This window comes from Brassica rapa, chromosome A09 (genome assembly GCF_000309985.2).
Source record: "Brassica rapa cultivar Chiifu-401-42 chromosome A09, CAAS_Brap_v3.01, whole genome shotgun sequence".
NCBI lineage: Eukaryota > Viridiplantae > Streptophyta > Magnoliopsida > Brassicales > Brassicaceae > Brassica > Brassica rapa.
Genome location: NC_024803.2, coordinates 12,183,873 through 12,456,461, shown reverse-complemented (window position 1 = coordinate 12,456,461; position 272,589 = coordinate 12,183,873). Strand labels below are relative to the sequence as shown.

Genomic DNA, 272,589 nt, shown 5'->3' with positions numbered 1-272,589 from the left:
CCGAAAATAACGTATACGAATTTAATATAAACATATATACTCAAGTGAAAAGGAAAAAAAAATCATTTGTATACTTTCTTATTATTAAAAACTGAAAAAAATTCCGCTACTTACCTTTTTTTTTAAATGAACTATTTTGGTTTAACAAAGAATATATATATATATATATATTTTTTGAGTGGAAAATTACCTAGATCTATGTCCATTTTGTCTAACTCGTTGAAGATCTTTTATTCACCAGTTTTTTTTTTGTAGATTAATGAAAGAAAAATTGAATTTAAGACATAGTGTCAAATTGTATTTATAGACGAACGAAACAGTTATTAAACTAATTGGTAAAAAGACATGACCCTTTAACAAATTGTATTTACAGAGGAATGTAACAGTTATTAAACTAATAGGTGAAAAGACATGACCATTTAAAATGCAATTATTCATTTCGGACGGGTTTACTGCGACACGTATTAGGTTGGATGAAGACATTATAATGGCCGGCATTGTATATATTCTTGACTGGAGCTTTTCATTATTATTTTCTGTAGAGGCCACAATTGGTAAAAGGGAATATGCAGTTTTTCTCTGTTGATCAACAGCGGAGTCAGGCCCTTGAAGCACATGCTGCTTCATTTGCCCAGTTCAAGGTGAACTATCCGGTTCTTTTGTGTTTTCATTCCGTGGTCTGATCTTGAATTGTAGTATAACAAGCAACATTATTAACGATAGGTCCCTGGGAATGAGAATCTTTCTATTCTTATATCCTTTGCAAGTAAGAGCTTTAACGCTGGACAGATAACATCAAAATTGAAAAGATTTAAAGGTAGAGACTATTTATAGATTTTAAAATTTTATTTGAATAGTCACAACCCTTCAATTTGAATAGTCGCATTTTTTCAGTTAAAGGTAATTATTTTGAAAAGATACTTATAAGAATAGTTACAACTTTTTACTTTTTAAAAGATACTTATATTAATAGTCACAACTTTTAGATAATTTTTAGAAAATATACAACCTTCCAACATAGAACTTTTAGAAAAGACACAACATTTTACACATATTTTACAAAAGACACAATCTTTCAAACATAAATGGACTCACAACATTTGGAATTAATTGGGATTACTATTATTAGTAGATAATATCTCAACCGTATTTGGTGACTATGTATTTCATTCCCCGAATACTCTTGACATGCCTTTTAAACAAAACTCATTTTTTACAGATTTGTTTCTCAAAATAAAAGATTGAGTTTACAGATTATGGAAGGACCAGCGCTATAAAATCATTTTAAAATTATAGATAAAATTCTGAACAAAATCTTAAAATAATCTGAACTTTTCTTTTACTTATTCTTTTTTTTAAGTCCATTTAGTCTTCCTTATCTATTATGAGCAATTCTATCAAATAATTTATTTTAAGAAATTTGTCACCAAAAGAGGTCACAAAAATAAAAATGATAAAAAGTGTCATTAAAAAGGGAAATGATTCTTCTATCCTTGATTTATAGATATATAAATAAATAATAAAAAAATTTAAAAAAAAGATTTATAAAAGATTATAAAAAAAATTGAATTTTAAAACATATAATTCTAAAAAGAAAACTTTTGTTTTCAAATTTGAAATTTTTATAATCTTTTTGAAATTTTATTTTTCAAAACAAATTTCAAATTTTATTTTTGAAATTCGAAAATACTTTTTGAAATTATTATTTTAAAAAAAGATTTATTAATTTATTTTGAAAAAAAAATAAATTTTATCCTAAAACTCTACGTCTTAACTCTAAACTCTAAATATTGATTAATTAACTTTAGAAATATAAGTGTACATTCACTATTTAATGAAATCTCTTGTTGATTATTTTTCTCTTTGTGGATTCTTTTGGTTTGGTGAAAAGAAACTACAGTATTCCGATGAATTTCTCTTATATTATTTGTTAATAAGTCCGCCCATTGTTACAGAAATGAGCCCATTGTTATAGAAATGATGAATTACATAAGTGCCTTCTCAAGGGAAAACGACAAAAGTTTGGGCGACATATGTCTTGACTCCTGCCTTCTCTTCTTTCTCTATGGAGACTGGAGTGCATTATAATCCTTCTAAGATCTTGCGCTTTGGAGACGTCCTATACGGCTAATTCGGATGTCGAAGCTCAATTATAATATAAGGATACATTACTCAAATAACTAAGAGAGAACTTGTACTCAGCTCAGTGGTAAATACTAATAAACTAGGTAATAACCTGCGCCTTGCACGGAATATGATTATTAGTTTCGTTATTTTTTTAATAAGGAGACATTAATCTGTTTAATCTGGATATCGGTTTGGTTTTAGGTTGTTTTTTGGTTTTTAATCTCATAAAATATAACTATCATTTTAATCAATATTTATTTGGTTTGTTCGGTTAAAATGTTTGATGTTTTTGTTTTTTTTTTCTGTGATAATCAAAAATTACTATTATTTGTTTGTTTTCATGTTATGAATCTTAGATAGTCGTGATGTCGAACCAATAGTTTCATATTATAGTTTCTAAATGTATAATAGTTAAAAAAAAATATTAAGACAAATCATTTTACTACAATTTTGTCGATAGTGAAAGAAACATTAAGAAAAAGAATATTTTAACTTCCAAAAAAATAAGATTTTTCAGTTGTGGTAAATCTCCTATATATTAAAGGAGAAGCATTTTTAAAACTTACCTTAAAAGTTATCGGTAAGGATTGTGACGTGGTGACGTGGCTTCACGATAAGCTTTTATTTAGTAAAACGCTTAGGTGTCACGCAGAGAACGTTTCTCACCAAAACAGTGAATTTAATGCGTTCACACTAGCATTCCTTTAAAAGAACTTCATACCATCTACACTTTTCTCGACAAACACTTTTGCGTAATAAACCTTCAGCTTCAAATTTGATTAGTTGATTTATCAATCCTTTCAATATAATCATAGCATCAATAAAGCTTCCTTATTCCTCTATACGTTTCTGTTAAAAACGGTACCCCATCTGAGTCGACAGATCCGTAGAGACGACAAAGCAATGAAACTTTAGTACGATGCCATGTATCAATTAAAAAACCATTTTCTCCGTACCTGCCTTCATGCATTTAGCAGAGCACTTACGTTCCTCATTGCCGAAAGAGGACGTTGAGAATCTATTTCTAGATAAATGTGTTGTATTGTGTTTTGTTACTGCTCGATGGGGTGATCTCTGTTTCGATGAGATTGAATCACTATAAATCGTCTCGGCTTAGTGTATTAGTCTTCTCGATCAAGCAATATAAGCATGTGAATGCCACCATGAGAGCTATGCATTAGACGACCTTGAAGATGGGAAGAAACTTCTAGAAACGAACCACCAGCAAGTCTCACGTGCTGGTCGCATCTGGAACAACTTTTACAATTTTGACGGTCGAATAAACTTCAATTTTTTTTATTACACAACTATGTTTTCTGAATTTAAAGGAGCTATACTTTTTTTTATTTCACACAGTTATTTTTTTGCTTATAATATGTTATTGATCCACCTTTTTTCAATTTTCTTAGTCCCTAACTCCATAACTACTACAACGTGATAGGCGAAATATAAAAAAAAAAAAATTTCAAAGCTTCTTTTCAAACTTGCAAACACCATATATCAAATTTTAATATTAGTGCACCCATTATAAAAAGTCTCTCACTTCATCCATGATAACAATCATACCTTTAGTTCTATCGCTTAAAATATACTTAATGTTATACATAATCATAATATATAATTTTAACATTAATATAAATATCTTATCCCGCGCAAAGCGCGGGTTACTATCTAGTACTTAGTTATAAGGTGCTCACGTCAATATGCACATATATGTGTATGTAAAAGTATATAAAGATGGTTGATAAATATATAAAGATACTGTTAATTAATATTAAATGATATTTTTTCAAAATAATACATGAAAAATAAAATTCTTAAAATGAAATTATTTAAAAAGAAAAAATATTTTCAAATTTATATAAAATTTAATATATAACTTATATATAAATCTTTAAAATATATGTATATATATGTATATAACGGATCAAATTGGATATATGTTCATATAAATATTGATATTTGAGATTTGCTTTTTTTTTACGAATAGCATTTTAGTATTTGATTTGTTTCGTAGAGTAACGAATATCCGAATTTTTCGGTTCGAATCAAAACGGATAACAAATCGAATCAAAATTTATAAATAATTTTTTCAGCTCTATTCGTAAACAGTAAAAATAACGTAAAGAAAAACCATGCATATGAGTTTTATATTAAAAAAACGTAAAATACTTAGTGTGAACATATTTATGTAGAGTTTGGCTGAAAAGCTCTTTACATGTGACATGTATTCATTTTAGTGTGAACGCATTTATTACAATGCTTCTACACGTGACATGTGTCCAGTTTAGTGTGAACGCATTTATTACAATGTTTCTCCTTTAATATATAAGGGATACATATATGATATTCGGTTTCAGTTGGAGGATTGGGTCTACTTGAACCGCCGTCCTTATCGTTAGTGCTTGCTTAACTATATTGTAGTAGGCACTGGGACAAGCTTTTAAAATAGACCCTTGCTTATCGTGGACATTGGGAAAGTAGCTTACCAGCTGATTTTTTTCACTGGAATTTTGCCAACAGTGAGACAATATTCTTACACAATGATTTGGGGAAGGGGAAGCAAAAAAAAAACATGTACGTTGAGAGAGCCAATGCCACTGCCTTGACTTGAGGAGCATTGATATCCACAACTCATCCTCAAGATCACTCTCATTTCAAAAACAAATAGAACGCAACGATAATGATACTCACTGGGAATCCAAACAATGATGCTTGTTGAATCATCCTCTACGTTATCAGTTATTTTAGGTTGTTAAATTCTCATTTATTCCTTTACACATACCATAAATCTCAAACTTTTAAAACTATCAACTTCATCCGAATATATATTTCCCTCTTCTTTATATGTGAATAAAAGTAAAAGTAATCTGACATGAAGGTGAAATCTTAAACATAGATTTCAATTCTTCGCATATGTTATTTTCGTCATATATGTTTTTGGAATTCGGCATCACGAATTCCGCTTTCTTTAAACATTTCGAGTTTGCTAAAATGTATGCCACAAATTCTCGTTCTTCTTTTATGTCGTTATATGATCGCCACTTAAAGAACTCAAGATGGGATGCCAAGCATTTTGGAACATGACCAGGTTTGTTCCACAAAACAGGGGTAATTATATAAGACTGAAACATCACAACGTACACGTTATGTTTTAGTGTTAGTCCATTAATTAAAAAGCATGCACTTGTTTAATGGTAGAAGGATGTACTTACAGATTTGATCGTAAGACTTTTAAGTTCATTGTTACTTTTTAACATAAGCATAAGTTGTTCCAACCAGCCTGAGTCACATGGTGTTATTGTAAGGTCTACAAGCTGAGAGAAGTTGTCAGGTCTACACATAACCTGCAGTGCACCCAACACCATAAGTACACATATTAATTAATTTTACCACAATAAACAAACAAAAAAAAAGTTGGATCTCGAAATTACTACCAATTCCTCGGTCAAAGTCAAAGATAGAGACGTGGCCGAGGAAATATGTCTCAGAATTTTTTGTCAGGGTAGCAAAAAGTAGACAGTTCTGCTCTAACAATGCTTGGCATATTCCCGATAGAGCAAGAGTCTCCTGAATGATCGTTAATAGAGAGTTTCGTTAATACCGGACAATCTAAGACCAAGGACCTAGTATTTTCCGCTAGTGATAATGGCCTTTTATAGAGGTAGGTGAATTCCTCTAAAGAAGGCACTTTCACAGTATACTTTTTCACATTGCCATCTTCTTCGGATCGTATCACGAGCAATATTCTGAGAACAGGACAATTTGATAGAAGCCTGACCAGAGAAACATCATCTTTATACAACACACAAAAGAGGTATAGCTTTGCAAGGGATGGGAGGCAAACTGAAGGAGGGATATCCAAGATAATCTTATTAAAGAGTTCCAGTTCAGTGAGCGTTTCACAAGTGTAAAGGATGTTGGGCATGCTGGTAGGTTTCGCCAACCAACTAAGATGAAATAGTAACCTGCGCAATGAACGATCAACTGCTTGTCCAACCAATTTTGCTACATCAACGTTAGTAGGGCATATTTCTTTAAGTTGGATACACAAGCTTTCTAGTATAGGTGCCTTATGAAGTTGCAACGACTTCTCAAGAAACCACCAAACGCTCTTCTGTTCACTATTAGTATTGCTCACAATGTCTTCGTACTCGAGTCTTGGCACCTCTGTCCAGATAGTCCGCCATCGTTTCGACAAAATCATGGTAGTCACAATATCTTTTGTCGGAACAAACAACAAGATTTTTACTAACAGATCGTCAGGTAGTGCACTGATTCTATCTTCACAATTTCTCTCTCGAACACACTGAGAAATGATGACTTCTTGTGGTTTTTCTGTAGCATAAATCATTTTCCTATAAAAAGACTAATTTCTTCATTTACAGCCTAACGAAAAATGAGAAAAGCATTTCGAGATCTTTTCAACATATGAACAAAACGAACATGATGATAATTATGTATACAGTGAGCTTGGAGAAGTTTTTACAATTATTATGTAGATAGAATTAAAAAAAAAAAAAAACAAAGCAACAACAACCTATAAGAATATACCCTTTTTTGGGCAAAGGAATTTGCCTTGTTTTGATTAAATTTAGTTTCATAAAAACTTGAACAACCAGAAAAAAGGATGTAGAGAAATTTATGTAGCAGAATACTAACCGTATCACCGTAGTATCTCGAAAACGAGTCCGAGAAGAAAACTATCTTTTACTGATCATTAGAAATGAGGAGAAATACATATTTATAAGCCTAAACTTGCGAACTATCATATTATTTTATATAATATATCAATTTATTTAATTTATCATAAATATTTTAAATAAAAAATAAAAATAATATTTAATTTGTGAACATAAAAATATCTTGTTCTAAAAAACATAAAAATATCAAATTTTATTATCTTTTTGCTAAAAAATTGATACTATATAAGTAAACCAAATTTCTATAAATTTAACAAAAATTCAGAACATATAAATATCATATTATCTTATATAATATCTCAATTAATTTAACTTATCATAAATGTTGTAAATAAAATAATAAAATTTGAACAATATTTAATTTATTAAAATATCAAGATATTTTCTTATTGCAAAACATTTGATACTATATAGAGACAACCAAATTTCTATAAATTTAAGAAAATAGGAATATATAAATATCATAGTATCTTATATAATATGCCAACTCATTTAATTTATCATAAATGTTGTAAATAAAAAATAAAATTTGAACAATATTTAATTGTTTGAAACATTAAAATATCAAGATATTATCTTATTGCAAAAAAATTTGAAACTATATATAGATAACAAAATTTCTATAAATTTAAGGGTGAATACGAATCATTAAAATGTGTGTGTCCAGAGAAACTTGGGTTCAATAAGATATGGGGTCAATTATTATCCGAACCTGCGGAACCTAACGTAATCGAAAAGAAACTTTACGATTAGTTTGGTTAGAAGGTTTGGTTTAGCAATTAAAAAAATCAATTTTTTGTTTGGTTTGATAATTGGTTAGTTTAATTTTTTTATTAAAAAAATAATCAAACATTACCAACTTTAACAAAAATTCTAAATCAAACTAACCGAATTTAACTCATTTTTTAATTTTTGTTCATTTAAAATCGAAATATTAACCAAACTAAGCCCAAAACCAAAAATTTTGGTAATTTTTTTTTGAAGCTCAATATAATTTATTTTTGATTCACTTCAATAGGATTATGACCGATCCAAATTAATTGAATTGCAAATTAACCGACCAACACTAACCAAAGAAACCGAACCCATAGGTTTAGCCAGAAGTGTAGAAGCGTAGAAAATATCTTAAACTATTAAGACTGAAGTACATTTTGTACTTGGCCCTGAGTTTTCCTCAAAAATTACATTTTCATGCCATTCTAATTAAACTATGTCGTTTCAAATACATTCATTAATAACCCTTTAATTAAGTTGATGCGATCCAGTACGTAACTAAGCCCATAATTTCGGCTGTCTGGTTAGAAATAAATGTTTAAATTTGTTTGGGCTTATAATAAATGTTACCGATTTTATAAACAACAACATTCAGTTGCCGATTTTATGGTTTAGGAATTTAATTGTTTACCCGATTTTGGATATCATTATATTTAATATGAGTACAAAATCGAGCATAGTTATACTTATTACCTTCCTAAAACTCAACACCATTAAAACAAATATTCCTAATTCTACGAAATAACAATTAACTGTGCTTGAATGTCATAACTAAATATTCCTTTTATAAAAATCAAAACAACATTATGATTTCGTTTCCTAATAATAGGCAGTCTCCTTTTTTAAAATATCACTAGATCTTGACCCGCCCGACCGGGCGGGTATTTTTTTTATGTTTTTAGTTTTTTTTTGTTTATATTAAATGATGCATTGGTAATATTGAAACATAAATTTATATTGAAAATTAATCTTTGCAGCTATAATAAAAATTAAAATTAAAATTTTAATAAAATATTTTGATATAAATTTTAAATTTCCTAATTAAAATAATATAGAGGTGGTCATATTTTTTCCAATTTCAAAATCTAAGTTTCCTTAAAGACAAAGAAAATAAATTTATAAGTACATAAAATATATAAACATATTTGGAACTATAATTTCTATTAAAATAAAATTGATAAAGAAAAATAATCTTGTTGTTGTTATTTATTTCTAGAGCTTGACCCGTGACCGTATGAATATTTACTACACATTTGTTAATATAACATTTTTAAACATAACAATTTCATTTATTACTTTGAATAATTATATTTTGTGATTTTAATCATCTATTATATCACAATGTATAATATAAACAAATCCAATATTTATAACTAATTGGACTTATATTGTGAAAGCATTATACTAATATATGAATAAACTATTTTATATTTTATTTATATGTTATATAAATTGATTATGATGTGTGATTTTTTTATTTTTTTTATTTATTACTTATAAATATTAAAAATATTGAATATGTTAATACGAAATACATTAGAAAATTTATTTTGGTTATGATTTGATAAAAGAAATCTATTATTTAAATTTTGGAAAGACATTAAATGCTTAAATCTATTATTTAAATTAGGAAAAGACAAGCATGCTTAAATATAGGTTCAATAAATATCTCAATGGCATTTTAATGTAAATAAGTGGTAAAACTAAGGGGTATTTATATTTTGTACTTCTCTTTTAATAATATAGATAACAACATTATGATTTATTTCCTAATTTTACCCAGTCCAGCAAATCAATGAATGATATCCAACTTGCAAAACAAGTTTTCCTTATTTAATAAGGTATATTCTGTTTTTAAATAAGGTAAAATAAAAAAAGAATAGATATTAAAGAATTTAAAAACATATATTTGGTTTTTGGATACATGTTTTTGTTTTCCTTTTCCCGGAATAAACAATTATAAGATAGACTTCATTTACAACTTTTTATTTGTGCCATAATGTTAATGTATTTATTAGATAATGCATGAAAAAATCAAGTATATATCCCAATGTTAATAAATATAAAACTAATAGATAAGATGTAGTTTAGGTGGGTGCATATTTTTATCAAATTAAATTTAAGATACAAAAATTATGTATACTTTACTTTCTGTAAAATTTATATTTGATTTTTCAATTTATGTGGTATAAAAATATCTGCATATATATATATTATAAAATAAATATATATACAATTTTAAATTAATGCAGCCTTTTTAAAAACAAATTATTTTCACACTGTATATTAATATATAGTTAGATGTTTTTAAAAAAATATTACTATCTAACTGATACAACAAACATCGAATAAGAAAAATATATAGCACAATACAACAACAAAAATATGGTCTGAATAATAAACTAATGTATCACAAATGAAACCATTTAATTGTTATATTTTGAAATATATTTGAGTAATTATCCCAAAAATAAAATATCAAAAACAAAAAAAAATGTGTGCGGACATGTGATATAAAACAAATACGTAATATGGAAAATGTATTATATATATATACACTGTTTAATATTTACAAACTATCAATTGTATGAAAAATATATACCCGCGCGGGTGCGCGGATCAAAAGCTAGTCAATACTATTAAAAGGGAAGGAGTCCTAAAAAAATCTACTTATAAAAGTTGTTTGAACTCTTTTATTAACTAACAATATTTTTGGTCTTACCATAATATTTAACTAATAACAGTACATAACCAAATATTTCTCTAATCATAATTTATATATTGATATTGTAGACATTTATTGTTACCTATATATTTGGAAATGTTAGCATCAGTTATGGAGTTAATTTTATATCCACCTATATATTTGGAAAATATATATCTTTTTCAACCCACATATATATTTTCTCTGGGGTTGATTTTTATTCAATCAATATATTGATATCATTGAACGATATATTTTTGATGAGAAGTAAGCTCGACAAAATGTGAGTAAGTCGTGTGTGTTAGATATATTAATAGGTAAATGAATTAATTTAATAAAATGAGCTGTTATTAGTATGCTTATGTGGTGGTCGAGTTGTTAATATATAGGTGGGTTTGTGTTAACTAGAGTAGAACCTCTATAAATTAATAATGTTGAAATTTTGAAGTTTTATTAATTTATAGAGATAGTAATTACAAAAAATTTCTTATTTAGATTTCTTATTTAGATTTCTTATTTTAAAATAAAAAAAATATTTGATTTTAGTGTATAAACATTAATTGTTATTTCTGAAATTTGAAATTTATATTAATTTTATTATATTATTTGGTGTATATACTATATATTGCATAGAGCTTAAATGTGGTTTTAGATATAATATTACTAAATTTTATCAAAAATATATGAAGTTTTAAGAGAATATAAAGATACTTACATTGTGAATATAAAAAAATATATAATAATAGGTTATTAAATATATATAATATGTATACATATAAATTATTAATTTATAATTTATAATTTTCATGGGACCATATATTTACATATAATTTTCTAAAAAAAAATTATTATCTTATTATTTTATCGATTTGTGTCAATTTTTGAACCGGCCCAAGTTGGAACCGGCGAAATTTATTAATTTATAGGGATTATTAATTTATCGAATATTAATTTATAGAGGTTCTACTGTATAAGGTTGAAGTATTAAAAATTGTTAAAGGTAAAAAAAATTCTGAAAATATGATGGCACAAAAATAATATGTCATCATTTTTTTTTATTAACATAATATGTCATATTATATTGTAAGGATAATTATTAAAACGATTATGTTAGACTAAATTATTATATGACTGAAGAATAACTTATAGTTAATGAAGAGGTGCAACAAATTTTACAAGTTGATTTTTGAGATGATTTGCTTTTAATAGTATAGAAAGATATAAGTTGTGATGTATGTCACAACTTTTGTAATTTAATAAATTCATTGTTATCAACTTATTACAGAATTTAAACATGTAACAATATTTTATATACTTTGTTTTATTTTTGTGTATTTTGATAGTTAATATACATATAAATAAATGTGACAAGAATTGTTTCTATATATATTTACCCCAGTTTATAATTTCTATACTACTAAATATACAAATTTCATTTTAAAATTTGAACACATTCCTCGAATCCATAGTGTTTATTTAAACCAAATATATATATATATATATAATTTAGTCTAACATATATATAATAATTTTATGTCAATTGAATCAAACAATAAACCGCGTTTTGAAAACGTCCGGTCCGAATCGCGGTTCTATGCCAATATTTATGTGAATCCACATTATCTTATAAAAATTTATTTAAAATAATAATAATTTAATTCCAAAATTAAATCCGCGCTTTCTAAGCGCGGATCAATATCTAGTATATTATTAAAACTGAAGTATCTTTTGGTACTGTTTGAAAATATGGATAACAGTATAAACGAGAATTGTTTGGAAATATGGATAGTAGTATAAAAAAAGAAACAAAATATCTTTTTAGTAATATCATTAATATAATTACATTAATTGTCTTTCTATATTTCACTCAGTTTAACAATTTTATTAATTATATTACCTTAGCAATACATCACATCATTAATTATATTATCATAATAATAGTGCATATTTATATTTATTATTTAATCAACATTAACTTTGTGCCAATTATAAAATCAAAAATGTAAAATACTGAGTTTTGCATATAGTTAAACGTTTGGCTTAGTTTGTTTTACTAAAACTTTTTTCCATTTTAGTTTTAATCGGTAGAAAATTACGTAGCCAAAAATATAATTCAAAGACATGTTTTTGATAAAATAATAACTTAAATCAAAATAATAAAAATGTGTTACATTTATTGTCACTTAATGTTTCACTCCATATAATTATTTTACTAAATAATTTTTTTTTTATATTTCACTTAATTTAGTTAAACACATTGAAAGAGTTTTTTTATTTAGTTTATAAAATCAGTTAGACATGAACATTGGCTATCCGTTTAGGTACGAGTTGTTATGTCCAGCTATGTTTTTTTTGTTTTGAAATTAAGTCTCACTTGAATATTATAAATTTATGTGTAAGTTTTGAGTTGAATCTTTCTGGATTTGGATGAGTTCAGTTCTAATGTATATGAATCTAAAAATATATAAATAAAAAAATGTATTTGAAATGAGTTCGGATAAATGTAACATAAATAATCATATTACCCAATTCAATTCATGTCTTTTAAATACAATTTGTTATATTACGACATATCTAAAATATATAACACTAATTATGAAAATCAAATATTAATGCATAAAAATATAGGAACCAATATTTGCGTTGGTGCACGGATCAATCTCTAATCACTGTTAAAAACTTGATGATTAAATTACTTTTTCCATATTCCCGATGAAGCTATCAGAATTTGGGTCGTAATGTAGATAATCGTTTATTTTTAATGTTTCATCTCTAAGATCACAATAATTTCAGTTGAAGTGGCTCTAAAATATATACATGATATTATTTACTCAACTCCGGGAATAAGCCACGTAGCATTAGGTTTTGGTGCTCTAGTGGCAACTCATAAGTCTCGATAAATCTAATTTTCATGGGTGAGGCAAAGAGAGTTATGGATGGTTCGAGCTTGTTCTAGGTTGTCTTTAATATACTGTACTAGCTCGAACTATCCATAACTCTTACGTATGTACAATCTCTTCATGGATTAGAATCGACAAGTTTCAATCCCTATACTATGTAGAAATATCTAACAATAACACATATAATAAACTAGATTAATAAGTAGACATAAGAATCTCACTCTGCTCATTGATTCGATTTCCGTACCAATTATTTGCTCACAGGAGGTGGAAAATATATACTTTCAAAGTTCAAACAAAATGTTAAGGAAATGGATTACTGCCTCGAACCTAAAACGCTCAATTTTGACCCGGAAAATTAAGAGTAACAGCTATATGCATATAAGATCTCTGGTTATCTCCTCCAAGAGTCCATTGAAGACTTCCCTCTCTACGTCCCTTATAACATCATCTTTCTCGATGAAGGCGTGCATCGAATCATTCCAACCCATATCCCACATGGAGTTTAAGTTTGGGTCTGTATAGTAAACATCTCTTTCCAACACTTTTGGTAAGTAGTCTTCAACAAGTGATTCAGTGTAGCACTCCCTACCGTAAGTTCTCAGCTTCTCGAACTCTTTGCTTAATTGTCTAACAAGATGGTCCAATGAGTTTACTTTAGAGGAACTAATGGGTACCTTCACGAAAGGATGGACTTTTAACTCTTGAAATCTTCCTTTTCGTTTCATTATCTCGTAGCCACAATCGAGGAGTAGGTTCTTGTCTTCTTGGTGGTAATTGTTCCCGCCAACTTCATGAAGGACATTGAGAGGAATGTTAAGTTTGAAAAGTGCCTCGAATGTGTCCAGAAATAGTTGACTTTTCACAACTATCTTCTTGAGGTTCATTTCATTTGCAGACAATGTCTCTTTTGTTTCTTGTTTTCGGCGTTCTTGTCGCTTCTCCAACAAAGGTATGCCAGCTTCAACCTCCCCTTTGCTGGCTGAAACAACTGGAAATTATTTTAGTTTCTTTTACAAATATAAAGAAATAAATGTGACTTGTTGCACAAAGTGCTTATGGTCTTAAACACTATTATGTGTCCAAATTATATAAATTCGCATAAAACATTGTATGACATGAAAACAGTACAGTCGACTACTGTATAGTACCTAAAAGGTGCCTAGGGGACGCTTAGACCGCATTTTAGAACATTGACTAATAGTGATATTAAAGGTGCAATGATATTGACAACAAGACAAAGTGATAGTGCATAGTTTGCTTCTTACCTTTATATACTGTCTTGGAAAATCTTTCTGAATTTCCATCAGAATTTGGTACTGGAGCTTGTTGATCCACCCCATCTGTAAACATAAGCTCTTGATGCTGCTACACATCTGAATCCAGTTAGAGACAAATATATATATATGCAGATGGTATGTGAAGTTAACTAATAATAAGCTTACATTTTCGGATGGAGCTTGGCATAGGACTCTCTCCGCAGCTATTAGCAGAATTGAGTCATCTTTGATATCTTTCTTTTTCTCAAACACATTTCTGTTTGATGATTTGACCTCAACGCCTGAATCTTCAGAAATATTGATGCATGTGTCTGCTTCTACAGCTTTGGTCTTATTACTGTCATTGTAACTTCTGAGTAACTGATCTTGTTTCCCATTTGCTTCTCTGGAAACAGGTTTCTGATTCTCTGGTTGCTTCATTACTTTGCAAAATCCACCATTTAGATTTTTCTTTTCGCGGAACTCAGCTTCATGTACCTCTCCTCCTTTTTTCTTTTCTAATACAACAACATGAGAAAAGATTTTCCTCAGAGATTTAGCTTTGTCTATGACTGGTACTGAGCTCACAGGTTTTGGTGGATGATTGGTCATTACGCCATGTTCTTGATGCCTTTCTGGCTTCAACTTCGCTTTCTTGATGCTCTTTGCTTCTTCTTTCTTCCCAAAACTAAGTTTATGCAAAGGCTTTTCTTGGCTCCTTGTGACAGCCTTAGGCTTATCTTCTGTTGGAGATGAGGTCCTTCTTATAGCATTTTTCGTCGTCATTTCTCCATCCTTCTTGTTTCCTTTTCTGCTGTTTGGATCATCCTTCTGCTGAGACTTGTCTTTGTAGTTTATACCATTAGTAGTTCTCTGAGTCTCCTTATGTAATACTAAATCCAATGATGTTGAGTTCCTCTGATCCTTCAGTTCAACAATTTTTTCATTGGATTGTGTTGCTCTACGCCTTGTGAGACTCTCCGCAGACTTGATGGATGCATCATTGTTGTTCTTGGTCTCTTTTTCCTCTTCTGGAAACTCTCCTATTCCCATCAACTTCGCCACAACATTCGGAATCCTTCCCTTCTGAGGCTTATGTTCGGTATCTTCGCAGCCACTTGTTTGTCTTCTGTGTTTGTTTTTAAGCGCCAGTAGTCTCATTTCGATGTCCGTCTTTGCGGCTTCTTTTATCTTTCTGTTATTTCGATTCCGAACATCTTCTTCTTCTTCTTCTTCCCCATCCTCATTTTCTTCAAGTAGCTTGAATCTGTTTTGACTTTGTTTCTTGGTGATATATTCGGAAGAAGCTTGTTGAATATCTACAAGCAAACGAAGAGACTGTTCCAATTCAATAGCACCTTCCATGTGTTCTTCTCCCCCGCATTGTATTGAGTACCTTCCTTTTCGAAAACTGAGGCCGTTGCTACATGCTTTAATGATCTGATTCAGTTTTTGAGCTCCCTTTGATATTTCTTTGATATGGACATGAACCATGGGAAGTTGTTGCTGGCTGCTTGAACAAAGATGTTGCTGACTGCTTCTTCCCAAAGATCTCTTTCCTACTTCATGAAGGAAGCTAATGACTGATGCATTCCCTGAAGGATCTGCTCTTGTAGCCTTCCCAGCATTTTCAAGTGCAAATGCTAATGCTTTTGATAGATCGATGCTCCGGCCTCTTCCGTATGGAACTATCTGATTTGAATCCTCCGTGCCGCTAGTGAGAAGACTGGCTCCTCCATAGTTGAAATCTTGAAATGTTGTCTGAAAGGAAAACAAAACATTTAATTGTCACTAGACAATAGTAAGATCGACTCATTTGGAAATATTCTTCACAGCTTACAGATTTTGATCTGGTTTTATTAGATCCCTTAAATCCTCTGTTAGAATATGCATAGTTATCTGCAACCATATATAAAAAACCAAAATATCATTACTGAGGCTTCTATAAAGCTATTATTCATAGGTTGTGATCGTTTTGAATTTCTTAAACCTCTTTTCGAATAAGACGTATCTATTTTCTAAATTATTTAAATACTCATTTACTTTTTCTACTATATAAGCCACACATTATGGTGCAAATTTAAAACTAGACGTATTTTAAAATTTTAAACAGTAATTTTGGAGTCGCTTGTATAATTTTATTGTAGATGAAAATTGAAAAGCGTATGAAATGTTTTCCTAAAGTTGGAAACTATTAAAAGTATACTAGAATGAAAATCTGGAAAAGATCTATGTAAAAAAGTAACAAAATTCTGTCAAATTTTGTTTATGTAAAATTATTTTTGTCTTAAAAGAATTGTAGGGTTCTATGAACGTAACCAGGGCTCTGCTATCACATAACACAGTTTGAATCTCTAGTTCGATTATGGACTTAGATGGTTGACCGAAAACTTATGCGGTAATACATCAAATCTTTGTCGGATTCTTCTTCTACATTTAGATCTAGCAAAGGAAATGTTTATTGAATCTGACCTGTATCCTGAGAGATTGAAAGCCGCTCCTTCCTTACACGAAGATCATCTAACAACTTCTGTGCAAAATCTGACCGCTTCATCATTCCCTTCTCTCCGTTCGAACTCATCGTCTGCTAGTGAAATCTTCTTTTCACTCTAAGTACAAAAAATAAGAGATACAAAGCGAAGCCTCTTATCATTTGTGTTTGGGTTATTTCTAAAGACTCCGATACCTTTTCTTTCTTTATTTGGTTTCATTGTTTTCTTGACTCCACTTAATCTTTGGTTGAAATGGTTCTTTCAGTGTTTGGTGGGAAAAATTCTTAGTAGTGATAGCAAAAATCTAATTGATAACAATCGAAGATTCTACAAATTGTATGTGTGTGTTTGATAGTTGACGTGAACGTTAGGCCCTCCTGAGTAAAATGTGCGCTTTCATATATAACTTCGATTGCAAGTTAAGCAATGACGAAGGCCTTTCCTTTGCGACTTAACTTTCAAGCCTTTCTCACTCTGTTTTTTTATATGCTTAAGCGTCTGGTGGAGCCTGAGGCCTTTGAATTTTTTTATATGAAATTAATAGAATTGAATCCATATAAACTATTGTTGTTGGAAAACCCCCAACACTACATATAAAATATCAAATTTCTAAACTATTATAAGAAACTATCATGAAACTGAAAATATAATATTATTATGTCTTTTGTTTCATGATAATATTTTCAGAACTAAATTTTTTTAGCAAGATAGATGGTTAAATCTTTTTTATAACATTTCATATTTTATATGCTATTACCCTGAGTTAAAATAAATGAAGTTATTGGGTGGAATAATTTCGTGTGCTTGATAGTTAAATCTTATTCGATACAAAGTTTGCTAGGTACTACTACTACATGATATTAGGGATCTTTAAAAGTTACAATTTTCAGACTGAACAATACATAATCATTAAGCTGGACATTTTTACATTTTTACATTTTTCACTTTTTGTAATTTTAAAGTTTCTGTCAAGAAGCTTTAACTGAGCTTTCACACTGGAAATGTTTGAACTAAGTTTTGTGAATCTATTGTTTAGACTTTTATCCAACTTTCTCATACACATGAAATAATCTTTCGACAACACTTTCAATGCATGTGACAACATTTTTTTCTTTCAAATTGTCCTTATGTGTTTGGTATCCTTCTACCTTCCTTTTTGTATTACTTTCTTTCTTTTTTTGAATTATGTATTCCATGTGTATTTAAACAACCTAAAAACGTATATATAAAGATAAGAGTCAAGTGTGTGCTTTGATTTCCCTCGAGTTGTAAAGGTTAAAACTTAGCCAGATAATAAGAGTTACACAAAATAATGAAATTTGGATGTAGAGATTTCCTCAAGAACATATTGGTAGAATATGAAATTCTTTGTGTTTAACACTGAGCTTCACAAAACCTAGGAAATTACTTATCAAAAAAAAAAACCTAGGAATTTTTTTTTGCTTTAACTTTCCTTATTGTAACCATCACGGTACCTCCCTCCGAGCCGTTTCCGGCCATGGGTCACCCTTAATCTACATGACCAAGAAAATATATAGCAACTCCCACCGAAACAGCAAAGCTTCATGGATTCTTATGATCTCTAAATATACCTCCCATGTTTGTACATATTCTGAAGAATATGAACTAATTGATGGTCTCAAACCTCCATATATGTTCTAAAGGAAGCTCCTCCCCTAAGGTCCAAAACTACATCATGGGACACTTTATAGGGGACGGCACCAAACATTGACAAGGTTCATACTCTGAATAAAAAACTTTGGACATCTACGGACAAATTTGCGAAAATTAATACTCAATATTATCCCAATAACTATTCTATACAAAGATCAAAAAGGCTCATACTAGATCGCGTGTTCTCGGTTAAGCCTATTCGAGAACTTGAATGTCCTAAATAAGGTTCAAACACGAGAGAGATAAAGTAAAGGAAAAATTAACGTATTAATTCGAATTACTAAAATTGAGAAACAATCTCAAAATAGTGGATTGTTATGTGACGTTTTATCGGGCCTAACAAAACTATATAAGTTGGGCTTGATCCAATGAGCCTTTATATTAGAATTCCAAGACCTAGCATTAAATTTTTGAAACACGCGCCTAAAGTTAAAAATCTGAAGGAAACTAAAATACACTCAGCGCCAACGAAAACTTATATGATTGGTTGGTTTACATATGACGAGGATCACTGAACCTCAAACAATCCTAACCGTTGATATGATGAAAGATCCAACGAACGAAAACAAACGTTTCTCTTTACTGCCCTCATCTACGCTTCTTTATATAAAAAACCAAACCACTCTTCAGAAACACATCAAACAAGAATCAAAAACTTCTCTTTGCTTTTGATAAAAACCAAAATGGCTCGTACCAAGCAGACGGCAAGAAAATCCACCGGAGGAAAGGCTCCAAGGAAGCAACTCGCGACGAAGGCGGCGAGGAAATCGGCCCCGGCGACCGGAGGAGTGAAGAAGCCGCACAGATTCCGTCCCGGAACGGTGGCGCTGAGGGAGATCAGGAAGTACCAGAAGAGCACGGAGCTTCTGATCCGCAAGCTTCCCTTCCAGCGTCTGGTCCGCGAGATCGCGCAGGATTTCAAAACGGATCTGCGTTTCCAGAGCAGCGCCGTCGCGGCTCTCCAGGAAGCGGCGGAGGCTTACCTCGTGGGGCTGTTCGAGGACACGAACCTGTGCGCGATTCACGCAAAGAGAGTGACGATCATGCCTAAGGACATCCAGCTTGCGAGGAGGATCAGAGGCGAGAGAGCTTAAGGAGGGTGCAGAGGACTAGACTAAGATCGAGTCGTTTCCGTTTTGTTTATGTATATCGTTTGTTTTAATGGTGTTCGATGAAATGCTTTGATGAATCAATGATCAAATTTTATCTTAATTTTCAGTGAAATGCTAACAATGCTTATGATCAATGTTTAGTTTTTGTGCTTCACAAATTTTTATTCTCGTAAGCATTGTTGGTTTTGTACATCTTGCATTAACTTAGTTATTCAATAAAGCGAGATTGTTCACTGATTTATTTATTTTTGGTTATTCTTCTCTAATTTATGAAACATGAACGATCAGTGGAAGTGGAGAGAAGGTGTTTTTTAGAGTGAATTAATTAGCTTGAACCCAAAAAAATGATGAAATTAGCAAAGTACCTACGATGAAACAAGTTTGGGCTGCACAGTATAAAAAGTAAAATGAAATTACCTCTCGGTCTTTTTGTTGCTGGAGGGTTGTTTTAGGGGATTTGGTTAGTTAATTAGGAATATGCCCTGTTCAAAAACGCAGCTGTTTCGGCGTTGTTCGGAGGTTGACCGCGGTGAATATGTCCAAATCGGTATAGCTAGGCGTTGATCCGCGTAAGACCATTTAATTCCCGCGTTGACCGCCTAATTCCCGTCTGATTTCCACCTAAGTTTTTTTTAATGTAAATTTGAAACACAGTTGATTAGTTTTACTCATTATTGACAGATTTTGTGTAATTATTCATTACTAAATAATTACAATTAGCTATCAAACCCAAAACAAACACATAATTACTTCATTTAGAAATTTTTTCCGTACCAAGCAAACCATAATCTAGATGTTTGACGAATCAAAACGTGGCTGTTTAAAATTATATATAAAAATTATATACAGTAGAATCTTTATAAATTAATAATATTGGGACTTTGAAATTTTATTAATTTATAAAGATTAATTTACAAAAGTTTCCTTATTTAGATTTCTTATTTTAAGATATATTTATTCTAAGATAAGAAAAATATTTGATTTTAGTGTATAAACATTAATTGTCATTTTTTGAAATTTGACATTTATATTAATTTTATTGTATTATTTGGTGTATATAATATATATTGCATATAATTTAAATATGGTTTTAGATATAATATTAACTAAATCTTATCAAAAATATATTAAGTGTTAAGAGAATATAAAGATACTTCCATTGTGAATATAAAATAAACAATATAATAATATGTTCTTGTTTATATAAAATATATATACATATAAATTATTAATTTATAATTATAATGGGATCATATATTTACATAGAGTTTTCTAAAAAATTATTATCTTATCATTTTATCGATTTGTGTCAAATTTTGAACCGGACCAAGTTGGGACCGGCAAAATTTATTAATTTATAGAGATTATTAATTTATCGAGTATTAAATTATAAAAGTTATACTGTAATTATGTATAAGAAAATGTGTCATCATGTTTAAAATTAGCTAAATATGTTGTCAATAAAAAAATATTATAAATATATTAAATTGTATTTAAAACTAGGCTCCGCGTAATCTCCGAGTACTCCCCGATTTTTTGGTAATTCGCTAGACCTGGAGTTGCCACCCACCTAGCGTAGTTCCCAACGGGGGGAATATGATTAGAAGAGTCCAAAATTAAGACATAAATGTCAACAGTTACACTTTAGGTATATAGCTAAATAGTCGTTTAAGTCTGTGTATACGATGCAAATTCACTTTTTTTTATAGGTCAAATGTTACATGAGGGAAAATCCTCAATTATCTTTGTTATAAAAATAAATTTATTTTGAAATTGTCCAAACTAATAAGAAGTGTTCAAATACCTATAAAAATAATTTTTGTTTTTAGATCATTGCTTACTCCGGCGAAAAAAATTATTGGTTGGTGTATTTTAATGTAATTAGAAATTCAAACTAAATCTAGTATTATTGATTTCATAATTTTAAAATTTATATTGAAATCATATCTTATTGGTTTCATGATTTATAAACTATAATTCAAATGACTTGTTATTCAATAATACAAATTTATTAGTGGATTTGATTTCATAATAGATATAAATTTTTTTTATTAAAACTATAAAAAATCAAATCTGAGGAAAAAACCTCCGGATTTGTAAATACTAAATAAAATTCAAAAGTTAAATTTGAAAATCTGTATATTTTATTTGGATTTTTAAATACTATATAAATTTATAAATCAATTAAAATCCATAAACCAATTATACAAAGAGAGAATAATGGAAAGCAAATGAAAGATTTTTATACTTGAGATAAAGTATCAAGCAATCAATGAGCTCTTAAACACTTCAATACAAAATCCAGTGAACTGAGTTGAAATCTTTAGAAATACTAGTTGTGTTCCGGCGCTACGCGCCGGGTTCATATGTTTTAATCTCTAAGGATTTCAAAATTGTTTTTGTGATTCATTTTGTAATAGTTAGTGATAGTACTGTAAGTGGTTCTCATTAATCGATTCAAAAAAAGAAAAGAATAAATAGCTGATAGTTGCACCGATTTAAATGTTAGCTGAACTTAAGTAAAATTGTTGTTCAAAAACAGAAACATGTAATACTTGTGTTTGTTTTTTTTTTATTATCTAGTTCGAAGGAAGATACAAATTCGTTCATCCTCTTAAAGTAGTAAGTATCCTCGTATGCTTCGTCAATGTCACGGATGACGCATTCAGTTAAGGGCTTCATTGTAGACGTATTGTTTACATACTCTGTCTTCAAATCGATTCGGAATCTAGAAAGTGAACTCTTAATCATTATCCAACATTAATTGGATCTGAATTGACTGCTTTCTCACGATAGGTTATCCTTATTTTGTTTTTCCTTTTTCGAAATTGCATATGCATAATTTTAATATATCATAAAGATACGAACCGTTGTCATAATTTTCATCTGCAGGTTGGCGAAGATGGTTGAGTCCTTTGATAGACTTATGGCGGTAGAAATATTGATTTAACCCCTCGATGTAGTGACATCCGTGCGGAAGTCATTATATTTTTTTCGCAAATTATTTTTTATTTGTTTGGGTTGGTTCTGTGTGCTTGTATCGGTGGTTGTGTGTTGTGAGATATTATTCTCTGTAAAAAATTGTGGAGGTTTAGATACACTAAAACTATAAATTTATAATATTGGGACTATGAGATTTTACTATTATAAAGTTATTAATTTAGAATTTTTTTTTAATTTTCTATCTTATTCAATTTTTTTTAGAATTTTTTATCTTAAATATATATATTTTTTTTTAAAATAAGAAAATATTTTATTTTTTGTATAGAAATTAATTAATTTTTTGAAATTCAACATTCATCTTGTTTTTATTATATTATTTGTTGCATATAAAATATGTTTCACAGATTTTAAATGTGGTTTTAGATATAGGTTTACTAAATCTCATCAAAATATATTAAGTTTTAATTTAATATAATATTTTATTTGTGCATAGAAAAAATCTATACAGATAAATTATTAATTTATAATTTTAATGTAATTATATATTTACGTATAATTTCAAAAAAAAATTATTATTTTATCGATTTGTGTCATATTTTGAACCAGTTTGGACGGGAGAAATTTATTAATTTATTGTGTATTAATTTATCGAGGATTCATAGTAGCATAAGTTGCATCAATTCTTTATGTTGTTGGATGACATGTTATTGTCCACACTGTTTTTATGAGGGTTGTTATGTAACATGAGAGCTGTTTTACATGTATTTCGTGCAAAGATGTTCCGATTTGTTTATAAAATTGATCTTTATGGTTTTATTTATTTCCATTCAAGTTTGTATATCTATCATTCTCTGCATAATATGGTTATGCCATATTGATATAGGTAAACAATAGAGATACAAACCTTCTTTAAGGCTAATTAGAGATGATGGACTCATAAGTCAGAGTTGTTTGGTGAAATTCATATACACTTTTGTAATAAGCAAACAATCTCATTTTTATAATGGAATTCATATACTTTTAAATCGAAAAAAGTGTAGAACATGAGGGTGTTTTTTTTAATATTATTAACAGATAGCACTTTGAAGCAAATTCTATAGCTGAGATGAGAATATTGACGCGGATTACGGGAAATATCAAGTTGTCTTGTAGGATAAAATAGTAGTAGTGGCTGTGGGGAGGACTTTTTTTTTTAAACACACTAAAATCATAGCAACATTAACGAATTAGGGCAAGGCTACTAAGAAACATGTTGCGTCAAATGTTTAAATATTAGGTTTTCTTTGGATACATTCCATTCTTAGTGCGGTCAAGGTGGCTACTTTGACAAATAATGTAAGTAGATAAATAACAAAGGCTGAACATTTGATTTATGTGGAAACTAAGAAGTAATTCATATTTTAAAAAGCCAAAAAATTCAGGGTGTATGAAAATCAGAAGTGAGACAAAGACACCTAAGTGCCCAATCCCTTATTTGCATAGCATAAAATTTATAGAAATAATATTAAGCACTGGGAGTTACGATAGAGTGGTTTCATGACAGTGCTTCATGAAGAAAACTAAGCTCTTCAGGCCTTTCTTGTTGGTTTTCCTGACCGGCTGACCCCTTTAGATCAGTAAATCTTCTTAGGGGTGAGTTCAGAACGTAGGCATTCACCTCCGCCACTGTAACAGTCTCCAGTTTCCTAACACCACTGTACTGCGTTATATAGTAGATCACTGCCAGATGTGGCACCCAACACCAAAGGATTCATGGTCGACCGTTTCAGAATCTCGAGCTCTTCAACAACATTATAGCGTCCAAAGTCTGTTATATAAACACGTCCACTTTTGAGAATATTACTATGACTTGGTTGACATTAAAACATCACTTGAAGAATAGAACAGAAATTACTGACCTTCCTACTGACCAGTAACAGCTTGCATGGTACCAAACTTGAACCTAAAAGCAAGGAAATAAACGTTAAAGCAAGGCATAGGTGCACATAATAGGAACAACGCACACAAAAATACATAAAAGCTTCTAGATGAAAGAATATCATACCTAAAACGTGATTTTGGAAGAAGACCTCTAATAAGGACAAAATCGATACATTCTGCACACCATAAGCATATTTGTTAAGTGTAATTGACTCGAGAGAAACAGAAGTTAGAAAAAACAATTAAATGAAGACTGAGAAAGCAGAGTGATAAAAAAACAGCTGCTGTACCCGGATTAGTGATTACCAGCGGCAGTGCAGGTTGGTTGGAACCACTTGTGGCGTTGCTCCTGAAACAGAAGGCTGTGTGAACCCTGGGTCATGCTTGTTTAAATCATCAAGTATGCTCTGCTAAGCAGCTTTCTTAAGACCATGCCTGCATCAACACCACAAAACGGTTCAGAGTTAGTGTCCGGCAGTCCAAATATTTATATATACATATCTATGTGTTAAAGATGGTGCCATGATCCTTTTCATTTAGACCCAGTCATGTGAGTATTTAACATGACTTTCAAATAGATGATACTATGCCGAGGACTCTGCCTTCAAGCTAATTGTTTTTTAGAGATTAGACAGTCTAAAGTACCTTTCTAGTCGTAAAGTGAGCACTATATATAAAAAGTAGAATCACATAATTGAAGCACCTGATTCAGTATTGCACTTTCGGATTCAGCTTACCATCAACCTCCAAAATGCGACTCAGAAGTTTTCCATCTAAATTCTCCTGTTTGAATACATGAGAGCCGACAAAACCGGAACTCAGAAATAGAGCTTATGAATTGATTAGGAATATCAGACTAAACATGAATATAGCTAAAAAAAAAGAGAAGAAGAGTGGTGAGTCACCGGTAGAGAGGGTCTATGTAATTGTTCAACTCAGCAACACAGTCTTCTTGGAGTACCATCTGCAGAATAAAATAAAGGATGCAATTTAATGGTTTAGGAGAGATTTATAGAGCAAACAAAAGATTTCTTATAAAGGGAAGTACTTGAAACGAAAAGAAGGTAACAACCAGAGACCTTACAAAAGGACAAAAGCAATTTCATACCAAATATAAAGAACAGAAAGACGCAATATTTGCTATTGATCAAGCTATATAATTCACTTAAACGAAAACAAATGATGAAGGAAACAAATACGACCAAATACCATATGCAGCTTATGATTTGCTCTTGCCTCGGTGATATATAACCTGTAGGAGGAAAATGATCGTTGATATATAACCTGTAGACGTTTCACTTGCCAGTGCTCAGCTTCTCGGGAAGCACAACGTTATATCCATTATCTGGTGATGATCAGATAAAGAATCAGAAGCGGTAGCTAAGAGAGAAAGAGAAGAGAAGATGGGATTACTGACCGAGACAGAGTCGCCGGCGGTGGGATTGGAGCTGAGGAGGAGAGGGGAAAAGCGAGAAGACGTGACGAGATGGGAGTGGATAGCGTTTATGCGGCGGCGTGTGGCGGAGGTAGAATCCATTTTGTTGAATAAGGGTTTGGATTAAACATCAGATTAGGGCTTTGTATAGAAGGAGAAAGAGGGGAATCTGGAATGAAACCATTAAAAGAGGATTTAAGAGCATTACAGATTCACGAAGGGTGAATTACAGTAACAGCGGAGGAATCGATCGGTGAAGAGGAAGAGGAATAGTCATAAGCTGACATGGCGATTTAAAGCAATCCTATTGGCCGATTTTTTAATCTGACGTGGACAGCCTCTCTATTCCTCATATATCCCTTTTAGTATAGGATAGATCTACTTTTTGATTGATATCTCAGAGTGAGATTTTGCTTATGATAACCATTAAGAACTTCTGACGCAAGAAGAACGGTCTCCAAGGGTCGACGGTTTTTAACAAAAGTAGTAAATTGCTCTTGAGACGATCATCCAGAATCCTACAGATAAGCTTATATAACATGCTCAAACATGATACTGGTAGGAAGTCACTGATATCCCCGCTCCTCTTCTTTTAGGAATAAGAACAAGGCTAGTAGAATTCAATGATGACGGCATAAACAAGTTGGCGAAAAAATGCTGAACTGAATCGTTTATCTCCTGACCCAAGAAAGGCTAAGATGCCCTGAGAAACACTGACGTTAAACCATTTGGACCAGGCGTACAGTTTAGTGGAAGACAAAATAACCTGGATTTGATCACTTCTCCCGTAATGGCCATTAATAGCTGATCACATTGTAATGGCCAACATTGGACTGTGATAACTCGCTGTAAGATTCTTGGGAGACGAACACAAAAAGCCTCTGTTGACAGTACACATAATACAGAAGAAGTGATCGATCACAATTTGATGAACGTTTCCTTTGGTGACCCATCACCCTTAAGAAGATACTTTAATTTATTGAATTTCCCGCATTCAGAACCACAATGATCATATGGAAGAAAGTTGTATTAACATCTCCAACATCCAACAATTTTATCCTATAACGTTGCCTTGAAAAGCATTCCTCTGCCAGCATTAAAAACACTAGAGTCTTTGTCCGCGCTACGCGCGGAAAATGGAGGCTGAAGAAATTATTAAGTAACATTTTTTAATATTATTAAGAATTTATTTGCTAAGTTCAATTATGTTTTTTTTGGAAGTTGACATTTTCTATAAGTTTTTGACATAGGTGGATGGATTAAAATGTCAGGAAATAGATGATAATAAATTAGTTTAAAGGAAGAAAAACAGATGAGAAAATATTTTGTTGCAGTCAAACAAAATGAAAGATATTGAGGAACAATAATGTTTTTAGGTTGAAAAGAATTGTACACCATAAAGGTCACACTTATCAAAGCCACCTATGCGATCAAGTTTGATAACTCAATTAGTTATGAAAAGATACTGTGAAAAATATATTATTTTATCAGTTACAAAAAAAAATATATTATTATAATTCACTTAAACTTACAATCATAAAACTTTGGTTTGAACGCTGGTGGATTGCATATCTGGTGGACTACGAAATACATTCATAATTTAAAATGGTATGATTTTGAATAAGGAAATACTATATCTTAGGAGTCATGACACACTTTTTGGTTTGTTGCGTGATCCGAGTGGACGTCCTCTTTTTCTTTTTATGTGTGTTCCCTGTAGAAGTTTGGAAACAAAAAATTTTAGGTGTTAAAATTATTTTATTTTTTTTGCAAAAGAGGTTGATTTTTTTTTGAGGAGTTGGTTGCATTGTTATCCTATCGCGATGGAATAGGAAATGGATGCTTGTGCATGGTCGGATTAGTAAATATTTTAAAGTTTTTCATTTTGTCGAATAAGTATATTTATGAATTTGGCTACTTAACAGGAGTTAGGAGATTTGGGGTTTATGTAGCAGAATATTGGCATTATGTAATATTGACATGGCTATTAATATTGATGACACATTGTATAGCTAAATATGACATATATAATTATATTTAATGTTAATTTATAATTTTGGTTAAGGTAATAACTCATATATTACAATTCATGTTGATATTGTTTTTTTTAGTAAATTTTCAAATTATGATAATAATTCATACATCATCACTAAAATAAATATATTCGAATATGATAATCAATTTCAAAATATTGTTTTGTTTTAATATAATTATACAACTTCATAACTAAACTTAAAAAAACAAAATTCTATACTTAAATAAATACTTAATCGTTAAATCTTTAGTATTTTATATATCAACAATTTTTAAAAATTAGTTTTAATTTTTGATAACTATACAATTATTTATACAAATTTATTAATTATAAGTAACCAAAATAGATAGATAGAAAAATCTATCTAAGTCTAAGATTTTAGATATATACATATATATTCTTAAAATAATTTCAGAAAACAAATATATTTTTATTTTAAGTTTAGTTAATTTATATTTAGTTAATTCTATTATATGTAGTTAAAACAAATACTAAAATACGATTCTTGGTATAGCATACAAATAATTCAATGAAAAAATAATCTATGATTTTTCAAAAATTGATTACTAACCTTCTTTAGTTTTATCAGATTTGTCGAGAGCAGCTTCATCCCATCTATAGTGAAATTCTTAATTTTGTAGTTTATATGTAATTATACTACAATATATTTTAATTTCTATTTTATTAGGTTATCAAAACGATATATGAGTTATGTATTTAAAAAATATTTTCATCGTTTATATGGTTGTTGTGTTTTCAGAAATTTCCAATTTACGTTCCTTCAAGACTTTTGATCTTAAGTTTTGCAAGGCTTTGGAATTTTTTTAGAACAATACGACTTATCATTCGAAATTGGAAGATGCAATTATTATTATTTACTTACGAATTCTGTCAGCAATTTGTTATAAGAAGAATTCACCAGCTATACGGTGAGGGTTCAAACTGATACTTGCAAATATCAAATCCGAAGCAAATGCCACAACACATCTGTATAACAACGTGGCTTGTCAGATTATCAATTTGATATGCACAAATAAATCCAACTTTCAGAAAGAACAGCATTCTATAGATTTGTCAATGTTATTTAAAAAGTCTGATGATATTTTAAGAGTCTCAACTATGATCTAAATTTATCAATCAATGATCCTATAAACACCATCAGTTCACTCGTCTCCAGTGACTGTTGCTTTTTTTAGACGCTGAGAGGGATGTTACCAAACGAATAATAGCTATGGTTCAGGTGATTTACACATATGAAGTAGATGGTGGAGGTACTTACCGATGCAAGGCTTGGTCATCAGAAAGCTTTCCCTTTGCTCTAAACCAATACCTTAGTCTGCAAGAAGACTTTGTCAGAATAATAAAACAAAACCAAAAAAAGTAAAGAGAATTTGATGCAAGTGATGAGTTTCATGTGTAATCAATCACATGAACCAGGTTAGTAAAGGTGAGATATACCACTACCACATCTCTACTTACTCCTCTTCTCAGAGCATTAAAGACATAAATGATGCTTGTGATGAGATCGCTATTAGTTGGTGCGGATGGAGAGATCTTGGAGCTGCTTTGGATCGACTTCCGAGGGAGTTCTGGTTAGTGCACATTGCGCAGTGGTTGTCTTTGGGAAAGCTATTACATCCCTTATGGAACTCGCACCTGCCAGCATCATTACCATCCTATCTAATCCATAAGCAATTCCACCTGCAAACAATATACCAGATGCTCATCAACCATGCTTGAACAATCTTGTTCATCATCATCATCATCATCATCACAAGAGTGGCATCAAGTTATTGATATACCATGAGGAGGAGCACCCATGTCAAGAGCCTCCAGAAGATAGCCAAACTTTGCTTCAGCCTGTTTGTAGAAAACAGCATGAGAAAAGGCTTTTCTGTAATAATCAATCAAACAAAGTGATTCTAACCTCTTCAGCTGAGATGCCAATGATCTCTAGAACCTTTTCTTGGACATCCCGCTTATATATCCTTAAACTTCCTCCACCAATCTAGTATACATCAAGACAGTGTATCAAAACAATCTCCAAAAACATTGTTCCATGAAAAAGTAAAATGGCCAAGCTGTTTATGTACCTCGACGCCATTATAGACCATGTCATAGGCAAGAGCTCGTGCAGAAGGTAAGTCATCCATATCTTCAGGCCTAGGAGCTGTGAATGGATGATGTAATGCCTAAAGAGACATTTTTCATATTAGCAAACAACATAAAATGGCTATTAATCTCATTAGATAGTCAAGTTGTTTACGGTAGAAGCATTTTTACTTTTTCAAACTGCTTCATCTACACTTATCTCAAAAAAATCTTAAGCGCATATTTACAATTCTAGTACCCGTCAATGTTCTTCCGCCGCTTCACATAACGACGCAAGCATTCGGATTATCATCGCTGAAAATCTGAGGTGCTAAGTATTCAATCGTATCTCCATCCTCACCCGGAAAATACGCAGACCCGTGAGCAGGCTGAGCCGCCACGTACTGTTTCTCTTTTGCGTTACCATTCTTGGCCGTCGCCACAATCTCCACGCTACGTTTTAGCTTCTCAGTCAAACTCCTGACGAGCTTTTTCACGTCCATTGTTCCTTTAACCGTCACCAACTGCTTCTCGTGATCTATTGAAAACCCACTCACACCTGCCGTTGCAAAAACCAAAAAATAAAACGTCGTCAGCGTTTTAAACTAAAAACAGCGTTTTGAAAACGCTGACAGAACTCATTGGTTTTGTCGTGTCTCTCTCTTCAAACCTTTGGCTTTAGAGACAGTCTTTTGAATCTTCTCAATACACCGTTCACGGTGGAAGTCCACACCTTCAGTACCGCCGTTGTAACCGGAGCCTAACACAGACTTTTAGAATCAGATTCTTGGTTTTGTAATAATACGAACGGTTAAGTAAAGTTCAAAGCTTTACCTCTTTAGGTTTCACATCATAAGCAAGGACCTCAAGCCTCTTAATATAGGTTGAGTAAGAAAGTAAAGATCCGATTGTTTGCTTTCTCGCGAGATGAGCGATGGACGTCGGCGAGATCGGCGGGGAAAGGTGGTGGTTGGAGAGAACGGTTTCTCCGGTGCAATGGGTTGTCGTAAAAGTTTGTTCTTCCTCTCCGTCTCGCTTCCGTTTGTTCTGTCCAACGTCAGCGTGTTGATTCCACGTCCCTACCTCAAGCGGGAAATTCACAATGGCCTTAGCCCCTCGAAGTTTAAACGCTGCTTGGTCGTAACCCCTAGCGGCTTCGATCTCCGTGTCAAACGTCCCGAGCGAAACCCTAGTTCCCCGACGGTTCGGATCTTGGATCTCCGCCGCGAATTTCACCCACGGCCTCATCCTCACTCCTCTGTAATGCATCTTCTCTTCCACGGACACATGTACGGGTAGCTGCTCTGGCTGGGGATTTGCGGTTGCGAATTGGATCCACTCGGTTCTGTTCGGCGGCTCAATCTTCAACGGCGGTTTCCGGTTCGATCTCGAGGCTGAACCAGAAACACCGCGTGGATTCGATTGAAACGTGAAAGATGATTCGCTCGATGCTAGATGAGACTTTATGATAAGCAAATGAACTTTATGAGACTTAGATGTGGAAGCGAACGAGAATCGGAAGTGGTGTAATGGGAGGAAGACGAAACGGAGAGGTCCGTGTGTTGTGTGAATGAACGAATGACATGGCAAAAAGAACTCATCCTATTGGCTGATTTAATTGCTGACGTGGACAGCTTCTCTGATGCTCATATAACCCTTTTAGTATAGGTTAGATTCATTGACCCCTACTCACTAGCCAAAGTTTCATTTTCCAAGTTCAAGCTGGAGGGATCATTCAAAGCAAGCATTTAAGTTGTTGTAAGAGCTTCCTTAACCTTAAATACTATTTTATCAATGTGATTCCCTTCAGCTTGAAACATATAGCTGTAAGAGTTGAAAACATTTTCTTCAAAACTAAACCAACCTTCCGTTAATAGAGAGAGGAAAGATGGTAGCCAAATTACAAAAGAGGGGACCATAAACTGGCTTGACATGGCCGTTAAAAGATGAAGTGATGTAAATACTTGTCAAAAAAGTGCACAACATTAGTTTAAATGTGAATGTTTTAAAACCAGAAAAGTCATAAACGGATTGGTAGTTAAAAGGGTTTTAAATAAACTTGAAGCAGTTAATGATCTAAAGTTCATTTTTACTGAAAGATTTTTTGTATCAAAAGCCCTAATGTTGGCTAACACATAAGATTTGGGGTAAAATTCACCCCCCCCCCCCCCCCCCCCGAAGATAAGGTAAATTTGCTGACGACGGGGACGTTCGTTAAAAAAAAAAGGAAGGAGAATGTGCGGAAGATTCTAATCGAACGGTCAGGATTGAAACTTTCTTTTTAACCATAGAGTTTACTTTCCTAGGGCAACTCCCTAAACCTAATTCAGTTTCGCCATAAGTAGCAAACCGCAAACTACTCTTCAAAACAGCCGAACTCTCTCTCTCTCTCTCTCTCTCTCTCTCTTCCAGTTTCATCAATCACTCACACACACAACGCACGAATGGCTGATACGAAGGTCCAATCCCCGGAAACAACGGCGGTTGAGGATAACAACCACCAACGAATAACATCCTCATCTCCAACGCCGCCGCCGCCACCATCTCACTGGATGGGGATGAGATACCCTTCGCCCATGATGATGCCTCACCATATGATGTACCCGCCGCCTCCTTACTCTCCCTACCACCACCATAATCATATGTATCAGCATCACCATCACCAGTCTCGTGGTAACAAACACCAAAACGCGTCGAACGCTGAGAATAAGACGATTTGGATCGGTGATTTGCTTCACTGGATGGATGAGAATTACCTTAATTCTTGCTTTGCCCCCGCTGGAGAGGTCTCTGCTTCACTCTCTCTCCTTTATTCATTTATTTTAATTGTTTGTGTCTCTGCTTTGTTATTAATGATTTGTTATTAATATGTTTTGACTTTTGCGATATTGAAGCTGGCAATAAGTATTTGTAGTTTATTTTTGAATTAAATTTGATTGTTTTGATGTTTTTAATCTCTCGTAGTGTCCATTTTTATTGAATGTGTCAAGTTTAGCTGGTCTGTCTTTATGTGTGTGTGTCTGCGTAGTCTTCGTTTAAATGTGCTGACTTTTGCAATATTGATGTTAGTTGAAGCTGGACAATAAGTATTTGTAGCTTCTGTCTGAATAAAGTTTGATTCTTTGGATGTTTTTTTTCTGCTGTAAAGTATGATAGTGTCAAGTCTGTTCTGTCTTTTATGTTTGTATGTCTGCTTAGCCTTCGTTTAAATGTGTTGACTTTTGCAATGCTGATGTTATTTGAAGGTGGACAATAAATTTTTGTAACTTCCGTTTGAATAAAGTTTGATTCTTTGGATGTTTTTTTTTCTGCTAAAAAGTAGTTTGATAGTACTGAAAGTGTCCAATCCATTTTTCCATTTCTTAATTTATCTGAATCTGATATGCTATACTTTGAAGCTTTTGTGGTGATGTATATTGACTCTGTTATGTGTATTCCTTTCATGATGTAGATGGCGTCAGTTAAGGTTATCAGGAACAAGCACACTGGCTTGTCTGAGGGCTATGGATTCGTGGAATTCGATTCCCATGATATCGCCGAGAAGGTTTTGCAGGATTTTAACGGAGTAACCATGTTACAGTCCGACCAGCCTTACCGTTTAAACTGGGCTAGTTTCAGCACTGGCGAAAAGCGCCTAGAGAACGGTCCTGACCACTCTATATTCGTGGGCGACTTGGCGCCAGAAGTCACCGATGAACTGTTGCATAAACTGTTCTTTGATAAATACCCATCTGTCAAGACTGCGAAAGTCGTCATAGATGGCACTACTGGTCGGTCAAAGGGTTATGGCTTTGTGAGGTTTGGAGATGATGGTGAGAGGAGCAAAGCTTTGGTGGAGATGAATGGTGTGAAATGCTGTAGCAGGGCTATGAGAGTCGGTGCTGCTACTCCTAGGAAGCCAAATGGTTACCAGCACCAAGGTACTTTGTCTGATCCTTTATCCAAACATGTGTTTTGAGTTTAGTCTGAATATCTATGGGTTTTGTCAGGTGGTGGAGCTGCTCCACGTGATGGGGACTCATTGAACACAACAGTAATTTTGTTTATCTCTTTGTCTGTTTTTACATGACTGTGGCTGTAAGAAGGGTTGGTATGATGTTTAGTTATCTGTTGTTTATATTGCCAGATATTTGTTGGAGGACTTGACGCTGATGTCACTGACGAAGTTCTTAGACAGCCTTTTGCTGGTTTTGGTGAAATAGTATCTGTCAAGATACCAGTTGGGAAAGGATGTGGATTCATTCAGTTTGTCAACAGGTACTATTTTAAGGAATTGTGGATATGTTTAAGTGAATAATTTTTTAATCCTTTTGTCTCTGTCAACTTTTGTTGTGCAGAGAAAACGCAGAAGAGGCTTTGGAGAAACTAAATGGTTCTGTAATTGGAAAACAAACCGTTCGCCTTTCATGGGGTCGTAATCAAGGCAATAAACAGGTAAAACCGTTTGGCTTTCTTTCTTTGGTTTGTGTATGCCCACCATTATTTTTCTTATAGCTGACTGTGCATGGTGTTCTTTATGCAGCCTCGAGGTGGGTATGGAGACCAGTGGGTTGAACCGTTCTACAGAGGACAATACTACAATGGTTATGGATACATGCCATTACCACCACCCATTGACCCGAGAATGTATGGTGCTGCACCTTATGGAGGTTATCCTATGTACGGTGGTCATCAGCAGCAGCAGCAACAAGTAAGCTGAGAGAAGAATAAAAGAAGTTAAGGTCGGTATGAGACAACAATGTCTTATCTCTGTCTCTTTGCTTTAGATCCTGAGCAACGAATTTTGATGGAACTGTAGTAGTGAAACTCATTTTTATTTTAGGGATTTTGATTGGATTTATTTATTTTATTTGACTATCACATTATGGTATGGAACTTAATTGATTGCTCTTTGGGGATTTGATATTTCTGCCTTTTAGATATTTCGTACGATTAGGTTCATAAAATCACAAATCAATAGCCATACTATTTATGATTTTCTTCGATCTGAAACACGTCGGTTGTTATATAGGCTTCCTAAAACCATACTGTTTTTACTTAAAAAAATAAAGCAGAACACTAGAGATGTAAGTGGTGTTTCAAAAAAAGAACACTAGAGCTGTAACCCGGCCGCACCCAAAATCCGGAAACCCACCCATAAATATTTGGTCTGGTTTGGTCCGAAAGTTTTTGTCCCTATATTTTAAAATCTTGTACGGATTTAATAGAACCTTTTGGGTTTTCAAGATCTTATTTATAATAACATTATATTTGTCATTTTACTATTTTAAAATGTTTATGTTTTCACTAAAAATAATAAATAAATATAAAAATAGTTTAATTCTTTTTAACAAGAGTGTTTTTATACGCTTTAGAATCGTATTATAAATTGTTTCAAAAATCTTGTCATGCTTTGGCTTCCAAGTATTCCAGATACAGATTCATTCGATTATCTTTTTTTTGGTTTTGAAAAATTCTCACTCGGATATTATAAAAATTTTGGTCAGATTTGAATTGGATTCGGGTGGGTTTAGGTTTTAACTGAAGTAACTAAACTACTTGATTTGGTTCATGTATTTTATATCTAAATTATCTTAAGTTATTTAAAAAATCAAAAATGTTCAGTAGAATTGATACAATCAGTTATTTTTAGAGTAAATTAGCTAAATATACTAACAAAGGTGGGATATCATTGAATGAGGGGAAAATGGTAATGTTGGGGGGGGAAGAAAATTGGAGGGATATAGGGTATAGAGTGCAAATAGGAGAAAAGTGGTGTGCAGGGAGTACAAATTCTCTTATTTTTATCCGAGAATAACTTTAGATACAACTTAATTTGGGTATCTTATATTAAGAGCATCCTTTATATTCATAAATAGTCAAAATAACTAATATATTTGATTTATAATTTTAATTTTACGTATAAACATTATTATAAATAACTATAACTCATGTATATATTTATATGTTCAGATATGCAGTTCATGTTTTGATATCGATTTTTCGGATACAAACATTTTACCCAACCTTATTGTTGGTCATTAAGCTTGGATCTGTTTTTCACTCCACTTTTGCAACCCTTGGTACCATTTTTCAGTTGATACAAAGGTTTGAAAAACATATATAAGCAAGCTAAATTTAAAAGTATTTAAATAACTAAATGTAAATTAAAACCAGTGTATAAGAGAATAAAATTAAAGTTCATGCAGTTAATTGTTCTATACTTTCTATTTTTCGAAATATGTTTTTTTTATGTGAAAATAAACTAAAAAAAGATATCCTAGGAATTTCTGCTTTTAGTAATGATCACACAGTATAGTTATAATTTTCATATTTGTTTTATTAGAATTTGGATCAATAATATTAAAATAATATATTATATCAAGATTGGTTAGATCACAAAATATAATACTTAAGCTAAACTATAAAGTTTAAAATATTTTAGGTAACACTAGTTTAGATAAAACCCAAAATATCTAAAGTCTAATTAGACTAAGCCTGAAAGGTCTAATTTATTTAGAACTTATACAACTAAATCAAATCAAAAACTTTATAAGGTTGGACAGGTTCAGGCCCTGGCTTCGAATTTAATTACATGTCTATGCAACACCGTTCTGTTTTAGCAAATGAGCTTTGGTCTAGTTGAGTTTCGGTATCTGCTCAGGGGCGAGGCTAGGTGGGGAGTGGGTGGGGCAGTTGCTCACCATGATTATTTTTAATTAGTGTAATATTGTATAGAAATTTAATACTGCTCCGGATGAAAAATTGAATTTGTAAATGTATTACTAGCGTTTTATAGTTTTGCCCCGAGTAAAAACTGTTCTCAGAATTATAAAGCCGGTAGGAAAAACCTCTCGAGAAAAGAAAAGAAAGGAAAAAACAAAAAAAAAAAATTCCCCGATCTTGCCTCCGGCGGCCGCTCCCCTCTTCGCCGTCGGAGGGCTTCTCATCTCTTTTTCTCTTTCTTTTCCTTTGCGCCTGCTCTCTCCTCTCTTACCCACCTCTGATATGTGGTCGTCCCTGGAGCAAGATCGTTCGCCGGCGGAGGAGCCTAGGCCGAATCTGGTGGCCGCTTCGTCCCTCTGGTGACTCTGCGAGGAGGGTGTGGTGACGGTGGGAGGTAGGAGTTTGTTTTTTGGGTAGGGTTTTCGTCCGGTCTCGCTTTGTAGATCTCCGGTGAAACCCGTGGAATTGCAGAGCGTGGCTTCGTATGGTGGTTCCTTCGCCTCGGATCTGTTCTTTCCCGTCGTTTTTCATGTCATCTGTTTTCCCGGTGAGATGGCACGGCGGCGCGTGATTCTCCGGCGCGCGAGGTGTCTCGTCGTTAGGTTTTGCGCAGCTCAAGGTGCAGTAGGTACAGTGTGGTTCCTCCTCTCTGGTGTGTCTGAGGCTTGGTCGGGTTCGTCGTGTGGTGTTCTGGCTGTGTCTCGGTAGACGCGTGCTTCCATGGCTTGGGATTTGAGTCGGAGTCGTCTATGGCTTCGGCCTTTCCTGTGTTCGTGGTGCTTCCTTCTTGTCCTCCTCAGGCTTCGGTGCTCTCCCCAATTTACCTCATGCTTTCCTCTTCCGGCTGCGTTTTAATTGTCTTACTTGTTCCGGTTTGCAAGCCGGTCAGTTTCCTGGTTCTCAGGGACTGTCCTTGTCCGGCTGGCTCTTCCTTGCCGTGGGGTCTGCGGCTCAGGCGGAGCTTCGGGTTAACTTGGTTTGAGCTCAACTTCCCAGCACTAGGTTCAGTGGCTCGCGCTCTGTCTACTAGTGGTTGAGGCTCTTCCGGCTTGGTTTGAGGTTTCGATGTGTGTGTGTGGAGTGTGGAGTTTGCTGCTGTTTTCTCTGCCTGTTTTGTATAGGTCTTCGAATAATATTGCTTGATGTTGTTGTGGTTGGAGTGCTAGACTGCAGGCTTGTCTGTCTTCGGGATGGCTGATGCTCAGGAAGTCTTCTTCGAGCTGTTTTTGGTTGAACCAATCATAAAGAGCGGATCATCGGGGAGGCCAAATTTTACCGGGTTCTGACTCTCGGATTAATTGTGGTACAGCTTTTTGCGGCAAGAGGTAAGCGCGGATTGGTCAACTCCTCTCGCTAGTAGTCCGGTTTGTTCGTCTGTCTCTGCTAGGCTTCATCGAGTAGCTGTTTAGATTTATTTTATTTGTTCCGCTTCTCGTTTCCATTGTACTTCTGTCAAAAACAAGAAAATTGGTAATAATATCTTAACATTTTTACCAAAAAAAAAAAAAAAAACTGTTCTCAGATCCTCTATATATGTGCTTGCTTCCAAAGAGGGCAGGCCTTTGGACCTCTTCTCATTCTTTTTGGGGCTCCTAAATCCCCGATAGAGATGTGTTAGTTTTGGCCCAAAGCGCTTCGATAGTGCTCCTATTTTGCCATTAAAATAAATCAACAAGTGCTGCGTTGAGTTTCAAAGTTACGAAGAGCTAGAATTTTCTTTTTTTCGTGAACGATCTGGATCAAAGTTAACATAAAAAATAAGATAATGGACTCAAGTTAAGAAATCAAACACATCAAGACAAACACAGACGAAAAGAATATCGTAAACCTTAAAGACAAATAGCGTAAGGTCATACCATAACTTGGTTCCAGGGATGTTAAAGTTTTGATGGTATACCAATCACGTATGGCCGTATGGGGAAAAGCGACAAAAGCTTGATTTGTGAACTGTACCATGACAATACTTAAGATGGTATTCCGTTAGTATGCATGGTTTTAGTGAACCTTGTTTTCAACAACTGTTCTTTCATTTCAATAACGTAATGTATATTGTTTTCTAACTAAGCATAGTTTTTAAGATGAAACATAAAATTTTAAAAATATAATTAGAAATACTTTGAATTTAGCTAACTAGGTTGATAAAATATTAAATTCAATTGCACCGATCATGGACATTAAATATTTGCATAAATAATTCGGTAGCAGTTGCTTGTTATCAGTGCTTGATCAAGATCTTATCATGTGATCCATGAGCCACACCGATCCATTTTCCTAACAGAAGTATTATTATGTCTATAAATAAACAAAATTTAAATTGACATCTAAGATTGCTCTAACGACACAATTGAAAAAGACAAAATTAAAGAGATGAAAAGGTTCACTCCCACCGCTACGTTCGCTCATCATGCCCACATCCCGTCACTATTATTGTAGTGCTTTTTTGTACGGATCTATCTCTTTCCCATAATAATTATTTTTATATTAAAACATTTCTTTCATTTATATATTACAAAAATCTTAGTGCATTATATTCAATCATAAAAAGAAAAAAATAATATTTAGAAGTATTGGTCGATTAGGTAGAAACGTAGTTGGTATTATCTCCATTGCCATTATGTACACAAAAATAATTTTAAAGTGTTGTTATGATATATGATTTGGCATACACGTTCGAGAACAACCTTACGATAGCGAAAGTCTCCAAACCAAGCGTATAGTTTCTCTCGTTATGAGGTTGTTGTAAGGGAACGAGCAACGGTGACAAACATGTCATCTAATATCCATATAGCACCGAGGAATTTCAAGAGGCATGCACATACAAATGGTTTGGTTTTTTTTTTTGTTTGAACACAATAAAAACTAGTCTTTAGATTTTAGTAGTTTATAAACTTACAAAGGTAGCATCACGCTTATGTATGCGGCTTTGTTCTTGCTTTTCATTTTTCTCTATCTTCACTATCGATTTGATAATTTTGGAAATAGATCGCGATCGAGGTTATTGTACTTAATTTTAAACTTCCAGGAGTAACTTAATCTTATTCATTGATCTAAACTTAAATATATCTTGATAAATTTATCTAAAAAACAGAAAACAATGAATATTCTAATTAGAAAAATTTAAATCTCATTATATCCAACATGTAACAAAAGAAATTGATTTTTTTTTTATAAAAAGGTTAAATTTATTCAATCAAAAACCCTTTTTTTACTTCAAATACTGTGAAGATGTGATCCAACTTTAAGAATAATAAAGATGGAGACATTAAGAAACAATAAGAATGAAGAGAAGCAACTTTAGCTAAGTATTTCCAAGATGCTAAGAGAGCAAGAAGGTTCAACTTAAGAGAACAAAGGGAAACATGATGAATGGAGTAGAGTTTTTCACTGGTGCATGTACCGTGCCTAGCTCATCAGATCACATGTCGTCAAGTGACTGCCATGACCTTGACTTGACTTCGTCTTGGACCTCTTGGTTGTTTTCTGCTTGATCCGGAGTTTGCTACACTGAGCTCAGAAGTAACTTTTGATGGGCAAAATATATAGTTGGGTCTTATTGATGAAATGTCATTGAGTAAGTCAGTTTTGAATAAAATTTTAAAGGATCGAACTTATTGGCTAAATCCTGCAGATAAACACCTTTGATATCTTTCCGACCGCTTTTTCTCTTTCAGCTTTCATTGTAAGCACTTAAAAATTGTAACGCCTTGAATAAATTGTGTAACCGATCAGATCGAATACTATTATTTATACAAAAGAAAATGTACATCCTTTATTGTTGCCTTGGCCTATATACCGCTAAACGTCCGGGACCATATGCATTTTTACTTCTTTGAAGAGAAAATGGGTGTTGTACCATGATGACTAGAGTGTTCGGCTAAGTGGACTAGCCACCACACTAGTGGCTCCTGGTCCTGGCCATCGCAAATCTAAATTGATGACTATGGATGACTACTTATTAAAACATAATTAACAAAAAAGTATTTAATAATTTTAAATATAAATGACAGGCGACCGACCGTTTCACCGCTCCTTCTGATATCCCTCACTTATTTTACATAAAAACAAATCAAGAAAGACCTTACAGGAAGCTGAAGACGAAACTAACACACCAAATCTTCATCTTCTGAAACTGTCTCCATCTATACATACAAACAAACACTCTCTGCAAATATTAATTATTATACCAGCTTCCATAATTCCAGATGTAATCTCAAAGCTTCAAAATCAGTTTGATCGTCATTTGAATATTCTCCTTCCTCGGTGGTTAATAATTTGAATTAGGATTCTGCAGATTTAGATAATTCAAAGACGATGATGAGCAATAGCAGTAGCAGCAGCAGCAGTAGTGGTAGTACAAGAGGCTCAAAAGCTCCGTCATCAACACATACCAAAATTGTGAGTTAGGAATCCAAATCGTTTTGATCTGTTTTTTTTTTTAATTTTTTGATTTTTTTTCGGATATCAAAGTCTGATCATCGTTTCATGTTTGCATTTCTCAAATAATATATGAACCTGGAGTTTGTTTTTTTGCTGTGATCTTGAAAATAAAATTTTCAAAATCTGATCCTTCAATTTTTATCATATATATTTTTTTCCATTTCTTGTAATGTTTTATTGAATAATCCGTCTGGTTCTGAGATTGTTGAATACAAATTAAGATTCATGATCTTATTGATGCACAGGGGAAAAAATTAAACAGTGGTGAAAATGGCGTCGTAAATCGAAAGAAGCTGAATCGAGAGATGATCACCGCTCTGCAACAAGATGTAACCATCCATATTTTTTTTTTAGGTTTGATCTATAAAAGTTACTGTCCACTTTTGTTTTTTAACTTTCTGAGATTGGATGTAAATTTTGTATAAAGGTTGAAAAACTGAGGAAGAAGCTTAGACTTGAAGAGAACATTCACCGAGCAATGGAAAGAGCATTTAACAGACCTCTTGGAGCACTTCCTCGTCTTCCTCCGTTTCTCCCTCCAATGGTTAGTACCTCACAAAACAAAATGCCTTTCTTGATTAAATTGGGATTGATCTTGATTTGTTCTTGTAGACTTTGCAACTACTTGCGGAAGTGGCTGTTCTTGAAGAGGAAGTTGTTCGGTTAGAAGAGAATATTGTGCATTTTAGACAGGAGTTGTATCAAGAAGCGGCATTTACATCTTCCAAAACAAACACAGAATGCCTTTTGCCTGATTCCAGTTCAGCTTCAACTAATGCTAGAGAATCCGAGTTGCCTTTTTCGCCGAAAACGCTATCTGTTAAAGGTGAGCTTTTAAGGGTTCCAGATGAGGGAAGGTTTAAGTGAATTGGTGTCATTTAGACTAATGATATAGTTTTCTCTTTTGTAGAGAGCCGAAGGGTTAAAAGAAACCAGTTGAGTGCTAATTCTACAATCAACATGCATATTACAAATACACAACTTAATAAGAGTTTAAAAGCTCAGAAACTTAAGGTACATACTTAGTAATAGTTTGTATCTTTAAATTGCTTTTTTTTTCTTTTAAATTTAGAGATTTACTCTTTTTTTTTACATAATAAACCACAGCAGGAAAGTCCAAGGCCTCGCAAAACAAATGCAGAGCCGAGGTCTTATGGTGGAGCTGATGAAAAATGTGACCCAAATAAAATTTCAGAGGATTTAGTTAAATGTCTTTCTAGCATTTTCATGAGATGTCAAGAAAATGAGGAAGATAAGACATCCAGGGATCCTTATGAAATTTGCTCCAGCTTCAGAAGCAGAGATATTGGTCCATATAAGAACTTTATTAATGTTAAAGCAGCTTCGGTTAACCAAAATAGAATGTCAAGTTCATATGCGTTTCTCATTCGCCAACTGAAGTAAGCGTCGCTTAAGATATATACTACTTTCAAACACGAAATTTTCTCGAGTTGATTTCATTATTCATTTTTATTTTCTTTTCGCAGAGGTCTTCTTGGAAGACTTTCTTCAGTTAACTTGCAGCAACTTAATCAGCAGGAGAAGTTAGCTTTCTGGATAAACATTTATAACAGCTGCATGATGAACGTAATCTCTAAGCAATATATATGTATATATGTATGTTCATTTCCTGATGACTTGATTATAACTTATTACATTGAATATACTAGGGTTTCCTTGAACATGGAATACCAGAGAGCCCTGAGTTGGTGGTTACACTGATGCGGAAGGTAAAGTATATGATCAAAACTTCCTGCATGAAGTCTGAGAAGATAGCATAAACATACTTTCCTAAAATATTCAGTGTTTTTAATTGAGATGGTCTAATGGGTTTGTTGTGCTGTGCTTGCAGGCGTCTATAAATGTAGGCGGACACTTTCTCAATGCAATTACTATTGAACACTTCATCCTTCGCTTGCCATATCACTCAAAATATGTAAGCTCTTTATTCGCTGGTCCCTTCCCTTTGTCTAGAGTTGTGATTATCATTAATCAAATATCTTTTTTACTTTCATTTCTGGCTTGATCTATCAGATTTCCCCGAAAAGTTCAAAGAAAAATGAAATGGCTGCGAGAAGTAGATTCGGATTGGAATTTTCAGAGCCACTTGTAACATTTGCTCTCTCATGTGGTAGCTGGTCCTCACCCGCTGTAAGTAGATGCTTTAGGTCTCGATTGTTTGTTTGCATTTGCGTTTATATTTGGTAAATTTTGGTTTTTCTTAAATGAAGCTATGAGTTTTAGCATCATTTGTTAATAGCAGAAGGTACTTAATCTGAAGTTAAAATAAAAATGTTATACATAGAATGAGTTTAGTGAACAAGAATCAATAGAATAAGAAAATGCAATAATTTTATTATTAACAAACTATTATGTTTGTTAATTGAGGTCTTATTCTCTGAAACCTTATGAAGGTACGGGTGTACACTACTGATAAAGTGGAAGAAGAATTAGAGGCGGCGAAAAGAGAGTATTTGGAAGCATCAGTAGGGATATCAAGGACGAAAATGGGGATACCGAAACTGATGGAGTGGTACAGTCATGACTTTGCAAAGGATACTGAATCATTGCTTGATTGGATTTGCCTTCAGTTGCCTACTGAATTAGGAAAAGATGCTCTCAACTGTCTTCAACAAGGGATGTCTCAGTCCCCTGCTTCTACGCGTATCCATATTATCCCTTATGAGTTTAGTTTTAGATACCTTTTCTCCATCTGAAAATGTTTTTTCAAAATGACTTTCTTTTTCTTACTCCCTCGAAAAAGTTCCAAATTAGTACTTTTCTTTTGGCTGTGGTTCAGATAGTAATTTCTTTACAGCAGTATATGTGTAGGAAAAGCACATAAATAAGTGGAAAGTGAAGTTATTTCAGTTTAGATTGTATTGTGTTTTTCATCCCACATAACTTTTAGGTATGTACAAAGTGCAATTTCGGAGGCTCAAATCAGAGTCGATCACAGTATCCTTTGTAGCGTGGTACATGTCAATCTTTGAAACTCGGAAGTGTTCATATTTTGTAGCGTGGTACTTGTCAATCTTTGAAACTCGGAAGTGTAAATATTTTTAGTTCTCTGTTTGTAGCGTGGTACATGTCAACCTTTTTTCAGAAACAAATGTCAATGATTCTTATACAAAGATATCTTACAGCTGGATATTATCTAACGCTTATAAATGTGGTACGTGTTGGAACTCAGACCACATGACATGCAAACCACATATACTGACCTGAAGTCATGATGACTCTCATTGGTAGCTTGGATTCAGGGTTGACAGTCCGTAAGATGGCAGTTCTGTGGTTGGTTTGGTGGTTCATGCCTGATTCATGCATCTCCTAAAATCTGAACATTAAGTGATTTGACCAACTAATATCTACAAAATGGTCATGGCAAAATCTTGGTTAATTGCCACGATTAGCCACTATTTTTGTAACCACAACGTTTTCCAAGTTTTTCCGTGGCTATAGGCCTATAGCTAATAATGATGCCTGAGGCGCTTCATTTGCTCCTCGTTTCGAAATTCAAAGCTTTTGGATGAGCCATCAACTAGTTTCTAAGAGGAAAATATATTTCTAAATGGCATACCTCTTCTTTTTAATAAAACCATCAACTAGTTTTTAAGAGGAAATATATTTCTAACGAAATATTATTTTTATCACCATTTAATTGACTTTAAAACAGAGTAAAAACGGACGTCAAAAAGAAACGTGTAACAACAATTAATGAGACCGGAGAAAGAAGATACTAAGCTCTGTACCCTGACCACTACCTTCAGGGTTAATCATATACAATGCTTCAGAGTCCTTAGACCCAACAACTCTATCGAAACGAGCTCTCATGTAAGTCATTTCTCCTTCTGTCTCTTGCTCGTATTGGTCTCTACATGGTAAAACTCCAGCTCCCATGGAAACACCTCTTAGTGCATCAATCACATACATCTCCTCCTCGCTCATGTTCTTTCTCCTTATGGAATACCCTATTTTCCGTCCATTACAGTAAATCCCCCACACAAACTCCTCCAACACCTTCTTCCTCGGTGTCTTCGTCTCGCTTTCCAGCGCAATCCTCACGGTCTCCGAGGCCATCTCCTTCTGCAGCGCCGAGGTCAGCATGGGGAGCTCGATGATGAACGTTGGCAGGCAATGAGGATCTTCTTGTATTGCAAGAAACACTCTTCCTTTGCGAAAACCGAATATTGTTCCCGTAGTTGCAAAGTCTTTAAGTAAGGGTTTTCGATGCCCTCGGCTTAACAAGTTCACCATCTTGCAACCGGATGATAGCATTGGCAAGAGTTTGAACATTTTGAGTACCCCGCCACCGATGCTTCCAGAAGATTTCTTTGGATGTTTAGAATCCATGGACTTGCCGGTGTGCCGCAACATAGAGAGCACAGCCGAGCTCTCCATATTGAAGAAAGGGCTAGATCGGATTGGCATAGCTTTTACTTGTTGATCCTTTCTTGGTGTTGTTATGAGTATATATGTGTGGATTGGATGAATACAAGGGTTGAGCATGTGAATATAAATTATATATAGAAAGATACATCACTAGTTGGGTGGGGAAGGGAGGGAGGGGGGTCTAGTACTACTACTAAGTTAGGAAGATGGTTTGTCATTTGGTTTCGGAATCTTTTGAAAAAGGGAAACCAAATTGGAGAAGCCACTTTTTCACATTGTTTCTTTTCCTGGTTTATGATTTAGACGACAATAATGCATGGCATTTCTCACTTCGAAAGCTATTGTATTAAACATCAAAATCAGCGCCTCTAGCTTTACTTACATAAGTATTATCAATTAAATTCGATTATTAAGGACACTTCTAGAGCAAAATCTAATAGAATTATAGAGTTGTGAATTATCTTATAGCCATGACTGGTCGAAGATTATTCAGGGTTCTATAGGAAAATTGAATTTCCTTCAGAAAGTTGAAGTTTGATAAATCTGGGAGTTTGTATTTTAAAATAGACTTTCGGCTATATATTCTTTCTTGCATTCTGACAGACAAGTCCGTCTCTGATATATTAGTGGTCTTTTAACAAAAGAGAACAAGATCCTAAATTTGAATTTGTATAAGAATACTGTCGATCTAATATATATATTATCATTTGGACTTTTTATAATACATTCATGTTTACCTTGATTTATCAAAATGGGTGTACATTTGGTGTTTCGTTTTTGTTTCTATGAGCTGCTTCTCAGCTTAGTGGTTCCTTGATATATACCACTTCGACTTCTTGCGTGTGTGTGTTTTGTTTAGAATCTATCATATATACCATTATTTCATTACACTATAACCTCTTTAAATTAATACTTTATAAATTAATACACTAAAAATTTCTATAAAATAATATAATTTTATAGTCTCAAATTGAGTTTTTGGTTCAATTAATATATCGATAAATTAATAAAAAATTATAGTTTTGGTGTAGTCCCAACATTATTAATTTATAGAGATTTCACTGTATATATATAAAATGCCGGATCATCTTTGATTTTTATTTTAAAAAATATTTAAAATATAATAATGTTATGTTATAATCAGTTATAAGTAAACAATATAGTTCAAATCGTTTGGTAGTTAAATATAGCACTATATTATGCTAATGTGCGTTAGGCCACCGAATTAGTACGGCTGGCACTGATCACATATACCATTATTTCGAGTTTGATATTTTGTTTATTTGACAAGAACATATAATCTGATTTGACAAGAACAGATAATCTAATATTTAGTTAATGTCATCACTGCATATAACTGCTCGCCTCGTATAATGCTTCTTTGAATTAATGGAATAAAAATAAATGGAATAAACCAAAGCGAGGATAATTCAGTAATTTTGAGGGAGTTTCGGTCTCAATACAAATGCTGACCATCGTCAATTAAAATGAGATGAAAAAAGCAGTCTTTTAAAATATCTTCTGTGGATGTGTATTTAGATACTAGTCGGATTTCTTCTGGAATGTCCAAATATTTAGATTATTAAAAAAAACAAATAAATAAAATGATAAGAATGGAATAAAAAAAATGGAATAAAATTTATTCGCTTCATCCATAAACAAAGTTGTTATAGAATAGTTTTCATTCTATTTTTATCTAAAAATTGGTGAAATGACTGTTCTATTCTATTCATAATAAATGGTAAAAATCTATAAAATTAAAAGAAATCAACCATTCCACGTCATTTAATCCGGTTGCAATATGTTTTTCCTTTTTGATCGTTTTCATGTGTAAAATCACTCTCAAGATAAAGATACTGTATACATTCAATGGAAAGAGCGTTATAACTTTCAACAAAAAGAGCGTATAACTTTTCAAAGGAGGTCTACACAGCGCAACATCATGAAAACGATGGTAACTAAAAAGATGAATGTGACCATATATCTATATTTAATCATAGTTTTTTTTTATTTAATCATAGAGTTAAAACCATATTTCTTTTAATGATTTTTCATAGTGGAATGGAGAGAAGGGAATGGGTCATCACTCATCACTAAGAAAACGAAACTTACAAGATTATACCATAATCGAATATAGCGTTCTAGCAGATGCTCTTAGAGCAACCTTATATTTAAGGTTTGCTGAACCTTGTATTTGAGGTTTGATGATGCTATTCTCCAATGATAAACCTTAAAACAAACCTTAAAAGTTTTAGATTTTTACATTATAGTCCTTCTTTTTTTTAGAATTTTAGTGTGATTCCAAAGGCTTTCTAGACTCAAAGACTAATCACCAAGAGGTCCATAGAAATCAAGGTTTTTTTGCCACTTAAGACGTCTATGGATGACCAAGAGAAATCGAACCCATGACAGAAGCTCCAGTTGGAACCCCTTTACCACTAGGCCAAGACCACTTGGTTTATATTATAGTCCTTACTTTTGAAGAAATCAAATAAAGCCAAAATTTTTTTTATAACAACTAAAAACATACAATAAAAATATTATAAACAATATTGATTAATAAACTATTACATTATAATAGCAAATTACATATAAATAAAAGACTTAGAAGTGAAATCATTTTCTAATATACATAATTATTCATTAGTGTTATTTCAATAATGCTCCAATATATGATTATTAGTGCATCTTGAAGTGACAAATGATCATATATTTATTTAAATTTATATGTAAAATTTAAATTTATAAAAATATATAAAAGATATAAAATTATATGGACTAAAATGATAAACAAGAAAGTTATCAAGACTATTTACAAGACATACAAGTATAAGGACCGAAAAAATATGAAACCTTATATTTGAGGTTTCATATTTGAGGTTTCACCGTACAAAATTTTATAATTTGAGGTTTTGAAATTTCTCTTAAAGTATATAAAACCTTATATTTGAAGTTTTAAAGTTGCTCTTGGAGATGCTCTAACTAGATATCTCTTCATCGATTTACAACAATGAGAAACATATGCATATGCATATGCATAAAAAAGAGAGAAAACCCCCATATGACAAAGAAGCATATGCATAATTATGTGAGATACCATTAATAAACTTTACTAAAAAAATTTACATAGATCCACTAGAGTAAATGTAACATTCCAGTTTTCAGTATATATAGAGTTAGTTTTAAGGGATAATTTGCAAAATACCCTATTTAGGATTTGAAATTTGATAACTGCATTTTCTATTTTACTTTTTGAAAAATACACTTTCTGAATTATGAGTTAACTTTTATACCCAAGATATTTCAATAATTAAGATATTAATTCGAAATTAATATATAAATTCGTAATTAATAAAAATAATATCATTAAAATTATTTTGTTTAAGATAAATATGTTATTTTTATCATTTAAATTTTATAATAACAAAGATAAATATGTAAATTATGATTTTTTTTACTTTATCATGAAGTTTATACATATTTCCCTTTATTTTATTTTATTCAACTTATATAAACAAGTCACGTTGTTAAAAAAAAATTTCCTTGAATTTCCATGATTCTTTATTCACCTTCCATTCTCTTGAAACTCTAGCCAAACGCAGCATGATATTCCTAAAAAAAAAGATAAAACAGAACTACTGTCAGAATAAAATAGAATCAGAATTAGAAACCAAAATATGATTAATCAACAAACCTCTAAAATAAAGAATCTGTGAAACTAAGAGAAAAAAATGAAAAAAATCAGAAATGGAGAGGATACGAAAGAAGGAGACGAGAAGATGATACACGTCTTGATTTCTTTATTTTTCAAAATAATAAAAAATTTAAGATATTATTAAAAAGATATGGGAATGATATTGCGTAGATATATAAAAAAAATATTAGATAGATTCTCTAACGATTTTTTTTTTAAAAAAAAACAAATTTTAAACAATATATTAGAAATTGCGATTAAAAATTTTTTTTTTAAACAATATATTAGAAATATTAAGATTGGACAATTAGGTAAATTTATATATATATATAAGTGTATTTTTCCAAAAAAAATAAATAAGGGTGTAGTTTTCAAATTATAATCTTATTTGAGTGCATTTCTCCAAATTTTCCCTTTAAAAATAATATTTTTCTATTTTTTTTCATAATCATAACTGTAGAAAAATGTTTAGGAATGTTTTTTCTTTATTTTTGAATGTTTGTGGAATTGTTGTAATGGACATTCTATTTTATTCATGTCAATGTAAAAAAGTTTCCATAGAATTAATGAAATTAATCATTCTAATCCAAAAATCAACAGTCCAATTGCAACCTAATAAGCGATGTGCATTATAAAATAGCAGAACCGGAAGATTACACTTCACAACTAAATATTTTTATTTTAAATATTATTTCATACAAATATTTAATTTTATAAAATTCTTAAAGAAGTCAATTTCAAATTTATTGTTTAATTTGGGGTTTATGTTTTAAGCACCGCACATAGAAAGCAGTCCAAAATATCATTTTTCCACTTTGCATTTCTTTTCCGTGCTTATTCCCCTCTCAAATATTTGTTAGCAAGTCTAATCTACTTACAAAAAAAAAAAAATTCGACCAATTAAACTACTTTCACTAAGTTTACCGACTTACATCAAAAATAGGCCAAAAATTAGGTTTTATTCATAAAAGTGTACTTTTATGAAATTATAAAATGTTTATTTGTGATGGGAGTTTGAAAACAAGGCAAAATAAAAGAGGGAAGAGGAAAAGGAACGGTTGTTTGGCATAAGGGCATGTGCCGATGTCTCTGTTAGACTCAATAAAGCAACCATTAATTATTGTGGAGACTCATCTTTATGAATTCTTTCTATATTTCTTTCGTTTATCCATTATAACTTTATAACAATGTCATCGTATGGGCACTAACTTATCGAACTCACTTCTCTTTAATGGGGACATCACTATTGACACCACAAAGAACTAGTAGTTGCAAATGAGACGTACTAATCCAAATCCCTTCATTGCTTATGATAAGTTATCCCTTATTTTCTTTTTGGTTCACTTTATATTGTAAGAAGAACTTGATAGTGTTGAATATTAGTGTTATGCCTCGACCACCTATTGTTAATGAGCCTCCCACATTTGTTAATGGCTCATAGGCTCTATTCCGTGCAATAGCTTGTGCATTAAATTTTTGGAGGTTTGAAAGAGTTATTTACTGACCTTGTAATCATCATAGGATCATTCTCCATGTTTTTGCTTCATTACATGATGTCGCGAATCACTTTTCGATAGGTCACCTATTTTTTAGATCCTCTATCTCTAGTACAGTTAATTCTTGAGTTTTCTATTGAAATGTACCTAAAAAGAAAAGTCCACTTTAGTGACATAAATCAATTATTTTTAAGTCTTTCAACTTACATTATCATATACTACAAAGTCGGATTTTATAATCACCGACTCACGCAGAGCACAATTTTCCGTTGCACCCATAGTGTGAACCAACACAAGACTCCACAATTGTATGGGTTTGGCTTGTAAGTTTCTAGAAACACCTTGACCCAAAAAATATTTAAAACCTTTGAAAAATTCTAAGTGAAGACCGAGCCAATTTTTATGGATGAATACTTAGTAAAAATGTAATTTTATTAACGAAATTTGAGACAAAGTACTGAAAATCCCTCAGGTTACAATAAGAAGTTTTTGATCAAAAGTTATATTGCCCTAAGTTCAAAACACCCATTCTGATGGACTTTATATTCTCGTGACTGGACAATCAATCATCATCTACATTACAAAAAGAGTCACGAACATACAAAAAATACTCACTGGGGCGGTCAAAACCGCTTAAATGCAACATGTCCTAATAATTAGCATCAAGTTATAAATTCCATACTAGCAACCTAAGGTTACAACAAGAAGTTTTTGATCAAAAGTTCTATTGCCCCAAGTTCAAAACACCTGTTCCAATGGTCTTTATATTCTCGTGAATGGACACAATCAATCATCATCTACATCACAAAAAGAGTCATGAACATACAAAAAATACTCACTGAGGCGGTCAAATTAGTTCTTTCAAGCACATTAAAGACTCGTGTATAGAGGATTCAGAGATCCATGTAAGAGATTTTCGTCCAACAAGCATATCTCCTATATATTAAAATACATTTGAGGTAGCCACGTGTCATCATCACAATGATTTTTAGAATCCTTAGAGAAATAGGTTGGTCCATCTAAATATATAATAAATTTTTTATTAAACTAACCATAAATTAATTATTAATATTCTCAATTCTTTCCTTAAATAAAAATATATGGAATTGACTAATGTGGCTAAATTATATGTGACAATTAATGATTTTGAATCATAAAGATTTGATACAAATTAGTGTATTATATATCTATCATTTTTGTTTAACTTTAAGTTATTAAAATAAATAAAACAATCACATTAATCATATAATAAAAATTATGTTTTTTCGTATATGTTATATTTTGAACTTTTTAAAAAATTTCACATTGAAATTTTTATGATCCATGATTTAATTTTTTTTTATGATAAGGTACAAATTATTACAAAATTATGTAAGTAGAAAGTCTCATATATATATATATATATATATATATATATATATATATATATATAATATATTTTAATTAATCTATATACCATAGAAAATACATAAAGATTTTAATTTTGAAATTTGTTTTGAACAATTTTTTTCTGATAACATCTTTGAACAAATACTCATAACTTAATATTTGAAATTTGCATTGAATGGTTAAAAAAATTATAAATTAGTAAAACTTTCAAAAACATTGCACAATGAAAATTTGTTATCAGCGATTTATTTTTTTTTTTATAAAAGATTCAAATAAGTAGAACGCATCATTTAACAATATATCAATATTAAAATATACTATTTATCTTTGTGTATATTATGTAAATTTAATTATATAAAATAGAAAATAGAAAAAGTGACTGTTTAGATTAATAAAAATTATTTACATATTCACACTAATTTAATTATATACGTAATAGTTATCGTTTTTTTCATTATCCAATATATATATTATTTTATAAATATATAAAAGAACATATAATATGTAAAATATATTTATAATATATAATTTTTATTACTCGCGCGGATCTTAATCTAGTAACAATGATATTACGGAATTGCTTAGAGTGGAAACGCCTTTGGATATTTTGAAATAAATATTTCCAGTTTTCCACAGACTACAGCCAAAGAAGAACATACGGTATGGGACTTGCTGATTTTTGGGTTGATATCGGGTAGGATTCGTTTTTTTTTCAGGTATATAAGAAAACTGTATCCACATAATATTTCGTAGAATTTCAGTACCGACTAGCTCAGTTTTGGGTCAGTTTTGGGTCAGTTGGGATATACAATTTTAAATCCAAAATATTAGATTATATTTTATTAATTTATTTTTGTTTTTTTTAAAGAAAAATAAATAAAATCTTATGGTATATTATGTGGGTAATCAACACAATAATAGCAGGTTCTCTCCAATTGTTGACACATCAGACTTTTAGAATCTTGAGAGGCTTACATGTTATTAACTGAAAAAACTTGTAAAACCAATCAAAACATTTCATTTATACAACTCAGCATTTGGTTAAGCTTACAACTTCATCCCAACGAGGAATCAACCCATTCGACATCTTCATAGCTATCTTTAGCATAATCAAAAGTAGAGAGGAGCTGAACCAGAAGCCTCGAGGTCGCTCCGGTACTTGGCTTCTCTTCAACTGCACGTCGTGGCGTCGTCTCTCTCAGCCAAGGACCTCTGTGTATGTATCGGTTCAAGCTCTCTTTCAAGTTCTCCACCTCTGCTTGTTGACACCAATCACAGCCACCGCGCCTCCTCCCCTCTCCATCTTCGTCAATCTCCGTCGTGGCTCGTGCATATCCGTGACTGCGCCACCGTCTCCTCCAAGCTTCAGTCGTGGTGGTGGTTGAGCTCGTGCTCCGGCCAGCAGCACCGGTGCTCAGCTCCTCTGCGTCTCGGTCGTACTCTGCTCCGGTGATCTCGTCGTCGTCGCGTCAAGCCTCAACGCCGTCGGAATCGTCGTCGCGTCAAGCCTCAACGCCGTCGGAATCGTCGTCGCGTCAAGCCTCGACGCCGTCGGAATCGTCGGGATCTACAGCTCCGTGAAGCTCGTGAACTCCAATGGTGATTTCCCAGTATTTTGCAAACCAGGTCCCTGAAATTTTTGTTATTTTCAATGCGGCCCTTAACTTCAGAATTTTCAGACACACCCTCTCAAATCAACAATGTACTTTCGATTGTGCAATTTCACCCAACCGAGAGTTCTGAATTTGCAGCCTTGGTCCCTGCCCTCTTGTTAACATCAAATTGGACCCAAAACTCCAAAATGTGCAATTTAATCCTTGAATTTTGTCCCAAACTTCTCAAGTGTGCACTTTAGCCCCTATTTATGCAATTATGCATGTAAATGCAATATTAAGACCTAAATGCAATCTAGAATGATTAAAATGAACTAAATGAGATGCTAAATACTATTAAGATCATGAGTTATCACGTGGTTGCTGCAAAGTTCTTTGATCACAATTCATAGTTTAGACTTTTCATATTCTCGTAGAGAAATCAGATATGTGTTTGCTTTTGTAGAATATGTGTTATCTGTTTCTGTTTGGGTTTGAGAAGAGTGATTAATCTGTTTCTATTTATGATTGATCTTATTTCAATTGATACTGTTAAGTGTAAGACAATTTCGAAATTAACCTGACCTGCTTAGGATCTGAGTTTCGATTTGATCAGTTTCTGACACTATAAAAGTTTCCTCAAAACTGTTCTGTTTTTAAAATCAAAAACCTGCAATGATGTGTATATTTCTGAGTGTCTGGCTGGTTTGATTGTTTTGTCTCTGAAGTTAAATCATTTATAAGAGTGATTAGGATGTGTTTTTGGATTTGGAAAAAGATTTCAACTTTGACTAAGAAAAGCTATGTGAGTTTCTTGCTTTGCTCCTAGCTTTGTGTTCTTACTTAAGATGTCATTGTAATCTGATGTGTAATGTCCATTAATCACTGGAATTATTAAAATTTCGGCATAGACAGTGCTTAGACACTACAATACAAAGCACTGTGTACAATAATTAAGATTTCATTGTAATCTGATGCGTAATTTTAGACCACAAATTAGAACCTAAAACCCAAAAAAAATAAATGAAATTTTACGCCACCAACTCGAGACCAAAGGTGCAAAAAAATTAGCTTGGAAGCTAATCTATTAAAAATTAATATCAAATAAATAATTATTATACAATAACCAAAATATAAAAAATACAATATATGTCAAGATTATAAATATTTAGATACAAAACTTATATTAATATAATTATTCATTTATAAAATGAAAATATTTTATAAACAATAAAATAAAAAATAAAAAAAATCCCGCAGCGTAGCGCGGGTAATCACCTAGTTATAACAAAGTTGCATAGACTAGTGCTCTTGCCTTTTCAACTTGGCTTTGACTCGGAACAAATACAATTCTCTATGTTTTCCGATTTAATGGGTATCCAATTGATTCCGGATAAAAACCGAACCTGACCTTATATATGTGGATATAGATGTATTAATATCCATTGGTTAAAATCATAAATACCAAAACTAAGCCGAACCGGTCTATTTCGGGTCGGATCGTATTCTGTTCCAGTCAAAAGTCGTAGAGGGTATTCTTTTTGAAACCAACGATTATGAGATAGTTTGAAGGAACGGAACAAGATCTTGTTTACCTAAAACATCCCTTAGAGAATGAAATTACTAATCCTTAACTTTCTCGTTAGATCAATTCCCAGACTACCAAAAGTAGGTTCGAGGTTAAATACAGAGGAAATTGTTGCAAAGTATATCAACAAAGGAAACCAAAATACCTAAAAGAAAGACGTCTAAGAAACAGTCATGTTCCGTTTTCAATTTTCTCAAAACGTGTCAAATATGATCCACCTTAGGTCTTACCCTCATTTACATCTTCTACTCTACTCCTCCACCTAAGGACTGCCAAAAAAAAAAAACGTTTCTTAGAATCAATCAGAAATGGTGATCATGGCAAAAGTAAAAATCCATCTTACCTGTAACAAATTGTGATACAGAAGAGAACTAATTCAAAGCCTGAACAAAATGAAACAACAACTTGAGAAGGCTAAAAGGCAACTCGAAAGACGTTTAGGTTAGGTTCAAAGAAAAGAAGAAAGAGAGATGATTATATACCCTGTCACATATTTTTAGGAAGATGGAGGAGGATAATCCTCATATATCCAGGTTGAATTATCTGAATTTAGCAATAACATTCCTTTTATCCATTCTATTCGAACAATTTGCTCCTCCAAGTCCATCACAGCAGCTTCTATAGACTCTGATTCCATGATATTCAACGCAAGATCTTCATCTCCTACTAACTTCTTTGCGGGTCTCAGCTTTTCTTCTTCTCTAGTTTCTTCGTCAGCTCCTTTCACTTGGTCTGATGTGACACAACGAAAACATTCATCTAGCAATGAGTTAAACATCTCAAACATTTGGAAAAATCTTGTTGAACCTAACCTTCATTTGGAAGTTTCATTAGCTTAGCACACTGCCTCTTTTCCCCATCCTTAGAGAAAGGCACAATCCAACCATCTTCAAGTGACCATTCCAATGAAGGAACCAAATCCTTAAACATAGCATCGTAGCCTTTTCCTTCCCCATACGGTTCAGGCACCAATTCAATCTACAAAAAGATGCAAAAATCTAAATCTCAAACAGCCTCTAAAAGCACATTTTGGAACAAAGTTCAAAACTTTCACATACCTTAACCGTTTCATCTTCTTCTCTCACTTCTAGAACCGTCCCAGACCAATAGCAATCGTCTTTCCACCAGTCCACCAAGTCTCCCACCTTCCAAAGACCGTGAACAACAACAACTTCTTCTTCTTCTTCTTCTTCTCGACCACAACCTTCCTCATTTTCATGAGACTGACGTGGACGTATGGGTCGAACCATTAGGATATTATCGTTCTCGCCTTGGCGTTTTTGGAATACTTTTGTTGTGTGTATTCCTGAGCAATTTTCAAAATGTTTTAACCATCTAAGCACTTGAAAACCAAGGGATTGAAGAACCAACCTTCTTCTGTGAAATCAAGATACTCCACATCATAGAATAATGATCTCCCTTTGTTGAATATCTTTGTAATCTGATAAAAAGAAAATAACATAATGAGTATTCTTTGACATGGATACGGATAAGAAACTGAATGAGAAGGAGGAGTGTACCTTGCAACGAAACCATGCTCCACGAAACCCCAATTCGAAAGATCTTGCTTCGATGGTGTGACCGACTTCAAACGGTAGATTGATTTGAGACATTTCTGATTCAAGATAGACGAAAGAGCTATTTAATACAAACTCAGCTACAAGAAGCAAACCGTTGAATCTCTCAGGACTGCACGAACCTCAGATTTATCGTTTCGATTAAACCCTAATTGACCCCTGCTACTCTCTCTCTCTCTCTCGTTTTCTCCCAAACTTTCAGAGACCTCTACTGTCGGAGTCAAAGGGGAGGGGAGGAGTATCCTGGTGACGGGGATGGATAAAACGCTGTCATACCCCCCCCTTTTTTTTTTCTAACGCACGCTGTAATACCCCCTAAACAAAAATTAGAGAAATAAGGATAACACTAAAAAAATTTTTTTGTAACAAAAATAAATATACATTTATACCTTTAGAATTAACTAATATAAACTTTAGGATTTAGAGTTAAATGATTGAGATTTGTGATTGAATCTTAAAATTCTATAAAATAAAAAATAAATATTAAAAATTTGAAAATAAAAATTTTAAAAATAGTTTCAAAAATTATTTTCGAATTACAAAAAGAAAATTTTAAAAAATAATTAAAAAAAATTCAAGAAAAAAAAATTTATAAAAAAGTTCGAATTTGAAAACATATAATCTAAAACTATAAAAAAAATTATTATTTTTTATTTTTTAATTATTTTTTTATCTAAGGTATTACTGTCATTTTATCTATTAAATGAAACATTTTGGTCATTTTCTTCTTATGGTCTATTTTTGTGACCAAAACTTGAAAATAGTATATCTAGGAGAATTGCCCCAAAAATTATAGATTATTAGTATTAGGTGAATCTTAAAAAAAAACTCTCACCTAAAATGATGAATCGTAAAAATTAATATATTAAAATTTATAAATTAGTTTTAAAGGCTTATAAGTCAATCTAAAACAATGTATAAATGATACTCCCTCTGTTTCAAAATACATGAAGTTCTCTGTTTCAAAATACATGAAGTTTTAGGATATGACACAACTATTAAGAAACTTATTTTTTATCTAAAAAGTATCATTAAAATATAAAGTAAAAATTATTTAACCAATCACAAAACAGACTATAAAATATGATTTGTTACACAGTTTTTTATAAAGTTAAAAAGTACATTGAAATATGAAAACATCATCTATTTTGAAACATCAAAAACTCCATAAAACATCATCTATTTTGAAACGGAGGAATTAATAAATATTTTAATAACATTTAGTGATAAAACCTCTCAACTATTTTTGAATCGTAAAAAAACCCTCAACTAAGTTTTAACATTATAAACTCTCAACTTATAAACCATTAACATATATCACCCTCTGGCACGGTTTTTTAGACGGAGGGTAATATATATTAACGAAATTGACATTGAAAGTTTATTTCACAGAATTTTTAGTTAAGGTTTTTTTTTATCTTTAGTTGAGGGGTTTAATTATTAAAAATCCTTATTATAAAAGAGGAAATTAGACCAAATAAACAAAAAAAAAAAATTCATCAACTAGCCAAAATCATCTTTTATCTCCTACTTTCTCTTCCTATTTCTCTCAATCTTTTCCCTACAAATCTAAGGGTGTTAATGGGATTTAGATTTCACTAAAGTTTGTTAATTTTAAAAGTTTAGAGATTTGTTAAATTTTAAAATAGTTGCAAAGAATTTTTGTAAATTGTGAAAATCTATAAAAATAAAATAATGTAATGATTCTAAGAATTCAAGGGAAACACGTAGTATTTTCAAAAATCTTATGTTGTGAGGTATGGTTATCGTCATGCCATGGCTTCAGAGGGCTCTTTCAAAATCCCTATCTATGTTACCGGTATGGGCCAATCTAAGAACATTCTTATTGTTGTTACTCTAGACCATGGATAAGTCACATTGCTTCATGACTTGGAGATCATATTCTTACTCATTAACTTCGACTTGATCCTACCAATATGGGTGAAGCAAAGGTCTTGGTTGAGATGGAGCTGGATAGAGATTTCCTAAAGCTTATTGCACTTGATGATAAACAAGATAGCATATTTCTTGCTGATGTTGAATACACATGAATTTCATCCATGTGTGAGAGGTGTGGTAACCTCGGCCACAAAGAGAAGAGGTGCATTTTACCTTCTAAGCCGACTTAAAATCCAACCTTACCGCCACATACAACAATTGTTAGTAGTGAAATTCTCATTATGGATATTGACCGTTTTCTACAACAAAGGGATCCTTTAATCCCCTCTTCACCAGCTTTTGTGTTCCGGAGTACAAATGTCTTAGAAGTTCCAAGTGCAGCTGATCCAATTCATGCTTTGCTATCTAATAGGGAGATTGCTCATGACGTTACTACATGTCCTTCAGATTCTTCAGAGGTATGCTCCGGAAACCCAATGATTGTAACTTCATCTTCTTATTCTTACTCACTACATGAAAAGCCCATTGGTCCGCTTAACACAATTACCACTTTCACCACATTAGTATATTCACAATCTATTCCCATTGATACACCGATTATGGAATCTACTCCATCCAACATTATCAACAATGAGGTCCTAGAATCTATTGTTGTTGATCCCATGACCACAACCGTACCTAACCATTGTGCATTAGAGAGTGCTTCTCATTTTACTGTGCTAGGTGATGGGACTGAAGTTGAGATTGAGCCTTCAAGCTCGTTCAGATTGACACGAGGTGGGAACGAATCAAAACCTCCTATCAAGCACCGGAACATGGAATGACATACAATACAAGGAAGAGGAAAATATGGCGTCGCGACCGTGGTTCCTATCATTAGCTATTGTCTTTACTACAATTGGTGGCGTCTCTAGTATCTACCTTTGTTTCATTGGTTTGGGATTCAATACATCATGAAGCTTGTTTCATATAAACTCTTCTCAACTATAAGACATCTTGGTCTTATCATGTAATAGTTTATATTTTAAATTGAAAGTCTTTAGTTCAAAAAACAATTTCACCTTTTTATCAAAAGAAAAATTTAGAAGAATACTTTTTTTTCTGAACCATCTGAAAGTTTTATACATACGAAAATAAAATTAATGAAATAGAAGTATCAGTATAAATTATAAGTCTATAACAAATATTTGTGATACTAAAAAAATAGTTCTATACGATAAGCCTGTTTTTTTTTTTCAAACTGACGACAATCCTCTTTTGATCTATCAATTAAACTCTTTCGCCGGTTTTACGAGTTCGTAGCGATGAAGACAATCTAGACAAAAGGAACATAGAAGCCGATAAAATGAAGAGTGATGCAGCAAAACAAGCGAGGTCCATACATGTCACCAATGGCGTGGTCTTGAACTTCTCCATCATCCCAACGTGAAGTATCATTACCACTGCATACCCTATTCTCGCCTTTACTTCACCAATCGATTGATTGCTTTGGTTTGTTTTGCAACTCACAAACATGTTATAAAAAGCGTTTCCTAGAACTAGCATGGATGTGCCGAACAAGAACATATCTGCAGTTTTAGAGATCATAAACAAAGATGGTCAAGGTGCTTTTACTCTAGAAAGTCATGCACACCACTCAATGAGTCATCAGGATTAGAGCAATACCAATGGCTTCGATTAAAATATGAACTGTGTTACTCTTTACTCCATGGGACAATCCCTTAAGATAATGTGAATAACATTCTAGAACACGAGAGCAGCCCTGTAAATCGCACGTAACATTAGATTTCAACTGATTCGTTTTATCGAATGATAAGATAGGTTACGTAAACTTCTATCCTGTTTGACAAAAAAAAAAAAAAACTTCTATCCTATTTTTTATTAAAACAAAATTTTGAAAACCTATCCATTTTCCACCGAAGATAACGGAAAAAATGAAATAAAAATTTCCCCTTCTAATAAATTGGACGGAAATTGATCTTTTTTTTTATTTTCATATGTATTTGTATCGCATTAAAATTAATAAATTTAAGTGGAAATTAATACCTTTTTGTCAAACCGACAAAATTTATTTTGTGATGTTTTTAAATTCCATATTTTCAAATTCCATTCATTTTACCCCTTTTATTCTATTTATTTTGTGATGTTTTAAAATTCCATATTTTTATATACAGAAAGTAGTTGGGACAATATATCTGTACACCTTTGTGTGGATTTGAATAGTTACAGATATTTGAGAAATATTAGAAACTGAAAAGAATTTGGTTTTGAATTTTTTTTTCTTTCATTTTACATGTTTTTTACTATAGTAATCATTTTTAGCTGAACAGAAATGTGATATATTGAATCATATGCATAGCTACAGTGTAGTTCAACAAAATAGTTTTCCACTGAAGATAAATTTTGATTGGATTCATGAATGTTTTATTATACGACATTATTTTAAAATTATATTTTGATCTAATTGAAGCTGGAGAAGAAAACTACCTCAAAGAAGCAGAGTACAGAACCTAATAAAGTTCCAACAACGGCAAATAAGGTGTAGAATCTGCAGTCAAGTATCACCTGCATCCAATTAGACAATTAAAATGGTTTCACAAAATGTTTCTCTATAAAATGATGAAATATCCAAATAAATGATCCATGCAAAAAAAAAAAAAAAAACTTTCTATTCTAGGAGATAAGTAGATATACCCTTTCTATATTCCTCTGCAACTGCAGTTTCCATGCCCGTCTTTTGATGGCTTGCCTTAACTCCGTGATAAAAATATCAGTTACTTGTGATACAAGAAACACAGAATCCATCAATCCTCGTCTTACTTCAGTCTTACTTTTGATCACGATCTCTGAAGTAGGCACATAAGCTTTCACCTCCACCGAAGATTTTCTATCTTTATCTTTAATGGGCGGTTTCTGATTCTGACCCCCCAGCGAGCATTTCAGGATTCTTGTGCGTGACAGGGTACACGACGGCGACGAAGAAGATGATGATGATGGACGAAAGAGATCCGACGGTTTTGAATTACGACGCAAGAGTAATCTAGTGGTGGTCATTGCTCTATATTTGCTTTATTTTTCGGAGCTTTCGTAGGTCTATACCACATATATATACACCGACACATTTTTGTGTAATGAAGTGTAAAACGATGCCTTGGTGTGGCAGCGTGGCTGCAAAGGAAAAGAGAAGATTCGTGGGATATTTCTAGTTTTCTTGTTTTGTTGTGTACTTTCTGAGAAAGGTTCAGCTCTCTCTTTTTTTCTGGACCGTCGCTATGGTATGCGTGTCTAAAATGCACAATTCTAAGCCGGACTTTTTGTCCAGCTAGACAGTATAAAACACGTGTCAAAACTAGTGAATGCTTCAACTTTTTCTTCCTCTGTTTTGTTTGTATATTAAAACTTTTCTGTTTTTTTCTCCATCGTAGAAAAGTTTTTTTTTAAATAAGCAAATAACTATGACTACTTTATAAAAAATACTTATAGGAATCGTTTGTGCAAAAATTCCGCAGACCCCAGTTCACACGTGATTTTGAGAGTTATCCGAGCTCGACCGCTGAAGAATAGATGGGACGCAGACGCATGCACGCTAGCCTTTGATAACACGCCAGCATAATATGCGCATGAGTTGATGGTAAATTGGTAATATAATAGTTTGAATTGTGGGAGTTTTGGATGATATCTTATTCAATAGCTTTGTGAAATCGGAATTCTGGCGTATTTAATGTCACAAATTCAAAGGTGGATTAAGTGATTATTGTATTGAAGTTAGAATTCGGCGTACTATTCAAAATCAAACAACATAGGCCATGTTCCTTAATGCCAGACTGAAAATGGACAGGGCCATAGTAAAGGCAATGCTTTTAGTGAAATTCATAAAAACCTAAACCATCATGAATTGCAGTAACAATACATGATTTGGTTTTCTTTTATATCAGTGCGAAAGAAGACAATTGCATCTGAACACAATGTCTCAGACCATCATATTCTTTCTTTGAGTTGTCCAAATAAATGTTTTGTTTACCATTAGAGGTTTTTAATCAATCAAAATGAAAAGGTGTGTTTAAGGTAGGCAGAACATAACAGAAAGGAGCAAAACGGAAGACTCATACTGCTCATTTTCATTCTTGACTATCAATCATAGAATCTCCCAACCTCATCACTCAAGCTTCTCCAGTTCTGACATCCTCTCAATGATCGCCTGCAACAAAGAGAGTTGATGGATAACTTTTCAGTTTACTGCCAACAATAAACGACAAAAATGCTCTGAGAAAAGAAGACAAAAAAGGTTTTATGAGCGCACCCGCTTGCTTGTTTCTTGAAGCTCTCCAGCAAGAATGAATTCATCCAGAATTAAGTACACCTTACATGAAACAACAATTGTGAATTTAGTAAAAATTAAAAACAAATAAAGAACTAATACAGAAATTTCGAAGCATCATTTATCTATCCCTCATCAGTATTTTGCCTTACCTTGATATGATAATGCCAAACAAGAATCGTCACTAGTCATTGTAAAATTAGTAAGTAAAATAATATCAACTAAAAAACTCATCCGTAAATTTCAGAGCAACACCTTTCTCCATTATTAAAAAAAAAAAGAGATGATAAAGCCAAACAATCATCATTAAGTGTTTCCAGAAAGCCACTAGTAAGATATCCAAGGAAGAATTTGCTAATCATAGGTAAAGAAGAAACAATGACATAATCCTTAACTCTAATCATAGCTCTACAGGGAAGCAGAAGAATGAAACAGTTTGAGAAGTAACATAAAAGGATAAACGAAAGAAAGAAAGAAAGAAAGATGTTTTGGGTGGGGGTACCTTGTGGAAGTTGAAAACCAAATCAAGCTCACAGACATTGCTGAAGAAATGGTCCAAAATCTCAACAAACAAGTGGATGCATTCAAGGTAAGCCAACTCATTGTCTGTTATGTCAACGCACAATGAGAAAAACAACCCTGCATATCTCCTGTATATAACCTTATGCGTTCTAAACTGCAACCCAAAAAAAAAAAACATATATAAGCAAGCATGATTTAGATTCCTAATCAGCTTCACTGTTAGTGCTAGGCCAATCTAGTTGACTTTTGTAACAAGAATCTTAAAGCTAAACCAAAATAACACAAAATCTTTAACTCTAATCTCGTTAATAAGCAAGAACTAACAAACCTCGACGAAATTGGTGAACTTCGAGTCGCGATTGACAACCAATCTGTGAACCTGAGAGCAAATTAATAATCAGATGAGAAGAAGCACAAAGAAGGGAGAAAGAATAGAGAATTGAATTATTGTACCTCGTATTCAACCTTGTGTTTCTCGGACTCCTCGAGAGGAACATAGTACTTTGCAAGACGAGTCTTGCCTTGTCTGTTCTGCAACAATATGAATCGGATCTGCAAAGACAAATTCGACCAAAATGAGATTTCAGACATCGAATTCGAAGAATCTTAAAACCATATATACCATTATTCCCGGATTCACAACACAAGAAAACGCATCCAAGGTTCCGTAAGATCTTCGGCAGAACACTTATTGGAATGGTCGATTCAATTATTATTTTTTCCGGTCATTTTCCAAAAATGAAAAAGCCCGTTAAAGACATTACATTACAAATATGGTGTTCAACTCTAACTCAATAGCCCATTATACGTTGGATAATTTAAGCCCATTTGAACAATAAGGTTTACATAAACAAAGCAACCTAACGAGGGAGCAACACATGTTTTTTTTTTTCAGCTTTGTCGATGACTCTTCAACGCTACCATTTAGAAAGTAGACTTCAGAGAGTTCAGAAATAACTCGTATCAAGTTTTCAACATCTTGTTATGATCTCCATTCTCCACAAAAAGAGAGTTCCATCAAAACCCCTAACTCAAAGGCCCATACAACAAACAGGTCCATAAAACCCCTAATTCAAAGGCCCATACAACAAACCACCTACACGCGACATCAACCTCGGCCGCTCCCTTGATGCATCATGGCACCAAGATGATCCTATCTTTGGCGGAGGAATGGTCTTAACGACAAAGGATGGGACAACGATTCTCGGTTCATTCGCTAGTAACCGGCTCTTAACCTCCCTACATGCTGAGTTTAACACTCGCCTGTGGGCCATGAAATCCTCAATTCAACTAGACCATCTGGATATGACCTTTGACACTGACTATCTGCAACTGGTCAAGATCCTTGAAAATGATAAAGAAGAAGAGTGGCCTTCCTTACATGCCGGCTCGAGGTTTGATCTTTATCAAGAGTGTAACAAACTTAAAGTATATCTCTTATTAATTAATGAATGAATGTACATGTGAGTATATATATACAAGTATGTACACGTGTATTATGTACACTTCTCTATATCTAATACACCTCCCTCAAGCCTTGAAACTCAAGTAGGATCTGGAGTAAAAAGGCTTGACACAGACATTCTGTTCAAGAGGAAATGAAAGGGACCAGGATGCAGAGCTTTCGTGAGGATATCAGCATGTTGGTTCGAGCTCGATACATGATGCAAGGTGAGAAAGCCACGCTTAACCTGATCACGGACAGTGTGACAATCGACCTCAATGTGTTTGGTACGTTCATGAAAAACAGGATTAGTCGCAATGTGCATCGCCGACTTGTTATCACAAAAGAGTTTAGCTCCAGCTGTGACTGTGACTCGAAGATCAGTCAACAACTGCTGTAACCAAATGAGCTCACAAGTCGTCAACGCCATGCTTCTATACTCTGCTTCAGTGCTGCTTCGACTAACCGTACATTGCTTCTTGGACTTCCAACTGATGAGAGAAGAACCAAGGTAGACGCAAAAACCAGTCATCGAACGTCGAGTATCCGGACAAGTAGCCCAATCTGCATCAGAGAATGCATTCAAGCATAGATCAGTATCTGCAGCATAGAAGAGACCTTGGCCTGGATTAGACTTTAGGTATTGCAGAACATGATGAGCAGCTTTAAGATGAACATCAGTTGGTGCAGAAAGGAATTGGCTAAGACGATGGACAGCAAAGGTTATATCCGGTCGAGTGATTGTGAGATAAAGCAAACGCCCTATGAGTTCTCTATAAGAAGTGATGTCCTCCAAAGGTTTCCCTGTATCAGAACTCATAGGCAAGGCCGGATCAAGTGGAACAGCACATGGTTTTGAAGCAAGAAACCCAGTATCCGCAAGAAGATCCAAAGCATATTTGCGTTGAGAAACAGAGATACCCGTAGAGTTGCGTGCTATTTCCAATCCAAAAAAGAAACGTGCTTGTCCTAAGTCCTTGATCTTGAAAGCTTGATGAAGAGCACTCTTGAGAGACTTCACAGCTTCATCATCATTGCTAGCAATCAAGATATCATCCACATAAACAAGGACTGCAGTAAAAGAAGATTCCACCTTCTTGACAAACAAAGAATGATCACCAGGAGATTGCTCATAACCAGCCTTCAACAGAACCGAGGAGAAACAAGTATACCATTGACGGGAAGCTTGCTTCAATCCATAAATGGATTTATGAAGGCGGCAGACAGGATTTGGAGGAAGAACTTCACCTGGAGCAGGAGTATATCCCAAAGGCAAGCTCATATATATCTCTTCTTCAAGATCACTATGCAAAAATGCATTTGTGACATCCATTTGAGATAAAGACCATCCATGTCTTGCAGCAAGAGCTAACAACAGCTTGACACTAGTCATCTTTGCAACTGGTGAGAAGGTATCTGTATAGTCGACACCTTCTTGTTGAGTAAAGCCCTGAGCCACTAAGCGAGCTCGTGGTCTTTCAAACGTCCCATCGGCGTTATACTTAAGAGCATATACCCAACGACACCCAACTACGTTCTTACCATGAGGCAAAGAAACAATAGTATACGTCTTATTAGTATTCATACCAGCAAACTCTACTCCCATTGCATCTTTCCACATGTCAGATGTGATAGCCTGTCTAAAGTTACTTGGTATTGTCTCAGTAGAAACAGAAAGAACAATAGATTGAAAAGCAGGTGAAAGTTTTGAATAGGAAAGAACAGAGGAAATGGGATATAGAGGAGTAGCATAAGAGCTGGCTTTTTCTGGTGAATGACGAGCAAGGGAACAATGGTAATCGGATAAGTAACTAGGAGCTTTACCTGTACGTCTAGGTCTGTCACCTGAAGGAGCCACTGATGATGTTCCTGGTATGACAGGCACTGAAGAATGTGTGGCACTAGGGACAGATGATGCAGTACTAGAATGAGAAGGTAAAGGAATCATGTCATCTAAAACAACAGGAGTTGAGACAGGAAGAATGACTTTAGCAAACAAATCATCAGGTATTGAAGTCGTAGTTTTATAAGGAAACTCAGTTTCATGAAAAACTACATTTCGAGAAATGGAGATGATATTTGTGTCTAAGTCTAAGACTCTGTAACCTTTATAACCAGTTGCATATCCAAGGAAAACACAAGAGTCTGCACGTTTTGAAAACTTATGTCTATCCTTTAGTTGAGTGGAAACATAACAGAGGCATCCAAAGACCTTAAGACCAGAGTAATCAGGTTGTTTCTTTAACAATAGTTCATAGGGTGATTTGTTATTCAACAAAGGAGACGGCAATCTATTGATAAGAAAAACCGCAGTTTGAATACACTCAACCCAATAAACCAAAGGTAAATGACTTTGAAACAACAAAGCTCTAGCTACATTCAAAATGTGTTGATGTTTTCTTTCAACTACCGAGTTTTGCTGCGGAGTATAAGCACAAGAAAACTGATGAGTAATACCATGTTCACGAAGCAAAGGACCAAAATGCAGTTCAGGAGCATTATCACTTCGAATAGATTTGATATTAATTTGGTATTGAGTTTTAACAAGTTTGATAAAAGAAGACATTATAGTGGAAACATCACTTTTATTACGTAACATATAAGTCCAAGTAACCCGGGTACAATCATCAACAATGGTAAGAAAGTACCTAAAACCATCAATAGATTCAACAGAAAAGGGACCCCAAATATCTATGTGAATGAGATCAAAAGGCGAAGAAGACAAGTTGTTATGAGAAACGTATGGTAATCTTTTCTGTTTAGCTAAAGGGCATACAGGACATGACTCAAGAGAACTAGACTTAAGCAAAGGAATAGTACCAGATAAAAGTTTCAACTTGTCTTGAGAAGGATGTCCTAAACGCATATGCCATATATCTTCATCAGTACGGAATGTTCCACAGAATGCAATAGAAGCAGTAACAGCAACATTCAATATGTAAAGATTGCGAATAAGAGAACCTTCACCAATCTTCAAGACCTGAGTATGGTCCTGTATGAAGCAAGAATCAGGATAAAAATGAGCAGAGCAATTATCACGATTCAATAAGGTACTCACACTCAGAAGACTGAAGGAAAAAGAAGGAACATAAAGAACATCATGCAAAACAAGCTTATCAGACAAGTAAACAGTGCCAGTATGCGTTATGTTTTCCCTAGTGCCATTTGGTAATGAGACCGTCATACCAGTAACATGATAAGTAGCACCAAAAAGTGACAAATCAGAGCATACATGAGTTGTAGCTCCACTGTCAATTATCCAAGCACCATTAGGAATAGTATGTGTAAGAGATGAAAGTGTTTGATGTTGAAATGTGAGAGCATGGTTCTCAAAACGTAAACTTGTGGAAGGAAAAGGGACAATACCAGAAGTTGAATTAACAGGCATCACACCATGAGCACTGATAGTCGGATGCAAAGAAGCAAAGTTAACAGCAGAATCTGTAGGACGTACATGTTGCTGAAGTTGTTGAATCAACTGATTAACCTGATCTTGATTGAACTGAGAAAGATCGAGGGTTGAAGCTGGCACATTGTTCTGAATATGAGCAACAGTGTTTCCTTGAGTCGAATGCTGAGAAGGATTAGACTGCTGCTGAGTAGACTGATTACCACGGGAATATTGTCCACTCTGTCCTGAGTTGTTACCACGAGAAGAGTTGGTGTGATACAGCTTATGACCTGGTGGATAACCATGCAGCTTAAAACACTTTTGAACAATGTGACCTGCCAAACCACAATGAGTGCATACAGGACGTTGTTTCTGACGGTAAGCAACGGCTGCAGCAAAAGAAGCACTGTCCATCGACTCTGAATACTGAGGTTGAGCTTGAGCAGATGCTTGAAAGACAACACTATCAGGCTTCAAGGAAGGCCTGAGCAACTTCTGTCGCTCATCTTGAGCAACCATGTTGAAAGCTTCTTCAATGGAAGGTATTGGTTTAAGCATCAAGATGTGTCTTCTTGTAGAATCATACGCTTCATTAAGCCCCATCAAGAACTTGGTAACTCGACTCCTTTGTTGAAGCTTCTCCCAAGATAGAGCTGCATTACATTCACACTTTCCACACGTACAGAGAGGAAGATCAACGTAATTCTGATATTCTTCCCACAATGTTACCAATTCCGTGTAGTATGTGCTCACATCAGAAGATCCCTGCTGAATATTACTCAATCTTTGCTCAATCTCAAAGATCCTAGGTGCATCATCTTCCTTAAACCTAGTCATCAAGTTCTTCCATATCGATTCAGCAGTAGACATAAACAGTAAACTCTGACCTATCTTCTTTGATACAGAGTTAATCAACCAAGTCGAGACCATGTCGTTACAGCGAGACCAAGCACCCGAATCACGGTGATCAGAAGAAGGTTGAGGAATCGTACCATCAATAAACCCCAATTTGTTACGGACGTTGAGCGCCATTCTAACCGATCGTCGCCAAGAGTGAAACTCAGCACCAGAAGAGAGGCGATCGGAAACAAGAGCCAATCCAGCATGATCGGAGTTGTGGAGGAAGAAAGGATTGTTGTAGTGATCGATCGGAGTAGTTACCGGAGCTTGATTAGCTGCCGTCGAAGTCATCGGAGCTCAGATCGTTAACGAAACAAGAATCCGAATGAAAACCATCACCGAGATGAAATCAAGAAAGTCACGAACAAGAGATATCCAGAGAAGCAAGGAATCAACGAGAATCTGACGAATCGAAGCACTCATGAGGAAGAATCGAAGCTCGCAAGGTCAAGAAGCCGTTGAAAATGGCGGAAGCTATTGTATTTGCTCTGATACCATATCAAGAGTGTAACAAACTTAAAGTATATCTCTTATTAATTAATGAATGAATGTACATGTGAGTATATATATACAAGTATGTACACGTGTATTATGTACACTTCTCTATATCTAATAATCTTCTCCCATGTAAACACTCTTCCCCTAAGCAGGATGGTTCCAGAGACCAACTTCTAGGAGGTAATTTAATAATATATGGAGCCTTTGTTGTCAAAAAAAGAAGAAGAAATAAGCCATTGGTAAAAGAGAAAAAAAAAACATGCCTTTCCCTGAACCTAACTTTGCCTCATTTTGACTTCACTAAATGTGGCCTTAATTCTTGGCCAATTTGCAATATTAATTAAGAGTAGCATGGCTCCTGATTTTTGTTAAACATAGAAGGTTGATGACATTCTTTGTTGGACTTCACATGAGTTGGTAGAGAAATTTGGGATTACTAAGGTCAGAGAGTTAAGCTATATTTTGGGATTACAAGTTAAATAATCTGTAGAATGGATCTTTATTTCACAATTTACATTTGCCAAGAGCAAAGTGAAATGGTTTGTTATGTGTGTCCCAGCAAAGCTACTAAAAATACAATAAGACCACTACTAAAATTGTCAAATGATAAAAGGTGGAAAATGAACTCACTAGAAGTGGTATATGTTAGGGTAAAATCAAATAAAATAGGATTCTTCATTATACTAAATAAACTAGGTGTTTTTCTGCACCATGTGCAAAATAGAAGTTTTAAAATTTAAATTATATTTAAAAAATTTTTTTTGTTAATTTAAAATTTAAGAATATATATGTATATATTTAAAATTATAATCTTGGAAATATTTTTATCTACTTTCTTTTGGTTAAGACATATTAAATCGAATTCTATAAAATTAAGAGAAAAATTGTTAGGTATATAATTATCAAAATGTAAAATCAATAATATTTCTAAAATTTTTAGATTTTTCTTAAAAAAACTAATGGTATTGGGATTAAAAATTATGATTTTTCAAAAGCTGCATAAATTTTGAAGAATTGTTTTGGTAATAAAAATATAATTATAAAAATGAATTAAATAATGTTTCAAAAATTGTAAAATATTATTAAGTTTTTATTTCTACTATTATATTATTTACTAGTATATTAATGATGATCTATTAGTGATTACCTTATTTTAAGAAATACCAAAAATATAAATCAATAATACGTGTAAGTATACATGTCACAAAATAACATTCTTTGCTTTGAACAACATGTGAACAAGATGTGGTTCATACATAAGGATAGTAGAGTAGCCTTACTTATGTAAATAACATTCTTTGCTTGATCAATAAATTTGATATTTCATCAAAAAAAGAGTATATATGTCACAATTAGCTTCAAGCAATGTCATCATTGTTAGTGTGTCATGTCATCATTTTTCTTTCAAAATAATTGTGATAAGGACATATGTCAAATCACTTCTCAAATAATGTCTAAGGGATTATACTAAAGAAGCAAGAAGTAAAACACCAAGGCTAAACTATTACTGCCCATGGCATTCTTACAATATTAATTTGAACTCCAGTGGTCAGTGTATTTTCTATTCAGCTACCTCTGTCTCAATGTTTTTGCGGATGCTGGAAATGGTTTTGTGTCTATTTGGTACCTCCTTGATCAGGTGGAAATGCAAGAAACAACAAACAGTAAATCATAGCAGTACTGAAGCAGGGTATAGAAGTTTGGATCAAGTTACTTTTGAGCTGATTTGGCTACAACTTCTGCGTGATTTGAAGATTGAAGTAAATAACATCACCAAGTTGTACTGTGATAAACAAAATGCTAGTTATGAATCCAATTTTCCATGAACAAACCAAACATATAGAGATAGACTGCTATATTGTCTATGATCAGGTAAAAAATGGTTCTCTGAAGCTAAATCATATTCCTAATGTTGGCCAACTTGCGGATATACTCACTAAACCTTTCCATCCTAGTATATTTTATTCGATTCTCAGCCGTATATTAGTATCAAGTCTCTTCACTCCAGCTCTAAATTAAGTTTTAGAGGTATAAAGGGTGTATTAGACATATAGACATACATATATAGTTAGCCGCCTTATACTTGTATACTAGGATGAGATTCCTGCCCTGCATGAGGTGAAATTTGATGTTTAAGAATATTTAGATGATCATTTATAATTGAATAAGTTGTACATATGTATTTTTCTCTTTAACATCATTGAATCAATTAAGTTTATAAAGTTTCATTTTTATGGACATATAACAATTGTTAAAGGTCCACTAAAATGTGACCAGTTGATTTTAATATTTTTGGTCAAAAAGCATTAAACTGAGCATAGTATCACCGTCCAGATAAACATAAAAGATGATTAGTTTTTTTTTTTCTATGATAATTTAGAGTATTTCAATTCAACAAAATGATCATAAATATAGTAATGATCAAGATCGTACATTTATGATTTGCATCTGTTTTATAAAAGAGTTCAAACCATTGATTACAAATTTTTTAATGTAAAATTTTTAATAGTTTTAGTAATTCCGTTTTTAAAAATTTTAAATATAGCATATGAGTTTTTTTTAATTTATATTATATCATTTATATGATTTTTAATTTATTTAATAAATATGATAGAGATATATGAATTGTTAGAAAAAATTTATTATCTAGTATCATTAATTATCATTTTTGTTGTAGATCATATTAGTTTATATTTATGGAAAAAATATTTAGTTATTGATATATGATTAATGGGTGGTCCACTATATCATATACAATGACAGTTTTGTAATATTTCTACTAATTAAGTCTTTTTAATATGTAATGTTAGAAGAGCTATGGTGTTGAAACCTTAGCAGTATACTCAATGTACAACTTAAAAATGTTTGTCAAATAATATATAGAGGATAATACATTATCACATTTACATTTTCCTTAAGTTAATAAGAAGAAAATTTTAAGTTCTTGAACTATTCTCTCTTAATAAAGCATACCAAAATTAATATTGATTTTACAATAAATTATTTGATTTGATATAAACTTTAAGCTCTATAATATGATATTACTTTTCAAATTTACTTTTAAATATAACTATTTTCATAAATATCTTAATTTTAATATGAATAAGATAAAATTAACCATTCTAAAACATTTATAAATATTTAAAAATTATTTATAGGTGTTTATAAACTCAATCCCACTACCTAAATACTAAACAATAAACAATAAACCCTAAAGCCAAATATCATGGTATTTTCGATTGAGTTTATATTTGAAAAGTTGTATTCAACTTAGAATTTTTAAACAATTTCTCAAATTTTCAAACTGTTAAAAGTGTTAAATATAAAATTTATAATCAAACTCCATCTAATAAAATAATAATTATGGAATTATTTAATGGGTAAATAAATTTTATATAAAAAGTAAAAAGTTTGAAGTAAATTTAACATCTTAATCTTCTTGTCATTTATGCATCTCGCACATGGGATTTCTGTTCTTTGCTACCACGTATCGGGCACTGGTTACTATTTTTTGAATTAGTCATTTGGAGTAGGTAAATAAATGGAATCCAAAACTCCGAATAGAACTTGACCTAATAAAATGAATCTGAACTGAACTAAATCCGACATAACTGAATGAAACTTGTTTTATGTTATTTTGGATTATGTGTTTTATCCGAACCAAACACGAATTGGAAAAACCCCAAAAATTTCAAAATTACAGAAAATATTTGATATATGGTATTTTTGATATCTTGTATATATGTTTTCCAATTGGTTTTTAAGTATTTATCAAATCTTTTTAAGTCTTCTTGAATCATTTTAAGTCTGGAGTAGGTTGTAGAGTTTTGGAAAGGCATGCAGAAAAAAGTTCAAATTTGAGACTTTCACATGGAGCAGCCGAACAAAGCACCCGAGTGCGTACTCCGGAGGCAGAAATATTTAAGGAAGTTTCCAATTTTTCATGATTTTATCTAGGGATCCCCATTTTTATTCCTACAACCGCCAGAGACCTGCAATATATCTATTTTTATTATTTTGAATCAGGAACATGACTTTTCTACATATACTTTTGAGAGAGAGGTTCTGAGGGAGAAAGATTTGGAAACTTTCGTGAGATGGAAGGGAGAATGATCTCTACACTCTTAAGAAGAATCATGAACCTTTTGTTATTTTTACTGCAATAGTTTTTTTTATGTCTTCTTCATATGTCTTCTCTACTATTTATGTGATTATGATTGAGTAGTTGATTTGTTAGGTTTACAGTGTCAGGGATTAGACACAAATAGGATTGTTATTCTTTGATATCTCTATCTATTGTTGAACTTACTGCTTGTGTTAAACTGGTCATTTAGCATCTGAATATAGGTTTAAACCAGGGCTTGTGGCCTGGTGGTGATTAACTTGAGGACAAAAGTCTAATATGGAGAAGCTACGAGGGTTCGAGTCCCGGTCACTGGGAAATTAAGATTTCGGCATCGCCATGGATAATAGATTGACACGTGGCAACACATGACTAGTCTGGACCACTTATGTGGGGCCATGATACCCCTGTATAATTCAAAAAAAAAAGAATATAGGTTTAATCTAATCACTAAAAGTGTTTTAGGTTTCTAGAAAAAGCATAGATATGTGATTTGTCCTTAGCCAACGAAAGGTGATGTTAAGACAAATTGTGAACCAATTGAATCCGAGCTTAATGCTTGTCATCATTCTCTAATCCAAATGACAATTTAGGTATTAGGATTGCTTGATAAGTTGGTAGACACCACGATAGTGGATTTATCTCATCTTGTTGTTCAAGTTCTAGATTGGCTCGTATTGTCTTCCCTACAAAGTTGTGTGGCTCATGATCCTAAGTATCCTGATGAATCACCTTGAACCTAGCTTTTTAATAATCTGAAGCCAAACCAACTATGCTACTTGCTGTATTTTAATTATTTTATTTTATTTGCATTAAATGATGGGACAATGTGTCAAATATATCCAAAAATGGACCAAATTGGCAAACTACCCATAAATGTGGATAATTCAAAAAGGAGTAGCCTTTTGACACTGTGCGGACGAAAAATCCCTTCAGCTTTATCAAAAACATGTAACTCTAAAGTTAGCGGGTATACATTATGTTAACTGAACACTAAGAGATATTTATCAGCTAAATATTTATATATATCAGATTACAAACGACTAACAAATCATATATCGGTTAATGAAACAATTAACATCTAATCAGTTATCTATCAAATAGCCCTAAATCTATTTGTAACAGCTAACACTCTATGTATCGATTGCGAATCCATTAAAATATAAAATAATAGCAGGTAAGTAATAAAATTGCTGCTAACGTACATGTTATCTAAATAAAAGAATGTAGATTTAAAGATTTGAAATTGGAAACAATAGAATTATGTGAGATAATAACATTAGCATTATGTGTGTCAAAAAAATCAGAGTAAAAAAATAGAGATTTATGATGAAGAATGAGAGCATAAAAACAACATGTGCGAGAGATAAAAGGATTAGAAGATAGGGAAGAGAAGAGAGAGAGAGAGAGAAACACCTTAGCCTGTAGAGGTAAAATGGTCACACAAAACAGTTTCCCTTTTATAAGGGTAGATGGCAAAATATGTGTGTGTTTGGGTACATTCACGCCAGTTTCTCTTAAATGATTTGTCTTAGCTTGATATCGAACTCATGGCTTTCTGGAATTGAATCGAAAATATTTCAACAACCCCTGTTAACTTCACAATAGCAAAGATCCAATTTTAGTGTATCAATATTCATACCAAATCCGAGTGCAATCCCAAATTATTATAAGAAACTCTAAGATTTTATTGAATACTTAAAATAAGTATTTATTACATGAATAATTAACTAAAATATATTTTGGTATTTGGTGCTCTTCTTCTTCTCTATAGCTGAGTTTATTTGGATTCGACGATGTGTTTCGCTTCAGATTTATCGGATATGAAGTGTTTGCACATAGTTTTTGAGATGTGTTCTCTAATTTCATTGTCTTTATTCTTTAATTTTACTTGTCGAAAATTACACTAGAATTTTTAAAAAATCATCCCAAGCGCATTTCTCATTTCGAAATTTGATTTATGGTCTTTGTTCCGCTGGATCTTTATCTGGTTTTCGGTTTTAACTAAATACAGAACAATACTCTGGAACCGAAAATCCAACTACGATTTGTAACCCAAAATTATATTTGGTTCAACCGGTTTTGGAAATATTACTAAACCCAAACCGAACCGACTAAATCCGAACAAAATATAAACTGAAATTTTACAATATCTAAAGGGGGCTGAAATTCATAAACATAAAAACCGATACCCGATTGAACCCAAACCGAAACCCGATTAAACCCGAACCAAACCTCGATTGGTCCATCGAATGTCAAGCCTTATTAGTTACACAAGACTTATTAGTTATACGAGCTGCATCAAACACATCTACAGCATATTACCTTTGAACGATCTTTATTTGTGTATTGATTCTTATCTTCAGTGTTTCCTACTTGATGTTGATTATTTATACATCCTCGTCCTATAGCTCTTCTTTTCCATCCTCTAACTCTTTGACGAAAAACTCCATAGTTTCCATGACTAATTTGGTCAATATTTGAAAACATAAGCTTCCCTTGGTCTTCTTTATGCGTTTCTTCCCCTACATGTTCTTCATATACCTTAGCCTTCAACCTATGTCCTTTAAACCCATAGATTTTAGGTCTAGTAATTTCTCAAGAGACGCTACAATTTGAATTTATTTGTATCTAGGAAGTCCCTTCAAGAACTTCTTCACCATCTTGGATTCTTCTATGTTTTCTCCTAACAAGGCTGCTTTATATGATAGGCCTGATATATTTCCCGCAAAGTCATCAACCGTATTCGTATCATCCATCTTTAACCTGCTAAACTCTATCATCAACGTCTAAAGTCTTGCCTCTCATTCACGATCAGCTCTAGGTGTCGTCGTGACTTAATGGCCTCCCAGATGTCTTTAAATACGAGTTGTTCTCCCACTTGGAGAATCAAGGTTTCAAGAAGAGATTGGAATAGAAGTGATGTCGTCGCCACATCATTCTTCTTTTGATCATCCGAACCCGGTTCTACTGTCTCCCATACTTCATGAACTCTCAATAGAACTTTCATCTTCATTGACCAAATCGTATAGTCCTTCGTGGCAGCATGTTCTAGTCAGGTCTGCCATGCTTGTTTATGTGATATCTCCTCCGTCTCCTAGATCTAGTCTTCAACTTAAGCTCTGTTACCAATTAGAGTTGAATATCTTATTAAATATTAAAAATTATTTATTTAAACTTCCACTGTGAAACTTGAATTAATGTCTCTCAAGATACACTGCTATATATAAACTAGATGATAATGCGCGCGGGTGAGTATTTTATACTAATGTTTTTGTTCATTAAATGGTTTTAACATTTTGCAACACTACAATCTTTATCGGTTGTAAAATGAGGAATAAAAATGTTGGTCTCTTAAATGTATTCATCGTTGTTGAAGAGTTAATGTATTACAGCTTATTTTAGTTATTTTAAGACTTCATATGCACAAAAAAAGTTTTGTGGCTGACACAAATCACAAAAACCAGATAGGAACATCAATTTTAAAATGACGAAAGGGGATTAGGTTTTCTGCTCTCGATTTGTTTATTATTGACTCTCCATAAATGATTTCATTTTCTACTTCTAGAAAATTGTGTTTTCGTTCTCGTTTCTATTTCACTGATATGAGTTTTGTTTATTTTTTAGACTTTTTCTATGAATTTAGTGAGTTACATAAGTGTCAGTTTAAAATTTGCACATCTGTAAAAATTAGTTCTACTCGAGATACATATCTAAGAGTCAAATGTTTTTAAAAATCACCAGCAAACTCTATTCACATGTTAGTGTTCAAATCTGATATATCAAGCTATTATAAAATATAAGTGCAAGCTCGAAATTAACATATATTATATTTTTATATAGTATATAATTTAATTTAAATTATATTTATATATATATATATAATAGGTCAATTTTCTGAAATGGTCATTTTTATGTTTTTGTCACAAAAATAGCCCTAAAAAGAAGACCAAATTAGTCCCTTTTTTATTTTGAAAATTTTAATTTAAAAAAAAAAATTGAAACCCTATCCCCAAAACTCCACCCCTTAACTCTAATCTCTAACTCTGGATTAGTTAACTTTGGGTAAAAGGTTTTCTTACCTTTTAATAAAAATTATTTTGGTCATTTTCTTCCTTCAGAGCTATTTTTTGTGAAAATAAACTAAAAAGAGCTATCGTAGGAAATTTTTCTATATAATTTCTATTAATGAGATTTCATATTCATATGATTTATGATCATTTGTATCTTGCTTGAACAAAAACAAAGTTAGACCACTGATTACAAAATTTTCAATGTAGGATTTTCACCATTTTTAGTAATTTATAGTCGTTTTTAAAAAATTTAAAATATAACATATAAGAAATATTAATTTTTTTATTATATTCTTAATGTGGTTGTTTAAGTTTTTTTAATAATATAAAATTAAACAAAAAGAGAGAGGAAAAAAATTGTTATCAAATATGTATTATTCATAATTAGTTATTTTCATATATATATATATATATGTTAACCATATTAAATAATTTTGTAGCTTTTATTTAAGAAATAATTAAAAATATTCTTTTGTACACTATTAATCAATTTAATAGTTAGTTTGATAATATATATATATATATATATGAACCGATTTATTTTTCTAAGGATTTTAAAAATTATCATAGTGATGACACGTGACTACGAAAACATGTTGTAACAAGATCTTGATCCGCGCGACTGCGCGAGTATTTAATTTGTGTTTGTATTTAATGATATATTTGTTAATGTAGTCATATTTGTAAATATAAATGTTATATTTGTACTTGATTTTATATTTTATCATTTTAGCGTAAAATGTATCACCGATATTAGGTATTATATAAAAAATATAACATCTATATAATAAGATCCATGTCTAAGATATATAGCTAACAAATTTTTTTAAATATAATGTACAAAAGACAATTGTCAATTAGCATGCTATTTATAAATGAAACCATTAGCTATAATCTTTGTAAGAAAATAAAATGTTTGTTAAACTTATATGAAATTTGGAACATATACAAATTAAGATTGAAATTAAAATGAAAATATAAATTTGAAGTGACTGATAAAAAATGATAAATGAGTTTAAATTTGTGTACATTTAAACCACGACTTTACAGATGTTTGCTTTTATTTTTGTAAATAAATATTTATTTTGTCTAAGTGATAATATGTATTTTTAAAAATTTTACATGTGTTAAATAATTATTTAATAACATTTATAAGCATAATAATTTTAGAGTTTATTTTTTTTTAATTTTATTTTATCTTGTAAACCGTCAATTGTATTACCACTATTTTTAGAATATGATCCTTGCATATATACAAATGTTTTATTTTGTTTTTTTATGGATCAAAATTTTATGAGAATGTCTAATAAATTATTTTATATACATGGTAAATAATTATAGTGGTGCATGTAACATATTTATATTGGTAAAAGAAGCAGAATATGTTCAGAAAAAAAAAGAAGAGTAACGTGAAATGTGGGGGAGAATGAGACAAAATATAATTTATATTGTTATATAAATATTTTGTGTATATTATTGATATTCATGAATGTTTATAATATTAATATGACATAAGTTAAAATATTTATATTGAATTGATTGTAAATTTAATTTAAGAAATGTTTTTATTAATTTTTAAAAAGACATGGAAAACATAAAATTATGAGTAATTATTACTTCATTAATTTTGGAAAAGACAAAGATTACTTAAAAGTAGGTTCATTTAATTATTTCAGTGGCATTAAACTGTAAATATTGTGCAAGTTTAAGGGTTAGTCTTAATTTGTACTTCTCTTTTAATAGATTAGATATTTCATGTTTAATATATAGAAGATAGTTATTTGTCGACAAAATGAATAAAAGTACAAAAACACTGTTATTTGTTGAGTTAGTTATAATATTTTGAATAAAGAATGTTTTTTTAAACAGAAAACTAGATTTTGACCCGCGCTTCGAAAGCGCGGGTTTTAGATTATAGATAAAGTTTAATATGAATTAGTATTTTGGGTTTATTGTACATTATTATGTTACAAAATCGTATTATATCGAGAACAATTAGTTTAAAATTATATGACTTATCAATTAGTTTATTTGAGATTTTGTATATACATTTTTATATAACTCTCTCTCTCTCTTAAGTCTAGGCATTTATTCAAATCCAAAAAAAAAACTGATGATATCCGGGTCCAAGGAAATGTATATATTGGGTATTTTTTCGGACCAACATATCTTGGTTTAGTACGGATCCTAGTCAAGACTCGGATACCCAAAGTACATGAAATGTTTTGAGTATATTAGTATATTGAGTATTTCGAATATATTTTTGGTATTATAGATATTTTTTTGTTTGTTTTGGGTTTGAGTTTTCAGTTATACTTTCAGGTTTCAGATAAAATTCTAAATAAAAAAAAAATATTTTGGATATTCAGATAAAAGTTTGGATATTTTTAGTTTCTCGGGTTATATCTCGGGAAAAAGTTTAGATCTTTTTCGGATATTTTAATATATTTTGAGTATTTGTTAGGTTTTCTAATATTTTTCAAGTTTCAGATCATTATGTAGGTTTTCAGGTACTTATTCTTTTTTAGACTTTAAATATCTGAACCAACGTAGACCTGCTATGTATTCAAATATTGCATATATTTAATATGTATTTGAATTATGATTACAAACCAATTCTGACATGAAAAAAAATTCAAATAATATTTGGACCCAAAAAACCTAGATAGAAAAGAACCGACCCGGATACTTAAACCTACTCTCTCATTATATTTTGTGTGTATTTTATAAGAGTTACATTTGTTAAATTGATATGATCTAAGGTTTACTTGGTAGGTTTTGTTTTAAAATAATTCAATAGAACATATTTGTAAGGTTATTAATAGTTACAAAATTTTCTTAATAATGTTTTTTAATTATAATGCTTATTATAAAAATTAAGTTAACGTAATATATATATATATATACATATAATTTTGTTTTAACATATGATTTGTGAAAGTGGTTTTATTAAATTTTATTTTGAAAATATTTGAAACTATATAATGTAAGATGTTATTGTACAATATGTTTAGTGATATTATTAGTTGATGTATGGAATATGAAATATTACTTTATCTTTCATATGATTGTGATTTTAGTGACTTTAATATCCATGCACAACAAATGATTGTGATCCCACGATATTAGGAGATTTTATTAATTTTTCATGGTAACACAAAAAGATAAACGGGTTGTTAGAGTTATTAATTGTGTATAATTAGAGTAATTAGTTTATGACCAAAATTTTTTTAATTCTAATAAAATGGTCAAACAACCTTTCATAAGTAAATTTTTTCGGAATGTTTCTCTTTTAATAGTATAGATAGAATAGTTAAATAACTTATTTGTCGATGGAAAAGACACATGTGCTTATGTGCTTGCATGTCGTTACTTTTTTGTTTTTTTTTTCGTCTTAATAAAACACTAGATTTGGACCCGCACAACCGTGCGGGTACTAATTTTCATGTTTTATATATATTTTACATAATTAAAATATATTTATAAAGTTACTTATATATTTAAATGTTTATATATAATAATTTGAATATATAACAATTTGATAGTTTTCATGCTGTAAGTTAATTGATTATTTTAAATCATCACATATATTTGGTATTTTTTATTATTATATTTTAAAATTATTTTTATTTAATTATTATGATCCTGATCCGTAATTCAAAGCGCTAGATTTTCTTTATCAATATTTTTTTTTATGTTTATTCATTTAAGATAATAACTATATATATATATATATAAAAGTTTAAGATAAGTTAAATTTATACATGAATTAACCCGTTCTACTAACATATTATATTTCTAGCATAAATTTTTAATGTTTGTGAAAATAAATATATTAATTTATCAGTTTAAAATAATTTTATCATATTTAGTTAAATACAATGTTTTATTTTAAAATGATAGATATAACTATAAAATAGTAAAATTTGATATATTTTTTTTCATTTTATAAAATATAACTGAGTATATATATATATATTAATGTATCTATATATATATATTTAAATTAAAAGATATCAAATTATATTATGATTTAAGTAGTTAAAAGATTATATATTAGCATTAAGGAAATACATTTAATACAAATTTTAAATAATGATCCGAATAAAAATATCACACATGAATCAAGGTGAGATTGTTAACCCGTCCGGATTTTTAGGAGTGGATGTTATATTAGGAATGATATATTATAAATCTATATTATTAGTAATAAATGAATTAACTAATTTCTAGTGAGGGTCCATTTTTAAAAAAATCATACATGAATCAAAGTTGTGACTTCTGTTTTAATATATAAGATGTGCAGATGTGCTTGCTGTTTTTTTTTCTGACTAGTTACATGTGGTGACTATTATTTGTTGAATCTACACAAAATATGGGAGCATGATGTCTGTCATATCACAATTTATGAAACAAACATATTTGACATATTACAACTGGACCATGCTACCCATAAAAATTTCAGTAAATATTTAATATTTTACGAGTAAATAAGGTTATTAATTTATTAATACAAATAACATTTATCAAAATAATTTTGATATGTACTTAGTAAAACAATAATTATTTTTAGCGTTACAATGTTTAGTAAAAATATCATATCGAATAATCTGAAAATAATACACTATTTAAATAACATTTATGAATTTGATGTACTAGAATAGAACACATGTCACTAAAATTTCCATTATATTATACCAAAAATAATTATAAAATCTTTATTATTTAAGTGTTGATAACAAAACTAAAATAGATAGTGATAGATATTTTATTATATAAAGTATTATCAAATTATTATCTTTTAAGTGTTGATAACAAAACTAAAATAGATTATTTTGGAATATTTCAAAAACATGTACAATAATGGAGTAATTATCAGGCTATAAAAAAAGGAGTAATTATCACATTTATAAGTAATTTTTAATATATATATATAAAACACTACTACTGTTTTAGAAGTATCTTTTATTTTTAACTAATAAATATTAAGTTTTTATACTAATAGAATCATATATATCTACATTTAAAATTTTGTTATTATTTTTTCTAACATGAGTAACAACCAAAATGGTTTGAATAGTAAAACTTGAAATACATTATTAATGTAAATAATCGAAGAAATAATAATAGGAATACACATACCATTAGAGCGGGAAAATTTATCTTTTAAATTTGATTCATTATTAGTTACGATTCGATCTAAAAAATTTGGATAACCGTAAATTTTTGGAGCAAAGCAAATATTCAAAATCAATAAAACTAAGCAAATAACAAATATTAAAAGTTTAAAAGCTGGATATCCGTTCCAGTCTGACTTTTAAACAAATAGGAGCATATATAAAATTAAATATAGAGTTTTGAAGATATAGTTTTATAGAATTATTATTTTAACATATAATTTTATTTATAAAACACTGATAAAAGTATTTAATTAAGAAAAAATATAAATATTTTTTTTTAAAAATTTTGTTTTATATTATTTTTGATTACAAACTTGTATATTTTTCTAAATTTACTTGTACTGAAAAATATTTTATGAGATATGCATAAATATCGGTAATTCACAAATATCTGTAAATTCGTTTTTTTTTGAACAAATTATCTGTAAATTCTTACAAATGTCTGGAAAACCGGATATCCATATTTTGAAGTAAATCAAATCAAAAATGAATATCCATAAAATTCAAAACAAATCAAAAATACTTAAAATTATGCTATTATTTTCTCCCTGCTCACCCCTACCTATCATGTATTATGTATCCCATATTTTACGTTTTCAGGCTATTCATATCTTATTTTCCACAGTTAAAAAATTATCTATGGAATATAATTATTTCAATTATCCATGAAATATACATACAGTATTCATTTATCTATAGGAAACCTTCTCAATATAAATATTTGAAAATATCAATGACGTTAAAAAGATTCCTAGATTGGATAGATTGCCTATACATTATTTTTAAAGTGATTGTTTATTTGTTATCACCACATTTATTCTCACGAAAATAACATATTCTTTTTTTAAAAATAACATGATATCAAACTAATTGTGACATGAACAATTTAATCTGCGTACATTTATGTTTTTAGTAAGTTTTCTAAAATATGGTAATAACTTATATATCATCATTGTCTGACCATCACTTAATCTACCTTAGATATGTAGCTTACAAAAAAAAAACTTATATATCATCATTAACCGATACTTCCCCTGGAACCGATACTCGTCGTCGTACGGTCGGCGTAATATTGTCTCTGCTAGATCTCTGGTTAGAAAAAAGACTAATCAAAAGGGTGGGATCATGATCTTCTATCTCAGTATGGAATGATCATTGACTCATATCCACTCGCCCCGAGACCAGCAAACAAAAATCATAATAAACTTCTTCCGGACCTTACAGTGGATTCACTCATCAACGCAAACTCGAGAACTTGTAATTTACAAGTAATTCAGAATCTGTGAATCCTGAAGATGTAAAAAGTATTGAAAGCATTCCGTTGAGTAGATTTCCGACAGCGGATCGCGATGATGGCATTTTACTAAAAATGAAAGATATACAGTTAAATTTTGATATCAACTAGAACGAGTGTATCCAAATAGAAAAAGAACAGTACCCGAATTTGGACAAACAATAGTTTCATTACAAGCTTTTTGTTGGAAAGTATGATGTCCACCTAAGATGAAACATTTCTTATAGCAATTGGTATCGGGATATATAGCAGTAAAGAAAAATTTGAGAGCAAGAGGATTGCAAGGGAATATATTGTGGAGCACCACTTGTGATCGAGTTTGTTCGATTCCCTGTGTTAGTGAATTCTGCGTCTCAGCCAAAAGTAATGACTATGTTTCCGCCAATTGAAGTGTATCTCTGGGATCAATATCTAAGTTGCTGAAAACCTTGGCGTTTTGAGCTTTCCATATGTACCATAGAATCCATACAAATTGATGATCCTCTAATTCCGGAATAACCCTCCAAAACAAATGGTCTATATTCCTACTAGCTCACTTTTTGCAAATATAGACCATTTGTTTTGGAGGGTTATTCCGGAATTAGAGGATCATCAATTTGTATGGATTCTATGGTACATATGGAAAGCTCAAAACGCCAAGGTTTTCAGCAACTTAGATATTGATCCCAGAGATACACTTCAATTGGCGGAAACATAGTCATTACTTTTGGCTGAGACGCAGAATTCACTAACACAGGGAATCGAACAAACTCGATCACAAGTGGTAGCAACGGTACCGTCTATTCCATGTAGATAGTGTTTCACGGATGATTCATAGAAAATTAAGGAATTATTTTCAAAACTTCGTATGACAAGGTTTTGATGGTACTCGAAACTTCAAGACAAGGTTGGTACAGTACCTTCCATTTTCAAAGAGAACATGATTAATTTTTTGTTCTCTCCCACAAAGACTACATCAAATATCACAGTCAATACCCTGTGTTTTTAAATTTTTTGCAACCGATACAGTACCCGATATTACTTGCTAAACAAAAAGTCGCAATTTTGGAGAACATTTCAGTTTCCAAGTGAAAGCCAACAACTTTAATCTGTACCACCATTTGATCGAATTAATCAAATCTTGATTATTTATTAAATTCATAACTTTTGTCTGATTAAAATATTTATGTCAGTCAAAGTTATCAGATTTGTCAAAAAAACTGATGTAAATTATTAGTAACATTATTAGTAATATATCATATGATTGAAAATTTATATCATCAAACAATTCGTACTGTTTTGTAATTCCAATAAAAATCATTAATTTGGATCAAATTATGGTCATTTCCTCAATTCACCCTTCATTTTATCTAGGGGTACATATCTGGATATGGTAATATTGCACAATGGTTTTTATAAATAACAATGAATTAAAATGTATATACTTTAAAATTGATTATCTTCAAATTATCGACTTTGCTGGTTTATAAATAAGAATGATCACACTTCAGTTTCAGTCAGCCAAGTTTCACTCCTTTATCCCATCTCATCCACATTGTCTCTCTAAACAATAAAATGAATTCCTTAATGAAACTTTTGGCCTTGCTGTTACTGTTTGTTTTTTCTTCTCTCCTCTTTGGTAACTCTAATTATATATTTGTTATCATTGCAACTGAATCTTTAAAACCCATATAATAATTTTTATATACAAATATAGTTTCTTATATATATCTTTTTGGCAGAAGATATCGTTGTAGCGAAGAGCACATGCAACGCTGAGTCTCACCAGGCTCAATTTCTAATGCTTTTTTTATTTTTTATTAATTGTTTTTTATTTTTTCGTCTAGTTAAAAAAAAAAACTAATTGTAGGCCGCCACGTGTCGTGGGGCCCGCGACACAGTAACAAAACTCAGCTGAGATCAATCCTTAGCTTGGGAGTTTTCGGCTTCGATCCGACACGAAAACCAAAAAAATCAATTTTTTTAATATTTTTTTTAAGGATTTCTTCTATGGACCCTGCGTTGCATGTGCTCTAAGAGTTCAAATCAGAAACATCTATTGGAAAGTGTGCACAGGCCCCATAGTCTATAGTGTAGCTTTGCCCCTGAATGTACATATGTCAAGAGCAAAGTGGAATGATTTGTTATATGTTCCAACAAAACTACTAAAAGTACAACAATCTCCCCCTCATTAGGTAATATATCTTGTAGATAACTCTCAATCTATTTTACTCCTAACCTTATTAGGAGTTAACTTATAACTCAAGTTAAGCTTAGGTCAACAATCTACCCCTTAAGCTTGACATCTCTATCTCTCATATCATGAACTCCAATGAAGCTTCTCATCTCCTTAAACTTTAACCTCCCAAGCGCTTTGGTTAAGATATCAGCCTTCTGCTCCTTGCCGGCTACATGATTCACGGCTACAAGTCCTTCTTCTACACATTCTCTAATGAAATGAAATCGTTTGTGTATATGCTTGCTTCTCCCATGAAAGACCGGATTCTTTGTCAAAGCAATTGCTGACTTGTTATCAATACGGATCAATGCCTTCTTCGAATCACTTGTTATCTCGCCTAGGAGCTCTTGTAACCAGATGGCTTGCTTTGCAGCCTCTGTCGCTGCCATGAACTCGGCCTCACAAGACGAGAGAGCTACAATCTCTTGTTTTGTCGAACACCAAGAGACCGGACACTCATTGAGATAAAAAATGTGACCCGTTGTGCTTCTACCATCATCAGGATATACATTGTAGCTGCTGTCACTGTATCCCACAAGACCTCTCTCATTCTTACGGTAGTATAGGCCAAACGAGCAGCTTCCTCGCAAGTACCTGAGTACTTGTTTTAACGCCAACGCATGTGTCTCCTTAGGTTGATGCATATATCGACTCAGAACACCTACGCAATAAGCAAGATCAGGGTGTGTATGAATTAAATACCGTAGACACCCGATGTTTCTTCTAAACTCTTTCTCATTAGCATCCTTTTCTTCTTCTGCTTTAGATAGCTTTAAGCCTGGATCCATTGGTATCTGAACTGCATTGCACTCATGCATCCCTGCCTCCTCTAAGATATTGGCCGCATATCTCTCTTGTTTCAACATAATCCCGTCACTGGATTGAATCACTTCAATCCCGAGATAGTAGGAGAGTTGGCCAAGATCAGTCATCTCAAACTTAGTCGCCATCTCTGCTTTGAAGTCTTGTATAACATCCATACTCGAACCAGTGACTAAGAGATCGTCCACATACACTGCTACCAGAAGTTGATGTGCGTTTGTTTCTTTCCTAAACAATGACGGCTCCTTAGAACATTTACTGAAGTTTAGCTCCCTTAATATCGTCTTTAGCTTAATATTCCAAGCCCTTGGTGCTTGTTTCAAACTGTAGAGAGCTTTATGTAACCTATAAACCTTCTCTTCACTTCCCTTTACTTTGAAGCCCTCAGGTTGTGAAACATAAACTTCTTCAACCAAGTCTCCATGAAGAAAAGCCGTTTTTACATCAAGATGATGAATCTCCCAACCATTTGATGCTGCCAAAGCTATGATTACACGCACGGTTTCTATTCTTGCAACCGGAGCAAATACCTCTTCAAAATCCACACCATATCGTTGCACATAACCCTTGGCTACAAGTCTAGCCTCGTATTTACTTATACTCCCATCTGCATTGCGCTTTATTTTGAACACCCATTTCAATCCTATAGCTTTACATCCTATAGGAAGCTCTACAAGCGTCCATGTCTTATTTTTCTTTTTGGATATGATCTCATCCTCACACGCATCTCTCCACACTTTCTCTCCTTTTGCCTCACTCCAGTCCCAAGGCTCTTCATTAATAGCTAGTAGAAGTCTCTCTGTCTCAACAACTTCAGACATTAGGACATAATCATCCAAGTAGCTCGGTTTTGAACTGACTCTAGTCGATTTTCTCGGTAAGCTCTCTGTTTCTTCCTCTGTTTCCTCCTATGTTTCCTCTGTTTCACTATCTTCTTCCTTCTTATCTTCATCGCTTTCCTCTTCTTTAGCCTTAGCCTCTATTTCTTTACCAAAGTCAGGTAACGTGACATCAAAGCTTACCTCAGACATATTATCTCTGGTTTTATTCCATCTCCAAGCTTTGTCCTCAGTGAAGATAACATCTCGGCTGATCACTATTCTACGTTTCTCAGGATCATATAAGCGGTAGGCTTTAGAGCCTGGTTCGACTCCGAGATGTACTAGTTCCCGTGACCTATCTTCTAGCTTCTTGAGATGTGGTGTATCCTTCTTTGCATAACAAACACAACCAAACACTCTTAAGTGTCCCAGATTAGGCTACTTCTTCTTAAAGCATTCATATGGACTAATATCTTTCAGCGTTCGTGTAGCAACCCTATTTATCAAATAGGTTGAGTGTCTCACAGCTTCTCCCCACATATAGTTTGGTATTTTCATATGCTTCATGATACTCCTGGTCATCTCCATTAGCGTCCTATTTCGTCTCTCCACAACCCCATTCTGTTGTGGTGAGTATGGAGCTGTTAAGTGACGTTTTACTCCATTATCATCACAAAAAGTTTGAAACTCTTGAGACGTGAACTCTCCTCCCCTGTCTGTGCGTAGAGTCTGTATTGAGACCTTGGTCTCTTGCTCAATCAACCGTTTTAAACGTCTAAAACGATCAAAGGCTTCGCTCTTTTCCTTTAAAAGAATCGTCCACATGTATCTCGAATGATCATCAATCAAAACAAATATATACCTGCTTCCTCCAGCAGTTGATGGTGAGATAGGTCCACAAAGATCACCATGAAGTAGTTCAAGAACATTCGTGGCGTGATAAGCTGTTGATTTTGGAAAAGAAGCTCTCGTTTGTTTCCCCATAAGGCACGACGCACATGTTTGTTTTTCAACGCCAAAATTTGGCATACCAGTAAACATCTCTTTGTTCATCATTGCCTTCATAGAGTCTATTCCAACATGTCCAAGACGGGAGTGCCATAAGCTCGAGTCGCTCACCTTCTCTACTTGAAGACACTCTGTACTCTCAACCTCCATTGTGATTTTATATAAGCGGTTTCTTGATCTTACAGACTTGACTAACAGATTCCCTTCTTTATCACGAATGGTTAGATAGTCGTCTCTCATCCTGACATCACAACCTGATTCCGTAGCCTGACCAAGACTGATTATATTACTTCTTAATTCCGGTATAAAGTAAACATCAGCCAATGTTTTCCGTTTCCCGTCTTTTCCGATGACTAGAATTGAACCCTTTCCTTTGATGTCGATCCTTGAGTCATCACCAAACCGTACCTTTCCACTTATCTTCTCGTTCAGTTTCGTAAAGTATCTTCGATTACCAGTCATGTGATTGCTAGCCCCATTGTCTAAGTACCAGATATTATCAGCTCCGGATTGTGTCTCAAACTTGCTTGGCATCACTTTATCCTCATTAAGATAGATTAGCTCATGCATCATCAGCTCCTCAGCTTCGTGTGTGCTATCACTCTCATTCTCCTGTATTTCTTGAAGCTTAAGTAACCTATCGGGACAATCGTAGACATAATGACCGGTCTTGTCGCAACGATAACACACGACGCGAGATGCATCTCTTCCTTGTGTCCAGTTACCACGACCATTATAGCGTCCTCTTCCTCTTCCGTTATAACGACCACCTTGACCTCCTCTTCCTCTTCCATAGCTATCTTGTGGTCCTTTATTTTCACTATTAGCATATAGAAGTTTTCCTTGATCCTCTGGTTCCTCTTCAACCTTAGTTCTCTCTTCATAAGCCTTTAACCTTCCCACAATATCGTCAAAGCTTGTTGTGTTGAGGTTAAGGACTTTTTCTAACGCAGCTATGATATGAATGTAATTCTTCTTTGGAAGACTGCTTAGAAACTTATTCACAAGTTTTGATTCTTCAATAACTTCACCTAAGGCTTCAGATTTTGAGGATATTTCCGCAAGTTTACCAGAGAACTCATCTATGGTTTCTGTATCCTTCATCTTCATACGATTGAACTCATCCATCAGTGTTTGAAGTCTTGCCTCCTGGACCCTATCAGCTCCTATGTTTCTTGATTTTATCGCATCCCATACTTCTTTTGCAGTCTTTAAGTTACCAACTTGTAGGATTAGGGTTTCAGGAATTGACTGAAACGGAAACGCTCGAGCTATATCGCTCTTGTCGTTATCATCAGTTCCTGGATCAATCGATTCCCAAACCTTATGCACCTTGAGCAGGACATTCATACGCATACTCCATACTGTGTAATTGGTGGTGGTAAGCATAGGACATTGGATGGCTGAGGGACCACTCGTCTTTGGTTTGAACGTAGTCACCGTTAAATCTCCCATGTTTCTCTCTTATATTTCTTGAACGGTTTGATTTCAATATAGAAGCTCTGATACCACGTTTTGAAACCAAAGTTGATATTGTAACTCAACAATCAAGAACTCAAACTCAAACTCTTTTATTAATCTCAAAGCTCTAGAAACAATTCTCAAAACTAAAGCTTGTAATCTCACAAGTTATGCCACAAGATTAGCATCTCCTTATATAGCACATATAAGATCCTAAACTCATTAGGTAATATATCTTGTAGATAACTCTCAATCTATTTTACTCCTAACCTCATTAGGAGTTAACTTATAACTCAAGTTTAGCTTAGGTCAACAAACAACACCACTACAAAATTGTCAAATGATAAATGTGGAAAATGAATTCATTAGAAGTGGTATCTCTTAGGTAAAATAAACTAGGGTTTTTCGTGATACTATGGAAATATAAAGTAAAGTATCAAAGTCAGAAGAATAGAACAAAGATAGTATTTTATTGATCGAACAATAATACAACATATTCATTTGTAAACCCTAATTTTAGCTTCTTGCTTCTAGTCAAAGTTGGATAATATTATATCCCACTCTTCTAAGATTTAGGAATCTCTTTTATAAATCTTTGTAGTCGATATCTTACCATTGGGATTAGCAAATCCTGATTTCAATGCCGAAGTGAATTCAAATTCTGAGAATTAAATTCTCGATTTTTGAATTTGTCATCTTTTCTTTAATTTGGCGGCATATATCGAGCAGCTCTTCCCGTTTTGGATGGCGGAGATACTTCAGCAAATCCTAGGCTCGATTATATGGGTCATACAGTATATAGTCTCTTGTCGGATTCCTGCTACACACGTTCGGGTTTTTACTTTTGGCTCCTGACAAGATGGAGGAACATCTGAGCTTTTCTTCTTGCCATGCTTCTTTTGTGGGTGGCCGTTTGAGATACAAGCGGCTCTTTAGGAGTCTCTTTCAATTCTCCTATCCCGACATGGGATAATGCCCCGGAGACTGATCAAGTGGATATTCCAGCAGCTTCTTTAAGGTAATATCATCCTCTGGCTTGATCAATAAGTCAGCAATAAATGGACATATGACATTAGAGGTTTTAATGAGGTTTTCATAAGTTCTCATTTGAAAATTTTGCTATACACTCTATTTTCTATTTTGTAAAAGATAATTTATTTATTTTAAAATGAGATATTCACCTATATATTTTCTATTGGAGATGTTCTAAATCACCACAGATCTAAAAAAAGGGAGCACAACATGTTCTCTTTCAGCTTTAATTGTCGATGATTCTTCATCGCAGCCATTTAGAAAGTAGACATCAGAAGGTTCAGAAATAATAACTCGTATTTGGAGTCTCTTCAAAGGGTGGGGCGTGCTCCTCCTCTTCTGAGTCTCCAGTGACGGCGCATGGTGGTGTGTTTGGCCGTGTGCTCAACTCACCTCAAAGTTGAGGTTTCCGGCGGTGTGGCACTCAAGGCCCCCTGATGTTCTCCTTGGTGCTTCGGAACTACGACTCTCTTTCTGATGGAGACGGGGAGGAGGGGTTAGGTGTTCGAGGAAGGCTTAGTTACAGTTAGGAATTCAGAGCTCGAGCTCTCTCTCTCTCTCTCTCTCTCTTCTCTCTCTCTCTCTCCTCTCTCTCTCTCTCTCTATCCTACTCTCTCTCTCTCTCTCTCTCTCTCTCTGCTCTCTCTCTCTCTCTCTCTCTCTCTCTCTCTCTCTCTCTCTCTCTCTCTCTCTCTCTCTCTCTGGTGGAGGATGCTCCGGTGGTAATTGTGGTGACGACGTCCGGTCCCTAGCTCTATATGGGCTCTTGGTTCAACGGGTGTATACGGTCATGGTCTTGAGGTTTGGAGGTGGCAATCTCTGATTCAATTTACCGAACGACGGTATCGTCAGATGTTATCACTGCCTCGTGCCGCCGGTGTACACCAATCTCGGGTTTGTTTGTAAGTTTGTGTTTACGATTCTTGGAGTGGTTTGTGTTTCATTGGCGCCCCGAAGCTGCAGGAGCCGTAGCATCAAGGTTTGAGGGCGCCTTTCTCTCGGTAGCTCATGGCAACCGGTCTATTCTAGCGGTCCTTTCCATTCCCTGGTCCGAACACGTCTCGCTGGCCTCCGCTGCTTAGCTTACGGCTGCTTGTCTTTGCTTCAGATTTTAGAGTTATTGTGAATTGCATTGGTGTTTAATTTATTTTATGAATCTCTATCTCTGCTACTAGTTATCTCATGTAATGTCTGTCAAAAATTAAAATCTTGGTATAATAATTTTAACATTTTACCAAAAAAAAAACTCGTATCGAGTTCAACGTCTTGTTATGATCTCCGGTCTCCACAAAAAAAGGTTCCGTTGAAACCCATAACTCAAAGGCTCATGTAACAAACAGCAAATTTCACTTCTATGTGGCAAGAAGGAATAAGCCGATGGTAAAATACAAAAACAAACATTTTCCCTGAACCTGACTTAAGTAACTCTGCATCGTTTTGACATCACTAAATGTAGCCTTAATTCTTGTCCAGTTAGCAATATTAGTTAAAGCTCCGAATGGGAAAAGCGGATCAAGTGTGCGGATCTTGTGTAATAAGAGTGGATCTAGCGGATCCAGCGACACAAGTGTGCTTCAAGCGGATCTAACGATCTAAAATATATGTTTGAATGGTGAAAGTGAATAAAAAGCGGTTCAAAATACTATATAAATTTAATTAATTATATAAAATTTATATTGCTATTTTTAATAATTAAGAGTGGTTATAAAAATGACTATTATTTTACTAAAATAGTGTTTAATTTTTTATATTAACTAACACATCAATTATCAAGTATTCAAAAGTTTTTTTAAAATGTTAAAAATTATGAGACAAATAATATAGCATATTACAATTTTAATTTATAATTTGGATTATGTTGTAAGTTTTAAACCTAACATACATAATAGATATTAAATATTCAGACTTTTTCCAAACTAAAGAATATCCAAAAGGAATAGTAAAATAAAATAAAAAGAACCACAGCAAACAAGTCAAATATCTGGTGGTTATACTGTACAAAGTGGAACACGGAAATTTCTTTGTAAATTTTGATCCACTTGAACCATAACTAGTGTTGTGATTAATTTAATATTTAACTAGATATTGATCCGCACTTCAAAAGCGCGGATTTTTTACAATCAAAAGTTTAATTATGTTAATGATTGTTGTATGTTATTATGTTACAATATTGAATTATATCAAAGCATAGAATTTTATAAAATTATATGATTTATGAATTAATTTATTTAAAATTTTGTATGTATATTGTTATGTAACTCTCTCCTAGGTCCAAACATTTTTTTCTAGTTCGAATAAAAACCGATCCGAATATACATGTTCAGTTCAGATCCAAGTCTACGGCAAAGTATCTATTGGGTACATTTCAGACCCGCAGTGTTGGTTTAGGTTTGGATTTTACAGAGATCTGAACCGGTACCCTGAGTATCTAAAATGTTTTGTGTATATTAAATATATTTTTCTGTTTCGAATATGTCTTCGGTATCACAACTATTCTTTTGTGTTTCAGGTTCGGTTTTCGGTTAAGTTTCAGATTTCAAATAAAATGTTAGATTTTTAGAAACAATTTCGTGTATACGCATAAAATTTTGAATATAGTTAAAAAACTTTAAAGTATTGTCATTTTTCTATATTTTATGTTTTACATAAAAGTTATACATTCTGTGTATACAAAAGTTTGGTTCATATAATATGTTAATAAATGTTGTAAATCAGCCTTTATGTGGGTCGGATAAATGATCATCATAACTGACAATAAAAACTAAATCTAAACACTATCTTTCTGGTATTTGAAAATAAATGCTACTATAATTATTTTATGTTAATAAGCACAAAATCTGGTCACAGAATCTTTTAGTTTGGCACAAATATTAAACATATTATGTGGAGTTGATTAATTAAGGTGATATAAAATATAACATTATAATGAAAGAGTCCAACAACTTTTCATAATTAGATTTTTTAAAACTGATTCCCTTTTAATAGCATAGATTTGAACCACTTACTAAAATTATATAATTTGCATGAATGGGAATTCATGAGCGTGAGATCCACTTGGTGTACGAACCCCTTTTATATTCGTCTCTCATTCATACCCTAAGGTTATGAATGGGAAACAGACCAAAGACGGTTCCTACACCTTAAGTGGTACGTCCGCAATTTCATTTTCATTCACAAAATAAAAACAGTTTACTTGTGTTTCTTAATAAAATAAGACAAATAATAAAGCAGTTCAAATAGTTGCATAGGTGGTCCAGTTTTGTGAAAGAAAAACATGATCCGTTAGTAACAGTAAATCCCATTTCACATTTGAAGTGTACAAGGTGGATCTACCTTTAAAATCATAAATTACAAAATATAAGTTTAATTTGTTATAGTTATAAAATACTTTTAATTAACTATCTGCTCTAACAACATATATTTTAAATTTATTTTATTTATAAAAAAATAAATAGTTTATCATAGTTTAAAAATACTTATATAATAAGTATATATTCTTTCTCATGTTTTCCTTTTTATTAAATATATACTAGTTATTAGAAATATTTTTTTTATATCTATTTTAATAAACTTGAAAAATTTATGTTTACATTAGTTTATCTTGAAGATATTTTAAAATATTATTAATTTTTCGATATTAGAAATAAAATGCATATAATGTATCATATATATATCAATTCCATTATATAAGTTAACGTTTTTCTTACAAATACCTAACTAGTATTACTATAGTAATAACTTATCAGATAATTTTATATTAAACTTTTAGATAAGTATATAATTTAATAAACTATAATAATATCAATATATTCTACAATGCTTTAACAGTTTCAACGTAAATTATTATTTTATTTATGTTTAAGTTAATTTCTATTATATTTTAAATGAAAATCATATTATTGCATTTATAAATTATTTAGAAAATAACTATTTTAACTATGAAAATAATTGTATTAATAACTTTATAATAATTATTTTAAATTTGTACAGTATTTTGGACAGCTTTTTATCCACTTTCACCATTCAAACATATGTTTTTGACCGCTAGATCTGCTCGATCCACACTTGTACCGCTAGATCTGCTCGATCCACACTTGTACCGCTAGATCCGTTCTTGTTCCACTCGATCCACTTGATCCGCTAGATCCACAACGCTAGATCTGCTTTTCCCATTCGAAGCCTAAGAGTATCATGTCTCTTGATTTATGTTCAACGTAAAAGGTTGATAACATTATTTGATGGGACTTCACATGAGTTGGTAGAGAAATTTGTGATAATAGTGAAAATTGAGTTAAAAATTATTGTTTTTTTAGAGCAAAAAAATGATAAGTATGTCCATTTAGACTAATGTCTATTTTTTGTCATTTTTTTCTATAACACCCTTTAATATTTTTGAAAATAAATTTAATAAATAATTTTACAAACAAAAAAAATTGGAAAAATAATAACTTTTGATAAAATACAAATATGAACTTAGTAGTATTTTCTTCAGCTCCAAAAATGTTTAAATCATAAATTTCAGATTATGTTCTAAATAAAGTAGAAATGACATTCTATGAAGTAGAAAACAAAATCCACTTTTTTCATTGAATCTACAATGTTTAGAATACGTGATCTACGTAAATAAAACTATTCTAAAAATATTTAGAATACACATTCCGCGCTTAACCTACCGATCTAAAATATTTAGAAATCAAAATCTACACATTAATATAAATCTACAACACGTAGAAACCGACTTCTACAGATTTACTGTAAATCTAAAACATGTAGAAATTAAAATCTACATACTACTATAATTCTAAAAACCTGTATAAATTGATTTCTACAGATTAGTTGTATTCTACGGATAAGAAATCAGTTCCTAAAAATATGGAAACAAAATATTTGAGAATATTCACTTTCATATTTTGAAAAAAATCGATTTTTTTTTTTATAAAAAAACGAAAAAAAAAACAAAAAATTACAATTTTAAGGGCATTATTGCCATTTTGAAAATAATTAGCCTAATGAGACATAAAGTATATGTGATTAGTTTAAATGGACATAGTTATCATTTTTTAGCTCTAAAAAAACAATTTTTTCAAAATTATTAAGGTTAGAGAACCGATATTTTGGGACTACAAGTTAAATAATCGTCTTTATTTCACAATGTACATATGTCAAGAGCAAAGTGGAATGATTTGTTATATGTTCCAGCAAAGCTACTACAAATATAACAACACCACTACAATATTGTCAAATGATAAATGTGGAAAATGAGTTCACTAGAAGTGGTATCGCTTAGCTAAAATAAACTAGTATTTTTCGTGATACTGTGAAAATAGAAAGTAAAGTATCAAAGCTAGAAGAATAGAACAAAGATAGTGTTTTATTGATCAAACAAGAAAGTACAACATATTCGTTTGTAAACCCTAATTTTAGCTTCTTGGTTCTATAGTCAAAAATGGATAATAGTCTATCCCACTCTTCTAGGATTTAGGAGTCTCTTTTATAAATTTTTGTAAATGTGGAGATGAAAGAATATCCGAGCTTTTCTTCTTGCCTGCTTATTTTGTGGGTGGCCGTTTGAGACACAAGCGCCTCTTTGGGAGTCTCTTTCAATTCTCCTATCCCGGCATGGGATAATGCCCCAGAGACTGATCAAGTGGATAGTCAGCAGCTTGTTTAAGGTTGGAGAGAAGATCCAATATACTATCATACTCTGTCTTGCGTGGGGATCAGTCCCTGTTCCGAGATAAGGGAGAATGAGATCCTCAACATTAAGAGGAAGTACTCTCTTTCGATGGACTTGCGGAGTCCCACCATGTCGGAGCGTGCTTCCGACAGAGGAACAAACGAGATCGCTGTTTTGTGGTTTTGTTGTGTTAGTGCAAGATGACAAAACAATAGGTAATGCAGAAGATAACTCAAGAGACAAATCACACAAGCACACCAAAGCTTTTATTAGAATCTCCTTTAAACAATCTATTACAAGATCTGCTTAATTCAGCTTTTACACGTCAGTGTTAACACCCTAACACACGCTACTGAAAGATTCCTAAGCTACCCGCTTATGTCTCTTCTCCGTCAAGTACTTCAGCCCCTGCTTCAGCACGACCCAAGAACACTTCCAAGAGCTTCTCTCTCTCTATAAGATCAGCCTCCGTGTCTCTATCTCTCTACAGACGACCCTATAGCTATCTTATACTTATTCTCCATGTTCCCAAAACCCTAGTCTCCAAGGCAACATGTATGGACATCTTCCATAACAATAAGTGCAACTTTCCTTTTCTTGGAATGCACTTATTCCTCTTTCTTTAAGTCATAAACTTGCTCCTCAAGTTTATTCCTCTTTCCATATCTCCAAGATACTCCCTTGCTCTCCAAGTCTACACGACTCCAGCTCAGCATCTTGACTCCACATGGTCTTCACCACTCACTACGACGTCTGCTTCAGCAACTACGTCAGCGACTACTTCAGGGCAGACATCTTACATCTTCAATCTCTCCCTTTTAGCTTTGTGTGCCGATCAAGCACAACAATCTTCTGGTTCAGCAACCACGTTGCAACCACGTTCCCCACCTGGAAACTTCCACACCAAATGTGCTTTTCTCCCCCACGAGATGTGCACCACACCATGCTTTTCTCCCCCATGAGATATGCATACTAAATACCAGAACATCACCATTCTCCCCCTGCTTGATTGCATAATAAGCTAAAACAGATGCTTAGATGTCAAGCCTTACAGACCCACCGTCTGTTTCTTCATGTATAATCATGACACAACCCCTGCTGTAGCGGAATAACAAGTACTGCATCACGATCTGACGCACCTGTCGAACTACCCTTCGACCAGCTTCTGTTGAGGACCAGGCTTCCTTCATGTGTCGTCTCCTTGACCATGAGCCCTTCCCCATCCGCACCGAGTGCCCTCTGCACTCGTTGCTATTGTCTTGGAGTGATTTCACACCCCTGAAGATCATCTCGCACCACTTCCTAACGCACTTCGATCTCCTTCCCCTTTGTGTCACAGACAATTCCGTGTCCTGACTCCACGCTTGATGCTTCTTGATCTTCTTGAAGATCACTCCTAACAGAGCTGCATCCATCTTCTGATGTCTCATTCTTGATCTCATCAAGTAAGCCACTTTTGGCTAAAGACACCTTTTCAACCCTCCTGGGCTTAGTGAACGTCTTGTTCACCTTCTTGACCATGTTTCTGCTCTTCGCACGAGCAAAACACTCCACCTTCTTGTGTCCATCTTTTCCACAGAACCAACAGCACATCCGATGCTGCTTCTTGCTTGGCCTGACACAGCTGCTGATGCACCGATCAGTCTCCTTCCTTGTACCAGCTGCACAACCATGCTTCAGAACCTCCTGTCTGACCTTCATGTTGTTGCACTGATGTACTACTTTCGGCTTGTTACTCACAGCTACGCGCTGTAGAACTTTCTGCCTTACTCCCTGTCGTACGTCCCGACGTACTTCCTGACAAGCTCCTTTGGCTCCACTTTCTGATGTGCTCCCATGCACGAAACGTGGCAACCCCTTATGTTGTACTTCCTTAGTACTCTCAGCTCCTCGATATCCCAGGCCCCACTTCACCTTGGCTGGTTGACCCATCGAGAGTATCTTATCCAACTCTTTGGATCCACTGTTGAGCATCCTGATCTGTTTGCGATTCTCAGCCAAATCACGTTCCAGCCTCATTGCTCTCTCACGTTCATCAGTAGCAACCTCCATCAGTTTGCTAACCTCCTTCTCCAGAGACTCATAATTCTCATTTACAGCAGCAAGTTCTTCAGCAAGATCTTCATACTGCTCACGGCTCTGCACCAGATCGTGTTGCAACCTCAGATTCTCATTCTTGAGATTCAACCACTTGTTGTGCATTACTTGATAATCCTCAGAGTCTGTACTGACATCTGAATCCGAGGATTCACTGGATTTCTCCCTGCGTGCACCAAATGCAACCATATTCTTCATCGCCTTTCCATCTTCTTTAGAGTCTGAATCATCAGACGACTGCAATTGAACTCCTTTTCCCTTCTTTGAGTTTGGACATTCACGCCGTGTGTGTCCAACACCTCTGCATTCAGAACACTTAAGTTCTCTTTGATGTGCTACAGTACAGTCAGCCCTTATATGACCAACGCCTCCACACTCATAGCACTTGAGACTTTCTCTCCTTCTGCCATTGTCACGATCACCTCCCTGGCGACCATACTGATTCCTCCCACCAGAAGAATTCATCTTACCAAAATTCCTGACCAGCATACCAATGTCATCTTCAATCTTTTGAAACCTATCAGTATCTTTGTCAGCTACAAGCGCCACACTCCTTGGCGCACTGCTTGATGTAGAGACTGAACTACTGTCTGTCTCTATCTCTTGTGCCTTCAGCATACCCACAAGCTTGTCAAACTTGAGCTCATCCATGTTTGTAGTCATCTGCAAGACTGCCTTGTGAGCTCCAAACTTTGTTGGAAGACAACGTAGTAATTTCTTTACCAGCTTCTTCTCCTTGTACTTCTTCCCAAGTACAAATGCTTCATGCGCCATAGTACTGAGTTTGGCACTGAAGCTCGCCATAGAATCATTATCAGACCACCTGAGATTCTTAAACTGCGACCCAAGATGATCTAGACGTCTCCTCTTGACACTCTCATCTCCTTCAAACGAATTCAGCAGGATCTCCCACGCCTCTTTAGCCGAAGTACTCCCTTGAATTACCTGAAACTGCTCTGCTTCAACAGCTCCAAAAATTACCGACAACGCCTTTGCATTAAATTTTGATGCATTGCGTTCTGCCTCTGGCCAATCCTCTTTTGGCTTAGGCTTCTTCTCACCTCCTGTGAGTATGGTAGGCTCCTCCCAACCAATCTCCACAGCTGTCCACACATCTTCATTGATTGCTCGAATCATTTGCTTCATGCGAGCCTTCCAATGACCATACTGGTCCGCATTCAACACGATCGCCTTCTGCACAGAAATAATTGTGTCCATCTTCACCTTCAGGATTACACCGATAACTTAGGTGCCCCGCTCTGATACCACTTGTTAGTGCAAGATGACACAACAATAGGTAATGCAGAAGATAACTCAAGAGACAAATCACACAAGCACACCAAAGCTTTTATTAGAATCTCCTTTAAACAATCTATTACAAGATCTGCTTAATTCAGCTTTTACACGTCAGTGTTAACACCCTAACACACGCTACTGAAAGATTCCTAAGCTACCCACTTATGTCTCTTCTCCGTCAAGTACTTCAGTCCCTGCTTCAGCACGACCCAAGAACACTTCCAAGAGCTTCTCTCTCTCTATAAGATCAGCCTCCGTGTCTCTATCTCTCTACAGACGACCCTATTGCTATCTTATACTTATTCTCCATGTTCCCGAAACCCTAGTCTCCAAGGCAACATGTATGGACATCTTCCATAACAATAAGTGCAACTTTCCTTTTCTTGGAATGCACTTATTCCTCTTTCTTTAAGTCATAAACTTGCTCCTCAAGTTTATTCCTCTTTCCATATCTCCAAGATACTTCCTTGCTCTCCAAGTCTACACGACTCCAGCTCAGCATCTTGACTCCACATGGTCTTCACCACTCACTACGACGTCTGCTTCAGCAACTACGTCAGCGACTACTTCAGGGCAGACATCTTAGATCTTTATGTTGGAGGTAGGATTCCGAACGAGATGCTTGCTCTGGTAGTCTGGTAGTCAAAGTTGTTTATTTATTTTTTGTTTTCAGTTTAATACATTGACTTGGAAAACTTTGATTGCCATCCAGGTGTTGGGCGAGTTTCATAGCATACATCTCGGCATACACAAGATATTATATGTGTATTATTTCACTCCCTTGGCTAACAAGAATGTGTTTTATCATATTCGTTTCCGGGAAGGCCATCCAATTGTTGAGGAGCCGTTGAAGGTTTAATCCCAGTATTCCGTTCAGTAGACACTGGAACAAGATGTATATGTTCATGAAGATTGGTGATGCTTCTGGTTTCCTTTTGTTTTAAGCGTTGTTTATGCAAGTTTTCCGAGCTGGGTCGTTGGGCCATTTCTTTTGTTATTTATGATAAATGTGTTTTCTGTAATCATAGTTGTGTTACGCCCAGTATAGTCCGAAGGAGATAGGTTGGTGAAGGAGGCGTTAAACCTTCCGAGAAGGTGGAGATTGTGAGATGACAAACTAAGTCCCACATTGGAAAATTAGACAAAAAATGTCTAATATATCAAGAGATGTCCAACTCTAATAGTACGAGGCCTTTTGGGATGGAAACCAAAAGCAAATCCATGCGGGCCAGCCTCTAAGGTCCAAAGTGGACAATATCGTACTAATCGGAGAATATAGAGTTAGACATTAGATTTAACAATCTCAACAATTGGTATCAGAGTGGTTGACGAGAAATCTGCAAGAAGACCAAAATACCCTTTGAATGATGAACGAGTGATGAATGTGTATCCTATGAGTTAGGAATGAAAGGTGTATGGCAGAAATCAAGTCAGAAGATCTTGGAAGTCAGTTGTGGGTCACGAGATGAATGTGATCCTTAATTTGAAAAGGAGAATGTGAAATGACAAACTAAGTCCCACATTGGAAAATTAGACAAGGAGTGTCTAATATATAAATAGATGTCCAACTCTAATAGTACGAGGCCTTTTGGGATGGAAACCAAAAGCAAATTCATGCGGGCCAGCCTCTAAGGCCCAAAGTGAACAATATCGTACTAATCGGAGAATACAAAGTTGGACATGGGATTTAACAATCCCAACAGAGATGGGTATCCTTCTTGATGAGCTGTGAGGCTTGGTTTCGTAGTTGAATCTAGGTTAGGTTTACTTTTCTGAGGATTCATTATCGTCTTATGGCTGATCGTTAACGTTAATAGTAATATAATAAAATAATATTGTAATACGAAAAATAAAAATATATTTACCTTTAAAAACTCTAATAACTAAAATAATTAATTTAATCAAAATATTGTAACTTATATAAAATATAATAATTATATTTTATATATAATACTTTAAATATATGTGTATATATATATATATGTGTATGTAATAGATCGGATCAGATATTTGTTCTTAACTTTTTAGTATTTATTAATTGATTTATTTTTACGAATATGCAATATTGCATATTAGTATTTTTTTTGCTTCGTAAAGTTACATATATACAAATATTTTTTTGTTCGAATTTAAATGATAACAAACAAAGAAATTTTACGGATATTTTTCTCAGTCCACTTGTGATTACCTTTTTTGTTTTATATAAAGACGCATGTAGTTATACTTATCTCTTCTAAATAAAACATGTGATTATTGTTTACCAACTAACGCACGTGCTTGCTGTTTTTTCTGCATAGCTATATGAGGTTACTGTTATTTGTTGAATCCTTACAATATAGGACCATTTCGCATATGGCATATCACTATTATGAAATATACATATTTGGCATCTTACAATTGGACCATGCTACCAATTAAAAGTCAGTAACTTTATAATAATTTAAGAATAAATAAGGTTATTATTTATTAATAAGAAGAAAGTTGTCAAAATTAATTTTGATATTTACTTTTACTAAAGTAAAATAATAATTATTTTTAGCGTTACAATGTTTAGTAAGAAAATCATATCAAATCATCTGAGAATATGCACTATATAAAAAAACATTTATGAATTTGATGATATGATACTAGAATAAAACATGTCACTAGAAATTCCATTATCTTATCAAAAAAAGTACTATAAAATCATTATTATTTTAAGTGTTGATAGCAAAATTAAAAAGATATTGTACTACATTTGAAATAATTATTTGAAAATAGATATTGTTATTTGAAGTGTTGAGAAATAGATCTTGTTATTTTAAGTGTTGATAAATATATTTGAAATAGATACTGAGAGATATCTTATTCTAAAATTACTATAAAATCATTATTATTTTAAGTGTTGATAACAAAACTAAAATATATATTGTAATATATTTGAAAATATTTACGCATATGGAGTAATTATCACATTTATAAATTTAGTAATTTTTAATAAATATTAAAAACACTATAATTTTTAATGTTAGAAAATAGTATTAATTCTTTTTTTTAACAACACATAAAAATAATATTAAATTATGTAAGTAGTTTAGACGTATTTTTATTTGCATCTAATTTGTATCTAATAAATATTAAGTTTTTATTATTTTTTCTAACATGATCAGTAACACCCAAAATGGTTTCATATCAAAACTTGAAATGCATAATTAATATAAATAATAGAAGAAATAAGAATATGAACACACATAATAGTTTATCCTTTTTTATTTTTTTTTGTATTTAATATAATATAATAATATTTATATCACCCGAGGAATGGAAATAAAGTTTACGATTACAAACCGACTCTGACAAAATTAATCAAATTTAAAGGCTTACAATCCAGTTTCGCTCAACCCGTTGCTTCGTCCTCGGCGTGTTCCACCCAATCAAAACCCAAATCATGAAGTATTGTTTGTGAAGGTGAGATTCATCACGTCGCCTCGAATGCTGGAACTTTCTATGATTCCTCCAGAGTATCTGGCTCCCAATGATATTGTCTTAGTTTGTACTCGTCACCGCCATTAACGCGCACACGGCAAAAGAGAGAGGGTATGAGGTATTAACCATAAGAGAGGACCCATGCCCATGTACATTCTCGCCTTCGACGCCAAATCTGGGCTTGAGCTCCTCACCACACATCGCCTAAGAACGTCTCTCTAACCTGCACAACGCGTAAAGTTCATGTAATATTTTTACAATTTTGGTTAATTTAGTATGAAATACACACCACTACAAAGTTCACAACACATAAGGTTGAAATAGGCCCTTTCTTGGCTGCAATAACCAACCTAGACCAGAAAATATCAATTTTTTCTCTAAGAACCATCATTATGACACTAACATCTCTCTGAAACCAAATTACATGGATGTGAATCTGGTTGTGGTGCGATATCAGACTTAGCTAATTGAGCGTCTCCTCTACCATGTATTATTTATCCGTAATTTTAAGGATTCCGGGAGATTCATATCATATCTTCCATAGGTACAAATTGTTTTTTTTTTTTGTCAACCTCCATAGGTACAAAATTATCTATGGAATATAAATATTCAATTGTCCATGAAACATACATATTTCAGTTATCTATAGGAAGCCTTCTCTCAATATAAATAATCCAAATTTGAATAGAGCAATGACGTTGAAAAAATTCCTAGACTAGAGAGATATTAAATAGGGGTTTTTGCCAAAACTAACCCATAACTTGATTTTAATCTCAAACCTATACCCAAACTTGAATCAAATGCAAAACTAACCTAAAAGCTTAGTGAAATTACAGCTCAGCCCCTTGTGACCAAACAAAAAAACAGAAGCCATTTTTACGAATATAGCCCCAGTAAATCGTTTGAGTCGTCTGAATTGTTGGAAGTCGTCTGGACGACTGAAGTTTCAGTCGTCTGGTAGCAGCTTATTTTAAAAATAATTTATAAATCTTGTAAAAAATATTTTGATGCGTGAAAAATAAAAATCAAGTAATTATAAACAGTTTTAAGTGATATAAATTAAGATATGATAAAATTGATTTGTTTTGAAGATAGATGAGTGGAAGTAGTGAATCATTATATTCTTTGGTTTAGGAGTTTGGCAAACATATGTTGTAGTATTGTATGTATTGTTAGGGTTAGATCTTGAAAAACTAAAATGTTTTTTTTCAAAAATTAGTTTTCACCAATATGTGTTTATTTCTGTGTATAGTAAACACTTTTCAAGTTTGATTTGATTTTATGAAGTGTTTAATTAGATAAATAAGTTTAGGAGTTATGTTTAGGGTGTGGACGACTTATATTTCAGTCGTCTGTTGAATAATTTACACGGACGACGTATATTTCAGTCGTCCACATCGTACCGAACCTTTAATTTTACCAATGTACGTTTTAACCTAACCGGATCATTTACCGGATATATAAAAGCTATTTTTTCACTATTTCACAACTTTACGAAACCCTAGCGCCGTTTCTCTCCAACGGCGATTTCGAAGGCGATAAGACGAAAACCCTACCGTGGTCGTGTTCCGCCGTTATCTTCGCCGGTAATCTCTCCGATTACGACGAATCTCGTTTCTCCTTCATGCCGTAGAGTATTTTCGTAGTTTAAACTGACCGTCCGCTTCTTTTTTTCAGATCTGAAATCTCGTTTGCCAAACTCCGCCGCTGGTATGTTATTTCTCATGTATTAAGGCGTTTAGCCGCCAGAAAAAACCCTAAATATTTTAGTATTGATTCTTCTTTTCCCTTCGATTTGCAGATCTGTAACGGCTTGGGGCCACATCTTCTCCGACCATATCTTCTCGGACAATATATTCTCCAACTGTAAGTCATTCGTCTTTTGTTTAAAAGATTTTGAGATTGTTGTAGTCTTTTGCTGAAAGATTACTCAGGCGACTTCCAGGAAGTGAGAAGACTACTCAGACGACTTCCAGGAAGTGAGAAGACTACTTGGACGACTTCCTGGAAGTCGTCCAAGTAGTCTTCTCACTTCCTGGAAGTCGTCTGAGTAGTCTTCTCACTTCCTGGAAGTCGTCTGCAAGTCTTCTATAGCATTTAGCATAGTGCGCAACCTATGTGTTTGAGATGGTTGTTTGAGATGGTTGTTTGTGATTATTTGCAGGCCTTAAAATGGATTTACCAGAATTCCTGCCGAGGATGTTTACATTAGGAGAAGAGCCTGATGCAATCAGGAGCATTTCGTATCATTCTGATGACACGAAGTTGTTTAAAGCTCTATGTGATTGTCTCACAGCTGACGAATATGAGGATCTGAAGGCGTCGAAGTTAGGAGTGTTCATCAAATTCAAGGAGCTTGACTTTGGTTGGACTTCAAGGCTGGTACATTTTATGCTCTCTTTCCAGCTAGACATCAAGAAGAAGTTTGAGCTCTGGAGTCTTGTCGTTTCACAACCTGTGAGGTTTTCACTGATAGAGTTTGAACACCTCACTGGGCTGAACTGCGATTACATCAAGGACCTGGAAAATCCAAGGTGTGAGGTTACGACGGAGATGGCTACTTTCTGGGAGAAGATGCGTGTTGATATCGATACTGGGCCAAGTATTGAACAGATAACAGAAGCATTTTACAACTGCGACGAGTGGTCTCGGGATGATCGCATGCGGCTGAGATACCTTGCCATCTACGCAGGGTACATCGAAGGGAAAAAGTTCTCATCCGCTACATCAGCTAGTCTTGCAAGGCTAGTGATGGATTTAGAAAAATTTGAGAATTATCCATGGGGGAGAGTGGCGTTTAAGGTGCTGATGGATTCTCTGAAGGCAAAAGACTTGACGCAAACTGGTTACACTGTTGATGGGTTCATACAAGTGCTCCAAGTGTGGGCGTACTATGCTCTGCCAGAATTGAGTGCTAATTATGGGTCTCCCATACCAAACAGACCGTCTCCACTGTTGCTGGCTTACAAGGGTGGCAAAAGACAACGCAATTTTTTTAAGGCTGCTATCAATAAACAGGTACTTAACTTCACTCCTAAGACTTCTCAGACGACTTAACTTTAAGTCGTCTGTGAACAAAATACTTCTCAGACGACTTAACTTTAAGTAGTCTGAGAACAAAATACTTCACAGACGACTTAACTTTAAGTAGTCTGAGAACAAAATACTTCTCAGACAACTTAACTAAGTTCATATCTTTTATTTATTGCAGACTATCGTGAAGAACTTCGTTCAGAAGGCTTTTGATGAAATGTTTCCAAAATGGGACGGAGACGTAGATGACCCTGCCGCGGATAACATAATTAAAGTCATGTTTAATGATCCTGGATGGGAGTGGACCATGGAATGCTGGCCAGTCACCGGTACTCGCAAGGTTGTGAAGATGGAAGTGAGTCCAGTGAAGAATGAAGTGAGTCCCGTGAAGTCAGAGAGTGTTGTGAAGGAAGAAAGTAGCAAACCTCGGAAGAAAGCTCGTAAAAGGTCTTCTGTTTCTGCTGAGACACCTGCGGCGGGTAGTGAAGGGATGACGCATCAGCAGATTGAAAAGTCCTTGAAGGACATATCTGATGCCATTAATCTTGGCTTTGGGACGTGCTTTAAGGAGCTCAAGTTACTGGCGGATAGGATGGTAGCTGTGGAGAAGAAGGTGGGAATCACCAACATAGGGGGTTCATCTGATGATCGTCAACTTACAACCACTTCAAATCCACCAAAACCTGTTGAAGAACCCAGGGTTAGTACCAAAACCTCTCCCAAAATTGCAGAGAAGAGAGTCACTAGGCAAAGTGTTAGGAAGAGTCAGGACTGATGTGCTTTGTTTCTTGTGTGCTTTGATGAACATGTGTGCTTTGTTTTTAGTGCGCTTTGATGAACATGAACCACTGTATGCCTTGATTCTGAACATGTATGCTTTGTTTATAGTGTGAATTTGATCTTTGCTGTAAGGGCTTTTGTTAATAGTTTTTAAACACACTGTGAACTCGAAATTGCAGAGTGAAAGTGTGAATGGGGCGAAAGCAGGACAGAAGGAAGCCAAAGAACCGAGTCTTACTACAGAACCGAGTTCCTCGAGAGAGCTCTGTCTTGTGAGTCCTGCAGACAACTTACCGAGTGATGATCCTAGCCTTCTTATATTGGACAAACAAGTTTCCACCGCTTCAGATTTACTCGTTGAAGAAGCTATAAGGCAGACAAAGAAGGAGACTACTTTGGTGAATCTCCGTAAAAAAAGTGTGCGAGAAAGGAAGCTTGCTCCCACACAGCAAACTCCTTTTAAGGGAAACAGCACTGCCAAACAGATCATTCCAAACAAACAGGTTGGCGGAGGCTATGATCCTTTTGCACCCTATGACAAGATGAAGTCGAAGGAGCTCACTGCATGGGTGCAAAAAGATCCGTAAGTTGCTGTTAAAAATATGCTTATTTATATTTGATTAAAAAAAGCTTCCATTTGATTATTTACATTTTGTGTTTGCAGTTCTCATAAACTGCCTCTGAAAAAAAAAACCACGTAGATGTCCAAGTCGATTTTATCAGGTCTTCCGAACCCCCTTAGAATGGCTGACCGACCATGTAAGTCTTCTGCTATTTTCTTACTCTTATATAAGTCGTCTGTGAGTCGTCTGTGAGTCGTCTGTGAGTCGTCTATAAGTCGTCTGGTAGTTATCTTACGTAAGTCGTCTGTAACTCGTCTCTAAGTCTTCTCTAAGTCGTCTCTAAGTCGTCTGTAAGTCGTCTGGTAGTTATCTTACGTAAGTCGTCTGTAACTCGTCTCTAAGTCTTCTCTAAGTCGTCTCTAAGTCGTCTGTAAGTCGTCTGGTAGTTATCTTACGTAAGTCGTCTCTAAGTCTTCTCTAAGTCTTCTCTAAGTCGTCTCTAAGTCGTCTCTAAGTCGTATGTAAGTCGTCTGTAAGTCGTCTGGTAGTTATCTTACGTAAGTCATCTCTAAGTCGTCTCTAAGTCGTCTGTAAGTCGTTTGTAAGTCGTCTGGTAGTTTTTTGACTTGTATTGTTTTATATGCAGCAAATGGATGCTTTTATTAATCTACTGAGGCAACAGTACCAAAACCATCCAGAACATTTCAGGAGCGTCAGAATGTGCTTTCTTGATCATGTATTTTCTCGGCAGTGGAGGGCCTCCTACCCTGATTTTAAGAGCGACGCTCCTGACGCCAACGGTTTAGGAAGAAGACTCCCTGGTGGGGCGTGGAATTATCATGCAGGCTTGATACCTTCTTTTTGCCAATCTAAGAAGGTTTGGGGGGTGGATGTAGATGATATCTATGCACCTGTGAACTTCAAAAACCAGCATTGGATTGCTATATGGATATCGATCCCTAAGAGGCACATCGTCGTCTGGGACAGCATTGTCTCTCATATTAGCCCTAAAGAACTCGATGAGGTAATGGAGCATTTTGTCACAATGGTCCCTTATCTGCTTGTTGAGTGCGCGCTCTCTGACGAACAAAAGGTTCAATACACATTGGAGCCATACACATATGCGAGACAAACCGTTGGAGTACCTCAGTGCCGAGCTGGTGATTGTGGCACCTTCACTCTGAAGTACATCGAATGTCATGCTCTTGGGATAGAATTTCCCACCGCGTTTGACAAAAAACACGGGAAGACCATCAGGGAGAAGATGGCGCTGGATATATTTCGAGAGCTTCTTATGTGCCATGAATGGGAAAACCAAGACAATGATGAGAACCTGGCAACGTATGATTAGATATTGGATGTGTTATTGTGTGCTGTTGCGATTGTATTTGAACTTGATGCTTTTGTGTACTGTTGTTAGGTAGATTAGGGGATGTTAACAGGGTCAGGATAGGATGATGTTTTTTGTAACCTATCCTCGTACCAAACTAGAATTCCGTAGTGCAGTAACCTTTCGGAATATGTAATGTTTAACTTGTCTTTTTTAAATGCACTGTTGGAATTAGTTTGGACGATTTAACATAGAAGGTCTACAAAGAAAAGTTCATAAAACATATAAATTCATAACATAGAGTCTACAGAGAAGTTCATAAAACATAGAAAATCATTGTGGGCGACTACAGAGAAGTTCATAAAACATAGAAAATCATTGTGGACGACTACAGAGAAGTTCATAAAACATAGAAAATCATTGTGGACGACTTACTTAAAGGTCTTCTGGACGACTAACCAGAAGAAAATTCTAGTTAAGACGTTGGACGACTAACCAGAAGGTCTTCTGGACGACTTACTTAAAGGTCTTCTGGACGACTAACCAGAAGTTCTTATGGACGACTTACTTAAAGGTCTTCTAGACGACTAACCAGAAGAAAATTCTAGTTAAGACGTTGGACGACTTACTTAAAGGTCTTCTGGACGACTTACTTAAAGGTCTCCACGTCAGTTCTTACATTGTGGACGCTTATGGCCAGTTTCTTTGCAGACTGAGCACCTATAAACCCTGTGTTGCTTCCGGGGTTTGCGTCCTCTCATCCTGGATAGCTCCAACCAAGATTGCCATCTTGATTTCTTCTGTCTCCCCGGACCACGCTTTACTTCCGGAGGAAAGCATGTGCGTGCCTCAACAAGTTGTCCAACACAAGGATATATATTCTCTGAGTATCCTGCAAACAAAGTATCCTTTGAGTAGACCGGCCACACAAGTGTGGAGATATGCACACCAGCTGCTGTTCCAGCTGCTATAGCATGAGAGCAAGGTATTTTCTCGACTTGATAGACACCACAATCACACTTTTGAAGTTCCAGATCAACATTACAGTCCCTATTGCCACCTTTCACAAAGAACTTCCATCCATCAATTTGTTGGACTCTCAGAGTATACGCGTTCTCCTCTCGGACAGCAAGCAAGTGTTCAACACCCCGACTATGTTGAGTTGTAAGACTCAAAGCATCTCCTCTCCTTTTCCAGTACCACCTTCCTAGCTTCTCCCTTATGAACTCCAGCAGGAACTGAATAGGAAATCCTCTTGCTCGCTTCAGTGCGGAGTTAATTGATTCAGCGATATTGCTCGTTTTTAAGTTGTACCTGTCTCCCTGACAATGAACCCTAGACCATAGGGTCACATCGGCTTCCTCTAGATACTCAGCAAGATCCGGATTTGCACTCCGTATCTCATCCATGTACCGATCAAAATCGTAAAGTGTATGAGCATAAGCAGCACCTTTCACCAAGTACAAGAGATGCTTCCCTTTATACTTTTTGACAATATTCTCTTGAAGGTGATAATAACATATTCCTCGGGTTGCCCAAGGAAACACCTTTTCACACGCATTTATAATGGAGGCGTGCCTGTCGGAGACTATCACCAGAGGATACTCATCAGATACACAGCTCGCCAATTTTGTGAAAAACCATTCCCAAGATTCATCATTCTCACCATCTACGATCCCAAAAGCCAATGGATATATCTGAAAATTACCGTCTTGTGCGGCTGCAACCAACATAGTACCCCCATACTTCCCACTTAGGTGAGTCCCATCTACCACAATGACCCTTCTCTGATACTTAAATCCTCTGATCAAGCTCCAAAAGCAAGAAATAGATACTTAAATCTATTCAGAGAATCAAGTTCTATAGCTGTGATAGAACCCGGATTTGCTGCCTTGATTTGCTCCAAATATGAAGGCAGTCGCTCATACCCTTCTTCCGCTGATCCTCTCACCATTTCTTGCGCATATAACAATGCTCTGTATGAAGTGGTGTAATCAAAGGTCATGCCAAACATGTTCTTCATTGCATCTTTGATATGCTGCGGATTCAACCCATCAATGATTCCAACTCGATCTATGAAAAGTCGACCAATGTACTTCGGAGTACAACATTTCCGCTGAGCGATTCTGTCTGGGATGGAACATGTATGAGTTGCCAAATACTTGGTTACCCAAAACGTTTTAGTCCCATGTTTCACACTTGCTCGGACCTTCCATTGACAACCACTAACACGACATGTTGCCACAAACAGAGTTTTCGTTGACTTGAATATTCTGAAGGAGAACCTACGCCTCACCGCTGTCAACCGCAACTCTGAAAGCACTGCATCCTTACTAGCAAAACTCTGGTTGACATAGATTCTGTCTGCAGATGATCCTTATCCTTCACAACCATATGCCCCTTTATAATCATCAAAACAGATTTCATCATCTTCTTCCTCATCCTCATCTTTAACCTTTCCATACTCACTATAATCCTCAGCATCAGCAACAACAGGGATGTCAGCATCCTCCTCCCCATCATGATCCTCAGCTTTATCCCCCACTTCAGCTTCATGCCCCTCCTCAGCTTCATCCCCCTCCTCAGCTTCATCCCCCTCTTCATCTTCATCGCTCACATCAGCTTCATCCCCGTCCTCAGCTTCATCCCCCTCCTCAGCTTCATCCCCCACATGATCTTCATCCCTTTCCTCTAAAACCGTTCTCATCTTGCTAAAGCTTGATACACAAAAACGTACTTCATGCGTTTTAGTTATCTCGAGCAAGTTTCGAACTTGTCTATCACTTGTAACATGAATAGGAGGAAGGTCTGGAGCCATCTGTTGTAATGAGTAGGTTAGCTCCACAGACTCTGTGTTCATGTCCAGGTTATAATCTTCTTGAGCCATTGCAACAAGATCAGCATGTGTCGAACTTTCATTCAAAAATAACATTCTCGCTCCTTTGAAATGATCAACCACAAAATTCCAACATCCAACTTTCAACAACCATTCTCCATACACTGCATGTAACTGACACATCATCTGAAAAAGTCAAAATAAAACACATTAGCAAACTTAGAACATAGAAAACGAAAGTTTATTAAATATCGAAGCGGATTACTTCAATCTAAGTTGTCTAGACGACTAAACTATACGTCGTCTGGTCAATGCAGAGGTTATTTTTGCAATTGACTTTGAAATCTGTTATTTTGGACGACTGAAAGTTAAGTCGTCTACTATTGTTTGGTTAAAAAAAAACTCCAAAAAAGCTAGACGACTTAACTTTCAGTCGTCAGAGGTTAGTTTTGCATTTGACTGGATTATTTCAGAAGTTTGACTTTTTGGACGACTTACATTTCAGTCGTCTAGTGAAAATTAAAATAATAATATTTTTTAAAAAGTAGACGACTTACAGTTAAGTCGTCAAAGGTTAGTTTTGCAATTGAAAAAAAAAACTTCAAGATTTAACTATGTACAGACGACTTATAATTCAGTCGTCCACGAGACGACTGAAATGTAAGTCGTCGAGTATTTACCAGGTTTGACCAGAATCTCGGAAAAAAATCCTGGACGACTGAATTATAAGTCGTCTGTGTATAATTAAATCTTGAAGTTTTTTTTTTCAATTGCAAAACTAACCTATGACTACTTAATTGTAAGTCGTTTACTTTTCAAAAAATATTATTATTTTAATTTTCGCCAGACGACTGAAATGTAAGTCGTCTGGGGAAGTCAAACTTCTGAAATTATCCAGTCAAATGCAAAACTAGCCTATGACGACTGAAATGTAAGTCGTCTAGATTCTTTGGAAATTTTTTTGAAACCAAACAATAGTAGACGACTTAACTTTCAGTCGTCTCAGGTTACAATAGTAGACGACTTAATTTTTTTCAAGTAAGTCGTCTGACGAACAGATCTGGAAAAAAACTCGATGTCATACCTTAAATTAGTGAGATAAGTTCCTTAGCATACATAAGGCTTCTCCAAGCACACAGAATCACAAACGAAAGTAACCCACTCAGAATCGTTAGCTTCTATGACTCTATGAACCATAAAAATTTTAGAATCAAAATCTTGGGTTTTTTAGCTCATTGTGGAGAGAAAGTGAGAGATATGTTGTGTTTAGTTCACAAGAATGGAAAAAGAACAAGGGTAAATCGATTTTGGGAGCATTAAGAGCTTCAAATTGGTTGTTCATGGTGGTTGTGGTATTGATGACAATGACAATCTTGTAATTACTTGAAGATGATGAGGGTGAGAGAGTAAAAATGTCATTTTCGAAAAAAGAAAAAAATTGATGGCATTTTCGTAAATTATATGAACTTGTGGGGTGAATAGGGCAAAACCAATTTTCAAAAAAAAAGGAGATTAGTTTTGTGTTTGACTTTAAGTTGTAGGTCAATTTTGCAAAAACCCCTATTAAATAACATCTCATGTTTGTAAAGCATGAAGCCATTCAAAGCATCACTTTGCATATTGATGGGTGTGGAATGATATTACTTTTTATTCCCTAACCCAAAATAATTTCAAGGATATGGTGCACTAATACAGTAGACAATGGTAGTCACTGAGGATCGAATCCATAAAACCCAGTATTACCCACCAACTTTGTACGACTAAAGACGAAGCTAAGAATAAGTACGATAGGTTTGCTTGGAATCCGAAATATGAATTGCAATAAAATAAGTTAACTAAGTGTTGGATTACGGGAGGAATTCACAAATAGTTATTAATTGTGCGGGATGAATGTTATATACAAAACTAATTTTTATCTATTATTATTTATTTGTATTTATTTACGTATTATATTATGTATATAATTAAATTAGAGTAAAATCATAAATTAAAACAATACATCTTGTTTATTTATGATATTTTTTTGGTAAATAAATCAAAATAATATTTTATTTGTTTTATATGGTATATAACTTAATTTCAATGACATGGACATAGATATACATCATATTTTAATATAAATATTTATAATTGAGAATTCATATTCATAACATAAACACAAAATTTCTAATGTGCGGTTTTTTGAATGCAAATTTCAATAGTAAAATATTAAGGTTTCAATACATTTTCGATACAAATTTAGAAATTATCATATTTAAGTATTATTTTCTATGTTATATAGTTTAATTTTAAGCTATAGTAATATATAATATGAATTCTAGTAAATGAGACTTCATATTCATATAATTTCTGATCATTTGTATATTTTTATTACCAAAAAAAGTTAAACTACTGATCACAAAGTTCTAGTATGAGACATTTAACGTTTTAGCAATTTATAGTCGTTTTAAAAATTCAAAATATAACATATAAGAAAAAAATTATTTTTTTTATTATATAATTAATGTGGTTGTTTAATATCTTTTAATAATATAAAATTAAATAAAAAAGAGCTAAGATACAAAAATTATTATCAAATATTTATTATTCATAATCATTGATTGTCATATATACGTTAATCATATTAGACAAGTAAAATGCGAGAATTTTTTTTTTACACTATTTATCAATTTAATTGTTAGTTTAATAAAAAGTATAATATAAGTTAAGATGGACCAACCTATTTTTCTAAAAATTCTAAATTTTATTTTCATAGTGACACGTGGCTACAAAACAATGTTGTAATGTTTCTTAATTAATATACGAAGGATAGGCTAGTAGTTATGACTTACTATCATAAATCATTCAAGTAATCGATTCTCAATGATAAACTAATAGATTAAATATACTTTAATTATATGATACGTTCACTTTAGTTCTTAACTCAATTCTCATTGCCCTTAAGAATTCAAACTCATATAAACTAGCTTAAATTGATCAGTCAAGGGATGTTCAAGCAAAGATAAACACAATTTCTTGTTAGCTACTATAGATCTAGAAGTAGCAGAAATTTAGATGGAGAAAACACAAGTATCTCCATTCTACCATTGCTGTTTCACAAGCCATGAATCCCTCTCGGGACTACCGTTAATTTAACAAATGATTCCTTACACATAACAGATGAAAACATATCAAGAGTAATAAGAATAAAAATCAATATCATAAATGAATGAATATTAGAGAGTTCATAAGGGCTTATGTTAAGTGTAGACCATGACTAAGATGTTTTTCTTCCTTTCAAAGCAATGGAAACTATATGAATAAATGAAAAACAAAAGAATGGTAATGGTTGATTAGCACTCGTCATCATATTTGGCTACCCTTTTTTCTAATCAACCCAAAATTCTGACCATCTATGATATATATTAAGAATATTTGCTTGACATCAAACTCTAGAATTCTGAAACATTGAAAACAGAAAATTAAACAATTTTTTTTTTGGCAACGAAAGAGTAGATTAGTTTATCATGCTCCTGCTAGGCCAGCCTCAATAGCTAGCCAACTGGGAGCAAAACCACTTACAAAATCTGAGTTGATTTCACGTGATCGGGCACCCTTTGTGAGGTGATCCGCACAGACATTTTTTTATCTAGGAATAAATGAAATCGAACAGCAAAGAAAATCGTTGAAGAGAGCTTTGATTTCGTCAAGTTCAGCGGCCAGAGCCGGCCATTCTTCCTCCAAATGCACAAGTTTCACCAATTGTTCGCAGTCTGTTTCCAAGTGGATCTCACGCCGTCCTGCCGTTAGCAGTTCTTACATTGCCCATAACATACCTTCTGCTTCTGCGTGAAGAGGTGATGCTGTTTTTATATTTCCTTTCATTCCAAACAGAGTCGGTGTGTCATCCTCCAGGAGCACAAAGCCCAGTCCCGTCGCTTCGGTCGTGCTTTTCCACGATGCATCTACTTGGCATCTCCACTTTTGTATAGTACTAGTTTGCGGTGTCTTGGCTTGTACTGGCTGATCTTCTTTTTGGGTCTCTGTAATCTCTGTGATTATTTGGGCTAGCTTCCAGCTCTCGGCTTCTTTTTGTGCAACTTGGATGGTGTCGGCGGGTGCTATGTCCTTGCCATTGAAAGTTTTTTCGTTACGTGCCTTCCATATGTACCAAGCTGTCCATGGAAAGGCTTCCAGCATCGTTGAGTCCATTCTTCGTTCTTTTGCTCTATGTAGTAAGTAGTTTATATTCTCATATAAAGATTGACACGGGAAGATTCCCGGAGGGGATGGAACAGCAGATAATGCCCAGCATTGTAGCGCAGGAGGGCAGAGGAACAGATTATGGTTGATAGTTTCTTCATCGGCTCCGCAGCGGGGGCACGAGCTGTCTTGGCTGCAGTGGCATTGTTTGAGTTGGTATGCTGTCGCAAGGAATCCCGAAATGGCTTGCCATAGAAAGTGTTTAAGTTTCCGTGGAGCTTTCACCTTCCAGATCGCTTTCTTGAGTACTGTTGTGCTTGGTTCGAGGATGAGAGGAACTGCGGACCTCGTTCTGATCTCATGTGCCACTTCGTATCCTGATTTTACTGTGTATAACCCGGACTTTGTGAAGTCCCAACAGAAGCTATCAGGTCGACCAGTCCTACTAATCCTTAGTGAAGTGATCATCGGTATGTATGTTGCGTCGACAAACACGTTTAGAATCTCTAAGTTCCATGTCTTAGAGTCGAAGTCAATCAGATGGTGGACTCGTAGTTCCGGATCACAGTGTAAATTTTTGCTCTCGCCGGTCTCGCTGGAGTTACTGGAAGCCATGGATCTTCCCATACTTTTGTTGCGTGTCCGTTCCCAATTTTTTTTTCTGAGGCCTTGCTGTAAGACCAGCCGGGCTGCGATTATACTTCTCCACCCATACGATGGGTTACTTACCGAATTAATCATCATTGGACTCGAATGTCTATAGTAGCTGCCCTTTAGAATTCTTGCTAGGAGAGAGTGTGGATATTTGAGAAATCTCCACATCTGTTTCGCGAGTAAGGCCAGATTGAAATCGTGAAAGTCACGGAAACTTAGTCCACCGCATTCAAGCATAACATGGACAAAACTTTAATTAACAGTAACATAATAATTGTATCATTCACATATTACTAATCTCATGTGAAAAGATAAAATTCATGTATTATTTAACTCTGAGATAAATAATCCAATGTAAACATTTTCAATAATTCTCTTTTAATCAAAACTAGATCTGGTTTCATAAGTTGTACCATAGGTTGTGATTCTTCTTTTATAGGTAAGAAATCATAAGATATAATTTACTTATTGCCAATCAGAAAGGTATGGTCGACGAAATGGGGATTTGTAAACTATGTTAGTCCGCTATGCAGAGAGTGAATGTCAGGCCTGGTTTGATGCGAACGATGTGGCACAACCTATGGTACAAGAGACTAATATAGCGAACCCTCAAGTCATAAGCTTGGGTAATATTTGCTTGCTGGATGGATCTTGGACAACATCTGCCAACTTCAGTGGACTTGGATGGGTTTGGATGGACAATACGGGAAATACTCAGCTCATGGGGATGAAGAATCTTCCTCGACGTGAATCAGCCTTGCATTCGGAAGTAGAAGCGCTACGGTGGGCAATGGAGAATATGCTACAGCACTCAACATGCCAGCGCTTTGGGACGGATTATAAGGAGCTGATCGCAATGTTAGATGATCCTCATGTGTGGCCTAGCTTTGCGACGGAATTGGAGAAGATAGAGACGCTACAGATATGCTTCCCGGAGTTTAGCATCACTCATGTTCCACGAGCGAGAAATCAATTTTCAGACTTTTTAGCTAAGAATGCTAGATCCTTCCATAGGGAGTTACTTTTCATTGGTTGTTCTATTCCGGTCTGGTTACCCATACCACCTCAAGCTTGAGTAATAGAATGGTCGTTCGATGTCAAAAAAAAAAAAAAAAAAAATCAAAACTAGATCCTGACCGCACATCCGTGCAGGTTTTTTCTTCTTATACTAAAATATTTTAATGTGATATAACAAAATTTATCACTAGATTAATGAAATTTATATGTATTATATAATTCTATAATGCTTATATTTAAGTTAGCTTATATTGTTATTACTATAAATTTTGTAACACAATTTATTTTATGAACATTATTATGTAACAATACTATTGTACATAATTTTTAATTTTATTTTAAGTTTTAGATGTATATGGAAGTCAAATTAAATTGGACATACATAATAGAGAAGAAATATTTTGAGATATTGTTAAAAACAACAAAAAAAAAAACTAAAATATATTGTACATGCAAAATAATTTTGTAGTAAAAATCTTATTTGAAAAATTGCTTGAAATACACAAAGTTAAATAAAAAAATTATCTATACTATTATTTGTGAAGTAAATTTTTACAATGGAGCTCTCACGTTAAAAGTTAAAGCGGTTAATATCGTTTATACCTTAATGAATAAACTATTTAAATTAATCAAAAAATAAAAATGAATTTCAAATCTATCTGAAAAAGTGTTTAAAATTAATAATAAATAGTTTATACCCTTAATAAATAAATTAAATAAATTAGTTAAAAATAAAAACAAATTATCTGATTAAATAAGTGATTAAAATTAATAACAATAAGAATAAGAATTATCTAAAAATTAATAACAATAACAATTATCTAAAATATAAATAATTATAAATGAATTTCTATTATTAATATTATATTTATATATTATATTAGATAACTGACTATAAATAAATATAATAAAATTTTCAAAAATAAAAACACGTTTTAAAACAATAAGATAATTCTTAGATATATTATGTTGTTATCTGAAAATAATATTTTATTATAAAATTTATAGTTAGATATAAAACAATTTATAATTAAATGCTAATGATTTTCTAAAATAATTCTAATATGTGAATGTTTTTAAAATTTAACACAACAATAACCATTTATATATTTTGATAAAAACTAATGAATATATATTAATAGTATTTTATTTATATGTTATATTAGATAATTGACTATAAGTAACTATACGAAAAATCTCAAAAATAAAATATATTTTTAAAATATAAGATAATTCCTAAATATGTTGTGTTTTTATCTGAAAATATTCATTTTTATCATAAAATATAAATTTTAGTGTTTGATTTATGTTTTTTAAAACATAATTAATAATTTATTATGTTGGTTTTGATTTAATAGTTATAAATAGATAAATATTTATAAGAACACTACGCCCGCATATGCGGGCAGAATACCTAGTTTTATTTTATTTGAAATGGATATTTCTTTCTGAAAAAATATTTTTAAGATCTTTATAAAATGTATTTCTAAAAAAAATTCGTTCATAAAAAAATTTACTTTAATTTGAAATTCTAATTATATTTTTTATAATTAAACTTTAAATTAACCAATTTTTGGAAATAAAATTTAAAATGATCCAGAAAAGATTTTATTAGATTTTTCTTAAATAATGTTTATTTGTATTTTAAATAAAATATATGTAGATTAAATTATATAAAATTTGATTAAGATTGAGGATTGTTCATTTTAAAATATCACAAGTGGAAGAAGTTATGACTTATATTTTAATAGTATAGATGTAAACTAAAAATATATTTTATAATTTTATTTAATATATATTTTGAATCCATTAAAATTAATTTCTTGTATTATTCTACTTTTTCATGTATTAATTAATGAAATGATTTTTTCTCAAAGAACTTGACAAACACGTCCTTGTCTTTTTAATCCACGTAGCCACGTTTTTTAATTGGTTGTAGAAGCCATATAAGAGCAAAAAATTAGTTTTATTATTGATAGATGTGTTGTGGAATATGTGTTTTCAAGTTAAATATTGTCTTTTCTATCAAATCAATACAAATTGATGAAAAAACAACCAATATGACAGGTCAATGTTTATAGCTATTATATATATATGAAAAATGGAAAAAATTGTATCTCAATGACATGCACAATTTGTAAACTTTTTATGTTGAACTAATTTTTTAGATAACTCACGATAAATCTCAATGACATGTGCAACATATATTAATTTTTGTGAGAGGGTTAATTAGAGATGTTAATAAATACATATTTTAGATTTGCGAAGAGTGTTTTTTTAATAATTTCTAATACAAATTTCCAAAAATATTATATATTTTTGTACTAAGTAACTCGAATAATAATGCAATATCATAATTTACAAAATAATATTTCACTCATAATAAAATAATCACAGGAAGTTTAATATGTGTTGAGTTGAATTATAATAATTTTATTTTATGAAATAACATATGTTCATATAATTTTTTATTTGTTTTTATTATTATATACTCAAATTAAAATTTATATAAAGAGATATATAATAATAAAAACAAATACCAATATGAAGAACGGTTTCTTCTTGGATTTGGCCGAATTTATCGGATATTTCGGTTAACATTAATTTTGCATACAAATTATTCAGATAATTCGGTTCTTTTGGGTAATAGAGATAATTTTAAATATTCCAGTTAAAAAATAGTTAGTAATTCAGTATTTCATTTAGTTTGGTTTAAAAGTATATATTGTATAATATTTGATAATTTTAATGCTGAATATAATTAATATTTTAACATATATGAACTGTATTCTAGATATTTTAATATCCATTCGTTTTTTTGTTATGTTTCAATTTATTTTTCTTTTTTTGGTTCAACAGATATATGAACCGTTCAGATATTTGTGAACATCGGCTCGGATTTTTCTCCGATTCAGTTCTGGTTCAGTTTTTGGTTAGTTTATATCATGTGGCCTAATCATACTGTTGCTAATTGTATTACTAGGTTCAAACTGAGTTATAATTTAAAAATAATTTTTGATGTTTAAATTTAGAAGAACGGTTTTTCATAAGGGTTTGCACTGCACATTTATTTGTTTTATACTGATAAATATATAATCTATTGAATTACATGTCCATTTAATTATATGATTTCTGGTTTTCTTTAATGTTTTCGTAATAGAATTTACAAACAAAGCTTTAAATGTACCTAAATGTTAATGATATTAAGAAAATAGTGTAATCCAATGTTCAAGAAATCATTAGGCAGTAACTAGGCGTTTTATAGAAAACTACCAACTAGGTGGATAATTCGGGGTGTATGCGTTAATGAGATTGATTTATTTTATATACATTTTATGTTTATATGAGCTATTTTAGTCTTTGAGTTTAATTATAAAATTATTGTGATAAATTATCAAAACTATATATACAAAACAAATCAAACAATTTTGTGGATTTATACTGACACTATTTCTTAATTTAACATATTTAGATTGATTTAGATTGCTTCTAACTGAATTAGAACAGTTTTAACCGATTTGAATCGTCTAAATCGGTACACATTGAAAATTAGGAAAATTGGTTTGTCTATGACACTAGAACGATTTTTAGAACTTTGGTGTAATCCGTCTATTAGGTTTCGGTCTCGCATTGTTCTTAGTTCGTTTTTGAAATAGACTGAATCCATTTTGTAACCCGTCTCACAATAGTTGAGGTTCGTTTTTAATATTTTCAACTTTTCATATTCCAATGGACTAATATGTCATTTTGACCATATTCTCTCTACTCTCACACGTTTTAAATATTTGATAGAACAATCTCTAAAAATGCAAGTTATAAATCATTAACTTTAATCTGTACCACCATTTAATTAGATCGAATAAATTAAATATTGATTTAACTATTAAATTTCATAACTTTTTGTCTGATTAAAATATTTATGTCGGTCTAGTTATCAGATTTAGCAAAAAAAACTGATGTAAATTATTAGTAATATACCTTATGGTTAAAATTTTATATCATCAAACCATTCGTACTGTTTTGTAATTCCAATTAAGATTATTAATTTTGGATCAAATTATTGCAATTTCCTCAATCCACCCTTCATTTTAAAAGATATTAGGGAACTATGGATACATATTTGGATATGGTAAATTGGTAATATATTATCGGGTTTGCAGGTCTATAAATAAGAAAGACCACACTTCAATTTCAGTCACCCAAGTTTCACTCCTTTATCCCCCATCTCACCCACATTGTCTCTCTAAACAATAAAATGAATTCCATAATGAAACTCTTGGCCTCGCTGTTACTGTTTATTTTTTCTTCTCTTCTCTTTGGTAACTAAAATTGTATATAGTTATCATTGCAACTGATTCTTTAAAATCCATATGACTACATTTTCTTATATATCACTCTTTTTTTTGCAGGAGATGTCGTTGTAGCTGAGAGTTTAAATCAGAAAGATCCGTTTTCCGGTCGAAATAAATTGTTTGTGTTTGGAGATTCTTACGTCGATACTGGAAACACAAAGACTACTGATAAGGGGGCATGGGCATTCCCTTACGGTATCACTTATCCGGGTAAACCCTCTGGCAGGTTCTCAGACGGCCACATCTCCACCGATTTTCTAGGTACCTCTCTATTATTTAAGCTTCTTTATTTTTTTTCAATTTGGACTTTGGAGCGTAACACTTAAACATTGTCTTCATTAACTTCAGATGAAAAATATTATTGACAGTTGAAGACTCTAGTTTTAGTTAGGAAATCCACTTCAACGGCGTATGAAAAACTTGTCAAGCGAAAATACATACTTTGTTTCAAATTTAAATGTGTGTTTGGAGGTTTCCTGAATAACAATTTTCTTATTCAAGCCTCTTACTGTCTTCCATGCATATTTATATTTTAATGAGTTAGATACATGTTGAATTTGTTTGACAACACGATTTCCTATTTCTCTTTTAAAATTCATTAATGTGTTAATTTGACTGATCATCGTTATTCCATATTTGTAATGAGACTCATGTTTCCTCCATACAGCCCAATTGCTAAGGATAAAATTACCTGTGACCTACGCCAAGAAAGATGACGTGGATAAGACAAGGTTACAATACGGAATGAGTTTTGCTTATGGAGGAACAGGAGTGTTCGATACTTATGTTAATTATCCTAACATGACCGCTCAGATCAATTACTTCGAGCAACTCCTCGGCAATGTCTACTCTCCTCCGTCCGACCTTTCTTCGTCCGTCGCTCTCGTTAGCGTTGCTGGCAACGACTACATTACTCTCGTTCGCGCATATCCTAATGATCCTATCGGATTATATGTAAGATTAACTTGAACAAAAAAGCTATCTAGTAAGATTAGTAAACAGTTTTTCTCCAAAAAAAAAAATATAGCAAACAGTATTAAAAATACAGTTATAATTATATATACTTCTTGTTCGATTTTTAGTTATACAATTATTTTTATAACCGAATGACTTTGAACAAAAAAAAAAGCTAGAATGCAGTCGATATATCAATTTTGTACTGGTTTAGTATGAGAATTAAACTGAAAACTGGTCTTCGTCCTTGGCTAATAGCTTTAACCAGTGCACCATGATCAGTCTGGGTGGTATAGTTATTTAAATTTTTAACTCTATTGCATTTCTCAGGGGGCGTTCAAACCATTCATCAGGAAAGTTGTGAATCAAACCGAGGTGAATTTGAGGAGAATCCACACCTTGGGAGTGAAGAAGATAGCAATACCATCATTGACACCACTCTGGTACATCCCCGCGTTAGCAAACTACACCAGTGTCGCAGGCATTGTACAGGATCTGGTAGAATACCACAACGCTTTGTTGCAGAAATCAGTCGCCAAGCTTAATAAGGAGAACAATCATTCGGCTTTTACCATCATAGATTACTACAATACCTTCTTGGCTATCTTCAACAACACAGGAGGAATCCCAGGTAACAAAAGTCAACAAAAGCAGTTTCATACTCCCCCAAAGTTTAACATTTTCATCTTTAATATATATAATGGAAATGCAGGGATTCCGACGTTTCAAAACATTTCCATACCATGTCTCGGGGATGATGGTAAAGTATGTGATGATCGTAAGTCTGCTTTCTTCTGGGACGGAATTCACCCTACCCAAGAAGGATGGAAATCGGTTTACAAGGTTTTAAGACACAACATCACCGCAGCTTTGATGCCTAAAGCGTAAAAACACTTCTCGGGATCGAAAATAATTAAACGTATTTTAAATTGTATTGTGTGCCAGCAACTCTAGGTCTATTGTATGAACGAATAAAGACCTTTGACTATAAAACGTATTTGTAATGTATTGTGTGGCATCTCTCGGTGTCTTGTGTGAACGAAAAAAAAGACCTTTGGCTAATAAAACGTACAGATTTGTAATGTATTGTGTGGCATCTCTCGGTCTCTTGTGTGAACGAATAAAAGACCTTTGGCTAATAATATAGTACAACGAAAGAAAATTATGGAGACAAAAAAATACGTCCAACGCCTACCAAGAGCAGACAAAAAAAATACGTTCAGTATTTCTTAATTCTATGATATAGATTGGTTCATTCATATGATCCTCAATTTGCAGAATCAAACTTATCCAAACTCACTATCAAAACTATAAAATGAGAATTAAAAAAAAAATAGGGGAAGAAACATCATTTTTCAAACTCTCAAAATAACTAAAACACAAAATTGCAACGAATTGTTCAAAAGAGTACTTTTCAAGACTTTTCTGAAGAAAGAGCGAATACAAACTGGAAAGAGAAAAAAGAAAGACAAATTGTTTAAGCCTTGGCAGAGGCACGACCGTAAAACTTGTTCTTCTCCTGGGTAGTCTGGAACTTGCCATGTCCCATCTTAGAGGAAGTGTCGATAAACTTGAGGTTGATCTGCTCCATGGCAAGACGGGAAGTCTGAGTGAGCAACGACTGTCTAAGAGTCACAACCCTCTTCTTTGGACCCATGCAGCATCCCTTAATCATCAAGTAGTCATCCTTCACCACACCATAGTGAGCAAATCCACCCATTGGAGTCACATCCTTCTCAGTCCTATCAACACAACAACAACGTCATCAGTTTCATAAACCCTAAACAGGAGATAAGAGAGAGAGAAACTATACAGACCTGTCGTATTCAGTCATGGCAGTGTGCGTCTCCTGACCAACCTTGCCCAACCTGTAAATCTTCTTGTTAAGCTCGGTACGGTGATGGTAACCGTTCTGACCGGCTCTGGCAACAGTGTAGGACACTCTAGCCGGATGCCACGCACCGATACAAGCAACCTTACGCAGACCCCTGTGAGTCTTACGCGGAAGCCTAGTCACACCCCAACGAGTAACAACACCTTCGTACCCCTTACCCTTGGTCACACCGATCACATCAATCATCTCATCCTTCTGGAAAACAGCGTCGATGGGAATCTGCTTCTCGAAGAAGCTGTAGGCGAAGTCGACCTTCTGGGCGATGGTTCCACCGTTGATCTGGATCTCCATCATGTGAGCCTTCTTCTGCTTCAACCCCTTCATCTTCCTGATCTGAGTGTGGGCCAAGACACGGATGACGGTTCCGTACTTCTTCATCTTCTCGAGCTGGGACTGGATGCTCTTCTTGCCTTCCTCAGTCTCGTACTGCTTGGCGTACCCGGTGAAGGCCTTCTTCTTGGACTTGGCCCAGTTCTTGTAGAACCTTCTCCTCACCTCCTCGCTCAAGTGCTGTGCCCAGACGGTGTTCAAGGATCTTAGGCCACGGGGAGTCTTGACGTAGGCAACGACACCGACGACCACCATAGCGGGGGTCTCGATGATGGTAACAGCCTCACAGGTCTCCTTCTTGTGAAGCTCTACACAAGCAAAGATGATCATTAGATTATCTATATTGAAAATGGAAATGAAGAATAACATTTAAATGAATGAGAGGCACTTACTGGATCCGGGCTTCTCGACATCTCTAACAATGTGGGTCATACCAGCCTTGTATCCCATGAAGGCTGTGAACTTGCAAGGCTTGGTTTGGTCATCCTTTGGGAAGGCCTTCACTGTTGATTCAAATACATCATTCGTTTATAATTAAAAGAAGAGAGAAAACTCCAAAGTAACTCTAGAAAACAGAGCAAATCTTGCTCTCACAAGATATTCAAGCAATCATTCTTATAACACAGACTCGGACATCATGCAAATGTGAACTAGATAACCAGATTAAACTTTCAATTTTCTAGATTACCATATTCAATGATATTGTGTCTAAACTAGAGAAAATAAAATCGTAACTCAAAAACGCATCTTAAGTTCGATATTATAGATACCCAAGTATGCATTTCATTTTCAAATAATGCTGAATCTAAATTTGAAGACACTCAGACGCAACTCAAGAAAACTAAGCACGTGTTCCATCAAAATAACCAAAGTATACATTTTAATTACACCATCGAAGTTGTAAATAAAACACAAGCGCAAAACTACAAAACAAATGATATGTTTCGTCTGAAAGAAACCAACGTAAGCATTTGAATAAAAATGAAATACCTTTTCCTCTGTGACGGTTAGCTCTCTTCCTAGGAAGGAAACCAAGTGACCCGTGCCTTGGGTGCTCAAACTTCCTGTGAGACATTTTCTTCCTCCTACCATTAAATTCGAAATCAAACTCAGAAAGAACAAACTGTAGATTCTACCGGAATACAAATCGTAACTGACGTAAAAGAGGAGAGAACGTGAAAGAAGAAGAAGAGGGAAGAACCTGAAGATGCGATAAGTCCTGCGGCTGAAGCTCACTGCTAGAGAAGTGGAATAGAGAAGCCCTAATATCCTTTTATATGTCTGATGTAAAACCCTAAATGTTTTGGACATTTTAAAATATGAAACCAGTTTTTCTTATTGGGCCTCAAAAGCCCATCTCCTGTAAATCATTGTTCTTCTGTATATCAACCATCTTCTTCGTGTTTGAGGAGAATTATGGAGGTTAGATGAGAATTTATTGGTATGATAAAAGATCACACGAATTGCAATTTTATTGGTGAAGTCATGAAATGATGAATTAAATGCTTTTGTGATTGCACTTAAGTATACTGTAATCCATCCAGCTAAACACCAAAACTTGAAAGACCAATTCACATTGAGTTACAAATACTTTCTAGAAGGCAAGACTAAATATATGAGAGGACGGAAGAGTAGAATAAATTCTTTGAGTGTTCTGTAAGACAATAACATGTGACGACTGAAGTTAATTTCCATGGAATTGGGTAAATATATAAATAACACAAAACATGTTTTTTTATAAGAAAGAGCCATTGGTTCGAAGCGTAGAACTAATCTCCTATGATCCTTTATGGGAGGATTTGATCTTTGCTTTTATTCGACCACCACCCTTTGGTTTTAAATAACACAAAACAATACAACTTTAACATTAACACAGAAGAAAGTGTACCAGAAAACTATGTTTTACTATCCATCTCTTACTACGCTTTTGTGTAACCGCCAAGTTCGACATCTTTGGACTGTGTAGTTTCTACACCTTCCTTCAAAAGTTGAAACTCTTCTTCAGTCAAGCTGTGTTTCACACTGTTCAAAGCCTTTGCCGCAAGATTAGACCGTTTCTCCAGCTCCATGGCCCAGCTATAGATCACCATCCCAACAATCGCAACGAACATGCCGGACACGTTTTTGAAAGTCATTGCAGAATCAAACAGGAGCCACCCCAGTGTCAAGATACACACAGTCTTCATGTGACCTATAACCTGGAACGATACCGCTGAAAATCGCCCGATGCAAAGGTACTGGCTTATGTTGCAGAACACAGCTAAGGCACATGAGAGAAGGATGAATACCTTGCAAATGGTTGAGAATAAATTAGACAAATGAATAGCAATAAATAAAACGAACCAGAGATAGAAGAAGCTTACAAAGCAGCCAGAAGACATATTGTAGTTCAAGATGAACTTTCCACTGAGGAGATAATCAACAAAAGGACCAGCAACAAGCAGCGAAAGAGCTTGAATCGGCGCTGTTTTACTCAACAGCTCGAAAGATCCAATCGAATATTTCTTCTGCAAGGAACCTATTAACTGGCACAAGCACACAATAGATCAGATTCCGGATCTTAAAAGACCAATTCAAGAAGATGATGACACTTACAATCTGCTGCAAAGACGAGGAGAAAATGGCGACGCACGCGCATATAAAGCCTTTGGCGTTAACTTTGACATCAGTGACAGTGCAAATCCCAACACCAACAACAACAACCACAACGGCCACTTTCACTTCTCTGGAGTAGCGTTTGCTGTGGAGGATCCACTCCATGACGCAGACGACAGGGATCATGCTCAGCTTCGAGATCTGGTAAAAGCCGACGGAGTTGAGCATGAGGCTGAAGTTCATGGCGGCTATGGAGACGTTAGCGACGACGGAGAACCAAATGAGCTCCCAGAGAGGGACGTGTTTGGATGCGGAGAGCCCCGTCGCGTTTGAGACGAAACCGACCAATGCGGTTAGAGCGAAGTGGAATCCGGTGAGAGTGGTTGCTGAGTGAGAGGAGTAATCAATATCAGATCTCAAATCAATGATAATAAGAGAGAGAGAGAGGGAGAGGGAGAGGGAGACGAACCGAAGCTGAAGGAGAAACCAGAGGAAGACATGAGCTGCTTATTGGCCATGATGATCCCAACGGAGCTGATCACATTCATTGCCCAAGCTCCCATGTCGGAGACCGATGAAGACTTTCGCTGCTGCTCGTTCTCCGCCGCCATCTCTTTAGTCAAACCTGATTCAGATCCAGATGACTCCGTCGGTGGAATGAAATCAAATGCAGGTTTTAGATCCTCCGAGACGAGAGAGAGATGGTTAAAGCGGTTTTGATTCACGCTTTATAGGACACTCAACTTCTTTCTCTCCCTCTTTCTACGATTCTTCACGTTCCATAAACATCTTACTTCCCTACAAAAATAAACTCTTTAAAGTAGATTTAATTAATAGCTACGTCTTTACGGGAATCAACAGTACAATATGTAACAGGGGTAAAATCATTTTATGAAGAGAAATATATGTAATTATTTCACAAATGATGTTTTAGCTAATTTTCGGTTATTCATTTTTTTTCTTTTTGCATAGAACATAACTATTCTATCAAAATAGATGGTCTGCATAACTAAAATAAAATAAAACAACCAACAATAAATAGATTACTATGAAACAATCTACTAGTTCTGTTGAAAATGACACAATAGAAATGAACGAAAAAATGACACAAACAGTAGTGCTTGTTGACCGGCAACTTATTAGGCAGGCGCTCACAAGCTAAGGAACCACTTTTTTTTTTTTGCTACCGTTAATTTGGCATTACGCAAAGTCAAAGTCAAACATTTTGTTTAAGCAGCCAATAAGTCATTACTCTTGATTTTTCTTCTCTCTCAAAGAGGGGAGAACAGGTGACGATCACACAAATATTTTTTTTTTGATCGAGTTAAAATATCCTTACTTAAGCAACTTGAGATTACATAGTTAAAACATAGGGATAATTTGCTCAAAAACAAAGGAAAAGAGTGGAATTAGTGAACTAACCAAAACAGTGAAACATCCAAAAAGGTTAGTGAAGTGGGGCAATGTAATTGTCTGAGACTAGCCTTCTGTTATAGTCAGTTTTCTGTTTCAGAGTGTGTGGTAAGTACAATTAGTATCTTTAGAAATTTGTCTACGTACAATAAAGATTTGGCAAAGATTTTGGATTAGATTTGAAAATATTTTTCTTTGAAAAAGAATGGATTGTGTTTTCCTGAAAGCGAAACCTTTTCCACTCAGTATCTGACACATTCGGTGCCCCAGCAAAAAAAGAATCCAACTATAGGATTTGCATCTGTAACATACAAGCTCACAAGATCAGAGTCGCCACCACCACAGCAGTACCAACAAAGCTCAGCTGGCGGCTTGAACATGAACATGGAAGTGAGCAGGTGAAGAAGAGAAGAGGTAGACCGAGGAAATATGGAATGGAAACTGTGAAGCCTCACTGATTTTTGTACATGGACCTCCTTCTTTCACCGTTAGCCAACCTAGTGGAGAGTATGGAGATGGTGGTGGCTCCGGCGGAGGGGGGTAACCTCGCCTACTGTTAAGAAGATGAGAGGACGAACTACTTGTTATAGCCTTGGGCCAAACATTGGAAACAACCCAACTGATGGAGCAAAAAGAAGTCTTCTGAAGGGAGTGGGACCGATGGTGCGTGTGTAGATTTCGAAATCCAAAAATTGACTTAGCTTTTCTATGGTGATATGTATATAGTTAAGTTCACAAGAATGTCTTTTGTGTGTAGTTTTCGGTTACAGATAACTTTAGCCTGGTTAAGTTTATTTTTGGGTTGATAAGCTTTATTTTCTTGTGACCGATGAGGGATCACTTTTACAAAACCGGTTATAAGAAATTTTAGCATTGTTTGCTTTTTTTTTGGCTTGTTAAACTTTCTTGTAACCAATGATGTAATATATTATCATGCAATGAAATTGTTTTATTGTCAAGTGGTTGCTTATACCATTTAACTTTTGTAAGATAAGCATTCCCAAACTTTAAAAGCATGATGAAACTCAAATTTTAGCCATCTATCAGCCTTAGAAAATATGGAAACTTGTTGTAGCAATGAAACTTTCTTGTAATAGATGAGAGATGATTTTTACAAAGCCGTTTATAAAAAAGTTTAGCATGGTTTGCTTTACCTTTTGGCTTGTTAAACTTTCTTGTAACCAATGATGTAATCTATTACCATGTAATGAAATTGTTTTACTGTACAAATTGTTGCATATATCATATATATAGCTGGCTATGCTAAATATACGGCAAAGTTAACTCATGATTTTAAATTGATATCATAAGAAGTCAAATCATAGCTATGACATATTAAATGAACATACTAATAATGTTTATGTATATGTACTCAGTCTAAATGCCAATTTGTTGGACAGCTAATCTAATATATATCTGGTTAGACAATAAATTACATGGGATGAAAGCTGAATTGTTGGTAATGTCAAGTTGTTAGACAATTAATAAAATATTTACACGGTCAACAAATAAGTTATGTGGGATAAAACTTGTTTGAATTTTGTATATCACATTTTTTGATACCATATGAATCATAATATAAATATAAAAGATGTTAATAATAATTGTAGCAGCTAACTAATATTAAAGTCGGTTAAGTATGCCATTCTTTTGCTAAATTATGTGAACATCTAATAAATTATGTTACCAGCTGTTATTTAAGTAACCAATAATTAAAGTTTCATTCTTACCATAGTAGCACAGTAGCAACCAAAATTGCCGTCTTCGTATTACATAATTCAAGTTAATATGAGAAAATATGTTTATATATATGTATAATCTTTAGCCGCCTAATAAAAGATTCATTTTTACCCCAGTAGCACAATGTTAATTATCCCGTCTAATAAATTATGAAAACGTCTATTATTCGTTTGTTACGATGCACCAAAAATTATTTTAACCGTCTAATACAAATTACAATATAACTGACATTGACGTATCCCCAAAGAACCTTCTCGATGAATCATCTTTTTCTCATACAATCAAGCACAAATCTTCTCATACCAAACGACGAGCCATGTTGTCACCATCTCTCTCATTTGAAACCTTAAATATCCATTGACCATGTGTCCAAAGCTTAGTTCTTTATCAATTTATGTGATACATCACATAACTCATTCGAGTTATCATTTCCATCGTATATTGGATTTGACGACTAAATCAATTATTTATCCATCTAATATTTTGTCAAACTAGTTAACTTTCTTGATTCAAATCCAAAGAAACAATCACATAATGTATTTCATTCTAACCATAGTGCTAAAGTGAAATTTTCAAATGGACTGGGAAAACTTGAACTATTTACGATCACGTTTATCCATAATATGTTTACAAAATGTTGTTAGCCGGCTAAAAACATTAAATACACTGGCTAATAAATCATGTAACTGTCTATTGTTTTGGTTTGTGACAATACCAAAATATTATTGTTGCCGTCTAACATAAATTACATTATAGTTTTGCTATTTATAACCCATGTAAGTGAAATGATATCCTTATTTTTAGCATCATATGGGTTTCAGCTGGTGATCTGAGGTTTGGCAATTTCCTTAAGATTGAACATCGACTATCTTTGGGACGAAGCTTCTGAAATAAGTACCAGAAGCATCATCCTTGCTTTTAGCATGTTCTCCATCTCTTTCTCCAAACTGATTAACTTCCCCTTTTCTCCAAGCACTTACAGCTCCAGTTTTCAACTATAAAACTATAAATATAAACAGAGGCAACTGAGAAATAAGTAAATATGATTTTTTAAAATTAATCATGTAGCTAAACTTCAACAAGAGCACACAAAATGAGAGGGAGACGAGGTAATAGGCTGTAAACCTGGTAAGGAAGATGAAACGCGAGGAAAGCGTGAAACCTATAATTAGAAAGAAGAGGGAAGTGGGGGAGAGAGACCTCCATGGCCTTAAACGAAGATAGTATTCCTAGATTGAAGAGATTGTGGCGTCCGGATGTGTAAGCAATTGAGAGAAATAATTATTTGAATTCCAAAAAGTTTGATAATAGGAATAAGAGAGAATTCACTTTGATCTGACGTTACAAAAAGATATGAATGCAGGAAGTAAGATCTTATCCAAAACTTTTTACAAGATTTTTCCTATCAAAACCGTAGAGTTCATTTTGGGGGAGTAGGGGCAGCAGAGTCACAATGAATTATGTACAGTGATAACACAGTGGTCTATTGGTATGTAGTTAATTATGGAAAAGTACCTGATAGGAGTCCTAATTTCTCTAAAACATATTATACTAAAATCATGTTCGTATTTGTATTCAGAATCTGTATCTGAATGCAAATATTCCGATGTTGTTCTTTAGAGATTATTGTATTAATACATCTAGATGCAACATTTATAATATCTAGAACATCTCAAAACTTAAAACACTTTAATACGAATATAAAAATTAATAAATTATTATATAATATACTTAAATTGAAAATTGTGTGTTTTTCCGTCAAAACTATAAAATCACATTTTCCCGTCAAAACTACAAAATCATGTCTTCCACCAAAATTGTAAAATTGCATTTTTCCACCAAAACTATCAAATCGAGTTTTCCTACCAAAACCGAAAATTATATTTTCTCGCCAGAACCGTTAAAATGAGTTTTTCCACCAAAATCAAGTGTAATCTTCCGCCACCCTAAAACCGTGTTTTTCACCAAAACCATAAAATGAGTATATCTGCAAAAACGCAAAATCAAATTTTGCTCCTTTAATATAAAAATTCTCAAAGTTGAGTTTTTCTGTCAAAACCCTAAGATCAAATTTCCAACAAAATTCTCAAAGTTGAGTTTTTCTGTCAAAACCCTAAAATCGCATTTCTCACAAAAAAAATTTTAAAAAATGATTTTTCCGCCAAAATCGTGAAATCGCGTTTTCCTGCAAAAATGCAAAATTATGTTTTCTGCAAAACTGTAGGTCGTAGTTTCCACTAGGACCGTAAAATCACATTTTCACTGAAAGCAAAAAAAATTGATTTTCTGCTGAAACCGCAAAATTGAATTTTTCTAACAAAATCGCAAAATCGCATTTCTCACCAAAACTAAAAAATCGAGTTTTCCCTTCGAAACAAGAAAATTTGTTTTTCACCGAAAGCACAAAATCAAGTTTTCTCACCAAAACTCCAAATCACGTTTTTTCATCAAGACTAGAATATTGTGTATTTTTTTACTAAAACCTCAAATTGGGTGTTATCTGTTGAAACCACAAAATTAAGTTTCCTGCGACAACTGCAAAATTGTGTTTTCCTGCAAAAAAAATGCAAAACTAAATTTAGATATATTTATTTAAATATTAAAATTTTCATTATTAAAATATTAAAAATTTTATTATTAAAATAAAAACCATGTCCTATTAGTATTTTAAAGTATTAATATTCAAATGCTATTATAAAAACAAAAATGAACAATTTAGCATTTGGATGTTGCATTTGTATGTAAATACTAACTATACAAATGAATAACGTTCAGAGGCAATATCCAGATGTTATATTCAGATTCTACATTTAGATGTTGTATCAAATACGAAAACAAACATGGCCTAAATAAGATTTTATATTTCAAAGAAGATAGTATGGACTCTTATTTAGGTATGACAGAAAATTTTGCGATTATAAAGAATAAGATTTACACTTTATTAGAGTAGTGGTAAATTTTAAGAATAGACTAAAATTTGACCTACGCTTTTGAAGCGTGAGATTATCTTATATATTAAAACAGAAGTCATGACTTCTTTTCATGTGTGATTTTTCTTATTTTGGACCATTCCTAGAAAATATCATATTTTACATAAGTTCATTATTATATCTTTTAATATCTTTATCTTTTTATTTGAAATACAAATGAATATATTTAAAATGTTCTAACAAAATCTTTTTAAAATCTTCTTAGAATCTTTTTAAATTTACTTTCAAAAATTAGTTAGTTTTAATTTAAATTATCATAAAATATATTAGAAATTAAAATTGAATATAGTTTTGGTTTATAAACGAAATTTAAATAAAATGAAATTAATTAATTTCACAAATACATTTACTAATAATTTTTAAGGATTCTGTTAGAAATAAATATTTATTTTAATTTTATTTTTTTCAAATTTGTTTTCTAATAAAATAAAAATCATGATTTTTTGATGAGTGATATTTTTATTTGGACCATCATTTAAATTTTATATTAAATGTATATCACTAATGCTAATATACATAATATTTTTAACTACTTTAATCATAATATCTTTTATATCTTTTAATTTTTTTAAAAAAATCTAACAAATCTCTTGAAAAAGATTATAATAAGATCTTAATTGTCATAAATTGAATATAAATATTTTCAACTAATTTTGTAATTAGTAATGAAATGTTACTAAAAGAATAAAATTATATCCTATTTTATCAATTTTATAATAATATCTATCATTTTAAAATAAAAATGTTATACTAATCAAAATATGATAAAATTATTTTAAATTGATAAGTTAACATATTTTATTTTCATAAATATAAAATATTTATGCTAAAAATATAATATGTTTGTAGAACGGGTTAATATTAGTAAACTATATAATACATGTATAAAAATTTAACTTATCTTAAACTTTTTTAATATACAGTAATTTATTATATAAATTAATAAACATTAAAAAATTACTAAAAAAATCTAGCGATTTGAATTATGGATTATGATTATAATAAATTAAATACAAAATTGTTTTCATATATGTTGTTTCATGCATTAAAAATTTTAGTTTAGTAATCAAACGCAAATTCAATAAGACAAATATATAATAAGCAACATATATATGTGATGATTTTAATTTACAGCATGAAAACTATAAAATTATTATATTTGGCATAATTATACAAACATTTAAATATGTGAGTAACATTAAAAATATATAATAATTATGTAAAACAAATATCTATATATATAAATGTAAAAATATATACCTGCACGGTTGTGCGGGTGGAAATCTAGTTTTTAGTAAAAGTATTATTTGAAAGTTATAACTTTTATATATAGTTTATGTATTATTTTAACCCCATCTTGCATTTTTATTCCATCATGCATAGAAAAAAAATGGACTCATCCGAATCCGGCCCGATAATACCAATCTCCTTCTCCTTTGTTGAACATTTGCGGACTGAAAATATTTTTAGATAAATCGAAGAAGAACACATAGCAGATCAAAGCAATCATAGATAATATGGTGGCAAAATGAAAATTAATAATATAAATAGGAAATTTTGAGTGAGTTCAAAAAAAAAATAGGAAATTTTGAGAGAGGGAAACTACCTTGAAAAGCTACAAAAAGTCGAGAAACAAGAAAGGATGACTCCTATTTATAGGTTCCGAATGATAATTGCGGTTTGAGCGGTGCGGGACAAACTGTTTAACTGCGGTACGGTTTTAACAGTTATAAAAATGTATATATATATGGTGCGGTGCTGTTTCGAAGCCATAGTAGTAACAATTACAACGTTCCGCATTCCAAAGAGGAAACAATTCCACTGCCCAGAAAACTAAAGAGCCATTTAATGGTGAACCAGAAAAATGGTTCGGTGCTAAACTAATTTCTCGGTAAATCGAGACTGATCCTGGGAATGATGAGATGATGACCCAACAAATTTTGGAGGATTTTTCGGGCCGAGATCATTTACTCTACAGATCCGGGTTTTTTTTGTAATTCTTCGAGAGCGACTTTATTTGTTACAATGAACAAAGAGTACTTATTGTTGGAGATGGATTGTGTCTCTCGATAAGCCCCAACATGTAAATGAACTCGGCCCACATAAGGAAAGAGACGGTTAAAGATAGCTAAAATCAGTTTAGGAAAAAAAATAGAAGAAAAACTTGATGAATTTGATTATAAATAAAGAAGAACTCACAAAGAGAAGAAACATTCACAAACGCACCAAGATTGGCACAAGAACTAGGGTCTGTAGAGATTTACTTTGTTGTTGTTTAATTGATTTTAAGCGGTTTTTTATCTTTTCTTATTATCGATCATTGATCTTCCAATAGACGCCTTTCAAATAAATAACCATCAAATTTATGCTTTCATCTCGAACATGTCAGATTCAGATTCGACAGGGTCGTTGGACCTACGCCTCCCCTTGTAAACGGGGAAGACAATCGGACATGATTATTAAGGACATTGATACATCCATTTTGATTACATTGATAAGCTACAGTCTAATTCTTTTGTTCCATGCATATTAAGTACGAGATCTTGCTTCCACAAGAAGTTGATAGTGCGAAATTTCGTTTTACTTAAACCAATGGATAAGTCGATTCATATATCTCTTCAGCGCAAGAAAAAGTAAAAGTCTCACCAAAAGAATTGACTTGAATTGTAAAAAGAATAATAAGAGGAAGCCACTAACAAAAATGTCGATTGGCTTCCGACTCCAATCATAAATAAATACTCAAGAACAAAAAGAAAAATGAACTGAACTTCGTCCATGTTTTGTCGAAGTAAAAGAATGATGAAAAATGGTATAAAAGCTAAGTTAATTTTGTAGAATTATTGTTACTTTTAAACTTCAAAGGGATGGATTATGATGATGCGTGGTTTTTAGTAGACTGATCAAATTGATGAAGACATCAATGTCACAAGCAATCCTCAAAGCCCCTTCGTATAAGTGTCCGTATTCCTCTTCTGACAATCTCAGTAGATCCTCAAACATTGGATGGTTTAACAAGTTAGCCTCAACCTCTAGCTTGCACTGACTCTCTTTATCCTTACCTACATAAACCCGAACTTTTCCTTCTTCTGGTAATGCCGATGTTCTTGAAGACGCAAAGTTCTTGGATCCGCCACATAGTAGCTTCTTCACCATGCCTCTCATTCTCTTCTGATGAAAATGATATTAATTAAAATTCAGATTTTGGGTTTACCCTCTATAAGATGATGTTGATGTGTGTGTTGTGTTTCGTAAGATAATATAATGAATATATATATATATATATGTATTGACAAGTGTTGTTGGGTTTACGTAGTGAACAAGAATAGGAAGAAGGGGAGAATGGTCGAACGTTTCAACGGAGAAGCTGCGGAGAATGGAAACGTATGTCGCACCGGTTTAAATAGACTAAACCGAACCATTGGTTTTGTATTGGCATAACCCACTTCCACAATTTTAACCTCGAAGCAGTCGATGAAAATACAAATGATAAGTATTACGAATTCTTCACTCAGTTAAAGTTAAATCACGAAATTCCAAGAACAAAATATTAATGTCTGAACTCGTTCAATTGTTAATTTCGGTTCAGCGATTAGAAGCAGACTAATTGATTTCTGTTGATCCGACCGACTCGAGAATAAAAAGAAGAATCCAGCGGTTTGGCAGGTAGGAATGGAGGTGACTCGACGTGCTCCTTTTTAATCATATTATCATTTTTAATACAGTCTTCGGGAATGGGTTCATAGTTATTCTAGTATTGTTTTGCCAACTTGTTCGTACAAAATTTAAAATATATTGTAATCTCAACCCAACTGGATTTTTAATTTATTATATTGATTTATTATTATACTCCTTCGATTTCACAATACATGTTATTTTATTTTTGGAATTTTGTGATTTAACTTTACCAGAAATTGATTAATAATTTTTTTTCTAAAATAGTAACATTAAAATATAATTTAAAAATTACTCAACCAATTATAGAAATGACTGGAAAATCTAATTAGTTACACAACTTTCAGTAAAATAAAAAATAATATACAAATATCAAAACAACGTATATTTTAAAACAATGAACACTTTCTAAAACATCATTTATTATAAAAAAACGGAAGGAGTATTATTCTATGTATTGTATCTTAATGATTGCACTATGATATACCATGAATTCGTTTAGTTTGCAAGTGAATTCTATTGAATCATGTCTTATTGCATTGGAGAAACAAATTATTTGTATCTTCAGTTTGTTGAGAGAAAATTGTTATGTAATCTAAATAAATCTTATAAAAAGATTTGTTTTATTTTTATTTTGCCAACCACAAAGATTTCTTTCTTATATAAATTCTCACAACAACTCAGCAACTGTTAAGTTTTTATCAAAGGTATGCAACTTTAGAGTACTTTGTTACTTCATAAACTTTACAGTACTTTGTTACTTCATAATATATATGTTTCCTTTTTACACTATTTTCCAATGGTTAACTTTATTTTTTACTATAAAATAGAATAAACTTTATAATAGAGTTGTGATATACTCCGATAGCATTCTATTTTAGAATGAAAAATAGAATAATAAAAAACAACAAAATAACTTAAATCCATTTTTTACTTTATAAATAGAATAAAAAATAGAGTACTATTAGAGTTTTTTTAGTCTAAATTCTATTTTAGAGTAAAAAATAGACTGAGGTTGGAGATACACTTTAGGATGCAAATATAAGTATTATACAATTTCCCCTTTTCAAAAAAAAAGCATTATACAATTCCATCCATTTAGGCGACTGAATTAATCACATAACTTTAATATTTTCCAGCATCACAAGTATGGGTCTTAAGTTAACAACGGGCGCTTCTCCCCTTCTTGTGTCGTTAAAATAATGAAATTGAATGGCAATGTTTGAAGATATATTTGATTTAGTGTGTCATGAACTGATGAATGGAGAAACGATTTGCCGGATCATATTTCAAAAGAATGCGAAAAATAAATCAATATATGAAAAAATAAAATTAATAAAAAAAAGGTACGGTAACAAGAAAAAAACAGGATAATTCTCGACAGAATTCCAAACGAAAAACAACAATGGAAGTGTTTATAGAATATTTTTAAGAAGGTAACAGTAAAATGAAACAAGCTGGATGGATCAGATGCATCTCCCCTTTTCGTGTCTATAGAATCACGAAAAGTAATGGAAGTGTTTGAGATGCTTGATACGTACGTCAACGTGGAGCCGCGTCCTACGCGGACAATTCTTTTATTGGATGAATCAATTAAGTGTCAGAGCCAATCACCGCTTCCATGTGGCTTCTACAAAATGTTTCTGCTAGTTTACAATTTTAAAAGTGTTCAATTCTTCTGCTCTGCTTCACATGTATGGATTTAAATCTAATGCAATGTTTTTAAATCCAGACCTAACCAGTGACCAGACCGGATTAAAACCGCTTCCATGTGGCATCTACAAAATATTTCTGCTAGTTTACAATTTTAAAAGTGTTCAATTCTTCTGCTCTGTTTCACATGTATGGATTTAAATCTAATGCAATGTTTTTAAAATCCAGACCTAACCAGTGACCAGACCGGATTAAAACAGTAAATTGGATTTATTTGTAACTTACTATCAAATTTTTTTTTCTTAATTATTTATCTTTTAGATCATTATTTTGACATCCATTCAAATCATTATACTATTATAAATATTTATTTTTAATTGTTATATTCAACTTTTTGAATTTTCATAACTTGCAGTGACAATTAAAATATTTTATTTCAAATAAAAAGATTAATTTTATAGTTAATTTTCATTTGGTTTGTACTTATATTTTTTCCTTAAATTATTTTTTGAAATATTAAATAACTAAACTTGATTATGTTTGTAATATTTGTCGAATAAAACAAACAAAACATTAAGATTTAATTCTATTTTTATTTTATGATTGAACTCAATTAAATTGATGAACCTGACTCTGAACATGTCAAACCATATTGAACCATGATCTAAAAAACCTGGTTCACTTACCGGTCCGTTTTAAAAACATTGATATAATGTGTAGTCGAGTGGTTTACTGTTGGAAGTTATAAGTCAAAGATATGCTTTATTAATTAGAATTTTAAAATTATAATTAACTACCAAACAAATATTTTGCATATAAATACAAAAATAAAAATATTCAATAAATTTTTTAAAATGAAATTATAAAAATACTAAAATATATCTATTATATTTTAATTAATATTATAAAATTTTAAAATAAAAATATTTTCTATAGTGTTAAAAATTTAAAACTATAACTTTGAAAATATAATTTACATATTTATTATAATATTATGATTTTTGATATTTTTATAATTATATAAAATATAAATATTGTTAATTTATTATTTAACCGCTGCTGTATTTGGTAGTTAACCAGTCATAAGTATCCGGCAAACACACCAATTTCTAACCGCAGAACCAGTCGTACAAATCTTTTAAAACCACTAGAAACCGCAACCTCCAGCATCCGTAAACGCCCGCAGCCGCAACCGCAACCGCTGTGTTTGAACCAGTCAGACCCTAAACCACGAACGTAACAAGGTTTATTAAATCTGAAAGGTCAATAACAGCCTAAAAGAGGCTAAGTTTGAGATCGACAAATTTCCAACATAACATGACTAAAAGTAGGCCGTAGTAAAGGTCCCCCAAATTTTGGTGGAAAACAGCTCGTATAAACCTCAACTCAAAAACGAACTAGGATTGGCTTGCTCTGTTCCAAAATCGTATGTTAGCAGCCTTCATAAGCCACAGCCCAGTCCAACCACACTCAATTCAAGTCAAGGAAATTTTGGTCGCAAGTAGGGAAACTTTAGCTTTAGAAGTTACCGCGCTCGAAACAATACGAGACTTAGGGGGCGACTGGTTTTTCCGCTATCATCCGCAAACGCAGCTTTTGCGGTTGGTAACGGTTGTTGGCGGTTTGCAACAATCACTCGAATCGCTCTAAACCGCTCCGAACCTCATAAATTCAAAAGCTGGCTCCAGCTAGCGTTTGCGATTGCGGACGGTTGCGGGAGAATAAGTTTTTTTTTTTTAAAATAATATATATACAAAAGTAAAAAAAATAATAAAAAATTTAAAATTGAAATTATAAATATACTAAAATATATCTATTATATTTTAACTAATATTCTAAAATTTTATAGTAAAAATAATTTCAATAATTTTTTAAAAAATTAAAATTATAACTTTCTAAATATAAAGTTTATATTTATTATAATTTTATGATTTTTGATATTTTTATAAGTATATTAAAGATAAATATTATTAATTTATTATTTGACTGTTACCGCATTTGGTAGTTAACCAATCATAAGTCTCCCGCAAACGCACCAACTTTTAACCACAGTACCAGTCATACAAATTTCTTAAAACCGCTAGAAACCGCAACTCCCGCATCCGCAAACTCTCGCAACCGCAACCGCAACCGCTGCGTTTAAACCAATCAAGCCCTTAATAGCTATACTTAGCCATTGATCTTGATTAACCTTATAAGAGTCACATATAATTCAAACAAGTTGGGGCTAACTCTTGGGTTTAAAATTATTCCTAACAATATCAATGGCTAGAATGATTGTCTACATTACCATTCGTAAAATAAAACTAAACAGTTTTCTGCAAAAAAATATTTCGTAAAACCAATCTCGAAAAAGTTTTACCAAACAGCTTTCATAGACTAAAACTAAACAGTTTTTACAAAACACACTTTGGTAACAATAATCTTGATAATGTTTTCCGAAACAGCTTTCTTAAATAAAATTGAATAGTTTTTTTATGAAACAACATTCGTAAACCAAAAAAAGGCTCAACATTTTAAGAAATAATATTTGAAGAACCAAACAAAATTACACTAAAAATTAATGTAATGGAAGACGAAAGAAGACAAGAGGAGTAACAAGGGGACTCTCTCACACACACTTTTCTTTCTCTTTTTCTCTCTCTCTCTATCCTTTCCAAGCTTCTCACCCACTTGGTGAAGCCGCTCGTCCGGGGCCGGCTCAACACTGTTAGGGGCCCTAGGACAAATTTTTTTTTTTTACTCTCTAAAATTTATATAGAGATAATATTTAAAATATTTTTAAAATTTAATCAATAATATTTTGTATATTTTGTAATGAAAATAAAACTATATACATATCAAATAATTTTGGGCCCTTTTCAATTTTATTTATTGTATTTATAATTTTTTTTATATATTAAAAAATAGATTTATAAAAAATTGGGCCCCTTATTTATCATTACACGGGGGGACACGGGCTCGGACCCGGGGCGGTCGCACCGCTTGTCCCCCCTTATAAGCCGGCCCTAGTCGCCAGCTGCAGCTTCTCACCCATCAGCTGCAACTTCTCACCCCATCAGCTCCAGCTGCTCTCCCATTGTCAATTAAGCTGCTCACCCACTTCCTCCTCGACCAACCTGATCTCCCAATGTTTGATCGCCAAAAGCTGCTCCCCGCTGGCTCCATTTCGTTGTAACTTCATTTGTTCATGAGTAGTTGTCGAACATTTTGCGGGTTCATATTAGAAAATTCTGATTTTGTTCCAAATGGGCAAACATTGAGTTTAAGACAAAAATGGTTAATTGTAAACACCACATGATTTTTGAAGAAAACCATCAGCACAAAAAAACCACAACTCAGTTAGAAAAGATGGAATTGGCGAGAGAAGTCACATAACATCCCATAAATGCCTAAAACGTAAAAGAGGTCCAAACAAAAAAACAGTTTCTTTACTTGAGAAGAAAGAAGAGATATAAACAAGAAAATGTATACTTTCAAACACAAAAAGATAAACTAAGAGATAAGAAATAATCCAAGAAAATAGGAAGAGAATAAAATCAAATCTATAGTAAATCGGAAAGTTGACCGACCTAGGAGCACTATATATATAAAGAAGAGGTCAAGTCCAGAGCAAGGGACAGACCCATTCATCATGATTTCTTAAAGGGCAATTGTCAATAATAGCACCTTTTAAAGTTTATGTCTCAAAAATAGCACTAGAAGGAGAAAGTCACAAAAATGACATTCATTAAAGGGTAAAATATCCCTAGGACAATTGTCAATAATAGCACCTTTTGAAGTTTATGTCTCAAAAATAGCATTAGAAGGAGAAAGTCACAAAAATGACATTCATTAAAGGGTAAAATATCCCTAATACCATTGGTTTAAAATTAAATAAACAAACAAAAATAAATAAAAATAAAAAAAATAAAAAAAAAATAAAAAAAATAAAAAAAAATAAAAAAAAAAATAAAAAAAAAAAGAAATTTTTTTTTATAGTTTCAGATTATATGTTTTCAGATTCGAAATTTTTATAATTTTTTTTAAAAAAAAAATTTTGAATTTTTTTTTTATTTTTTTTCAAATTTTCTTTTTATAGTTTAAAAATAATTTTTGAAACTATTTTAAAAATTTTTATTTTTTATTTTAGTATTTATTTTTTATAAAATTTTAAACTCTAATTCCAAAACCCTACCCCCTTAACTCTAAACCCTAAGGTTTGGATTAATTAACCCATGGGGTATAAGTGTATATTTACCTCTTTAATGAAACCTATTTTTGTGACTTTGAGCCTTGAGTGCTACTTTGGGAACAAAAACTTGATTTGGTGCTATCCTAGTCTTTTTCTCTTTCTTAAACTCCACACTTTTGTCATCTTCTGCATCCGAATTTAGTTTTAGAGAACTTAGTTTTAGGTGATTTTAGTCTAGAAAATCTTTTGAAATGATTTTGAAATGTTTCAGATCAACCATTGAATTGATACATGACATTTTAATGTTTTTAGTCGTATGTTTAAGGAAAACTTACATTTTTGTAATTTAATGTCATTTAGAAAAATCAAAATATAACATATATAAGGTTTTCTCATTTTCGTAATTTAAAGTCGTTTTAAAAAATTTTAAATATAAAATATAAGGTTTTCTAATTTTTGTAATTTAAAGTCATTTAAAAAAAATATAACATATAAGAAAAAAAATCTGTTTTTATTATATGGTTAATGTGATTGTTTAATTTTTTTAATAATATAAAATTAAACAAAATTAAAAAGGATGCAAAAATTGTTATCTAATCTTTATTATTTATAGTCATTAATTGTCATATATTTGTTAATTATATTAGGTAATTCCGTAGCTTTTATTTAATGAAATAATACGTGTTTCTTATATTTTAGGTTAATTAATGGTCCCTAGTAATTGGATTTGGACCAACATTTTTTCAATTGATTTTTAATCTGACACGTAAGTCAAATTGACATCCTAATTAAGTAACACCTAAGTAGAATTTCTTTTTAATTAGTATAAATTTAAGATTACAATTTTTTTAATGATTCTCAATTAATATATAACTAGAGCTTGACCCGCGCACCCGCGCAGGTGTTAGTTTTTTTTATAAATAAATATTTATTTGTATAAGTGATAATATATATTTTAAAAGTTACCCGTTTAATTTATTTTTAATATGACATTTCTAAACACAATAATTCTATAGTTTATATTGAGTAGTTTTATTTTATCATGTAAACCCTTAGTTATATCATCTATTTATTTAGAATATGACCTGTAAAGTCACACAAATGTATTTTTATTTTTTATGGATCAAAATTTTATGATTATATATAATAAAATTGTTGTATAAACTATTTTTATGGATCACAATTTTATGATTATGTATAATAAAATTTTTGTATACTATTTACTACGTATATGTGGAATTAGTAAAATAATTACCGTATAATGTATGTAATTATGAAATGTATATATGGAATTAATTATTTTCAAACACACATATGTATAATAAAAAAAAAAAAGACAATTAATATTAAAATTTAGGTTTATTAATTATTGTTACCATGATTTTTTAGTTAGAATTTGATTTTGGAAATACATTAATTGAAGAGAAAAGACAAAAATCCTAAAAGATAGGTTAATTAATAACTTCAGTGGCATACTATTGTAAATATAGTGGAAAACTAAGGGATAATTTAATTTTGTACTCCTCTTTTAATAGATTAGATAGATACGATCGAGGTTGTTCCTAGATCTTCTGTGCAATGAGTTTTTAATGATATCATACTATGAGATGAGTTTTGTGACAAATGCTTTTATCAATATTCAATATTGGGTTAGAACATTGTCGAACTGGGAAAGTAGGAAGACAAACCTATTTTTTCTTAAATTAAAACGACATTATATGACATATATTCGTCCAAGTGAAATCTGATTCACTAAGAAACAACGTTTGACTAATGTTTGGTTAGCCAATGTAGGTTTTTACGTGACATTGGTAAGTTCAGATATGAAATTTATATACATTATTACGATCTGAACATTAAAAAACACTTGCAACTTCTTTCTAGGAGTGAGTGGACGTTTATTGCGTCTGGAGGGTTGCGATGAGTAAGGCCTCATTTTGGTGGTGTTTTGGTTGAACTTCTTTCTAGGAGTGAGTGGACGTTTATGATTGCGTCACATCCGTAACTGAAGGTTGCGTGGATCAAGTAGTGGTCCCTCCTGTCGGGTTATGAAGTTCTAGGTTCTTGGACGGTATCGTTTGGCGTGCATAGGCAGCATCGATAAGTCGTGGTGTGGGTGCAAGAGGTGGAGGTTATCGGCTGGCGGGCTTTGGGCAGCAGCGGTAAATCCTGATTATTGACATGTGCCTAGCTTTGAAGTCTGCTGAATTGAGTTGTTTCATGTTCGTGTGTAGTAGTTAATCGTGTTTACAAGCTATTGGTACGGTTTAAGTTCCGTAAGTCCCCCCTAATGTGGGTTTTAGTATGTTGTTTTAGTTTTTATGATGTGTATCCATAAGCTGCCCCAATGTGGGTTTCAGTGGCCGCCTCCTGTAGGCTCTTGGTTCTGGGGTTATTTCATTATGTCGCCAGCTTTTATATGAATATTGGTATTTCCTTTATGAATGAATTTCAATTTGAGAAAAAAAAAAAACTTGCAACTTTTTGAGACACTGAGATTGGCGGTTGCGTCAAGAAACTACAACTACTCCCATGGCAAATCCACAACTACTCCTATGGCAAATCCATGGCTAAAAAAATGGATAGATCTGACGCTGGAAATAATAGCGTTGGTGGTCTCTGCATTTTCTGTCTTCGGAATTTGTTGGCGTCTGATATTTTTTTTCAAAACACATTCAATTTCCTTCCGTATCAATTTTCTCAAAACATATTTATTTTGACGCAATCGCCGATCTCAGCATCTTGTAAAAGAACAGGGCTACAATGCAAATTGCCCACTTTTACTGATTTGTTTTCAGGTGACTGCTGAGTTTTTTTTTTTTGACAACCAGGTGACTACTGAGTAAAATTGTTTTTTTTTTGTTTGTCAAAACTAAATATGCAAAGTAATAAGCCGTGGGTAATAAGTACTAATATTTGATTTAAGTTTTCAAAAAAAAAAAGAGTACTAATATTTGATGAGGTGGCATCGAGATGAGAACTCCACATTAACCTGCCCTAATTGTTATTCCATTTTTTTTTCTTTTTTCTACCGAAACTCTCCCTCTTCGTCTGCTTCTTCTTCTTCTTTTTTTTTTTGTTTCTATCTCGATAAATCTTCTTCTCCAAGGACTCATTATCAATTTCACTCCAATTTTTGTGAACAGTCTCGTCGCTACCTTGATCGTCTTTGACTAGACGTTCTTTCTCTTGAGGTACACCTTCACGTCCCTGTTTCTCTCTCTCCCCGCCGTTCGATTGAATGTCGCAGCTTGCGAGGATCATGCAAATTGATCTCGCTTGCGTCGCCTTATCCAATTAGGTCTACTTTCGACTCGATTTTGTGCTCTGTTACGATCGATTCGTTTTTCGCTTCAGATTTTCCTCATTCAATTTGAATTTCTCTATGTACTAATTGCCTACGATTTCAATTCTATGTACATTACTCTTCAACTATTGAATGAAACTTTATGCAGAGAAGATTTCTCCAAGGGCCATGGTTGCACTTGATTCCTATTTCCCAAGGAAGAGACTCTCTGCTTTTGAACCAAATTTCTCTGGTTCGACGTGTATCGGAGTCTACAGTTCCGATGATTCCATAGCACCACAAGATTACTCTTGTGACGACAGGTGCCACTTTTTAGTTATAATTTTTTTAATTCGATGCTCAATCTTAAAAATTAACTCTAAATTTGTGCTTCTCAGCTGCGATGATCTGGCAACTGTATCTTCCGCTCGTTGCGATTTCGACGAACTGTGTGGTATGGATTCAGCCTTGGAGATGAGCTGCAGGTCTAATGGAGAAGGCCGCGAGGTTCATGACGCTGGTGGTGGTGGTGGCGGCGGCACAGACAAGAGTGAGGTTCCAGGGTATAATACAATGTATGCGAGCGGTTGGATGTACGTTAATCAGCAAGGCGAGATGTCTGGCGCTTATACGCAACAGCAGCTATTTGATGGCCTATCCTCTGGCTTTCTACCTGAGGATCTTCTTGTATACCCAACTATCAACGGTTATATGCACAATTCTGTACCGTTAAAGTACTTCAAGCAGTTTCCTGAACATGTCGCCACTGGCTTTGCGTATCTACATAATGGAATGATAAATGTCCATCAACGTGAGACTCAAGCAGAGCATACAGCTTCTGCTGCTGCTCATTTGGTTTTCCATCCTCCACAGCCCAGTTCTAATGGTTCGCTCTTGGATCAGCGAATGTTAAACCAGGAGGAAGTGAATTTGTTAGCTTCGTTCATCTCATTGGTAACTTCCTTTCACGGTGATAACTCGTTTCGAAAATTCATCGGACATGATGCTCGAGTACACATAAAGAAACTTCTTAAATTGTTTTTTTTCCAGGGAAGCGAACATGCTTGCTGGTTTCTTGTGGATGCTGAGGGTAGAAATCATGGTCCATATACTTTATTGGAGCTTTGGAATTGGCAGCAGCATGGACATGTTTCAGATGCAGCCCTGGTAAGTTGTAAAGAATAGAGACATTAAAAGATTTTCTGAAAGATTGTGATTAGTTGAAGAATATACAATTATAGTGATACCGCTTTGAAGCCTTGTGGCTGCCTAGCTTTGCTTATTTATGCATCTGTGTGATTTTTGTCTTGTTTCATCTCTCTGAAGTTCCTTACCCCTTTACTGTTTTGCATTTACTGCTCCTTCTTAGAATACTTGGGGATATGTTTTCTCTTCTTTTTCTCACGTTTGCTTAAAATTTTTGTTTTGCAGATACGGGATGTTGAAAATAAGTTAAGACCAATCACATTAGCGTCGTTAATTGGTGTATGGAGGGATAAATGTGGTAGTGAAAATTGTGATGAGTCAGTGTCTGGGGCGAGCTTCATATCTGAAGTATCTGAAGAGCTCTCTTCTCAGCTTCAGAGTGGAATAATTAAAATAGCTAGAAGAGCTCTCCTCGATGAAATCATCAGTAGCACAATTTCAGACTTTCTTAACGCGAAGAAAAGAGACGAGCATCTCAAGTCTGTTCCAGCCAGTTCTGCTGCCAATGTTGTTAAATGCATATCGGTAATTCAGTTTGTTTTTGCGCATTATTCACATGCACACCTTTTATGCACATACATGCAAATAAAAAACTTGTGGGGCTATCATTGAATCGTAATTTAATTTAGTAACGCTTTGTGTGAGCAGTCTCAAGTTATCAATCCGGAGAAAACTGCTGTCTCAACCACTGAAGCAACAGGCTGTGAGAACATAAAGAATGAGGAGGATCCTAGTCGAATAGTTTCAGAGTCGCTCAAATACACTAAATGTGTTGGAAGCGCCGAGAACTTTCAGACATCTTGCTCAGCTGTATGTGGAATCCTTCACAACAGTTGCATGCAAATTATGTGGAATGCTGTCTTTTATGATACTGTGGCAACATATACATCATCTTGGCGAAAGAACAAACTTTGGTTTCGTTCTCCTGATACCCCAACCGTTTCGAGCTACTGCAAGGGTTCCCATACCAACCACTCAGAAAAACCAGAAGCAGCTGAAAGTGTCAGTTTTTTTTTCTTTTTTCTACTAAAGAGTCATTTTCTCTTATTAGTTTTGTTCATTAATGTGATGAATGTCATTTTTTAATGTTTTGCAGTTTACTTGTAGGGTGGATTCCTCTTCCTGCAAAACTGCTAACTCTAATGCATATGACTTAGCTACCAAAGCAGCAAGTTTTCATGAACCGTCATCTAGGAAAGTAACCTTACCAGTCACTGATGGAACAGAAAGCGTTGTAGCAAGCATATCGGAATACGTACAAAGTGAGCTCTTTTCGTCTCTGGAAACTCATCTGACTGATTATATTGGCATTCTCATTGAAGATGGTGCGAACATTGCTGCTAGTACTGTCCAAGATGGCAAAATGCATGAGGTAAGGAGAAACATTTTTGAAAATTTCCAAGAAAATTTCCTCCTTTCTAGTTCAGTTCTTTATTGTGGCATGCTAGCGTGTGGATACTGAATTTATATTGTTGCAAACTACTGCAGGAAAACTCGTCGTGTTTGGAAAAGTCTGGTGAAAAGGGAGAATCGTCTCAGCAAATCACATCTGAGGATATTGTTGCTAATATTTTTATTACAACATTGCAGACATCATCAGACAGTCCGGTCAGTGATGAAGTTGATACTCTGGATATTCATGAGCCACCACCACCTGGATGTGAAAGCGGCATTACAAGGCCATCTCTGCGCTGTAACTTTCGGCCTGTAAGGTCCAAAGAATCCGTTCCTGAGATTGAAGAATATGTTGCAACGGCTTTATGTAGACAGAAGTTGCATAATGTTGTTATGAAAGATTGGAAATCACTGTTCATGAAGTGTTCTCTTAAGGAATTCCTTGCTTCACAGAAAGGAAGCCATCAAGTTTCTCGCAAAGAAACAATCGCCCCGAGGAAGCTCAAAGCGAATGCTCAGATCAAAAAGCCAGTAAAGTCTAGTATATCAAGTCATACAGCAGAGAAGCCAAAGAAACAATGTGTCAGATCTTCTGAAAAAATTCTGGTTAAACGATCTAAGAAACCTTCTAAAGATACACCCGGTAAAAATTTGTCAATTAGTAAACCAAGTCAGCCGAAGATAAGGAATGCTGTCCAGCAGGATCAAAGTATGTATTCTCAGCCTTTATCATCCAAATTAGAGAAACTGCTTTTAACTTGCATACTGTTCTATTATTATTATTATGCAGCTATCATTAAGAATGTGACGAAGGTTCGGAAAGGAAAGGTTAGTAAAGATGCTCATCTCAAGGTGATTTCTGAGAAAAACCAAGATGTTGGAATGGCAGATGAATTTGATGACGAACTTCTTATAACAAGACTGAGAAGTAAGTTTTCTTTGTAGTATATATGTGTGATTCTATTTTTGATATCAGGGTTTGTGTTTTTTCTTTTCCGTTTCATGTTATTTCGTTAAATCTATTAGGGATATCAAAGAGTAAAACAAAAGAGTTAAGAGAAGGTACAGACGCTGCAAAATCCTGTGAGGAGATTTCATTGTCTGCTGAAGAATCCGTGGAAACTGTTGGCTTCAGAGATCATGAGGAAAATCTTTCAAATAAGTCTTCCCAGAAAGTGCAAAAAGGTAGAAGACTCTTTTATCTGTTTCCTGTACATTTAACCTCCTGTCGTCTGGGCTCTTGAGCTTCTTTACAATGTACCCCGAGCCTACTAATCCCATCCTTCTGAAAAGCAGCTAATGTGTCAAAGCTAAAGAGAAAGAATACATCAGAAGTCGAAGGAGCACAATCTTGCAGTGGAGCAAACGGAGGATATACTGAGATTTCTGGAAAAGACACTGATACAGAAAGCCTTGGATTTGAAACCAGGGATAAGGTTTCCCCTGAACGCCTCAGCAAGAGACGGAAAAGTAAGATCTCTTTAAGTTTTTTTCTCAGGTTTTGGGAATGCATCCTGCGATTAATTTACTAGTTTACTATCTCCAGAAGATGCAGCTAAAGGAAAAAATATTGTGGAGAAGTCTGCGTGCAGCGTATCACAGAAGTCTCTTAAGCGTAAGTTTCTAGAATCGTACTTTGTTGTTGTTAGATACTCTAGTTCCTTTAGGAGAGATCTGGCTTCTTGAATGCATGGTCCCCAGATTTTAACAATTCAGTACTTTGTTTCATGAAGCATCGGAATCATCAACTCTAAAGAGAAAGCATTCATTAGATGAAAATATCCCCAAGGATTCTGAGAGTGCTGTTGGAAATGAAGGAAAGCTTCCCGGCAATACATCAAATAAAATGCAGAAAGGCAATTATTTCTTAAAAAGTTTTCACTTTTTAGGTTTTATGGTTTAATATTTCTCTCAAATATATATATATATATATATATATATCATTTACCCTAAACTAAATTTATTGGTTGGTTTGTATAGTAGGTTCAAAGAAATTGAAGCTTAAAAGGAAGCTATTACCAAAACATACAACAGAGCTTTCTCCCATTGAGGATTTGGCAGTGGATAATGACAGCAGACCTACGTCGATTGCACTAAAACCATTGGTAAAATTGGGAACGAAAGCGAGCAATAAAAAGGTGTTAGTTCCAATGCCAAAGTCCGATGGATGTGCACGCACATCTATTAATGGCTGGCATTGGCGTGCATGGTCATTAAAGGCTAGTCCCAAAGAGAGAGCTAGTGTTAGGGGAAGTTCTTGCGTGCACACGCAACATTTTGGTTCCAAAATTAGTTCTTCTCAAAACGTTCTTTCTGCAAGAACTAATAGGGCAAAGATGCGTAATCTTCTAGCTGCTGCCGATGGTGCTGACCTCTTAAAAGTTTCTCAGTTGAAGGTGAATAAAATAAAAACAAAACAGTTTTCTTTTTGAGTGACACATCCGTGTGGTGTTGATATATATTTTTCTTTTGTTTTGTGTCATGACGTTGACAGGCTAGGAAAAAGCGTTTGCGGTTTCAACAAAGCAAAATTCATGATTGGGGTCTTGTCGCACTTGAACCAATTGACGCAGAGGACTTTGTGATCGAATATGTTGGAGAGTTGATACGTTCTTCTGTAAGTATGACTTACTTGATCATGTATTCCATTGAATTGATTTATTGTTGTAGGTAGTAGTTCTGTACAGTATCTTAGCTTCTTTGATGAACCTTGATGTTCTACTTAAGGAAAGACTATTTCTATTTCAATTTGATCATGATTGTGGTTCAATATGTCAATCTCACAGATATCTGAGATACGTGAACACCAATATGAAAAGATGGGAATTGGAAGCAGTTATCTTTTCAGGCTTGATGATGGCTATGTGGTTAGTCACCTGTGCAATACATTAATTCTTATCTAAATCTTAGATTGATAAGTGTGGCTTTTGAATTACTTGTTGTTTACTGTGAATCTTAGATTGATGCCACAAAGCGAGGTGGCATAGCAAGGTTTATAAACCATTCATGTGAGGTAACAATTGTATAGTATGAACGAGTAATTTGTTTTGTGGATTCCTTGGGGAGCCTCTTATAGAAGACATTTGGTTTATTGCAGCCTAATTGTTACACCAAGATTATAAGTGTGGACGGTAAGAAGAAGATATTTATCTATGCGAAACGGCATATTGACGCTGGTGAAGAAATAAGTTACAACTACAAATTCCCGCTTGAGGACAACAAAATCCCTTGCAACTGTAAAGCGCAAAAGTAAGTTGTTGATGGGTTGATGATTTGTATATTTTCTTGATTATATTTATTGTTGATGTGTTGTGCCTGAGTTCAAGTGTTGATTTCGTGAGCAGGTGCCGTGGATCACTGAACTAGGAGGGATGTGGTTGGTAGAAGAAAACTGAATCAGATGTATACTATGTACGGGGTGAGCACAATTTAAACATATTTTTGTAGATTTGTATTAGTGAAGAATTAAATCAGAAACGGTTTACTGATGAGCTAAATTTGACTTGTTTAGAATGTTTTTTGGGGTTCACGTGAAGAAGATGGACGAATCTACCTTTTGCGGTAAACATGTCCACCAGGCAGCAGCAGATGAGTATCCTCTCTTTGAACACAAACTGTAACCATTTTATCCCACATACTAACACTTATAAATAAGTTATTTTCTTTTTGATATTTTTCTAGTTTTCTTTTGTTGTTGTTGCCATCAACAACGAAAAATATTCAATGCCAAGTTAATAATAAAATTATAATTAACTTAATTCCTTATGAATTTAAAGAAACGAGATTGATATTTATTGTGTTTCGTGTAACAAAACAAAAGGTTATTATTGCTAAGCATTTTTAGCTGTCCATTGTAAAAAAACAAATGCCAACTTATAGAAATCAGATCTTTGTTGGTTTGGTTTCATTTGAGCAGAAAGAAAGGAGAAGAGAGATTATCATTGTTACGGCTCAATGAAAGCTAAGAGCTTGTTTCTAAGCGTTTAAAGCATTTTATTGATATTTTTGGGTTGTGTTAATATAGCATGTATAGTTTTTAATGTTTTTTTTTTGGTTTGCAGGAATTGTAAGGAAAAAAAAAGATTAACAATGTGATAATTCCATTTCCACAACCCCATTGTGCTTGATATGGTATGTATTATGTTATATATTGTATATGTATCCTTCACTTTTTTTTTTAATTTCTAACTATTGCAACTTATTGGGACACTGACGTTTGGTGATTTTAATTTAACTAAACCGAGAAAAGCAAAATTGCTTCATCAGACGCGAAACGGGACAGGCCCTACTTTTACTCTATCTAGTTAAAAGGCATATATTGGAGTAGTGTTGCCTTTCTTTCCCCTGACTGTTTGGGTTTGCCAAAGACAATTTGTTCATCGACTTCGTTTCTTGTCGTTAGGGTACCAAATTTTCTCTATCTGTAGTTTGCAAACTATTTATTGTATGAATTAAAATATTTGAATCATTAAAACACATACAATTGAAATGGTGCCAGTTAGTGTGTGAGAATTACATTTGCCTTTTATAATGATTTGGTTACATATTTATTATACATAAAAGATTATTAATTACGTAGAAACTACACAAGTAGGTTTGACGTATTTAAAGTTGTTTTGAAGGAGTGATGCGTGTGTTGATTGTTGGTGCTGCATGCATGTATTGAATAGTCTTTGGTAATTCATCTTACTTTTGTGCTTAACAATAGTTTTGTACTTAATGTAGGAACAAGAAGTCTCTTGTTTGTCAAGTTTGCCTTAACTAATGATATCTCATGTCTCTTGTAGACAATTTTGCTGAACTAACGATATCTCCTATTGGAACATGTGTTTTCATCTTAATTTGGTGATTACATTTCTTGTTTTGCAGTTACCAAATACCGTCCAAATAATTTTGAGTATCTTCACATGTTTCAATACTCTATAATATGTAAGAAGACTCACCAATCACTATTAGTGTTTCTTTTTTGTAAGAGAAATAATTATTTACCATTTTCAAATATATTATTGATCATAAAAGATTTCAATAAACAGTTTTTGTTCACATTGACATAGAGTCAACAGAACCCCCAACTCAAAATAAAAAGTCAGATAATTTTGAATTTTGACAGTGTTTGAAGTCAGCCATCCTATTTTCTTCACATTAATACATAGTCTCTAATTTGGTTAATATAGTTTTGATTGAGTCTTTTTATGTTGCTGGAAGAAATACAGTTTTTTTTTTGCATAAAATATATGTATCACTCACTATCACTTTCCGGTTACCAGAAACAACCGTCAGCGGAGCAGAATCACCACAATGGTATGAGATTTTTGATATATAGCGAATGTGGAATTATGATTCGATGGTGAATGTGTTGAAATTCTTGCCAATAATATCCAATTTAAAAGTTTGGCCCGATCATCAAGAAGTAGAGTTTGGGTCTGATCCAATCAAATACAAAGAAATAATAGAAGTTCGGTATGTAAAGCAAATTCATATTGATTATCGCGTATGATGTGGTTATTGATTCATAAAATAAATATCGGCGATGACAATAATTTTAGTGAAATTTATTGAATAGATATAATAAGTATGAGATTTAATCATTGCGATGATAAGAATTTCATTAGATATGTTAGTTGTTAGTTATGAGTTTTCATAGATAACATGTGTCACAAGCTCTAAATATCTTCTATTGGTGTTTACAAACATTTATGGTGTGGTGCAGTTTAGATGTATGAGTTGTTTGAACGCTTCATGTTAAATTTTAGGAGGACTACGATCAATTTTGTCAATGTTTATGTTTGAAAGTTGCATCTCGTTTAGACGAAGAAATATGACACTTTGACTTTAGTGTTTTCTATTGTTGTCAAATAAGAGATGCAAGACGGTATGATAATGATAGCTTAACATAATGGTTTGTTGAAATGTCTAAGTGGAGATAAGTAAAAATTAATGGACAATTTGTGGAAATAGTGAAGAAAACAAAATCTAATACTGCACAACACACTTGCCCACTATACTTAATTTGCTCAACTGAAAAATAGTTTTCATACTTTACCAACAAAATAATCGCAACAATTTTGAATAACATGTAGTTCTAATAAGATGCATAGTATTATGTAACCCGATCAGACCGAAAGATCCAACTGATATACACCATTTGCAAAAAAGGAAATTAGGTTAGAAGAAAGGTCGAGAATTCAATTTTCAAAATTTGATAGCTAAACGCCTCTAGTAAGATTGTTAAACAGTTCATGCCATAACGTCCTAGGTAGCTTCTGAGTCGATGTCATGCTCCTTAACCGTAAGCCAAGGATTCAGGTGATCTGAAAAGCGTAGGTTATTTCCATACTTCAAACATGAATAATAAACTGTTGGGGATAATTAATACATGGGTAGATCCTCCTAGAGAAAGTAGGACACCAACCTACATTGCCGGCTTTATGGGTGTGCTGAGTGCACATACACAGGACCCCATTTTTTTACAGAATTTTTTTTTACTATTTAAGAGTCCAAAATTTGAAAATTCTAATAAATTAAAGGTTCAGTTTTCACAATTACTATAGAAAATATTTTTTTACAGCACAGGGCCTAATTATATTTTGAGCCGTGGCTTCCGACCTCTTGGTCGTGAGTTCTTCTTGCCTATGGACCAAAAAAGAAAAAACTTTAATAAATGGAGTTTTTTTTTCATATCTCAAAATATAACCAAATCTAATATAAATTTCGCTTAAAGCTACATATATAAGAGACTCTAAGACCCTAGAAGGGGGATCCAACATTCAACAGATTAAGAGATAAACAGCTTGAACTAAAAGTTATACACCAATATGTTGTATTCCTACTCTTAAGATTAATAAAACACTGCTTTTGATCTCTTTGATTATCTTACTTCATATTTTTGTAGTGCCACGAAGGACTTTGCATTATTTTATCCTAACAATTATTATTTGACACTTCAAAGTTCAAACTAGATAATATACTTCAAAATGATTTTTAATATATATTTTCAAATATAAGAGCAAGATAATTTGGTTTATAAGAATTAAGTTAATAGACATAATATTCAACCAAGAAATATCGTGATCAATTAAGACAACATGGAAAAAGTGTGGTGGATTATATAGTGCTTACATTGATTTCAAATAGGCAACGACGGGGTGTGAAATTAGCTTACACCGGAATATGGTCATACGACTCAATCCACTGTTTTGAATTGGAACCCTATAAACTTAAATCCAAAGATACTATTCATGATTAAACTAGTGACTGAGTATTCTGGTAAACCTTCTTGTAATCCTATAATGCACACTGGTAGAACATTCACGGATTTTTTGTGAAGCAGTTTGTTGTAATCTGTATCACAAATATAAGCCATGCACACTGGATAGAACATAGGAACAAACTTTCCCTATATTTTTGATCATTTTCCAGTGACCTCACAAACTACAACTATTGGTTTTCAACTTTTTTACTCACTTTTCTTGGTGTCATTATGTACCCTTAAGCCACCAAATTTTTAACCTACTAGTCCATGATCACCTCTAATGTTTTCACTGATGAGTATCGATTTAAATAACGTTTACAGCTGCATAAATTTTGCACCGTACTAGTAACGATCCAGTAAAAAAAAGGTAAACTAATTTGGTACTGTTACAAATACGAAGTAGACCAAGATATGAATACTATAGATACTGATGTTAAGATGATCGCAAAGAAGTATACAGTACTCTTGTATCACAGCTCTAATAATAACCTCTGATGAAGCTTCTTCCGAGCCTTATGATGTTTCTGTAGTATCGTATCTATGGCACACGTCTTCAACTACACATTACATTACAAGCCAAAACCTGCGGATCAGGTTGTTGGTCTTGTGGTCATAGACGAGCCTCGTCCCACTGGAAGAACTCCTGAGAAAGAATCTTCTGGTTCTTCCTCTTCTGAAAGAGCTGCACATCAGAGAGATTTGAGTTTTTCAATCCACAACTGATCGCATAACTGTTTTTCTCAAGAGATTGTCATACTTACCGGTAACGTCTTCGCCAGCTTGAGCCCCAGCAATTCCGATGCAGGAGTACAAAGAGTCCTCGTCCACTTTCAATTGATTATAAGCAACGTATATGTCCTCGATTGAAGCAGCTTCGTATAAGGAAGTAAGTTCTTTAATGCATGACAGTTCCTAATAGTCACAACAACCCCCATCAGAACAAGTCAAGCCAAAAACTGACACATCACAAAAACTTTTTACTTTTCCGAGCATGCAAAGTCAGTCTCACCTTCCTCGGAACAGAGGAGGCCTGCAAGTGAGCTAATAGATTAAGCCAATAGGCGTTGGACTTGAGTTCAGCTTCGTGTCTCATAAGAAGAGTTCGCTTTGCCTATTGATTGACAAACAAACACTACTTTCCGTTAAGAAAGAAAACAAACTAACAATAGCTGAAGATGAGAAGGCAAAAGAGACAACTAACCCGATCCAACTCCCTTGGAGCAATTTGATTGCTATGCAAACCTCTAAGAACGCTCTTGCAGGCATCAACAGCTTTGAACACCTGAAAAGGGCATTGAGAAACTTTGTAAAGGAAAGTGTTGACAAAAGGTGCAGTACATCTATGGTAAGCAAAAGACAAAGACTGCACACACCTTGCCGGGAGTGGAAGTCACAGATATCACATACCACCCAAGATTCAACCTATCAAATAGGTTTAGCTCAAATGACACATCATATGTCAGTCCAAGAGAGTCTCTTACTGTCGTGAATAGCCTGCGATGAATGACGTAAATTTCCTCTTTCAGCAATGGGTTGAAGATAAGATTTATCTAAAGTAATAGGTACATAGAAGCAGAGCAACCTTAGGCTCTAAAGTACAAAAAAACAATCATGTATAAACATACATTCTCTGAACCATCATTTTTGACACTAGATAAAAAAGCGTTCATCTCCTAGACACTAATTAATAATGGACATGACCCAAATCAGGTACTAAGCAGCATAGAAACTCAGATTTCGAATAATAAGAGTTACCTTGAGTTTATAATTTCTGCCAGTAGACCCATTGAAATTCCAAAGAAAAGAGGGTGGGAACGAAGCTTTTTTTGCAACTCTCTGTCGCTTCCGTCTAGCAACTGGTCCTCTGATTTCAAAAGTCCATCTGCAATTTTGTTGTGTTCAAATGAAATACTGTAAGCTACTTATCTTAGAGCTAACCGCTAAAATGATACATTTCTGGTGGATGAGAGACGAGACGAGACAAGAACTAGACCTATACACAAAACTACTACACTATACGACTCCTAGATTTATGTGTAAGTTACCATGAGCAACAGAATGCTTGCTAACAGACTGAAAAAGGTCATCCCCGTCAACTGTAAAGCCCCAACGATTTGGCGCTGGTCCCGCAATGTATGCGCATGCTCTCTCATCAGTATCCTTCACGAATACCTGTCCAGGTTTAATATGTGTCAATACATCCTGCTTGGATCACACATATCTAAGGATATGGGAAAACCAAAGAGAAGAACTAGAAAGTGCCTTGCACTACTGCTTTGTTCCTGACCTGTTGAAATTGCAAGCCATCTGTTGGTTGGCGAAATACAATAGGCTCAGACCCTAGTGGTTTTGCAGAATCATGGCTAGCTTTAACAGTACCAAGGTAATCAAGGACACAACGCTCAATTTCCTCCTCTGAGAAGTCCCCCACAATGCTTACCTGAAGTAAACCACATATTTTTTTTTTTATGAAATCCAATTAAATGAATATTACTCAAGCAAATATAAGCGCTAAAGTTTGAGATATTACCTCCATATTTTCCCCAACAAAATGACTCATGACCGCGTCTTTCACAGATTCTAGATTCAAGCTCTGTAATGACTTAGGTGTCGGCTCAATAAAGCGCTCATCACCGTTTAGCATTGCGGTCATGAGTTTATGAGCAGTCGCACGCTCCAAGCTTTTGGGAATTGATCTATAATACGAAAGATATAGCTGCCGTGCTCGATCAAATGCATCTTCCAACCATACACTATGCTGCAATGCCAAAGAATTAATAAAAAACACAGCGAATTAATAAGAAAACAAGAGTCAGAAACGCTACACAGCATTTACAGCTTATTAGTTATAATCCACTACCTCAAGCACCATGTGAAGCAGCTGAAAAGCGGCTTGCATTCCATTGTCCCTCAGAGTAAATCGGAACTCCATTGCAATGAATTCCTCAGTTGACTCCAACGAGCAGTTTATTAAATGATTTACACAGAAAAGCTCCACCTAACGGAAATTAAATGGCTTTCAGATCAGCTTATATCTTTTTTTTAAGTACTAAGTAAGAAATCACTATGCAGTTGGTCAACAGCTTAACTTGCCTGCTCCCTTGAAAAGTCTCCAACTCGACCACCCTCGCTCAGTGTACGAACACCAACAACCACGGCTCCTTTGGAATCTGATGTTTCAGCAGCTCGGCCACCACCAACAATAAGCCGCATGACACCGGCCCGAGACTCGGTCTGTGATATCTGTATTAAAGAAGGAAAATTTCAAGGGGATGGTTTACATATCTATCTGCAAATTGTAGTATCAATCAACACCACAGTTTGTAACATTTCTATATAGTTTCTTTTCCTTCGAGCCCATAATTACTTACCAAGAAACATGGAATTTCTGCTAAAAGTAAACATATTTTTAAAAGAATGTTTAAAACTGCGATTTGTATGCTGAGAGCATAAGACAATACAAAACTGAGAAAACAGCTTATAATGTGGAAAGAAAACGATGTTACCGAGGTGTTTCTTAGAATACTATGCAATGGGGAAAAAATACAAAATGTACCTTGAAATTTACAGGTATCCCATTGGATAGGCGAAGCTGAGTGATGCCGGTCTCTTTGTCATGCAATTTGGTTACGCCTGACCCAGGAATAGGGACAAAACATGGGTTTCGCTGCAAGGTTAACTCTTGTAATTGTGATTGAGAGATCAATTCTTTTGGCACCTCTAACTGCAAAGATGAAGGGAAAAAAAAACTGACTGAGAACTATCCTTTGATCTAGACTTGAATTATGTGAAGTTAAAATCAAATAAGTTCCAAACGAAAGATTACCTCAGGCTCAGCTTCAATGGGTGCTAGTAATCCTGATTTGACAGAATCCAATATTTCGCTGGGAGTTATATTGAAATCACTCTCATCAACCCCCTCGCCATGCATTTTTGTGGGAACACAAGCAACTATTGCTGCAGGAAGAGGTGCAGTGGGCTTTCCAAAATCAGAAACAAATTCTAATACCTTGGCGCCAACAGTGTTTACCTGGACAGGAAACGCATAAAAAAATAAGAGAAAACTAATTCCAATATTATAAAATAAAATTAATATGATGATATGGAGGAATAGAAATTCCACAGTTATTGATGAGCATTTTGTTGATAAACACCAGGAATTTCGAAATAAACATTCACTTTTCGTGTCACATTCTACATGAAAAGCTAATAAGAATAAATGGAACTGTGAAGCCTACCTCTTCAAGCGTAACAGTCCCAGCGACAGCAACCAAGGTCTCATGTCCTTGCGTCTGATCCATAACCGTGTGACCTAGTGCATCACTTTCCATTATAAAGTCCAGGTTATCAACAGACGACACATTATCAATCATAGCTGCAAGATGTTCGCTATCTTTTAAAAGAGCATCCATGTAACGTGTAAGTTCACCCTTGGTAACACCAAATTCTTTGAGTCTTCGAACCTAGGGAGTAGAATTACATGTTAAATATAGCCGAACGAGTTCTCATAAGCAAATAAAAACTGACAAATGGCTTCGACCATCTCTTTAGCTTATGAATTCAACCAATATATTTGACACCAAGTCCAAATTATCGGTTCAACCAAACAGAACAACAGTATTCACTACGGCGAAAAGTGAGAGCAAAGATATAAGCAAACCTCTTGGACAGCAACTTTTACAGCATTTTGCCAATTTTTGGGCTCTGCGGTGACAGTAAGAGTCGTAACAGTGCATCCTTCCCTTCCTGAATCACTATGGTCCAGTTCGACTGAGGTAAATGGCGGATTTGAACTCTGAAAGGTACACAAATAACATCAACAAATTTACGGCAGTACTAACTCCCATTAGATTGACCACTTTTAAAATACTTAAAGGGCGACCAATTTACTTTACAAAAAGCTAAGTTGCATGCACATTACAAGAAAATGAGAACATTTTTTTTCTTCTCGAGAAAAATCTGAGAACAAATGTCTTTAAGCAAGGCAACATCCTAAATCATCATAAGCCATACCTTGTATCTTGTGTTAATTCGAAAATGTAGAGCAGAGAGAAATATTCTTTTCATCAGAACATTTCGCAGGTCACCAAATGTCTGAACCTTGCTTACAGGTATCTGCAGGCAGACCAAAAAAACTTGTAAAAATTCATAGAACTCTACCACCCTAACGTGGGCTGTGTCAAAGTCAAAAGATTATAAACAAAACCTTGCAGAACATGTTGATTGCAAAATTTTGAAGAAGCTCATGCTTAAATATCTGCGGAGGCTTAAGATCAACACTGGTTCCAGGAAGCGACCAATTATGCTCCACCGGAGGACGAATTGCATGTCTTTCTCTTTTAATGATCTTGGATTGATCAGCAGTATTTGTTCTCTCTTGGGAAAAGGTTCCACCAAGACCAGCTGGTAGCTTCGGGACAAGAAAATTAGCCATGGCACCGAAGGCACCAGGCGTAGAAGAAGTGGGTGTTGCCTCATTATCCAAACCAGTTTTTCCAAACACAGCCTGTGCAAGAGCGATGGTCCAAGTCAAGATAGGGTAAGATAGACTAGGAAGCATAAATCAACGCATATCGACTAAAGAGAAAAAGAACATGCAAAAGAAATGTAAAGACAATATCATTACTTCAATATTGTGGACAATCCGAGGTATATTGTCAATGTCTCCCACAATATATAACGTGGCATTCGCTGGGAAGTACCATCGCTCGTGGAATTTCCTGATTTTGTCAACATCCCACTTCTTAATCTGCTCTTCCAATCCAATAGGGAACCTTTTACCCAACTTGTTCTCAGAATGAAGATGTTGCAACAACTTGTGTCAGGAAACAAAACACAATGCATCATTGACAACCCACCAAAAGAAAATTTATGCTGACATATAAAATACATTCTTCATGGATACCTGGCAGTCAACACGATACTCAATGGTATTCATCATCTGAAGTTCTGAAAGTATGGCTCGCCTTTCTTTCTCAACTCGAGAAGAGAGGAATTTGGGGTGAAAAGCTATCTGTAATCATTAGAGAAATAAGATTTTGTCCACCAAATGAATTATACCTATGAAATTTAGAGGGATTCTAATTTTCAGTACACAAACACTCAGGACATATCCCATGGGAAGAAATCATCTTAGATAGCAAAATCCATGATGTATACCTCATTCAAGGCGTCGAGCACCGATGGAAAGAGGTCGTCCTCAGAGTCCTGAAAAGTTTCAGCACTTCAATTAAAATGAAACTAGTAAATAAGGACACGCTCTCCAAATTATCACAATAACAAGTACAGACGACTCAAACAAAGAAACTGGTTTCAAGGTCAATCAACAAATACAGATAAATGCCAAACCCACTACTTTTGCTTGTGAAGATATATTATTTCCTATGCAACATTTAGATAAATATACATATAGAGTGAAGTCTTCGGAAGGATGTGGAGAGAAGAAAAAGAGTAATAAGTAGAAAAAGAAAAAAAAAAGAATGCAATAATTGGTAAAATCAATGTTATACTCTAAGCACCACAAGTCAGTCATACCACTATAAGCACCATATCTGTTAAAGCAAATACAGAGGAAATAAAAACCTGTAAAACTGAACTAACCAAAAGAAGCCAAAAATCAATAAATATGACAACCCGTAAACAAGAAAACAAACCTTTGTGTGCGTTGGAGAATGGATATGAAACACTGTATGGTGGAAATCAGTGTAGGCATTAGAGCGGGCACCTGTACCAAGAAGTTTCTCACGTTTCTTGCTCCCAAGAAACGCAACATGTTCTATCATATGAGCAATGCCTTGCTCATCATCTTCCTCATCAACCGACCCTACATGAACTTCCATGTGTGCCTCAAATCTAGCAATTGAGAAAGTTTCACCACATACGTTAGAAATAAGTGGAAAGACCTTAAAGGATCGAGAGTACAAATAAGCTTCATCTAGCCATTTTATTTTTTTTATTCATAGAAGATAAGTGATATATGGATATTATGTACGAGGAACCATTTTAATTATAACTTAAAGCAGCCTACACAATTTACCTGTTTGGAGGAACTTTGTTAGGCAAAATAAGATACCGAAGCCCATTTTTCAACTGACCCCGGTGCAACTTGGGATGAGAAGGAAGTTCACAACCAAGAAACGCTTCCAGCTCTGCCGCATCAATCTCAGGAGGCAATAGCTCCACATCTTGTCTCTCCTCAACAATACCATCTGGCCAGGCTGTACCAGCAGCATGTGGCTCATCTGGTCCAACAGTTGCTCTTACAATCTGAGAAGGTTTGCCCTGCAAATGGTGGAGTCAAGTTAAACACAAGAAGCAAACAATAGAATCCAAATGAGATATTATACAGCTTACTAACCAGAGAAGAAGACTTCCTGGACAAAGGAAATGAAGAAGCGTCCACGAAAGCTCCTGGTAACGATCTTCTTCTGATCCCTGGTTGAGTCTTTCTACAGGTAAGACAGAAACTACGTCCCTGAGAAAGCGATGGCTGAGTAACTCTCTCCCCCAGAACAATATTCCTCTTCCAACGTCCCTTGTTCGTAGTTTGCTTCGCCCTTTTTCACAAACAATACACAAAAACAAATTAACATGCTCCAAATTATCAGGAGAAGAAACTAATCTCAACAAAGCAAGGATGTTAATTTTTCTAATCAGAATCTTAGCTCTATGAATAGATATAACGAAGAAGTTGGTGATTGAATACCAAAGACCGTTGTAAGGGATTAGAGACTGAGCTTCGACGCGAACACGGTGGTGCGCGGCGGGATTAAACCTAACTTTGCTGCGGCTATCTTTGATAAATCCAGAGCGGCGGCTATCTCGGGAGTTGAGAGGAGCTAGGATCGGGGAGAACTTGACGCCGGTGAAAATGGAGGAGGAGGATGAGGCCATCGCGTGTCGATGACTATAGAGGTGGAGGAAGAGACGGGAGATGAGGTTTACTACGTTTCTCTTCTCTTCTCTTCTCTAATTTCTTTTGGGCTTTATTTTTTTTAATTGGTGCCAAAATATTTCTGGCTTCTCCTTTTAGATATTTATTTATCGCGCACAACTTTTATTTTTTTTTTGTAATGAATTTTATTTTTTGTTATTAGAAAAATATTCGGAGTAATTCTGAATTATGGTCTAGTCCAGCTAAAACCCTAACCTGTTTAATTATAGGAAACATGGGCCTGTATGAATATGAATAGATATAGTAATTGGGCTCGGCTCCTCCGCGTTTAAATGTCTCACCCGTCGCGAATTTGAATCTGTGAGTTATACTGCTGCGGAGCGTTGTCCCCGGACCCTATGACCAATCCCGCCTATTCTATAACTGCTTACAGAGTTACAGCTAAACGATCTTGGCATTTTTCGGTTACAAGCAAAAGTGGTTTTATTAGCCACGATCCGCAGGAGAAATTTTGTATAAGCATAAAGAATCATGTTTTTGGCTCACTAATCATTAGTGTCGTTTGTGTGCGTGAGAAGATTGAAGTAACAAAAAATGCAGTAACAGTGATCAAACTAAAAGCAAATGTAAATAACAACCAAAACCAAATCCAAACAAATCAATCTCGAATGTAAATAAAAATAACACACCAAATCAAGATAACAAGTCAAACTTTTCTTCTTCAACTTTATCCTTGGTACATCACATTTTGATTACGAAAAATGAGAATATGAACAGTAACACATCCAATTTGAGTTATCACTATTTGCAGTCTTATTTTGTTGTTGGAATATTTATTTATAAATTGATCCTTCAAATTTGATATAGCTTTGTTTATATATAAACTATTAAATATATGTGTTTTATACTTTGCAAATCATTAATACTTTCATTATTAAAATTATAAGTTGATATAAATTATTGTATATTCGATTAAAAGCTAAACTTATGTATGATATATAGATTTAGTTAAAATAAAATTATTGTTGGGTAAATTTGTAAGTTTTAAAAATTAAACAATAATATTAGAATTTAATAATAAGAATCAATAAAGAACATTTTTATAATACTTTTTGATGGAAAAAAATAAGGTGAATCATTAGAGAAAAATTCAAATTCATTTTAAGTTTACAACACGTTAAAGGAAAAATCAGGATAATCATTGGAAATTCGCTTAGTTGGCCATTCGTACTCTATGTAACCATATTTAGTTGGAATGTCCTTCAAAAATATTAAAATACGTGGATGAAGTTGAGCCAAAAAGATAATCTAAATAATTAGCAGTAATTTTTTCAACTTTAGTCATGTTCGTTTGGTTGCCGCAGTTTTGGGCGTCGGCGTCGGTGTCGGCGTCAGCCTCAATAAAAATAGTTGTTGTTCGTTTCGTAGACGTCAGTGCCGACGCCGACGCAGTTTTAATCGCAGACGCAGATTTTTTGGGTGATCGATGCAAGGACGCAGTGTTTAGACGCAGACGCAGTACCGGTATCAATAAAACGAACAAGTGTTTATTAAAAAAATTGACGCCGACGCAGCCGCAGGTAACTGCGTCAACCAAATAAACAGCACTTTTCTGATATGATGTTATCCTGTCCGTCTCATGTCGCATTGTTGATCCAGTGTTTCTGTACTCTTCAATATTTCGTGAGTGTTTTATATAACTTTTTTTTTTGAGAAAATGTTTTGTAAAACTTTGTACTACGATCTTCATGTTATATGCCACCACGTATTCTTTTTCTGATATCAATATGACTCCTCTGTGATAAGTTTCTTTTGGGTTTTGTGAGATACTTAAAGCATTTGCTTTCGTTTTGTACTGAGCTTTTTGTCATTAGATATCCAAAATATTTCTCGGTTAAAAAAATTACTTTTCAGAAAACAATCCAAAAAAAGTGTTGGCTGAAGTATGTCATAAGAGCATCCCCATTGAGAGATCATTCAATAGGTTCACACACATTCCTATATAAAAAAATATTATTATAATTGTGACTTATAAACCTGCCTCTTCCAGTTTCACCGTAGTGAATCGATTCAAGCACTGTAGCGCGGATCCCACGACACATGGTGGCCCCTGATTGGTCCAGATATTAATTTTTTTTTAAGTAAAACAGAAAAATAAAAATATTAAAATAATAAAAAAGGAGAGGTTCAGAGGTTCACTGATGTGCTTGCTCTGAGATATCCAGAAAAGATTTCAGTTCAAAGACATTTTGTTTTGTTTTGGCATAAAGAAAAATTCTGGTGCTAAAAACTGCTGATATCACGTGTCCACGCATCCAGGAACGTACGCAATCAAAGATGTACGTGCGTACGTGGCCCATTTCTATCTTTTTCTTTTATAATTTACATAATGATAATGCCCTCAATTCAAAGAGTAAGATATATATAATGGGAAAAAAATCTTGTAGGTTCCCTTACACACACCGTATGAAATCGTACGCCATAGACTTATCAAAGTCAAGTAGAATGTTACTTAAACCGGTCGTCAAATCAAATGACATCACAAAACGTGGTAAAAGCTCAATCAGGAGTCAGGACCGACATGTGAATTACAAAATTACCCCTAGTCGTTCTGAACTTGACTTTTTGTAGCAGTCTAATCATTATTGGAGGAAACTTCCCGGCCACCTCTGCGCAACCGCCCTTCTTTAAAAATTCCCCCAGTTTATTCAAACCCGTGTTTTAACCGGTGAACAATCAAGAACCCCCCCCCCCCCTCTCCCTACACGCATTCATATATATCACTATATATAACCTTAACATCTAAGGAATTTTCATCAAGAATCCATTTCAAATCTTCCAAATCTAATTTCAATTTCCGTTGACAAAAAAAAACATTCAACTTCCGAAATGACTCTTGCAAACATCAAGAAATCTCCCTTGGCTAGACTGCGCAGTAAGCTATCCTCAAGAAAATCAGAATCGTCCGTGGACGAAGAGGAAGCGAGAAGCAGCACCAGCAGCAACAGAAGCAGCTCGTTAAATGTGGACGAGCTAAGAACCGTGTTTGACTACATAGACGCGAACTCGGACGGGAAAATCTCCGGGACCGAGCTGCAGAACTGCGTCAGCCTCTTGGGCGGCGCGTTGTCTTCGCGCGAGGCGGAGGAGGTCGTGAAGATCTCAGACGTCGACGGCGACGGGCTTATGGATTTCGAGGAGTTTTTGAAGCTGATGGAAGGAGAAGACGGTAGCGACGAGGAGAGGAGGAAGGAGCTGAGAGAGGCTTTCCGGATGTACGTGACGGAGGGGGAAGAGTTTATTACGGCGGCGAGTTTACGGAGGACGCTGAGTCGACTCGGGGAGTCGTGTACGGTTGATGCATGTAAGGTGATGATCCGTGGGTTTGATCAGAACGGTGATGGAGTTCTCAGCTTCGACGAGTTTCTTCTGATGATGCGATGAGATTCATGTATCTCTATTTTATCAAATTCTTTTATTCAAATTCTATTATTCTTTTGTATCGCGCAGGGCCATGCGGGGAATAGTAGGGTGCATGTATAATTTTTGTTATTATTCTGCTGTCACCAAACCTTTCCCGCATTGCTCTGCACCAGTTTTCATTCAAACCCTCATTTGATCCATATGTCATATGTCATTTAGTAAAACCTATTTTGTAATATTGTTTGGTTATTTCTCTTCTGTTCTTTTGTTATTGACATTTGGTCTTACATTTCATGTGTATCTTAACATAACCAATGGCTGGAGCCAAAATTTCATAAATGAGAGTATACTAAAGGATATATGATCATTTGGTGCATGTGCAAGTATAGTTGACAAACATGATTAATAATCCAAAGACCTCTAGAAAATTGATTCTTAGAGCAACTCCAACAATGAGTTCTAAATGAAATTTTCACCGTTAATAAACAAATAAAATTAAAAGAGAGAACAATTTTTTTTTTTACGTTAGAACTATTAAAATTTTGTTACGAACATCAGTAGGCATGTTATTCACCCAGTATTTTAACAGGGTTTAAGAAATTAAAATTAAAATTAATCATTGTAATATTAATATATTTTTTTTCTTTTAGAGACTATGATAACTTTTAATGATGGAGCTGCTACAATCAAAAATTATATTTGTCTTTGTATATACATATGTTTTTTTATAAAAAAATTTGACTAAAGATTATCTCGTAACTATATTAATATTTATTTTAGGGTCTAAATGGAAACATGCGAAATAATTGCGGTAATAACAAAATATATATATACATAAATATATGTAAATATTTTTAAAAATTTAAATAATCACATTAACCATATAATAAAAAAAATTAGATTTTTTTTATATGTTAGATTTTAAATTTTCTTTAAAACGACAATAAATTATTATAGGTGTTGAAAGTCTTATAATGAAAATTTTAAGAACAATTGTTTTATTTATTTTTGTTATAAATGGATACAAATAATCATATGAATATGAATATAAAGTATCAATTAATAGATACTCAGATTAAATATATATATTTTTAATATAGTTTAAATTATGCTATATGCCATATAAAATATATAAATACGTTAATTTCAAAATGTACATTGAAAATGTATTGAGATTTGAATATTTTAATTTTGAAATTTGCATTGAATTTTTTAAAATGATTATAAATTAATAGAGCTATTATAAATCTCACGATGGAAATTTTGTGATTAATGGTTTAAATTTGTTTGTTACAAAAAATATAAAAATATTAATAAAATTATATGAATAGGACTAAGAAGCTTCAATTAATATTCATATTAAGATATATTATATATATACGTTAATATCATTAAAATTTAATGATATACCATATAAAATAAATAAAATGATTGTTTACATTTATTTACTTTGAATTATTTGTTGACTCGAGTTTGATTATATACATAATTTACTCGCTTTTCAATTATTTAGTATATTTATTATTTTGTAATAGTAAATAAACACAAAATAAATAAATATATATAAAAAGAATTTATATGTATAATTTTCATTCGGCTCTCAATGCACGGATCTTACCTTAGTACATACTTATAAATAAAAAAATTTGGCTCATGACTCAATTCAAAGCGAATGATCTTTGCAATAAATCTAAATTGAATAAAGATATTAACATAATTTAAAAATCAATAACAAAAATAATTAGGTAAGCAAGTGCATCTCAAAAAATAATTAGCTGAAGCACGAGTCATCGAACTTTCACTTTTGTAAAGGTAGTTAATAGATTCACAATCACTGGGGAAGAAAAGAAAATTTCAGAATCAAAACGACGGTAAAAAAAAAAAAAAAAAATTCATCCGACAATTAAGCCGCGAGAAGAAGCTAGAGAGCGCTGCGAGGAACGCAACAGTGCCAGGTTCACAAATCCCAACGGTAAACTGCAAAAGGCGAAGGAGACACAGAGAGAGTGAGGACTGCTTCCTTCTTTCCATCCATGGCTGCTTCTTCCAATCTCCATTACATCCTTCTCTCCTTGTGGTGCTTTTCGTTCCTCTCTACGGCGACAGCAGAAGATTCTCCGATCATCACTCGTATCGCTTTCGGATCATGCGCCAATCAAAGCGCTCCACAGGTACATCCCATCCACCCTCCGTTCGATTTCGCCGTTTCTTGAATCTGTTATTTGATTCCGATGTAGCCGATTTGGGAAGCGATCAACAAGTACGATCCACAAGTGTTCATTTGGCTGGGTGACAACATCTACGGAGACATCAGAAAACCTAACAGATTGTTTGGGAAAGAGAGAACCATTGGGCCGTGGAGGAACTCTCCGAGGTTCGTGCCTTCCTCAGAGGAAGAAATGAAGGTGAGATACGCCAAGGCCAAGGCTAACCCTGGCTACTCTCGCCTCCTTAGAAACGCTAGAGTTGTCGGCACTTGGGATGACCATGACTACGGTTTGAACGACGCGGGGAAAGAGTTTGATCGTAAAGCCATTAACCAGAGACTCATGCTTGATTTCTTGGATGAGCCTCTTGATAGCCCAAGGAGAAAGCAAGCTGGAGTTTATGCTTCTTATACGTTTGGTCCATCTAACAAGAGAGTCAAGGTTAAAACACATTCACGTATGGTTTCCTGTTTTATTGTTTATGAATGGAGTGTGATTGTTATGTATCTTCAGGTTATAGTTTTGGATACTAGATATCATAGAGACCCTTTGCGTAGTGACGGGAGTATCTTGGGTGATACTCAGTGGGGATGGCTTGAGGAAGAGTTAAGAGGTCCTCACAGCGAGATTACTATCATAGCTTCCTCTGTTCAGGTATTTTGCAGCTTTGTTTTCTGTAATCCAAAACCAGTTAAATGATATCTTGACTTGTGTAGGTAATATCAAATCTTTCGGCTACCACTGGACCACTCTTTTATATGGAATCGTGGGGCCGTTTCCCAAAGGAAAGAAAACGTCTTTTCCAACTTATAGATGATACCAAGAGAAATGGAGTGATATTCATCAGTGGAGATGTTCATTTCGGAGAGATCACGAGATACGATTGTGCTGTTGGTTACCCTTTATATGATGTCACCTCCAGTGGTCTTGTGCAGTCTGTTGAGAAAGTTTTCCCTCGTCCCTTGCGTTTCATCGTTAGGCTTCTCTTTTGGTATACACCAAACACGATGAGAGTTACTAATGATAACTGCAGATATAAATCTTGCACTTACGGTATATACTCACCACTTATGATTGTTTTTCTCATAAACTGTGGATGCTTAGAGTTTTACATTGCTGTCCATCTCTTTTGGTTGATTGTCTCTGGTTTTAATGAATTTGAACGAGTGTAACGTTCTCATAGATTTGGTATTCTCAGAGCAGCAATGATGCTCTTTTGGTGATGATATCTTGAAAATTACTGGCAGGGCAACAAAATTTTGGAGCAATATCGATAGATTGGGATGCAAATCCGGCGACCGTAAGGCTCGAGATCAGAGATGTTAATGGACTCACAGCACTAAGCACAAATGTCTCACTATCCGAACTCCAACCGCGAGGCTCAAAGTCCTTGACAGATCCAACGACAAAGGGAAAGTCCCAACGGCATTGCACCCTTGAAGCTGAGTTGCAAGGAATAACCAGATACAGATTGGCAGTTCTCGTCTACTTCATCATTACTGGTATGTTACTCTTCCCTATTACTAATGTTAGTAGGTTGGTTCGGACCGGTTCAAAGAATGTTGAAGAGTACTGATGTTTTTTATTTTATGTTGGGGACAGTCTTGGTAATGGCGTTAGTTGGACTGCTCATTGGAGTTGTGCTGACCATAACAGCATGCGTTTATAAATGCAAGGTCGACTGATTCTTGATTTTTGTTCCGGTAAATGCCTTTGCGTTTTTCATAATACAACAAAATGTTTACATTCTTATAACTTAAATTGATATTAGCTTAGTCTGTTTCGTGATTACTTATTTACTTAAGAGTAGTGGGATGGTATGAGCACATAGCTTTTGATATTGAAATGGGAATTCAAAGATTGATGCTGCTTTTGATACGTGTGTTTTATGGGATGGTAAACGGGTACTTGAACTAACATGACAATAAAAAGGCTGAAAAAAAATGCATAATTCAAAGATAACTCAAAGTTTTATCAGTCGCATGGATAGTTTTCCATAGGTTGCTAACTTTTGATACTTCTGCAACGTTTTGCATTTTTAATTGCCATTTTGCAGTCAGTTCGATACTTTCTTCTCCAAATCAGTCTAATATCTAAAAAGTCTCTCTACAAAAACTAGAAACAATCTAAAAGATAGACTGAATCAATAACATTAGTTGACAAAAAAAAAAGAATACTGAATCAATAAATGTTAGGATAGACAAAAACACCGTTCAAATTAAAGTGACATATATTCAAATATTCTGCAAAAACCAAAGATATTAATATCATTCAAATTTTAACATCCATTTACATTTATATATATATATATATAGAAGTTGATACAGTCGTGCTACTCAGTTAAGAAACAATCAAACCAAAACAGACAGTTTCACATTGACATTTGAGGGAATGTAACGACATACTGAGGGAAGATAATCATAAAACAAACATTTTATCTATAACTAGTCGACACTTGCAATATCAAACTTCAAATGGATAATTTTTCTATAGAAATCAAAACATAGTGTACTGTTTATAATTCAAGTACACCTTAAACATGGCGCATTGTGCGAGCACGATTTGTTTAAAAAAAATAATAATACTCTCAACCATTTCAAACTACTTTTTCAAATTTCCTAGGTTTACAGGACTTCTTCAGCGCCTAAACTCATCTATAAATTCATCTCATTGTCTTTATATGTTTCTTACCTCTCAACTAAAACCAAACTACAAAAAGAAACACTTCTCTAATTCCGGGAACCATTTCACTTAATATATGGCAATGAAGAGTCTCTCCTTTCTTGCGATTCTATCTCTTCTGGCCTTAACACTTCCATTAGTCATTTCCTCTGACCCAAGCCCCCTTCAAGACTTTTGTATTGGCGTCAACAACCCAGCAAATGGCGGTATGCACATGACTATATTTCCTAGTATCTTTTCTTTTCATTTTGTCATTCATTTATCATTTCTTATTCTCTTTTTTGTTACTATTATCAGTTTTTGTGAACGGAAAGTTTTGCAAGGACCCAAAGCTCGCGACGGCGGATGACTTCTTTTTCGCAGGGCTTCACAATGCAAGAGCAGTAACTAATGCAGTCGGTTCAAATGTGACAGCCGTCAATGTTAACAACCTTCCAGGATTAAACACCCTTGGAATCTCTCTTGTCCGTATAGACTATGGAGTGCAAGGGCAGAACCCGCCTCATACTCACCCACGTGCCACCGAGATCCTGGTTCTCCAAGAAGGAACACTTTTTGTAGGTTTTGTCTCATCAAATGGAGACGGAAATCGCCTCTTCACCAAAACACTGAAGCAAGGTGATGTATTTGTGTTTCCAGAAGGACTCATCCATTTCCAGTTTAACGTGGGGCGGTCTCCAGCGGTTGCATTCGCTGCTTTGAGCAGCCAAAACCCGGGTGTTATCACTATTGCCAACACCGTGTTTGGGTCTAACCCACCTATAAACCCGAATGTTCTTGCTAGGGCTTTCCAGTTGGATGCTAAGGTTGTCATGGATCTACAGAACAAGTTCTGAATATCATCATGATTTAACATTGTGTGTTTTGAATTATTTCATTCCATGTATTCGTCTAAATAAGGATCGTGTATTTGTCCGTTCATTGTAATGTAATGCTACGTTGTTTGTTGGTTTTATCTTCAACTTCCTCAATGACCCAATTGTTTTTATTTCATCAACAATGAATTTTGTATTCGTGATACAATTTTCAAACGAAACAATTAATTTTGGTTTAGATGATTAATGACATAGTTACGATGAAAAAACAATGTTGTTAAACAATATAATGTGTTATAACAAACAAAACTAGAGAAACTAGAGTTTTACCTGTGATTTCAAAGCGCGGAAATATCTTTTCGATTACAGTTTTTATTTATTGACATTTTGTATTTGCATTCCATGTGTTGAATGATATTTTTCTGATCAATATTTGAGCTTGAACGTTTATAGTTGAAAGTTTAATATTTTGACGTTGCTTTAAAACCCCAAAATTATTTTTTGTTTATTAAAAAAATATTCAGTAAAATTGAAATTTTATGTACTTTATATATTTTTATTAAAGAAATTCTATAGGATAGTTTTTTTGGTTTATTTTCACAAAATTAGTTTTCAAAGAGGAAAATAACAAAACATTATTAAAGGGTAAATATACACTTATACCCTATGGTTAATTGATATAGACTTAAGGTTTAGAGTTGATAGGTGAGTTTTGAGGGTGGAATTTCGACTTTAAAAAGATTAAAAAAAAATAAAAATTTCAAAACAAAAAAAATCTATTTTAATCGTTTTAGAGCTATTTTGGTGACAAAAACTTAAAAGAAATATTTGAGAAAATTATTTTTATTATTATATAATGTGCATATATTATTATATCATCAACATATGCAAATATTATTAGTATATACAATTTTAGTGGATAATACTTTGAATGAAAATTTGTTACCAAATTCTGAGGAAGATAACTTTTAAAAGCCGACCCAAACCTGTATTTAATTGATGCCAAATTTCCAATGAAAATATGCCACTAAATTCATTATATAATTTTTTTATATGAGGCATTTTTATTACCTTTGAATATATGTTAAATACATTAATATTTGTGAAGTATTATTACACGTGAATCCTTGAATCATCGTAAAACAGATAGCGTTGTTAATTATTAAATCATCTAGATGTTATTTTCGAGTTTAAATTAACTAATATTAAAAGGATACTCGTTAAAATTTATATATTTTCTTGAACTATTAAAGTTACAACTAAAAAACAAAAACATAATTGATTTACTAAAATTAGCATGTTCTCCAGCGTAGTTTATTCCGCTATCAGTTATTAATTCATATATTCTTTAGTCTGCTTGACGTATCAGTCATATCAGCTGAATAATTATATGTTCTTATGAATAATTATACATTAAAAACATATAATGATATATTAATCAAAATTTCAATGGAAAAACTTTACTTTCATAGCAAAAGAAAAAGAAAGCTTACTTTTATATTTAAAATCAAAGAAAAAACGCAATAATTCACTAAGCTCGTTCATTCATTCCCCCAGTATTTCTCTCTCAGCTGCGCAAAAGGGAAAAGAGATTCAATCGGTCCTTCGTAGATTTCTGGGCAAAGCTCCATATCTCCTCTCGCTCTCGGTTTCCCTCAATGTAAGTTAATTTTCTTCTTCGATTTTGCGATGAATCTCAGAATCCGGTAACGGTATATGATTGTTACTTGATTTCTCCCTCTAGGTTTTGCTTTTACATGCTTAATCTTCGATTGACTTGTTCGTGAAGTAGATCTTGCTACAATGTGACTCGATTATCAACTAAGCAAGCCTGATGAATAGATTGATGTGTTCGTATGCAGGTTGCTTTGATAGATGATGAATGATGATCTCTGAGAAACCATTGGGAGAGGAGTCAATCCGGAAGGATCTAGAAGGTTTAACAGTGTCAAAGCGCCTTGTGAAAAGTGTTAGCCAGAAGCTGAAGAAAAAGATCTCTAAACCCGAGGTGGTGGAAGAAGATGAAGTGGATGCCAGAGGAGGAGGAGGAGCTGTGAATTGTCTAAACATTAGTGGTAGAGGTGTTGGCTGCAAAGTTGCTGACACGGGAGATGATTTCGAGGATAAGAGATGGTCCAGTGCTAGTGAGGGCTTGACCGCCACCACCATCTGCGGAACCGAAGAAACGAGGCTGGATTGCTTTTCCTATGGAGTCAAAGAGATGTTGTTCTTTAAGAAGCATAACAACAGAAAATACCTAGAACCAGAGCACCACCACCACCACGTATTCCTCCCTGATGATATTCTCGAGTTGTGCTTGATGCGGCTTCCTTTGACCAGCCTAATGAACGCCCACCTCGTTTGCAAGAAATGGCGGCACATGGCCACCACGCAGCGGTTCCTCCAGCTGAGACGCCAAGGCTCCTTTCAGTCCCCGTGGCTCTTTCTCTTCGCTGGCTCTTCCTCTGGGGACATTCACGGGTACGACGTGTCTCAGGACAAATGGCATAGGGTTGAATCCGATGTGCTTAAAGGGAGGTTTATGTACTCGGTGACGAGCATCCATGAGGAGGTTTATGTAATCGGAGGCCGTTCCGAGGATAGAAACTCTTTCAAGACACACAGAGGGGTTCTTGTGTTCAGCCCTTTAACCAAATCGTGGCGTAAAATCAAGTCTATGAGACACGCTAGAACGCTTCCCGTTGTCGGCGCCACTCATGTTTCTTCAGAGCTGTCCTCCTTACAACAGAGTCAACGCTTTCACCGGTCATCAAGAGAATCGGATGTTTACGAAGACCCTCACAGATTCTCCGTCAGACGCAGCCAGGCGGCTGATCAAACCGGGACTACTGTTGTATCCCACAGATCAACAAGACTGAAACTCAACGCCTCCAAGAGATTCGTGCTCATTGCAATCGGAGGGTCTGGATTGTTTGATGAGCCGCTCGATTCCGGTGAGATATACGACTCAGCGACAAACACCTGGTCTGAAATACAGAGACTTCCCATGGATTTTGGAGTTGTGTCTTGCGGGATCATATGCAATGGAATCTTCTACGCTTACTCTGAGAACGATAAGCTATCAGGGTACGACATAGAGAGAGGCTTCTGGATTGGGATCCAAACATCTCCAATCCCTCCTCGGGTTCATGAGTTTTACCCTAAGCTCATCTCCTGCAACAACCGGCTGTTCATGCTTTCGGTCTCGTGGTGCGATGAAGGGGATGGTCAGATTGGGAGGAGAAACAAAGCGGTGAGGAAGCTCTGGGAGTTGGATCTTGTGTACCTTACGTGGACTGAGGTTTCGGTTCACCCTGACGCACCGATGGATTGGAACGCCACGTATGTTTCAGACCAGAACATACTAATGGGAGTTGAGATGTTCAAGATCTTTGGGCAGGTGTTGGGTTTCTTCACTGTATGCGATGTATCAAGGGAAGAAGTCTCGTGGAGACATGTTTCGAGGAACCAGAGGAGTCAGAAACTTAATCGATCTTGTATGAACAAGACCATTGCCTTGCTTCATCTCTGATCTTTTTTATTTTATTTTTAAATTCACTGTAATGTTATCTTTCAGGATTTGTTAAATGATTGTATTGAAAGAAAAGGTAATTTGTGAGTGTCCCCCTTGTGATTGAAATGTAATGTTTGTATGTTCACTGACTTTTCTGCTAGTTTCTGGTACAAAATAGGAATTTATTAAACATCTAAAAATCTTTTTCGAGTGAAAGAATAATTAGATCAGTGAAAATTAAAAATTTTGAAGATGGAGAGAGAAATCGTCTGAGATGTTTTTTTTTTCCTTTGAAAACCAAATATGAAAAATCCCTTTATAAAATGAATTTTGTTTTTATTTATTTTTAATTCGAAAATAGGTTAATTTATTTATCACCCTGTTTAAATTAGGATAACTACAATTAGACAAGAGTTTTATACGCCTATTTTGGTGGATTAAGCTTTTACAAGTCAAAGCTCTTAATCTTTTGAATGAGTCGTTGTCTCACTTTGAGTTTAACAGCTAAGTTAACAAACGCAGATTTAGATTTGATTGTGTCGTTCCCATGTAAATCTAAATTTGTGGCTTAACTCTGCTTCGTGTCTCTTTCCTCCGTTTGTCCCTTTCACATCGTTTTTCGGGATTCTATTTTATGACTTCGTGTACTGAATCAAACTTTCTTACATTATTGTGTTCTGCTGTAATCAGCGACATTGATTCGATCTATTAATAAAGTTACTTAGATGGAAAAGTATAAAACTTTCTTATACAAAAAGCATACTCCATTAACGATAAAAGTTAAATTTTGACTTTTAAAAAAAGTATGGAATTGTATGTACTTACTTCCTTTACATAAGAGTTAGAATTTACATAGAAGATAATATTTAATACAATAAAAAAACAAATAGCATATGACTAAACTCAAGAGCATGTACAAATGTACAACAAATAATTCACATAATCAAAATCAACACAGGAACCTAATGAGGAAGAAACTGAAATTGCAGTAGAAGATGAAATGTTCAGAAATTTTTTCAAATTTGTTCAGATTTGCTTATGAGTTGTATGAGTGCATTTGCTTTTCTTTGAGCTCTGTTTGTTCCGGAACTGGTTATTTCTACAAGATATTCATAGACGCCGAACTGAAGTGCAGCCAGGATAAAAGACGAATTGTTAGAGCCTAGCTCAAGTAGCACCGACGCCGCGCATTCTTTATTCTTCGGTGTGCCTTGTCTAATGAAATCCACAAGAGTCTCAATGAAGGAGAGTTGTCCAATGGCTTGACGTCCTTCGGGATGCGAGACAAGAAGCAAAAGAATCGAAAGCGCTTCATCGATCATCCCTAAGTTTCTATCCTTGAGAAGTTGTAGCAACGGTTGAACGATACCAGCATCAATGGCTCTCCCTTTATTAGCTGAGTTAAGGGACAAGTTAAAGAGTGCAGTGAGAGCATCTTTCTTCCCTCTTGATGTCCCATGCTGCAGTAACTCAACCAGTGGCGGGATCCCATCTGATAATCCGATTGTTACTTTGTTCTCGTCAAGCATTGACAAACTAAACAAAGCTGCAGCAGAGTTCTCTCTCGCCTCCCTGGTCCCGTTCTGAAGAATTTCAATTATGTCTGGGATGGCTCCTTCATCCGAGATGAGTTTCTTGTTGGTCTCATCGATGGATAGATTCAAAAGAGTCGTTACAGCGTTCTCTTGGATCCCTGAATCAGGGTAAGAAAGAAGCTGAACTAGTAAAGGGATCGCTCCTGCGTTAGCTATTAGAACTCTGTTCTCTGGATTTTCTTTAGCGAGCAGACGCATCTGCTTCACTGATGCTCTTTGTTCTTCCAATTGGCTTGACGATAAAGCTTCCACCAGCAAAGATACCTCATCTTTCTGCTCCTCGGAGTCGTTTTCGGAATGTAAAGACGTTTCCTTCTCTGGAATCTTGAAATTGTTCTTCTCACACCACTGCAGAATTATATTCTTCAATGCATAGTTGGGAGCAAGGGAGAGATGATCAAGCGTTTGTCCGGTTTTCGGACAAGTCTTGTGTCCTGCATCAAACCACTTCTGTATACCCTCCTTTTCATATGTCTACAAAACATATTGTTTACATTAGTTTTAACATATAACAAGTATTTTATTTTATTTTTGAATACCAGGAGATTCGGGCCCGATGTCCATAATCTCCTAGACCCGAAACCACAACATATAATATTAGTTAGGTTCGGCGGTCACTCGAACTGAGGATCCTGACACAAATTTTAAACCAACCAAGAATCACATCAAATTTTTACCTGTCCAGTGGCTATGATAACCGGGTCTTGCATGATTTCAAGTGTGATTGGACACAAAAACTCGTGTGGTAGTATTAGGGATGTGGATTTATTGATAACAGGTTCGTAGAGAACGTCGGTAGCTTCAACACCTTGAAGCTTCTTGAACTTGTTAAGAAGCTCAATGATATGTTGTTTAGTCTCTACGCTCAACCCTCCTTTTTCTTGGACTAGGGCTTTTATGGCTATTGTTTCCGTCTTCAAATCCTCGATTGTTTGTAGCTCAAGCTTTTTGGCAAGCCTTTCTATAATAGCGCTATCAGAATTTCGAGGATCTGTTTTTGAAAACATGACCATCATGTCTACTGCTAGCTCTATGTCCTGTGTGTCTGTTCTTCTCCTTGCCTTTTTCAATTGTTTGCACAATGAACCAACCTACACAATGTTTTTGTTTAGATGCCTTGAATGTGAAGTTATTAATTATTAATGGTTTGATTTGATAAACAGAGCCATATTTTTGAGGTTTGAAACAATTAGAATTTTAGTAAAAACAAATTTCCCATAATTCTAGGAACCTATGTTTACGTAAAAGCTTTTTAAAATTTTTTGAGACCAAAACCAATGTTTCATTGGGATGTGCCAGATCCGCTATGTTGTTGACAAGAAGAGTAAAGAGTACCTCATCTTTCACTTCATCAGAAATCCTCAATTCGTCAAAAGGAGTCTTAACAAGAACACGATTCAGCTTTTCATAAATTGAATGAAATCTCGTCATTATCAATTCACTATCCAATGCCTGTTATCATAACACTATAAATAATTAAAAGAAACCCTCGAACTAAACAATCATTTCTGTCATTTAAAAAAAAAGAATAGTTTACGTACCAGAAATATTTTACTACCATTGTTGCAAGTTTCCAACAATTTTCTTGCAGCCAAAATCACTTTCCTCAAACGATTCAAAAAATGCATACAACTCGCTGGCGAGGGGAATTCAAAGCCTCGAATCTCATCCATAAACCGAATAAGAATCTTCAGTCGCCTAACGAGGTTGAAGCATTCTTTCTGCTGTGTTCGTCTATAATCGCTGATCTGATCAAGAAACTCAATAGTGGTTATAATCTCGCTCACCAAATCGTCCTTCACGTCGCTGACTTCTTCCTCATGAATATCTATGGCTTCATCATCTATAGATTCTTCTGCATTGACGACCTCTTCAATGCTCTCTCGTTCTCTTGTGGCTTCTTCATCTAAATCCATCACGACCATCAGAGGTTCTCTATTGCCTTCAAACTGATTCCAAAGATGTTGAAGGAGAAAGGCAAGGGAAAGGAAAGTGTAAGCTTAATTTTAGCTTGTTTCATTCTTTAGAGAGAGAAAAAATATTAGTTTTTTTTTTCTTTCGTTTTCTCACACAAAAATTTGATTGTCTTTTTTGAAAAATTGGTCTCTGGTTTTCCAAAACAGGACTATTATCCTAAAAGAGTGCTTCTCCTTTGGATATAAGTCACGATTAGACGATGATACTTCTTGTCACTATTTATAGAGTATGCCATTTTGGTTTTTGATAGAACAAATTGAAGTCATGCCTACATACAACAAGGACCTATTAGGTATGCGTTTTTATTAACATTACAAGATTTATAAATATAGTTATTTTTCATTGTTTATTATTGGGGTTGAATACTTGAATATAATACACAAACCATCGCAAAATTTGGCTACATAAATTGTTTGGGTAAAATAATATTGGGTTCTTTGTATACTATGAAAACAAGAAGCAGGACAATAAGAAATAATTAAAGTAAAATTTTAATTGATCATAAAAGGAGTACAACATATTGGTATGTAAATCCTTAGGACAATTCTCATAAATAGACCATTTTCAAGTTTTGTTCACAAAAATAGATCACAAGGAGTAAAATGAACAAAATATTTCATTTAATAAGTAAAAAAACACTAATATCCTAGATATATATAAAAAATAATAATAATAATAATTTTTATAGTTTTAGATTATATGTTTTCAAATTTGAACTTTTTTATAATTTTTTTTTGATTTTTTTTTCAAATTTTCTTTTTGTAATTCGAAAATAATTTTTGAAACTATTTTTCAAATTTTTAATATTTATTTATTTTTTAATAAAATTTTAAACCTCAAACCAAAATCTTCACTCCTTAGCTCTAAACCCTAAGATTTGAATTAGTTAACCTATGAATATAAATGTATATTTAACTCTTTAATGGAACATTTTGGCAATTTTGATTCTCAAAATCTATATTTGTGATATAAACTTTTTTAGTGCTATTCTATGGTATTTCCTTAAATTTTAGATTTTTTGTTAAGAGCCTCATAGAAGAACAATGCCAAGGTTTTTGTTTCACAAGCTCAGGTCATATACGGACCACACCACAAGAGGAAAGGGTTTCCTCACATTCTGTCTGTAAAGACTCAAACTGTACAAATACTATATGTTTTGCAGATCAAATTAGTTAGGAAAACGCTGAAAATTCTAAGCCGAATCATCTTTAATCAAATCTCAAATCCAAAGAATTATCATGTGACACACACCATTCCTAAAACTGCAGCACATAAATTAGGAATACAAGTTTTGCAAACCAAAAAAATAAAATTACTAACTTACAAGGGTTAATAAACTGGGTGAGAGAGACTTTCCCCTCCAATAGTTTCATTGCATGACAACAGGTATGGAGTTTCTACCATACTTGCTCTTGGCGATCCTGGAACAGAACATGAACATCAGAAGTACCGAGGACAACAAGAAGAGCCTGAAGTAAGTCTTAATCTCCTGCATTCCGACATCGATCACTTCCATATTCTTCCCATATCTGTTCTTCCTTTCCACCAAATAGCCGTCCAAATACTCATCTATGGACACCCATTTCTCTGCAGCCTTGGTACTGTTTTGGTCTAAATGAAACGGTCCCAATTTGAAAATTGTGAAGAAGGCAGCAGACCAGTCGTTGAGAAGTGTCTGAGTAATAGCAGCATGCAAATTTGTTAGTTTTCTCCTTTTTTTTGTGGTATAAACAATCATGTTACAATTGAAAACGATGTACCTTGAAAGTGGGTAGATCAACAGGGTTGAACATTTTAAAGCAATCTCTTGAAGAAGTCTGGTTGTCCCCATATATCTGATAGTGATAGTAACAGTTATAGAACAGGTTTCCATGAAAGTGTCTGAGAGCAGAGATATATATTCTGGGATACAAACCTCAAAGGTGAAAGCCATTGGTGTCCTTACAACATCATATATATAATCTGTTGCTGTACCATGTGCCAGGTACCTAGAGTCAAGAAAAGATCAAATATACACCCTGAATGGGATACTCGTAACGAGTCTCAATATTCATGAGAAGAGACAAACCCAACAGAGCCTCCGCCAGATCCAATCATGCAACGGTTTTGGCAATGAAGTTTATCCACCTTTTCAAGCAAGGACCTCATCTTCTGAGAAGGCAATCCTTCCGGGGTTGTGTTTTTGTGGTCATATGGCATAAATAAAGCCTGAGAAAAAACATGAGGAATCAGACTCAGACTAAGAGGCTCTAAATCAAAAAGAGGAGAAAACAGCACACCTCCATTCCAGAATGCACGTTTATCCAAATGTGAGGATCAAAAGATAAAGCTAGCTTCCGCATTATTTGAGTTTCAGGCTCACTAAACGGAGCAGTTCCAGGATTCTCTTCATATGGATCATAGTCCTGGTAAAAACAAGGACCATAACGCATTAACAAAGGAGGGATCTTGAAGGAAAGGGAGTGAAGAGAAGAAAGTACTTTTTCTTTCTTGCCCCAGTCAACGCCCCAATTTCGGTTCAAGTCAACTCCTCTTCCTGTTGTTTTACAAACGATGAAAATTCTAATACAAACGCATACTATCGAAGACACAAAAAAAGATGGTTACTTACCATTTCTGCGTTCACAAAGATCACCAGCTTCAACGCGTTTTCGCCCATTAAAGTTTTCTATAGGAACCAGCTTTTCCCAAAAAAAAAGAAAAGATATATATTGTCAGTTACTGAATAATCTATCTCAAGAGATAAATAAAGTGAGATTGTTGCTTTACCTTAATGACAAGCTTGTCTAGGAGGGTGTTGTTGAGGTTTGCTCCTCCATTAATGTTCGGTAAGAACTGTTCTTCGCTGAGAATGGACAAAATCCGAAAGGCGAGTTCAGAGGTGATAAGCTCTCTCCCATGCTGCCCAAAAGTCTGGAAGAAAAATTTATCATCTGTCACCAAAACATGTATTTATGAAGAAACTTTCTTCACCTAATTGAAAGTAAACCTCAGAAGACAAACTTTGAAGGGAACTTACAAGAAGGATTCTAAAGTTTGATCTGTCATCACTCTGTCTTCCACCCCGACAGTAAGTAACCACGTTGACCTCGGCATTGTAGCCCTTGTTTCCAGATTTAAACGTCTCAATCTGTGTGAAAACAAATGGTTTTTTATTTTATTTTTAGGCATTTGTGGGATAACACAAAAGAGGGTTAAAAAAAATGGGACTAACCGAAAGCTTATCAGGATGGCGATGTACCAAAGAGTGTATTTGCTCCACTAAATCATCACTGCAGTGATCAAACAATTACAAAGACAATATGGTGTACTTAGGGACCTAAAATCCTGAACTGTGTCTTGTTCTTGATGATTGATTCATTATCATAAATCAATTCTATTTCTAAAACCAAACTAACTAAGTAACTAGAAAATAAAAAGGGGAATTAACCTGGAGTGGTAGAGATCCCAGTTGATTGGAGTAACGGAAGGGTTAGTTTGGGCGAGAACGAGTAATAGAAATGGTTGGAGGAAGGATAAGATGGCGTAACATATTATTAGAAGAGGAGGTTGCAGACGCATGGCCGGTTCGACGGATAGAATCGGTGGTAAGAAACGAACCAGTTTTGCTTCTTTCACGTCATCTCATTGTCTGAAACAAAGAAATGGATCTAAATCAGTAGGTGATGTCAGAGATCTGCTTCTGTCGTCTCTTTTCCCTTTTTCTTTTTTTAATCTTACTTTTCTTCGCTGATTTTTTTTTTCTAATCAAACGATCATAAAAACTTGGACTTCTCTTTGTCCAAAAAAAAAAAAAAACTTGGACTTCTCTATGTGGGTGGAAATGACACAATCCATTAGCAACATCGATTTTATATTTTTTTTGAATTATGCAACATCGATTTTATAAATAAAATATTACACATATATACACTAATTTTTTTTTTTTTTAACTCGTTTTCATATATTAAAAAGAGGAATGTGCACTATGAAAATGAACAGAAGATAATTAAGGGTAAAAAATTAGCGCTAGAATTCTGAGACGACAAGCAATTGGCTCTTACAAATCGTAACCTCCACGATTCCAATCTCGATCGATACGTACTTTGACGTCAAGATCAGCCTTGGTCTCTATCCGTTCATGGTGTAGTGTGTGTCCTCTTCTTTGTCGTAGTAAGTTACCTTTCTCATCACGTCTTTGAATCCAATCTGTTTGTTGGTGGCTCGGCTCTGTTGCGTTTGTTTGATGATTTCACTCTCTGATCAACTCTGTCACGCTCTGATTCTTATTGTTTGTCATTGTGGACAGTACCAGGATCACGAAACACTATTATCAAAGGATCAGGCGCCCGATAACCTCTCTGTTTGCTCTGGCCTCGGGCCCAACTGACGTGTGGATCAGTCTGCGTTTTCTCTATTCAGTTTGGCTCAACCCTACGTTGGTCCATCATCTCGTTGCACGGTCGAGAAACTAGTTAGTCTTTCTACGATCCTCCGTATGCTCATCAATGGCAAATTATAAGGGAAAGGAATCATCACTGATGATAATGAACCGATCAACTACATTTGGGAATATGGATTGTCTCTAATTGGAAAAGTATTGAATCCAAAAAAGCATAGAGTTGAAAAACTCATTGGATTTATGTCTTACACATTAGGTAATGCATGATATGATCATGGCAAATGACTTGGTTGGACTAGTGATGGGTTTGCGGATCAACCCGCCCTGCGGTGGGGCGGAACGAATAATTTTTTATACAAAAATTTGATCAGTATAACACGTAAACCAAAAAAATTACATTTTTAAATGTTCCACCAAAACCCGCGGATAATATCTTTATAATATTATTTGAGAAGTCAGTTTTCTATGTGTCGCTCTCACGTTAACTCTCACGATGGTTGATTACACTGATACCATTAATGAATTAACTTACATTTAAAATACTAATATTTATTATTTTATTTAGTTTCCTTTTCAAAAAAGTTCTAAAAATATACACATAAAATAAAAAGGAAATATTTTATAAAGTTAAAAAAAAAGAATTGAAAAACGAAAATATATGAATATATAATATGATTTCATAAAAAAGGAAAGTTCACAAAATAATAATATTACATTTAAAAAATATTTTTAAATAACATAAAATATTATTTTGAACTAATAAAATACTTTCTTTATATCTATATTTTCTTAGATGAAAATTATAAATTTCTATATAACATGATTTCATTAAAAAATATTTACACATATAATCTTGATATTAGAAACAAAAATATTATTTCTTCTAAAACATAATTTAAACAGTACAAAAAAGTTCAAATTAATAAAAATATTTTTTTATACCTATATATTTTCTTAGATGATTACATAAAATAATTAAGTAACATAAACTAATATATGTTTAATTTTCTAAAAATATTTTATAATTAGTAATATTGAAATGTTTTATTTATTTTTCATAAATTTAGTTGACAATAATATCTTTCAATTACAGCAAAAAAATATCGATAAATTATATTTTACTTATATAATATTATTTTAAATACAATCACAATTTTTTACTGCTTAGTTTTAAGAGTTTCATAAATTTAGTTGACTATAATATCTTTCAATTACAGCAAAAAATATCGATAAATTATATTTTACTTATATAATATTAGTTTAAATACAATCACAAATTTTGACTGCTTATTTTTAAGAGATATTAAAAAAAAACTAAAAAGAAAATTCTAAAATAAACATCGTTTGATCAAATAGTTACAAAATAGTTTAATGAGGTAGATATATTATATTTTATCATTATTAAAGTTATTTTTTCTTAATATTAAATATGCTTTTAAATTTTATGTTTTTGTATTTGTGGAACTTAATAGAACCATAATCAAAATACCAAAGCAAATCTGAATTCTCATTTTTAAGATTATTCAAATAAATTTTAGTTTCCATTCAATAAATCAAAGGCGTAAAGTTATTTATAATTTTTAAAATATATTGTAAATATTGATATGTGTACATGAGCTTTCAAAAATGTATCACCTACTTACGCATGTAACTTCATATTGATCATCCTTTATTTTCTAATATTTTTATAAAGAACATCAACATATAATTTGATAAATGTTATGAAAATACATGCACATTTGACTTAATTATAATAAAAAAATAATTATACTTCATTTTTAATTTGGAAGAATATATGTAACTCAATATACTCACAACATGAATGATTCTACTAATCCAACTTATATCTAAAATCATAGATTTAACTACAATAAGATTATATAATTTTATAAGAATAGTAATCTATTTTATAAATATAAATCATAGGACAACTCAAAAAATATTAAAAATGAAAATAAAATATTAACCAACTGTTACAATTTAGTTCTTTTGTAAAATTTATATATATAAATGAGACTTCAGAATACTATCGTTTCGTTATATTAATTTATGTAATTTGGAATCATACACTTTAGTTTTTTTTCATTCTAAGCATAATATATCTTAAGTTATACATATTCTTCATAAAATATATTTACATATCTAAGATAACAACCATCTAAATGTAAATAAGAAATTAATCAAAATTTTAATATATAGAATAAAAAATATTAGAGTTGAATTCATATATGCAATCTTATTTACTCAAATGATAACTAAATCGACTAAAAACCAACAAAATCGATTAGATATAACATATATAAAAATTAAAGTAATATAATATTATTAATATAAATGATGCAAATAAATTATAAATTAATTTAATATTAAATGTAAGTAGCAATCAATTATTATAATATATTTACTTTAGAAATATTTATATCCGTGAATTAGTACGGAAAAATCACCTAGTTGAAAGTAATCAACTATCTATTATTATAAAGAAGAGGGTCTCTATTCTCCTAGGCTGCTACCTCAGAAAATACTCTCACCAGAGCGCGACATCTGTCCAGTCTATTACTAAACTCGGCGTTTCATTAAATCAAACTTTATTTCTGGTACGTCAATTTTTTCAGCAAGCTTTTCGTCTTCTTCTCATCCTCATTAACTAGATTCTCCGTTGAAGTCTCAAGGGCTCTTCTATCTCGAGTTGTGCTTCTCACACCGTCTAGGACTTCTCTCGAGCTCAGCCCCAAAACGAGATTCAGCCTCGCTGCTTCTTCTCTCGCTGTAGCGACGTTGGTTGTCCCAATTTTCTTCCTGACTTGGCTAACGAAAACGAGAACAGTAACAGAGGCTCATTAGATCGTGTTCTGGTAAGCGTCGCCGCTATCGGTTCTGCAGTGTTCTTCCGCCACCTTGACCCCTTCTCTCACGATGACTGGAGATTCATCTAAAGGTAAAGTAATTAACTTTATGATTTTCTCACTTCTCAGTGATCTGTTTGTTGAGTGGTTAACAATTTTGAAGATTTCTGTTGTCTATGTCACCTCTGTTCGTGCCTATGGAGGTATGCGGTTTGATCCTAACGGCAAAATCTCTGTGGAATAAGAACCCTTTGGTGCATTTTACTCTGTTGTGCCTCAGGTACCTTAAAGTTTGAATCTTTGAACTGATTTTCTGGAGGATATTTGTTTGACTAATATGTATGCTTTGTATAAACTTATTGATGCAAATGCAGGCTGAATTTAATGAGTTCGGTGGAAGCTCAATGTTGGATGCAACTCTTGCTTGAGACAATGAACTGTCTTGGACGCTGTAGAATGCTATTGAAGCACTTTAGGAGACTATGCTTCAGGTAAACCTAGAACAGATTCTGCTTTTAAGTTATTGGATGGTCTTTTACACTGACGAGAACTTTGTTGTGTCAGGTTTCTTCTGTTGTTATGAAGTTACGAAGGGAGTATCTGTTCTTAGCAAGAATCATGTTCCCACAAAAGGATCATAATACTCTGCTGTAGATTTGGAGATGATTAAGCAAAAAAATTCATCTTTTAGCAAGGTAGTTTAGTGACCAATGTTTGTCTCTATTCTTTCACTGTTATATTTTCCAGCTTAACTGATGTTTTCTGTTTGCAATAACAGGTTGTGCTTGCTCGCAACAGCAGGATTATAACGGATACCGACATTGATCCCATTGCTTGGTTTTTACAGTTACATGTGTGTTTTTTTTCTGAGGTGGCAGCCTAGGAGAATAGAGACCCTCTTCTTTATAATGAGGAAGCTTAGAGCACCCACAATGGTGATACCCATTGTGGAGTCCTTAGGATTAGATTAATCTTTTTTTTTTTTTTTTTTTTTTTTTTAATTGTTAAGGACTCTTGTGAAAAATAGCTGTACAATGGTGAGTCCGAAGTTGGGATCCTTAAAAAAAAAAAAAAAATTTGTTGTGAAATATAATTTATATATATTGGATGACTAAATATAATAAATAAACAAAAAATTCCATAATTAAACATAAAATTCCATAATTAAACATAAAATACATTAATTAAACATAAAAAGACAACAATTAAAGAAAAGAACATTAATTTTACATAAAGATAGAATAATTTCTAATCTTCTTCACCAAATTTATTCCAAATATTTTGAATTAAATCAGTTTTCAACCGTTCATGTGTTTGCCTATCACGAAGATCATTTCGAGTGGGAAAGATATTATTCAGATTTGTTGGCCACTCGGTTTCCACTTCTGAACATCTGGGGACGTCTCCTTCTTCAAATTCAGATATATCAATACGAGAGTATCCATCCCGTTCATCTTCGACTATCATATTGTGAAGTATGATACATGCTCGCATAATCTTCCCTATCTTGTCTTTGTTCAATGTTTTGACCGGATTTCTCACAATTGCAAATCGAGATTGAAGTACTCCAAAAGCCCGCTCCACATCTTTCCGGGTTGCTTCTTGAACTTTAGCAAATAACTCTTGTTGAGGAGTTTGAGGAAGGGTAATAGATTGGATAAATGTTGACCATTTTGGATATATACCGTCTGTGAGGTAGTACCCCAACTTATACGTGTGTCCGTTGACCACGTACTTTACCCTCGGAGCTCGACCTTATAAAATATCATCAAAAACAGGAGACCGATCGAGGACATTAATATCGTTTAAGGTACCTGGAGGACCAAAAAAGGCGTGCCATATCCAAAGATCTTGGGATGCTACAGCCTCTAATACAATTGTCGGTTTTCCTGATCCACGGGCGTATTGTCCTTTCCAAGCGGTTGGGCAATTTTTCCACTCCCAGTGCATACAGTCAATGCTCCCGACCATCCCAGGAAACCCTCGTTTCTCTCCAATATCGAGTAGTCGTTGAAGATCCTCCGGTGTGGGTCGTCGTAGATACTCTTCTCCGAATAACAGTATTATTCCGTCAGTAAAATTATGTAAACACGAAAGTGCAGTGGTCTCACCAAGTCGCAGATATTCGTCAACGGTGTCGGCCGCGGTACCATAAGCGAGCAGACGAATAGCTGCAGTACATTTTTGTAGTGCAGTAAGACTCCACCTGCCGGTTGCATCTCTTCTTTGCTGAAAGAATGGAAAGGACGCTTCTAGGCCATGAACAAGACGCAAGAATAATTCCTTATTCATGCGGAAACGGCGTCTGAATAATTGAGTCGAGAAAGTCGAATTTTCGCTGAAGTAATCATTCCATAATTGGTCTTGTCCTCCTTCGCGGTGTCGTTCTACATATGCACGTGTCCTTTGCGGTATGGTTTGGGCCTCCACTATGTCGTTGTATATTTCTTCTACGTATTCTTCACAAATTTCGTCCAATCTTTCATCGACTTCATCGGATGAAGATGATGACATATCTAGAAAATAATTAAAAATTGAATTATCTAAAATTATCTAGACAATAATTTCGTCCAATAATTATCTAGAAAATTTTCTCACATTTTTATTGAATTATCTAAAATTATCTACAAAATATTAAAAGGTCAGATAATAATAACAAAAGTTTTTAACTCTCCATGTACTTTTGAGATAATGATAATATTAAAGTTTTTTAACAAAAGTTTTTAACTCTCCATTATAGTAAAAACAAAAAGATGAACGTGATGATCTTTTCTTTATATAGATGAACGTGATGATCATTTCTTTATATAGAAGAAGATGAACGTGATGATCTTTTCTTAATATTTTAGTATGTTTGGTTGTAGTGAACTCATGAGGCGTGATGATCATTTCTTTTAACAGGTTACAATGATTATGCATATAATTATATAACAGAGACCTTCATCAACAATGATTATGCATATAATTATATAACTAATGACAACACAAGGGATTAAGTTACCTGATTAAAAATAGTACTGATGGCAAGATAGAGTTGTAGCCAAACTTACAACTTGGAGTAGTAGCTAAATGTTACAACAACAATAAACTAAAACAACTTCTTCTCGACCAGATTGGAATCGGGAAAAAAAAGGAAGGAAGAAGTGATGGCAAGATAGAAACCGAGACACAAACTTATAGCAGAAAAAGGACTTCCCGTGACTTGCTTCACATGAGCTACAGAAGAAAAGACTTTCACCACTCCAAAGGCACCCGTGACTTGCTTCCTCTTTTACTGCGGAACCTGAAACATAAAAGACCCGTGAGTGACTTAGCAAATCAACAAAAAGACATGTGACTTAAAGCAACCTACAGAGAAGTATCTACCTAAAGAGAAAAACATCATAACATTTCAGACATTAACTTCAGCTTAAGTGATGTTTCCATCTCAGTTAATGGCACTTTTTTAGCTAATAAACGATCAAGAAGTTTCTGGTTAGAGAGTTTCTGTTTAATCTCCATGATGGTTTGTAAACGCGACAACTCCTCTTCTTTCCCACTCTTCTTCTTCTTAGAAGCAGCTTTCGCTGCCTTGACCCCGACCGGTCTGCCCTCTTCCTCATCTATATCAACCTCCACGACATGTTTGCGCTTATCCTTCCCACTGTCTTTACATGATGAGCACCATTTCTGGTCATGCCTCAGCTCCCTCCAGGCGTGTTCCATGCCAAACTTGTGGCCTTGATCCTTGAAGTAGTAGTCTAGTGCGGCTTTCATCAGATCATCATCGTTTTCACCGCTTTTCTGCTCCCTCATAGCCTGGTCATAGCAACCAACGAACTTGGAGACATCTGCGTTAATCCTAGCCCACCGCTGCTTGGCTGGAGTAAGCTCTCTCGGAACTGTCCCAACCAGAAGAGGGCTTGCATTGTAGTAGTCGATGATCCTCTTCCAGAATGCACCAGCTTTCTGCTCAGTGTTTTTAACTGCATCTTTACTGGTGTTGAGCCAAGCACCTATCAGTATTAAATCCTCTTGCTGGTTCCATTTCCTCCTCTCTTTGGTAGCAGGCTCGACAACCGGCTCACCAGACTCGCCAACAGGAGCTTCGCTACTGGACCCAACAGGCTCAGGTGGTTGGCTACCGAACCAAACTTGTTCATGTGAATCAAGTTCAATGGGACATTGACTAAACAGTAGGTTTCGGAAACCACTGCTGTTATTCATTTTATCTAATTGTCTGTGTTACTCTATTAGCAACACAGCCCTTAAATAAGCCAGCTAGAAGAAAGAAAGCTCTAAACTAGCATTTATCACCAACAAAACTAAGTAGTTAGGCAGATAGAAAGCTCTAAACTAGCATTTATCACCAATCAAATCTAATAAGTCCTCTACTAGTAACACAGAAAGTAAACAAGTACGAGTGTGATAACGTTTAATATCATATCAAATCTGAATAAGGAAGGTAAGCATTTAAGATAAAGAGTTTCAATATAAATGTTTTGTTTTTTTCAGAGAAGCAAAAAACAGAGAAATAGCTTCAGTTTAAATGTTTCTAACCTTAAAGACAGTCTCCACGTTAGATAGTCTTCTACTATCCTTCGAAGCTGTTCCTGGAAAACATCAAAAAAAATTTTAAAAATCCACAGGACAAAATTTTTAAAAAACAAGGATTGAAACTAACCTCCAAGAATTATCACCGCTATTAAAAGTAAAAGGCTCAGCAGAAGAGATACTCCAAGAATTGTAACCCATGATGTCTTCTTGCATAACTCATCACACAGGGTCTTCTCGAGCGTAGCCAGCTTCTGGTCACTCGCACGAACTTGATCCTTGAGAAGACTAAGTTGTGTCTCAAAGGCACGCATCTCCTCCGCATTTGTATGTCCCCCACATAAGTACTGAAACGGCTGAGGTGGGCACTGAACAGGCTCACCAATGTTGTAGCTACTCTCAGCTTCTTCGGCGTACAAAGCCGCTTCAGCTTCAAGCAGTGAGGTCAAGTCATACTCGTCTGATGAGGAAGGCTGGGTGTAGCTATAGTCTTGGCCCATGTTTGCTTAACCTGAAATTTTTAAATATGTAAGCACAAAATAGAACAACAAAAGTGAAACAACAACTACCACAGAGCATTCATCATCAGACGACTAACCAAACAGAAATTTATCAAAGCATAGATGAGGGGGATCGTGTAAACACACAAAGGATCGTGTTTTAAGTTTCACAAGAAAATAAAACCTTGAGTCAAAGCAGAAAAGCAGACGAAGCAGATAAGCATTCATCGTTTGAAATCAGACAGACAGAACCAGATGGATCAATGGTTAAAAGCAGATAAGCAAATCGTTAATCAAACCTATTTCAGTTTCGGAACCGTAACTACTAACCAAAACCTCTACAAATCGATTGAAAACCCAAATCATTTGAAACCCTAACTTGAAACGAAAATCCCCAATTCGATTTAAAAAAGCAAAACGAACCCTAAATTTACAGGAAAACTACAAGGAACCTAATCTAATACCATAAATCTACAGATTCCTCTCGATTTATCTTGGAACGCGAGGGAAGAAGATGGAACGAGATGGATCGAAAATCGCCTTCTGTTTCTTCGAGAGTTTTTTTTTCTACGTTTGTGTCGAATGATTTTTTTTTTCGTGACCACGACACACAAACACAACTCGACCCAATCAAAGCGTGCCAGCTGCCCTAAGGATTAAGTCCTTAAGTTCCTTCTACACGGACTGATCCTTCGCTTATTTGCCTTTTTTCATTTATTTTTAATGTGATTACCCTATAATCTAGCGCTAAGGACTCCCTAAAACACACCGTTGCGCATGCTCTTACAAGATTGCAGTACCTATATTCTAAATTGGCGGGAAAGCTGAGGAGAGAATATGAAGTGAGATAATAGTATGTTCATCTAGATAGCTTGAAGTTAAGGGTTGTGAATGTTATCTCCAGATTTTTCTTTTCTTCACAGTGGGTTTGACTCTTTGGTGTTTTTATCTACAGTTTGACATCTTGGCTGCTTTGCATCCAACTCCAGCTGTTTGTGGGCTTCCAGAAGAAGAAGCCAGACTTTTGATTAAAGAAATAGGTGAAATATTGGCTGTTTGTATTATTTTCTTATTTGATGAATTTTGCGAGAATTGCCATTTTTCCCATCTATTGATGTACTCTTGAGAATTGAATTGCCAAGAAGTAACAAGACTATCAGTTTACATAACTTATTTGAATGTCAAAGCTACGTTTACATGTCATCCTTACACCATTGAAATTTGATGTGACACATGTATCTATTACAAACAGCATTAAAACTTTTTTTGATTTAAACAATATATTTTTAAGGTTCAAGAGTCTGAAATAAAATGGAATCCCATATAATAATTTCTTTCTCGCAAAAGAGGTCGAACTCACAATCTATACTATTAAATTAGGATCATATTGTCTTTTTTATCTTAGCATACCATTTTTTTTAATAACATTGCATGTTTTATTAAAGACAATCAAGTAATATTAATAACATATTTATATTGGATCATTTTTTTCAGATCCAGCCCACATCAGATCTATCTTGGTCCATTTGGGCCAATTAAGAAATCAGATCCAATTCTCATATTTTTTTTTCTTTTGGGCCATTGAATCCAAGTTCAAATAATTTTTTTTCAACTATTCTTAATTATTTTTTTTTCTTTTCTTAATATAATTTAAGAATTCATAAAAGAAATTGAATTTTTTCATTGAAAAGTATAAATCTTTATAAAAGTATATAATTTTTTTATTAAAATATTAACCACATAATAAAATTAATTTATCAGAGTTATACCAACTTAATTCATTAAAAAAATAAAATTTAATTTTTTAAACATAAATAGTCATTTAAAATGAAATACAATAAATAAAGATAAAAAGTTTAAGTCTTTTATAAAATAAAACACAAATATATAAAAATATGACATTTATTAAATATTTGTCAATTGAAAAAAAAATAATAATAAACCCGCGCTTTAAAAGCGCGGGTAAAAATCTAGTTACACACTTATAAGAAGTCCACAAACTAAAAAATTTAGATGGCGATACATAACGTTACAAACTCACACTAACATAAAAGATAAAGCTAAAAGATAGATGTTGAACACACCGTGGAGACATTCAAACAATAAAATCAATAGTTACACGCAAGTTTGTTTTCCCTCTAATCATCTAAATTATTTAACAATATATAGTGTTCTTTAAAAAAAACTACATCCATGAAATCAGAATATATAATTAAAAACATGTTAGTTAATATATAACTAGGTGTTTTACCCGCACATGCGGGCATTATCTTCTTACGAATAATTTTTGGTTTATGTCTTATTAATTCAAAAACTAATATAATAAATAATTATTAATGATTTAACAAAAAGTTTAAATCACACATTAAATATATATATATATATATATGATAAATATTTCATCAAAATATATATGTTTATTATTGTGATAATTTTTTTAAAGCACTTATATATTAGAAATATTTTATACAAATATTTTTGATATATTAATATTTAATTATAAATGGTTCTATATCTTAATGTTTTATAATAAAAAATATTTCCAGATAAAAATATATATATATATATATAAGAATTATCTTATTTATTTTTAAAAATATTTTTTTTTATTTTGATGATTTTATCATATTAGTTTATAATCAATTAGCTAATATAACTTATAATCTATTATTATTAATATACAATTCTTTTAAATTATATATTTAGCAAAAATACTTAAAATCATGAAAAATACGACACACAATCAAAATCAGTTTTTGATAGATTAATATTTAATTAGAAATTGTTCTACGTCTTAATCTCTTATAATAAAAAAATTAATTTTTCAGATAACAACAAAATATATATATAAGAATTATCTTATTTAAAAATATTTTTTAAATTTTGATAATTTATCATATTAATTTATAATCAATTTAGTAATATAAAATATAATCCAGTATTATTAAAATAATAATTAATTTTAATTATATAATAAACTTTTAAAAGCACTTATATATTTTAAATATTTTATAAAAATATCTTTGATTGATTAATATTTAATTATAATTTCTTTATATCTTATTGTTTTATAATAAAAATATTATTTCAAATAACAACAAAATAATATGTATAAGATTTATAGTGTAGAAATGTTTTTTTTATTTTGATCATTTATACAATATAATATTATTAATATAAAATTTGTTTTAATTATATAATAAGTGAAATACCTAAAATCATGGAGAACATGACACATAAACAAATTCACTTCTCAAATAATAATATAGATAAGTTAATTATATATATATACACAAAATAAAGTGTAAAAGTTATACTATGCTAATTGCAAAGTACCATTTATTTTTTTAAATTAATATCCTGAGTTACTTAGATTACGTGATTTATTTTATTTTTAAACATAATATTATTATATTTAAGACTCGAACAAACATGCATAGTTTTAAATAATAATGATCACTATTAAATTTGTGTAGTCTACCTGATTTAAATATATTTTCAGTTAGGAGGGATCAAACATCGCATTACTATTGTTAAACTAAAACAAACATTATAAAAAAAGCAAATAGTCAAATAAATATATAAATAGGTTTAATTAAAACATGAAAGTTAATTTTAATTTCAGTTAAAAATAAGTTAAACATTTTAAATAACTTATATTATATAATAATCATTTTATTGTAAATGATGTAGCTATATCTAAGTAATCGTAGAAATTAAATGAAGAGTAAAAAATATTCCTAGAACAATGTTTTTGCATTAGAAAACAAAACTCCTAGAACCATCTCTTTATTTTTTTAAATTTAACTTTAAAAACTACATAAATATTATATATTGATAATTTATATCATTGTAGTCTTGTAGATATAAATTAAAGTAAATTCACTTATTACATCCTATTCCTAACCAATCGTCCCCAATGATTTTATGCTTTTGCTTTCTTCCTGAATGCTATACATATTTCAACATTCTTATCTTCTTCTGTCCACTCTGTATACTTTTTTTTTTTGATAAAGGAAAAATGGGCCGGAATTAAAACACATGTCGTGAAACACTCTGTATACTAGTAGTAGTTTTTTTTTTCATCTTAAAATCTTGGACCCTGAATCTTCAAGAAAATTTAGAAAAAGAAAGATTAGGACCTTGTCCAAAAGCACAGTTGGCACTCTCTTAGAGCCGGGTCTGTGCCTAACACGTTATTTTAACTACTATTTTAACTCCCCTAACGTGTATACAATATTCAGCTTTTCTAAAAAAACATTTTTGTAAAGAAAGAATTTCTAGTTCTTTGTCCTTTTTGTTTTATTTCTGAAGATGATGAATACGTACAAAACCGCAACAAATTTGAAAGTAACTTACCAGAGCGAAAAGGTCAATGATGACATTGTTTTTGTTATAAACTAAAGTCGACATAATAATAAATGAATTTAGTCAAATAAAAGGTGCAACACCAATAATTTTGCTGAGAGAGACAACTTTTTGGTCAAACACACCATTTCTTGAAACACACAACAGAGATCAAACAAGAACTAAAACAACAAGAACTCATCTCCGATGATCCCAGTTCTCATGTAAAATAATAAAAACCCTACAAAAACAGACAAGTCTCCAATGAGATCGGTGTTTCTGTTGTTGTTCTTTTGTCTCTATCTTCTCTTTGTCTCGGTCTCATGTGGCTCTTTCAAAGAATTTGTCTATCCAAATTTCACTGCTTCTAACCTCAGATTCATCGACAGCTCCAAAGGAGCTTTCCTCTTCTCCCCTAACTCCATCTTCAAAGCCGGTTTATTCAGTCCAGGAGACGACTCCTCTTCCGATTTCTACTTCTCAATCATCCACGTCGACTCCGATTCCACAATCTGGTCTTCGAATCGTGACTCTCCCGTTTCGAGGGCGGGGAAAATGAACCTCTCCCCTCAAGGAATCTCCGTTATCGAAGACGGTGTAAACCAAACACCGGTTTGGTCAACGCCGGTTTTAGCCTCTCCGGTTCACTCCCTTCGGTTAACGGACTCGGGAAACCTCCTTTTGCTCGATCGTCTCAACGCTTCTCTTTGGGAAAGCTTTAGATTTCCCACGGACACGATCGTTCTCGGACAAAGACTTCCCGTTGGGATGTTCTTGTCCGGATCCGTGTCACGGTACAATCTCTCCCAGGGAGATTATAAATTCGTCGTCGTTGAAACTGGTGGGTTTATGAAGTGGAGAGGACAGAACTACTGGAAGCTGAGGATGCATACACAAGCCAACGTCGATTCAAATTTTCCCGTCGAGTTTTTAACCGTCACTACTTCTGGATTGGCTTTAATGGGAAGGAACGGGACGACGGCGGTAATCCGTGTGCCGTTACCGCCGTCCTCCGACTTTCGAGTAGCCAAGATGGATCCGTCTGGTAAATTTATCGTTAGTAGATTCTCTGGTAAAGATATGGTCACGGAGATCTCTGGTCCTATGGATCCATGTCAAGTTCCGTTAGTGTGCGGAAAGCTCAGGGTTTGCTATCTTGATAACGATTCGGAAAACGAGAGCTGTTCGTGTGTGGATGGGATGCGGTTAGATGCGGGCAAGAATACATGCGTTCCGGTTAACCAATCGTTGAGTTTACCTGTTACTTGCGAAGGAAGCAATGTTTCGTATTTCGAACTCGGTCACGGTCTGTCTTACTTCTCAACTAGATTCACAGATCCTGTGGAACACGATATCGAGTTATCGACGTGTCATGATCTATGCAGTAAGAATTGCTCGTGCCTGGGTGTTTTCTACGAGAACACGTCTCGGTCTTGCTATTTGGTAAAGGATTCGTTTGGGTCTCTCTCTCTAGTAACGAACTCAAAAGACAATCATGATCTTATCGGATACGTAAAGTTGTCGGTGAAAAAAATGAATGCTCCTCATCAACCACCTGGAGGTAAAACTAGTTTTCCTTTGATCGCGCTTGTGCTATTACCATGCTCTGGTTTCTTCCTTGTGATTGCATTGGGGTTTCTCTGGTGGAGAAGATGCGCGGTAATGAGATACAGCAGCATCCGTGAGAAGCAAGCAACTAGACTAGGCTCGTTCGGATCAGGAGATCTAGGATCTTTCCGTATCCCTGGCTTACCTCGGAAATTCGAATTCGAAGAGCTTGAGCAAGCGACGGAGAATTTCAAGTTGCAGATAGGATCAGGCGGATTCGGTGCGGTTTACAAAGGAACTCTCCCTGACGAAACCCTAATCGCGGTCAAGAAAATTACAAACCATGGGCTTAACGGTAGACAAGAGTTCTGCACGGAGATAGCGGTCATTGGCAATATCCGGCACGCGAATCTAGTGAAACTCCGAGGCTTCTGTGCTCGCGGTAGGCAGTTACTGTTGGTCTACGAGTACATGAACCACGGGTCGTTGGAAAAGACATTGTTCGGAGGGAACGGTCCAGTGCTTGAGTGGCAAGAAAGGTTTGATATAGCGCTTGGAACGGCGCGTGGGCTGGCCTATCTACACAGTGGATGCGAGCAAAAGATCATACACTGCGACGTGAAACCCGAAAACATTTTATTACACGATCATTTCCAGCCGAAGATATCTGATTTCGGGTTATCGAAGCTTTTAAGCCAAGAAGAGTCGAGTTTGTTCACCACCATGAGAGGCACACGAGGCTATTTAGCTCCCGAGTGGATCACAAACACGGCTATCTCCGAGAAAGCCGACGTTTACAGCTACGGGATGGTGTTGTTAGAGCTAGTGAGTGGTCGGAAAAACTGCTTGTTCCGGTCAAGGAGCAACAGCGCAGCGGAGGAGAATCATCAGAACAACAACTCTTCCACGACAACGACCACGAGTTCTGGTTTGGTTTATTTTCCGTTGTACGCTTTGGATATGCACGAACAAGGGAGTTACATGGAGCTAGCGGACCCGAGGCTAGAGGGTCGGGTGACGAGCCAAGAGGTTGCGAAGTTGGTTCGGATAGCTTTGTGTTGTGTTCACGAGGAGCCGGCTCTGAGGCCGACGATGGCGGCGGTTGTTGGTATGTTCGAGGGGACCATACCGGTGGGGAACCCGAGGATGGAGTCGCTCAACTTCTTGAGGTTTTATGGGTTGAGGTTTGCGGAGTCTTCTATTGTTGAAGGGGGAAATGGGGAGAGTGACAATATGGGTTTTCACCGGAGAGAGAGCTCTAATAGTGGCGGCTCTAGGCAGTCAGCTTCTTACGTGGCATCACAGGAGGTGTCGGGTCCGCGGTGAGGAATTTGTCTAAACGTGAATCACTTTTTCTTTTGTTTTATTTATTTGTTGGTTATACTTCTTTTTTTTTGGTAAAATTGTTGGTTATACTTTGTTAATAGGCCTTGTTCATATATGATAATTGGATAAATGTTGACATAGAGATTACAGACAATGTTGCTTTTTTTTAAATGTTTAACCGTTGCATCCTGATATTTTGGTTTTGAAGTACGAAGATTTGTGAATAAACTATTGGCTTACAGAAAGTAATCTCAACTAGACGTTAGTGTCCTACTAGTAGTTATGTTGTCTTCAGTACCGTATATCTCCCCTAATGTGTCTAATATACTTGTTTTTTTTTGGGTATTCACCAGATCTGTATATAAAATTAGAGATATATATACTCATCAATATTATTATCAATTTCCTTTATCCAATGTTATCAAGAGCCACACAGGTTCTAAATCTATTTTTCCTCTTCATTCTTGTTTCTTCTCCCATCTCCAACAAATTTTGTTTTTCTCTGGTCTCATCCATCTCTGTTCTTTTCATATTCCTATGTTACTTTCATATCTTCTCTTATCCTCAAATCACAACAAACACAATGGGGAGAAGGAGAACTATCAATTAACAAAATATTTAACACTCCATAAAAACAGAAAATATCGAATTGCTTGCATTGCATAATGCCATAATCTAGTTGATGGAGACATTAGACATATCGCTCAACAACCTTAAAAAGTCATCAAAAGTTTTCAAATGATTTTTTAACGGTTGACTGTTGAGTAAAAAAAGTTGGAAATGACATTAAAACAACGCTTTTTCATTATTCTAACCAAAAAATGTTATTTATATTAAACGAACGTTAATATCTATCTTATTAAAACTCAAGTACAAAATTGGAGTGTTTGGAGACTTGAATAAGACTATTAAAAAATTTAGAGTGTTTGGAGACATGGATTGCAGTCTTTTAAAAAAAAATATTTTTGTTTGAAAACAAGGATATTAGTATTAAGAAAAAAAGTAATGGGCTTATATTTTTTAAAAAAATTGAAAGTTATCTAGGCCACTTTTAAAATATACCAAAATGGGTCAATCTAATTGCCTAAAAATTTTTTTTCTAAACTAACCATAAAACAAAATTTAAACTTTATATACATATTTCAAATCAAAATAATAATTCAAATTTGATTTATATCAAAAATTGATTCAAAAATTTACATATATTCAAAAATGGATTTTTACTAAACTATTTTTCAATAACCATTATAAAAAAATATTGTCAATATATATAAGAAAAATATAATACAAAGCCCAATTTGAAATACCAACTCAAATTATGGTTTTTATATTTCATATTAAGTTTTAAAAATATAATATATGTAATTATTTATATGATGGTATGTATAAAATACTATTAATTATATGATTACTTATATGATGGTACATATAAAATATGATTAATTATATGAAAATAAAATACGATATATAATAATGACTAGAGCTGGGCTTTTGGGTACCCATACGGGTTTGGTTCTGATCGGTTTGTATTTCGGGTTTTCAGGGTCAAAGATTTCAGCCTTATTAGAATGTTTCTAAATTTTGGTTTGAGTTCGATTTGGATCTTTGCGGGTTTGGTTTGGGTTTGGATAACTAATTTAAATTATTTTAAAGTCTTAAATTATTATATATTTTAAATTTCTCAAAATGTATAAATAAAATAATATATTACGTATAAATTTGAATAACATATGTCATAATACTTAAGCTTAACATATCAATTGGCTTGATTTAAAATTTTGGATACGGAATCAATAATTATTTTAAGTATTTTTGGTGATTTGAGTATACTTTAACTATTTCAGATATTTACTTTTGACTATCTATATATATTTTCAAGTATTTAAACCAATTTAAAAGTATCATTTTTGATGTTTTATATACATTAAATCTAAAAATAATTAATATATATAAGTATATAAATCTATTTTTAGATAAATTCGGATACCCAAATACTTCGGTTCGGATCAGATTCGGTTCTCTAAATAACAAAATTTTGAATAATTAGAATATTTAATCAATTTATATTCGGGTTTGATACTATATTTTTGGATCGGTATCGGTTAGGTTCCTCGGATTCATTTTTCCAAATCCTAATAATTACATGAAAAACAAATATCAACATATTTTTCAAAATATACACCTGCGCGTCTGCGCGGGTCAAAATCTAGTTCTAAATTTTAAAATATAAAACATTTTTGAACCGTAATAAACTCCACTTTTTGGTCCTGTGTTTTCAACCATAATCCATAGAAGCCACAAACCATTTGGGTTGGTTTACCCTTTTTGACACCCTTGCAGCTAATCAGTTCTCTCGAATAATGGAGTGTAGAAAGTTAGAGATCTCTTGAGACCACAACCAAAATTGCCAGTTAATGGAAATATCACATTGAATAGGTCATTCAGAGACCACATAAATTACTGTCGATTATCTCAAGCTTAGAAAACTATCCCCAAACCCTAATTTTTTCATACAAAGTGGGGGATCTTAGCAAGTAAACAGAGAACCTTCAAACAAATAAATTCAACAACCAAATATTGCAAAGTAGCTTATGGACCATGATTATCTTGTAGCCGGCCTTCCAGATCACGCCTTAGCAACTCCGCGTATTCCTGCAAATCCCCAATAAACAAGTTAGTTAAGTGGGAATTTCTACTAGTTATAACAAGCAAACTAGTCACTTTAATGCTTACATGAGCAAGAGCTTCGTCACTGCAGAGAACGTCTGCAAGGTCTTCTTGACTCATCGCAGCATTTTCAACCATTGCACGGAAGACATCTTCTGGTGGATCAGAGTGCTCAATCATTTGCATCATGGGTTGAACATTTGCCTGAGTGGACAAAAACAAAACGGGATAGATCAAGAACAATTGCTGTTTCTTGAGGTTATTGTGCCTAGAGTTTTAAATAGATGTAATACCTGTAAAGGTTGATGAACATCAGCCTGTTGTAATGCCGGTTCAAATGATGGTCCTCCTTGGCTAAAAGCACGTGAGACTAGAGGCATCATTTGCTGGACCATTCTAGAGAGATCAAAGCCACCACCTCCTTCGCTATTAGCTCCGCCTGACATCATATTCTCTATCTCTTGACCATCCACCTGTTGAGCAATTTGCTGGACTGTGTTCATGATCTGTGGGTTCTGGGTAAACTGCTGCAACATATTCCTCAGCATATTTGGTGAATCAACACCAGCTTGTCGAGATACCCCTCCTAGCAATCCATCCAAAACAGGGCTCTCCAACACCTGAGACATTGCACTTGAGACATCTACGCCATCATCTGAACCTCGCCCACGTGAGCTACCAGAAAAGAGAGATTGCAAAAGCTGTTGTTGACTACTGGTCCCACTGCCCTGTTGCACACCTTCAACCGAAGCAGAAGTCCCACCATCTTCGTTCTTACCTAATGTCTTAAGCTGCTTGCTTCGTTTCTTTTAACCCCAAAGAAAAATATAGAATGACTGTAAGCATTTGGAACCAAAAACCACCAACATTCCTTGTCGATGGGCGATGCAATGACAACAAAACTAGTTCATTACCTTACGGTCCAAACCCCCGAGCCCCAATCCAAGTGGGGTCACGACTTCTGGAGTAGCCTTCTTAGTTAATTTGGCATCACTGGTAGTATCTACCTCTGGATGCCCTGAATCTTCACAATGTTCTTTACCGCGTTGACCCTGGTTGAAAAACTGTAGATTAGTGATAGGCAGAGATGTAGTGAACAGGAAATAAAGAATAATCAGATTGCAGGAAAGACATACAATCGAGTCGCTCCTCTCAGATGGTAAGTCACGCAATGGGCTACTTTCCTCCGGTGTGGAAGTAGCCACAGTGTTGGTAGCCTGCTCAGTCATAGCACTAGAAGCACCAGATTGAATCTCAGCAGACACATTCTCACCGGTAAAATGTGATGGAGCAGGAGCAGGAGCAGGAGCAGGAGCAGCAGTGAAGTTTCTCGTTGGAAGTACCCGTACTGAACTTGTATTGCTGTTATGTTCTCCTTGCTCTCCACTGCTTTGATGGTTTCCAACTGACGACATCGTAGGTGAAGCTGATGACCCTGTAATCAAGAATGATAGTTGTTGAAGAAGAAGAATTGTCAAGCTATAGGTCCAATAGGAAAAAGTGTGAACTTCACCCACCAGCATGTATGTGAATGTTAATCTGCCTTGAGGGAGTTCCTAAACCACCTTGTCCGGTTACTGGATTTGATGAGCCAGCCGCACCAGTAAAGAGTGGGCTGGTTTGATGCGGAAAAGGCTGCAACAAACAGGAAAAAATATACTTAAAAGTATAAAGCAGTTTTAGAAAATAAGACGCTTACCTGAACCATAATAGGATTCGGTCCTGACGGTGATATGTATACAGCAGGGCCAGAGTTCACGTAGGAGAATTCCTGTGGGTCACACTGTTTGAGAGTCGAAAGAAAAAAAGGAGAACAATCGTGAAAGAAAATGACCCAAAACGCACCTGAGACTGTCCCATTCTCAGTGTCAGAAGTGTACGCCCAAGCTCCAGAAGGAGGGCCCCTAAATGTTGCATAGCGAGACCAACCTGCACCGCCTCTGACTGGATTTGTGCCCTGAGAGCAGGATCTGAAGAGGATCCATCCTGCTCTAGACGTCCTGCAATATGCTACAACAATTTTGTTGCAAATAATATTGTTACATGCCCGATACTGAAAACCAGAACAATGGCATTTAATCTACGGAGAAAGATTGGAACCAATTAATAAGCTGTATCAAGAAGGTGTTTACCGATAACGAAGAGACGGCTAGACCACTTAGTAGACGCTGTGAATTCCTCAGGACAATAGCCAGTGCTTCAGGCGTTGATGGGCCTTGTCTATTTCTAGGCAACTCTTCCCTGGGCCGACCTTCTGATGTAGCAGAGGAGGTATCTGGCTGATAGCCTGAACGAAAATCCAATTAACTTGTTGATGTGTTTCTATTCAACATAATAGTAAAAATCAGATCAATACCGTTTCGTGATAATGCTTGCTCCATCCGATTAATGAACTCCATAAGAGTGTCTAAAGAATCCGGGATAGGCTGCATAGTTAGAGAGTTCGATCGTCAAATAACAAGATTAAAGCTCTAGACTCGAGATCAAATTACTACATGAGTGTAAGTACCGTCTGAAATGAAGGAATAGGAATCGTTGTAGCTGCTGTAATAGGAATCTGAACCACATGAGGCATAGATGCTCGAAATGCTGCACTAGTAAATGCTGGCCTAGGCTGTGACTGTCCCGCCGCTTGGCTTTGACCACCGGTGGCAGGCGTTCCACCTGATGCATTTCCAGGCGGAGGATGGCCAGACAAGTTGGACTATAGGAAAGAAACAGTGAATTTAGGAACATGAAACTGTGGATGGTAACATTAACAAACATCAAATAAAAGATAACACACCGGATTGTAACACCACCTGGTTCTCAATAATCATTAGTGTAAATAAATTTCCCAGAAGTCTTCACCACAATAACGATTAAATAATGTACAAAATAGAACAAAATGGCAGAAAAGGCACTCATTAAAACTACATTTTAATGTAGAGTAAAGAAAAGCAACTCACGGGCATAGACGGCTGCGTGACATTAACACTGTTATTTGGAAGGTTCTGCCCACCAACTCCAAAAGAATTTAAAACTGCTCCAATAACCTAAGTAACACAAAAGCAAAAGCGGGTCAGCATTTAGAAATGATCCGATAACTTAAGTAAAAGTAAAAGCGGATCAGCCACGTCTTTCCCAAAATTAATCAAACCATCCCAGAGGACCAAATATACATCCCAAGAGACACCTAATATCATAAATGCTTAAGGATTACCCGGCTGATATCTGGACCAAAGCCTTCAGTCTGATCTGGAGAATTAAAAGACCCAAGGACTACGCTGTGGGAGATGTGTCCACGACCTCGGGGTTGTCCACCATTTGTACCATTTCCTGTTAATGAGACATTAAGTTGAAATTACTTTTAAGAAACACCAAATATAGGTTGTGTTGACAGCGCTTTCATCACACAAGGGGATATGAATATAATTACCATCATTTGCAGCTGCTCCTTCTGAAGGCATACCAGATGATGGCATTGATTCTGCTGGCTGCTGCCTCACAATCAAGTGCAAGGTATGCCCATTTTCCAAATCTAAGATGAAGTCAAGTTAAACTATACTGAAGTAATCAAGTGATGGAAGGAAAGGACCGACATAAAACTAAATCTAAGATTACAGCTTTGTCTGCAGAGGAAATTACAAGGCATTTCATGAGCACACTGTCGTAGAATGATCGCTAATAATACAAAATTGACAATCTGAATGCAGGCTTAAAAGGTATTATTAGGTAATACTTCCAACACTTATCCATAAAAGGAGCACCTTCCTTTCACATGACTATAAGAAAATCCCGCAAGGGATACATGGTATACAACAACTGCACTATAATAAAAAAGTAAGGATACGATACTCGGAGAGAGGGTGATCATCTTTCAAAACTCGTCCCCGGAAAATGAGCCTCTGCTGAGCAACAGGAACCCCAGTCTCACTCGCTATTTTCTCTTTGAAAACAGAAACCATTTCCTGAAACAAAGCGAAAGCCCAAATAGTATTATTAGATATATAATCACACTATGCTTAAAAACTTATAATAAAACAAAAAACAAATAAAGAAGAAGATAGATTTCTCACATTCTTGTCAGCTTTGAAAGTATACGTCTGTGAGTCTAGCGTCTTGATGTTCAGCTCAAGGGTTGATTCTACCGACGCATTGTTGCTACTGGAGCACTGATTAGTGGCTTGATCTCCCATGAACCCTAATAGTATCTGAAAGCACACAAAGTTCCCACCTTTCATCAAATCAAAACCGTAACGGAAGCTAGCAACACAAAAGAAAGATCTAGAAAAAAAAATCCTAGGGTTTTCTCAAAATCAACAATAGAATACAATACACGAGATCAAACAACGAAGACCTAAATCCAAGTCAAGAGAAGAACCTGGGAATCTGCAAGTCAGAGCGAGGAAGAAGAAGAAGAAGTCCGCGAAACAATTTTCGGAAACTGAAAAGCAAAGAGAGATCGTTGAGAGCGTGATTGGTGAAGAAGAATCTAGAGAGAGATGTTTCGAAATCTAAAATGACGCATTCGCGAATATAGGGCCAGCCAGTCTTCGGCTTAATATGGACTCTTCCTATTAATACATTTTAAACTTGGGCCGGGCCTCTATATTTGTGTGTTTTAACATTAGTAAATTCCCAATCCGACCTATAAATAAGGTTTCGTGTTGATGATGACCATTATTAATACCGACTACACTTCCGATCCCGAATTATCACATGATCGCCAGACAGAATTTCCACACAATCTAAACAAACGAAGTGCCAAACACATTACATCTTTCATAAAATAGAGTTAAATTCATAACACTACTAAAACAAAAGTAAAGCAGGAAAATAGATCAAGATACTATTTTATTGATTTTAATGGTAGGATTACAACGTATTAGTCTATAAACCATGACACTACTTATCTATTAGTCGAAGTGAGTAATAGTTAATCTACTTTTACAGAGTTTCAGAATCCCTCTTATAGATAGTCATGATTGAAATCTAGGTTAGTTTATTTGATATCATGAAAGAAAGATCTCTACTTATCTAAAAAAATTATTTTTGGCTCAAAAGCAGTAGGAAAATATGATCGGGAGGCCGGAATACAAAAAAACAGAAGTGAGAACTACAAAACTGTGTAGGGCTGGGCAGGGATACTCGATACTCGGCTCATACCCGCTACTTGTCATGTACTTGTACCGTAAATCAAGTACTTGTAGTGATCAAACAAGTAACAAGTACCTCAAATGAAAAACTTGCAAATACAAGCCAATTACCAAATCCTTAAAAAAAAATACAACTACTTAATTCGTTTGTACTTGTTACTTGTTATAAATTTTTATAGTTTCACAATTTTAATCTATTTACATTTTAAAATTAGATGAATCATGTTTCTTTTACTTGTCTTGTTTGTCTTATTTCACTTAAAATTCAAGTTCTCGATATTGTTAAGTCAGATAATAAGTTAATAAATCTTATTATTTGTAAATGTAAGTCATCAAATATCTTTATATCTTTTAATATTTGCCTAATTACTATTTTTTACCTAATATTCGCTACTTGTTTCTAATTTTTTATTATATATTTAACAGATTTTATTTATTATTTATATTGTAACTGAATCAAATAAACATATTAGATTCGAGTAAAAGTTTTTAATTAAAAAAAAATCCATTGTATGAAATTATGCTTTATTTTACTTATTTGCAAATAATAAATATTTTAGAAACAAATACTTGATTTTATCAAGTAACAAATCGGATTAAGTAACTTGCAAGTACTGATTTTTTTCTCGAGTACTTGATATAGAAAGTACTTGCTTTAGACAAGCCAAATTCAAGTCTCAAATACGGTTACTTGAACGAGCCAAGCCAAGTATTAAGCCTTCGAAAATTAGCAAGTACTTGGCTTGTGCCCACCCCTAAAACTGTGTCCTGTTTATTTTATTCATGGGTTATATATCTCCAACAATTTTCATCTTATCTTCCAAATTTATGTTTTAAACCAAAGGATAAATTGTGCATTTTGGATAATCTGAATTATACCTTCATAACAAGTTTACTTGTGGCTTAAGAAGTAGAACACCATTTTTTTTAGATTACCCGAACTATCACAGCCTGAACCACTTGACAGCCTCCCAAGAAACATTTTAAAGCATATGGCCTCAGGAAGAACTAGAACCTTTTAATTCATTAGACACTGAACCTACATGATCATGGCATGGGTTTAGTGGTTTAGGCATGTGGCTTTGTGGATCATGGCTTAGATAAGCGCATGGCCTTATAAGCTTGTGACTTTATAGTTGGTTGGAGTCATCTTGTCTAGATACGCATGACTCGATCTGATGGTAAACTTGTCAATATAAATAAGCATAGTGTTGTCCTGCTTACATGAGATCATGGCTTGATCTAATAAATATAGACTCGTGAAATACGTTGATGAACATATATATTGGTTTGGTTGAGAGTATAGATATTTTTTTAAGTTATCTTCAGTAAATTTTACAAAAATAATTAAGTTTAGTTATTAACTTTTTTAATAAAAATAATTATGAAATAAAATATAAATACAAACCAAATAAAAATCAAATATAAAATTCATATTTTGACTTTCAATATAAAATTAATATTTTGACATTAAATATTTATTACTTTGAAATATGAATTTAAAAAAATAAATATAACAAAAATCAAAAAAGTTTTTATTTGTATAATTTTTACAAAAATCATAATTAAAATTGGTTTTTGATTGCAAATTATAAACAAAACTGGTTTTTATCCATCCAAACAAACTGTTTCCGGTTCACGGTTTAATTCGGTCTGGTTGTCGATTTAGAGGAATACCAATTTTGAGGGTAAACTCGTCTTTTACAAAGTTGGATATTTTCTATAGAAATCAATTTGTGGTTAACGGCTCTTCTCTAGTCCAAATTGTAAATGTTTTTCGCTTCCAAGACTTCGATCAGCTTCTTAACTTGTCAAACTCTTCTTCGTCGAGCAAATCATCACGTAGAATGGCGCATGTCTCGGTGAGATCGAAGCTTATCTGCAGCAACGAGGGATTATCGTTCGGCGAGTATTCGAGAGACCAATTTCGTCACATGGCCGCTGGATCGCCGTTGATTCGTGTGCGCAGGAGCCGATTAAAGCTCGACTTGTTTCGTGCGAGAGTTTCTTCGCCTTACTCGTTTTTTCCAAACAGAAAGAAAACTAGGGATCTTGATAACGCTGAGAAGAATCTCGTTAGCGAAGAGGACGCAGATGATTGGAACTTGTACGGAGATGAGAGTGAGTTAGAGACGGATGATCTATCTTGCTTCAGAGGCTTGGTTCTTGATATTTCATACAGGTCCTCCCTCTCCTTCTGCATTTTAACCTTTCTTTCTTACTGATCTTCCAGGAACATAAGGCAACTCTTTGATTGTGTTAACAAGAATAGTTATTGATAGATCGTTCTTTATAATAATAAAAAGAGAGGTTTTGCTATTATGATTATACTGATTGCTGACACATTGAATAGTATGTTCAATGGTTTGCGTTTGATGCATGTTTATCCTTGAACTTGAGTTGAAGTTTTTCTTTTTGATTTTATGATTTTCAATTCATTGGAAAGCAATCTCTCATTATGATATATATATATAAGTGTGATTAGTGCTTTCAATTTCTGTGAGGAGTTTTGTAGTATTGGTCACACTTAGACAAGATACTGGTTTTACTCTTCTTGTATTATCAGAGTAACTTGTTGGATTTCAACAAAATATTACTTTCGGATTCCTCTGGATATTGTGTTGAGTTCTGATTTTAGAATACACATATAGAACTTATGGCAATTCATCGTTTGTGTTAACTATAATATTATTCAGTGGGACAGTTTTTTTTGATTTGGCTAATTGGTCATCCTTTGTTAAATAAGTGCTAATTGGTGAATCAATTGTATTGTCTAACTTGGATCTGTTTTTCTTTGCCTATCACTATAGGCCGGTGAATGTTGTTTGCTGGAAGCGTGCAATCTGTCTGGAATACATGGATAAGGTCAGGCAAAAAAGCTGTAAACCCATTTTGATATATATTGTGTTGGAAGGAAACCTTCATTCAGTTTTTTTTTATGTATTTTTCTTCTCTAGGCCGATGTTCTGGAGTATTATGATCAGACTGTTAATTCTCCTACTGGTTCATTCTACATACCTGCTGTCTTAAGGGTAATTTAGCACATGAATAGTTTAATGTCCTTGCTTTTTTTTTCTTTTACCATTCTAAAGCTTGCTTCTTGTTTTGCTTCAGGTTCCACATCTGCTTCAGGTTGTTAAAAGAAGAAGAGTGAAAAATTCACTGAGTCGTAAAAACATTCTACTACGAGACGACTACACTTGTCAGTGAGTAATTTCCTATGTTATCCACTAACTAATTTTGAGCTGTATTCTTACTGACACAACTTTTGTTATTTGGGATATATATAGATATTGTTCTTCCCGTGAAAACTTGACCATTGATCATGTTATCCCCATTTCTCGAGGTGGAGAATGGACTTGGCAAAATCTGGTACGTGATTGGCTAAATTTTTTGAAAGATCATTAAAATTATATAATCTAACTTGTTCATTAACATAGGTAGCTGCATGTTCAAGATGCAACTCAAAGAAAGGTCAGAAGACAGTAGAAGAAGCACACATGAAGTTACTCAAGTCTCCAAAGGTATATTATTTCTCAAACTGCAATGGCTTAACTTACATAACCAGCTTGCCTCAAAATCTTGAAACAAAAGATTTTTTTGGTTGTTAACCGCAGGAACCAAAAGACTATGACATTGTTGCCATACCCTTAACAAATGCAGCTATAAGGATGTTGAGATCGAGTAAGGGAATGCCAGAAGAATGGCGTCAGTATCTGGCAAAACCCTCACACGAGCCATAGCAGTTTCTCTCAGGAATCGATGGTTAAAGCGGTCCAATCTCGTAAATACAGAAAGCAGTGGCTGGATTGCATTTGTAGATTCATCTAATGTAGCTTCAAAAGTTCAGGTGGTTGTGGTTAAGTGTGGATCAGATGTATATGATACGTAAATAATGACATCATGTTCAAGCATAGATAAATAATCATAATTCAACTATATATTTATCCACAAATTGAAAGGTACACATTGCCGGTCCAATGAATTTCCTCCTGAAAAAGAAAATGTGAACAGCGAAGAAGAAAATAGTTCGGTAAATGGAAATGCATGAGCTTTCTGTGAAGAAAAACGGAAATGTGGGAACTTTCCAATCTCAGCAAAGAAAATGTGCTACGAATTGGAGAGACACAATAGTTGTTAATACGTGGGCAGATGCTATCCAAACATGAAGTCAACGATAAATCATGAGATTTTTCTAATTATTAAACTACATCTTCATATTTTCATGTCATTAAGAGCGTGGTTAGTTGTAAGAATCGTTTGCAACATTGAACTTCTGAATTTCTGAGGTGATTTTTTAAATAATTGGTCTCATTTACTACATTAATTGGCCTAGTTTATTTTTCATTATCGAAAGATTTTTGTCTAGGCTTTGTGTTCTTTTTTTTTGATCTAGGCTTCGTGTTCAAATTTTGATTTTTCACTTGACTGATTTTTATGTTATTTATATTCGGTGTTGTTACTAGTTGTCCTTCTTGCAAGAACCACCACCGACCGTGATGTTAGTGCGAGAGCAGCTTTTAACTTTTTTATGTTTACAATGGAAATGAGTGATACAGGGAGAGAAAGAAGAAGTAACGCGTTACAATTTAGACGACGGCAACTGAATGGTGAGGATAATATTATAGTTACAGATTTGTGTGTATTTGGTCTATTTGTAATACTTTTTTTTTGGATCGAAGTAATACTCTGATAAACATATTTTATGAAGAAAGTTTTCAAAAATCAATAATCCAATTGACAACAGATTTGTAAACTTCTAAATTTTGAATAACACAAAACTTTTATTGACATTCTAAAATAATGAATCCAAGAACTAAATTTTGTAAACTTCTAACTACCTATTATAACTTTATAATAAGATAGCAGCCATCAGACTTTAAGATATTTTTGAGAAGACTTAATAGAATAACACTAGAGTTATTAAAAATCCAAAATCTATAAAACTCTGTACAAATTGATAAAATCTAAAATAAATAGATCTTTGAGACAGTGAACAAGAAGAAAAAGAAGTTACAGAGTTAAACCCGTGGGTAAAAAAATAAAAGCCGGAAGTCTCGCCACTTGCTTCAGTAAACATTAAAGGCTCGAGCAAAATTAAATATTAGCCCTAGCCGCAACCACCAAGCCCAAAGCGCTGAAGCTGAAGCTCGCTAAAAGTATAAAAAAAAAAAAAAAAAAAGTTCTTCTGTAGAATGAAATCATAGTTAAGTATATCCATCAATAAACTGATCGGGAGCAAGCATCACTCGGATCAGATCTCTCTCAAAATCTCATCGCCATGGGAGTTCCAGCGTTCTACAGATGGCTCGCCGACCGATACCCCAAGTCAATTAGCGACGTCGTTGAGGAAGAATCGGGTCTTGGTGCCCTAGATATCACCAGACCTAACCCTAACGGATTCGAATTTGATAATTTGTACCTCGACATGAACGGTATCATCCATCCCTGTTTCCATCCTGAAGGAAAGGTAAAAAAAAAAAAAAAGTCTTCTCTTACTTGGTTAGGGTTTTCAGCTTATCTTGTATGAGAAATGAAATCACAGAGACTGTTGTTTTCTTTAAAATTGAATTGGATTAGATATTATGGATGGGAGTGAGTTTGTGTAGCAATATGATTTATGCTGTTATTTTATTTCCATGACTATTTTTTCACATTTTTGTAACTAATTGCAGCCTGCACCCGCCACATACGATGATGTATTCAAATCAATGTTCGAGTACATTGACCATCTATTTACTTTAGTGCGTCCCAGGAAGCTTCTTTATTTGGCTATAGGTGATGATGATCTTTGCTTCCTTCTTCTCCTCTTTCTCTCTTTCACTTTGTCCTGATTTTAAGTATGGTGTTGTTGCAGATGGAGTTGCACCAAGAGCAAAGATGAATCAGCAGCGTTCTCGGCGATTCAGAGCTGCAAAGGACGCTGCAGAGGCTGTATAGTCTCTTTCTCTTTTATACATTTACTCCTGGCTTTGCGTGGGTCATCGTTGTTGATGCTATTATCTGGTGTTGAATAGGAAGCTGAGGAAGAGATGTTGAGACAAGATTTTGAGGCTGGAGGGCAAATCTTGTCTGCTAAAGAGAAGGCAGAAACCTCTGATTCAAATGTCATTACTCCTGGGACTCCGTTTATGGCTGTACTCTCAGTAGCTCTGCAGTATTACATACAATCTAGGTTAAATCGTAACCCTGGTTGGAGATTTGTTAAGGTCTGATACCCTTCTTCTAACTTAGCCTTTACTTATGGATGGTTTTCAAGTTAATTTTTCTCCCTAAGTTTTCATGGATTATTATCTGTAGGTGATTCTCTCTGATTCAAATGTTCCGGGGGAAGGAGAACACAAGATAATGTCATACATTCGTCTACAACGTGGTCTTCCTGGTTTCGATCCAAATACGCGGCATTGTCTATACGGTCTGGTTAGTATCAACCCACTGCGTAGTTGTTTTGTTTCCATTTTGCTTGGTAAGAGATTGGTGCTTCTTCCAACAAACTACTTATTGCCAAGAGCTCTATGTTATTGTGCAGGATGCAGATTTGATAATGCTCTCTCTAGCTACACATGAAGTTCACTTTTCAATCTTAAGAGAGGTAGCTGTTCTCCACCCCTAATGCTCTGTATTTTTTTTAATACTCTGTCAGTCAAATGACGGCTCGTCTTTTTCACTCCAGGTTATCACTTACCCTGGCCAACAAGAGAAATGTTTTGTGTGTGGACAAACTGGTCATTTTGCTGCAGATTGCCCTGGAAAATCAGGTAGCCCAGATGCAGCATCTGATATTCCAATCCACAAGAAAAAATATCAGGTTTAAGTAGTTTGCTTTCTTATGCTCAAAATATCTTACTGCACTTAACATCATGCCATTTTTTTTTAACTTTTGGAGCTTCCTCATATCCGTCTGGTGTAATGTGTTTATAGTTCCTGAACATCTGGGTGCTGCGAGAATATCTGCAATATGAATTGGCCATCCCAGATCCTCCTTTCACCATCAACTTCGAGAGAATTATAGATGACTTTGTATTCCTTTGCTTCTTTGTTGGCAATGATTTCCTGCCTCATATGCCTACTTTAGAAATTCGAGAGGTATGCATGTTATGGAATCTTTTCATTCCTTGATACATTGGCTGTTATACATCACATGATTGTTCTGCTGATTGTGATATTAACCGAACGGATAATCAGTATCTTGTTTCATGAACTTAAATGCCGTCAAGGCATTTTACAGAGTCTTTAGCTTATTTTTTTGGTCTTTATGTTTCTTTGCGACTTCAGGGGGCTATAAACTTGCTGATGCATGTTTACAGAAAGGAATTTACAGCTATGGGAGGGTATCTAACTGATTCTGGTGAGGTACGCTACTGGGTTTCTTTACCTTCCCCCACACATCAATCTCGCTTTTCGTTCTTCAATGCCCTATTTTGTATGAGCTGTAGAGAATGGTCAGTTATCTTTGTGTAACTATTTTGAAATGCTTTGTCTGCCTAGATGATTACTAATGAAAACCCGAACTGCATTATTTCTATGAACTGTGTGTCTTTTTTATAATCCATTATTGACGATATTCTCTTTTATAGGTTTTACTAGATAGGGTAGAGCATTTCATTCAAGCTGTCGCGGCAAATGAAGATAAAATATTTCAGAAAAGGACGCGGATAAAACAGGTATTAACCAATTCCATATTTCCTCTTGTGCAACCCGTTGAAAGGTTTAGAAAAGTAGGGTGCTCATACCCTTAGAAGGCCCTAATAACTGGCCACATGCCTAATCAATGTTGGAACCAACATGCGTTTGGCACTGGCCGCCACGTTGGGCCTCTCTACCCTATTGGGTATCCCTTTCTAGTTTCAGCATTCTACACTTGCGCTGTTTCTGTGTGGTAGCCTCTGATGCGGTTTGATAGGGTCTCTATAATAGCGTTAGTCCAATCCTCGTACCGGTAGTGGATAGAATTCACCCCTATAAGCTAGCTTTTGAGCGGATGGTTCTCTTTATTAGGCAATAACTAGCTCCATTTCTAATCAATGGGTTTGTATTGTGTTCTTCCTTTATGTTCAAACTGCATAAGTTGTGGCTAACGGTGTGCTAATGTTGGTATCAGTCAATGGAAAACAATGAAGAAATGAAACAAAGATCAAGAAGAGACCCATCTGAAATACCACCTGAACCGGTAGAGGATAAGGTAAGATTGTTGCAACGTTCTGTCGGTATGAGCCTGTGAGCTGGAGAGATTTTTTTTTCTCTTTATTTACTGGGGGAATAATTTAGGAGGTACACCTCAAACTGCTCTTTCTTTTGTGTAGATTAAGCTGGGAGAGCCCGGCTACAAGGAGAGGTATTATGCTGAGAAGTTTAGTACGACCAATCCAGAGGAAATTGAGCAAATCAAACAAGACATGGTAAGCTTTGTCACCCTTCTGATGATTTGTTATTATACGTCTAAAATGGAATAAAGGTTTCGTCAGTCATGTGCTAAATGTGTTTTGGTGCCCATTTTGAACTCTTGACATCCCATTAAGTCTTTCATCCTGACGATTTTTGACACTCAAATTTAGCACTACACAGCTCTTTTATCTTTAAAGGAGGTTTATAGCGAGATTTGAACTACTTTCTTGAAATGACTCCTGTGACAGTTTTAGAGGACATGAGACTGTCAGCAAGTCTACTGACCTACTTTTCCCTTGTAGGTACTAAAATATGTTGAAGGTTTGTGCTGGGTTTGCCGGTACTACTACCAAGGTGTATGCTCTTGGCAATGGTCAGTCTAATTTTTCAATAAGTATACATTGAGAATACCATGTTATTCCCATGAGAGCCATACATTCAAATGCTGCAATATTTATTTATAGTAGACTGATGGTCTCTTCTCGAGAAAGACCTTGATGTTAATACTAAGTTGCAAATTTCAATGCAAGTCTGACCCTTTCTTCTAATTGTTTCAGGTTTTACCCATACCATTATGCCCCATTTGCTTCAGATCTTAAGAATCTATCTGATTTGGAAATCACATTTTTCATTGGAGAGCCCTTTAAACCTTTTGATCAGTTAATGGGAACCCTGCCGGCTGCAAGGTTCTTTTTTTTTGTGGAACCTTTATTATTATTATTTTCAGCGCCAGCAATGATGTAAATTGTGTTTCTTTGTTTATGCAGCTCAAACGCTCTGCCTGGAGAATACCGGAAATTGATGACTGATCCCTCATCTCCGATCCTGAAATTTTACCCTTCTGGTAATTGTTCATACTGAAACTATTTACATGGTTGTTGTGCAATATATTTTTGCTCAATAGTGGACTCATTAGCGATCATTTTATTTAACAGATTTTGAGATTGACATGAATGGAAAGCGCTTCTCTTGGCAGGTTCGTTGTTGTCTCTATGCTTTGGATACAGTGATATGTTATCATGATGAGACTATTTATTGTGTTATTAGATTTTGATGTTGTGTGTTTCGCACTTGCTGTGATCCAGGGTATTGCGAAACTTCCTTTCATTGAGGAGAAGTTATTGTTAGTATCTACAAGGAAGCTTGAAGAAACGCTAACGGTTTGAACTGATTCTTCGCTCGAAATACATATGCTTATTCTACATTCTCTCCAGTGAAACTATATTTTTTATGAAAGATAAATTCTTGGACTTCCAGGATGATTTTTTTGTTAGCTATTAAAGTAGCTTTACAGATTAGATTGCTCTAGCCATCAGTTTTAATGTCAGTGTCTTTTGGTAACTAGAATTGAAAATGATTACTTATATTTAAGTATTCAATATGGGAATCAATCTCGTAGGTGGAAGAACGGCAACGCAACAGCGTGATGCTTGATTTGTTATACGTACACCCCACTCATCCACTGGGCCAGCGGGTTATGCAGTATTACCACTTCTACCACCAGTTGCCACCAAATGAATGTCTTCCATGGATGATTGACCCGAATACTAGGTTAGCTTTGATTGGCTAATTTAATTATCGAGAAGCTATATGTTCTTATCCTCGATTGTCTTTTTGTTTATTGCAGCCAAGGGATGAACGGTTTTCTGTGGTTTAGTGAAAGGAACGGTTTCCAAACTAGAGTCGTCTCCCCTGTCAATGGCTTCCCATGCATTGAGCAGAACCGAGCCTTGTACGTTTTCTTGTACTTGGCAAGTTATTGTTAAGTACAATTATGATTTACACAGTTTTCTTTTCTTTATAAATTTTTCAGAAATGTTACATACTTGAATCCTGCCAAACACTCTCATATCCCAGAACCACCAAGAGGAGCTATCATTCCGGACAAGGTATATTGCACCAAAAGAGTAGTTCATAACTGAATATTCATTGCAGAATAAGTGGATAGATATTCATTATGGAAGTTTAAGTTGCAGATCTTGACGCCGGCAGATATAAAGCCATTTCCTGTTTTATGGCACGAAGACAATAGCAACCGACGCCGACAATCCCGAGATAGGTATACTGACTGATATCTTGAACATCATAGTGTGAGCTATTATTTTCTCTTTTTAAGAGAACAAAACCATTAATAATATCTATGGTGCAGACCACAAGTGGCTGGTGCTATAGCCGGACATTCACTGGGAGAAGCAGCACATCGTCTGATCAAAAACACCCTTAATATGAAATCTTCCGCTGGTTCGGCTTCAGGATTAATTGACCCAAACTCATACAACCGAAATATACCGGGTAATCATCATTACGGTGGACCAAGAGCAGCGGGTTCCTCTTCTTACAGGAAATCATATGGCGATGACTCGAGCTACTACAATTACGGAAAGTATAACAATAGCTCTCAAGGAATGTACAGCAACGGTCCGAGATATCCTGGTCCATCACCAGACTATAACCGGAACTACAACTCCAAGATGGTAGTAAAACAACCGAACCATGGTGGAATCAGAACTGGTTCATCGGTAGAAGATAACAGCAGAAGCAAACAATTGTATTCAAGCTATACAGAAGCTGCTAATGCAAATATCAACAACCCATTGCCATCACCGCCAACACAATGGATTGGTGCACCGCAAGGTGGGAATTTCAGCGGTGGATACTATAGGGAAGGAGTTGGTTATGGTGAGATGAATGGAAAGAAAGTGATTTATCAGCCTAAGGCACAGCAAAGTCGGCCAGGCTTTAATGAATGAGATTAGATTTCTTCTGTCTGTGGATAACCGAGTTTTTTTCACTTGCTGCACTGCTGTTTTCTAGTCTTGTTAGAGGTTGCATCTTCTCCCCTGTTTGCAATTGTCATTTATTCTCTAAAATTTCTTGCTGAAGGCAAATGTATAATGTACGTTTTGACAGAGTTTTCTTACACCTTTTTTTAATCTAAGTGTAATTTTGACACTTCTCACCCAAATTACAAGAAAAAATGTTGATTATTTGTGCTCAAAAAGTCAATTAGCTAGAATTTAGAATTTAGATTGACGGTACACAATCTTAGGCTTAGCTTATTGTTGGATGGCGAACTGAAAGCGTGCTCACTCTGATCATTCTTCACAACATTAAATCAATTGTTTTATGGCTTTTACGTTTCGATGGAAAGGCGTTATGTCTCTGTCTCTTGATTCAAAAATCTTTGACATGTACTCTCTCCCCATACCTTTGATTGGATGGATTGTCAGAGAATAACGGAAACCATATTGAATCAGGTGCAGCCATAGTGGCCAATATACACAGTGCTTTTCAAGCAGAAGCAGGTTTTCTATTCGTTCTTCAACTCACATGGATTAAAGGATGGCGTCAAATATTATATAAAAACATAGGAGTAATCTCATGATACATACTATAACCAACATTTGAATATTCAGTCATTATCTTGAGTTGGTTAAAAAGGAACTCAACACATCCATAATATAACATTATATAACAAAACTACCCAATAACTTATATCATACACAAAAATACACTGTAATAGAAACTAACAAACAATTATTTTAAATTACACAAAGAGACAAAATTCCATGAGAAGCACTGATTAACCACTAGTTAGATATAATTCATTTAGTTTTTACATTACTAAAAGGTAAAATCTAACCTTAAGAGGTTACTAGATTTTTATCCGCGCTTTCAAAACGCGAGATTTGTTTCTTCTTAAATCTTATTTTAAAATAACAAATATTTATTAATTATAAGATTAAGTTTTTTTTTATATCTAACCTATCTAATAGTGTAATTATAGTTGTGTTGATTGCTTAGGTTTTAAAATATTTTGTAGATGCTAAAAATGTTACAAATGTATCCTCATATATATATATATATATTAATTTTTTTCATAATGCTTAAAAAAATTAAATGATAAATTGAACTAATTATTATTTTCTGAGAAAATATTCATATAGTTCTCCTCGTCCTTTTTTTGTATTTCTATCTATTCTATTAAAAGGGAAGCAATCTTGATAAATCTACTTATAAAGGTTGTTTGGACCTTTTTTTTTTTTGGTCTTCCTTATATATTATATGTTATCCCTATTTAATCTCACTTTGTTATCAGCAAAATAAATATTATTAATTGGGTTTTGAGTGTTTAACTTAAAAAGGATAATTTAACTGATACAATCCATTCAGAAAAGAAAATTATAAATCCAATTGTTACAGAAAAAAAAAATTAATCAAATTAACTTTAGACATTTTTTTACAAAATCCCAAATTATGAAGACCATTTTATACATAAATACATATAAATGTAACATTATTTAAATTGAATGAATTTCTAATAATAAAATATCTGTCACAAACTGATTTTTTTTTTATAAAAAATTTGATAATAGTTTGATAGAAAATTTAAAAAGGAAAAAAAAACAATACTTGCTTCACTATTTTGGTAGATTGATAATTAATATATTTATAAATAAACTTAACAATATTTGTTAAAAGAAATTTCTTATACAAGTCAAATATATATTAATATATCAAAAATTTATAAAACAAAAAAAAAATTATATTTTTTCTCAGTGGGTTAATAACGGTCTTTTTTGATTTTCAGATACTTTTACTATATTCATTTTATTATATTCTATTCCACTATATATGAGTTACTAGATCTTACGGTTCGACCACAAATCTGATTCGGATATGAAAACTCAATGAAAACATTGTACCCAACTGAAATAATAATAATAAAACAGCTTTAAATATTTTAGATATCTAATAATAAACATAAATTTATTTAATATTTGAGTTTACGGTCACCAAAAAAATATCCGCATTTCTTAAACGCGGGTCAAAATCTAGTTTATATTTAAATGACAACCAAAATATTTTTTTCTCTTTAAAAACATTTTTTTTAAGTCTTAAACAAAAAACATACCTAATATTTTGACCCAAAAGGAAAAAGATGCAAGTCAGTAGTTTAGGTTAGATATTCTTTAGGAATATTTTTATATTTTGCATCAAATACTACTCGGGTAGATATATTGGGAACAATGTATATCATGTTTAAGCCCTATTTTATTATAGCTTTCCATATCTTTGGGTAATATTAATTGATGACATACTCCTTTCCTACAATAGGGGAGGGAATATTTTGATATCTTTTTTTTTTTCAAAACGTAAAAGATTTGGATTGTTGGCAACTTGGTTTTAAGGTAATGCAATTTGATTGTTTATGATTGGATATATATTCTGGCCGAATTTATTTAAAATAATAAAAACTAGACCCTGACCCGCGCGCCAGCGCGGATATGAATTTTTGGTTTTTGGTTATTTATTTAATTAAATGATGTATTTGTAATATTTGATGTATTATTTTTTGGCATCTTAAACCATCTATTTATGACGAATATTCGATATCATATAAAAAATAGAACAAACAGACGTAATTAGAGAATTGTAGACGATATATAAAAATAATGGTTATTAATGTAAAATATGAAGAAATATTATATTATGACTTAGTATGGCATAAAAGATTAAAAATTAGTTATACATGTTTAAAAAAAATACAATGATTTTTAAACTTATATGAAAAATTTAACATATAAAAAAGGGCGAAGAATTAGTCATCAAATTGTAAACAATTTCATAATTTTATTAATAATAAATTATTCATAGTCTCTATTTTTCGTCAAGATAATTATTAAATGTCCATAACATTAATATGTTAAAAGGTTATATTATGAAAGCCAATGTTGTACCCGTTTTTTTCCGGGAAGGGGAAGTGTAACAAAAAAAATTACATTTAACCATTCATTTTGTTTAAGTTTTATGTCGGTAAAAGATTAAAAAAATCTCCCTATCTTTTTTAATGTTTAATTTGCAGCTTATTATTCGAAAATCATACGCAAATATAGGCAATTGGTTGGAATCTCTATATCTTTATATTCCTACAAATTTTAAATTTATTGTTTACTCTTCTGCAAGCAAATCAATTACCGAAGTAATAGATCAATTGGTTGTAATCAAATTTATTCTTATAATTAGTGTAATTATGGTTACAGTTTCTATATTTAATAGGTAAATTAAAGATACGACATTGAAGATATTTTGTTTTGATTAATAGAACATATTGGATTTTGAGTTTGTATTTATTGATTTTTTTTTCCATAAAGCTTAGAAAATCAATAGGATGATTGGTTGGTTGATACATCCTATAAGGAAAACGAAAATTATAGGTGGTTTGAATATTGTATATCGATCGATGCATAATGTAAGTTGACTATATAAAACTTGAGCATGATCATTTCAAACTAAAGCATATGAAGGTTATATGCATTTGTTATATTGTAGTTGATATATTTTAAATATTACATACGTCAAGTGATTCACGTTTTCGTAAAATAAAATTCAAGTTCATTATTGGGCCGTACTCGTCCGTAATAAGCTACGTTAAATATGATGTATTTTTAGGTTCATTTAATGACATTAAATTTAAATTTGATTAAGGAAAACTCATTAATTTAACTGAAAAAGACAAACATTGAAATATGTATGTTCATTTAATGACATTAAGTTTAAATTTGATTAAGAAAAATTCATTAAGTTAACTGGAAAAGACAAGCATTAAAATATGTAGTTTAATTTAATTCTCAGTGGCATGAAAGTGTAAATAAGTTAGAAAACTTAGGGGTATTTTTTAATGGGTACTTCTCTTTTAATAATATAGATGACAATGGCATAGCAATGTAAATAAGTTGAGAAACTAAGGACCGAATCCTAGTAGAGATTCTGCTTTAATAGTATAGATATGTATATTAAAACATGAAATAATTAAATAAACAATACATAGTAAAACATAAGCACTGACAGAAAAAAATATAAGTAAAACATAAGAAAAATATAAGCAATATTTTTCAAAAATTATGAAAATAAAAATTTTAGATTTCAATTTTAGACTTTTAGATAAACATATATTATACATTTTGTGAAGGGAGATGATTGAAATCTAAAATTTTTATTTGGTATGGCTGAGCACAACGAGATCGAGATGGCTGAGCACCACGTCGAGATGGTTGATCACAGTAAGATCATCGAGAACAAAGCGATCCCAATGCAGATTCTTAGAGCTGCAACAAACAACTTTGGAGTTGAGAATTTACTCGGAGAAGGTGGGTTTGGATGCACACATCAAGATGGAAGGGAGATTGCTGTCAAGAAGATAAACCAATCGACTATTGCTGGTAAAGGCCTCAAAGAATTCAAATCCGAGGTCACTGTTCTAACCAGGGTTCATCACCGCAAATTAGTGTGTCTTTATGGGTATTCTATTGAAGGAAACGATAGGCTATTAGTCTATCAGTACATTCCCCAAGGTACATTGAGCAAACATCTTTTTCACTGGGGTGACCACAGTTTGAGACCACTAGACTGGATTACACACCTTAGTATTGCGTTGGATGTTGCTCGAGCAGTAGAGTATCTCCATATGCTGTCTCTTCAGAGCCAAAGCTACATTCACAGGGACTTGAAACCGCCAAACATTCTTCTCGGGGATGATTTACGAGCCAAAGCATCTGACTTTGGATTAGTGACTACTACAGAAGAAGACATGGAATTAGTCAAGACCAAGTGTCGTGGGACACCCGATTACATGGCATCCGAATATTGTATAGTTATCTTATTCCTCTATCAGTTATCTATATTTGATTGTGTAATTGATTTTGGAAACTAACAACTAAAATATCTATAACTGCAGTGGACGGAAGGGTTACGAGAAAGATCGACAGTTTCGGAGTCATCCTCAGTGAGCTCATAACCGGCAAGAAAGGTACAGACCATAGCCGAGCTGAAGACGATATCTACATCACAACATGGTTCAGGAAGATGCTTCGTGAAGACGATACTTTCTTGGAAACTATTGACGGAAACATTATCGCCAACTAAGAGACACAACGGACCATATACGAAGTTGCAAAACTAGCAAGACAATGCTGCAAGAGGACACTTGAGTAGAGACCAGAAAAGGCTCAGTTGCAAACCTTTTATTTACATCGATGTTTACAGCTTCAGAATCATCTTCATGGAGCTAATTCAAACCTTTTATTTACCTGAAATAAAAACATTATAGGGACAAAATAATAGGTAAAAATAAAAAAAAAATAAAAAATTGTACCAGATGAGATAATTATAAAAAAAAATGTTGCATAATAATACAATTTCTCATAAATAATTAGGACACAAAAAGGAAAAGAAAAAAAAAATCCAAAAATGTATCAAATGAGATGCCTTTTAATATTCTCCTGAAGCAAGAGAAAACATGCAAGCAATTTATAACGCTATTGAGTCCCCATGTATGTGTGCGAACAATAAAGAAAAGGAAGAGAAAAAAAGAAAAGGAAACTTGCAAACAAGGGAAAGTTTCCAGATTCGGATCATGATCGAAACGGTTTTCACGAGCCAGACTCTCATGGGACTAATCTCCGACACAAAAGCCTTCGAATCCATCACCGACGACTATTTCAAGATCCTGGATCTAGACGGAGACGGAACGTTATCGCCGTCGGAGCTCCGGAAAGGTCTAAACCGCGTGGTGGCGGTGGAATCGGAAGTGGCGTCGGGAGAAGAGACCGATAGCGTGTACGAGGCGATTTTCGAGAGGTTCGGCGAGAATCTGGCTCCGGGAAAATTCAGGGATTTGATTTCTGAGATAATGACGGCGATGGCGAGGGCGTTCGGAAACACGCCGGTGATAATGGTGGTGCATAGCGATGGGTTGATTATGAAAGCTGTTCGTCACGAATCGGAAAATGCCATGTGAGGGTTTTGGTTTTAATTATTAATAATAATAATTCTGCATTTCTGATGGGAAACTTGATTCTTGAATTTGCTTACGCTTGATTTTCTGTTCAGTTGTTTTTATAATTTGAATTCGATATTAATGTTCTTTGATTGAACAAAGAAAATACTACTACATTGTAATTGGGTTTATTATGTCTAATCAAAACAATCATGGTATCCCTGTCTAAATCTTTTTGTTTTATGTTGTATCCCATGTTATTGGATACATCTCAAAAATGAAACATTATTTTCTTAGTTAAGAGGTAACTGTAATATTAACCGTGTGGTGATTAACCAAGTATCCAAATTATCCGTTTCTGTAACTAAACTTAAAAGACATTTATGTAAAATATTTTAGAACTTCTTAAAAGATGTCTAAATTCTCCAAAATATATTTAAACTATTCAAATTTATCCAATTTTTTTTTTGTTGCATCACATCTTTAATATTTTATAGGTTTTAAAAAATATATTTTTTATAGGTTTATGTATATAAAACTCGAACAAATATAACACTTTACAAGGAATTGTAAAAGTAACTATTCTTTTTTTTTTCCCGTCAAGATTTTTATTTAGATTAATAATAATACCGGGCCAAGCCCAATTACATAGTCTGAAGCCCAAACACATAAACAAAAAGGCACGAAGCCCATAAGCCAAACCGGCTACAGTCTAAACGCTATAAACGGCCCGCGGCCCAAACCATACAAGCCCAACCGACGTCGGCTGGATCAAACGCGTCGAGAAGGCTGGCTGCTGAACACGTGGAAGCATCTGCGCCATCGGATCGACACGCGTCGCACACCGCCTCAACCTGACTGTCTCCGCCTCTAGACGCCGTCGGAGCCACCTAACCGTGCTTCGTTTCGCCGGATCTCATACCCCGCAACAAACACCTTCCTTCCCAGTGGTCCTCCACCGAAAGCGTCATCGGACAAACCGCGCTCTCATCCGGACCACCCACTCTTCTCACACCACACCCTCAACTAACTTCTCTTGTCGGTGGTATCATAGACGGAGAGCTTCATCTTCTTCTAAGATCTCATCCGCACTTTCTCGTTTCCACCCGAGCCGACAAGAACAAAACCCTAACCGAACTTTCACCGCTAACACCCAAATTTCCTACGGGTTCCAAACCGGCAGCGTGGAGCTACTGTAGCCTCCACCCTCCAGAGACAAGACGGCGACGACGGAGCTAAGCCTCCCCCTTCCGAAGACAGAACCGACGGCGGCGGAGCAAAAAGAGCCTCCACCTCCCGAAATCGAACCTTAGTCTAAACGAGCCGCCTCTCCACCGTCGAAAACCCTCCCACTACCGCGTCCTTACTCCACACAAAAGACCGCCATGCACTATGGATTAGGCCGGAACCAGAAGTCGGACAAGGCGAAAGTGGGGAGATTCGAAAGAGAGGCCTCAAAAAAGCTTTTATACGACAGGACCGCGGTTCCGGCGACAGCACGCGCGCAGACGCGGCGGCCGCTCACCGGAACCACAACGAGATCTACTTTTGCCTCTCTCTCTCTCTAACGATACTTTCTCTAAAAGTAACTATTCTTACAAAAAAATAATATAAATTTGTCTTTTTCTATCTGTTGTCACCCACTGTTGCGTGACTATTTATTTTTCGGTCATATATTCCAATTATAAATATCATTATTTTGTTTGAGAAAGTTTCCATAGATGGAGATGTTTTTATAGTCTTGAAACAAGAAATTCAGAAAACTTAATCAATGCATTAGAAAATGATGGATACACATACACCCAAGAAAGGAACACCTTAAAGTTTAAGCCTAAATTTGCAATCACTGGCTTTGATATTAATTCTATTGTTTGTTGATAAACTATCGACAACAATCTTGCAGTTCCCCAATATCCGAACCTTCCTCAACTTCAATTTCCCCAGTTTGACGGAAACAGGTGCATCCACTTTGAGATCTAACGGGACACGTCCTGTCTGTTGCTGCTGCTGCAATGCCGACAGAACAGTGTTCCCGAACTGTGCTCTTCCCGCTAGATCCACATTCAGTCTAGTTACATTTCTATGTCCTTGGTAAAACTTGGGTATAGGACCTTCACAGAGCTTTGTCTTGGTATACCACACTTGGAGACGGCCTCCTTTCTCGTAATAAATCCCAATTTTTTCGTTGGGATTACGAGCTGTGATCTCGACTTTGAACAAGGCGGAAAGAGAGAGGTCTAGGTTGATACCAAGGTTGCTAACTCGTAAACTGTTGACCTCGTATTGTGGGATTTTAGGATGGAAAACAAAATATATAACCGTAATTGCAACCGCTAATGCGATCAAGCCAATGATTAGAAGGCTTAACCCCCAACAGAAGATTCTGCAGCAAAGATTTCGCTTCTTATTACGCACCATCAAAGGAGGAGGTGGAAGTGGTCGTTGTACTGGAAGCAGCTGTTGTGTCTTTTCGCGAGCTGGTGATGCTTTCTTGTTTTCGACCGTAGCAGGAGGTGGAAATGGCCGTTGTGTTGGAAGATGTTCCGTCTTTCCCCCAGCTGGTGATATTTTCTTGTTGTTGGCTTCCATTTGAAGAACCGGATGAACTCTCTGTTGAAGATCTCCCATTGCTCTACTACTTGGTTTATTTAGTAATATTACTAATGCACCAACAGTATGTATATTCTCTATTTTATATTCAGTTTCGTTGTGTGTTGTGTGTGAAGTTTGTTTTCGTGCATGATTTTACCAACATCTTACCTTCCTCACCTATACAACGTTGACTTAATTAGGCGGACTAGAGGTTGTTCAACAGTTAAAGTAATCTCCGGATATTTAATTCTATAAAAACAAAGCAACAAAGAATTTCGTGTGCGCCTGTATTGGTTTAGTTAACCAGTCCCTTTTCTATTGCCCAAAAGAAAACCAGTCCCTTTTCTTTTCTTTTCTGTTTCTCCACTAAAATATGTGTGTTTCTTTAATACTACGTGAATTTCACGTATTCATGGACGAATATAAATATTTTAAAATATATAATTTATAAGAATTTAATTAATATTTTATTTTATAAGTTTTAAATCTTTTTAAAATTTGTATGTAAGTATGAAAACAAATACATAATTTTTAAAACAAACATTTGATTTTGCTTATAAACATTTTGATCGATTAAGTTATTTTTGATGTATTAAATTGCTTTTATTCATCTCAACTCAACCATAATTTAAGTAATTTTTAGTAGGCTAAAATCAAATTTAACATTGTTAGTTGCATTTAATTTATTTATTGTTTTGAATTTATAATATATTTTGGTAAAATTATTTATAATTTGATATATGTTATGTTCGGAAAGAAACATGAAAATGTTACCGGTTTGGAGTTGCAGGAACATAAGCGAAAACCTTTTGAAACTTTATTTATGTATATAAATTTTGATTACCAAACTAAATCGTAATAATTTTTTAATATATTTTTTCGCTTATTCATTAATTTTAAGTCATTATAATTTACATGCATAAAAAATAAAGAGAAATTATCCTAACTAGTAATATGACGTTGACTTAATTAGATTTTTTGTTATACTCCCCCGTTTCATTTTAAGTGTCATTTTGGATTTGTGCATACAAATTAAAGAATCAATTTATTTTGTATATTTTCTATACAAAAACACATACACATAACCATATTTCAACGAATAAAAAAATAAAATATTTAATAAAATTAATAAATTTTGCATTAAATTTGGAAACGACACTTATTTGTAACAAAATAATTTTTCTATAACGATACTTAATATGAAACAGATGGAGCATTTGGTTGCATTTATTACATTTATTCAGCTGAAATGGACCCACCTATTTTCTAATTAGGTTAAAAACTGATTATTACTTTTTTTTTTTTTTTTTTTTTTGACAGCAAGAACATTTACAGACTCATATAGACTCCGTAAACTATAGTGGCAACTCTGCATCCATGTGTATGACGAACGACGGTTGTATCCGAGCACTGCGTGCCAAACGATCCGCCATTTTATTGTCCGTCCTCGAAACATGAACAATTTCTGAGTTGATGAAGCTTCTTCTCAAAAGCTTGATATCCTCCAGGTAACTTCCAAATGCTGGCCATTCCTCTGGTTCTGAAACCATCTTCACCAGTTGAGAACAATCCGTTGCAAATGTGACCTGATATTGTCTTAAGTTTTTCATACATTCCATTGCCCAAGTCAATGCCTCTATCTCCGCATGAAGAGGTGATAAACTTGCCCTTACATTCCTTGCCCCTAACAAACCCTCAAACCCTGGAAGGGTACTGAGCCAACCTTGTCCTGAAAAAACATCTTTATCTTTCCAAGACCCATCCGTGAAACACCATCTTCCTGTGGTCACTAAGGGCAATCTAAGCTGTACTTCAGGTACGACCCTTGGATTATTGATATTTTGTGCCTCAGCCCAAAGTCTTGACTCCAATTCTGCTAAGTTTAGCGTCTCTCTCGGTTCAATATCAATATTACTGAAAACTTTATTATTCCGGCCCTTCCAAATATACCATAGTATCCATGCAAACTGATGATCCTCCATTTTTGGGTTAACTCTCCAAAATAAATGATCCATATTAGTAAAAAGAGAACCAGTTGGAAAAAAATTTGGATTTGATGGAATCTTAGATAGTGCCCACACTTGCCGTGCCGGAGGACACTCAAAGAAGACATGATTTATTGATTCCTCTGCGTCTCCACACCGTGCACAAACTGTATCTCCTTGTATTCCTCTAGATTTTAGATTCTTTGTCACTGCTATACAACCTGTCACCAACTGCCATAGAAAATGCCGTAGTTTTGGAGGACACTTCACTTTCCAACAAAATGCCTTGAGTATATCCACATTGGGACCATAACAATCTGGTGGTTTTTCCTTGTCAGGATAGATCCTTTCTACTTGATACCCTGATTGTACCGAATATTTCCCATTATTAGTGAAATGCCAACCATTCCTATCTTCCATCTGATTTCTACTCAGAGGAATACTTTCAATCAACTTTGCATCGTTAGGCTCCACCAAAGTCCTAAGTGCCTGTAAATTCCAAGTGCGGGAATCCTGATGAATAAGGGAATCCACTGTAAGGTCCGAATAACTGTGATGAGAATTTTTGTTAGCTGGTCTCGGGCGAGTGGATGGGATCCAAGGATCATTCCATACTGAGATAGATGATCCTGTACCCACCCTTTTAATTAGTCCTTTACAAACCAGAGATCTAGCAGAGGTGATACTCCTCCAGCCATACGACGGGGAATATGAGCGAATCGGATCCAGGGGTGAAGCATTCCTGTAATACCGTCCTTTGAAAACTCGAGAGAAAATAGAATTTGGCTTCTCGATCAGCCTCCACAATTGCTTTCCAAGCATTGCCGTATTAAAATCATTCAGATCCTTGAACCCTAACCCACCATTATCCTTATGTTCACACAATTTATCCCATGATTTCCAATGCATACCTCGTGTGCTTCCTCCTGGACTCCACCAAAACTGGGCTACCGCACTCGTTAGTTTCTTCACTGTAGCTTTCGGTAACCGATACACGGACATCACATGGTTTGGTAGCGCAGTTATCACAGACTTAATAATCACCTCTTTTCCCCCTTTAGTGAAAAATCTAAAGGTCCAACCATTCACCCTATTATTCAGACGATCTTGTACAAAACCAAACACTTGAACCTTGGATCCTCCTAAACTTTCCGGCAGACCTAAATAAGAACCCATTCCTCCTAAATTCTGAATTCCCAATATATCTCGCAATTCCTGACGGCTTGATTCCTCAATCTTATGTCCAAATTGAATTGAGGATTTTTGAAAATTAATTTGTTGTCCTGATACAGCCTCATAATCCTTTAGTATCCTAAGAATAGTGTGGCACTCTTCTTTGTTTGCCTTGCAAAAGAACAAACTATCATCTGCAAATAGCAAGTGAGAGATAGCTGGACACGCTCTGGCTACCTTCATACCGGTCAATTGTTTCATCCGCTCTGCTTTTTTTATATTCATAATTAGAGCCTCTGTACACATAATAAATAAATAAGGAGATAATGGATCCCCCTGCCGTAGTCCCCGCTGAGGTATAATGAGACCTCGTGGCTGCCCATTGAGTAAAACTCTATATTGAACTGAAGATATACACTCTCGCATTAATTTAACCCAATGCGGATCAAATCCCATTTTATTAAGTAAGGCCTCTATAAAATTCCACTCTATCCGATCATATGCCTTACTCATATCCGTTTTAATTGCCATAAACTTATTTTGACAAGATTTGTTGGTTCGCAAACCATGGAACATTTCCTGCGCAATGAGAATATTATCCGATATTAACCTTCCTGCCACAAAAGCCGATTGCGTCTCCGAAATTAGATGGGGAAGACAAATTTTCAATCTTTGACATAAAACTTTCGAAATGATCTTGTAACCAACGTTACATAGGCTTATCGGTCTTAGTTCCGTCATCCTTGTAGGTCTCTCTATTTTTGGGATCATGCAAATGTTTGTTATGTTTAACCGTGAATCCATATCTCCTGTGACCAAAAAATTATTGACCAACTCAACCACATCCTTCTTAACGACATTCCAGGAGTGTTGGAAAAAGAGGGCCGTCATTCCATCTGGGCCAGGCGCTTTCTCCGGATGCATCATAAATAGTGCTTGTCGAACTTCTTCCTCCGTAGCTCTTCGCAGTAACAATTGATTCATCTGGGGGGAAATTGATGGACCTATTTCCTCCAAAAAACTATCAAACTCCCTTGGGTTAGTTGAACTAAACAAACCAGCAAAGTAATCCACTGCCACTTTCTCAATACCGTTCTCTTCTGTAATCCAATTACCCGCTTCATCATGGAGACCCACTATTTTGTTTCGGATCCGACGTTGCTTTGTCAAAGCATGATAAAACTTAGTATTTAGGTCCCCAGATGAATACCACATATTTCTACTCTTCTGGTGCCAATATTCCTCTTCATCCTTATATGCCTCTTGTAATTTCCTGGAAATCTCAATAATTTCCTCTTGTGACCTATTATTATCTGTTTGTACTTCTTCCAGCGCGTTTTGGAGATTATGAATTTTGTCCTTCCCATATGGTTGATTATTTTTCCGCCATGATGAAATTTCATGACGACAATTATTAATCTTTGTCATAAAATCTTCAGAAAGGCTTTCCTGATTTTCTGTCCACCCCGATACAATTGATTCCATGAGTCCTTCTTGGCCAATCCATCGCTTATCAAACCTGAATTGTCCTCTTTTCCGTCCTGTAACCTTATCGTCCAAAAAAGCTACCACAGGTCTATGATCCGATCCCACCAGTCTCAGATATTCTGTATAAGAATATGGGAAAAGTGTATGCCATTCCTCATTAGCCAAGGCTCTATCCAATCGACATCTAACCGTAAATGCTCCTTTCCCTTTGCCTCTTCGTCCTTGCCATGACATCTTATTACCCCGAGCCGGAAATTCCAGTAAACCACTATTCCTTATCATATTATTAAAAGGAATAAAAGAAGCTGCATTGCGTAGAGCCCCCCCATCCTTTTCATGATTCCCAGTTATCTCATTTAGATCCCCAATAATAAACCAAGGTTCAGATCGTGCTAGCCCATACCGAGTTAATCTTTCCCATACTTGTTCTCTAAGCGTTTGAACCGGATCTCCATAAACAAAAGTAAGGAAGACTTGTTTCCCATTAGTCACTGCTTCTATATCAATCATTCTGTTACTAGAATATAAGATCTTTACTTGGTACTCGTTGTTATAGAAGAGAGCTAAACCACCACTCCTCCCATTCGGATCCACAGTGACCAGATTATCATATCCAAAGTGAGATTGAAATTTTTGAACAAATTCAAACTCCTGTTTAGTCTCTGAGAGAAATAAAAAATCTGGTTTATGTTTATGACGTATTTCCTTGAGATAACTTATGGTCCAATGACTTCCAAGTCCTCTGCAATTCCAACTTAGTATTTTCATATATAAAAGTGATTGAATTGCTCATACGAGCTAGAGGATTCAGGTACAATGCCACCCAAAAACCAAACAATTCCAGATTTCCATGAACACCATATCAAGGTGATTAATACACCTGTAACACCCCTATATAAATCCATCACACCTTTGGTTAAAGTCACACTCCGAGAACCATTATTATAACCATCTTGAACAACACATAACGAGACGACCCAAGAGTACTTAAGAAATATCATTTGTATCAGCATAGATTTCCACAAAGACCACGACTGAGAAATATCCATACAATTGCCTTGATCAAAATAAACACTCCATATTTGCATTAACTGTTGAGTCCACTCCATACCGAACATTTTCAACTTCACAAAAACATCAGAAACAGGCCCTATTAACATCATTTGAAAAACCTTGCACCCATAATCCACGCCCATAACCGTTTTCTCAGTGTACTTCAATAGTGTCTGTGTTTGACTTAAGGAGGCCAAACACATGAGAAGTAGCATAGTAAGACGTCTCATGCCGTCACTACGTAACCGGATTTGTAAAAACCCTCGACCTTTTATATCACTAAGCCTCCAGACCAAAGAAAACCACTTCCACAAGATGGTTTGTATTAGAAAATATAACCCATTCCCAAAATCAAACTCTAATGCATTATACGAAAAATAATCCGTAGCAAACCAATTTACATAAACCAGACACCATGTTCTCTCGGCCCCTCTTCCGCTCAGATCAGTAACAGAATTGTTTCCTTTCCTGAAACTCTTTCCATTGACCAGATATACCATGCAAACATCATATGTACTCCTCATTTGCTCTGAAAGAATTGTAATTACAACAGGAGAATGATAAACATCAAGCTTTATTGATACCATATCGTCCACCTGTGCCACCATGAAGAAGAGCTCCATAACCGTTGTAATATCAAAGCTGGATCTCTGCAACTGGGTTGATGAAGCCAGGCACAGAAATTGACTTGCTGCGAGTGATCCATGCGTTGCAACCAAGACAACCAGAAAATTTATATCAAAACAATGTGACCAAGTAACACCAAACCTCCCTCTTAGGTTCCAAATAAAAACCAAACACCAATGTGAAACTGCCCCAATGAAGATCCACCAAACAGTATCAATGCTTATCAAAGGAAATAACCTATAATAATAAGCATAGTAGCCATTTTTATTCCAATACTTTATCTTGCTTAAAGAGCTAACCAACATTATTAACCCAAAAAAAATAAAGAGAATATAAAGAAAAGAACAAATATGCTCAAAGAGCTTACTAAAACATTAGAAACAAAGAAATCCACGATCACAAACTGCTCCCATAACTTTTTCCCTTTCTTAAGCTGATCCACATTCTCAATAGAGTTATTCTTCTCTGCAACACCACTAGCTCCATCCAGACTCTTGTCCTTTTCCTCCCCATCCGTCAGGTTTTTAAAGTCATTATCAATATTGGACCACTTACTTTTTTCATTTATTTTGATCTTAAATTTTGGATTTGAAAATATATTTTTCTTTTTAAAGACAAGTACCTTTTTGTGCAACTATGTTTTGCATATAAAAATCTATATATTTTCTTCTTAATATACCAGAAAAAAAATATTTTAAAATAATAAATAGATGTCAGTTGAAAATAGTTTTCCTTAGTAGTTTTGAGCAAACTATAGAGAAAAATTGTTAGAAATACCACAAGTTAAGTATCACTTTTCAAAAATACCACCAATCCAAAAATATAATAACATTTGGGTTTGGGCTTTAGTGATTATTGTTTAAGGTTTAGTATTAAAGGGTTGGGGTTGAGTTTATAATGTTCTATAAATATTAAAAAAAATAGCTTAGTGTTATTTTTATCACAAATTTTAGGTATTTATGAAAATATTCATTTATTAATGGTAAATTTGAAAAATAGTATCAAACTTGGAATATATTCGAAATTTTCTCAAATATAAAAGCGAGTTGGAAATACTACCTTTTGGCAGTATATTCCAATACTTTTCAACTCTGATTTTTTTTTTCTCAATCATCCCTAATTAGTTAAAGATACAAATATTTAGCGAGTTTATATAGTCAGTCATTGCGAATTATCAAATAAGAAAAGCTAACAAATAATTATTTTTAGCACAATCTGATTTCTGATCGGATTGGTATAGCTCAAGATTGGATTATACCTGCTTCAAAAATTTCCAACTCCTCGAATCATTAAACGTTAACTCATTGACACCTCTATTCAAAAGTTTCAAAACAACAAATTATTAAGAAATGGTGATGCAAACTTATTGAACTATTCTAGCTTAGTAGTTGGGCCTACGTATAATAGGAAATGGAATACAGTCCTCATCTTATTTATCTCTCTAGGAAACCAACGAGCACTTATTTAGCCAGAACATGGCAAGAGAAAGCTAAACCCAGAATTCTCTCGGATGAGAGGTGGTGGTTCTACATCTCCAATCTCAATCCTCTCCATTGATTTTGACAGATCATCAACCGAGAATGGAATGCTGCCAAGAAAACACAATATGCTTAAGAAAAAAAAATTGAAATGGAGTCAATGAATAAATGAATTCACGAGAGTGAGTACCTGGAATCATCATCCAACAAAAAAGAGTTGCTAACAGCATTGTTTGAATCTTCTGTCATTAGCACCCTCATATTTGCTATCACCTATATTTATACAACAAAAAAAATTACTAGGTTATTTATCATGAATCATATATCATAAGAGTAGATTTTATACAAAAAAAAAACCCCAAAGCTTACGTCTGGCGATACGCTATGTGTTCCGTACTTATCGTCCCAGTACATTGTACTTATTCGGTATAGCTGCTGTATGCTGAGCACCTGCATTTTCAACCAGATTTAATCAGTCTAGTCCAACACTTTAAATTTCTATATATCAAACAATTCAAATCCACGTACCGGGCACAGATCATGACTTATCTCATCCAATGTTTTTTGAGGTTTTTGATGTATCACCTGCAAATTTTTTTTTAATAAAACAATGTGAGGCATGTTTTGACTTGTTTCAGGTTTACAACATTTATCATGAAAGGTACCAGAAACCCAATGGCCTGTCTGATATGCTTAAGCTCATCCCAAGAAGAACCTGCGTACTGCAATGGCGATTTTTTTGTTTTACGTAAGTATTTGAAGTTAAAAGAGTGAAACTATCATATATATCAGTTTGTGTTACCTCATCAGTTGCTTTGTAACACCAATGCTCTAGTTCAGCCAAACCTGCTTTTACGTACTCCCCATTACTAAATGAACAACATTCCCGTCTTAACAAAAGGCTGTCATGGTAGATATGAGAATGCAATATTAATACAAATATTTTTGGAGAGCAAAATGTATAATATGAGAGTAAGATGGTGAGAACCTGTTGAACAGTTGAACATTAATGAATGAGAATATCTGCGTGAACACCTTTCGAACCAAGAAGGGAGGAACCTATGAAAAGAAATAATTAAAAGTTATGAAAGTCTTGTAATCTCTCAGCATGACTAGAATATCTAAGACACTTACATGGTTTGATTTAAGAGTATTGAGGAAGTTTGTAAGGCTCTTTACTATTCCCTGCCAATGTGCGATCAATGCTTGTTGAGCTTCAGAATTGCCAACAGAACGAGATGCTCCTTTCACTAAACTTGCTCTTGATGTTCTTGGTGCCTAATCAACCAAAAAAAGCTCTAATGCGTTTGTTTCTTCTACATATAACCGATGTCCATGGCCGAATCTCGGGATTTTATAAACATATCTTTAAGAATTTTAATTAAAAAAAAATTCGTAATTTCAAAGCTTTTCCCTATATAAAAATTTTGGGGTCCAATGCCAATGTTTCACCCGGCTGTACCCAAATCCGGCCTTGTAATGTCTATATACATACCTGAATGCACAGTCCGAGGAGAGGAGAAATCTCTTTCTTCAAGTTATCACGAATCATTCCATATATCTTTTCAACATAAGCTGTTAGCTGCTGCTTGAAGAGTAGAGCCGGGTATTTAGCCTCGACTTGCCTTAAGGTATCAGCTCCACCGTTTATCATGCTAAGATTCACACCTTGGGGTGCGCCACGGAAGCTCTAGAGAATAATTAAACATATTGACAAACTTAAAAACTTTGTGATGCAGTCTATGTTAGTAGCAAAATGTTTAAGTAGCCAACAACACACAGACCTGAGTCATCCTCCCAAAGAGAGTGGCAGAAGATGAGCGACGGCGTTGTGGAGCCATCCCTGCTGCACCGCTAGCTTTAAGCGTGCGTTGGAGTAGTAAAAGCAACGTTGAGGCATTGGACAACCAATATGCTAATATATCATTGTTATCTTGCGTCTGAAAACAGATAAAAATAGAAAAATTGCAATCACTGATGCATAAAAATAGCAAGGTTAGCTCGAAACAAACCTCAATGGCATGTCCTATAGTCTGAATAATCCGATCAAAGACGCTGGTTCTTTCAACTTCAAACGACCGCCATTGTAATAAGCATTTGTATATGATACATGCTGTGATGGGCCGGTTCCCTTGGAAACCCAAGTGTTGAACGATGCAGCGGATAAGCAGCTCCTGGTTTTCTTGTTGCTTCTCGTTTAATGATTTCTGTGGCTTATCCTCCACTTCGGCTATATCTCTATGGTTTATTGAATGGCTATGCAGATCCTGTTTCAAAAAATAAAAAATATTAAGGCAAAGGTAACACAGATATATATTACCTTTTAAGAGATGTACTTACCAAACTTGGCCTTGCATCGACTGATAAATGACCGCTGGCTGAACCTCTCTGTGTTTTATTTTGATGAGAGGCCATTATTTACTTAAGACATAAAAAGAAGAATGGAGTCATAATATAGTTTACTACTAGCCTTACGGCCCTTACCTGTAAAATAGACCTGGATCGGCCAGAGAGAAGCTTATTTGGTGCAATGGACACAGCTTGTTGTCGTAACACTTTATTCTCTGATTCCAAATTGGTGCATTTTTCCTCCAGCCTGATCATTTTTTTTTTTAAATTACAACTTTCAGCCGAGAAATCATAATAATATATGGGACCTTCATATATAGAGTTCTTACTATTTAATAAGGAAAGAAGATAAGGATTGGTCTTTACCTTGTGATGTTTTCTTGTAGGAGCTGAACTTTTTTCTCTGTTTCTTCCAACTTATTCTTTCTCTCTTCATTAGACTCTTGAGCTTCATCAAACTTCCTTGCTGCATCATCGGCCCTTTGTTTCTCTTGTTCGAGATCAGTCTGTTGGAACACAAAACGGTTACTATTTATCTTTTAAATAAATGAGGCACTAGTATATATATATATATACCTTTAGACCTTCCACTTGTTCAGTCAATGACTCAATCTTTTGGGTATCTTCAACAACGACTTGCGTTTCTGTTACAACAGGAGGCGCTTCTTCTATGGCCTTCTTTGCAGCTTCACGTTCTTTAACAAGCAACACATTTGTTTCCTCCACTTTCTTCCTCATTTCCTCCATCGAACTCTGCATTTTCGTTATCTCTTGCGTCTTTTGTTCTTCCAGATCAACCTGCAAACACACAATTTGACAAATTCCCATTATTATATCTTCTCTTCATTATCATCATCACCCTAACTAAAAACTCTTTACCCTTAAACGTTTCTCCAACTGCACACGGTATGTGAGTTCTTCGACTTTCTTTTCAAGTATATCCTTTGCCTCTTTCAGTGCGCCAGTTTCTCTCGAAGCCTGAAGACAAAACAAAAAAAACATCTTATCTTATAGCCAAAGGCATGAAAGAAAGTAAGACTCATGTACCATTTTGAGCTTTCGAAGTTCTTTCTTTGCAAGCCTGCCTCTCCATCGTGACTGCGATAGGATCACTCCTTTCTTAAGCTTCTTGTAGTAAGATGTTGCCCTATGACAACGCCACTGAGCCTGCAATTATAATAACACCAATCAATGTAAGTAAAATTCAAAAAAAAAAAACAAATCTAACTCACACTTAAAGAAAAGATGAATATATAATTCGAGTGACGGTTGGGACAAAACTTATATTACATGCTGTGGTTTCAGCCCCGAACCTCCTGGTATTCAAAAAAAAAAAAAATTCCCACAAAAGGTGTCAAACCTGAATAGTTGTAGCAGCCTTTGTTTGCTTCTTGAATCTGAACTCTTTATGAGCAGCCATTGCTCTTAAACCTGTCTGTACAGCAAGTGCCGCTACATGCATATTTTTATATGCTTTTCTAGAATGATATCTCCGACCATTCTTCTGAATCTTCACTGCAGCTGCTTGCCTTCTCAAGTTTTCGAACAGTTTCGAAGAAAGTCTTCCTATAATATTTTTGCAAAACGTCATTAATTCATCAAGTATGAGAAAACTGTTTCCTTTCTAAATTATAAACAAAAGAGAAGATAGGGATTAATTAAGATGGGTTGGTTTACCTCTGCATAAAGCTTGGAGAGAAATGGTGGCTTCTCTTAGTAAAATGAACCTTCTTCGGGCTTGATGAGTCCTTATTCGTCTCTGAATCTTTTTTGCAGCATCACTAAGAACCAGAGCTCTTCTTGCGTCAAGTTCAGCCATCTGGCCCGCCCTTAAGAATATCTTTGTTTTACCAATCTGTATTATCCAACAACATATATGAGCTGCACTCTTCTATTATATATGGCAATACGACCTCGAAAAATCAAGTACCTGGTATCCTTTGAGTCCAATATTGTCCAAAATCTTTTTAGATGCAGCCTTCTCCTCATAGCTGTTCAGGGACAATAGTATACACTTAATTTGAACTCCAAGATTAAACTGTTACAGTTAAATGTTTTTACTTACTTCCCTTCTAGAGCTTCAGGAGACAGAAGTCCAAAGCGGTTAACGAACTCAAAGAATGGTTTACGAGTGGGAAACCCTGCGCAACTGATTCTGATCGCTTCCAAAACACCCTAGAAGAAAAGAATTTGTGCTTTGGTAATGAAACATTTGTAACACTCAACATGTCACAGTTGGAAAAATATATATTATGCATTTATACTTACACCACACCGAAGTTGCTGCATAATGTTGATATTCTCAAATATAGCAGGCTTCAGAAGGTTATTAGGCTTCACACATCTGATGTAGTGAGGCTCAGTAGAGTTTAATGTTTCCATAAGTTGCTGGAGTTGCAACTGCATCAATCAGGAGGAAAGCACACTTTTATTTCTTCAAAGAAAATAAACGGTAACATTTGAAAACTTTCACAGAATATTTTCAATGTTTTTTTTACCTTAACGCGAGAGCCAATGGAAGAAAACTTTGAAGATTTAGATGTTTCTTCGAGCTTAGGAAAGAGTCCAACAACAAAAGGACACTTGGAAGCACCCAACAAATCTTGATGTTCAGCGATCACATAATCTTTGTTTTTGTCTAGAAATTGATCAGATTGATACTGGACCTGAAAAAAAAAAGAGAAAATACTAATAAGAAACTTATATAGAAGATACAAGCCTTCTTGTGTTGTACAGTTAACAAGTAACATACTTCTCCAGCATAATGGGAAACAGTGAAATCTGTTCGAGATAGTTTTGGCTTGATGAACCTCTTGTTGGTCTTAAAAGTCTGATAAAGCTTGTTCGCAAATGTTTCATGGGTTGACTTCGGAAACATACTGTATAGAAACCCAAAAAGATTGATAGAAGACATTTAAAAATAAATAAAAACTACATTACATACATAATGTCCATGTTGATTGAAAAAATAATAATATTACCAAGCTTCATCAAGGAGTGCCACAATTCCACCAGGTTTCTGAGATGGAAATAAAACATATTAGACCGAATCCTCTCATTAGGAGTCCAAAATTAGATATTATTAACCTTTTCAATAAGATCAAGAACATCTTTATTGTCCACAAATTCGATGTAGCTCCAATCTATCGCTTCTTTTGTGTATTCCTCCTGTTCCATCTTGAAAACGTGCTGCAAAACAACAAGACAAACTCGTTAACCAGAGTGGCCTATAATTACAATTGTTTTCCACTACAATCAAGAAAGTACCTGATTGAAATGTTGCTGCAACTTCTCATTCGTGAAATTAATACAAAACTGTTCAAAACTGCAACAAATCCATCCTTATTAGCAGAGAGAAAACACTCACATACACACAAAAATGTTGGGGGCAGACATTTCATTTTACCTATTTGTTTTAAAACTTTCAAATCCGTATATATCAAGGACTCCAATGAGTGATCTAGAATTGGCATCTTGTCCAATTGAGACGTTTATCTTTTGTACCAACCTGCAAATAACCAGAGATATTCAATAGTATCTATAATCAAATCTGTAAATTATTGACAAAAAGGCCAGCAGCCACTAACCAATCAAACAACCGCGAATAAATCGTCTTAGCTAGACCATCTCTGCTGATTGCAGCACTCTGCGGATCTAAACTTCTCTTGATAACTTCCTCAGGTGTGACCATAACACGTTTACACAGTGCATCTTCAAGTTCCTTTACATCACACCTAAAAAAAAAAAAAAAAAAATTAATTAGTTCTTGTACTGAAACTAGACACACACACACTCACACAAATCTTACATGAGAAGTTCTGCAACTGTGTTAAGATGAAATTTCGCCTTATCGTCCTTAGGAACCGATGAATCCACATCCTTTCCCTTGGTGAATTCGATGTTACCGATGTGAAGAATCGCAGCAACCACTCTGAAAATTGCTTCCTGTTGTGGAGGGAGAGACAGTCAAAAACTGCATCATAAGATTTACTTGCATCATACGCAAAGCCTATATACCAACCTGTTCCTTTTCGCTTATCCCGACAATATCCATCGCTCTTCTTGTCGCAATATAATCATGAGCATCACTTATACCAACGAGTTCGAAACATTTGGACTGATTCAGATAATGAAACGTCTTTGGATGACCCAACTTGTACTTTTCAATTTCCTGCTTAGTTATATATAATGTTAACGCTTCTTGTTGCATCGAAACATATAACAAATATTGACATGTTCGAGTAACAATTATTTTGGAATGGGATAAAAATTAGAAATGAAGAAACAAAAAAGATACCTCTTGTGGTGCAGCACACAGAAGATAAAAACAGTGGTAGTTGCGCTCGGGATCAGATATCTGACAGACACGAGACCTCTCTAGAAGATATGTTCTTACAGCAGCTCCTGATATTCTCCCTTGCTTATCAAATTGGATTTCAACGAACTTACCAAACCGACTGTGAGGACAAGAAAACAATTTTTAACCATCGTCAGCTCCAAGTTCTAACAGTAGGCCAATGAATGTTAAAGTTTGCTTCACCTTGAATTGTTATTCCTGACAGTTTTGGCGTTACCAAAGGCCTCAAGCACAGGATTTGACTGCAAAGAAGAGAAAAAAAGTTACAACTAATATCTCATCAAGATAATTAAGAAACATTGATAAGAACATCATATATATACTTCAAGAACTTGTTGTTCAACGGTTCGGCCTTCTGTAACAGCACGACCTCCAAGATAAGCAAGGTATCTCATAAGCATCTTTGTGGTTTCAGTTTTTCCTGCTCCACTCTCACCACTTACAAGTATAGAATTGCTTTTTCCCTCATTAATCATTGCCCTGATATTCACATAAATCACCTCTCAGTTAAAAGGTTGACAATTACAGGTTCCCAGGGGATTAGTCGGTTGGGCCTCGACCCGCCGGATACCCCGAGTTATAAAAAAAAGGTTGACAATTAAAGAACACCTGTATGCAACATCAGCAACTGCAAAAACATGAGGACTAAGTTCTCCAAATGGTGCTCCTTTGTATTGTTGCATCATATGTGCATCATATATGTGTGGCAGTCGTTGAAATGGATTAATTGCTATAAGGATGTTTCCGGTATATGTCTGTCAATGAAAACCACTTTACCGTTAATAAGCAAAATAGTCTTATAAGAAAAGAAGAAAAATAGAATTTTAGGTGACTAACATAAATCTCATTAAGTTCATATCTGATCTTTAAGTTCTGAAGAACACCAGGCTCATGTAAGTAAGATAGCTTTGTCATGTCATCAACACCACCTGCAGGTGCTTCCATATCTTTTGGGTATATCTTTGACAACTTTGCAGTGATCTATACTTGTATATATAAATAAAAAAAGTTAGATAAATCAGCCCTGGTACTAAGAAAATGTTTAACTCGGTTTGATTGAGTGTACTACTAGCCTTTTTTCCATTTGTGGCCTGAACCTCAACATCTTGTCCATTGATTTTTTCAACTTGCCCATCAATCCAAGCCACATCTGTGTCTTCAACCCAGACATGAGAGCCTACAATGATGTTAACTGGAGTTCCCTGCAGTTTAAGAAAAAGGAAAAACCAGTTTGTGAAAGGCAATCGATGAAATCAATAACCAATATCATCCTGCTATTTTAATAGGGAAAATGCTTATGAATAGCAAGAGCGACAAAAGTATAGTATATAGGCTTTAATTGCCACTTAATGTAGTATCTGCTTGAAAGATAAAATCTTTCAAGCTCTTGTATCAGAGGATTGCTAACAATCTTGTATAAATCATGTCTTGTTTTGGTTTCTCATCTCATTGTTCCTTAACCTCAGTTTCTAATACTGTATTCCTTCTGATTATATTACAGATTGAGTAAACGACTGTAACTTATAATCATAGCAAAAAAAAAAAAAAATAGAAGAAAATTACAATTAATAACATACCATTTGGAGGCTTCAAATCCAAATCTCAGCAGCTAATTAATTCCTCAGTTAACAAAACCATATCCATGGGGAGAAAGTATCATAAGTAGTAGATCTAGAAAGTGACTTGGAACACAAGGAACCTATGAAATTTGTGAACACCTAGAAAAACAACACATGGAGATTTCAGCCTACCCCAAAATTACTAAAGAGCACCACTCCGTGCGAAAAAAATCGGAACCAAACTCCTCATAATTCCACGAGAATTGAGGTAAACCAGGGAGACAAATTAAAAGATGGAATGAATCCTTGAGATGGGCTGATGAAGTGGAATCAGATTGAAAGAGGAAAAAAAGGAAGAGAGAAGGAGAGAAAGAGGGAAAACGTTAATGTTGAATGATTCAGAGAGTGCCATAATTCTTCTGCCCCTATGATTTCGGCCAATTCGTGGCCCTTATTCGAGTCTTACATAAACAAGCACACTCTCTCTCCTCCTGCCGCCTCTTCCGTTTCACTGCCTTCGGCATTCTTATTTTGTATCAAATTACGTCTCACTTTAATTTTGTAGCTAACTACATAGTATATATTACAATTAATTGGTTATTGTAACTAGGTCATATGTATTTGGACCCGGTTTAAGAGCAAATGGAACAAGCATGAGAACATCGTGCTGTAAGAAACTTGGAGAACAAGTATATCTAGGAAGACTATCAATAATGTATATTATACACAATATTCATAACACTTCTTACTTTATGAAAATTGAGAATGCATAAAAAGTTGGCTCATTAAAAATCTTATGGAAAACTCAATAGGGTTAAGGAAAAAAGAGTGCAGCCCACAAATACTTTTCCTCATGTGTACCGAGTCCAGATCTTTGAAACGACATAATCAGATAAGATAAACTAACTTTTTGAAAGTAGCAATAGGTAGAACCTTAATGAATAAATCAGCTAAAGTGTTACTTGAATAACCCTTTTAATGTGTTGGATTGGTCTAATTAAAATTCTGACTGATTAGATTTGAAGTCCTAAAGATTGGAGTTGAGAAGTCAAGTTATGAAGATGATCCTATATATAGTGTTCAAAAGAAGATGATCCAATATTTAATGTAGATACTACTAACTTGCTGCATGTAACCAAAAATGAATCTTACGAGCCCTGAACATCAATAACATACACTTCTCATGTGCATTAAACAATTACATTTATATATATAATTTGAGATATATACTGAATTTTTCTGTAAAGATACATAATCAATGACATCACACAGCTGTTTTGTTTATATGAGATTTACTAAACTTACCGCTTTCTGTTTCCAATCATGGTTCGAAAGAAGGGACATCATTCTCAGGAAGGTGTGTCAAACTGTAACTTAATCTGTCCACAACACTTCTGTATGGATCTTCCTCACGTTTCTTCAACAAGTAGGCTATGCATTTCTCCACTTCCTCTTTCGCTTCCAAGTAAACCAGTTTTGCTGCTTCTTTGTCTTTCACAAGTTCTGGTCTTCCTTTAGTGTGTATCGGTTTCCCAAATAGGTAATAGAACCGACCCGGTATTTTCGGTAAGACCCCTGGCAAGTAGAGTTGCTGGTTTGCTACCTCCCCGCTTGATTCGTCCCTATATAATATTACCACAACACCCATCAGCTTTTGGCTTTGAGTGTTTCAACGGCTTATAGGAAAGCAATATTTACCTCAACTTAAACTCTTTGGTATCGCGAGTTGCTTCCGTTATATAGTTACTGAGAAACGGAATCTTCATCAGGTCATTGTAATCAAGAACCAACTGCAAAGGCAAAAAAGAAAGAAAAGGTAAAGATTTGCCTCGTTTTCAACAACTGTACAAATGCAAAACGTTGAAAAGGCAGAGCTTACTTCCGCTATGTCGTCTTCACCAACCGTTCCAAATGGCACTATAGTTGCGCCAAACCGTGCTGCCATTCTCACAAACTCTTGCTGGTCAGGCCAAATCAGTTTGTATTGTTCACCCTGTAAAACAATTACAGACTTCATTAGCCAATTAATATATGGTATGAAGATTTAAACACACAAAAAAGGGTATGAAGATGGGCTAACCCGGTTATGGAGAGCCTCACGTGCACCGCCGGGGTAGAGAAGAACATGAGACTTAGAAGACAAGAGCTTGAAAAGATTGGTTGCAGTGACAGGGTAGGCACCAAATACTTTAATCCAGTCCATGTAACCAAACTCCTTCGTTGAATCAGTTTCTGCATAAAGAATCGGATGTGCCATTCCACGGAAGAGAATGTTTTTCTCTTTGATAAATGCCTCGGACATTGGACCAAGTTCCAACCCCATCAGCATGTGGTAACCAACAAGTAACACCGGACCTTCATCTGGAACACCAGCAAGTCCCTTCACTATCCTACCATCTTCCATTGTTGACAGAAACACGGAACTAACAGCATTTCTTAAGAATCTGCTTGCACAAGAGAAAAAAAAAAGAAAGTCAGAACAGATACTACTATTAAAATATGACAAAAAGGCTTAGAGAAGTTACCTGAGTAGTTCCTGAAGGGCAAAATCAAGTTCTCCCTTACTGGGAGGCAAGAAATCAGAAGCAAAATCATATCTCCGTGAGCGTCTGTACTTGCATGTACCTTTTATAACCGTGAGCAAACTGAGGCTATCTTCCTGGAACAATGAGTACAAGTGAATGAATAATAGTAAAATATTCCTCTGATGAAATACTATTTTTTTAACTTTACCAGTAAAAGGGTATGCCCGTTTTCCTTGAAGCATCGAACAGTACAGTTTTTAAGTAACCCATGAAGCCTTTTCGATTCTTCTTGGCTAGGAAGCATCCTGTCCTTTCCACTGAAAAGCACCGTAATAACAAAAATCAAAAGTTATTTCTTTAACTGAACAAGTAGGAGACAAGAAATGCAATACAATAAGGAAGAAGATAAATAACCTAACAAGGAGCAAGACTTCGGCTTCAACAGCATGGATGCGAGAATTCGTATAAGCAGCGCCAGATCTCAGCAACTTGAGCTTCCAAAGTAAAGTTTCTCTTGGAATAATACCACCGAGTTCCTAAAAAGCGCATGGTTAAAAAAGAAGAAGATGTCATCTGGTATAAAAGAAAACAATGCGTTAAAGAGACACTCACAGAGAGAAGAGGAAGCATGGAGTTAGTAAGCTTCTCTCTCAACTTGTTCAATTTTACTCCTGCTGGAAGTTGGTTATCGATACCAATTGAAGCCATCTTTATCGGATCACCTAATTATATCAAAGAAAGCCTGAGTAAAAAGATTATTTAACCAAGAAAAATAAAAATGTTATTTGTTACAATTCATGTTACCCATAATAAAGCTTAGAGCATATGGAATAGTAAAGTGAAGCTCTTCTGGCACCATCTCTAGTATAGGCAGCAACGGCTGTAGCGGTGACCTCTCAAATGATGTAGCTAAAACAAAAGGAAAATGTATTTGGTCACTTTGCATTTAGATATATAAAAGCTACACAATTAAATAAAAAAAAATATTTTACTGACCTGGGTTGACTAGGACCAACACCAAATCTATTGAAGGGTTCCTAGCAGCAACAGCAAGAGCCATACATCCTCCAAAGGAATCCCCCACGAGATATATCGGTTTATTCGGACGTGTAGCATGCTCTTGCCTCAATACATCTTCTACTATTTTCAGCAGCCCTTTATGGTAGAGAATACACAGAGAAAAATGAGCGAATAACATAAGGTATAATAACAATCAGGATAAGCAAATGTGTGTGTATATTACCTTGGAATGGAGTTCGATCATGTACTGGAATATGCAGGCACCAGACATGAAAAGCCCTGTACCAAGTAAATTCATAAAAAACAGTCTAACACTGTGTGTGACAGAGAATTACACAGAAAAGATAAAAAAAAAAAAGTCTAAAGCTTATAAATACATTGCATCAGAACCCATTTGTACATTAGTTCTAGTGCATTAGATACTATTGCTTCTGCAACTTTGAGCTCAAAGTATATAAGTATATGTCTCCATTTGTCACATTTCTTAGTCAAATGTCGTTTCAGGGAAGGCATAAATAACAAAAAGAGTGAACATACTTCCCAAGTGCTATTTGATGTGGAACAAGACCCATCCCAGTGCCATCCATCCCTGCATTACCAAAAAAAAAATCGAAATTATCGAAAAAGCTTGGAACTTTGACTAGATTGTGTAAGTATCAGATAAAGAACAGTAAAAAACCCATTACTAATTAGAGGCTCAGTCTTTTACATTCTAACAAAACAGCCTCCACAATCAAGTTCTATAACACATTCAGTGACTCCCATGAAAACTTTGTACGAATACTATTGGAACTTTGAAATAAAAAACAGTTGAAACCATAACTAAGGAGCCTAAGGCCCTAAAGAATGAAGCTTTTGCTCAATGGAAACACAAAGAAATGAAGGTGAAAACAAAGTTTCAAACTTAAGAGGAATAGTAAAAAGTAAAAACCCAATTGCTTGTGTGGAGAAAGAAGCAAAGCAGTTTCTGCAATCAACGTTAAAAACCCAAACTTTGATTATTATTTTTACCAGGTAAGAAGAATAAGGTAGGAGCATCTTTGATTGGTTGGCCACAATCGACGGGACTAAACCACCGTGGAGGACCACCGTCAGGCTTCTTCAAAATCTCTCTAGCCGCCGCAAAGTAATCCTTGACGGATTTGGAGCCATACCCATCATCCCATAACAGCTCAATTTCGGCTTCCCTTTGAAATTTCACTTTCCCATTCACTTCACTTCCTTTCGGGTTTGGGAGATTAGACACAGAGACAGAACCGTTCACTGGCTCCACGGACGTCGCCTTATCACCCGATATTTGAGCTCTTACCTTGAAACTGGGTCTCTGGTTACAATTCGATCTGAAACTTGGCAACGCCAACAGACTTGAGCTTGTTGTTGTCGTTGCCATTTCGCTCTTTTTGAGTCTGGGAGGTAATGGAAAAAGGATTCTTCTTAAAATTTACAAAAGAGAAAATAGAGCTTTGTAAAGGGAAAAAAAAAGGAAAATGATACCATACGTTACAAAGTTTTACACTGTTTGTGCCAACAAAGCAATAAAGATATATTTCTCAGTGTCTGTATCTAACACACAAGGTTGAGTAGAAGTATAACTTAGAGCATCGGTATTGGTGGGACTTAACCCACAAGCCCTTAGCATTTTATATTAAGGTTATATGTTAAGGGACCTAAACTAAGGACATTAAACAATTTGGTAGATTATTAGTGGGACTTTCCTGGTCCCTTAGGTTATTATTTAATTAATTTATTATTTTCATAATGTATAACATATAAAAAGAAGTTGTAAATGAAATATATTTTAAAAAAGTTTAACATTAAAATTGAAATCTTAAGAAAATTATAAAGTTGTAAAATAGAAATACAAAACATCATAATTATTAAAAAAAACACACAAACATTTATTCCAATACAAATAGAAACTTATAAATTATATGTTATGGGTAAGATGTCCAAATTTAGTCCAAATATTTTCAATCAAATCATTTTTTAAATGCTCATGGACTTGTCTATTCCGAACGCTCGTGCGACGCTCAATTGTACTCACGATAGGTGAAGGCATATTGACAGAAAATGTAGCCACGTCTTCTCTTTCTTCAAATTCACGACCGTTGTCCTGAGTTCCTGATGATTTTTCATCTTCGACAATCATATTATGAAGTATGATACATGCTCTCATAATATTTCCTATTTTTTCTTTATCCCAAATATTAGATAGATTTCTAACAACGGCAAACCTAGCTTGTAGGACTCCGAATGCACGCTCGACATCTTTTCGCACAGCTTCTTGGGTTTGAGCAAATAATGAATGCTTCTGACCTTGTGGTAGTCGGATAGATTGAATAAAAGTAGCCCATTTCGGATAAATACCGTCGGTGAGATAATATGCCAAATTGTATGGATTACCATTAACATGGAAGTTAACTTGTGATGCTATTCCGTTAATAATGTCATCAAAAACGGGTGATCGATCGAGAATATTAAGATCGTTCATAGTACCTGGAGCTCCAAAAAACGCGTGTCAAATCCAAAGGTCATATGAAGCTACCGCCTCCAAGACAATCGTTGGTTTATCGGTTCCTCGTGAATACATTCATTTCCAAGCCGTGGGGCAATTCTTCCACTCCCAATGCATACAGTCGATGCTTCCAATCATCCCTGGAAACCCACGTTGTTCTCCAATATATAGTAGTCTTTGCAGATCCTCTGGTGTGGGACGTCTTAGGTATTCATCGCCAAACAAGTCGATTATTCCCGCGGCAAAATTGTGCAAACTTCTTCGAGCTGTTGTTTCTCCAATTCGGACATATTCGTCAACTGTGTCAGACCCACCACCATACGCCAATTGACGTATTGCTGCGGTACATTTTTGCAGCGGAGTTAGACTCGACCGTCCGGTTGCATCTACTCTGGGTTTAAAGTACTCAACTTCTGTAGACAGACGATGCACAATACGCAAGAATAATGCCTTGTTCATTCGAAACCGTCGCCGGAATATATTGTGCGGGTATGTTGGAGTCTCGCTAAAATAATCATTCTAGAGCTTCTGATGGCCTTCCTCCCGGTGTCTCTCGATAAAAACTTGTGTTTTTCGCTCTTTTGGTTGTGGATTGAAATCAATATATTCTTCACATAAATCTTCAAATATGTCATCTAATTCATCATCATTATCTTTGTGGTAATGATAATGTGAAGAAGAAGCCATAGAAAATTTTAACAAAAGATAAAAAAGTGTTTAGAATTTTAGAGAAGATGAGAGAAGAAGTGTCAATACTTATATGATAAAGAAGAAGTGTCTACGAATCCTCCCGTGAATGAATATTGATATTAACTCTTTAGTACATCTTGTGACTTATTGGTAGAAAGCAAAATAAACATGTGACTTATCAACTCACTTATTGGTACAAAGAATCTCAACTTGTGACTTATGGTTATAAATGAAATAAACATGTGGTAGTTTTGTGCTATTTGGTCACGAGCACAAATAAACCATTCTAGTTGTCAGCTTTCATTCTAGTTGTCAGCCATTCTAATTTACAAATGAGTTATGTTACAAATAAGAAACTCGATCATGTTAGTTATTGTCAGCCATTCTATTTGAGCACAATTAAACAAACTTATGCGTTATATTAAAGAGTACAAAACCATATCCTTAACATCCGGTAAAAACCCAAACCATGCCGGTTAGAGAAGTTAAAATTATCCAAACATAACAACCAAGCCTATTACAACAACAAGAACAACTATGCCTATTACAAAGCACTCAAACCCATGACTAAAAGAAGATTTCTCCTTAGCCATATCACCCACAATCTTCTCTAGGTTTCGTATCTTCTGCTCTGTGTCATAGTCACTCAAAAGGGTTAGGCTTTCTACCTTTTCACCTAGCTGAAGCACGTGGATATCTCTGGCTCTCATCTCCTCCATCAGCGCCTCATCCCACCATTTGTAGACATGGCATTCGCCGTCGTCTTTGTTCGCACAAGTGAAAAATCTTCTGCCTGTTTCACAGACAAGCAAAAGCAGCTAAATACATACACAAACTAGCACATAAGCAAGTAAATTAATAACAACCACATACCTTGATCTTGCCTGTTGTTAGACGTTGCTAGCAGTGGCGTAGCACCACAATAGCAAACCTGCGGAAAACCAAACTCTACCTCCGGTTGCGGAGGGTAGTCAACTTGTTGAGTACGTTCCAAGCTTAACTCAGCTTGGTCACGTCGTATGAGATCATCCGTCTCGCTGTAGTCACTGTCCTCATTGTTTCCAAATAAATCCTCCTCTTCTGATGGCTGCGTATAGCTGTAATGTCCCATTTTAACTTAACCTGCATACATTGTCAACATTTAAATTACATACACATATTTAGAGCGAAGACATTTAAAGAAAATGATTCATTAATAAAAACTCATTTAAGGAAAACGGACTACATGGACCAAACACCTAACAAGAACATAGGACATACATCAAACAAGAACATAGAGCATACAGAAAATATCATACATAAAGAGACATTTTTTTTTTAGAATAACTCCGCTAGGAGCTTATTCTTCACAACAACTTCCGCCTCAGTCAATGGTTCAGTACGGGTAAGGAGAGTGTCTAGTATTGCTAGCCTCGACAGTCTCTCCTTCCTCACCAAATCGTCCTTCTTCATTTCCCAAACGGTCGCAATCTCAGCCACAGACTTCCCTTTACCCGTGTTTCTTTTGGCCTTAGCAGCCTTGACACCTTCGGGCCTGCTCTCAACATCAACGAAGCCTTCAGTATTAGATGTTTGGGAATTTACGTCCACATTCTTCCTCTTCGAAACGCCAGCAGTCGTGGGTGCGTTGAGGCTGAGCCACTTCTGTTCAAACCTCAACACACACCAAGCGTGTTTCAAGTGTGAACTTGTGCTCTTGATCAGAGAAGAAAATGTCATGTGCCTTCTTCAGAACGTCAGTGTCACTCTCACCACTTCTCATTTGTCGCTCTGCTGCTGAGTATGCGGCACAGAACTTGTTAACATCTTCATTAATTCTGTGCCACCTCTTCTTGCAACAACCGTGCTCCTTCCCACCATCCTCTATTCCATGGGGACTTGCTGCATAATAAGCAGCAACCCGTTTCCAGAAGGCCCCCGACCTCTGCTCATTTGCAACAATTGCATCTTTCGAAGTATTAAGCCACACACTGATCAGCACCTCGTCATCTGCTGGATTCCATTTGCGCCTTACACCACGGGCAGCCGGTGTCTGTACTGGTGGATCTAATGGTGCATCTTGAGATTGTTGTGAGCTGAAAGCCGGAAAAGGCTGTGATTCTCCGAAGTTAACACTAGAATGAAAACTTTCATAAGGAAAGTTTTCATGGAACACGCTACCTTGTTGACTGTGAAGCAGTCCTACGTAGCTAGAGGACTTGCTAGGAAGATTGTTTGGATCCTTAACAGAAACTAAATATAAGAGATTTGTTGTAGAAAGACTAATGAGATGATAGAAGATAGAAAAGAGAAGAGATTTTTTAATAGGAGGAAGTGAAGAATACAAAGTACATAACCGCCTTAATGGCCAACTCCGAACAAGAAATGTCTAATCCCAACTTAATACACAACTAAAAAGCTATCAACTTTCTTTTAAAACATCAGTGGCTTAAATGTCTAACAGAAGACAGAGAAACAATCAGTTCAATGCATTAGAATATTAAGATTTTAATAGACATTACTCTAAAAACTATGGAAAATGCAATGTCTCTAAATTAAATTCTTTACGGATCAAACTCTAAATTATTAGTCTATACGAATCAAATCTATACAAATCAAACTCTAATTTGCAGACAAATCAAACTCTAAACCACGGGTTCGAATTTGCAGACAAATTAAGATTTTAAATGACATGAGCTTATGTTCACAGGTTCGAATTTGCAGACAAATCAAACTCTAAACCACTTAAACAATTGATCTCGAACCATAGAAATCTATACGAAACAATCATACATTTGTTCATAGAAATCTATACTAAAGCTCCAAACTTATAAATTTGAACAAGCATACAATCAACACATCGCAATCACAGAAGCTACAACAAAACAATCATACAAGCGAACCATAGAAAGCTGCGAACCATAGAAAGCTGCGGATATCTATACGAACTATAAAAAATTCCCAAACCCTAGCAACTATACAATTGTTCTCAAACCAATGAATCTATTTCTTTTTCCCATCGAATCTAACAAACACTCTGATCAATACCATTTTATTCTTCAAATTTCTAGAAAACCCTAAAAAAAATTTCGAAATCAGATCGGACTTGAAAAATATACCTTGTTAAGATTGGGACGATTCTCAATGGTTTTGGGGAGGATTGCTTCTCGTCGTTTTGGAACGGAAGCGAACCGATGTGGATTGGGCTTTGGAGAAGGATCGGGGGATGAAACGACGCCGGAATCTGCGACCTCGCCAGCGAAGATAATACCGATCTCCAACTCCAGTGAAAGAGAGAAGACGCAGGGTTGCCTTTCGATTTGAAGAGATGGATTTGGAGATCAAGGCTTCGCCATCGCCATCGCAATCGCCTTCGAGCTTTCGAATTTTTTTTTTTAATTTAGGATTTCGGAGTCCTCGAGGAGAAGAACACGCGAACAACACAGATGGAGACAGCCACTCGCGTGCTGCCACGTCGTCAACGGGACGAGCCCGAACAGCCCTTACTTAAGGCCCGTCCCACTCTCTTTTAATTTCTTTTTCATTTAAATTCAACCCATTTAAACGTACGGGACGGGCCTAAGGGCCCCCGATACCGATGCTCTTAGTACCAAATCAACTTATAAAACATTATAAACAATTAATATGTTGACAAAAAAAAATCCGAAATCATTTAACTACATTATATAATTTTTTCTGTTAAAGAGAAAGTCACACATTAGAAATACAAAATAGACTTACGTAGACATGAGTTTCGAGTATTTGGGATCAATTTGGATTCGAGTTTATTGAGAGCACAAATTTAGTCTCATTCGAATATTATAAACTTCGGTTAAATGTCAGTTCAGATAGAGTAATACTTAAAAAGCCAGTTGACTTTGTTTTAAATTCGGTTTGATTCTAGTTCATGTTTTAATTATCCAAATACTTTGATTAGAAATACATATTTAAGTTCACAAATTTCAAAAATTTAAACAATTTATATTGACAAAGGATTGATGGCATGATTAAAAGTGGTTGTTAAGAAGAGAGAAACATAAACAATTTAAAACTAACAACTAAGAACTATAACCGTAATAAACATTATTTAAAATTAAAATAGTTTTGAAACTTTTGAAGAAAACTTAATTATAATCAAATTTTAAATGCAATTCTTAAAACATAAAATATTCAATATTTTACTAATTATCAAAAATATACATTAAACTAAATATTGAAGTTATTTTCATGTTATATATACTTATTAGAGTACTTATTCAAAGTGGTATGCTATTTTTTTGGGGTTTTGAAAATTTTCGGGTTTTTCTAGAAATCCGTTTCGATTTGGGTTCGACTTGGGATCGATTCGGGTAAAACTCAAAACCCAAAATGCCGTAGAACAAGATCTATTTGGATATTATGTCGGGTTCACTTTGGTTTGGATTTGTCTTTTATCGGATTGGATTGGTTCAGATTTTTGAGTTTGTTTTTTTTTTGCTCACCTCTAGACTTAAGTAATATATAAGGGATTTAGGCTTATTTGTTTATCACCGATTGATTTTAAGTTAGAAGCCCAAAAACTTAACATTGTATTAGAACGCATTCTGACTATTAATCTGACCTCAAAATTGGTCCGATCATCACACCAACTGATAGTCCAAGGAAAGCTCAATTCCACTTCGATAACTAAAAATAATATTATCTCAGAGGAGTATAACAGATTATGTCGAAATTAATGATTATACGCACTATTATCTCGAGAATGGATGTTGGAGAGAATATTCATTATTTTAAAATTATTTTAAAGTCAGACATTCATGATAAACCCAAATTTAACATATTATCAAAGCGGAGCCGCATCTAATCGAATCAGATGGTAAGTGAATTGGCAGAATCCTTTATAAATAAGTCATGTTCTAGTGGAACTCCCGGAAGCTTTATATTCTAAGCCGTTTATGCTTTGAAGATTTAATCTAAACAATGAACTTAGAAATAGTTGTTGATTAAAGATATTAGGAAAAGAAAAAGCAAATGATGGGTGTTACAGCATACTCCATGCATTTGAACCTGACCTGACTGTTATTCGCAATCTATGAAATAATAGTTTGATTTTTATTTCTATTGTTTGTTAAAGAAACAAAAATATTTTATAACGAAGCTCCTCATAAATAATTGAACTATTTTGCTTGAGGTTTTGATTCTCTCTTGGAGTCTCGTTATCAAGATTACGCAGTTAGGCAGTATCTAACATGAAACAAAAGCAAACATTCGCACTTTTCATTGTCGTTTTCCTACGTTTTTTTTAATGTTTTTGATAAATATCTTCCTTTTATTATGTAATCATTTTCTTTGTATATTATAAGAATAGCAACAAAAACAAAATGTAGGGTTGTGTGTAGTCTTTTGAGGAGTTAGGTCACACGTAAGACGTGTTCAATTGGGTTCCGTAAGGTTTTTAACGGTAAATAAAGAAGACACAAAGCAAGCATAGATTCAACGCGCGTAGAATTTGGATGTATTCACTTCCCTTCCATGCTTAAATCCTTCCGTCTCCGTTTCAACAACTATGACCACAGAGATCCACATGGATCGCACGTACCACATTGATCCTTTTACATTTTTCATGTTCGAGAAACAAAACAATTTTTATGGGCCGACTACAGAATATTGGAAAGGGTTGAAAACGTAGTCTGGTCCAGCATCCAAAAGCACATTCAATGAAATCCCACTTTTAAGTCCACGGGAAGGCCCACCATCGTAAGCCCGCGGATATTTTTCTTTTGTCAAATGTGTGTGTTTTTAACTCGAAAGTTGCAAGTCTGAATTAAAAGATGGAGTTAACCATATTAGTGGATAAATACAATCATATAATCAAATACACCATTTGGAGGTTTCTTTTAAGCTAAAACATGAGCCACAAAATTATATGTAAGTGATGTATATTTATTATCCCAAAACTGAATACCAGAGATCATATGTTTGATGAAGAGAATCCGGTTGAAGGGTTTCTACGACATGTACCAAAGTTTGTTAGTTGCGTATAAAAATAATGTGTTTCTATCCTAAAGTCTAACAAAGTTGAATAGCACATAGTAAAGTTTTGCCTTCTGCTTCTAAGCTCATTGAAACATACTCAAAATCTGTCAAATCCAATACTTTGCATTTTCTTGTTGGTTGTAATTGAGTTTAATGAAGGGGTGCCTGTGTTGGATTGTGACTGAACCAGATTTTTTTGATCAAATCCAATGTTAGTCCTTGACCACCCAAAACACAAATGATCCAAGTAGAAAACAAAGATAGAAAGTAAAGAAATGATAAAACTTTAGAAACTGAACCAGACTTTATTGATATTGTCTATTTTCTCTCTTTTTCAATGTACTCTATTTTATTGGCTTTTTTTTTTTTAAACTGTTTTTCTTGAAAAGAAAAGAAACACAAAAGTAGATGATGATGGGAAAAAAAGTAAAGATGAAAAGATAATACTGATTCCAGATATTTGCTCTGATACCACATGATATGTGTATGTTACGCTTGACCCAAATGCTCTACACAATCTAGTACGACCCTAGGCTGTGGAATCATTGGCAAACACCCTCGTGAAACCTTCACACTAGATAATTTAAACCTAGCGCTTATGGCTTCCTTGATAAATGATCGGTTGAATGGCGACACAAGTGATGATGGAGATTCACTTATACTACCATTTGCTGAATCACTTGATTCAGTTTACTTAAAATCATTTTTTTTAGCCATGAGGCTAATTCAAATTTCTTTTAATTTGAAAACATTTTTATCATATAAAAAAAAAGGAAGAATTGTCATGAAATCTAAAATAAAGATGATCTAGGTGGACCTCCCGCACGCATGTGCGGGCATTAACATTAATATTAAATTGATATTATATTTACAACTATATAATACTTATGTTACATGTATATGGTTAATATGAAAGATTCGATGTTACATATTGATATTTATACTATGTTCATATGAACAAAGAATACATTAGAACATTTAGAAAACGATCACATTTAACACTAACTAGATTTTGACCCGTGCTTGGAAAGCGCGGGGTTGTTAGATTATATTATAATACAAATTTTTATTATATCGAAAAACATATTTTTTACCAGCTATATAATCTACAAATTAGTTTATTTGAAATTTTATATGTACACTTTTACGTAAGTTTCTTTTCGACATGAGAATTATATCCGGATCAAAAAAACAAACCGAACCGACCCAAAATTATAGGTTTAGTTCAGGTCTAGAGAAGATAACCTATTGGGTTTTTTTTGACCTGCAGGTCTTTGTTTGAGTCCGGGTCCTACCCTAGACCCGATCATAAATATGTGTTTATTAGGTATATTTGGATATTCTGAATATGTTTCCGGTATTATGGATATTATTTTTAAGTTTTTGGTTTACGATTAGAGTTTTGATTTCAGATAAATTTTTCAAATTAAAAAAAAAATTGGGTATTTGGATAAAATTTTGGATATTTTTAAGTTCATCGTGTCAGATTTTGAATAAGATTTTAAATTTTTAGGTATTTGAATTTTTTTTTAGTATTTGTTTGGAGTTTCAAATACTTTTCGTGTTTCGGATATTTTTCAGATTTTTCATATATTTCAAATTCTTTTAAGATCTTAAATACCCGAACAGATGTGGATCCATAATGTCCATATCAGATCCAACAACCTTTTGATATTGATTTTTAACGTTATTGTACAAAAACATGGTTGATGAAATATTTTTCTGAGTAAAGGTATCATAAGAAATAATATTAAGATTTGTTAAAAATATTTAAAATATTGTATGTTTAGAATGATTAATGAATTATCAGAAAAACAATAAATAGTTATACATAACTCCAACAACTTTTTTATATTAGATTTTTTAAAACTCTTTCCTTTTTAGTAGTATTGATTCGTTTTAAAAGAAAAGTATATAAAAGTATAATATCTAAACAAATAATTTTCAAAATCTTGAATAATCAATACTGATATCGTGAAGTCATGTTAGTTTTAATAGAACCAATGAATTTCTTCATTTTTGTGAAGGTAACATGAATATTCAGAAAAATCATTTTTAAATATGAAAATATTATCAAACTATAGACAGTTGAAAGTTTAGTATATGATATGATATTTTAGTGGGAAAGTTTATATATGATATGATTACTTTATTATAAACGAAAGAGGAAGTTAGAATGTACAAATATATGTCTTGTAATTTATCTTGCTTTAAATCATATATTATATGACAAAAGTGATAATATAAAACATTAGTTTCAATACTTTTACAATTAAAAATCAAAATGATATAAATAGTAATAGTAATGGTTAGGATTTAGGAGTGAGATTTAAATAAATAAAAAAATTGACTAAATTATTGTTAGAGAAATATATGGTAACATATTGTTAGTATAAATTTAAGGTAAGACCAAAAAATAGTGAGTTAAATGAAAAGGTCCAAACAACTTTTATAGGTAGATTTTTTTAGACTCCTTCTCTTTTAATAGTATTGATCTTAAAACATCAGAAAAATATAATTGAGAAAATATAAATATTTCACGCATAACCCCAATAAAAAATTAGCCATGAAATATAAAAGAGATATTTGAATTACCTGAGATTTATTATCATTGGTTTCATTGTAACAGCAGAGATGATTTACGGTTTTCTTCTCTAAACTTTGAGTCAGAAAAGAGGTAATTCTAACAAAAATATTTAAAGATAACAAATTATATAATTGATAGGACAACATCAATGAGTTTCAAAGTTTTTAAAAAGCTTTGAGATTACCTTTGGCTCTTAGACGTACCGAAGAGGATCACGCACAATAAATAAATTGCACTTGATTAGCATACATATCTTATATTCTTGATAAGTGATTTAACTTTATAAAAAAAAGAATTTACCTTTTTCGAAAGGGATGATCAGTCCTGGATAAACAGAATCGTCTCTTTTTGTTAGTTGAATCACTACTGATGCAAAAATATAGATAGAGATACAACATGAAGAGGAAGATAACAAAAATAAACGGAGAAGAAGAATCCCCCATAAAAATACCAGTAATGGTGTTCCCGTCTATGAGTTACTTATTGATTATCATACACCTGCGCAAGATCACAAAAGTAGAATTTAAAATATAACGATCAAAAACATATGAAAACTTAAAAGATAGATGTGTGAAACTAATGTGGGTGGTGCGATATTTATATAGCAAATTAGTTTAAGTTTCTAAATGACCTAGTTTTCAAGAGAAGCAATGAGATATAATATCCTCTAATAAATTTTAATTCAGCTATCAAATAAAATATCTTCTAATAAATTTTCAAAAATATTCTGGTTATAATATAGAGTAAATTAGCTAAATATACTAACAAATGTAGGATATCATTGAATGGGGGGGAAAATGGTAATGTTGGGGGAAGAAAATTAGAGGGATATAGGGTATGGAGTGCAAATAGAGGAAAAGTGGTGTGTAGGGAGTACAAATTCTCTATAATAGATACATAATTTTGATAACTCAAATCTTGTTATATATATATATTTAAATATTAAATGCATGATATTAGGAAAGAAGATATCTCGTTAGTTGATTGAAGCTGGTTTTTGATAAAACAAATCCCACTATAAGGATTTAAATAATAGATAATAAGAAAAGAATAAGGAATTTTAACGTTAAAGCCCCCCAACTAAGTTTGTTTTGGGAAAAAACCCCCAAACTAAGTATTTAATGAAAAACCTCCTAAACTAACTTTATTTAATGAATTAAACTCTCATAGGTCATAAATATTATTACTACCAGTAAATATTTAGTTTAGGGTTTCTACACTAAGTAAACATAGTTGATGAATTTTACCATTAAAATGAAAAAAATTCAAAATATTGTAATAGGAGGATAAATTTTCAAAATACATTTTATAAATTAATGTATAAGCTTCTATAAATGACTTAGAACCTCTTATAATAATTTAAAATGTCTGATTTTTGTAAATGTATTTATAATTTTATAAATGATTTATAAAGCATGCATTGAATTATTAGACATTAAAAGTTATTATGATACTTTATATACAAATATAATTCTTTCTATACGAATATAAAATGATTATATCAATTGAAATAAACACTTTTGTGTATTATTTTATGTAATTATAAATACATAAAAAAATTGATCGCATTATTACTCTTTCATAGTTTCAACAATTAGTTATCATAAATAATTATTTCTAATATTATGTAGATTATTTGGAAAGTGGTAATTGAATTACCCTTTCCTTTTAGATATAATTATAATAAATAAAATTAAAAATCATCGGTCAATCAAATTATAACAATTTGAAGAGTTCATTTATGATCAACACGTAATAAAAAAATCACTTATGTGACTTCTCAATCAATATATAGTAGGATTTATATTTTTATAAATAATTTATAACATTATATAAATAATTTTAAAATTCTGATAAATTTATTATGTAAACAACGATAAATAATTTAAAAATCATATTAATAAACATGTTTGGATTTTGTAATATTAAAAATTGTTATTATATAATTATATTCGAATACAATTCATCAAGTAGAATATAAAACTATTATAATTATCTTATATAAAAATTTGTTCATTATATTTTATAGTTTATAAATATTAAAAGTAATAAAATATAACATTATTAATCTTTCTATAATTTCGAGATTTAGTTGCCATAAATTGTTATTTGTAATATTCTCTAGATTATATGGTAAGTGATGTTAAATGTTTTTAGACTTACCTTAAATTTTTAGATCTAATTTAAATAAATAAAAATTAAAAACAATCGACCAGTCAAGTTATAACAATTTTTTTGAAACTTCATCTATGAACGATACGTTATCTGAAATCACTAAAGTGACTTCTCTTTTAATGTATACTAGATTTGGACCCGCACAACCGTGCGGGTATTAATTTTCATTTTTATATATGTTTTACATAATTAGAATATATTTATATAATCATTTTAAATATAACAATTTGATAATTTTCATGTTGTAAGTTAATTGATTATTTCAAATCATCACATATATTTGGTATTTTTATTATATATATATTTTAAAATTAATTTTTATTCAATTATTATGATCCTGATCCGTAATTCAAAGCGCTAGATTTCCTTTATCAATAATTTTTTTATGTTTATTCATTTAAGATAATAACTATATATATATAAAAAAAGTTTTAAGATAAGTTAATTTTATACATGAATTATCTAATTTACTAATGTTAACCCGTTCTACCAACATATTCTATTTCTAGCATAAATTTTAATGTTTGTAAAAATAAAATATATTAATTTATCAGTTTAAAATAATTTTATCATATTTAGTTAAATAAAATGTTTTATTATAAAATGATAGATATAACTATAAAATAGTAAAATTTGATATAATTTTTTTCATTTATAAAAGATAACTGAGTATATATATACTAATGTATAATAACATTAATTTCATTACTAATTACAAAATTAGTGAAACTATTTATATACAATTTTTGATAATTAAGATATTTTTATAATGTTTTTCAAACATTTGTTAAAAAAATATATTTATATTTATATTTTAAATAAAAAGATATCAAATTATATTATGATTTAAGTAGTTAAAAGATTATATATTAGCATTAAGGAAATACATTTAATAAAAAAATTTAAATGATGATCCAAATAAAAATATGAGAAAAAGACTAGGATAGCACCAAACCAAGTTTTTGTTCCCAAAGTAGCACTCAAGGCTCAAAGTCACAAAAATAGGTTTCATTAAAGAGGTAAATATACACTTATACCCTTTGGGTTAATTAATCCAAACTTTAGAGTTTAGAGTTAAGGGGTGGGGTTTTAGAATTAGGGTTTAAAATTTTATAAAAAATAAATACTAAAATAAAAAATAAAAATTTTAAAAACAGTTTCAAAAAATATTTTTTAAATTAAATTAAAAAATAAAATTTGAAAAAAATAAAAAAAAAATTTCAAAAAAAAAGTTATAAAATTTCGAATCTGAAAACATATAATCTGAAACTATAAAAAAATTTTTATTTTTTTTTATTTTTTTTTATTTATTTTTATTTATTTTTGTTTGTTTATTTAATTTTAAACCAAGGGTATTAGAGATATTTTACCCTTTAATGAATGTCATTTTTGTGACTTTCTCCTTCTAGTGCTATTTTTGAGACATAAACTTCAAAAGGTGCTATTATTGACAATTGCCCTAAAATATCGCACATGAATCAATGTGAGTTTGTTAACCAATCCAGGTTTTTAGGAGTTGATGTTATATTAGGAATGATATATTATTAATTCATATTATTAGTAATAAATGAATGATAATTGATTTCTAGCAAGGGTCCATTTTAAAAAAAAATCACACATTAATCAAGTTTGTGACTTCTATTTTAATATATAAGATGGGATTACCCTCACGTTTCAAAACAATTTTAAGCATCATTTAATTTTTAACTTTTGTAACTATATTTAATGTTAATTATCTGGGTAGGTATAAGTTCATTTTACAAGAAAAAAAAGAAACAGGAAATTAAATACAGAAGAAGTTGTGCCAAAGAAAGAAAAGAAGAAAAAAAAACGCTCGCCTACTACTCCCACTTCTCGCTCATCCGCTAGCTGCCAGTCTCTCTCTCTCTCAAGCACAGAGTTCTCTTACCTCCAAAAGATTCGATCTCTCCTCCTCAACCCTTCCCTCAGATATTCCCCAACTTAGCGCAAGCTCCAGCTTCTTCCATGGACGTCGTCGGAACCATTTGATTAGGGTTAGTGATTTTTCGACCCCAATTAAATCTCAGATCAACTTCGTTCTAATAGCTTCACACATTCCAATTCGTAGGTTTCGGAAGCTGAATCACACGGTTGATTACAAATGGGGTGCGTGTTTGGGCGTGAGGCTTCGTCTAAGGCGGCGGCGGCGACGACATCTGAAATTAAACTAGCACAGACCTCCAAAACGGGAGAGGCCAACGGTGCTGCTGCTGTGGAAGTAGAGAAGAAGAAGAAGAAGCAGGAGGAGGCTCCCAAGGAAGAGAGGAAATCAAAAGGAGATCGGAGAAGGTCAAAGCCTAACCCGCGCCTGAGCAATCCTTCAAAGCATTGGCGAGGCGAACAGGTCGCTGCTGGTTGGCCTTCTTGGCTCTCTGACGCTTGTGGTGAAGCCCTTAACGGCTGGGTTCCACGAAAGGCCGACACTTTCGAGAAAATCGATAAGGTTTTTATTGTTAGTTAGGCTACTAAAAGGTTTTTTTTTTTTTTTTGAAATAGATTACTTTTGTTTTATAGATTGGGCAAGGAACGTACAGTAATGTATACAAAGCCAAGGATATGCTGACTGGTAAAATCGTGGCGCTTAAGAAGGTTCGGTTTGACAACTTGGAGCCTGAGAGCGTCAAGTTTATGGCTAGAGAGATTCTCGTTCTGCGGAGGCTTGATCATCCGAATGTTGTTAAGTTGGAAGGTTTGGTTACCTCCAGGATGTCTTGTAGCTTGTACCTTGTGTTTCAGTACATGGATCATGACTTGGCTGGTCTTGCTTCTAGCCCTCTTGTTAACTTCTCTGAATCTGAGGTTAGTAAAAAAAAATCTCTATCTTTAGAATTATTTATAAAAAAATAAATATAATGCTATTTATTTGTATTTGCAGGTGAAGTGTTTAATGCGTCAGTTGTTATCTGGTATGGAGCATTGTCATAGTCGCGGTGTGCTTCATCGTGACATCAAAGGATCGAATCTTCTTATTGACGACGGTGGGGTCCTCAAGATTGCTGATTTTGGACTGGCGACTATTTTTGATCCTAATCACAAGAGGCCGATGACTAGCCGAGTGGTTACACTGTGGTATCGAGCTCCGGAGCTTCTTCTTGGGGCCACTGATTATGGTGTTGGTATTGATCTTTGGAGCGCCGGCTGTATTTTAGCTGAGCTTTTGGCCGGAAGACCTATTATGCCTGGTCGAACAGAGGTAGTCATCATCCTTGTTTTGTCTCATTTGATTATATTTGTATATTCATTACTTAGTGTGGCTCTTTCTGATGAATTTAGGTGGAGCAACTCCATAAGATTTACAAGCTATGTGGTTCACCATCGGAGGATTACTGGAAAAAGGGAAAATTTACACACGGAGCGATATACAAACCACGTGAACCATACAAAAGATGCATTAGAGAAACGTTTAAAGATTTTCCACCAGCGTCTCTTCCTCTCATTGACTCCCTTCTTTCAATTGAACCAGAGAACCGCCGAACTGCAACTGCTGCTTTAGAAAGTGAAGTACGTTTCTTACTTTTGGTGTTTTTTACATGTACTGGTTTGATGATGTTGCTGGCATGATTAAATTAGTTAACTCTGCTGTTTTTTCCTGTACAGTTCTTTACAAGCGACCCATTTGCCTGTGAACCTGCTGATCTCCCAAAGTATCCACCGAGTAAAGAAATGGATGCTAAGCGACGAGATGAAGAAACTCGGAGGTTAGTTGCATTTATAGTGTTGTAATCATTGCTAATTATCAGTTTGTAGAGTCTTTCTCATGATCAAAGCTGATATGAATCATAAACACGGGTCTTGAATCTTGATTGCTGAGGTTGTTTGTATACATTTATGTACTCCACTCATATCGTTGTCTGCATACTGAAAAAAATAATGTAGTAGGCATACCTTTTTTTTTTCCGACGTAGTAGGTATACTTTTTTTTCTGGCAAAAATGAACCATACAAGAAAACTATATGTTCTGACTTTGGATATAAGTTATATCACCATCCAGATAGAGTGAAGTGTAATACATTTATTTTGGAAATTTCAGATATGATTGTTGATTCCACTATTACTTGAAGCTATATTATACTATATATGTTGGCAATGCATAGACATACACTTTTCTCGTGTGCAGACAAAGAGCTGCTAGTAAAGCCCAAGGAGATGGTGCAAGGAAGAATAGGCATAGAGAGCGTTCAAATAGAGCCCTTCCAGCTCCAGAAGCTAATGCAGAACTTCAGTCAAATGTCGATGTAAGCACCTCTCAACTCAATAACTTTTCTTTTTGTTCTACTGTGACTCGAATTAGGTTGCTTCTAGGTATATATAATGAATATAGTTGTTATAAATTGGTTTTGCGGCGTACACTTGTCTATGTTAGGATGTGAGCTGAATAAAGGTTTTATTCCACCGATACAGTGAAATATTCTCTATGCATAAAGATCGATTCATTAACATTATCTTTGACACTAAAAAACAGAGGAGGAGATTAATCACACACGCAAACGCAAAAAGCAAGAGCGAGAAGTTTCCACCACCACACCAGGACGGTGGAGCAATGGGGGTACCATTGGGGGCCTCGCAGCACATAGACCCGACGTTCGTCCCACCAGATATGGCGTCATCCTTCACTTCCACTTCTTTCAATTTTTCTAAAGATGAACCGCCAACACAAGTTCAGACCTGGTCAGGTCCTCTGGGTCATCCCATCACAGGCATTTCCAGAAGGAAGAAAGATAGTACCAAAAGCAGCAAAGGAAAGAGAGCAGTTGTGGCTTGAGCCCGAAAAAATATAATTGCATAATTGCAAATGCTCTTTCTTCAATTTATAACGATGTAAGTGGTAACTTTATTATTCTTTGTTACTTCTTGAAAAGAAAGTGTTTTATTCTTTTCAAAATTTGCGTAGACTTGTCATGTGTTTATAATTATTATGACGTTATATTATGTAATATACACTACCTTTTTGTTGCTATTATTTTAAATATATCTGTTCGAATTACCTTTTGTTGCTGTTAGATATAAATATAATTTATATAGATTTGAGATTTAAGTATGAAAAAGTTTTTGAATGTATTTTATGTCAAAACTACAAGCTCAAGAGCAAAGCAACAAGTGGGATTGTGTGGTCAAATTAAGCAAACCCACTTGAGAAAGGAGTGAAGTTCAAGTTTGCTGGTGCTGAAACTTTGGCAAAGGCTATTCCAAGTGGGATAGCAGAGTACTACGACAAAGAGTGACATTGTCGTCCTGTACAAGCAGGATAAAGCTGTCATCCTACACAATAGATTTGAAAACTTAGGATCCAATGATTCAACTCACACTTTAAACAGTATAACCGTGTCTCAGTCTCCAGAGTTGACTTACAAAGCCGCTTGAAAACTGTTTCAAAACAAGGCAAGACTACAGTGGTTTACTTGAGAGAAATCAAGAATATATGTGATAACTTACTCTGACATTGGTGCTTCTGCACACATCACAAACTCACCACAACACCTTCAGAACATCTCGGCAATATCACAACGATGATTCTATAATGGTTGTTGATGGCAATTTCTTACCAATCACACACATCAGATCTCTTCCTCTCCAATCAGTGTTAGGGACCTTGTTCTCAAATGATTTCTTAGTTTGTTCATAAATAGCTAAGTATATTTACTCTATGTTTCTAAGCTCACAACTGATTATCCACGTTCCTTTACCTTTGATTTTGATGGTGTGTATGTAAAGGACAAACAAACACATCAAAATATGACACAAGGAAGCAGACTTGATGATTATTATGTCTTGAAGAACCCTGCATGTTGGAACTGTTTTTTGGACAAATGGCTATGACCAATATTCCGGTGATTTTTTCTAGCAATTTGATTGTCGGAATGACCGGATTCAGGGATCATTGGATTTATTGTTATGAACACTATAATATAGTGAAATAATATGTCAAAAACGAAGTTCGTTTGAATGAGAAACGAAAGTCTAATATGGAATTATTTGTAAAATATTCATATTAGAGATATGAGGTGGAAATCTCTATAAATGGAGAAACTAAAACAAAGTTATAAAAACTTTGTAGACACTCTCGTGTATTAAGAAAAGAGATATTTGGATTGGACTGAGTTTTGGATTAAACCACTACAATTTATTTGCTTAGCCCAAAGTATATTGCTAATTATTTTACTAAATAATAAAGCATAAGATCTCTTTGTCTCTCGTCTTTGACTAACGTTTTTTGACCAATAATGAATTTGATTTTGGATTCAATGATGTAACATACGGAAAATCAATTCAGCCCATGATTTCATAATCATGATAGAATCAAAATTAAAATTTTGGTGGTGATTAACTTGAGGGAAAAAGCCCAATACGGTGAAGCCACCAGGGTTCAAGTCCCGGCTACTGGGAAATTAACATTTCGGCATCGCCAGGGACAGGGGATCGATACGTGACAACACGTGACTAGTCTGGACCATTTATGTAGGGTCAGGATACCCCTGTATAATTAAAAAAAAAATTAAAATCTCCATTTGGTGCTTGGTGATGCACGTTATTTTATGGGCTATATAAAGCCATGCTCTTCTCATTCTATGGACACTCACATCTAATACAAACACAACCAATATCTCCTACTTATTTTTTGTTTTTTTTTTGTGTGAGTATAACATAGAAATAGATCAACAGGCTTTGGTTCTCAAGTGCTGTGAGACTGAAGATATAGGCAGTTGTATCATAGAATTCTTAAACGTATTAAACCGGCATACTACCGGCATACTACGGGCGTTTAAAGGATTAAGAAAAGAGATCTTAATCTCGACTCTGCTTCAACCTAGTCCTTTTCCAACTATGGTATTATATTGTTATATTTTTTATTCATGTTATTTGTAAATTTTTGTTTTACATATCAAATTGCCTATCTGTTAAATTTGGTGTCTACACTGCATTCAGTGCCCTTTACTCTTCTTTTTAAACTTCCACAAGTGGAGAGATTTAGCATAAAAGATTGGGACATTCGAGTTCCGAGGTTTTCCATCATCTATCTACAAGCAAAGTCATATGCATCAATAAAGCCTTCTCCAAGGTTTGAGATTCTTCTCAGCTTGGGAAGAGTGCTAGACTACCTTTTTGTGACAACTATAACCAGGGCCGGCTCAACACAGCTAGGGGCCCTAGGGCAAAAAATTTTTTTTTTACTTTCTAAAATTTATATAGAGATAATATTTAAAATATTTTTAAAATTTAATCAATAATATTTTGTATATTTTGTAATGAAAATAAAACTATATACATATCAAATAATCTTGGGCCCTTTTCAATTTTATTTATTGTATTTATAATTTTTTTTATATATTTAAAAATAGATTTATAAAAAATTGGGCCCCTTATTTATCATTACACGGGGGGACACGGGCTCGGACCCGGGGCGGTCGCACCGCTTGTCCCCCCTTATAAGCCGGCCCTGACTATAGCTCTTGAGTGGATTTACTGTGAGCTATTCAAGGATTCAAGTACTATGTCTTTTTTACTGATAAATATTTGAGATATTGCAGGTTTTTATCCCTTGAGGTTGAACTCAAATTTTGTCTCGGTCTTTTTAGTGTTTCAAAAGCTCTTTGAAAATATGTCAACAAATTTAGATGCTTCAGTGCAACGGATGCGGGATCAAATAGTTGATTTTTTTTATCCTCTGGACTCCTCAACAAAATATGATTGGTGAGAGGAAGCACAAACATATCACTGATCACTTTGGTAGTCAATGTTGTTTGATAGCAAAACGCCACAATTTTTTTTGGGTTGATGCATTTTTGTACGGCAAGTTTTCTGAGTAACTTACTCCCATCATCAACACTTCCAAACAAACTGAGTCCATATGAAGTTCTCTTCGGCGGAAAGCCAGAATACTCTCTGCTCTTCTTATGTTTGGATCTACATGTTACCCTTCTTAGTGACCTTACTTGTCCAATAAACTAGAACCACAATCTTTACAGATGGATTTGGAAGAAAAGGAAAGAGAAGGCTTTTGATAGAGATTATCCCAAGTTATCGGTGTACATGAGAGGTGCAATTTCTCTTTTATTTTTCCCTTTCATCTTATAGTTCCATAGTAATCCATATGATTAAAACTGTAAGATAGCTTTTATCTTTCAACAACATATATTAAAACGATTCGTAAGGCGACTTGTGGAGAATGGAGCTAAAAGAAGTTTTAAAATGAAAGAGTCAAATACAAGCCTTGTAATACTTTTGCCCAAACGAACATAAATCTCAACAAACATAAAGTGGTCTATGGCTAACATAACAATAACAAGACAGTGGGTTTGGGTTTAGTGGGGTTTCCATCGTTGGTTTTGTAATAAATAATTTGGACTTAAGCCTTTGCTTTCAAAATCTCCTCAATGAGCTCAGCTGCTTCCTCGACTGTCTCAATCGCCTGTGCTTTGTCCTCCTCCATTTCTATATCAAACGCTTCCTCCAGGCCCATCACAATCTCCACCTGAACACACACCACACACGTGTCATTAGCCTAAACACAGTGTGATAACTTGTTTACAAGTTGTTGGATAACAGCAAGATTGTGAGTAGTACCGTATCAAGAGAATCAGCACCAAGTTCAGCAAATTTGGTGGCAGCCGTAACTTGGTCTCCCTCTTTAAGTGAGAGTTGCTTTTTGACCACTTCACACACTTTGTCCACTGTCTCAGGTTTTGCCTGTAAAACCAACAATTTAAAAAAAAACCATTGTAATAAAAACATTGTTTCAAAGTGTTTAATTAGATTAGCACTAGAACAATAACATATCCTGTAACTATATGTTCTGTGTATGGAAGAAGACAAGAAGGCTTACAGCGCAAGAAACGCTCAGGCGGGTAGGAAGAGGGCGAAGCGTAAAAGAAAGATTGCTTCTGCTTCCCTGGCTAAAACATTTAACCGCAGTTACCTGCCAAAAAAAAAACAGAAGAGAGGTTAGCTTCTCGTTTCTTTGAATACCAGAGAAGTAACTAAGTCTATGTAATAACTAATAACTTATGATGTAAGAGAAATAATTAAATTAATCAGATCTACCAAGATTCAAAGTTCCTGCATAATCAAATACCTAAGATCCGAGAAAACAAAGAGCCGTTTAAATAATAAGATCTACCGTTGAAAAGAATAAAAAGAATACTAATCGAGATCTGTGAGAAAATAATCAGATCTGACTATTACGCGTCAAAAAACCAGTTAAAATGGGGGAAAAGGTGGATATTCGAGATTTATAGTGAAGTAGAGAGAGACCATTTGGCGAGGACGAGCCTGCAGGGAAGTAGATGCAGCAGCCATGGAAGCCATGAATCCTAAGGAGAGAGAGAGAGATCGGAGTGAGACGAGGGAGGCGGAGAAAGGCAAAGAGAGGAGGGTGAAGAACAAGTGATAAAAAGAGTTTGTTTTTATAGCACTGTCTTTCTGAGATTCCAATGAGAATGCAGACAAGTCAGGTGGAGTAGGTACTTGGTAGATCCAGGTAGGAAAAATATACAATTTAGGTCAATTAGAGAAGAAAAAAGAAAATAAACAAACTCATATGAAAAAAATTCAAATTGAATCGAAAAAATTGTTGACAAAAAAAAAGAATCGAAAAAATTATTTTAAATATATAGTTCAATGACTTCGAATGTTTACAACCGTCCCGTCCCGCACCGCAGTTAACAGTAACAAAAATCTCTACATATACCATATATCTATACGTTTTTATAACTGTTAAAACCGCATTGCAGTTGAACCGCTTGTTCCGCACCGCTCAAACCGCAGTTACCATTCGGAGCCTATGATTTACTTAATCTGAAGAAAACAGATCCAAAACCAAACCAAAATTCATATTGATGCTTCCATTGTAGTAGCACTCAAATATCCACTTGAATACCGAATAATTCTTTTGGATATCAAAATTTTCGGATATTGAAAAAGGGTATATTTAGATATTATAAAATAACAGATCGGGTTTGAGTTAAATC

At 34.1% G+C, this 272,589-nt stretch overlaps 40 protein-coding genes and 1 long non-coding RNA gene across 61 annotated transcripts; 18 read left to right on the top strand and 23 right to left on the bottom strand.

Annotated features, from left to right (window-relative positions):
• Positions 1 to 5,614: 5,614 nt before the first annotated feature.
• LOC103839287 (putative FBD-associated F-box protein At1g05080) lies at positions 5,615 to 6,334 on the bottom strand. The gene has a single exon (XM_033278307.1). It carries the CDS (start codon positions 6,332 to 6,334, stop codon positions 5,615 to 5,617), a length of 720 nt encoding a protein of 239 aa, XP_033134198.1.
• Positions 6,335 to 13,382: 7,048 nt separating this feature from the next.
• Positions 13,383 to 19,010, bottom strand: LOC103839288 (DNA ligase 1). 5 transcript variants are annotated; one of them, XM_009115797.3, is made up of 5 exons: positions 16,940 to 19,010; positions 16,308 to 16,366; positions 14,654 to 16,228; positions 14,477 to 14,576; positions 13,383 to 14,199 (listed from the first exon to the last, which is right to left on the bottom strand). In XM_009115797.3, the coding sequence occupies exons 1-5, from the start codon at positions 17,046 to 17,048 to the stop codon at positions 13,580 to 13,582; spliced, it is 2,463 nt and encodes an 820-aa protein (XP_009114045.1). In that variant the 5' UTR covers positions 17,049 to 19,010; the 3' UTR covers positions 13,383 to 13,579. The 5 variants fall into 5 exon arrangements, with proteins under 5 accessions (XP_009114045.1, XP_009114047.1, XP_009114046.1 ...); XM_009115799.3 differs by having other exon boundaries at positions 13,383 to 14,190; XM_009115798.3 differs by having other exon boundaries at positions 14,477 to 14,573.
• Positions 19,011 to 19,251: 241 nt separating this feature from the next.
• LOC103839289 (histone H3.2) lies at positions 19,252 to 19,903 on the top strand. Its single transcript, XM_009115800.3, has one exon. The coding sequence runs from the start codon at positions 19,317 to 19,319 to the stop codon at positions 19,725 to 19,727; it is 411 nt and encodes a 136-aa protein (XP_009114048.1). The 5' UTR covers positions 19,252 to 19,316; the 3' UTR covers positions 19,728 to 19,903.
• Positions 19,904 to 24,024: 4,121 nt separating this feature from the next.
• LOC103839290 (aspartate--tRNA ligase, chloroplastic/mitochondrial-like) lies at positions 24,025 to 32,316 on the bottom strand. Of its 10 annotated transcripts, XR_004450821.1 has the most exons (17): positions 31,004 to 32,314; positions 30,840 to 30,929; positions 30,429 to 30,728; positions 30,172 to 30,270; positions 30,006 to 30,086; positions 29,881 to 29,938; positions 29,537 to 29,779; positions 29,358 to 29,414; positions 28,962 to 29,065; positions 27,700 to 27,757; positions 27,576 to 27,623; positions 25,514 to 25,572; positions 25,312 to 25,391; positions 24,899 to 25,043; positions 24,733 to 24,784; positions 24,587 to 24,630; positions 24,025 to 24,495 (listed from the first exon to the last, which is right to left on the bottom strand). XR_004450821.1 is itself a non-coding variant. In XM_009115846.3 (7 exons), the coding sequence occupies exons 4-7, from the start codon at positions 30,229 to 30,231 to the stop codon at positions 29,610 to 29,612; spliced, it is 369 nt and encodes a 122-aa protein (XP_009114094.2). In that variant the 5' UTR covers positions 30,232 to 30,270; positions 30,429 to 30,728; positions 30,840 to 30,929; positions 31,004 to 31,383; the 3' UTR covers positions 29,579 to 29,609. The 10 variants fall into 10 exon arrangements, 1 of the variants encoding a protein (XP_009114094.2); XR_004450824.1 differs by lacking the exon at positions 27,576 to 27,623 and having other exon boundaries at positions 24,915 to 25,043; positions 31,004 to 32,315; XR_004450823.1 differs by lacking the exon at positions 27,576 to 27,623 and having other exon boundaries at positions 25,346 to 25,391; positions 31,004 to 32,315.
• A 184-nt stretch (positions 32,317 to 32,500) lies between these two features.
• Positions 32,501 to 35,074, top strand: LOC103839291 (polyadenylate-binding protein RBP47C). The gene is made up of 6 exons (XM_009115801.3): positions 32,501 to 32,955; positions 33,621 to 34,089; positions 34,159 to 34,202; positions 34,296 to 34,426; positions 34,507 to 34,603; positions 34,692 to 35,074. The coding sequence occupies exons 1-6, from the start codon at positions 32,614 to 32,616 to the stop codon at positions 34,866 to 34,868; spliced, it is 1,260 nt and encodes a 419-aa protein (XP_009114049.1). The 5' UTR covers positions 32,501 to 32,613; the 3' UTR covers positions 34,869 to 35,074.
• Positions 35,075 to 40,903: 5,829 nt separating this feature from the next.
• LOC103839293 lies at positions 40,904 to 44,372 on the top strand. 2 transcript variants are annotated; one of them, XM_009115803.3, is made up of 12 exons: positions 40,904 to 41,078; positions 41,166 to 41,269; positions 41,557 to 41,640; positions 41,739 to 41,855; positions 41,924 to 42,137; positions 42,222 to 42,325; positions 42,422 to 42,711; positions 42,799 to 42,898; positions 42,982 to 43,041; positions 43,164 to 43,247; positions 43,346 to 43,462; positions 43,726 to 44,372. In XM_009115803.3, the coding sequence occupies exons 2-12, from the start codon at positions 41,186 to 41,188 to the stop codon at positions 44,026 to 44,028; spliced, it is 1,557 nt and encodes a 518-aa protein (XP_009114051.1). In that variant the 5' UTR covers positions 40,904 to 41,078; positions 41,166 to 41,185; the 3' UTR covers positions 44,029 to 44,372. The 2 variants fall into 2 exon arrangements, with proteins under 2 accessions (XP_009114051.1, XP_009114050.1); XM_009115802.3 differs by having other exon boundaries at positions 42,419 to 42,711.
• A 546-nt stretch (positions 44,373 to 44,918) lies between these two features.
• On the bottom strand, positions 44,919 to 49,563 carry LOC103839294 (protein MIZU-KUSSEI 1). Its single transcript, XM_033278728.1, has one exon. The coding sequence runs from the start codon at positions 45,818 to 45,820 to the stop codon at positions 45,026 to 45,028; it is 795 nt and encodes a 264-aa protein (XP_033134619.1). The 5' UTR covers positions 45,821 to 49,563; the 3' UTR covers positions 44,919 to 45,025.
• Positions 49,564 to 55,481: 5,918 nt separating this feature from the next.
• Positions 55,482 to 57,362, bottom strand: LOC103839295. 2 transcript variants are annotated; one of them, XM_009115807.3, is made up of 8 exons: positions 57,162 to 57,362; positions 56,983 to 57,077; positions 56,834 to 56,903; positions 56,521 to 56,768; positions 56,275 to 56,440; positions 55,945 to 56,194; positions 55,806 to 55,844; positions 55,482 to 55,731 (listed from the first exon to the last, which is right to left on the bottom strand). In XM_009115807.3, exons 2-6 carry the CDS (start codon positions 57,073 to 57,075, stop codon positions 55,959 to 55,961), a joined length of 813 nt encoding a protein of 270 aa, XP_009114055.1. In that variant the 5' UTR covers positions 57,076 to 57,077; positions 57,162 to 57,362; the 3' UTR covers positions 55,482 to 55,731; positions 55,806 to 55,844; positions 55,945 to 55,958. The 2 variants fall into 2 exon arrangements, with proteins under 2 accessions (XP_009114055.1, XP_009114054.1); XM_009115806.3 differs by having other exon boundaries at positions 56,983 to 57,342.
• A 2,656-nt stretch (positions 57,363 to 60,018) lies between these two features.
• On the bottom strand, positions 60,019 to 62,572 carry LOC103839296. The gene is made up of 4 exons (XM_009115808.3): positions 61,633 to 62,572; positions 61,426 to 61,503; positions 60,604 to 60,700; positions 60,019 to 60,506 (listed from the first exon to the last, which is right to left on the bottom strand). Exons 1-4 carry the CDS (start codon positions 61,990 to 61,992, stop codon positions 60,208 to 60,210), a joined length of 834 nt encoding a protein of 277 aa, XP_009114056.1. The 5' UTR covers positions 61,993 to 62,572; the 3' UTR covers positions 60,019 to 60,207.
• Positions 62,573 to 62,881: 309 nt separating this feature from the next.
• LOC103839297 (AP-2 complex subunit sigma) lies at positions 62,882 to 64,552 on the bottom strand. The gene is made up of 6 exons (XM_009115809.3): positions 64,401 to 64,552; positions 64,232 to 64,330; positions 64,107 to 64,157; positions 63,759 to 63,932; positions 63,239 to 63,298; positions 62,882 to 63,136 (listed from the first exon to the last, which is right to left on the bottom strand). Exons 1-6 carry the CDS (start codon positions 64,401 to 64,403, stop codon positions 63,095 to 63,097), a joined length of 429 nt encoding a protein of 142 aa, XP_009114057.1. The 5' UTR covers positions 64,404 to 64,552; the 3' UTR covers positions 62,882 to 63,094.
• A 41,302-nt stretch (positions 64,553 to 105,854) lies between these two features.
• LOC117128371 lies at positions 105,855 to 109,736 on the top strand. 2 transcript variants are annotated; one of them, XR_004451676.1, is made up of 3 exons: positions 105,855 to 107,596; positions 107,790 to 108,974; positions 109,056 to 109,736. XR_004451676.1 is itself a non-coding variant. In XM_033280604.1 (2 exons), the coding sequence occupies exons 1-2, from the start codon at positions 106,751 to 106,753 to the stop codon at positions 108,384 to 108,386; spliced, it is 1,443 nt and encodes a 480-aa protein (XP_033136495.1). In that variant the 5' UTR covers positions 105,855 to 106,750; the 3' UTR covers positions 108,387 to 109,736. The 2 variants fall into 2 exon arrangements, 1 of the variants encoding a protein (XP_033136495.1); XM_033280604.1 differs by having other exon boundaries at positions 107,790 to 109,736.
• Positions 109,604 to 110,308, top strand: LOC117127692. Its single transcript, XM_033278306.1, has one exon. The coding sequence runs from the start codon at positions 109,604 to 109,606 to the stop codon at positions 110,303 to 110,305; it is 702 nt and encodes a 233-aa protein (XP_033134197.1). The 3' UTR covers positions 110,306 to 110,308.
• Positions 110,309 to 110,952: 644 nt separating this feature from the next.
• Positions 110,953 to 113,171, bottom strand: LOC117127691. The gene is made up of 4 exons (XM_033278305.1): positions 113,022 to 113,171; positions 112,703 to 112,862; positions 112,213 to 112,648; positions 110,953 to 112,096 (listed from the first exon to the last, which is right to left on the bottom strand). The coding sequence occupies exons 1-4, from the start codon at positions 113,169 to 113,171 to the stop codon at positions 110,953 to 110,955; spliced, it is 1,890 nt and encodes a 629-aa protein (XP_033134196.1).
• Positions 113,172 to 123,137: 9,966 nt separating this feature from the next.
• On the top strand, positions 123,138 to 125,363 carry LOC103838749 (GDSL esterase/lipase At5g03610). The gene is made up of 5 exons (XM_009115203.3): positions 123,138 to 123,292; positions 123,383 to 123,586; positions 123,993 to 124,279; positions 124,610 to 124,910; positions 124,992 to 125,363. The coding sequence occupies exons 1-5, from the start codon at positions 123,229 to 123,231 to the stop codon at positions 125,165 to 125,167; spliced, it is 1,032 nt and encodes a 343-aa protein (XP_009113451.1). The 5' UTR covers positions 123,138 to 123,228; the 3' UTR covers positions 125,168 to 125,363.
• A 225-nt stretch (positions 125,364 to 125,588) lies between these two features.
• On the bottom strand, positions 125,589 to 127,835 carry LOC103838748 (60S ribosomal protein L3-1). Its single transcript, XM_009115202.3, has 5 exons — positions 127,705 to 127,835; positions 127,494 to 127,588; positions 126,896 to 127,006; positions 126,097 to 126,811; positions 125,589 to 126,021 (listed from the first exon to the last, which is right to left on the bottom strand). The coding sequence occupies exons 1-5, from the start codon at positions 127,812 to 127,814 to the stop codon at positions 125,757 to 125,759; spliced, it is 1,296 nt and encodes a 431-aa protein (XP_009113450.2). The 5' UTR covers positions 127,815 to 127,835; the 3' UTR covers positions 125,589 to 125,756.
• A 340-nt stretch (positions 127,836 to 128,175) lies between these two features.
• LOC103838747 (UDP-rhamnose/UDP-galactose transporter 3) lies at positions 128,176 to 130,174 on the bottom strand. The gene is made up of 4 exons (XM_009115200.3): positions 129,568 to 130,174; positions 129,099 to 129,484; positions 128,867 to 129,028; positions 128,176 to 128,791 (listed from the first exon to the last, which is right to left on the bottom strand). Exons 1-4 carry the CDS (start codon positions 129,707 to 129,709, stop codon positions 128,423 to 128,425), a joined length of 1,059 nt encoding a protein of 352 aa, XP_009113448.1. The 5' UTR covers positions 129,710 to 130,174; the 3' UTR covers positions 128,176 to 128,422.
• A 7,061-nt stretch (positions 130,175 to 137,235) lies between these two features.
• Positions 137,236 to 142,295, bottom strand: LOC103838746 (auxin-responsive protein SAUR71). Its single transcript, XM_033280759.1, has one exon. It carries the CDS (start codon positions 138,401 to 138,403, stop codon positions 138,098 to 138,100), a length of 306 nt encoding a protein of 101 aa, XP_033136650.1. The 5' UTR covers positions 138,404 to 142,295; the 3' UTR covers positions 137,236 to 138,097.
• Positions 142,296 to 147,731: 5,436 nt separating this feature from the next.
• LOC103838745 (histone-lysine N-methyltransferase ATXR7) lies at positions 147,732 to 155,116 on the top strand. The gene is given in 21 exon segments (XM_018654916.2): positions 147,732 to 147,934; positions 148,196 to 148,349; positions 148,425 to 148,980; positions 149,077 to 149,193; positions 149,458 to 149,757; positions 149,881 to 150,234; positions 150,329 to 150,688; positions 150,691 to 151,336; positions 151,418 to 151,555; positions 151,654 to 151,812; positions 151,924 to 152,097; positions 152,174 to 152,242; positions 152,361 to 152,483; positions 152,608 to 153,023; positions 153,122 to 153,244; positions 153,414 to 153,494; positions 153,587 to 153,640; positions 153,725 to 153,876; positions 153,972 to 154,045; positions 154,139 to 154,758; positions 154,877 to 155,116. Coding segments are annotated over 18 exon segments (3,978 nt in total). The 5' UTR covers positions 147,732 to 147,934; positions 148,196 to 148,215; the 3' UTR covers positions 153,994 to 154,045; positions 154,139 to 154,758; positions 154,877 to 155,116.
• A 3,034-nt stretch (positions 155,117 to 158,150) lies between these two features.
• Positions 158,151 to 165,907, bottom strand: LOC103838743 (stromal processing peptidase, chloroplastic). The gene is made up of 24 exons (XM_009115197.3): positions 165,585 to 165,907; positions 165,237 to 165,435; positions 164,916 to 165,160; positions 164,533 to 164,731; positions 164,039 to 164,086; positions 163,785 to 163,892; positions 163,506 to 163,694; positions 163,086 to 163,385; positions 162,893 to 162,994; positions 162,540 to 162,674; positions 162,118 to 162,342; positions 161,706 to 161,909; positions 161,436 to 161,603; positions 160,973 to 161,122; positions 160,740 to 160,877; positions 160,410 to 160,637; positions 160,167 to 160,319; positions 159,925 to 160,051; positions 159,635 to 159,761; positions 159,253 to 159,373; positions 159,081 to 159,161; positions 158,889 to 158,990; positions 158,641 to 158,791; positions 158,151 to 158,561 (listed from the first exon to the last, which is right to left on the bottom strand). The coding sequence occupies exons 1-24, from the start codon at positions 165,770 to 165,772 to the stop codon at positions 158,470 to 158,472; spliced, it is 3,780 nt and encodes a 1,259-aa protein (XP_009113445.1). The 5' UTR covers positions 165,773 to 165,907; the 3' UTR covers positions 158,151 to 158,469.
• Positions 165,908 to 168,108: 2,201 nt separating this feature from the next.
• Positions 168,109 to 169,485, top strand: LOC103838742 (calcium-binding protein CML37). The gene has a single exon (XM_009115195.3). It carries the CDS (start codon positions 168,663 to 168,665, stop codon positions 169,215 to 169,217), a length of 555 nt encoding a protein of 184 aa, XP_009113443.1. The 5' UTR covers positions 168,109 to 168,662; the 3' UTR covers positions 169,218 to 169,485.
• A 693-nt stretch (positions 169,486 to 170,178) lies between these two features.
• Positions 170,179 to 173,281, top strand: LOC103838741 (alkaline phosphatase D). Its single transcript, XM_009115194.3, has 6 exons — positions 170,179 to 171,367; positions 171,434 to 171,844; positions 171,917 to 172,057; positions 172,120 to 172,456; positions 172,651 to 172,905; positions 173,006 to 173,281. Exons 1-6 carry the CDS (start codon positions 171,230 to 171,232, stop codon positions 173,086 to 173,088), a joined length of 1,365 nt encoding a protein of 454 aa, XP_009113442.1. The 5' UTR covers positions 170,179 to 171,229; the 3' UTR covers positions 173,089 to 173,281.
• Positions 173,282 to 173,525: 244 nt separating this feature from the next.
• On the top strand, positions 173,526 to 176,059 carry LOC103838740 (germin-like protein subfamily 1 member 11). Its single transcript, XM_009115193.3, has 2 exons — positions 173,526 to 174,291; positions 174,383 to 176,059. Exons 1-2 carry the CDS (start codon positions 174,162 to 174,164, stop codon positions 174,919 to 174,921), a joined length of 669 nt encoding a protein of 222 aa, XP_009113441.1. The 5' UTR covers positions 173,526 to 174,161; the 3' UTR covers positions 174,922 to 176,059.
• A 286-nt stretch (positions 176,060 to 176,345) lies between these two features.
• On the top strand, positions 176,346 to 178,565 carry LOC103838739 (F-box/kelch-repeat protein At5g42350). Its single transcript, XM_009115192.3, has 2 exons — positions 176,346 to 176,560; positions 176,763 to 178,565. Exon 2 carries the CDS (start codon positions 176,783 to 176,785, stop codon positions 178,430 to 178,432), a length of 1,650 nt encoding a protein of 549 aa, XP_009113440.2. The 5' UTR covers positions 176,346 to 176,560; positions 176,763 to 176,782; the 3' UTR covers positions 178,433 to 178,565.
• On the bottom strand, positions 178,316 to 182,623 carry LOC103838738 (U-box domain-containing protein 15). Its single transcript, XM_009115191.3, has 4 exons — positions 181,551 to 182,623; positions 181,345 to 181,461; positions 180,687 to 181,100; positions 178,316 to 180,483 (listed from the first exon to the last, which is right to left on the bottom strand). The coding sequence occupies exons 1-4, from the start codon at positions 181,932 to 181,934 to the stop codon at positions 179,431 to 179,433; spliced, it is 1,968 nt and encodes a 655-aa protein (XP_009113439.1). The 5' UTR covers positions 181,935 to 182,623; the 3' UTR covers positions 178,316 to 179,430.
• Positions 182,624 to 183,174: 551 nt separating this feature from the next.
• Positions 183,175 to 185,945, bottom strand: LOC103838737 (carboxypeptidase T). Its single transcript, XM_009115190.3, has 11 exons — positions 185,417 to 185,945; positions 185,201 to 185,258; positions 185,006 to 185,116; positions 184,756 to 184,899; positions 184,598 to 184,667; positions 184,467 to 184,522; positions 184,266 to 184,391; positions 184,055 to 184,194; positions 183,902 to 183,974; positions 183,747 to 183,821; positions 183,175 to 183,661 (listed from the first exon to the last, which is right to left on the bottom strand). Exons 1-11 carry the CDS (start codon positions 185,545 to 185,547, stop codon positions 183,356 to 183,358), a joined length of 1,290 nt encoding a protein of 429 aa, XP_009113438.1. The 5' UTR covers positions 185,548 to 185,945; the 3' UTR covers positions 183,175 to 183,355.
• A 1,345-nt stretch (positions 185,946 to 187,290) lies between these two features.
• LOC108869887 lies at positions 187,291 to 195,417 on the top strand. The gene is made up of 2 exons (XR_004451109.1): positions 187,291 to 189,704; positions 195,202 to 195,417. It is a non-coding gene; the product is annotated as an uncharacterized LOC108869887 (long non-coding RNA).
• Positions 190,350 to 195,046, bottom strand: LOC117128022. 4 transcript variants are annotated; one of them, XR_004451108.1, is made up of 5 exons: positions 193,877 to 195,044; positions 193,768 to 193,805; positions 192,580 to 192,999; positions 192,215 to 192,496; positions 190,350 to 191,729 (listed from the first exon to the last, which is right to left on the bottom strand). XR_004451108.1 is itself a non-coding variant. In XM_033279377.1 (5 exons), the coding sequence occupies exons 2-4, from the start codon at positions 194,244 to 194,246 to the stop codon at positions 192,595 to 192,597; spliced, it is 813 nt and encodes a 270-aa protein (XP_033135268.1). In that variant the 5' UTR covers positions 194,247 to 194,257; positions 194,711 to 195,046; the 3' UTR covers positions 192,153 to 192,496; positions 192,580 to 192,594. The 4 variants fall into 4 exon arrangements, 3 of the variants coding, with proteins under 3 accessions (XP_033135268.1, XP_033135267.1, XP_033135269.1); XM_033279377.1 differs by lacking the exon at positions 190,350 to 191,729 and having other exon boundaries at positions 192,153 to 192,496; positions 193,877 to 194,257; positions 194,711 to 195,046; XM_033279376.1 differs by lacking the exon at positions 190,350 to 191,729 and having other exon boundaries at positions 192,153 to 192,496.
• Positions 195,418 to 197,407: 1,990 nt separating the features above from the next.
• Positions 197,408 to 201,611, top strand: LOC103838736 (G-type lectin S-receptor-like serine/threonine-protein kinase At5g35370). Its single transcript, XM_009115188.3, has one exon. The coding sequence runs from the start codon at positions 198,858 to 198,860 to the stop codon at positions 201,465 to 201,467; it is 2,610 nt and encodes an 869-aa protein (XP_009113436.1). The 5' UTR covers positions 197,408 to 198,857; the 3' UTR covers positions 201,468 to 201,611.
• Positions 201,612 to 203,840: 2,229 nt separating this feature from the next.
• On the bottom strand, positions 203,841 to 208,744 carry LOC103838735 (ubiquitin-like domain-containing protein CIP73). 2 transcript variants are annotated; one of them, XM_009115186.3, is made up of 17 exons: positions 208,498 to 208,744; positions 208,193 to 208,327; positions 207,967 to 208,084; positions 207,553 to 207,654; positions 207,337 to 207,452; positions 207,083 to 207,169; positions 206,644 to 206,838; positions 206,491 to 206,560; positions 206,267 to 206,421; positions 205,980 to 206,144; positions 205,834 to 205,905; positions 205,652 to 205,769; positions 205,271 to 205,569; positions 205,049 to 205,198; positions 204,428 to 204,940; positions 204,201 to 204,338; positions 203,841 to 204,119 (listed from the first exon to the last, which is right to left on the bottom strand). In XM_009115186.3, the coding sequence occupies exons 2-17, from the start codon at positions 208,310 to 208,312 to the stop codon at positions 204,057 to 204,059; spliced, it is 2,481 nt and encodes an 826-aa protein (XP_009113434.1). In that variant the 5' UTR covers positions 208,313 to 208,327; positions 208,498 to 208,744; the 3' UTR covers positions 203,841 to 204,056. The 2 variants fall into 2 exon arrangements, with proteins under 2 accessions (XP_009113434.1, XP_009113435.1); XM_009115187.3 differs by having other exon boundaries at positions 205,049 to 205,186.
• Positions 208,745 to 211,019: 2,275 nt separating this feature from the next.
• Positions 211,020 to 213,227, top strand: LOC103838734. Its single transcript, XM_009115185.3, has 7 exons — positions 211,020 to 211,454; positions 212,083 to 212,137; positions 212,230 to 212,304; positions 212,387 to 212,478; positions 212,563 to 212,644; positions 212,713 to 212,796; positions 212,890 to 213,227. The coding sequence occupies exons 1-7, from the start codon at positions 211,120 to 211,122 to the stop codon at positions 213,013 to 213,015; spliced, it is 849 nt and encodes a 282-aa protein (XP_009113433.1). The 5' UTR covers positions 211,020 to 211,119; the 3' UTR covers positions 213,016 to 213,227.
• A 787-nt stretch (positions 213,228 to 214,014) lies between these two features.
• On the top strand, positions 214,015 to 220,644 carry LOC103838732 (5'-3' exoribonuclease 4). Its single transcript, XM_009115184.3, has 22 exons — positions 214,015 to 214,742; positions 214,948 to 215,050; positions 215,130 to 215,206; positions 215,290 to 215,481; positions 215,573 to 215,692; positions 215,802 to 215,864; positions 215,946 to 216,080; positions 216,194 to 216,358; positions 216,548 to 216,625; positions 216,850 to 216,936; positions 217,374 to 217,454; positions 217,576 to 217,671; positions 217,960 to 218,030; positions 218,215 to 218,343; positions 218,425 to 218,501; positions 218,593 to 218,633; positions 218,743 to 218,817; positions 219,057 to 219,208; positions 219,285 to 219,389; positions 219,471 to 219,546; positions 219,634 to 219,716; positions 219,807 to 220,644. Exons 1-22 carry the CDS (start codon positions 214,554 to 214,556, stop codon positions 220,405 to 220,407), a joined length of 2,796 nt encoding a protein of 931 aa, XP_009113432.1. The 5' UTR covers positions 214,015 to 214,553; the 3' UTR covers positions 220,408 to 220,644.
• A 4,019-nt stretch (positions 220,645 to 224,663) lies between these two features.
• LOC103838789 (receptor-like kinase TMK2) lies at positions 224,664 to 225,583 on the top strand. The gene is made up of 2 exons (XM_009115235.1): positions 224,664 to 225,306; positions 225,396 to 225,583. Exons 1-2 carry the CDS (start codon positions 224,664 to 224,666, stop codon positions 225,581 to 225,583), a joined length of 831 nt encoding a protein of 276 aa, XP_009113483.1.
• Positions 225,584 to 225,691: 108 nt separating this feature from the next.
• LOC103838731 lies at positions 225,692 to 226,737 on the top strand. The gene is made up of 2 exons (XM_009115183.3): positions 225,692 to 226,587; positions 226,631 to 226,737. Exon 1 carries the CDS (start codon positions 225,957 to 225,959, stop codon positions 226,455 to 226,457), a length of 501 nt encoding a protein of 166 aa, XP_009113431.1. The 5' UTR covers positions 225,692 to 225,956; the 3' UTR covers positions 226,458 to 226,587; positions 226,631 to 226,737.
• A 1,453-nt stretch (positions 226,738 to 228,190) lies between these two features.
• On the bottom strand, positions 228,191 to 229,124 carry LOC103838730 (NDR1/HIN1-like protein 6). The gene has a single exon (XM_009115182.3). The coding sequence runs from the start codon at positions 229,062 to 229,064 to the stop codon at positions 228,255 to 228,257; it is 810 nt and encodes a 269-aa protein (XP_009113430.1). The 5' UTR covers positions 229,065 to 229,124; the 3' UTR covers positions 228,191 to 228,254.
• Positions 229,125 to 229,721: 597 nt separating this feature from the next.
• LOC117128020 lies at positions 229,722 to 235,627 on the bottom strand. Its single transcript, XM_033279373.1, has one exon. The coding sequence runs from the start codon at positions 234,440 to 234,442 to the stop codon at positions 230,384 to 230,386; it is 4,059 nt and encodes a 1,352-aa protein (XP_033135264.1). The 5' UTR covers positions 234,443 to 235,627; the 3' UTR covers positions 229,722 to 230,383.
• Positions 235,628 to 236,613: 986 nt separating this feature from the next.
• On the bottom strand, positions 236,614 to 245,991 carry LOC103838729 (myosin-11). Its single transcript, XM_009115181.3, has 38 exons — positions 245,116 to 245,991; positions 244,612 to 244,740; positions 244,376 to 244,519; positions 244,148 to 244,293; positions 243,862 to 244,018; positions 243,722 to 243,780; positions 243,479 to 243,638; positions 243,203 to 243,352; positions 242,990 to 243,126; positions 242,769 to 242,915; positions 242,588 to 242,689; positions 242,449 to 242,506; positions 242,269 to 242,370; positions 242,163 to 242,200; positions 241,934 to 242,060; positions 241,680 to 241,847; positions 241,450 to 241,581; positions 241,247 to 241,356; positions 241,112 to 241,172; positions 240,859 to 241,036; positions 240,542 to 240,747; positions 240,229 to 240,348; positions 240,061 to 240,159; positions 239,758 to 239,979; positions 239,548 to 239,687; positions 239,317 to 239,428; positions 239,173 to 239,220; positions 238,845 to 239,099; positions 238,617 to 238,772; positions 238,328 to 238,522; positions 237,967 to 238,110; positions 237,821 to 237,891; positions 237,635 to 237,734; positions 237,498 to 237,554; positions 237,361 to 237,417; positions 237,202 to 237,282; positions 237,023 to 237,105; positions 236,614 to 236,942 (listed from the first exon to the last, which is right to left on the bottom strand). Exons 1-38 carry the CDS (start codon positions 245,116 to 245,118, stop codon positions 236,819 to 236,821), a joined length of 4,578 nt encoding a protein of 1,525 aa, XP_009113429.3. The 5' UTR covers positions 245,119 to 245,991; the 3' UTR covers positions 236,614 to 236,818.
• A 238-nt stretch (positions 245,992 to 246,229) lies between these two features.
• Positions 246,230 to 250,210, bottom strand: LOC103838728 (acyltransferase-like protein At1g54570, chloroplastic). Its single transcript, XM_009115179.3, has 13 exons — positions 249,654 to 250,210; positions 249,180 to 249,231; positions 248,866 to 248,921; positions 248,619 to 248,777; positions 248,427 to 248,531; positions 248,235 to 248,344; positions 248,037 to 248,158; positions 247,831 to 247,939; positions 247,623 to 247,756; positions 247,178 to 247,541; positions 246,977 to 247,090; positions 246,796 to 246,887; positions 246,230 to 246,719 (listed from the first exon to the last, which is right to left on the bottom strand). The coding sequence occupies exons 1-13, from the start codon at positions 250,030 to 250,032 to the stop codon at positions 246,419 to 246,421; spliced, it is 2,097 nt and encodes a 698-aa protein (XP_009113427.1). The 5' UTR covers positions 250,033 to 250,210; the 3' UTR covers positions 246,230 to 246,418.
• A 75-nt stretch (positions 250,211 to 250,285) lies between these two features.
• LOC117128021 (uncharacterized protein At4g04775-like) lies at positions 250,286 to 259,036 on the bottom strand. Its single transcript, XM_033279374.1, has 3 exons — positions 254,946 to 259,036; positions 252,721 to 252,969; positions 250,286 to 252,640 (listed from the first exon to the last, which is right to left on the bottom strand). Exons 2-3 carry the CDS (start codon positions 252,956 to 252,958, stop codon positions 252,339 to 252,341), a joined length of 540 nt encoding a protein of 179 aa, XP_033135265.1. The 5' UTR covers positions 252,959 to 252,969; positions 254,946 to 259,036; the 3' UTR covers positions 250,286 to 252,338.
• LOC103838785 (glutathione S-transferase T3-like) lies at positions 253,165 to 257,409 on the bottom strand. The gene is made up of 3 exons (XM_033278303.1): positions 257,405 to 257,409; positions 253,571 to 253,961; positions 253,165 to 253,491 (listed from the first exon to the last, which is right to left on the bottom strand). Exons 1-3 carry the CDS (start codon positions 257,407 to 257,409, stop codon positions 253,165 to 253,167), a joined length of 723 nt encoding a protein of 240 aa, XP_033134194.1.
• Positions 259,037 to 264,361: 5,325 nt separating the features above from the next.
• Positions 264,362 to 267,610, top strand: LOC103838727 (probable serine/threonine-protein kinase At1g54610). The gene is made up of 8 exons (XM_009115178.3): positions 264,362 to 264,618; positions 264,693 to 265,067; positions 265,139 to 265,423; positions 265,500 to 265,817; positions 265,898 to 266,125; positions 266,222 to 266,322; positions 266,742 to 266,859; positions 267,087 to 267,610. The coding sequence occupies exons 2-8, from the start codon at positions 264,726 to 264,728 to the stop codon at positions 267,384 to 267,386; spliced, it is 1,692 nt and encodes a 563-aa protein (XP_009113426.1). The 5' UTR covers positions 264,362 to 264,618; positions 264,693 to 264,725; the 3' UTR covers positions 267,387 to 267,610.
• A 3,177-nt stretch (positions 267,611 to 270,787) lies between these two features.
• LOC103838726 (acyl carrier protein 3, chloroplastic) lies at positions 270,788 to 272,129 on the bottom strand. The gene is made up of 4 exons (XM_009115176.3): positions 271,874 to 272,129; positions 271,446 to 271,538; positions 271,187 to 271,309; positions 270,788 to 271,094 (listed from the first exon to the last, which is right to left on the bottom strand). The coding sequence occupies exons 1-4, from the start codon at positions 271,925 to 271,927 to the stop codon at positions 270,969 to 270,971; spliced, it is 396 nt and encodes a 131-aa protein (XP_009113424.1). The 5' UTR covers positions 271,928 to 272,129; the 3' UTR covers positions 270,788 to 270,968.
• Positions 272,130 to 272,589: the final 460 nt, after the last annotated feature.

Coding starts and splice junctions, on each gene's coding strand:
- LOC103838746 (XM_033280759.1), bottom strand. CDS start 138,403: ATGAGAGGCATGGTGAAGAAGCTACTATGTGGCGGATCCAAGAACTTT.
- LOC103839290 (XM_009115846.3), bottom strand. CDS start 30,231: ATGGATGACTTACCTTCTGCACGAGCTCTTGCCTATGACATGGTCTAT. Junction 30,087..30,171: donor TGGTCTATAATGGCGTCGAG/GTACATAAACAG, acceptor GATGTATACTAG/ATTGGTGGAGGAAGTTTAAG. Junction 29,780..29,880: donor CATGGGTGCTCCTCCTCATG/GTATATCAATAA, acceptor TATTGTTTGCAG/GTGGAATTGCTTATGGATTA.
- LOC103839288 (XM_009115797.3), bottom strand. CDS start 17,048: ATGAGTTCGAACGGAGAGAAGGGAATGATGAAGCGGTCAGATTTTGCA. Junction 16,229..16,307: donor ATAAAACCAGATCAAAATCT/GTAAGCTGTGAA, acceptor TTTTCCTTTCAG/ACAACATTTCAAGATTTCAA. Junction 14,200..14,476: donor TTCCAAGACAGTATATAAAG/GTAAGAAGCAAA, acceptor AATAATTTCCAG/TTGTTTCAGCCAGCAAAGGG.
- LOC103839289 (XM_009115800.3), top strand. CDS start 19,317: ATGGCTCGTACCAAGCAGACGGCAAGAAAATCCACCGGAGGAAAGGCT.
- LOC117128371 (XM_033280604.1), top strand. CDS start 106,751: ATGGATTTACCAGAATTCCTGCCGAGGATGTTTACATTAGGAGAAGAG. Junction 107,597..107,789: donor AGGCTGCTATCAATAAACAG/GTACTTAACTTC, acceptor TATTTATTGCAG/ACTATCGTGAAGAACTTCGT.
- LOC103838736 (XM_009115188.3), top strand. CDS start 198,858: ATGAGATCGGTGTTTCTGTTGTTGTTCTTTTGTCTCTATCTTCTCTTT.
- LOC103839293 (XM_009115802.3), top strand. CDS start 41,186: ATGATGAGCAATAGCAGTAGCAGCAGCAGCAGTAGTGGTAGTACAAGA. Junction 41,856..41,923: donor CTCCGTTTCTCCCTCCAATG/GTTAGTACCTCA, acceptor TTGTTCTTGTAG/ACTTTGCAACTACTTGCGGA. Junction 42,326..42,418: donor TAAAAGCTCAGAAACTTAAG/GTACATACTTAG, acceptor AATAAACCACAG/CAGGAAAGTCCAAGGCCTCG.
- LOC103839291 (XM_009115801.3), top strand. CDS start 32,614: ATGGCTGATACGAAGGTCCAATCCCCGGAAACAACGGCGGTTGAGGAT. Junction 34,090..34,158: donor AAATGGTTACCAGCACCAAG/GTACTTTGTCTG, acceptor GGGTTTTGTCAG/GTGGTGGAGCTGCTCCACGT. Junction 34,604..34,691: donor GTAATCAAGGCAATAAACAG/GTAAAACCGTTT, acceptor TTCTTTATGCAG/CCTCGAGGTGGGTATGGAGA.
- LOC103839296 (XM_009115808.3), bottom strand. CDS start 61,992: ATGACCACCACTAGATTACTCTTGCGTCGTAATTCAAAACCGTCGGAT. Junction 61,504..61,632: donor TGCAGAGGAATATAGAAAGG/GTATATCTACTT, acceptor AATTGGATGCAG/GTGATACTTGACTGCAGATT. Junction 60,701..61,425: donor CTGTACTCTGCTTCTTTGAG/GTAGTTTTCTTC, acceptor TGCGATTTACAG/GGCTGCTCTCGTGTTCTAGA.
- LOC103838739 (XM_009115192.3), top strand. CDS start 176,783: ATGATGATCTCTGAGAAACCATTGGGAGAGGAGTCAATCCGGAAGGAT.
- LOC117127691 (XM_033278305.1), bottom strand. CDS start 113,171: ATGGCTCAAGAAGATTATAACCTGGACATGAACACAGAGTCTGTGGAG. Junction 112,863..113,021: donor AGATAACTAAAACGCATGAA/GTACGTTTTTGT, acceptor GAAGCTGAGGAG/GGGGATGAAGCTGAGGAGGG. Junction 112,097..112,212: donor AGAGGATCAGCGGAAGAAGG/GTATGAGCGACT, acceptor TTGCTTTTGGAG/CTTGATCAGAGGATTTAAGT.
- LOC103838740 (XM_009115193.3), top strand. CDS start 174,162: ATGGCAATGAAGAGTCTCTCCTTTCTTGCGATTCTATCTCTTCTGGCC. Junction 174,292..174,382: donor CAACAACCCAGCAAATGGCG/GTATGCACATGA, acceptor TACTATTATCAG/TTTTTGTGAACGGAAAGTTT.
- LOC103839295 (XM_009115807.3), bottom strand. CDS start 57,075: ATGTCTCAAATCAATCTACCGTTTGAAGTCGGTCACACCATCGAAGCA. Junction 56,904..56,982: donor GAGCATGGTTTCGTTGCAAG/GTACACTCCTCC, acceptor TCTTTTTATCAG/ATTACAAAGATATTCAACAA. Junction 56,769..56,833: donor TCTTGATTTCACAGAAGAAG/GTTGGTTCTTCA, acceptor AAAATTGCTCAG/GAATACACACAACAAAAGTA.
- LOC117128020 (XM_033279373.1), bottom strand. CDS start 234,442: ATGAAAATACTAAGTTGGAATTGCAGAGGACTTGGAAGTCATTGGACC.
- LOC103838731 (XM_009115183.3), top strand. CDS start 225,957: ATGCAAGCAATTTATAACGCTATTGAGTCCCCATGTATGTGTGCGAAC.
- LOC103838726 (XM_009115176.3), bottom strand. CDS start 271,927: ATGGCTTCCATGGCTGCTGCATCTACTTCCCTGCAGGCTCGTCCTCGC. Junction 271,539..271,873: donor AGGCTCGTCCTCGCCAAATG/GTCTCTCTCTAC, acceptor TTTTTTTGGCAG/GTAACTGCGGTTAAATGTTT. Junction 271,310..271,445: donor GCCTGAGCGTTTCTTGCGCT/GTAAGCCTTCTT, acceptor TTGGTTTTACAG/GCAAAACCTGAGACAGTGGA.
- LOC103838734 (XM_009115185.3), top strand. CDS start 211,120: ATGGCGCATGTCTCGGTGAGATCGAAGCTTATCTGCAGCAACGAGGGA. Junction 212,138..212,229: donor GTCTGGAATACATGGATAAG/GTCAGGCAAAAA, acceptor TTTCTTCTCTAG/GCCGATGTTCTGGAGTATTA. Junction 212,645..212,712: donor AATGGACTTGGCAAAATCTG/GTACGTGATTGG, acceptor TCATTAACATAG/GTAGCTGCATGTTCAAGATG.
- LOC103838737 (XM_009115190.3), bottom strand. CDS start 185,547: ATGCGTCTGCAACCTCCTCTTCTAATAATATGTTACGCCATCTTATCC. Junction 185,117..185,200: donor GCCATCCTGATAAGCTTTCG/GTTAGTCCCATT, acceptor GTTTTCACACAG/ATTGAGACGTTTAAATCTGG. Junction 184,668..184,755: donor TAGACAAGCTTGTCATTAAG/GTAAAGCAACAA, acceptor TTTTGGGAAAAG/CTGGTTCCTATAGAAAACTT.
- LOC103838748 (XM_009115202.3), bottom strand. CDS start 127,814: ATGTCCAAAACATTTAGGGTTTTACATCAGACATATAAAAGGATATTA. Junction 127,007..127,493: donor TAACCGTCACAGAGGAAAAG/GTATTTCATTTT, acceptor TTGAATCAACAG/TGAAGGCCTTCCCAAAGGAT. Junction 126,022..126,096: donor GCCATGACTGAATACGACAG/GTCTGTATAGTT, acceptor TTGTGTTGATAG/GACTGAGAAGGATGTGACTC.
- LOC103838727 (XM_009115178.3), top strand. CDS start 264,726: ATGGGGTGCGTGTTTGGGCGTGAGGCTTCGTCTAAGGCGGCGGCGGCG. Junction 265,068..265,138: donor CTTTCGAGAAAATCGATAAG/GTTTTTATTGTT, acceptor TTTGTTTTATAG/ATTGGGCAAGGAACGTACAG. Junction 266,126..266,221: donor CTGCTGCTTTAGAAAGTGAA/GTACGTTTCTTA, acceptor TTTCCTGTACAG/TTCTTTACAAGCGACCCATT.
- LOC103838742 (XM_009115195.3), top strand. CDS start 168,663: ATGACTCTTGCAAACATCAAGAAATCTCCCTTGGCTAGACTGCGCAGT.
- LOC103838738 (XM_009115191.3), bottom strand. CDS start 181,934: ATGGTCGTGATGGATTTAGATGAAGAAGCCACAAGAGAACGAGAGAGC. Junction 181,462..181,550: donor ATGGTAGTAAAATATTTCTG/GTACGTAAACTA, acceptor TTATGATAACAG/GCATTGGATAGTGAATTGAT. Junction 181,101..181,344: donor CTGATGAAGTGAAAGATGAG/GTACTCTTTACT, acceptor AACATTGTGTAG/GTTGGTTCATTGTGCAAACA.
- LOC103838729 (XM_009115181.3), bottom strand. Junction 242,690..242,768: donor TATTCGCGGTTGTTTGATTG/GTTAGTGGCTGC, acceptor GGTTATTTGCAG/GTTGGTACAAAAGATAAACG. Junction 237,892..237,966: donor ATACTCTTAAATCAAACCAT/GTAAGTGTCTTA, acceptor TTCTTTTCATAG/GTTCCTCCCTTCTTGGTTCG.
- LOC103838747 (XM_009115200.3), bottom strand. CDS start 129,709: ATGGCGGCGGAGAACGAGCAGCAGCGAAAGTCTTCATCGGTCTCCGAC. Junction 129,485..129,567: donor TGGTTTCTCCTTCAGCTTCG/GTTCGTCTCCCT, acceptor CCTCTCACTCAG/CAACCACTCTCACCGGATTC. Junction 129,029..129,098: donor CCTCGTCTTTGCAGCAGATT/GTAAGTGTCATC, acceptor TGCTTGTGCCAG/TTAATAGGTTCCTTGCAGAA.
- LOC103839297 (XM_009115809.3), bottom strand. Junction 63,933..64,106: donor AGTTCACCAATTTCGTCGAG/GTTTGTTAGTTC, acceptor TTTGGGTTGCAG/TTTAGAACGCATAAGGTTAT. Junction 63,137..63,238: donor TTCAAGAAACAAGCAAGCGG/GTGCGCTCATAA, acceptor TCTTTGTTGCAG/GCGATCATTGAGAGGATGTC.
- LOC117128022 (XM_033279377.1), bottom strand. CDS start 194,246: ATGGGCCAAGACTATAGCTACACCCAGCCTTCCTCATCAGACGAGTAT. Junction 193,806..193,876: donor AGCGGTGATAATTCTTGGAG/GTTAGTTTCAAT, acceptor GATGTTTTCCAG/GAACAGCTTCGAAGGATAGT. Junction 193,000..193,767: donor GTAGAAGACTATCTAACGTG/GAGACTGTCTTT, acceptor GCTATGAGGGAG/CAGAAAAGCGGTGAAAACGA.
- LOC103838730 (XM_009115182.3), bottom strand. CDS start 229,064: ATGGGAGATCTTCAACAGAGAGTTCATCCGGTTCTTCAAATGGAAGCC.
- LOC103839287 (XM_033278307.1), bottom strand. CDS start 6,334: ATGATTTTGTCGAAACGATGGCGGACTATCTGGACAGAGGTGCCAAGA.
- LOC103838735 (XM_009115186.3), bottom strand. CDS start 208,312: ATGGGAGATCAAGCCACTAATCAGTGCTCCAGTAGCAACAATGCGTCG. Junction 208,085..208,192: donor CTTTCAAAGCTGACAAGAAT/GTGAGAAATCTA, acceptor GCTTTGTTTCAG/GAAATGGTTTCTGTTTTCAA. Junction 207,170..207,336: donor TTGGTCCAGATATCAGCCGG/GTAATCCTTAAG, acceptor TGTGTTACTTAG/GTTATTGGAGCAGTTTTAAA.
- LOC103838743 (XM_009115197.3), bottom strand. CDS start 165,772: ATGGCCTCATCCTCCTCCTCCATTTTCACCGGCGTCAAGTTCTCCCCG. Junction 163,893..164,038: donor TGCTCGACGCCTTGAATGAG/GTATACATCATG, acceptor TAATGATTACAG/ATAGCTTTTCACCCCAAATT. Junction 161,123..161,435: donor GGATACCTGTAAATTTCAAG/GTACATTTTGTA, acceptor TCTTTAATACAG/ATATCACAGACCGAGTCTCG.
- LOC103838785 (XM_033278303.1), bottom strand. Junction 253,492..253,570: donor ACACTGACGTTCTGAAGAAG/GCACATGACATT, acceptor AGGTTTGAACAG/AAGTGGCTCAGCCTCAACGC.
- LOC103838741 (XM_009115194.3), top strand. CDS start 171,230: ATGGCTGCTTCTTCCAATCTCCATTACATCCTTCTCTCCTTGTGGTGC. Junction 171,845..171,916: donor CATCTAACAAGAGAGTCAAG/GTTAAAACACAT, acceptor ATGTATCTTCAG/GTTATAGTTTTGGATACTAG. Junction 172,906..173,005: donor CGTCTACTTCATCATTACTG/GTATGTTACTCT, acceptor TGTTGGGGACAG/TCTTGGTAATGGCGTTAGTT.
- LOC103838789 (XM_009115235.1), top strand. CDS start 224,664: ATGGCTGAGCACAACGAGATCGAGATGGCTGAGCACCACGTCGAGATG. Junction 225,307..225,395: donor TTACATGGCATCCGAATATT/GTATAGTTATCT, acceptor CTATAACTGCAG/TGGACGGAAGGGTTACGAGA.
- LOC103838728 (XM_009115179.3), bottom strand. CDS start 250,032: ATGGCAACGACAACAACAAGCTCAAGTCTGTTGGCGTTGCCAAGTTTC. Junction 248,778..248,865: donor TGATCGAACTCCATTCCAAG/GTAATATACACA, acceptor TCTACCATAAAG/GGCTGCTGAAAATAGTAGAA. Junction 247,940..248,036: donor GAAGTCTTGCTCCTTGTTAG/GTTATTTATCTT, acceptor GGTGCTTTTCAG/TGGAAAGGACAGGATGCTTC.
- LOC117127692 (XM_033278306.1), top strand. CDS start 109,604: ATGGATGCTTTTATTAATCTACTGAGGCAACAGTACCAAAACCATCCA.
- LOC103839294 (XM_033278728.1), bottom strand. CDS start 45,820: ATGCTCAACCCTTGTATTCATCCAATCCACACATATATACTCATAACA.
- LOC117128021 (XM_033279374.1), bottom strand. CDS start 252,958: ATGGGACATTACAGCTATACGCAGCCATCAGAAGAGGAGGATTTATTT. Junction 252,641..252,720: donor TAACAACAGGCAAGATCAAG/GTATGTGGTTGT, acceptor TCTGTGAAACAG/GCAGAAGATTTTTCACTTGT.
- LOC103838749 (XM_009115203.3), top strand. CDS start 123,229: ATGAATTCCATAATGAAACTCTTGGCCTCGCTGTTACTGTTTATTTTT. Junction 123,587..123,992: donor CATCTCCACCGATTTTCTAG/GTACCTCTCTAT, acceptor TCCTCCATACAG/CCCAATTGCTAAGGATAAAA. Junction 124,911..124,991: donor CAACACAGGAGGAATCCCAG/GTAACAAAAGTC, acceptor ATGGAAATGCAG/GGATTCCGACGTTTCAAAAC.
- LOC103838732 (XM_009115184.3), top strand. CDS start 214,554: ATGGGAGTTCCAGCGTTCTACAGATGGCTCGCCGACCGATACCCCAAG. Junction 215,051..215,129: donor GCTTCTTTATTTGGCTATAG/GTGATGATGATC, acceptor GTGTTGTTGCAG/ATGGAGTTGCACCAAGAGCA. Junction 217,672..217,959: donor AGCAAATCAAACAAGACATG/GTAAGCTTTGTC, acceptor TTTCCCTTGTAG/GTACTAAAATATGTTGAAGG.